At 33.4% G+C, this 258,788-nt stretch overlaps 2 protein-coding genes and 1 long non-coding RNA gene across 7 annotated transcripts; 1 reads left to right on the forward strand and 2 right to left on the reverse strand.

The window, feature by feature from the left end:
* The first annotated feature begins 16,120 nt into the window (after window positions 1-16,120).
* On the forward strand, window positions 16,121-241,743 carry LOC132699286 (neuropeptide CCHamide-1 receptor). 3 transcript variants are annotated; one of them, XM_060665918.1, is made up of 6 exons: window positions 16,121-16,341; window positions 158,005-158,361; window positions 205,183-205,409; window positions 213,080-213,405; window positions 217,949-218,190; window positions 240,688-241,743. In XM_060665918.1, the coding sequence occupies exons 2-6, from the start codon at window positions 158,117-158,119 to the stop codon at window positions 240,902-240,904; spliced, it is 1,257 nt and encodes a 418-aa protein (XP_060521901.1). In that variant the 5' UTR covers window positions 16,121-16,341; window positions 158,005-158,116; the 3' UTR covers window positions 240,905-241,743. The 3 variants fall into 3 exon arrangements, with proteins under 3 accessions (XP_060521901.1, XP_060521904.1, XP_060521903.1); XM_060665921.1 differs by having other exon boundaries at window positions 240,672-240,927; XM_060665920.1 differs by lacking the exon at window positions 16,121-16,341 and adding an exon at window positions 119,696-119,746.
* On the reverse strand, window positions 49,294-51,257 carry LOC132699594 (uncharacterized). Of its 3 annotated transcripts, none has more exons than XR_009618522.1 (4): window positions 51,085-51,257; window positions 50,775-51,029; window positions 49,930-50,105; window positions 49,294-49,881 (listed from the first exon to the last, which is right to left on the reverse strand). It is a non-coding gene; the product is annotated as an uncharacterized LOC132699594 (long non-coding RNA). The 3 variants fall into 3 exon arrangements; XR_009618523.1 differs by having other exon boundaries at window positions 49,294-49,480; window positions 49,683-49,881; window positions 49,930-51,029; XR_009618521.1 differs by having other exon boundaries at window positions 49,930-51,029.
* LOC132699085 (pyruvate kinase-like) lies at window positions 101,379-106,371 on the reverse strand. Its single transcript, XM_060665557.1, has 8 exons — window positions 106,266-106,371; window positions 104,074-104,297; window positions 103,775-104,018; window positions 103,518-103,721; window positions 102,960-103,135; window positions 102,705-102,905; window positions 102,406-102,625; window positions 101,379-102,354 (listed from the first exon to the last, which is right to left on the reverse strand). Exons 1-8 carry the CDS (start codon window positions 106,357-106,359, stop codon window positions 102,206-102,208), a joined length of 1,512 nt encoding a protein of 503 aa, XP_060521540.1. The 5' UTR covers window positions 106,360-106,371; the 3' UTR covers window positions 101,379-102,205.
* Window positions 241,744-258,788: the final 17,045 nt, after the last annotated feature.

Raw genomic sequence — 258,788 nt, forward strand, 5'->3', positions numbered from 1 at the left:
TATATACTGAATTACCTTGTTTACTTCCTTCAAAAATAGACAGATATGCGACCCTCCACACTCGAACAATGACGTAGCTAGCAGATGTTACTCAAGGTTAGAGGCAAAGGGAACTAGGGAGTGACAGTATAGTCGTTTATTTTTAAATACTGGCTCCATTTATACAAGTTTTATTCTGTAAATAACGCAAACCCATAGTTTCTTATTTCTATTTATATTGAACGTCCGATAATGTGTATAGGCTGCGTTCAAGTACATATTATGTAAAATATGAATTTTCTAATAGTTGAAACCGCGATATCTCACGAATAGTTAGTCGTAAGAAAAACAGTCCCTGAACAGTTTTTGTGGACCATTTTGACGTCAAAACTTACCGTTTTAGAGAAAAGGAAAAAAACCTCAATTTTGTACCTTGAATAAATTTTTTTGACTGGGAATTTTAACATTTTATGTATAATGGTGTATTTAATGTCTCTGCCAATTTTTAGCTCTATGCGAATTTTGGCTAAGTGAAATGTTCATTTTGCCGTTCCTGAGATATTTAATATTTTCGTTCATAGTAGTGCTTTCATGATTACATAATACCGGTATCCGAAGAAACAAGAAATCGGTATTGATGTGTGTGGTGTGTTTCCTAACATCGTTCGCAAAATGGAAGTAGTGAATTCTGCTTCAATTTTACGGCGAAGATGTATATTATTCTTACTACTTAGTTCACAAATAAAATGGAAAATTCAAAATTAAATCGATTTTCTTCCCCTCATTGGAGCTTAGAAAACATCCCGTAAAATAAAATGCACAGAATTCATTACTATTACTATTACTAACTACTTCTGTTCCTTTTCTTCCAGTCCAGATTATGATCATAGAACAAAATGTTGAAATTAAAATACAATAAAATTTGCATAGATATGTTGACCGTTATCAACTTGGATACTAGCTGTCTACGAAAATAGGGAAGAGATTTAAAGAAACTGGCGAGACATGAATAAGGACGTGACCTGGAATGACTTAAGTAGCAGGACAAAGGCAAATGGAGTTCAACGTACTACCACGAGTGATAGATAAACCCATATGGATTGCCTTTTTACTCGAGTGTTCAGCAATTAATTTTAACACCAGGCTTACCTGGGCAATAATTATGTCTGCTCTGGGGGCGAGGTACAAGGGCTGAAAGGCTATTTACGGCTGATTGGAAGTATTGTACTTTCATATAGGGCACCATATTACAAAGAGACGACTCGAAACAGAATGTTGATCAAAGTAACATCATCTGCATTTTAAATGATGCCCGTTTCCATGGAAAACGGAGCGTATCGTGATGACCACCATGGCAGTTTGCATACATTTGCAATAATACGTCATGCACTGTTACATCCGTGGACAAGACTAATATCGGTGATATAAGTGGGGCGGTCAGGTTAAATTATTTAGTGAATTTGGTACAAACTCGCCGGCGATATTGACAGAGTATTGACTATAATTCCAAGTTGTCGACAACAAACTATTCAAGCTAAGAGGCTATCGCTCAAGTTTGGTAAAATACTACTTGCTTGTCAGATGCAACTTAGTGCGGGTTGTGTTGTTAAAGGTATTTCAAATGTTGTTAAAGGTATTTCAAATCGAAATATCATCGTCAAATCAATTAGAAACTATGTTTTAATTTTTTTACCTAATAACGGTAATGTCGATAATGTCATCAAAACCTAAGCTTGAAATCATTTCGTATATATTCTTGATTCTTGATCAACCATCCCTCAAAAGTAATTGTTGCTGGGTAAAATCAATAACCAATAATTTATTCATATTTAAGAGACATGACAGTCTACATATAGGGTGTTAGGAAATAACATTAGAAAAATTAAAAAAAAAAAGAGTGATAGAAAGTGATGAAAAAATATGATTTTTTTGTGATGAACATGTTACTGAAAATGCATCGTTTTTAAGATACAGGATATAACGATATAACCTTTTCAAAAATTTTGCTTCGTTTTCAAAAACGGAAAACTAATTGCATGTCGTAAAACTTTTAATCTAATAAGGGCAAATTAGTCTAAGACCACTTTAAAACGAGACATTTCACGGAATCTGGATACTGATTATTAAAGATATTAATAAAAAACTGATTAGCTAATTGAGAACATGTAATAATTTTATTTTTTTTTAACAAGGCTATATTCCGGATAAGGCAAACTTTCACACTCGCCTACCACAAAGAGCACCAAATTCATCAAACAAAATTATATTTTGCATCCAGTAATAGCTCAACTTTTGGAACATATGCTATTAAGAAACACTGATACCTGATCTCACGGGACATATTGTTTTACGCATTTCCTCATATCATTGTATATTTGGGCCCACAGATTATTTTTGGCACCAATTAAAATCAAATCTGATAGCAGAAAATGTGGCTCTAACTTTAAGTCTAATGAGTGTAATAAATTTAATAAAAAATGTAATTAATAATATACATAATAATAGATACTAAAAAATATACTTAATTACGTAATTTTCAATAATTTTTATGTATTTATTTTCATAGTTTGCAACTGATTTCAGTATAGTTTCTGTCCACTGTTACGTGGGTTAATTATAAAGAAATAAACATAATACAATATTTACCCTTAATATTTTGAAAACACAGTAAAAGTCCATCCCTCATGTTCTATCCTACGGTACCCACTGATCAAGTGTTTTATTGCCGTTGGCAAATTATTTAACCGTCAAAACTAACCAATATATACTTTTAGACGAATTATATTCCTTCTCAGCATTTCTAAGCGTATACCCTTACCAAAAAAAAATCGCGTTCAGGTAACTCTAGAGTGCTTAGTGCCCAAGAAACATCGTCATTATGGGAATATAATCAAATATTTAGAAACACACGTCATTTACGGTTTCGTCGGAGATAGTACCAAATGATTATAAGAAGGATGAGCTTTCAAGGGAATGTTTTTATTATTATTAATTATTAACTTAATTGTCGTGTCATTTAGATGTAACTACAACACATTTATCTTGACAATAAAAAACGCTATGCTCTATTTCGCAAAAAACACTTAAGAAACTTAAGACATTTACTTTTTATAAAAGTTCTGGATTCCTCCTGTGTCGGTTTTTGCTGCCAGTTTCAGTCAAGCTGTGAAGAAGCCGACAGGATGATTGGCGAAACGTCAGCAATTTCGACTCAGCAAAAAGGACACAGGACGCAGGAGGAATCCACAAGTTTTGTAAAAAGTATTACATCAGCCTGTGGAAGTTTTTTTGGAAAAATAAACTTAAGACACTTTTCTTACTGCAACAAGGCAATGATTTCGGTCGATCGGTTCTGTGGAAAGATATCAAACCATAGAATAACAATGAAAAGAAGCAAGAAAACAACCTAAAAGCACAAAATAAATGTTATTACTTGATATGTTATACCAAAATAACAAAATTGAAACTTAAAATTGTTGCTTCAATACTTTTAAATTCTATTTCTTACCGAACTAGTGAAAGCACTCCCTGAAAGTCATTTTCACAAATTCGCTTACGTAAATCGGGCCATGGAATTGCCTCTTTGCTTTTTTGGATATGTAGAAAACGAAAGCAGATTAAGAAAATAAAGCAGCATCAATCAATGTAATAAAAAAAATAGGAGCGTTGTAAGTTCTTAAAAGGATTAAGAAAATAAAGCAGCATCAATCAAAGTAATAAAAAAAAATGCTTCAAAGGAGGAATAACAAATTTTGTTGACATATGGGTGGATATATCTTTATCTAGTTATTGGCTTGCTTACTTTAGAGTTTAATTCAACCAGACAGACTATATACAAAGCGCGTGTAAAGTTAGAATGCGCCGTATCGCAAGAGCTTGGTTAAAGATCATGATGATGTAATTTAATTTAATTTAATGATTTAATTTAATAATCTGCATTATTGGTTCAGTGGAAAAATATGAGGTAATATAAGACGACCATTTGAATTGCTACCAAGACTACTAGCCAGCAACATGTTTTACATTTTTGTAACACAATTTAAAATATTTGCCAAAAAATATTCCTGTTGTTGTTCAAAAAGATTTGCCAATACAATCTAACAGGACTCCTCCACTAACACACTGCATATTAACATTTTAAACTGAAGCAACATATTACAAAAGTTTAACAGGATTGGCCAGAAATATTTTGTTCCCTTCGCTTAATTTTTTTACATCCAATTCCACTCGTGCCTTTCACGTTGCCCAGGTTGATAAGATGACAAAGATCGTATTTGGGATACCTGATAATGTGTACAAAGTACTGACTTCCTTGCTCTTATCCTGTCCTGTAGGTGCTCATCATGGCTGCATGGAGGTATGAATAAGGCATTTGGTAGTAATAAAATAATTCCAGTGCCTCTAACTTGTTTATAATAGAAGCTTTCAAGGATCAGCTTTCACTACCATAAAGCAACACGGTCAAACATAGCATTTGACGATTCTTCTTCTAAAGTGCATGTTTCAGTTGTTTAGAATGGGATTCTAAGATGTGAATGCTTTGCGGGACCAGGCGATGCGCATTTTCGTTTATGCAGCAGCCTAAGTATTCAAAATGGTATACTTTCTAATAAAAGTTGCTCTTGTCCCACATCTTCTTCCTACTAACGTTTAAGACCTCTTGTTTTTTCTTTGTCTCTTGCATTGCTTGAGAAGCGCCTGTTGATTTTCAAGATTTTCAACCAATATGGCAATGTCATCGGCATACCTTATATTGCAAGTATTGGACCTAAAAAGAAGGGCTCCAGATATTTAGTCAAAGACATGTGATATCCTTTGACATTATTCCTCGCCACTGAAACCTCACCAGATATTAAATGATGTGCAAATAACGTGCCCCGAACTAAAGTTATTGGTAAGCGTTAAATTTTATATTAACAAAAAGTCCAGTTTAACAGGAATTAAACTGACACAAAAGTATGGCGAAACATTTGACTAGACAAACACGACTCGTAATTAATACTTTTGTCCAATTAACGTCGGCGTTTGAGGAAAAGCAAACAAAACTTTAAGATAATTATATCGCCGGAAAGTTAAATTGATTTAATAGTTAGAGTTAAGGCAAATAACCGATAAATTTGATTAGCTCCGTTTATTTCCGGTATTAAAATGACAAAACTGTTTTCAAGGGTAAAATAAATTTTGAATCGGGATGTATAGTGCATCAAGTATTCCTTCGCAAGAAATTATTATTAATTTCGTAATACTACACGATATTACGAAATTCTTGAAAGTTTCGAACTTTATACAAATATAATTTACCAGAAATCGTAGAACAACTTTCACGGATGCTCGCATATTTCGTCTCAAGCAACTATTCGTTTGAAACAGATAATAAGGAGGAAGCAGTTTCAAACTATTTATGTTGCAATAAGCGAAAAATAATCTAATATATAATTGTCGCCGCACATGTTATTTATTGTCTATAATATTGAAAGACTGTAAAGTAATTATTTAAAATAGCTCAATATTCGCTAAAACATAGATAATTATCTTACATAAAAAATTAAGAAAAGGAATACGATATTTTTTAAAAATAGACTTTCAATGAACTATCGAGTTTGGAGGTCCTGTATATACTATGCTATATCTTGAAAGTTAGTTTTGGGTTTTATAGTCCGACACATGATAAATGGTCATGACTACAATAATGCTATAATAGTATATTATGTAACAAGTGCGGTAAACGGCATTTGACTCACGAGTTTATTTGACACGAGAGGAGCGCGTGTTTAATAAACGAGTGAGTTAAAAAGTTTACCGAACGTGTTGCATACTATACTTTTCCACACTTTTTGCGTACATTTTCGCAAAACACGAATACATTCACTGACATGACTGTCAGAATTGACAAACGTCAAAATTCAAAGCGTGGGAAATATCTCCTAAACCCGCGCGGTAAAATCCCGGAAATGTCCGAAGTGGTTCGGATTCGTGGGAAACGAAACTGATGTGGTAAAGTGACGCTTCCCGCACGCTAGATCGGTGGGTAATTAGGTATTTTACAGACGGGAGTAGAAAAACCTTTTTATCTGCTCAGAATTGTTAGGCGAATAAATCAAACCGGTCCAGGGTAGTAGTAGGGAAATTTAAAAGCATAATATATAAATACAGTCTGTTGTATTGCGTACTGTATAATTGCAGTTACAGTTACTGTAAAATTGGAGTGATGAGATTGTATTCTATGGGACTCTTTTATGACCTCGTCTACGAAATAACTTTTATCATACGAATTGGTTCTTAAAACTTCAACTAGATGTCTTTTGGTATATTGGGTCATTCTGTTTAGACAAAACCTACGGACTCCGACCGATACCTTAATGCGTTCATTATTATCAACTGTCTTGTTTACAGAGTCGCAAACTGATCTCAGACCGACTCACTGAATCCAGAATTCAAATAATTTATGTCTGCTCTTCCCTCTTATGGATATTAAGCGTTCGTGCCATTACAAAATTCATTTCACTACGACCTTTCATGGACAATGAGTCCGAAAGCAACCCCACATTTACTACTGTTAGCCTTCCTTGTAGTAGACACCGGACGAACAATATCAACTAGGCTCAAAAAACATAAAAGTGCCTTATGACTACGACAAATAAACTCATCAATAGTTGCCGAACACAATAACGAAACCGGACATAAAATTATATTTAAGCAATCAATCTTAATCGCTACCTTTACGTTTATTGGAATCAGTCATCCGAGACAAAGTGCATGCCCTTCCTTTAGCTCAATAAACAAGTACATATTACAATGCGAGTCAGTTTCAGTTAAGCTATGAAGAAGCCAACAGGATGATTGGCGAAACTTTAGCAAGTCACCGTACACAAATCCTTTAGATTTTTTTTCATTAAAAGATAACTTTCGTCTTACTTTTTATAAAACTTCTGCATTTCTTCTGCGTCGGTTTTTGTTGAGTCGAACTAGTTAACGTTTTGTCAATCATCCTGTTAGCTTCTTCAGAGCTTGACTGAAACTGCTCGCATTTTACGCTGTACCTGCTTTTATATTGTTTGAGTGGGGCAGAGCTAAATGAGAGGCATAAACACCGTCTGACTCCCATATTAGTGACAGGTAAAGATCTGAGTCGCGGTTAAGCTTGTTTAGGTTGTTTATAGATTCCTATAGATTATCGGATTTTTCGTTGGTAGAAGAATTGATGACATACAAGAATTTTAGTTTTATCGAATAAAATTTTATGCCCGGTTTCATGATTGTGTTCGGCAACAGCTGATGAGTTTATTTGTCTTAGTCGTAAGGCTCTTTCGTGTTCTTTGAGCCTAGTTGATATTTTTCGTCCGGTCTTTCCAACGTGTTCTTTGCCACATATGCATGGAATGTATGTAAACTCCTGGCATCTCAAATGGAATTTTGTCTTTGACGGACCGAAAATGTTGAGAAATTTTTGGACAAGTGGTAAATCTGGGTTAGACGTTATACTTCTTTAGAACTTTTGATATGTAGTCAGTGATGTTGTGAATGAAAGGAAGGACCATAGTGACAAGTGTAGGATTGCTTTCGGCCTCATTACTATTGGAAGGTTGTGGTCAAGTGGATTTCTTGATGGAACGCTTAATATCTTTAATATGAAAATTATTGGAGAGAAGAGCAGAAGTAACGTGTTTTAATTCTAGGTTCAGTTACTCGGGCTGAGATAGTTTTCCGGCTCTGTAGACAAGGGAGTTGATAACCGATGATTTTTGGGCCGGATGGTGATGTGACAATGCATTAGGGTATCGGTCTGTGTGAGTAGGTTTTCTGTAAACACAATGACCCAATGTTAGGTCTGATTTTCTATGGATAAGAATATCTAAGAATGAAAGTTTATTATTATTTTCCAACTCAAGGTGTCGAGAGCTTTCTTCTCAAAGGCTTCCATAAATATATTCGCGATGACTAGTGATAGCTGTTCCCGAGGTTTGTTCAAAAATTTGACCGTTATAAGAAAAATATGTCCCAGACAAGAATTTTTCAATTAAAATGAGAAGATTCAACAATACATAAACAGGTGCAGAGTAGAATGCTAACCAGTTTCAGTTAAGCTCTGAAGAAGCCAACAAAATGTTATTATTTAAAAATAAATTAAGTAAAGTGAAACAAACTATGAATATTATATATTATATTTAAATAATAAATATAACAATACCAATACCAAAAATATTTGAAAATTTCAAACCTCGCATTAAGCAGCAATTGTTAATAATATTTAAGGTTTTCCCAAAGTATACTACAATGAATTCATTTCTCCCATGTTCAAGTAGTATCTGGTATCAGGGTCCGCTGTAGAGAAGGTGACTTGTGTGTAATTTATATTTTTCAATTTTTTTTTGACAAAAATATAACTTCATTATTTTTTCATACTCCATAATATTGATAGAAACAACAGGTCGAGCCTTCCCTCAAGAAAAGGGAGGTAAGAGCTTGTTCGAAACGGAAAAAAATCATGCACCTATTTATTCATCCCTTTAGAGAACTGCTTTATATGAAGGTAGATAGGTATTTTTATGCAGAGGGTTAAGGGCAAGAAAGATGTTTTTTCTGACAAAGTCACGAATTATCTTTATTTGAATTATATATGATATGAATTCGAAATAACATAAAAGTAACCATTTGGTCTAGGTAACTCTATTAAAACTGCGGAAGAAAGAGCTGTAAAAGTAGTCAAATTAGCTTATGTTTTTGATATGGACTTTATTCTAGGAAGAGAAAATATATGACATTTATTTTTTGTTTTAAGTAATAAGTGATTTTCAGGTGTACAGTCATGTTTCAATATATTGCGGTCAATTTCAGTCAAGAGTCTGAACTTCATAGACTTAACTTAATAAACAAATATTCATATTTCCTAAAATTTAATAATTGTATCTGGAAATGATAATAGTAAGGTCGATTATTTTTTCGTTTCAGTTTAATGTAGTCTCAATGTTTCCTAAAAATTATAAATATTTATTATATTTTTTTAAATAAATCTATTATAAATAATTTATTCAGTTTCTTTATCATTAGGAGTATGCTTTAGGGAATCTTTGAAAACCATGTTTTTTAGTGTTTTAAATAAACGAATCTAAAAAATCTGTTTTATTTGTTCTTATACAGAAGGAAATTAGCAAGTCATAAAGTAAAATTGCTAACTCATATAGCTGTCAAAAATACTAGTTATTAGATTATAAAAAGTGAACGGCTAAAATATGGAACAAATTCATTTAAAAATCTGGTACTGGATTTCAAGAAAAATGCTTGCTGGTCTATCCTAAATTTTTCTTGCGAATTTTTTGCAAAAATAAAAATAAATTTAAAAAATGGTATTCCATTTCGTTCCGGCCCACCCTGTATATTTTATGTTTACTGCACATAATGGGCAAGAAAATTGTGAGCCGACCTTTTTCTTGAAATCCAATATCTGATTTTGCAATTATTTTCCCCATATTTCAGTGGTTTTCTGCAGATGACCTTTATTTTTTATTTTAAAAAATAATTAACGCTTCTTCGTATGAAGTCATAATAGCAAAGTCGTTTTTTATTTCGGTTTAATCTAATTTTATATTGTTAGTTTTTTAACTAATTTTAATATAACTAATTAATGCAACTAATACGTTCAGTTTTATTAACATTGTGATTATGCCTTAGAGCGTGTCTGAAAATTATAGTAGTTAAATTAAAATAAATAATAATAAAACCAAACAATATTTTCTTCCATTATCCCTTTTACAGAAGACAACCATGACGTCATAACGTATAATTGCTTAACTCATATAAATGTTGATTAGACATATTACTTAAAAGTTGTTAACAGAATGCTTTTTCATGAGTATGGGCCAAGTTTTCAAGTCTACAAATAAATGTGAAAATTCCCGAAAATTCGTATTTTGGCGGTAAAGTATAATTGAGCAATTTGTTTTTATTGCAGATAACCATCTATGTACGATTTTTATCTATGCTGTTAAATTACTAATGCTCTCCTCGCAATTAGACGATCAGTACTTTTATCAGTATTTTGATACCACCTAATTGCTTTCAGGATCCTAAAAGTGTCGTCAGTAAATTGTTAGTCCAGAAGCAGCGTCAATAAAGTCCGGTCAGAGCAATATGTCGTGTTACGTCATATCGTGACATCTTTATCTACTCGGTGTCAAAATCAAATCTATTAAATTTAAAGGATAGTTAAAAAGTTTCAAAATGCCCTAGCGATTTGGTGAAAAAAGCAAGCGCTGATTTTAAAACTTGTGGATTATTTCACTGGAGAAAAAAGGCGGGGAAACCGCTTTTACTTTTGAACTCGATACACAATGCAAGTATTTACTTTCTCCATACTTGAAACAATCTCATTTTTATGAACGAGCAATTTAAATTTTGGAAAATGATTAGTTAGGTACCAAGCTACTTATGATGTCTTATTGCCACGTTTTGCTGATGCATTAGATATTTCTCAGATCATAACCATAAAGTTAAAGTTGAGAAAAGTCATATCGTAGCACATGGAACACGCCTTTATAAAGTATAGGAGCATAGCATATGTACTCGAATTTATGCTATGTACGCAGCAGGTATGGTAAAATTTGAAACTTTCCCCTTTTCCGAATGAAAAATATAATTTTTTTACTTCCTTCTGCGAAATACCTAATTATAAATGGATCTACCGTGCAGAAAATGTCATTTTACCACGTCACTTTTGTTTCCCATGGATCTGAGCAGCTTCGGACATTTCCGGGATTTTACCGTAATCTTTTATTAAGCACTCCGCTCGCGCCAAATAAACTCGTTACTGAAATGGCGTTTACCATACTTTTTCCTGGTTTTTGGATCGACAAAATTCATTTATTTTAGTAATAAATTTTTCTTTCTTATAGGAGAACAAGTCTCAGTAGAACTCAAAAGAATTTACACGAAATCGATGGTATTGATATTTCACATGGTTCATTAATTGATCGATTAAAAAGGTTGAAATTTTGTCGGAAAAAATGCAGGATTTTTGATAAAATATAAATAAAGGTTGTTTTATATTTCTTTTTTATGCGAAAAGTAGAATGTTTCTAACCTATGAACAGAGATAAAAGTTTTAGTTTTGCACCTGCGGACAATCTCATTTCCTCAGCACTAACGTACTTTACAGTCAACAGCTGATACCCATCTTAGTGAACCTTCATTAATAATAATCAACATTGTATCACTGTGGCCTTGCTGAGCTAATCAAAGTGGGATCAAGCAGTCTCTCGTCGAGTGGCTGCAAAAAAGAATATTCCACTTCCGCCAAGTTTAATAAAATACCGGCTAGGGATGTTAGTGAAGCAACACTTACCAGATAAACTGCATAGATAGTTCCCTAGTATTTTTCTTCAAATATGAAATTATTTCAAGATATGATCTTTAAAGAATGTACAATTTATCATTGGAAAATGGACATGGGGTTTTGCAGCTTCTGCCTTATTATTGCCAATTTAATACGATAGAAATGATGATGACTAGATCTCGTTGCCCTTCTTTGCTCCTTGCGTTATCTGTTTTCGTCGTTTTTGATGTTGTAGCATTGGGAGTTTTTAAAAAATAATTCTATGTAATTCATATTTGTTTTCTCCCATATATTTGACGCGTTTTGATTGATAAGTCACTGAACCAGGTTGTCATAATCTCATTATACCAAATTACTAATATGTATGCGAATGAACAATATTACCGCTTTTTGAAGTACTTTTTTTTTAAATTTTAACTGCGTTAGAGCTAAACGGTGGTTGGTGTCTCGATTATGAATATTATTTCCTCTGCAAAGTTTATCAAACAAATACGACAGGGTCTTATTGGAGGTTAGTAAAAAATCAAAGGCTAGCTGAACTTTATAACTGTCCGCCAGCTTGAGCCAACCCGAATCAGAGAGGCACTGGGAAATATGGTCATACATTCGCAGATTATAACTAAAACGAATAAAAACATTCTGAAGTCGCTGGAGTCTCTCCTTATCTCGATTTAGTATAACCAAACCATAATCCGAAATTTATTCACCCGCCCGAAGAAGGAGAGATAATCTGATCATTTTGCATAATCTTAAAAAAATCGTTTCTTACAATTTCTTCCCTTTTATTTCCAAATAATGACATCTGCATTTTGCTAGTATTCAGTAAGAGGTTATGAGCCGAAGGAACCTCGGAAATTATTTTTAGATCCAAATTTATGTTAGCAGCAGTATTTAAAGCGTCACTAGCAACAAAAGATGCTGCGATAACTGACCATCATCGGCGTATTGATGGGATTTACAAAATTTAAAAAAAGAGAGAGAAGAGAGAAGTGAGCATATCTCTGACAAATAAATTTTTTAAAAAATGAAAGAGCAGTACCTTTAGTTCAGCTAAGTAAGCAAGGTGTCGATAGATTTGCTATAGTCGAGACGAGACCTTAATTTAGAATCAGCTGCTCTCAATAAATCATCAGTAATATGAAGCAAGGCAGAAGTGGTGCGGTGAAGAGGTCAAAAACCGAATTGAGTATCTGAGAGGACTTTGTTACCGCATAGGAACTGACGAAGTTGTTTAACTGTAACGTTTCAACAACCTTTGAGATGGTTGGCAACAAACTGATTTTCTTTGGAACGGATATCACTTCAGATTGTTTCCAAGAGTCCGGAAAAACCTCAGAGATCAGACATTTGTTAACATGGAAAGTGATATCATCGACTAAATACGCAGTAGTCCAAAGAATAAATTTTATATTGTCCGAGCCATGACCGTTAGTTTTAATACTAACTAAAGTTTTAAATTCATCGGGGTAAACTGTAGCAAAACGAAATAAATTAGGATCAAATTGCTTATTAGTACAATTTACAGAGACATACCACTAACCAAAAGAACCAAAATAAGAAGCAACATTAAAACTATTAGGTTGGCCTTTATTATTTTCAAACATTAGTATTACTGTCGACTTGAAGTATCCTCACCCATCTCGGCTCTCATACAGGAGTTCACAAAATTTCGTAATTCTCTATACTCGTTTAAAGCAACATCTGACTTGAGACGTTTGTATCTTAAACGTAACCTATTTTTACATTTTATTAAAAGTTTAAGGTTTTCGGTAAGCTGAGGGGCCGGACGTCTCTTAATTGTAGCTGTTTTTAATGGAACTTGAATATCAAATAAATAATTCATTTTATATATTATTCATATGCAAGAAAGTCAAGTTGTACGTTTATATAATCAAAATAGTATAAAAGTTCGTGGTTGATTTGTCTAAGACTATTGATTTAAGATTTAGTCCCAGATCTGCCGCGTTTCCCTATCCAAGAATTTATACGATCGGATTAATCGTTTTGGAGAAAGTAATATTTTTGTGGAAGTCATAATAAACCAAAAAATTTTTTCAACATTTTTTAAGAAATACTTTGCGACGTTTGATTGCGTCCCACTTCTGAGGTTTGAGTGCCGGTATGGACTCTTACTTGCCCGCCAAATCTGAAATCGATAGGTTCAAATTTGGGACACCTACCACATTTTTTAATATAGAACAAAATATACCGAACATCCTGTAAAATTTTGGTTTTGCCCAGTGTTGGAATTTGCTAGGAGCGAAAATAATGTAATATTTAAAGCTTGCTACGCTTTGCATTTGTTGGTGATTAATGTTTAAAGCTTGCCAAAAATACCGAAAAAGCGTTGGAGGGCGGTCTTTCTGCAGCTTGAGATTACAAGAAGCAATACAGTGATCTGAGATGTCACTCATATGAATTTCAATATTATCTCATATGGATAAATTCGAGGTGACCAGTACATCAAGAAACGGGCTAGTTAGAAAATAAGCGGGAGTTTTAGTTTTTAACAGATCAATATTGAAATGTCCGCCAAACACAAAAAAGTCAAATTGAGGAAGGAATAAGTGCGGTAAAGACGTTTTCCAGAGAGTCAAGACATTCACGTAAGTTAAAAGTTGGAAGTCTATCGGTTTCCCGTCGATCTTAATAGACAACCATATTTGTTCTGAACTATCATTATTTACGTATTCCGATATTACTGTAGTTCTAACCTAAAAATGACTAGGGTAGTAAAAAGCCACGCCTCCATCATGTGTTTGTTGCTAACTCCTAACTATGGTACAACAACAATGTTTAGACCACCATTAGGTACAAGAGTTGAAATCCAAGTCACCGAAAGACCCACAAAATCATGCCCAGAATCCAAAATAAATTGGGAAAAAGATCAAAGTTAGAACAAAGCGATCTTACATTTAAATGAGCAAAAGCGCAAAATCGCTAGGTATGCGTATGCTAAACAACTAAATAACTAAACAAAAATAAGGAATTTGCACGCAAAAAATCCCAAACGAGTTAGGAGACGCCCGAACAGAAAAGTAAATAAACTTGGCTATTGGGTCAAGCAAATTTAGTTCGGCATAAATGAAAGATAGATAGATAGATAGAAGATTTAGATAGATAGATGGTTTATTGACTACTTTACAATATCATTGTTTGTAGCAAGTCATACAAAGGAAAAAAAAATAAATTGAATATTTGTAATTATATGCTAACGTAAAATTGTATATAACGTCATAATATACTAAATCTAGATGTACAATGTATATAACTTCACAATAACAGGGCCACAAATAAAAAAATAAATTTATAGGCATATAGTACAGAACAATCATTAAAATGCAATCAATGCACAACGCCCCGCAATACGTCATTACCGATGTTTTCTTCAAAAAAATTACCAACGCTATAATAGCCCTTACTTAGAAGAAAACTTTTAGTTTTATATTTAAAATGTTTTTCGTTTAAAAGTTTAAAAGATTTTGGCAATGTTCTATAAAGCTTTATATAAGGAGAGTTTTGTTTTGATTTCTGCAACCTGTATCTCGGAAGCACGAGATTATTTGCACTCCGAGTGTCATACCCATGAGAACCAGAACCCCTCGGCAAAACTATCGGACTTGGAGTGTATCTCAAGAACACTTTGAAATATAAATATACATGGAACCGTCATTATTTTATGTTTAATAAACAATGGCTTACAGTGTTTATTGAAATTTGAATTTGTAATTATCCGTAGTTCCTTTTTTTGCATCCTAAATATTTTAATGGCATAAGAGCAGTTACCCCACAGTATGGTGGCATAGTTTATACGCGAGTGAAATAAACCAAAGTAAGTTGACTTCAATACATCAAAACTCACCATTCTGTTGAAGTTGACGCAAAAGAAACTGTATATTTGAAAGATTTTTACTTAGGTCACCAATGTGTTCTGACCAATTCAGAGTGCCATCCAAGGTAACGCTCAGAATCTTGCATCCCCTGCCACATGTCAACCTACTGCTACTAGACACTAATAAATTCTTCGTTTTAGCTTCATTATGTTGTAGATTATTTGCTGAAAACCATGCTTTGGCCTTAGATAAAGTATATGTTTCAATATTACTCAGGGTAGTGATTTTCCTGTTTGAATTAATAAACGTTGTGTCGTCAGCAAACAGCAGAATCTTAGTATCAGGCATCATTTAATGGCAAATATCATTTATGTATATAATAAAAAGGAGGGGTCTCAGAACGGAGCCCTGGAGTACTCCAAACTCAACGCAAGCCAAATCAGACTTATTGTTCTTTACGCTCACAAAATGTCGTCTATCTGTTAAGTAGGACTTAAAAAGTTTCAGTGGAACACCACACACTCCATAAAATTCAAGCTTGCTCAAGATAAAGATCGTGTGAGGATTGCTTTCTTTCATTTTCAATATCACACCCCGTATGTTGATAAATATCACTTTCATAGTTCATCCCGCCTTTAAATTACCAAAAAGATTTGTTTTTCCTTGGCGAACGAGATTCATGTAGCGGAATAAAACAGCGGCTCTATTATTATCTCGCCGCCCGAACAAATTCGAGACAAGTAGCTGCCAATTTGTTCCCGAAGGTGTAAAGTAAATTTAAGTTCAAGTACATCTGTTCGGCGGGCATTTAATCTACGTTGTAATGGTTGAAGATCGTTCCGCTCAGTTAAGTTTCAATCGAACACAGAACCGCGAACGTTTCTCGTAAGTTTGCGCTTATCGGAGAGTAGACGTATAGTACGTCACGAGGCGGTTGCGCTGAAAATTCGTTCCGAAATTCGAGAGTTTCAGACGAAGTTTTAGTGTGCATTTTGCGCGATATCGAAGAGCCGAACGGACGCGCAAGGAACTATAGGAAGCGCGAGCAAACAAACGCGATAACTTTAAAAGTTTACGCGTTGTTCGTTTTGTTCGGGCCGAATAAGTTCGATCGAGTTTTGGTAACCCGCGATGGACATTTTTTGATTTTGCATCTTTTACAAGACGAGTACGCTGATACAAAAATAAAGCGTTGACGCGGTAAGTGAAATTTGTGTATGACTGGGTATTTCTTGTCCCCAAAAACGGAGACTTAAAAATTCCACAACAAGGAAAAAAATATAAAAAAACCTCCTTTTAAAAGTTTACGACATTTTAGAACAACTTTATAACAAAAATTGACATTTGATCGCAACACTTCAGCTGTTTTTGAAATGTAAAGTTTCACTAAAAAATGACAGAGCATTGCAAAATTGGCAATTTCTTCAAGACTTTTTAAGTTATTTTGAAGATTTAATAATTTTTAAAATATTTTGAATTTTTTTATTGTGACCAAAAAGTCACTATAAGACATTATATTATAATAATTTTTATCTCTAAGTCATTAAATCTCTCATTTTTAAATATTCTTTACTAGAAATTGACATTTTTAAACCCTAATACCAACTCAGACGTGTTTAATATAAAATTTGATTAAAAAACAAGGGACTAAACATCGGGAAAATGTCAATTTCATTGAGACAGTTATGGATTTCGTTAAGTGATTTCGAAAAGTTTTTTAACAGTGTTATAGTGCTTTAACGGATAAGTGTTTGGCTTATTGAAAGCACTAAAATAATATCTGTGCAGACCCAGTGTGTAACGGAGACCTCGGCAATTAACATTGCTGTAAATGTAAAAAGACCGTCTTCGGTAAGAAAAGAATAAAACTGGCATAAAAAATATTTGAAAAATTTTAGAAAACAAGTTTCAGAATAGCATTTATGCCCTGCTTGATATCTATCTACATACCTATATGTTATAATATACACAGATTCATACTATTCTAAATGAATTTATGAATGCCGCGATCTCCAAGGCCAAATAACATATAATTTAAGGTGCATAATTTTTGTACAATTACTTCAACTTTTCTAGCTAAAACAGACACATTTAAGTTGTTTTATCATTCAAAGCATATTATTATTATTATTTTTGGTAAATTTTTGATAGAGTTTCGAAATTTGTTTTTTTTTGTGAACATATGTATTGAGCAACAGTCAACATACGACATTATGCTATAAAAGTCTGTAAGTCTTAAAATTTCAAAACAGTTCAATCGTTTTTAATATATCCAAAACTGACAAAACAAACTAATATATTTCTATATATATATATATATATATATATATATATATATATATATATATATATATATATATATATATATATATATATATATATATATATATATATATATATATATATATATATATATATATATATATATATATATATATATATATATATATATATATATATATATATATATATATATATATTGGATATTTTTTTCAATTGTTAGTTATATGTGTTCTCTCTTCTTCTTCGTTAGCCTGAAACAAAATGTGACATATACATTTTTGTCAAAGTATAAATTTTAAAATTGTATTGGTTTTATTGATGGAAAGCAAGTTTTTAACAGTCATGCTGTATATGAGCAATGTTAAAAGGTGTTCTCCAGTGTTGGACTACAAAAAAAAAGAATAAAATGCGCATAAAAGTTTGATTGCAATATTCAGATTCATATTATTTTATATGCAGTTTCGTTTCGCTGCTGCTAGCTTCTCATAAATGAATTATAATGGGTTTAACTATTTGATTGAAAGTATTATATAAATTTGTTTTTACGGTAATAACATGGTTGATCGCATTTTTCAAAATATTCGGGGAAGTCTCATTATATATATATATATATATATATATATATATATATATATATATATATATATATATATATATATATATATATGTTGACACTATATTCTGGATTATCATCCGTTCGCTCGTTGAACTCCGACTGGAATCCTGCAAATCCTGCATCCGACTGGAATCCTGCAGACGTTTCGCCAAAATCTCACTTGGCATCTTCAATGCTCGCGCTCCGAAAACACTTCGAACACTCGGAGCGCGAGCATTGAAGATGCCAAGTGAGATTTTGGCGAAACGTCTGCAGGATTCCAGTCGGATGCAGGATTCCAGTCCAGTATAATTTATAAAGCTCTGAAATCGAACTATGAAACCTTTAATTTCAATTTCTTTTAGGTAAAATTAGAGTTTTGCAATTGTCCGGTCGTTTTTTTTTGTGTTAATTGACAAAAATAATTTTAAAAATACAATGAAATTTACATTTATTTATTTATATTGGGTTTTTCCCCGAGTCGCCAAGTATTGTATTTGCGAATTCCATGAAGAGAATTATTGGTAAGTTGAACATCACAAACGCATAATAATATATTATAAAATGCATTTTATTATTGCATAATGATTGAAAACAAATGCAAGATTTTATTTAAAACATTTTGATCGAATTTGACTGGTCTATTAAGAAGTGGTCAAGTAACCACCATAGCGTATTTCTTTGATAACTTAAAACTTTCACCATAATTATATAGTGTAAAATTTTTAACAACACGACTTCGTGATGGTTTGGAATAGTATTTTAATTGGCTTTGACTTATTGAATATATTAAAACTACCTGTGTCGGTCCCACTGTGCAGAGGAAAGCTTGGCAATAATGTAAATGTAATAGCAATGTTAATAATAAGGCGAGAAGGAACATAAAAGTGTGATAATTAATTTAATTAAATGCAGAAGTTTTACAAGATTTTATTATTTTATTTCATTAATAAGCTAAATCATAACATGTTGGTATTTGGTAATTCCTATTTAGACATTGTTCATTCTTTATCAATCGCTCTGTCGCTATATTTACAATAATTAATTGTAATGGATTTAGCAACATATGTTATATGAATTTTTTACAGTAATAACTTAATTAACCGAGTTTTTCCAAATATCTTTAACATATTTTTTTAATTAAATCTACAACACTAGAATTCTACGGTACCTAATGCTCAATTTTAATTCGTCCACATATCCTCGATATGGATTGAAGACCTACCCTACCTATACTTTTTTATGCTGTCCCCTTCTTCAAAATATTTTTCAAACAATGAATTAGAAAATGTATATCTAACGTTTGAGGTTTTTTTTAAATTTTTATTTAAACTTTAAAGTTTAACCTTAAATTATTGATTAACTTTGTGCCATCTGGAAATAGATTTGTCCTTATTTTGCTTTGTAATAAAAAAAAAAATTGAAAATTAAAACAAATTCAACTAAGTTTAAAAAAATTTAAATGGAACCCCACAATTTTTTGACGGACGATCAAATAAGGGTCATTTTCTCTTAGTTTCACCATTCCCTAACTTATTGTTACATTAAAATCAAAAGTTACAAATTTGTTGAGATTCGTTCAGACAATAAATTATGAGAAACAAATTCTATAATAATTTCCCCAGCAGGTTGTATAATTTATACCTAATCCTTGAAATAATTAGAAAGATATAAGAGTAATAAATTGGAATATTTTTTGAGGATCTCGAGCTTTTTTTCTTCTCACGGGCATTGTTGACTAAACCGGGCTTGTCCGCAAGGAACGAATATTGTCGAGATCACGGTAGAAGCGAAAAAAACGCGATAATCTGTCTCTTTTATTCTGGTTAAATGTTTGGGTCTGTCAAAGTCATCTGCGGTTAACTTTCTCAAACGGGGCGCAAAGTTCTCTTTACAAACAAGGATTATGCGATCTGAAAGCTCTCTCCAATATAATCTTTCAGGATTACCAAAAAGCCTTTCGAAAATTCGTTCCAGACCGGCGGAATAAAAGTTGCTAAAGTTGTCTGTTTACCATTTTATTCTTTATGTGACGTGACATGCATTCTTAATGCTGTTAGATGAATAGCTCTCGGTTAGCTTTCGTTAGTGTAAAGTATATTCTAAAGTCGAAAACCGAGACGCTGTTTATTATTTGCTTATTTGCCACATGTTGGTTTTAGAGCTAAGGTGTGTGGAGAGAGTTCAAAAAGTTCCTATGGCTCTTGACAGTAAGTTCGATATGCCTATTATGCTTCACCCAGCGATGAAAAAGGACAAAAGTTTTGGTTAGTGACCACTGAAAATTTACATACAAATGAGAGGACCCATATGAAAAGTAGAACTGTGTTGTTGTTTCGTAGGTCCTACAGGACTTTTTAAATAATATTTTTCTACTCCCGTCTGTAAAATACCTAATTACCCATCGATCTAGCGTGCGGGAAGTGTCCCTTTTCCACCAGTTTCGTTTATTAAACACTCGCTCCGCTCGTGTCAAATAAACTCGTGAGTTAAATGCCGTTTACCGCACTTGTTGCATAATATACTATTTTGGATCTACTGTATGATATCTACCACGAACATAAATTAAATTTTGCCTCAATATCTTTATTTACGTTTTCCTGCACAATAAAATGATATTTTTGCCACCATAGGTTAGTTGATAATACGATGGTATTTTATGTTTTGCTGACTAACTTTTTACTCAGGATATTATTGCCCCGATGTAAACACCTCGCCAGCAATTTTGTTAATGCACTACGATTTCCCATCCGGGAATGGCTGACGGTGTGCTCGTTTCTCTATCGATAACAGTAAAAACAGCCGCTACTGCCAACATAAGCGCGGGAGAGGGTAACTATTTCTGAAAATTACTTTTGTGTGTGTCACTGAATATTTGAATATTTGATTTTTACACAAAAACCGTCAAACAAGTCTAACGCGCAGAAGTAAATCATTTAGTAATCATAAATAGTGGTAATAGTGTTTTGGCTATAAGTTTAAAGGGACATCATCATCATCCCTAGTAATTTTTATTACCAACATAAAACTATTTGGATCATTTAAAATTAAACTGCTGCATTTATTTTGTTCTCAATTATAAGTTTCCAGTTTTGCAGTGTTTGGCTTAGTAATATCGAAATAAATTGTTAGGTCATCATACACGATTTAAGGAAAATAATAGCTACTATATCTGGGAGTGACACGACTGTTCCCAACTTCTTAGTTGTACCAACGAGAATTTTCGTTGCGTTAAATATCAGCTTGTCGATAGTAAACAACGCAATCAGTAATGTAATTAAGGGCAAAACTTCTGAGAGCTCCAGAGAAAAAGCGTCAAAGGAAAGCGACGGTGGATGGAGTTAATGAAATTGCTTAGTCTGTGTGTTGTATGAGATGCGCGAAGAGAATAAGTTTGAAGTTATTTTTTGTAGTTGTATTGGTCTTAATATTGTTTGCCATATTTCATATTGATCATTAAGAAAGCTTGTTATTATATACAGTGCGAGAATTAATTATGTAAATATTTTTAAATTGCAATACTATTTTTTTGTTAAATATATGAAAAGTTAAATAAATTTATACGTGCCTGCAAAATTTTTATTTCATATGAAAAATGAACAATGCAAGAAGGTCTCTTGGAATGATTATTAAAATATTTTAACGCGGAGCTGAGTACTAGTTGTTTCATTGCAATTGAAATGATGGTTAGGTTGAATTAATTTTTGGAATTAATTTGGTTGTTATTTTTTAATTTTATATGAAAAGTGATTTTTCCAGGTAGCTCTCTCCGACTAAATGCTTTTGCAATTTTTTTTTGGGGGGGTGGGGGGTTGATCTAATTTAGTGTTTTGTGTCGCCATTTTAAGATTTATGTAAGAAAATGGTAAAATGGTTGGTTTTGGTTAGATTTAGTTAGTCTCTTTTTTTTAAATAGACATCCTATCTTTGTAAATTCATTGGATTTGGCACTTTAAAAACCGTAAAGCTTTGCCTAAAGTTGTAGATTTAGTTGCAAAAATGGAATATAGATAATGGATATATAGATAAATATTATACTCATAACAATTACAATTTTTTTCTCAGGTCAGTTCATAAAGACTTAATATAGAATTTAAAGATTCCACAACAAGGGCAGGTAACACTACATAATACATAATTGTTCAAATATTCACATTAAAAATAACAGTCACTTTATTGTTTAAGGCAAACTTAAGCTCTAATTTAAATCACCATTCAAATACATCATTACAACAGATAATATAAAAAATATAAAAATTAGTTTGTAGAGAATGTTCAATAAAATATTACCAAAGAAAGAGTTTTCCGCTAGTTTTTTTTTATTTTTTTTTTAAGTTCTTCGATAAGAGTTTAAAGTTGTCTATTAAACAATTTTATAGCGACTGTGGTATGTTCTGACATCTCCTCAGTATACAATTGGAGAGCATAAGATGATTCCTTTCACGTGTGAGATATTGATGCATGTCAACCCTTCCCTGTTTCACCTTGCATATACAATGCAATAAAACTTATATTGTGCAGGAAATGTAAGGATACAAGTTTACAAAAAGCATCCTTGCGATCATCTTTAAAACCCAAACCAGCAAGAACTCTGATTTTCCTAAATTGAAGACCAACGAAGAAATTATATCAAAAACAATTTGACTTTTGCTGATAAATATCCAGATATACATTTACCATTAGGGTAAAGCAAAAAATAAAATGTTCGAAAAATAGAATATTGACAATAATCAATTTAATTTGCTTTATATGTAAATACTATAGTGAGTGAGTCTAGGAATTGAATCAGACCCCAGTTCTCGACTGTGTCTTTTCAATCGTGTCCCCATATCATCTAATCGTGCACTCCGCTTTCATTGAATGTATTTAAAAAAAATGTTCTACAGAGTAAGTTTCTGGAGCAGCAGATCGTTACTAACTCAGTCGAATGACTTGCTAAGGAGATGAAGGCAGAAAAAAAAACAGAAATTGTAGCTATAATTTTCTGTCGCTTGCTATTTTTTATGAATCTAATATCATACTTAAATTATTAACACGAAAGCAACTCAAATTTATTTAATTTCGAAGCATGGAAATTTTTTTATCAAAAATAATTTTACTTTTGCCAAAAATATACAGACATGGCAGACGAGATACGGAAATTGCTGGTTTTGACCTTATTTTTGGCCTGCGAGATTTCCGGATTTATACCCTTTGGATTTTTTTCACTTAAAGTTCTCGGCGTACGTTACTGCCGTGTAGTGACGTAAACCAAGCGGTAGAGGACCTTGCTGGGTGCAACAGAATTAGAAATGGGCTTGGTATTTTTGACAGAGTTTTAAGAAAAAGATTGGATTTCTGTATCCAATTTTTGAACACTTTTTGTATGATAAATATTAAATTATTTTTAGTCGAATTTTTCTCAAATATTATTGGAATATCGACAAATATTCTTACTATAAATGCAATAAAATAGCAAGCAAGATATGAGAACAATTCAAGAGATGGAAAAGTAATGCAACTGTTTAATTTTCATTTCGTGTTGGTAGATATTTCAATTACTTCCTTGAATACTGCCGCGTCTTTGTTAAACACCCTGTATGCCCTAATTTACAGGATTTGAAATAAAAATAAAGAAAAAAATAACGAAAATGGCGAACATACAAACGTATAATATTTTAAATATTTAGATAAATCAAATAACGTTTTTCAAATTCATTGTGAAAGATGGCTTCACGCACAACTTAGCCAACACCCTATAGCAAATATTCAAATAGGACATGCCAAAATTGCGCCGAAAATTGTGCCTTTGGAATAATTGCGGCCGAAATTTCCAGTCTGGAGTGGTGTTAAATTGCTCGCTCATTGGACACGGGCTTGGAATTACGTTCAAACGATTTTGTTTTCGTATCATTCCAAAACCAATTTCGGCGGACGCGCGAACGATTTAAAAATTTGAATATTATATTAAATTCTTTAAACGCTACCGTTAAAAACACGCCTTTTTTTTGGGATGTTTATTAGTTTTCTTCGGAAACATGTAAGCTTTGAACGTTTACGTTAGATAAGGCTGTTTGAATAAACGGAAAATCTGAACAGCAATTTTTTGGTGCTATGAACCCGTTAAAAAATTAAAATAGTAATATTTTGGTCACAAATAATTCAGGAAGTTGTCGGTAATTGTAAGTTTTATTCTTAATATTATTGTTTCTAAGTTACTTTGTTTTTTATTTAACTGTTTGATCTAATTTTGTTTTTAAATGTGTAAATTTAAAGTTGTTGAAATTAAATTTAACATATGAAAGAAGAGTTACTAAATTAGGTTTAATGATATGTAATTTTATATACGTCTAGTTTTGTGCGTAAGTCTGTTTTATTGCCTTTTTATTAGATTTCAAATAAGTTAAATTTGTAATGTAAATATTATTCTGCTGTTTTAAGTCATTGTCTGGATTCTGACTTGGTTGCTGCAACGAAGACTTGATAAATGACATCTGTCACGTGTATATGTCATAATAACACCTTAATTTATTGATCCATCAATCAACAAACCAAAGAAATGTTTTCATTTTAAAATAAATAATTAATAATAATAAATAAATATAAATAAAAAATCGTATCTCGAAAAAATTATGCTCCAGGAAGATTAAATTAAGCTAGTCACCAAGACGAACATCAACTTCAAAAATCGAGTGCAAAAATTGCATGTCAGGTATTTCAGCAATTTTTCCGGAAAAATATTTGATGTCCATTAAGGAAATTAATTTCGTTTGTTGATATATCTTCGGTAGAATTGTAGAGCATTAATTACACAGAAGTCAACGGACTTTTTTGACATTGAAAATGAAGTTGAGTTAGATCAATAATATTCTGCGTCATGTGTCAGTCATCCTTTTTAGTCTTGTAGAAAACATTAACACTTCTGAATCCTCGACCAAATAAAATGATTTTCTATACGTACAACTCAAACCCTCTATTTTATCTAAGTTAAATTCGTTTTTGTTCGTAAATTACAGTATTCCACTAAAAAATACCAGAAAAATACAATTAACGGAGAAGGCTAAAACTCACATAAACACGCATCAATTATTGTGATTCTATAAAATAATTCATCAACAGTGGCTGCACCGAGCCCTGATGCGGCTGCATGTTCTGTAGATTGGAAAACGTCAATTCCAAAGAATTTCGGCATAAGTGGCATATGATCTAGCCTATTCAACGCTATTAAAAAAATGTAAACATATAACGTCAGTTTGCTAACCTTCGTCAATTGATTCAGCTACGTATTGAGTTGTCACAACAAGATCAGATGTTTCAGAACGGTTCCTATAAAAACGTGTCGCAGGGGTACAACTTTATTTCGAATCATGGGATAGAAAACATTTATCACCTTTCTTAAAAACTGGACACATTGGGTAAAGTTTCATGCTTGAAATTGGTCGAGTAGCAATCTCCCGTTCATCTTATACAAAATTCCAGAACCGCCTGGAATCTATTCTCTAAATATTCTCAAAATATATTGCTTATAAGATGGATCTAAATCTAATATTATGTCCACTCTAAGTGTTTTAAATCTGTAGTATGTATATCACCTGTTTTTCCACGAATCTTAAGACATGTAACTTTTTCTTTAATATCTTAACACGCGATGAAAACTGATACTAATACTTTTTATTTCACATGGATCGATAACGGCACCGTCAAATACACACTAGTCTTGGTTCAGAAATCATAAATAATTTTTAGGCAAGTCGCGCTTAGAATGTGTGGAAGGACCTAATTTTTAAAATAATGCCAAATCTGGATGATGGTTATCTACCGGTATATGTAAGTTTTGCTACACTTCCTATTATACAACATGTTTCACCAAGGAGAACGAGCTCCAATATCTTGTAACAGCTATCAAGTCGTAATGGCCGATACGTTTTTAAATGTATATTGTGTTTTGCTACGAAGTCCACGCGTATTTTGATTGAATGAATTAGTATTGGACCGGTTATACTGAATATCTATTAATCCATACAATACAAATTTCCTCGATATTATTAAATAAAATGAAAGGTAAGGAAGCATATCAACATCAAGTTTAATAGAACGTTACTAGAAGAAAAAGTATAGTATTCAATCACTTGTTTGTTAAACATAAGTGGCGTTTGCCACACATGCAGTAGAATGTACTATCAATAGTGCAAACTTCAATTAATCTAAAACAGATGAAAACACATAGCATTACGGATATAGGGTTAAATTCACTTAGATGTGTGGTCAGCGATTTGGTGATTCCGTTGCTGATCATATTTTTGGTTCGTTCGGAGAACTGCCCACACTTACTCTGTAAGAAGATTTGACTGCTACCTGCTGCCTACCAAGCTTTCACCCTCAAGAACATCCATGGAGGGTCCTTGATACACCCGTACTCTGGTTGGAGCACCCGTATTTCCTTGAAGCCCTGTACTCGCCTTAGAGCACCCGTACCCCCTTTAGGAGGGCTCGCGTTTCGGAGGCTTCTGGTTTAACGTATTCGGGGAGGATCCAAACTTCGAAGTTCCTGTGTTCTCTGGATATTGGAGCACATTTGAATCATTGCTTGACTACTGGCTCACTCCTGCGCGAGGTCAGACACCCCCTGTAGGCTGCACTGTTCGGGAAATAAACGAGGTGACGTCCAGTTCGATGTAAGCGCTACGCGAGATATTGTTAGGCATACTCTTTTTTTGTTTTCCGTTTTTGTTACGCTCGGTAATTTAATCGATACCTTTTTTTTTTGCTATACAGACACAGAAATTCAATAATAATGTAGTTTTTACTCTCGAAAATTTGTGTACAAATACTTTGAAAATTTATGTATAATTATTTGCGGGAAGTTGACGTATCGGTAATACTGTAGTATGTATATCACCTGTTTTTCTACGAATCTTAAGACATGTAACTTTTTCTTTAATATCTTAACACGCGATGAAAACTGATACTAATACTTTTTATTTCACATGGATCGATAACGGCACCGTCAAATACACACTAGTCTTGGTTCAGAAATCATAAATAATTTTTAGGCAAGTCGCGCTTAGAATGTGTGGAAGGACCTAATTTTTAAAATAATGCCAAATCTGGATGATGATTATCTTCAGGTATAAGTAAGTTTTGCTACACTTCCTATTATACAACATGTTTCATCAAGGAGAACGAGCTCCAATATCTTGTAACAGCTATCAAGTCGTAATCGCCGATACGTTTTTAAATGTATATTGTGTTTTGCTACGAAGTCCACGCGTATTTTGATTGAATGAATTAGTATTGGACCGGTTATACTGAATATCTATTAATCCATACAATACAAATTTCCTCGATGTTATTAAATAAAATGAAAAATTAAACATCAAGTTTAATAGAACGTTACTAGAAGAAAAAGTATAGTATTCAATCACTTGTTTGTTAAACATAAGTGGCGTTTGCCACACATGCAGTAGAATGTACTATCAATAGTGCAAACTTCAATTAAATTAAAACAGATGAAAACACATAGCAATGGCGTTAACTTTTTTGAAGCTTGAAAATGTTCAAAGAAGTTGACAAATGGGCATCGAGTGAGCTACTTGTAAGCAAGATAAAGTGAAATAGCGCGGTTCTGTATACCGAAATGATGAAAACTTCGTAATTTATGATTTAAGAAAACAGCAGAGAGAAGTTTTCGCTGTGTAGTAACCAAAAAAGTTTATCATCTATTGCAACTAAATTTACCGGCAATAATAGAAGGACTGAGAAGGGATACTACTTACGTCACTTTTTTTATCTTTTTCGAAGGACAACATGCCGATCTAAAAATATCTGTATATTAAAAACTGCAACCCCGTTTTTGCATTGAAACGAGGGAACTTTCGGCAAACGAAACCAACTGTTCAGGACTTCCGGGTTAATCAAAAGTTTAAAGTTCTTTCGGTAATCTTTGGAAACCTTATAGACGCGACTTCGCAGAGAAGTTCCGTATCGTTTGTGAGTTGTCCGAGTAGGGTAATGAGTACTTTGCTTTTTCCGCGAAACTAGTGTTATAAGAAATCTAAAAGTCGTGGGTTGAGCAGAATGACACCATTTATTTGGCAGTTTGGTAGTAATTCTCCTAGAAGTAAAGATTTCTGCAAATATTGCACCCATATATATTAATAAATTAAAATATATTAAACAAAGATGAATTGAAAACCATTTTACGTAACCGTACAACCATAAAATACTTACTACAACCATGAAATCCTTAAAATCGCGAAGTTAGATAGATGGCAACATAATAATAGGATTTTGGTCTTAGATTTATGATTAACTCGTAGCGTATCTTTTGAATATATCGTCGTTATAAGTGCAGTGAGCTAGATGCTTGCGCATTGGTCAATAGTTTAAAATCGGCTACAAAAAAACAACTGTTACCTGGAAAGAAGCATAGAGTAACAAATTCGGTCACATGTAGAAAAATAGAATAGTATTCCTGTTCGCCAATAAGGCTTCCGGAAACATCATACTTCTTTCAGGACTTTAACAACAATAACGGACGATATAACAGTTTTATTTATTTTCAGCTTCAGTAAAGCTTTTGATACACTTAATCATAAAATATTGCTTTCGATCTTCCGTTTTGTCAACATTTCTGATTAAACTTATGTCCAATTTGCTTGGATCTCGAATGCAAGCTGTCTTTACTATGGTAATATGTTACCCAGACGAGAGCCATCAAGCGGTCACAGCGCTTAATTTTAAGTTGGGTCAATTATCGGTAATATCTAAACGGTATTACCTGCAACTAAAAAAGTCAGGGGGATAGACATAGGGATATGTTCGAGAGCATCACATTTCGCATTTAAAAAAAAGAAAAATATCTATCTAATATAGAAAACTATTGCCAAAAAAATTGAAACTATGCTTGTGAGTCATACGTCCTGTCACAAGTAAATTACTGTGACATAGTGTATGATTCTTAACAGAATTCAGCGAAACTTATCCCCTTAAATACAACTAAGCAAAAGATTCTTCTCTTATCAAATTCCAAAAACAGCTAATAAACTTCCTTCTAAAATACTACAATCAAAAGATATTTTTACCTTTAAGAAGCAATTATGTTTTTATTAAAATAGCACTAATATATTTCAAATTAAACTTTAGCGTAAAGAAAGAACTTTATCAGCATTTGCCTATTTAATTTCAGACTTCTTACACTTAATCTTATGTTTTCCTTTTATTTATTTATCTTCTCCGGGTTGAAGCTAAAATGCGCAAACCGCTATTTTTTTATGTATAAGCAATTTTCATTATTTCTTCTGTTGTATTTTGTCAAGTATTCCCAAATCCCAACTAACTGACTGATTTGCTCGAAAATTTTGACGGGTGGATTATACGTTTTATAAAATAAAACGTTTTATTTTTCGAATTTGGAAATTATTTTTTCAAAACAGACACATTATTATGCAAACTCAAAAGGACCAGAAAACGAGCTTTAATTCTCCTCGCAATATCTCTAATAGGGCAATATTGCAATGTTAGGAATTTCAATTATGTATTGAAAATTTTATATCGACCTTGAACTCTGAACTCTGAACTGGATTTAACGCCTCCATCTCCGAGAGTTAGATCGGACGGTCTACGCACCCCGTCTAAGGTTTCTAAGATTTTCTGTTTCGGTAGAAGAACAGTGTGGTAGCTAGCCAAAAAGTGATTAACCTACCGGCTTTTTCTTCAGCCACCGCTTTGCGGATATAGGGTTAAATTCACTTAGATGTGTGGTCAGCGATTTGGTGATTCCGTTGCTGTTCATATTTTTGGTTCGTTCGGAGAACTGCCCACACTTACTCTGTAAGAAGATTTGACTGCTACCTGCTGCCTACCAAGCTTTCACCCTCAAGAACATCCATCGAGGGTCCTTGGAACACCCGTACTCTGGTTGGAGCACCCGTATCTCCTTGAAGCCCTGTACTCGCCTTAGAGCACCCGTACCCCCTTTAGGAGGGCTCGCGTTTTGGAGGCTTCTGGATTGACGTATTCGGGGAGGATCCAAACTTCGAAGTTTCTATCTTCTGTGGATATTGGAGCACATTTGAATCATTGCTTGACTACCGACTCACTTGATAGATCTGCGCGAGGTCAGACACCCCCTGTAGGCTGCACTGTTCGGGAAATAAACGAGGTGACGTCCAGTTCGATGTAAGCGCTACGCGAGATATTGTTAGGCATACTCTTTTTTTGTTTTCCGTTTTTGTTACGCTCGGTAATTTAATCGATACCTTTTTTTTTGCTATACCGACACGGAAATTCAATAATCATGTAGTTTTTACTCTCGAAAATTTGTGTACAAATGCTTTGAAAATTTATGTATAATTATTTGCGGGAAGTTGACGTACCGGTAATACTGAGTATGATCGTGGTCGAGTTTTTTTTTTATTTTAATAATTACCTATATTGCCCCTGCAAGCCTGTGGTGATCACCTAAGGGAATTTGACTTTTTTTTTTCTTTGTGTATTTTTATTATTTTGGGAATTTCGTATTAAACGGGCTGTCAACTTGTTGCGGGGACGGCAATTGAATTTTGCGGAGTTCAGGTCGTTATGTCGCGGATTTGTAGTTTCTCATTATCGACGCGTAATAAATAACGTAGACCAGTTTTCATCTGTCTCTTTTTTTGTCCCCTTAACCTTCACGACTATCTTTTATCGATTGTACCGATTTAAATTTAATGGTAGGTTTCATTGTTAATGTTCTCTTTTTGTAAAACATCGGGTTCCTCACACCATCTGAGAGACTGGAAGGTCTGCTACTTCCTGGTGCCCTAAGGATAAATAGTGCTATATTTTCTTTATTATTCGTCCCCTCCCATCGCTCCAGAACTCTGAGCACTACGGGTAACTAATTTGCAAGCACCCAGCGACCCAGTTTTGCCAGAAATTCAATATTTTTTTTTCATTTATTTACCCCCTTTTTTTTTCTTTTTTTTTCCTTTTCTGACCAGTATTTCGCGTTGATTTTATATACGATTTAGACCAAGAGGTGCGTGGCAAAAGATTTCTAAGATTTCTCTTTTTCTTTCTCTTTAAAGAGTGAATAGAATGGTAAAGGTAACAAAAGCTAAATAGTTAAAGACTTTACCTCGATGGATGTTGTTGAGGGTGAAAGCTTGGTAGGCAGCAGGTAGCAGTCAAATCCTCTTACAGAGTAAGTGTGGGCAGTTCTCCGAACGAACCAAAAATATGAACAGCAACGGAATCACCAAATCGCTGACCACACATCTAATTGAATTTAACCCTATATCCGCAAAGCGATGGTTGAAGAACAAGCCGGTAGGTTAATCACTTTTTGGCTAGCTACCATACTGTTCTTCTACCGAAACAGGAAAACGATATCATACCATGCATGTCGCTCGGAGTCAGGAGTGAGAAAGATAAATAGATTAGGGTAAACTTGCCCAAATCGTACCAGTTTTGAACAACTTGTTGTAGATTTCTCAAAAATGCATCAAACACTATGAAATTTTGGTTGTTAAAACTTTATTAATAGAAGAAACATTAGACATGTGTTAATACTTAAAGAAACCCTGTTTTACTACTCAAAACAAAATATTTAAAAAATAATGAAATAAGTACGATTTAAGACCATGTCTTAACTCGTACCGCACTATTCCTAAATCGTACTTCTGATGCAATGTTGGCAAGTGTAAGAATATGTGGCTTTTCCTACACCTGCACAGTTGTCGTGCACCCATATGTTGCATTTGATACATTGAATCATTGATTTTTCTTCATCTTTGCGGTATAAAATGCAATACCAAGTATTAGAAATCTTTTCTATTAAAGAGCGTTTCTTTGGTTTTGTTGGTTCATCTAATTTATTTTCCAACATATTTTTATTTGGACTCGCAGTAAGGACTACGGCCTTGCTTGTTTTCTTAGATGTTTGCGGTGGAAGTCGATATATTGGTGACAAATTCTCAATAACCGTGCGGATGGATGCGTCAGTTTGATCGTGTGCATTTGTAGAAACATTCGCTGTGGAAGGACCAGGATCCGAAAGTTGCATATCAGTTTGGGTCATTTCATTTTCATCAAGCACGACATATTCTTCATCTGGTATTCGATGCCTGTTGCAAGGCCACAATCCACAAGTTTCAAAACCTTTCATAGCGATGTGCATACAAACCGATCTAGGATATGCCACTCCAAAAATTCCAGATATGTTTGATTGTTTGATTGTTTCACCAGGGTGATTTTTTATCCAAACTGCACATTCTTTGTTAAAATTAGTTTTTAATGACTTAAAGAATGATCTATCCAAAGGCTGTAATTTGTGTGTTGTGTGCGCCGGCAAAGAAAACATTACGATACCGTATTCTCTAGCAAGGTTTATGGCTTCTAGATTCTTAGTATGTGTGGTATGTCCATCCAATATTAATAGAATTTTATGATTCAATTGTTTTTCCAATTTTAAATGATTTATGAAATGTTGTAACCATTCGACAAAGATTGAAGCGACCATCCACCCACTCTCAAAACAAGTGTACAGCGTTTTAGGGCCACCACGTTTAAGGATGTCCGTCATTCTTTTGCTTTTGAAGATCAAAATTGGAGGAATAAAGTCTCCATCTCCACTAGCATTCATGCAACAAACGCATGTAGTGTTAATTCCACGTTCTCTAGTGACTGCTCCGACTTGATGTTTTCCTTTTAACGCTAATATTTTAGCAGGCTTATGAACGGTATTAAGACCTGTCTCATCCATGTTAAAAATTTCGTTAGGTCCAAATTGGAAATCATCTAGAATCTTTTCGTATTTGTCGAAAAATTCTGATACAATGTTTTTGTTAAATCATTTACATCGTGCCATTGATGTTGGTTCAGGCATTCTTAAGGCAATTTCTGGGTGGTTTTTCATAAATTTGTAATACCATTTCCAACCGGCTAACTCTTGCACCTTATTAAATCGGTGCGGAAGTTTGTATTTTTCTGCCAACTGAAATGCTAGATGTCTTAAATCTGTGATAGTTAACCCAAATCCAAAATGTGATAAACCAATTCGGTCTCCATTTGCTCCGTCAAATCGCTTGGTCTTCCTATTTTTTTCTGAGAATTTAGACCTTTTAAATGACGTCGAAAGGTCGGTTTTGGAATACCATATGTCCTGCATACTTCATTGAATCATAATTTCCCATTATTAAAATCTTGTATTGCTGCATTCATATTTTGCATAGACCATTTATTATATTGTCGTTTTGCCATTGTGTACTAAAAAAAAATATTTTTATTTTTTCCTCTCATAAAATGATAAAATTAAACACTTAACAAATATGTATAAACAGAAATTGATTGGTTAAAACCAAAATGAAAACAATTTTATTTCGTATTCCTAATTTGTACCGGTACGAATTAGGATGTATAATAAAGTACGATTTACGCTCAAAGTCCTCTTCAAAATACACTTAACGCTTTTAGGTTATGAGAAAACGCTGCGCGCTAATTCTACCACCAAATGAATTGTAAAGAAATGCAATTTTTGAAAACCGTATGATTCACAATTTTATGTTAATAGAATTCTTAAAAAACGCTTACAAAAAACGCTAAAATTTTACAAGAAAACTGAAAAAAACTTACTGCAGGAAAAAAAAGGCGCTTAGAATTTAAAATGTAGGCGCGGAACTACCGGATCGTATTCCAGTAAAGTAACAATTCTGAAGTGTTACAATCTGTGATAATGCTTAGTAAATGACTTGTTAGGGATTTTGATAACAGGAGTACATAATTAGATAAAAAGATAAAATATGCATCAGGGAGCATTAGTGTATTACCTATTAGTTCTTAAATATAGCCGAATGCAAAATTGTTAAAGGTTGAACTGACGAATTTGTACCCGCAACACGTTAAAAAGTATTGCTAAAAATATATTCCAATTAAAACTTCCAATAGTTTTAAACATCCTCTCGTACGGATTTTACGGTGCTTCAGCGATAAAATGTTTTGACACTCGGATAAAACCAAGTAAAAAGTTGCACATAATGTTTAAGTTCGTTTAACGTACATCAGGTCATAACTGTTTTAAATCGTTAGTTTTCTGGCTTAAATAAATAAAGATTATGATGGGATTTTTACAGGTTCCTTCTGCTGGTTATACTTAATTAAAGGGCTAAACGAAATTTGTAAAGGAAGTTCATTAAACAAGGATCTTATTTTCAGCAATAAAACTCGAAAGCAATTTTATTTTTGAACTAAGATACTATACGTATCTTAACTTAACGTTCTATTAATTTGCCTTTCAAAATGAAAATATGAAACATTTCTTAAACATTTAAAACATTCAAAATTTGTATATGGCCAGCAAATATGTTAAGCTTTGCTAATAATAACTTTGATTTATTTTTATTCCATGGGTTAAACAAAGCTAAGAAAATTATTGAATTATATATAATTAAATTACTTGCGAATTAACATTATCCTAGCGGCACGGTAGCGTACATAAGAACTGCAGCTTTGCACGACAAAAGCAACTTACACAAAGGTTTAATTTCATCCCTTTTCTCGATACAAGCATCCGCCTCGTACCTGATTTAAAATTTTGTTTTAATACATTTTGTGCCCAAAAATTTGTGCTTTAGATAAAATAACCGATTTGAATTCCACGAGCTTTTAAAATATTTCGTTAGTACAGCTAAAAGCGATAGTTTTGGTTATTTGTGACTATGAGCTTTACTTTTGATTTATAATTTGATGCTCCTCATAATCTTTCTCCAAAGTAAAATGTACAAGGAATTGATATGAGTTTTCCCGTTATTTGAATAGAAATGTAAAATTTCTGTGTCCATGGGAAGATTTGACTTATTTTAGTTCACGAAGAAGTCATTTTGTTTGGCGTTTATTGGTACAAATGTTAATGACATTTGGGATCTCAGTCCAAATTGCACAGAGAATAGAAAAAGTCAGGTGAAAATTCACCAAAATGAACATTAAGGTCCGACTGCTCTCATGCTACATGTTCACGATTCTCCTTTTCACAGCATTGAAAAATGCTTAAATGAAGAAATTCGAAGTTTTCAAGATGAAGATGTTCTCCGCAGAATGGATACAGAATGCGAAGTCCTAAATGGCATAAAGAAACGAATGCGGCGAATTACAGGGTAAGGTGCTGGGAAGAAGGAACCCGACATGGAGGCGAATCTCATGGCTTCACGACCGAGCAGCAATGAACAAGATCAGAATAGCTATTAGCAAAAATTCGAATAGAATGGCTTTTGCATCCTTTGATGTTCTGACGAGAAGTACCAAAACATCTTCAGAGGAGCATTATCTAAAAATTAAATTTTATTATTTCCCAAATTTCATAGATGATTGCAAATGGAAATGACAAAAGTTCCCTTTGGAGTTAATAAGGGTTTATATGTTTTAGAAGTTTCCTAAATTTAAATCTGATAGCATTTTCTTCTATCACGTAAGGTTCATGCTTTAATGTTGCTGTCTGTTACTACTGTTCCACTCACAAAGAAACAGAGGTAGGTCACATATCGTGACTGCCGACCTAATAGAGGTCCCACAATTTTTAAGTCATCACAGATCATAAAACTATAGTCATGGCATTTGATTTTCGCAAACAGCAGTTCCAGTTTTTTGGTAGCGTCCTTCATTTAGCAAGAATCAGCAACAGGTACAGAAGCAAGAACATTTTAGCTTCTTTTGGATGTGTTTTCAGTTGGAATAGCATCCAGTTCTCAGAATTGTAGTCTGCACCAAGTTACCGTATTAGATTACGCATACTGGTGCAATAAACAAGTGAACGACTTCTTTAAAATAGCCTCTAAATTCTCGCGCTTCCTTAAATATGAGATTTTAACTTCTTGTGCTAGTAATTTTTTATTTCGAAGTTTAGATGCTAAATTTTCGGAAAGCTCCTTAGGTAAACCTAAGTCTCTCAATAAGTCATGAAGTTGTGATTGCAAACAACACTATATATCACCAACTTCACTAAGGGTATCTTCGAATTTTTGAGGTTCAGAAGAACTTCTTTAAAATTAGCTGGCTTCTTAAAGTATTGGAACTTCCTATACTTTTATAGTTAGCATTATAGTCTGGTATTATAACCACGAAAATTACACATGCAGAAGTTGCAGTCATCTTGGTGATTTGTTGACTCTCTCCATATCATCGGTATTCCAAAAGTAGGGATCGCTTGGTTCCACTTAAACCTTCTTCAAATAACTCACAAACACGATGTGGCATCCAATGTTTGTCTTTGTCAATAATTATTACTTTAAAATAAGCGTGGTATAGTCTTTAATTTTACTGTTAAAATTCTTGACCACAAAAGAACCGCACACATATCTGGAATATTTATGCACTGTTCCTATTTTTTATTTAATTAATTCAAACATGTTGCTTGGTGAAAACAAAAAAACATAGTTTTTTCATTAGTATCTGCAACAATATGAAAAATACCAAATTACAAAATCTTTGTTCTTATGTTCTTATGTTCTTATGTGTAACATAATACAACGATGTTTGTAAATTTATGAAAATAACCACATTCACAAACGAAATATGAAAAGTATTTTTGAAAGTAAATTACTACTTAGCCATAATAGCTGAGCAAACAAGGGGAGAAAAAAAAAGAGAACCGTTCCTCAAACATTCTATTGGATTTTTTTCACCGAGCATGGAATAATGTCAGTTCTAGTAAAAATAAGAAATATGTAATTAAATAATACTCCACTATCTATTAAATTGTTCGTATTAGTATCTATCCGTCTACAGCTAAGAAACTTTGGTTTCTTGGAATCTGTTAATGAAAACTGGAGCGCTTGTGAGCACTTCTCTGGGTGAACAGTATAACCGCCAAAGAGGAAAACAAAAATAATGAAGAAAATAATAAATTAACCCTTGCGAAGGAGGGTAGTGTGACTCTATAATTCTGTAAACTTACGTTTATAACCACTACTGCACCACAACTTTATTTAGAACACTGGACACGTGTTTCGCCAAACAAGTTGGCATCATCGGCAGATGATATAAAACGTAAGTTTGTTGATCTTCCACCACAGGTTCCAGTCTCCCCGAGTCTATAATTCTGTGCTTTTATTCACTACTTGAGAAGTGTTAAGTTGGGAAGTACGTGTGTGTCGAAAGGAATACTTGCGCACTTCAAAAGAAATTTAATTGTCTTGAGCGTTCAAACCTTACATCAACCAGTGGAGTAATAAGGTTGTAAAAATACAGAGGAGAACAAATAATAGCAATTCGCTTGGTTAATATTAAATTACCCACATATGAAATGTACTTTTGAATACTTCTTACTGCTATTTACCGGTGCCTGCGATCCTTGACAGCCATGTACGACTAATGGTCATCGATGCCAGGAACGGCTGGAATGTAAACTTCACCCTCGGTGACCTTCTTGGAGATATTGCAACAAAAATGCGATTCGGTGGTTGTCCGCTGAAGGCAATATATTGCAAATCCACAAAACGTGACGCTAAACTGAATCAATCTCAAAAGTTGGGTGTGAAATTCGGACGGGTTGTATCCGCATTAGCGTTTTAAATAAAAAGAGCGACTTTCCGGTAGGAAATGGTTTTTGATATCAAAAAAGAAACAGGCAGAGATTATATTTGTCAATGAAAAGGCTCTATTGGTTTTAAGGTTCCCTGGTGACGACAGACGATTGCAGCTGTGATCCGAACCGATTGATTGTTATTGATTAACGCACGATTTGCTGTCAATGGAAATATTTTCGTCTATGAAGAATCAAGTTGCTCTTTTTTAGTTTGCACGCGAGTGCTTTTACTTAGAAAGTTTTAACCTTATTTACGCTTCTTTACATTTTAGGTACAATTTAGGAAAATCTATTTTGAAACAAGTTGGTGTCTCCAAGTTCACAGCTTCTTTATTTTTCCCATTTCAGATCTCGCGTTTCATTTTTTTGCTTCAACTCTGCTGACTTTTACCGCCTTTTTTGTGCAACCTACGAATATGGTTGAAACTCGTGTTTGTTAATACGAACCACAATCGACAGCCCTACTTTTTAAACTTGTATGTCGATTAAGGGGTCACAAAAGCCCCGAGTCCCAGAACAAATGTATTCAATTTAATATACCCAATCGGACCACAGATGCTCCAAAAAGGACTAACTAGAACGAATAGACGCTGGTTTTAATTTGCAATTAGGTAAAGTTGAATACCCTTAGCTTCCAACAAATTAAAAGTTTTATCAAATATGAATGCGTTTAGAGATTTAATTATTTTATCAACTTTTGAATACAATCCGGATTCGATAATTTCCAGAATTTATGTGAATTCGTTGCACCTGATACGTTATATAAGTTAAACATGAAAAAAGAGTTGAAAAAAGAGAAACGCTCTAAAGGTTTGGCCTTGTTAGGACTTCACCACACCTATCAATCAAACAAGTTCTCAATAGACTACGGTTTATCTTAACCAACCCGTTGAAGTCTCAGTAAATTAACGGTTAAAATGTCATAAACGAAAAACTTGAACTTAATCGTACAAAATTTCCTACTGTCCAAAAAGAACCAACAAGAAATATGTTTTTCTTCAAACTAACCATAATAAACGTTGGGGAATTAGATTGAATGGTAAAGGCATAGATGGAATTAAGGAATATTAATGTCATTTATAATAATATTTATTTAAAATAAAGATCCATGGTTAACATATGTCTAGCCTAGTGCTTTGACGCTTTTCATATTTTTCGGTATACCGAGCTTTAACTCATCACAATTATGTTGCACCTTAATATTTTCCTCAAGTAAGTATGAAACTGTAACTTTATTAAATTTGGCATAGTTCTGTTGGTGCTAGTCATTTTAAATATTTAAATATTTAAAAATATACAAAACATTTTGAAAATTGAAATTGAAAATATGTTAAACCTCTATATAATACATTAACTTTTGTCTCAGCCAAGTGCCTGAATATAGTTGTTCAAGGAACCAACCATTATTCTGTGCTAAATGCATGATCATGATCGACTTCTTATTGAAAGTTTCCCTTGAAACAGGTAGCTTAAATCAACCACAACAATGACAAATTTGTGTAAAGGTGCAGAATTGGCATTGAAGAATGTTGTCCGTTGTTGAAGGTTTTTTGTTTTTATAATCAACAATCAAAAGAGAATCGAGGAAGGGTGGCCTACTATTCTGTTCAAACTCTAAAGTGGGTGCACGAGATTAACAAAAACAAGAAATTTATTCAACAATGCATCACCAGCGTTCAAAAGTAACCAAATATCGTCCACATACTCGACTAGAGTGATGCAAGCGGGCAGAGTTAGTTAAGTATTCGCCATGTTTACCGCCGTTAAGAAGGTAGATGTGGTCCTTGGGATAACATTCAATTAAAAGCACGATTTAAGAAGATGCTTTTGCGAAAGTCGACTTTAATCGATTTTGAGAAAATAACAAGGAAACCAAAAAAAAAGGACCAGAGGCCTCAATCACATGCTAGGTTTTTGTACCTAAACTAACCAGCGTAACAGTAATATAACCAATAAAACAGTGTATTTAATATAGTATTTTAGGATACCCGAATACCTCGTGATGGCGATCCCAGACCATCAACCAATCAATTGTATAAGGTTGTTCGGAAAGTCATTTCGTTTTTTCCCGTCAGAGGACTTAATTAGGTTTTTTCGAAATCAACTTCACACTTAAACCGCATAACCATTATATGTCTTGAGAGCTGATATTGCAAGGCTTGTGTGTGAAAAAGTTCTATTAATTCTACGCAGTAGTTTTTGGTTGGTGCCCTTTTAAATATGGAGAGCAATAAGCAGCATTTTCGTCATATTTTACTTTTTTACTTCAGAAAAGGTAAAAATGCTGTCCAAGCGAGAAAAAAATTGACGGATGTGTATGGAGAAGGCGTGTTAACAGTACGCCAGTACCAGAACTGGTTTGCAATTTTGATGTCGAAGATGCACCACGGTCTGGAAGGCCGGTCGAAGCTGACAAAGATGCGATAAAGGCATTAGTTGATGCAAATCGGCGAATAACCACACGAGAGATCGGTGAGAGATTAAATTTGTCGAATTCGACTGTTTATGGCCATTTGAAAGGCATGGGCTTAACCTCGAAGCTCGATGCGTGGGTGCCCCACGTCCTTACGGAGCGAAATTTGTGTCGTCGCGTTGACGTGTGTGATTCGCTCCTCAAACGTCAAGAAAATGATCCATTTTTGAAGCGGATTATTACTGGGGACAAAAAATGGGTTGTATACAACAATGTTAAACGCAAGAGTTCATGGAGCAGAAAAGATGAACCGGCTCAAAGCGTGTCAAAAGCCAACATTCACCAAAAAGAGGTGATGCTCTCCGTTTGGTGGGATGTCAAAGGAATCGTTTTTTTGAGCTTTTGCCGGACAATACAACGATTAATTCAGAAGTCTATTGTCATCAACTGGACAAATTGAATGATTCACTTAAAGAGAAGAGGCCCGAATTAATCAACAGGAAGGGTGTAGTGTTCCACCAGGATAATGCGAGACCTCACACAAGTTTGGTCACTCGCCAAAAACTTTTACAGCTTGAATGGGACGTACTGCAACATCCACCATATTCTCCAGATCTGGCGCCTTCCGACTACTATTTGTTCCTTTCCCTGCAAAATTTTTTGGATGGCAAAACCTTTACCTCAAATGAAGATGTCAAAAACCACCTGAACCAGTTTTTTGCCAGCAAGGACCAAAACTTTTATGAGAGGGGAATTATGTTACTGCCAGAAAGATGGCAAAAGGTGTTGGACCAGAATGGCCAATATATAATTTAATAAAATATTTATTCATTATACGAAAACTGTCTTTTGCTACTTGCTACCTCAACTACTACTGTATGCTAAATGAATAAATCAAGTTTACTAAACGCCGCTTTAGTCACAAATTTGATTTGGCACAAGCAGAGGTGTTGGGTATATTTTAGTAAAACAGCATACATGATTGAACGAAAATTCAAATTGGTGACTATCTGGCTTTAACTAATACACTTTTTTTACACATCTAACGTGCCGAGAATAAAACCACTGCAAATTAATATATTCAACCCGGCAAGCAGAGTGAATTTTTGCCCCGCGTATACAGCATATACCACTTTCCGGGATCGTTATATTTCTTATTCAGTTCGTGCTCTGTAATCCGGTTTTTACTTAGGCCCGAATAAGACGCACTCAGTTCCAGAAATGAATCGGTTTCGATCCAATGTGACGGCACAATATGTTTCTGACAAAATACTTTTAAGGAACTTCGGCTAGGCATTTTCTTTATCCAGCAATTGCATGCTTTTGTAGCAATTTATTCGATATTTTTAGTTCACCTTTTCAATACTCCGATCTAAATTAGAATTAAAATATAACTTGGCTACAAGCATAGTTAAAGATATTTTTTTCATTGGAGAAATCACTATTTTATTACTAACTTTTTTGGCTTCAAAACTAAATTAATTAAAGATTAATTTAATTAAATGTTTTTTAAGAGTAAATAAAAGATGCTTGATTAGTAGCAGTCTACAGGTCTACAAAATTAAATTTTTTGACAGATATTTTTATTTTGGAAACTGATTTTATATAATTTTGATAGGCTGATTTCAAAAATTCCATGCACTTACTTGTATCACGCAAGGTTTTTTGCAAATATTAAAGGAAAAGAAAGTGATATTTCTAAAATAATTTATTTTTTCATTCTGTAAAAAAGTAGAATCGAAAAAAACTTTACTCAGACTTTTTTGAGTGAAATTTTCTTTTTTGCCAGAAAGCAGCGTTGTTCGGACGTCCGGTTTTGTATTTTTAACATCCAGTAGTACTCCGCCATCATCGTTATGCTTCGTCTGTCTTGGTATCGCGTTTCCATTTCCTTAATGTCTTGGTGAAACCTCTCTCCCCGTTCTTCGCTAATTGTTCCAATATGTTCAGGAAAAGAGTTCAAGTTGAAAACAGGCACTTTCAAACTTAAATTATAACCTAGACGATGAAAGTGTTGTAATACGTTTTGAACAATGCTTTCGTAGTTTTCTTTCTTAGAGTTCCCAAGAAATTACTTCTTTAAATGAAACCCATGCGTTTTCATTGTGTTTTGAAAATCCTTGTCTTTGAATAATGTTCCTATCTGCGGCCCAACAGAAATACCTTCTTTTATTTTGGTATCAGATATGATTGGAAATCTCTTTCACAAATATTTGAAATACTGTCCATTTGTGTCTAGGGCTTTAACAAACTGCTTCATCAAGGTTGATATGAAGAGGAGGTAGTAAAACTTTTTTGGGGCCAACTAAGCTATCTCTATCTAAATTTTTGTCAGAAATATTGTTACAATAGAGTAGCGGTCCTTCCTGAATAAAATATTGTCATAACTCTTTTTCGCCTTCCCGGTAAAAGCTTAATCCGATACCAGGTGCCAGTAAATGCTTGTCACGAAGTCTAGACGCTAACAATTCGGATGCATCCTTTGGAAGTTGCAAATTTCTAATTAAATCATTAAATTCGCTTTGATTAAACAATTCGGGTTACTGAAATCTGGTGTGAAATTTGAGTCATCTGGGTCGGAATTAGATTCTTCTGACGATATGACGTTTTCTAGTTCTTTTGGGGAGCTAGGTATCGATTCATCTGGTCCATAAAGAACAGCTCGAATAGCAGAGTCAAGATTGGGATATACATTTTGTTTCTTATATAAGAACTTATATAGAACCATGCTGGTAGTTTTAGTTCCAAATAATAACGGGTATAATCAATAAACTATATTGCCCGGCCGGAGAGAAAAATATATTCAAACATTTTTGATGCTGTAAAGAAAGGCTTGCATCTAGAGGAAAAAGAATATCCATTTAATACTGCAACTCGAGGGAAGGTTGGGTGCCAAACGCTTTGCTCCTTTCAGCAAAAAACATTAAAAACCGCTCATGAGGACATAAGAAGTGAACTTTTTGAACATTGATCATTGGTCATCAGCCAAAAAGAGTTATCGCAAGAGTTCCTTAGTTAGTATGACCTTTATTTTGAAGATACTTATACAAAAAACATCTAAATGAAGTTTTAAGAACCAAATATACCTCTTATAGTACCATCTTATCAATAATATAAATCCAAAAAGGTCCGCCTATGTAAATGATGTAATTAAACCTCCAGGTGAATTAATACGAGAAAGCAGTTGGAGAGAATGTTTTAATCATGTACTTGAAGTGAAAAATAATTGTAAAAAATCGGGGACAACGTCAATTGTATGAGAGTGAATTTTATTTAATATGTATTATTTATATAATTACAATTATACAGCACTCAATACGAATGAATTTATATATTTTGTGTGTCATTTTCCTTACTACTACCCTGGGCCAGTATATTTATTGCCCCAAAAATACCTAGCAGATACAAACGATAGCATTATTACAGTCACCATTTATCGTGTTTCGAACTATTTAACAAATTACAGTTAACGAGATAATAGCTATTTTAAAAAGACTTTTTTTATGCACCTCATCAGCAAAGACACCGATACCTATAATATTGAGAGTTTAGCGCATATTTTTCATGGCAAATATAAAACTTGAATTTATTTTGGTAATATATAAACAGCAAAAGTTGGGTTTGTTTTTCTTTATTATTGCCATTACTTACTAATATTTTCTTGCATTATCTAAATAATGAAGTGTCTGGTAAATAATTATGTCCTTTTTGAATATTGTTTTCCCAAATTAAGAAAGCGTACGTCTTTTACGAGTTCCGTTATTTTTTGGACTGTTGATCATACATTTGACTCTGCGCCTTGCTGCTTCATTAATGAACCCTTATTAATTTTGCCGACACCATATATATCTTCCGGCGAAGCAGGTAAAAGTCAAGTACATCATAACGCGATTAAAAATTGCGGAATAAATTTTAAGGAATATCGTCGAGGCTGCAGGAACGGAGAACAGCTTTTCGTGAAATTAAATTAGTATAGCGAGTAAGTAGGCAAGATAGTGAGAAAGCAGCGGCTGGCATCGCATCCAAGAAATTTTATCTTGCGCTAACGATGAGGTGAAGGAGTAACAGAGAAACTGTCTGAGTAGTAATATTAATCGAAAAGTTTTGGTTTCCATAGCGAGCGACGAAATAACTTAAAAAAAATAGAAAAATCCTTATATCTGATTCCTAATATTCGATATGTACAAACTTCCCTGAAGTAAGTAACCCATGTAAGTGGCACAGCTTACATTCATAGGTTCTACGCTTTAAATAAATCGCCGTCAGTTTTGAGTATGGGCGCACTGTTTTTAACTAGTCTGTAAGAATCGAAACAAGCAAACTTATCAATATCGGTGCCCATAATTCAAGCAAAAGCCCCGAAAGATAGACCCTTTAATACAAATTTCAACTATCCCGTGGGACCAACGTGGGATTAAAGAAAAGCAGAAATGGGTTTTATCTATGAATTATCGATAATTTATAGATATTTTCAAAAAAAATCATTGGATTCGAATTCCTGACCTTACACAATCCACTATACAAACAGAAGTTTATCTCGAACAACCGGCTCAAATTTCGATGTTCAATTATTTATGTTTTATATATCGCAAATTTTTAATTGCGCAAGGCTAAAATTTAAATCTTATATACTTATATATATTTCGTCTATCGGATGGTACCGAAAAGTTGCTTATAGCCTGTACTTATGACCGTCAGGAACGATTTTTTTGAGAGAACCAAGAATTTGAACTTTGAGGTATTTACGTATAGATCCCATTGACCTCTATCTTCAGTAAAAATTTCAACTTTCCCGAGAAAAAAAAATGAAAACGCAATTTTCGAGACAATTAACCACCAAATAAATAATCATGAAATGTTCGACAGAGGTCAAGGGGGTACCAAAAAGGGGAAAAAGGGGCAGCAAATTTTTCTCTCATTTTTCCGTTTCCGAAAGTTGATGCTATGTCGATGATACATTTATTACAGTATTTGGTAGTTGAGTGTGAGGTAGGTGACTTTAAATTTTTTAAAATTTTTTAAAGTTTTTTAATATTTTAAGAAAATTGGAGATAACGTTATGGTCTCTGCAACGTAACAAAAAGGTCAGTGTACAGAGTTGCCAGTTTCAGTTGGTGATCTAACTTTCTGCATTTGCGCTTTATGTCCTCTCCATAAAGGCTTGTTAATTTTTTAAAGAAATTTCCACAAGCTGCTGTAATACTTTTTACAAAAATCTCTCAACATCTTCGGTCCCTCAAAAACAAAAATCCATTTGAGATGCCAGGAGTTTACAGCATTCCATGCATATGCGGCAAAGAATACATTGGAGAAACCGGACGAAATATATCAGCTAGGCTCAAAGAACACGAAAGAGCCTTGCGACTAAGACAAACAAACTCATCAGCTGTTGCTGAATGCAATCACGAGACCAGACATAAAATTTTATTCAATAAAACTAAAATTCTTGCATGTAATCAACTACCAACGAAAAATCCGAGGCAAGCTAACAATCTTAACCGCGACTCAGGTCTTTATCTGTCACCAATATGGGAATCAGACGGTGTTTATGCCCCTCATTTAGCTCCGTCTCTTTCAAACAATATATAAGCCGGTGCAGAGTAAAATGAGACCCAGTTTCAGTGAAGCTCTGAAGAAGCCAACAGGATGATTGGCGAAACGTCATCAAGTTCGATTCAGCAAAAACTGACGCAGGAGAAATCCAAAAGTTTTGTAAAAAGTATAACAGTAGCCTGTGGAAGTTTCTTTTAGAAATTTATTATTATTATTATTATATTATTTAATTAAATCTCATTTTACAAATAATACTTCATATTAACATATGTCCTAACTTTTGAGATACCGGGTGGTAAAATTTTCAAAAATAAAATATATTTTTCAATATGCGTAATCCAACTTTAGACACTTCAATGACATTTAGCACATATGTACTATGTATGAAGAGGCGTTCTTTAGGGTATGACAATTTTTTTATAATACACCAGTGGCGGGCGCATGGAATTTCACCTATATTTTCTTACAAGCTCCACTTATTTCTAGAGAAATTTAATTTCTTAATTATTTTTCAATCCGACATACGGTTGTCGCTTAAAAAAATTAAAACCTCTTCTTTGCATGGTCATAGCAATATCGTTGATATGACAGTATGCAGGGAAATTAGTTTTAATTTGTGTGAAAACCGTGCGACTTATTAAAAAAAATTAAGAAATCAAATCTGCTCATAAATGAATGCAAATGTCATTTTTTAAGGAAATTAGTGGCGTGCCACTGACTGTGAACAAGTAATATTTTAATTGATAATGATAATAATTCTCTGGATGCTGTCATATTAACCGTACATCGGATTGAGAAAAAATGAAGAAATTAAATTCCTCGTGAAATGATTGCAGATTGTAAGAATAATTTTTATTTTAAGAGAAATCAATGGCGTACCTTCAATGTCTGCCAAAATAAACATGTAAAATTCAGTACGCTCGCCACTGGTGTATTTAAAAAAAATATGATACAATAAATAAAGCCTCTTGTTATATAGTACATTTTATGAAAATTTCTAAAGTGGTATTACAGATATTATAAAAATATATAATAATAATAATAATAAATAGCATTTATTAAAATACAACAAAAATAATATACCACAATAGAGATGAACAGGAGGCGAGGTCTAGCAGCGCTACTCCACCTAACCACCAATATAATGTAATAGAATATTCCATATTTAACAAAAAAAATAACAAATATAAATAAATCCCTTAAATCCACCTAAATTCACAATTTGACAATTTTAAACAAATTAAAGGAGGATAAATAAAAAAAAGAAAGAAAGAAAAAAATTACAGAAAAATAATAAGCAAAAATAAATAAATGAAAAGCGGTCCAGCGTCTCCTTAATCTCACCAGCTCTTATAATTTCTTATAATTTTTTTTATATGTGAAAGAGCTCTGAAACGCAGCAATACTATGCTTGCGAAGAGTCGCCCTATTTTGTATATCACCACCCTTGACCAGTCTGTCAAAGAGATACCGCGGCTTTTTTATACTAACGTAGACAGATGCACAAAATACCTTTCACACAGATTTAACCACTGGGAATCCTTGAGTGAAGGCGTTATATGATCAAATTTACGCAAGTCATTGCTGTATCTCAGGCAGGCGTTCTTCAATTTTTGTAAGCTGTATTGTTCTTTTCGTCTTAGGGCCGGCCAGTATACAACGTCCGCATATCCCAATAGAGAGAGTATAAAAGAGTCACACAATTTAAGTCTAATTTCAGTGAATAAGTAGTCTTTATACATGTAAAGTCCTTTCAGTTTCCCGTAGGACTTCTGCAGTAAATAAGACAAGTGAGAATCAAAAAGCAGCTTACTATCAAGAAAGACTCCTAAGTTTTTACATTTTTCGACAAATTCAAGCGGAACATCATTCAAGGAAAGTTTCAGATCATTATAGTGCATAATTTCATCTTTTTTACTGCCAAAAAGAACGATCTGGGTCCTGGAATGATTTATTTTCAGACCATGGGCTTTGGATATCCTAGAAGTGCCTAGAGAAGTCAGAAGTGTAAATAGAGAATAATAAAGGTTCCAAAGTGCTGCCTTGCGGAACTCCCCTTGAAGTTGGCAGAAAGTCAGACACCGCTAATCTTAAATAAGGAGATTTTGATTTAAGGTGTCTACTATGTATAAAATTTATTGAAAGTCAAATAAAAACAACGTAGACTAGACCGGAAAAGAGTTGTTTAAAACTTGTTCCAACTGCATTGTTCCACCCGGAATATTAATATTATAGCCAATAAACGTTATTATTATAATAGCAGTAACCTTTTAAACACAACACATATTTTCCCGTAATGCTGCGCCTAGTCATGACAAAGGGAATAAAAGCCAGTAGAATAAATAAAGAAGAGCCGAATCAACACTAATAGCGCTTCTTTCGAATTCCAGTAATTGCATAAATAAAACCTGGAGCCGCACTTGAACTTCAATGGAAATAACACAAAGCCCAACAAATTGGATAGTATAGACTGGTAAATTATTCTGTTATTCATTGCTTCGAATTTGCAATTGTGGGCATCTATATCGGAATCAAGTGAAAGTAGCCTACAGTGAGAATACGCTTTATATAGAGAATAAAAAAGATAATAAATAATTTCTGCCTACTTCATTCGGTTCGTTTCGAGTTATTTACTGATTGGGAAAAATGTAAAAGTGGTTTTAAAAGGCAATGGATGGGATATTAGTAGCAATTTTTTAGAAATTTGAACTGGTAGTTCCTTTCGTTTTTGCCGACATTTCGCCAAATATGCTCTTGGCTTCTTGAGAATGTTGTCTGAAAGTGAATTCCGATTGTTCTGCTCCGTAAATACCTGTCGGCAAGGGGGGTGTGGAGGGGGAATTAAGTGCCGACAATGGAACACTGGGTCTATTTTATTAAATGTTTCTTGTTTTTGATAAATTAGATAAATGATTTCTCAATTCTTTCTTGGATGTAAGAAAGTAGTCTGGATCTGTTTTTGCGATGTATTCTTTTCAACAGCTGCATGGTATACTGTAATCACTTGCTATGTTGAGAGGAAGTTTATTTTTAACCGGAGATTTTAGGACAAGTAGAGAATCCAGTTTTGATCTTATAACCGAGTTTTAATTACGGAGTTACTTTGTGGTTCGTTTGAGAGAAAAACCGTTGTGTGATGTGTTCATTCCTGATTAAGAGATTCAGGTTGAGATAGTGATATTGTCCCCAGAGCTAAAGAGTTAATCACGGATTAAATTAACTAAAGTTAACCATTAGAGGCAAGATGCCGACACTAACTGTTAAAATTGCTAGGTCTAAATTGATATAGGATAATTCATTCTATTTGGAACAGAAGGCTAATGACACTGTACATGGTAGTCCAAAATTAGAGGCGTAAAATAGAACTAAGAGTTATATACCGTGAACTACAACGTCTTCGTTTTTAAGTGAAACCCTAAAAACGGTGTTTGGAAAATATTGTCAAAATAGTATATTATGCCCAAGTTTGACACGAGAGCAATGCGAGTGTTTAGGAAACTTTAAGAAACCAGTAACTGACAATCTGTTAAAGAAAAATGATTAATGCAACTAGAAAGTCAGTTTTTAGCTCTGTAAAATGACAGTTGTAAAAATTTTGGGACCACCTAGTGTGGTGTAGTGCAGTTTTGTGGCTTCCACAAAATTTTAAAATTTGGATAGTTCAAACAGTTGTTTGAGCTTAGCTGATTTTTTTTTCGTAAATCTTGTTCTGCTTTACTTCGAGAAAGAATTCATCATACCCGTAAAGAAATAGGACAAATCAATAAGACTTTATTCTCTCTACATCTAGAAATTGCTTCCATCTTGTTCCCATCCGGTTTCGATACCCTTTTAAACGTAATTTATGAAAATGTTCGTTTATCTTATTCTACCCAGAGTATCATTCAAAAATTTGAAAAAAATTACGTCCACACTAGTGTAGCCAGCAAACTTAAAACGGAATCCCGACATCGTAAACCTAAAAGCAGATAAAGCAAATGCTACGGTTGTCATGAACGCAAACACACACAAAACACAAATGAATATCAAGAAAATATTCAAGATATTCATACAGACCGATCCTATCGTCAGCTTAAATAAGATCTACGGAACGCAACCTTAAATCTGTTATTAAGACTTCTTCTCTATCAGAATCGGTGAAAAAAATCTCTACGGACTACCTTCATAAACCAAGATTACGCCTTCGACCTATTATCAGCACCATTTGTTCTCCAACATATACTCTAGCAAAATGTCTAGCTTCTAACCCTTTACAGAGAAAACTGGTTGTTTCGTACTTAATTCCTTTCATTGCTTTTAATCCACAGAACTTTCTGCTTAGTTTCAATGTAGAATCTCTCTTTACTAAACTCCCTATTCCTGAAACTCTCAACATTATTTCATATTATTTCATTATTTCATACTAACCCAGAATCTGGAACTAAACCTTCTCGTTTTAACTGATAATTGCTTGTCAAGAATATATTTTTCTTCGGTCAAGTTTTTCAATAAACGTCGGGAGAAGCTATGATTCTCTATTATCACCAGTAATCGCGAATACATTTATGGAATCCTTTGAGAAGAAACCTCTCGACACATTCATTCTAAAACCAAAATTATGGAACGTTGATGATATTTTTCTTCATGGTCAAGAATCCCTCCGAGATTTTCTTAGCCATTTAAACTCTATACACCCTAACATACGTGTAACATCTAACATTTAATTAGAAACTACTAATAGTCCTCCCATTCCTTTTTTTACAGAAAACCTACTCACAGAGACAGATATCTTATTGCATTGTCACATCACCATCTGGCTCAAAAATTATCCGTTATGAACTCTCTCGTTTACAGAGCCGTAAAATTATCTCAACCCTAGTCACTGAACCCAGATAGAGATATTACGCGTTCCATCACAAAATACACTCCACCACAACCTTCCAAAGACAATGAGTCCGAAAGCAACTCGACACTTGTCACAAAGTTTGTCTAAAAATGTCTCAACCTCTTCAATCCATTAATGGCAAAATTCCGTTTGAGATATCAGGAGTTTATGGTACCAGACCGGACGAAAAATATCAACTAGGCTCAAAGAACACGAAGGAGCCTTAAGAACAAGACAAATAAACCCATCAGCAGTTGCCGAACACAATCATAAAACAGGACATCAAATTTAATTCGATAAAACTAAAATTTTTTCATGTAATCAACTTTACCACCAAGCAACAATATATTAGCGACCTAACAATCTTAACCGCAACTCAAGTTTTTACCTTTGACTAATAAGGGAATCAGTAATCCGAGATGATAAACGCCACAGCAAATATTTACCGACAATCTATCTTAAAAATGGGATCGCTGAGTTTGCCGTGGATTTTCAAGTGCCCAACAAGGTCAATTCCTAGTCTTATTGATACCGTTTCGCTTGAATGAGGCTTCATCACTAAATAATATTATTTGGTAAATCCATTGATTTACTATCATTACTAACCAAATTCATGTCTTGATTTAAAGGTAAGATGTATAAACTGAAATTGTGTAAAGTTCTCCATACTCTCATCCGACCTACGTTAGGTCTATTACCTATTCTTCGGACACTAGTAAAAGGTTGAGCATCAATTTTATTGCAGCATTGCCTCCTCTTGGCCAAGTTTCTGCTGAACGGGACATTCTCAAACATCGATGGACATTTCCCTAAAAACAGTTGTACAAGGCACTCTACGAAGTTATTTATCAACTGCCGCTGACCGTATCGATTATACAAGTCATAGACAAAGTGAATGTCGGCGTTTTCTTCATTCTAAAAAGTAAACATTGTACCTTGAAGAGTATTTTAATGTAGCACACGAAAATAAACACGCAAAATTAATTTAATTGACGGTTACTGTCACAATAGATAAGATTCATAGCCACTTGGACATTTTTCTTTTTTAATGGTCTATAAAATTTCAAATGCCTGCAGTTCAATTAGGAGAGTGTTCCTGGTATAGGTTTATTTGATATTTTTAACTTGAAATCACCCCAACAATACACTCCCAAGCTATGGCAGTCACATCCTGTACAAACCGGTACAGAGTAGAATGCGAACCAGTTGCAGTTGAGGTCTGAAGAAGCCAACAGGATGTTGACGAAACGTCAGCAAATTCGATTCATCAACAACTGACGCAGGAGGAATCCAGAAGATTTGTAAATAGTGCAGTAACATGTGGAAGTTTCTTTGAAAAATTAAATAGAAATGCTATTTAACACTTAACAGGCTCGGTAACATGACAGCTGTCAAAATTGGGTCCAATGAGGATAATATTTATTAATTGCTTACACAAATTACTTAAATTTTGGTTAACGCGTTCATGAATATCATAAGTCACTAATGCCAAAACATTTTTAATAATAATGATAATAATAATAATAATAATAATAATAATAATAATAATAATAATAATATTTATTTAAATAAAAAAAATATGCAATTTAACAACTTATTGTAATATAAAAAAACACTTATATACGAGGTATACAAATATATATTATATAATATGATATATAGAAACGAGTTTATATAGTTACAATACATAAATATAATCAATCTGCAAATTTGTCTTATAATTTTTTTCACCAGTATAAAAGTAATTTTTTTGTCCAACAGATAAATGCATCTTTTGTAAAGTTAAATTTTCTCCAAGTTTAAAGCGTGTTTCATACTCGTAAGTTTTTGAATTAACTAGTAAGTTATTTTTTATTAAGAACAAAAGGGATGATTTATAATATAACTTTTTTATGTGAAGTATTTGAGTAAAAATTATATTAGGTGGATATTGCAGATTTAACTTAAATATAATTTTCAAAATTCTTTTTGTATTACGTAAAGGGGCTGAAGAGTTGCACCCCAACCAATTATTCCATAAGTGATTGCACCAGTGAAAAATAAGTAGAGAGAAGTAATTGCTTATCAGATATGTTCATAGGTCTGTTCATAGATATAAGAAAGTGACCAATTGCTTTTGAATGGGATCATCAAAGGGTGGTCATTAATATACAATGCAATAACTTTACCTAAAGTTTCGGAATTTAAATTCAGGTAAAATTCTGGTCCGTAATAGAAAATAATTTTATATCTACCTGTGTTTAATATTCTTTGGTTTGGTATACTACTTAGTTTAAGTTTATTAGTACTAATTCTTATTTCGTGTGTGTTCAATCGTGTGCGAATTATGCACAATATGTGTGACTCTAGTGTATCTCAGGAAATCCTCCCGCCCAAATGTAGAAAACACTATTCTATTGAGACTAAGGAAGTTATAAACAACATCTTTAGACGAAACGGCCACATTGACGAAAATTCCAACATCAACTGTATGGTAATTTGTGAATAGTCCCCTTTCAGCGAGGAAAAAAAGAAGCGATGCTGACATTTTCTCGAGTGTAGATGAAAGTGATCAAGATATAATACGGCGTAAAATTTACCAGTTATACGAGGAACAATAGTATATCCATATTGCAAATAATATAGAACAAATAATAATTAGAACAGGCAATGATAGCGATAGTTATACTGATATATTATGTGAATAATTTTAAGTAATTTGTAATTTTATATTAGATTTAAACATAAATACATGCATAAATAAATATTGTTTAGTATATTTCGTAAAAAGACCACAAATAATTAAATTCTAAGCAAAGTACGGACCTTTTCAGTCATATTTTATTCTTACAGTTTGCCTGGGTCTTTTCTTAATTCGTATAAGTTAGTCACTTCCTTATATCTATGAACAGACTTTAACATGCTCAGCTCTACGTAAAGATCAGCAACTGTCTCTAAACAATAGTTTTATATTAAGCTTATTGTTTGTAGGTAGTAGATCATCATAATTTGAAAAGGTCAAATTTTGTATTTTATCTAAGTTGATTGTTAGTAAATTATGGTCAAGACACTGTGACATAAGTTGCAAGTCCGAACTAATGCGGTTCTCGACTTCGTCCCAATTGTTACCTTCAACGAACAAAACTGTATCATCAGCAAAAGAGATGATTTTACCGGAAACATCACTAGTAAGTAGTTGATTTATGTATATAAGGTAAAATATGGGTCCTAGGACTCTACAGTTCTCGGCTTACTGAAACGGTTATTATTCTTTATCATTTGTTGTCGATTTTTCAGGTAACGTTCACTTAGTAAGTGAGCAGGTCCTCTTATACCAGTTGAATATAGTTTAGTCAAAAGCCGCGAATTTATTACAGTATCGAATGCCTTTGCTAAATCAATGAACACTGCAGCACATGGTCTTGAATTATCTAAGCATCTAGCATGGCAAAGGCATTATTAATTAGTTGATTTGTTATCAGTAAAACCAAGCTGGCAATTAGATATTATATGATTTTTAGTAAAAGGGAAACTACCCGAAATTTTAAAGCTTTTTCCAATTTTTTTGTTAAATTAGATATAAGACTTATTGGCCTGTAATTCTCAAGAATATTTTTTCTACTTTTTTATAAATGGGTTTTATTAAAGCAATTTTGAAATGAGAGGGGCACTCACCAGTTGTAAAGATTAAGTTAATAATTTGGCAGACTGACTTTATGATATTATATAATTTTGTCAAACCGCGGCGATTAATCATTTATTACGAAGTTTGAAAAGTCGAAAACCAAACGTTGATTGAAATTCCAGCAGTTTTTGGGACGACTTGAGGCGCAAAACGGATCGACTTATTCACTTGCGCGCGTATTAGTTAAAAAACGAAAAAAAATCTATAAATAAATCTAACGCGTTCGGAAAATTTATTAACCGTGATGAAAATTTCGCGAGACGAGCACTCGCCCGTTAATGAACCGGTGCCGTAAGTGCTTTATCGGCAATCTCTAATAACACTTCAACCGAGCTTTAACTCTTGGATAGCGCTGTACAAACGAAATGACGCAAATCTTTTTTTTTTCGCTTCTGGTCGACCCTTTGGCGTAAACTTTCGTTTTGGCCCTGCATAGGACGTCTAAATTCCGATCAATTATGTCAGGACCGTGAATAATTACACGGTGAGTGGAAGTTTTAATAGGCTATATAAAAACCTTAAACGCGATCCTGGCGAATAAACCCGAGTTTGACTTGTTTTAATCGGGCCTTACAAAGCAATTTGTCAAGGGGTGGTGGGTTCGGCGACATTTACTGCGCAAGAGCTTTGGTGAACCATTTTAACAAGAATGCCGCCAGATTTAATAGATTTTCAAAGGCATTGTAAGCATCGTGGCGATGCGTGACACCACAGGGAAGTAAGTTAATTAAGTGAGCGTCGAATCTTCGCACTTACATCGTTGGTTTGGCCATTAGGCGTGTATAATTCGATTTACGTTTTCTCTAGCATCAATACACAGAAAGGATGCTTAGATGATCAAATAATATCGTCAACATCTATGGTGTAAATTTAAAGAGTAGACAGATTTGTGCAAGAAAGTTCGTAGGAAGTCAACAATATGTTTTAGAATAGCCAGGCAGGATAGAAGGCATTAAACTCCACAACATCCTCTCCGAAAACCGTAAGACGCTGCCAAGGGATCTATGCATATGAAGCTAGTTTTACACTGACAATAAATTCATGAATTTCTTCATGAAATTGTTGACTAGGAAGGAGCTTCGTTAATTTATTTGAAGTCTCAAAATGTTATTAAACTGGTCAGCCAACATATAGCATTTTGAGGTTATGTTTTACTATTTTTGATTTGGATTAATGTTTTCTTATTTACTTGAAATGTTTAAGCCCCAGTTTGTTATACAAAAAATCAAAAGAATTAGAAAAACTAATGCTAATAGCACTTATCCCGGCTGCTAATATTTTTTTGCTATCTCATATCGAAAGAAGTTGGTGGATCAGGCCTTGGACCTTGGCCTAGACAAAATAAAGGACACCTTAAATTGGTTTAACAGGAGTTTAAAAAGTTCCCTAAATAGTTTTAACAGTTTTTGATTGATTCATGTGAAAGTCCAGTTAGAGAAAATGAACACAAATTTTAGAGATGCTCTACGTGAAGACGATAAAACTTGGGTAACTCTAAGATTACTAAATGTAATGTAGTGTAAATAAGGAATAACTGGAAAGTTGGGTTATGTATATCTGTATAATTTTGTACAAAAGAAACATCACGTTTGATTTTGAAATAAAACTTACTTCAAAAGAACACAATGTTTGGTTTTGCTGCTTTATTTACTATTTCCCTTAACTCGGCACCCACAGTTCTACTGTTATATTGTTCAACTAAATCAGTACTTTAAAACTTACAGCAACCCAATAATACATTCAAGATGGCTTTTCCATAACTGCAATTACTTTTGAAGTTTGTGTTTGGTTCTGCTTTTTTCTTTTTCGAGCTTGGAATTTGTTAGATATGTGCGAAACCTCAGTGGTAGGAGATCCCAAAGATAAACTTGTTTATTTGAAGTCGCAACCCTGGCATTAAAGATGACAGTTTTCAGGTAAATCTCGACTAGCACTAATGCTTTGGGAAGACCTCCATCAGCTATCAGTAGATTGGACTCACTTGCTCTCATTGGATTTAGATTAAGAACTAAAGAGCAGAAGGCGAATTTATTCTTATTTTGGTTACTATGAAGAATAACTTTTTCAGTTTAATCCTGACTGTCTTTCTTAGGAGAAAATTCTCCCCATACAACAAAATCATTTTATTTTTATTTATCATAAAAATTTGTATCATTCGTGATACTACAGGGGCATAATATTGTCCAACCAGAAATACAAAATGAACTACTGTGGGACGGGGGTTTTCTTCTCAAAAGCTTCCATAAATATATTGGCAATGACTAGTGATAATGGAGAATCCATAGCTGTTCCTGATGAAGCTGACCGTTACAAGAAAAATATGTTCCAGACATTTTTCAAATACAATTTCGGAAACTTACAACTGTGAACGATACAATTTTTCTGTTTTCGCAAATACAACACGAAAAAATATCCAAACTAACCAAAATCTATATTCTACCGTTATTCTCCTTCGCCTTTGTCTTCGTCCCTGTCATTCTTTAAAAAATGTGGCTTCATTAATTCGTATAATATCCTCGTTATGGTGCTCAAATTGGATTTTCAACGGGTATCATATTACTCACAAACAAAGGAGAGAAAATATGATTTAAATTTCAGAGTGTTAAAATCCCAGCGAATAACAAAAATTGTGGTGCTTTGTTGCTTGTATTGCTCGCCAAGTGCAACTTTATGCCCAACAAATGATAAATAGGATGCGGGTAAAAATAAAACATTTTTTACATCGACCCCAAAGGGATTGTTAGATCAAAAAGTTAGCTAATCTCGGTTTTACTTTTCTAATCAAACTACCTTCATTTTGAAAAGCTGATTACACCGATTGCGCTCATAAGGGAATACGCTTTTTACTACAGCAAAAGTTTGTTCCTTCTTTTTCCAATCTTACGGCCAACCGTATTTCAGTTGCTAGAAAATAGGGCGTTGACATTTATCGAAAAAAAAGCAACTCTCTCTTTCGTTGAGACGACGAAAACTTTAGGGTTTCCCGCGGGAACGCTGACTTATATTGCGATGTGATTTACGAGAATGGGTCCTAGTAGAAAGTGTCGTGAGAGTCAAGGAGGATCATATTGAAAATTAGATTCATATCGCTATCGCAACCCAAAATTATTGAACATACATGCATACATATATTCAAATTTCCAAAATGGAAGGCCGGGAGTATTTTCGCAGTAACTTCATTTAAACTTATAGCAGCGGTAAATAAGGTCCCTCAATCATCCTTTAAAAATGTCTAGAACTGCGCTTCTAGGAAAATAGCTAAGTAACTTGTTTTTATATGAATAATTCCCTACAAATTTTGCTTTATTATGTACCTGAAGACGAAGACAAAGTCGGTAGCGCTTTATAAGTCGACTCTAACCGCTGTCTCACTTAAAAAAAAAAGACAATCACGAATCGTTGACTTGGCTAAGCGTCGGTCTTGATAATAATAATAATAATAATAATCAACTTTATTTCACATTGTGTCATAAATACATTACCTAAACATAATATACCAAACACAAAGGAAATCCGCGTCAAAAAAGGAAAAAGCACCAGATATTGTTACAAATTTCAATTACATCGTATTTACAATTATTTAAATTTTACAGAAAAAATCTTCTATGGAGTAAGGTTCTAACTCTATCAATAACTTTTTTATTGTATATTTAAAGATTTTTAGAGTTGCAATTGTTTTTACTTCATTTGGTAATTTATTATACAATCTCAGGCACATATAATAAGGACTCCTTTCAGTTAAGGTTAAACGGTGAATAGGGTAATTTACATTTAGGGTTCTGGTATTATATCTATGAAATATCTGTGGTTCGAAGTCCTTTCGATTTTTAAAGAAGAATATCAATGCTTCATAAATATATAAAGCATATACAGTAAAAATACCTTCAGTCTTGAACACCCCTCTACAGCTCTCTCTAAATTGCATTTTTTTGACAGTCCGAAGAGTTCTCTTTTGAACCACGAAAATTTTCTGTAGTTGACCACTACCCCCCCAAAAGATAATTCCATACCTCATGCGCGACTGAAAGTTTGCAAAGTACATAATTTTTAAAGTTTCCTTATTCATATAATTTGCAACAACTCGAATTCCATAACAAATTGAATTTAATTTATTTAGCAGATAATCAATATGTTCAGACCAATCAAGAAATTCGTCAATTTGTAAACCTAAGAATTTAGTGTTATTTACAATAGTAATATTTTCTTTACCTAACCGTATTCTTAATGGTATTTCAACTCTACATAATTTAGTTCTAAACATAATTAACTTCGTTTTCTCTTTGTTTAATATCAATTTATTTCCTAGAAACCAGTCATGTGCCCTTGTAAAAATATCGTTGCCTTTATCACTAACGTCAGTGAGATTATTTCCACCTACAAGCAGGTTGGTATCATCCGCATAGCATATTATGCTCTCTTCTTCTGACTGTGTTACTAAATACAAGTCATTCACACAAATAATAAATAAAATTGGACCAAGAATACTACCTTGTGCTATGCCCAGACTATTTTCTTAATATCCGAAAAATAACTAGTGCCATTTTGGGTTATTTTTACTTGTTGCTTCCTTCCTATTAAGTATGATTCAAACAATTTTAGAACATTACCTCTTACACCATATAAATCCAATTTTTTGAGCAATAAGTCCCTGTCTATACAGTCGTATGCTCTAGAAAGATCTAAGCACGTACCTAAAGCTATTCTTTCGCCCTCCAAGTGTTTTAAAATTGTTTTTATAAACTGAAATATAGCGGTTTCTGTTGATTTATTAGCTACATAACCATGCTGATTATTGTTGAACATTTTATATTTATTAAAAAACTCTAGGAGTCTTTTGCAAATAGCCATCTCAAATATTTTAGAAAACCCGGGCAAAAGGCTAATTGGTCTATAATTGGTAATTATTTCCGGATCTCCCTTTTTATAGATCGGTTTTATTAATGCTGTTTTAAGTTGGTCTGGGAAAACGCCATTTTCAAATGATTCATTAATCAAAAGACACAACACTTTACTTGCATACGGGACAGAAATTTTTATTATACTGGTTGGAATCTCGTCTATTCCACTACTATGTTGATTTTTAATTTGTTCAGCCAAATGACAGATTTCATCTGGTGTTACCGGTGTTAAAAACATGGACTGTGAATTTACGGGTATTTTATTGGAAAATGGCCTTTTTTCTAGGTTTTCCAATAATTCAGGTACAACGTTCAACAGATATTCATTAAAATCATTTGACATTTGATTAGGATCCTCACTCATACCAATGTCAGCCCCTAAACTGTTTCCACCCAAAATCTCATTGCATATTGACCACATGCATTTGGTTTTATTATCAGAAAGCTTTAGCTTAATGCCATATGCCTGAGATCGTTCAGTTTTCAAAAGATTATCATATTTTCGCTTAACAAATCTGTATTCCTGTTTATATCGAGCACTTTGTCTATCCAAAACTAACAAGATATTTAGTTTTCGTTTACATTCTCTAATCTCATCATTATCTTTATATGATTTTACACCACTAGCGTTTCTTATTGTTTTTTTTAGGAAAACATTGATCAAACAGTGTAGAGAAAAGATTCTTAAAAAGGTTCCACTCTTGATTGACATCATCCGTTTCTGACATAATTACATCCTCCCACTTTTGTTCTTGTAGGCAGTTTATAAAGGTTTGCTTATTTTTTTCTGAAAAGATTCTTTTCAAATGAGCCGTATGTTGTCTAAAATTCTCTAAAGGTAATATAATTTTCTGAGCAGTATGATCAGAAATGAAAGCGTCAAATACTAGAGTGTTTCTGTATTCACAATTCACAAAGATGTTGTCAATACAGCTTGCTGTATGTGACGTTACCCTTGTGTTTTCAAAAACCGTAGGCAAAAGGTTAAATGAAGCCATTAGTGAAATTAAGCTTAATTTGTGTTCATTTTCTCTAAGCATGTCTATATTAAAATCCCCCGCTATAACATTTTTTTTATTTTCCTTAAATATATCTAAGAGTACCTTTTCTAAGCAATATAAGAAGACGTCTATAATTCCTGATGGAGGTCTGTAAATTGACGAAACTATTAACCGATCTTTCTTAAATGTGCACTCTACTGCTGCGCACTCAAAAACTTTTTTTATTGATAATTCACTTAGGTTATTTCTCGGTTTACACCTCACAGATTTATGCACATAAATAGCGCTTCCTCCATGTTCTCTATGTTCTCGACAGAAGGCACTTACTAGGTCAAAGTCTTTGATCACTAACGTTTTTAATTCTGCCTGAGTTTTCCAGTGTTCTGTTACACACAACAATTTACATGAAAGGTTATTTTGAAGCATGTTATTTATGCTGTCCACCGCATTCCCTAACGATTGGACGTTTTGATGAATTATGGAGCATTCATCTGCAGAGTGTCTCCCTTTATCAACTAAAGTATTTGTAACACACTCGTTTGACCGACAACCTGTACTCACTATTGGGGTCCCTTTTATAAAAAATCATTATAATTAATATTATTTCTATATGCTTTTAACCTTCTTCTATATGCCGGGCAACTTTTGTCTCTGGCAGAGTGCTTCCAATCATCTAGCTTTAACTTTATGCAGTTTGAACAATTTAAAACATTTTCAGTACAATCCGCCGCTTTGTGTTCCTTTCCACATTTGTGACAACATTCTTTCTCAGAGCAATATTTGTTGTGCCAAATTATAGTGTTCTTGTACGTAAACCATTACCAGATCGAAAAATATTATCCCTTTTTTCAAAAACCATTTTGAGATGGGTGGCGGGGCTTGAAGAATTCAGTTTTCCTTAGTCGGGTTGCGACACTGCTTTTTCGCTATTACTTGGATTTTGTCACATATATTATATCCAAGTTCCTGTACAATTTCGTTGTTCAGTCTTTCTAATTCCTCGAGAAACTCTTCATTTGAAAAGCCCTTTTGAATTCCAGTTACCATAAACATGGGGTCATTGGTATGGGACTGATCCTTGTCAAAACTTTCCACAATTATAACGCCGCTTTTGGTTTGCTTGACACTTTTAAAACCTTTTCCAATATTCGTATTGTTTATTTTCGACACGAATAATCGTTTCGTGCCTCTTGTTCGTTGTTGGCGTTACCCACGATTCACTCTTTTTATTAATAGTGTTCACATCAGTGCTGGTGTATGTATTATTCTGGTTTTTATTTATGGTAGTTGTCGGCAAAGGTATTTTTCTTTAATTCATTATCCATTCCTTCTTTTTGGATAATCATTTTTGACGTCTTACTAACCACGTCATTTAAAACCAACTGATTTTTAAGCTTCACATTCTCGTTTTCTATTCTACCATAGTTAAACACTATTACGGTAAGGAGTTTATGGATGTTATTATGTGCTTCTTTTAAACGTTCCTGATCATCCTTAGAGAACAATCCAACTGTTTTACTTGCCAACTCGTTAATTGTATCTAAGTTGTCAAACATTTTCTGAATGAAATTTTCGGAGAAATCCAGTTTTGTAGATCTGTTTTCATTTTCATTAGGTTCCGCTTGTCTCTTTTTATGATTTTCCTCCACTTCTGGACTTACTTCTGATCTCAATCTCTTATTAGAAAATTGTTCTGTATTCACCTGATCTTGTGTGTGTACTATTTTTGGAGGTGTACGCAACACATTATGTTTTGGCTTAAAAATATCCATGTTTTTAAATTCATTAATAGCACCTGATGATTTAGTTCCACCCTGTATAATTTGTGAAGAAACGTTATCAGTCATATTTTTATTGACTTGATCGTCCTTATCAGAATCAACCATTTTTTGTTCATGTTTATCTACTGTTTTTTCTGTGTTATATTTATTTATGTACGTTCTTATCTCCTCCGTTTTTTTGTCTACGTCTAGATATTCACTTTTTGTTATTTCTTGGGCGGGCAGGGATCCAACAGAAAAATGCCTTGTTTTTGGGTTCCCTTTTAATTTACTTCTTCTGCCATCACTTGCACTGCTCATGGCAATGTTTATGTTTCACTTCACCAAAAAATAAAAATTACTTTACACTATATCACTGGGAAAATTCGAAAATATCGGAGCGATTGAAAATACGTGCACACCGTTAACCGTTTATAAAGACCTAATTCCTAAATTCCAAAACTTTAATTTAAAATCCATTTTATTATTTATTATTTTAGTTTTATGATGATAGCCTTCTGATATTTATACTAAAATATATTTTGGAAATATTTGTCTTAACACTATTGTTTTTGTTTAATTAATCCTTTTGGGGTGGTATTTTACCTGGCATATTAAAAATGAATAACTTAGTGCTCATCTACAAAAACTATAGGCCTATAGCAATTTGCTCTGCTTTCCTGAAAATTTTTGAGCACATGTCGAAGGGGTGTGTCTTATTGGGGTTTTCTTTACTACGGAATAAAGGGTAGAGCCTACGATTGGGCATCCTCTTATTTCAAAACAAAATCACGACCAAGAGACTTACTTTTGAATGCTTTGACGAACATGATTGTATAACTGTAATGTCTGACAAATTATTCAAGACTTTCTGCCAAAATTCTCTTGACTTATATTCCATTAAAGCAAATTATATCCTCTTCTATAACTCTCAACAACCCCCAATCTCCCTCAAAATAAAACTTGCTGAAGAGGGACGTTTAAAGGTGGAATTATAGTCTACCAAAATGTAAAATGGAAACACCAAATACCAAATATTAATAACAAGGGAACTTATTTATATGTATCATGATAAAATACCATATTTCTTGAGGTCCGAGGTTTGCTTCTGGAGGTCGTGCTTTCCAAAGCCAGAGGAGGGATCCTTTTAAGACTTTGGCCGGCATTGTTATTCTGGAACTTAGTATTCACATTTTTAGGAATAAACATATTAAACATATTAAATGGTGAAAAAAGTAATATCCGTAATTGCGGTGCCCCTTTCAATTGTCTAGACAGTGGACAGAATGCATCAATGGGAAAAAAATCTTTCTCTACTGAAATAAAGAATCAAGAAACGCTTTAAGAATGTTAAAATCGAACTAAATCAGTTTCGAAGAAATGTTTTTATAATCTAATTTAATTTCTTTATTATCTCTAAAGTATCGTTTGTGCGAACGAAATGTTGCTTACCTTTATTTATCCCTAATTGTTATTGGTATTCTAAATAAAAGTAATTGTAATTCTTGATACTTTGAATAAATTTCTCAAAAATATTTAAAAAAATTTTTAATATAAAAAAAGATTTTTTTTTGAATGTTTAACTACACTGTATCTTACTGAAAATAAATAAGAACTAAAAGTTCACATTTTCACGAAATTATATATTTTTCACATGACAACACCGTGTCTTTATCAAGTGAAATATTTACAAACTACCTGCCACTATATATACCGAAAAACGACAAAAACCTTAATTAATGTTGTGGGAATTTAAGTTCAATACATTTCAATGTTTCATTTTGTTAATCTCCATGACTCCCAATAAATTGAATTTTCTACTTTTTGTGGCTGTATGTAAAATATCAAAATTGTCGTCAAAAATGTGTTTTTCTGTGTTTAAGTGATTGAGTGATTAAGTTTAAGTTAATTAGAATCTAGACTATTGTTTTTAAACGCTCTTTTATGTTCGTTAATGCGTCTCGTGAAGGATCTACCTGTTTGTCCAATAGAAATTTTATGACAAGATCCGCATTTCAATCTGTAGACACCTGATTTTTGAGATTTTGGACATTTCGTTTTATTGTTTTTTAAAAATTTTCCAATTGTGTTGTTAGTTCTGAAAACTATTTTTAAACCACATTTCGACAAATGTTTTGAAACTTTTTCACTGGGTTCTCCTATGTATGTAACTGTTTTAAATTGTTCGTGTTCTGTACTAGGTTTCAGATAAATAGAGTTTACTGTTGTCTGGATTTGTTTTTTATTTATAATTTTATCTATAATGGACGGATTGTAGCCGCTGTTCAGTGCAATTTGTTTAATGATATTAAGTTCATTGTTGAAATTTTCTGTTGAGAGTGGCGCATCAAGAAGTCTGTGTATAAAAGAGCGAAATGCAGCCATTTCGTGTGTATAAGGGTGATTGGAGCTGTTATGTATGACTGTGTCCGTGTGTGAAGTTTATGATTAATGGAAAAATCTAATTTGTTTTGTGTTTTTGTAATAGTTAAGTCTAAAAAATTAATAGAGTAATCCTGTTCAATCCGGGTAGTGAATTTTATATGATTATGTAATAATTTAATGTAATTTAAAAAAGAATTCAATCTATACCACAATAGAAAACTTTTACTTAAAGGATGTTCTAGTATGGTGGGTTTCCTTAGAGATGTAAATCTTTCCATTAAATTCAAAATAATTTTGGTCTAAAGAAGTATCTTTAAGCAATCTAATAAATCTCGTTTTGCCAATTGGTTAACCTGTTTCCGAGTTAGAGTGAAATCTACTAAATCTATCATATCCGTAGGTGGAATACTGGGAAATAAGTTTTGTACATCAAAAGACAATAGTGTTGCGTGTTGCGGATTTTGATATCTTTAATTTTATTGATTAATTCAAAAGAATTTTTTATTGCAAATTTTGTGCAAAAAGCGTTTAAAAACAATAGTCTAGATTCTAATTATGCTACACACTTAAACACAGAAAAACACATTTTTGACGACAATTTTGATATTTTACATACAGCCACAAAAACTAGAAAATTAAATTTATTGGAAGCCATGGAGATTAACAAAATGAGACATCAAATAACGATCAATTAGATTTAAATACCTATCCTTTATTGAACTTAAATTCTCACAACAACATTGTTTAAGATATTATTGCCGCAGGCAGGAGATAATAGAAAAAACATAGATTAATACGAAACAAATAATCAAATTAAGGTGAAAATTTCATACTAGCAATTTTTAACCAATCAAAATCGATTCTTGATTAAGATTATTAAGTGGAATTTTCCTTAACTTGACAGCTATAATAAAAGTAGCTTTGATTAAAAGAAATTAGTGAAGCTAAGGAAAAATGTTATTTACAGATGAGGCAACATTTAGCACAGCAGGCATGTTTAATAGCATTATTACGCTGCGCAAAACTATAGGAAGCAGCAAGTTGTTCAAAATTGAATTATAGGTCCTACTATTTTTGAGGGAAATTTAAATGGAAATATTATGTCATTTTAATAACAGATTCGCAACTCTATTCTATTCTACTCTACAATTATTCAAAAATTATAAATAAAAACCCTACATCTTTTCAATCTCAATTTCAACAGTAGCTCTGTACATTGTTTAAGAATACTTCCTAGCAGCATAGAACAGCGTTTGTCCTAAAAATGACACAGTTCTGAAATCAGGACAAAATAAAAGTTGCAAACTCCTTGGTACGCTCAGATGCTAGACTATAATAGTTAAGGGAGGAAATAAAACGTAGATAAAAACTTTTGTGTGCGCAGCTTATTATGATGGCGTGCATGCAAAACACGTATCCCGGAATCTAGTTTGAGGATTGCAAATGTCAGTATATGTTAATTTCCGTATTGACCCAATTGCATAGCATTTAGGGCGGGCGTTGTTAGATGGCGATTGACAAAGACGGTTTTTCAGTTTAACCGACTGGCACATCTTTTATGTGCTATAGATTTAGCCTACAGGGTTTCCATTGCATAGCGTTCGTAAACATTTTGACTGTTTAACAAGCCACATATTATGAAAGATGATACGCCGTGCATCTCCTATTCATAAACCACCGATTCTATCAAGTTTCGTTGTTAATTACCGGAAAACGACTTTAATGGGTCCCGCTAACTTGTAACTGGAGAAGCTAATACATGGAAGCGTTAGATTTGTAACTAGTGAACAGCCAGACGAAATTGTGGACGCATTTTCTAGGGCAATGTTTGATACTGAGCCGAAAAATATATAGGAAATACTTACTTTCATATCGACGGACGAGGAAGCCACTAGATTTGTAAAGAATATTGAAAAATGTATTCTTTTTTCAGTTTTCTACCACATGTGCCGTTTTTTTTTCAAACCTCAGTTTTTAATAATTTGTTTTGTTGAAGAAATACGAGCAAAAAATTTTAAATTGCGTTGGAGACATGCAACAATCCTGGTAACCGTAAATTCTGTTGTTAAACCATAACTGTAAATGTAAATGTAACTCTCGATCTTGTTCCTTAATATAACGATTTTACTGCCCTACGCTTTTTTGAGATCAACAAATAAGAGAGACGATTACAGATATTAATGGAAAACAAAGTACCTGCAAACATAACGGAGATAATCCACAACCTAATTAACAATAACGTAACAAAGGTCAAGGTAGGAGATCAATTCTCTGAAAATATCCCAACACCGGGAGGAATCAGACAGGGTGACGATAGTGACTGGGCAACAATAGAGTTGGAATGGTGTGCTACGCCGATGATGCAGCAATCATCGCCGAATCAGAAAACGACCTACAGAGATAACTATTCCAGTTCTTCCTAGAAAGCCACCAACTCAATATGAACATTTCTATCAGCAAGACCAAATGTATCTCAATCGCGAAGCATCCGCTCAGATGTAAGCTGGTGGTGGAGGACAATCTATAAGTTGTATCAGACCCATCATGACGTACGGCACGGAAGTACGCGAAGACACCAACAAGGCGAAACAAATGCTAAGGGTAGCAGAGATGAAAACACTGAGGACAATAGTGGGGAAAACAAAAAGAGACAGAGTAAGAAACACAGATGTCAGAGAGCAGTGCGGGATATAAGATATTGTGATATGGGGAAGACAATGTAAGAAGCAGTGGTACAACTATGTAAGACGGATGGACGAGAACAGACTTCCGAGAATAGTCCTGGAAAACAACCCGCCCGGCCCAAGACCTCCCGGGAGACCACCTAAAAGGTAGAAAGATAGTTGGCAATCCACATCACAGGAAAAGATGCAGAGGCAGCTTCAGAATTAACAGATCGACAGATATCCAAGAAGTAGAAGAAGAAGAAGAAGAACAAATAAGAGATGAATTTCTTAATTAAATGTTGTCTTCTTCTGTACGAGTTGTGTTAGTATGAAAAGATGCTCAAGTATGGATTTTCTTGCTCTAAAGCCGACTTGTTCTTCAGTCTCCATATAAGCTTATTCCCTTTTTATTCTATTTTTTAGTATTTTTCCAGATATTCTACCAAGGGAACTAACCGCTATGCCACGATGATTGTCAAGGTTGCTTTTGCTCCGTTTTTTGTGGATAGTTGACAAGTATGACATTTTTCATTCTGCGGGTACTATCGATGTGTTAAGGCATCTTTCGATCGATGTGTTAATGCATGATACAGTTTTTCACTTCGGCATTTTATAAGTTCCCCCGGGATATTTCCTGGTAATAGTGCTCTGCCATTTTACATGTTTCCTTGACCTCTGTTAATGTTATTCTTATTGGGGATCCTTGTATGACTATATAGGACTATATTGGGTCATCTTTGAATTGTGGCCTATCTTCAGTCAGCATAATTTCAAAATATTGGTTCCGGTCTTGGGGTGATATTGATCAGAGTACACCTCTTCTTCGTTCTGTTCTTATGTTTCTAAAAAGTCTCCAATTTTCTGTACTTTTCCTTCCTCCTAGGTATTGAGTCTTACGCATATCCTTTCCCATTCATTTTTTTTTCGCAAATCTTTCTTCGCACTTTCGCTTATGATTCTTTGAGTCTCAATTTGTCATTTTCATTTTATGTGCTCAAATAGTCTTTTTTTCAATTTTTTTTCTATACGGTTGTTGTTGTTTCCCGCTCTTCTGGTCCAGTCTGATGTTATATAATATTCTTGTACTTTCATTCTCCAAGTTGTTTGTATTAAATCTTTCTTCCTCTTTTGTTGGTTCTTTTCCTCATTCAATACTGTCTAGTTTTTTTTTCGGTTTTGTCGTTGCTGTTATCTTTCCTTTCACTTGTCACTTGCCAGTGCGTCTCTTTGTACTCTTACATCTGGGAATTTTAATTGAGAATTTTGTCGTGTTATTATATAGTCAATAATACTTTTTAGGTTTCTCGTTGTTTATGTCCATGTGTATTTATGAATTTCTCGGTGTTGAAAGTGGCCATTTACTACCTTCAACTGATTTTATTCACATATGTATATTAAACGTCTTCCATTGCCTTTAACAAATTCCTCTTCATATTTCACGATGACCTGGTCGTTTTCCTGTCTTCCTGTTCTTCTGTTTAAGTCTCCTATAACTTCATTGATATTTATCATTACCGCATAGACCCCCATATAGAGGTATTACATCCCAATATTTGCAGATTCACCCCTTATCATCTTTTCATTGGTTAGCATGTAGTGATGTACTTTCGTAACTTTCGGTGTATACAATGGATACTCCCTGATTCGCTCTGCAAACCTTGGGTACTGCGCTATAGAAGTGATCTTAATTCCACCAATTTTCGCAACCTTTTCCTTTTCTCTTTGTTTCCGTTAACACTGCAATTCCACTTTAAGATTTTTCAGTTCATTATGGTCTTCGTTTATATTTCGAGAAAGCCCTTGTCTATTCCATGTACCACAAATCGTTGTCCTTTTTGTTTCGTCTTTTTGTGTTTCCGAATTCCGAAGCTTTTGATTAGGTTTTTTAACAGGTACATTTTTTTTGTTGGGTAGAGACCTGACCTATTGCTGCAACCCTCCTTCTTTATCCGAGCTCGGGACCGACAAGGACAGCCATAAGCTGCTCAATTCACTCACAGCTACCCCAGGCGGATTTACTATTTGCCTTCACCTATAAAAATTAATAATTTTTATAAGAAATATTTAAAATTTGGATTATTTTTCAGAAAATTCCACAGGCTACTGTAATACTATTAACAAATCTTCTGCACTCCTCCTGTGTTCAGTCAGCCTTTAAACTACCCAATACAATGGTTATTGGCAAAAATGGTTTTGTTTTTCATTTTTATCTAAATGAGCCAATTTTTTAAACATCGGACTCAATTGACTTTTTCAATTTATTGCAACATAACTTTTTTTGGTACACCCTAAGTTAAAGACATAATAATTAAACTACCTAGATAGATTAGACTGAATACTTAAATGAGTTTTTCTTTAAATTTATTTTAAACACTCAAAGGAGAAAGAAACTTCCACGTAAAGGTCTCGTCAAAACATATAAAGTTTAGTTGATTTTATCACGATTTAGGGAGATAAATGATTTAAAAAAGTCAATAAAAAATAATTAGACTAAAATATAGAGAAATATTTTGGAAATATTTCCCCATAGGGAAAAAATGTACTGTGCTGTACACCGGTCTAGCCTGTGGAAAGCATCACTTTGCCCCGTGAGTTTCTTGTCCCATTGAACCGAGCCTTTCCGGATATTTCCGGGATATTACCGCATGCTTTGGGTGCCAATTGGAGGTTTTTGGACATTTTACCGGTTATTAAACACTCGCTTCAAATAAACTCGTGACTCAAATTCCATTTATCACACTTCTTCTATTCTATTTTCAACTCCCTTCTGTAAAATACCTAATTATAAACCAATCCTAATTGCGGAAAGCGTCACTTCCGGCATATTACGGCACGGGTTTGGGAGCAATCGGATGTTTTCGGAGATTTTACCGCACGGCTTGAATTTTGACGTTTGTCAATTCTGACGGTCATGGCTGGGAATGTATTCGTGTTGTTTTTGGAAAATGTAGCCAAAAAATAACTGGCGTAGAAAAAGTATAGTGTGCAACACCTTTGCTAAACTTTTTAAGTCACTCGTTTATTAATTTTATTGGTAATAAATTACCTTACTTGACGCATAATATACTAATTTTTTAAAGCAATCTCAATTTGACTTACTAAAATATTAGTTCTTATATTGTGGGAAATATTTAAAGAAATACTGGTAAGACATTTGGTTGAGTTATCACAGCTTCTCAAGCGTCACATTAAAATGAAAACTATTTCTCTCGATGATATAAGGGATAATGCGTTAGCATTCTAAGAAAAAAGTTCATATCATTGTCAAACGCCCTAAGAGATAAAAAATGGTAGTATTCGGCAAAAAATATTTTTTTATATTTGGTTTACGCATTTTGTTAATTAAGTGACATTTCTAGATTGCCAACGCTATTTTTCTATGCATATTGTATACGATGGCAAAATGATATACCAGTGACAACTAACAATCCATGGACCGATGCGGAAATTCAGAATTGATTATGCGAACAAAAAGTGGGGTATCTAAATACAGCATTAGACTCTGATTTTCTAACCGTTGTATAATACCAAAAGTTTATGCATTTTTTGCTCAACTATCTAGATCTGTTGGATATCATCATACCATTGTACTTTCAACTCAATTGAATATATTTGGGGAATTATATTTTGAGAAGAGGTACTGCCGCCCCTGAAATATGGAAAAATTTTGTTACACATGCAGAAAAAATAATTGATGCTTGTTATAACAAGTAATGAAAGGGCAGGAGATTCTTATACTTATTATCATTGATAACCACATCTCTGGTGATTCTAGTGATTACAGTGATTTAGAATAATAGTAAATGTAAATATTCTCCATTCATTCAAATCTTCATAATATCTAATTATTAACATATTGAGGCACTGAAGGATACTGTTATGATTGGTAAATGAAATACTAAAATCGAGTAGTTAATAAATATCTACAAAATCAAGCTTTGATATATTAATTGTATTGTGATTAACAATGTTTACAACATAACATTTTTTCATTAAAGGATAACCGCAACGGTATAGCTTAGAAGAAATTACGGTTTATAGACGTCATTGTCAAATCACTCTTTGTGACCTTAAAATTGGTTGCGAGCCTTCAAAAACATTCTAACTTAACGTTCATCCAATTTTCTGAGTTTCGTTGAGTTAATTCTTTGTTAGTGATTAACTTCAATTAGTTTATATTTCAAAAATGGCAACATGGAAATCTTTCGGAAGTTCTGATCATCTTTTGTGCATAAAATGTAACAATGATTACGAGAAAACACTGAATCTAAAAATGTAATAAAATATAGGGTATGCCATTTAAATATTTTAGTTTGACAAAACAGAAATAATGAATTGTTTTGTAAAAATAATGAAGCAATATTGAACTGAAGTTAATTTAAAATAAATTACTGAAATAAATTACAAACTTTGGCTCTCTGTTGTTTGCAAATTGCAGGCAAACGAGATCAATTTGCTTTTGGGGAATTTTAGGGCGAACTCGAAAACATCTCCAAATTATAATATTTTATTTATTGTATCTACATATAAAATGAATGAAAGCGCTACGAAAGGACACCCATTTAGAAAATCATGTGTTGTATCTTCGTCGACTTGCCTGGATCACCGGGTTATAATGCATGCGCCTGGCGTGAAAGAGAAGCTTCACTTAAATCGGAAACTCGCAAAACTGCATCGTTTTATTCACACACATTGCAGTTGCAAAACACGACGGCTTACAGGCATTTAAACATGCTCGGGTAACTTGCTTTGGGGACTTTTCATACAATTCGAAACCTTTCCAAATTCGTTTCCTTGGCGATTCGAAATCCGACCGATTTCCAGCACTGGAAATCAGGGCGGGTGACTTTGTATACGCTGATCGCGTTTCTATGAAAAATAGATTATACTGCAGCATGTTTGTAAGAAATACCAGTTGAATATCGTCGAGGTGCATGGAAAGCACTGCTGCAGTATTCTTAATTTTGACGCTTTTTAAAATGTCCAAAAGTCACATTAAATGGTTTGGAGTCAAGTCAAAATCATTTTCCTTCTTTTTTTTTTACTTTTATTTAATTTGCCAATAAAAAAGAGTTTGACTGAGTGTATTACAAGTTTATAGATGCTCTAAACTTTTTTATTTTTTTTAACTAGTTCGTCTTGAACCTTTTCAGTGTGCTCCATTTTTTCCCAAATGTGCATGAGGTGAACTTTGCCTGTTTATAAAATTTGATTTAAATAAAAAGTTGTAAATTTACTTGAATAAAAGTTATTATTATAAATGTTATTATTATTGTAGTCGCGTCAACCTGTTATTTTGTGGAATATGCCGAAACTTATTATTAATAACAGCAACTTATAAAATGCAGTTAAGCTAAAAACATTTCATAAACATTATTATGGAGTTGTAATTCTTCTTTTTTCGTTAATTTTAAGTTAAATTTTAATATGGAAAGATTTAAAGAAGATTTGTTTTTCTAGTGTTAGTATCAGTAGATAAGTAAAATACCAAAATCTTGATTCGATGACCTATAAATGCTTTGATGCAACGCGAGCCAATTAAAAAACAAAAATTTGGTTGTGCCGTTTGTTTTGTTGTTTGGTTTTTTCTGTGATGCTAACTTTATTTACTTTTTAATTACTATTTAACTACTTGAAGAGTAGAACAAATATGTTGGCTTGATTCTTTTTAAATTACTAATGCAATAATTGCCAAATTGGCTTATATATACACAAGATAAATAAAAATACAAAGTGTCCTATTTAACATTACAATGTTCAAAACTGGAATACTCTGTAGACAACACAATTCCATTTTGCAACCTGCACCTTTTTTTTAGCATTATCAAATTGGTCAGTAATATTCTAGGAACAAAATGCCAAAATAACTAAATCGGGTTTTCCTAGAATACTTTACCGAACCTGTTTGTTGAAATGGAACCCATACAATCCCATTGATAATGTGGCCACCATATATAGTTACATAATTGTTGTAAAAGAGTCTATTAGTAACTGCAATAACAGATTGAATGCTCCTAAACAAAAAAAAAGATTTTTGTTTCTAACAAATAGTACAGTGTATTAAGTTATTACTTTTATAACCGGTGCTTAGCTCTATGTATCTTACAAATTTTGTATAGAGTTGATACATCAAGGTAAAGTCTTCAAATTTGAAGAGAATCAATTGGATTGCTCCGCTAATCACATTATAATTGATGTGGTTCCCATTCTATATGTTGTTTTGCACCTCCGGAGCAGTTCTTAAAAACGCTCTCTGAATATTGCTTTTATGACAGTCAGTATGGAGAATCCACAGCGTAAAAAGACGCGTAAAGCAGCTTTAAGCAAATCCATTAGCCTATTTGTAATTTCTAAATCTGTTTATAATTACACCATAACGGTAGACAGAAGTTAGTTTACAATCAAAGAAGACACACGAATCTTCAACGCTTTTAATCACCTCAATTCTAGCTTCATTAATGCTGCATTTGTACCGAGCTACACTCACCGGTGGAGAAAAACAACTAATATTATACCATTTTACTATTCACACTTAACCTTTGGGGTATTTACAGAATAATTATAAACAATAATTTCTGCAAATTCAAACAATTAGGAACATTTCTCATTTTTATTTGCCCTAAGCAACAGGCACATACAAAATGAAAAAGCAAATTCCAAAAATTATTTTAGATTTGCGATGAGAGGAAACTGCTTTACTTTTATCCCAAAGAGTTGTTTCAGCTTGTCATTCCTATTATTGTAAATAGTATTAACAAATTTGCAGTGTGTTGTCCGTAACTGAATGCAAGTTTTTTATATAAATACATAGGTGTACAAAAATTAGCAAATCATTTATATGATGATGATGATTATAAACGATTATAAACATTATTAATCCTCAACTATTCTAATTCATTTATTGTCGTTGATAGTCTATCTTGTTTTATTCCCTGCGAATTTATCGAGACAATATCACAATAGTTAATAACAGACAAGACGAGACTCTCGCACAGCTTCTTCCTTATTTTAATGGTAATTAACTTATATACATTTTAATGCAATAGACATAACACAGACATAAGATTTAAATGCATTTTTTATCATGTTTACACCTGTACACTTCAACATTACTTATATGACTCTTGAAGTAACTATCACTTGAAATATTTTTATTATTTATATGACTCTTGAAGTAACTATCACTTGAAATATTTTTGTATCGTCATCAATATCATTGATAAATAAGATTAAAAGAGGAGCCCTACGTTATGTTCCCTGAGGAACTCCGGAAAAATATGTACCAGACAGAAAGCACTGTATCAATAACTCCCAACTTACCGATAAGATAATAAAACTTTAGTCATGGCTTGGAAGTTGTCAATAGAATTTATAAGTTTTTATGAACTCATGGTCATGGAAAATGTTTTACCACTTGAGCCGCAACGAAAATTGCGTTTATCAAACTTGTTCATAATACACTATTGATTGGTTTGTAAAAATGTTTTGAAGCTTAACAACTACAGTCTCCATCGCTCTGCATTGCACGTTAGAATAACGAAGGATTACGAAAATTGAAGTGACGTTTGGTATCAGGAAAATGTTGATCTATCCAACGCGATAATCTTGGGAAGCAATTTACTGAAAGGTTTATATTGAGCTCAAACTACTCGTACTTTGAAAGAGCGCGTTTACATATTCGAACAATAATGGCAATCCTGTTTAGAAAGTCAACATCTTTAGCTTAAGATATCCATTATGCAGCTTTGGCGGATGGTTGAATGCCTGAAATATTCATGAGGAAGTGATGCAGCGAAATTTAGTTTGTCCTTTCGCTGAAGGTCCGCCTTAAAGTATGAAAAATGTTTCGATCAAATGCAAGATTCTCGTCACTCTCCGTTACAATTTGTGGTTATTTTCTTGCTGTATCGACCATAACAAACGAGACTACAATAAAACCTAATTAATCTGCGTTGCAAATTAATTGCGACGCGGAAGAAATGGAAATTAGGAATTATTGAAGTGGAATCGGCAGTAGTTCGGGATTGATATAATTAGTTCGTGGTGGCTAATTAATATAGCTTTGTTGAGGTGGTCATAAATTACTGCTTGTTAGCTGTGATCAGATTAGCGCTAGAGTTGCAGTTTCATTAGCTCGACTGATCGCACAACCAGCTATTAGAATAAGAGCCCTATATTATTTAGTATTCATTTATTTACTGAGGAAAATACAATTATTCCTATAACAAGGATTTCGAAATGTTAATAAGTAGAAAATACTATAATTCATTCTACCTGAAAAACAGATTTTGTGAACATTTTCCCGAAAACCGATGAAAAGGCAAAAAAAACTTTATTGATGAGAAAAGATCTGTGTTTTGTCCATTTTCTTGGCAATTACATATAGTTAAACATAGTGTCGAGAGATTTAGAGTAAAATCAAGGTCAGTCTGAAAGAAAAGTCCTTTGTATTTGTCTCACCTTCTTTTTTTTCTTCAAGCATTGTTATCTTTGAACAGTTGGAATCATCAGCGCTACTTTCACTTTGTCTGCTGCTTTTCTGAGGATGCTCGCGGATGCTTGACCATATTTTTGCTTTTCGAAGAATACTTCCGAAATACTCTAAATTTTGCATTTTGATTGCGACCATGTAATCCTTGTAAGTACATTTAGGAGTCGTACGCGATCCATCCTCGAAATTTTTAGCATTCGTCTAGAAGTTTATTTCGATATCCTCGAGCTTCTTGTATATGTCATCGGTCAGAGTCCATGCTACAATACCATAATAAAGCATGCTAAAGACATAACAACAAACCTCTGATGATTTTTAATTTTATAAATGGAGTTTTGGCTGGTTCAATACGGACACGAACCTCATGCATGTAATCCCAGTTTCTTCTTACTTGACCCCTCAGCACTCGTTTGTATTTCCGGGGTAACAAGAACACAACAACTTGATCCTTGCTGATTAACATCCTTCTGGTTCCTTCTTCCTTCTGTACGATTTCTGGCTACTTGGTGAAGTAGGATTTGCAGACCCTGAAGTTGCTTTCTTAGAGATTTGGTTACTAAACAGGGCTTCAAATGCCGAAACCGTGACTCACCAAACTGTGACTCACCCATAAAAGCTTCCCATTTGGCATATATGCTCTAAAAATAGATTTTAGGAAAAAATTTCAGAAAGCGACTCAATAAGCTGATGCGAAAGTAGTCGCTACAGCATTTGGTGGAACCCTTTTTTAGAATCGTGATAAATGTGGATTTAAGTCAATCGGAGGTTATGATGCCCGTATGGTAGACCACTAATCCCCCAAATCCCGTCTGGCCTGAAGCTTTTTTGTTCCATGACTGTGCAACTGTGGATTTCTTTAGTTATATCAAATCACTCTTGTTTAGGATTGACTGATCTCTCATCATTAAGTAGATATTGAACTATTGCCCTTGTCGTTAAAAAAAAAAGTTATTTCGACTATCCAAGAGAATACTGACTTGTCGAAGTGTGTATATACCAGCAGTTTTTTTATAATACTTAATTTCGCTGCACTGTGCATTAAGTCAATTTTCTTTTGTCATTTTTATTTTGTTTCTTATTTTCCTTTTTAATTGGCGTCTCACATGCGCAACCCAATTTTATTTGATGTCCACAGTGTCCGCTAATTGTAATTGACGACCGCATTGGGAGTCTATCGGTGCCCATTCTAAGTTCCTTTACCAAAATTTTTAGATATATTGACTTTCAAATGAGTCAGGGAGGAGAAGAAGAAGATTTCGGCAATATTACTGAACGTTTGAATCAGTTAAATTGGGCATTTAAAATAATATTAAAATAGCGTAAACAGCAGGCAGGAAAACAGCTGACCAATGGCGCTACTGAAACCCTACAATGCTGCCCTCCAGGAATGAAGATTTGTGGGACATGTAAAAAGTATGACCATAAAAGACGAAGCAGAATATGAACGATTAACTTCAACAGGATTGTTATTTAGCACCTCTCGGCAGGATTTGGTTCAGCCCGCCTATTTTAGGGATATTAACTACTAATTTGTTCAACTGAATGTATGTTTCAAGAGTTTTTACCTTGCATTTAATGCAAGTTTTAGAGACACCGAGTTTAACGAGGTCGTCAGCATAGAGCTGCATTGGTGGCGTTGATTAACAAATGAAAAAAAAGATAAAATCAACAATGTCCCCCACAAATGTTAAGAAAACGAATGGACACAAAGCATCCGCTTGAAGAACCCAGTACGTGATGCTCTGAAAATCGGTCGGAGGCTCTGACAGTAGCTATAGCATTCTCGTATAAGTTCTATATAACATTGAAAAAGTTGGGACCAATACTGTTGGGACCAAAGCTGTTTAGCTTGTGCTACAGTAAGCTGGGACAAACAGAAAATCAAAAAAGGCGACGTGAACCTTCATGCCTTTCAGGTGCAAGTGCAATTGCACGATAGCAATGTGCACAGACTCAGTGCCTAGCTCATTGGTAAGATTAAAGAAAATCTAAGCAGTTTTTTTACTATCGAACTTTTGAACACTTGACATTCTCCGAATAAACTACTGCAATTTTTATGTTAATAATTTGCAGTTACTCTCGATATTTTTCCGGAACAGCGATTTCCCATAAAATAGATTAAAAGAAAATCTTGGGGAAAGGAAATAAAAAAGAAAACAGTGATTGCTAATATTTTAGGACTTGAGTTGAATTGTTTGAGTAATTTAAACCTCGATAAAGATGTAAAGGTACGAACTGGCAATTCGTGTGTCTTGCCGCACATTCGTTGCGTCAAATTTAACGTGTTTTGCATACATGAATATGAATTTCCCTTCTCCAACTGAAGCCCAAATTAACAAATTTTAACAATCCGGTCGACGTGATTAACGCGAGACATGTCCATTTATATATATCCTACTGCGACCTCTGCTGTTTCGCGGTGACGCATATTTTTGGATATCGACGTGAATGCAAAATTTTGAACAAAATCTGCGAAATATAACCCAAACAAAATTGGCGACAAGCTCTTGATTTTATAACCTAGTAAGACCAAAATCTTCTTTGTGCTATTGCAATTGTATTCTATTGTCGCGTTCTATTTATTTATTTATTCATTTCACAATTTATTTTTATTCTTAACATTTGGAATGCTTATATTGCTTGCGTTGTTTTTGAGTTTGAGTTTGTTCAATAATTTATTTTGTTATCAAAACTCTAAAACACAAATGTCATATAAATTCAATATTTTACAGAAAAATTTTTGGGCATACCTTAGTGATATTGTCAATGAATTACTAACTATATAAATAGGTACAAATATGAAATAATTAACATGAATATTTTGACTTTAATGTTTATGTTTATTATTTGTCTCTAAAATTTTATTTAATTCGTGGTTTATTTTTAACGCTATTATTATAAGAAAGTGGATTTGATTTTTAATTTGGATTATATTACTAAAATGTGGTATAACTGGCTTAAATTTCTAACATCTTTTCGACCATTTACAGTATTCATATGATTTATTAAATTTAGATTAAATTAAATTCATTATCTGCTAAATTTTCTTGAAAAGTAAAGTAAAAGTAAAAAGTAAAGCAATTTATGCATTTTTAGTATATTCATGTGCATTTATGTGACCTCATAAAAGTCGAAATTTTAGTGTTTAATGTAGTAAAATTAGATTTTATTAATTTTTAAGATTTGTGGCAATCTATGAAATCATATTTAAAAAGAATATTCTTTATTTATTCCAATAAATTATTTATATATTATATATTGTAATATGTTTCCGATTAATTGTATTATTTTATGATATTTTATTTTTATTACGAAATACATAGGTTCGTTGTATAAAAAGTTTCGTAATGATTTCTTCAAGTAATTCATTTTCAATTAAAATTTGTTTGACTTTTGGTAAAATTTCTTTCCAATATTCTGGCGATGTTAGTTTTATCTGGTAAACCACCAATTCTTATTAAATATACTTTTCTACTCCCTTCTGTAAAATACCTAATTACACACCCATCTAGCGGGAAGCGTCACTTTACCACTTCAGTTGGACAATTAGATGATTTCGGAGGTTTTACAGCACGGCTTGAATTTTGAAGTTTGTCATAACTGCGGCCACGTAATCGTGTTGTTTTGCACAAATGGCACTTTTGGTAAACTTTTTAAGTCACTCGTTTATTAATCCCTCCTGCGTTCCGCTCGTCCCTCATGCGCTTACCACACCTATTGCACAATATGGGTTGATTATAATTATAATTTAGATATCTTCCTGACCATGGATCTTTTTTATATACCCTTCTGTTTATATATTATTATGATTAAGATTTCTTTTTAAATTTAAGTCAAGAAAAAATTTTTTTTTCCTTTTCAATTTCAATAGTGAATTGTAATTTAGAATGAAAATTATTAAAAACGTTAACAATATCTCAAATATATATCTTTTTGGTATAGCTGTAAAACATTTTATCCACAAAAGTTTTGAAAAAATGTATATTTTTTTAAATATTTTTTTCAAATACTCCATCAGAAGTTTTTCACAAATTCATAGAATGAAGGCAAACTAATTCTTAGTGTGTACAAATGCGCTGTAGAGATATAAGAAGCATGTCATGTTCTTTTTTATGACACTAACTGATCAGAAAATAAGAAAATATTAAGACGCAGTGCTGCCCAAAACTATAAAGGCGGGATTGAAGTGGTTGCCAATCATCTTGGGTTTATTTTTTTTAAATACCTTCAAATCGTCCGCCAAACCCGAAATTTGTGCTAAATGCTAAATTTGTTATATTTAAAACATAATTTAGTTGTATCAATGCGATGAAAAAGAAACGATTAAAATGACTGCCCTGTACGACTCGCCCTTGTTGTTTGGTGGGCAACACTATTGCGTCAATGCGAAATTAAGGAACCAAATAAGAGGACGAGTCGACGACATCAATCTTGTCGAATGCCTTGCTGAAATCAGTGGAGACCGCCCCATTGTCTAACACAACTCGACATTATTAGAGAAGCAAAGAAAATTTGTCGCCAATGATCTTTTTTAATGCGTCTCTTCAATAATTTCGTTCTTAACATAATAATCACACCTCACTTGTTGGATGGCCTATTAATTTTTAATGGCCTATTAATTTTTGCCTCCTCTTTGTTATTACCTCATTTGGAATATTTTCCTTCATTTTCCATTTTGTAGGAAATCTCCCTTATGTTATTGATTCATTATTTCATGTAACAACTGTCGGAGCCAGACTTTCGGCAGACTTTTTTACGAAATCAGGAGGTCTCTTGTTTCTAAGTTTCTGGCCACTTCAAAAAAAAAGAAAAATATTTACAAAGACTAATGCGAAATATTATACAACTGTACATAACAAATGTGTGACTATGGAGAAAAACTAGAGGGTGTAGAGATAACTTACAGTACAAAAATCCGCCTAACACAAATTAAGAAAATACTCATGAATAATACCGGCTTGTGGGAATTATTGGACATGTCGGCTTTTATCCTACCTGCTTGAAAAAACTTAATGATTAGATACAATTATTCAGTTCAAGAAAAGTTACAAATATTTACTTCTGAAGGATGATGTATTACTCCCTACTAATATTTGGCAGTCATAACCGATAGAATGATGATCAATCATGAGGGGTATATCCGGACCAACGACAGATAACATCACCGATATACACATTTAAGCAGAATGATCAACCTTTAATTAACTTAATACGAGAGTAGCTAACGGTTGGAAAAAGACCGGGTATAGGTTACTGTGAAGGATCGACCTAGAGCTCTAACTACTCCACATATTGATTTCGCAGACCAAAGAATGATGATTATAAGTCAACGAAGATTCAAAAGTGTGTAAAACATAGAGGGAGAGGAAAGAGAGCTAAATTTTGTCATAATTTATGGAATTAAATGCGAAAGAGCTTTTATAAAGCTCAAGAAAAAGATAAGATGTAACTTATATGGTAATCTATACTTTCCCGAACAGGTAGGTTCTGATTAGAGTCTTATTGTACCGAAGAACATAACATTACCAAATTTTTATTTTAGGTATTATGCTTATCTTGTTTTTAATTTTAAGTAACTAGACAAAAATTCAGTAGCAGCTACCTCTATGTTAAATTCCAACACTTTGCAATTATATTCATGACGTCGGTGGGTAGTTTTGTTGCGGTGGTCTATTTTAAGTAATTGAAGCGTGCATGCATTTGCGTCGTAATTACAAGCAATGCGGGTCCGATATCCGAGTTTTATCCAGGTCTGGTGTTTTGTGCGCTACGTATGCTATTTTCGATCGATTTTTTTTGTATTGTTTGAAATTTTAATTTGCGGGGTTCCCGAAAAAATCCGAACACTCACCGTTCTACAAAAAGCAAATGCAGGAATAATTTGTTCAACTAGGTGAAATTAACTTTTAAAAAATTTGTAATTAATGTATTGGCGATTTAAAGTTTTTTCAGCATTATCCATAGTTGGAAGTGTACTTGATGTACCATGAGAAGTAGGGAGTCGATCGTAGATAGTTGCGACTCGCCTATGTTAATCAGTAATGTTCTTTATTAATTGTTCATTTACTTCAAATTTAAGCTCAAAGTTTAGTGAAATAAGTTCATAAAAATCAATCCTAAATTTAAGCTTGCATGATGAGTAACTGAATCATAAGTTTTAGTTTTTTAATTTCTCCCTCAAAACTTATACCACTAAGCGGTTTTCAGGTTTTTTACTTAAAAATATAAATATAAAATAACTAATAAATTTTAATTACGCTAAAATTATTTAAATTACTTTGTAACAATACTTTTTTTTCAAATTTTTCCTTTTTTCCCCATTTTTGGTATGTTAGTAATTTGACTGGACCTATTAAGTAATTATTTATGACTATTACCTGTATGTATTGTCTCCTACAATGCAAACATAATTTATTTATTTATTTATAAACAAGTCTTTGCTACAGACAGACGCAGCTGTCCAATAAAAGGAAAGAAAGAAATCAAGAGCTAATTACAGTGTTTTATTCAAGGCTCAAATAGTTCAATATCCGGAAACGCGTACTCTACCCTGTTATAAGTACGGGTACATCTGATAATTGAAGAGTTAAAAGAGCAGTTTGAACGATATCTAGGTACAGCGAACGTTTGCCTGTTTCAACGAATGTAGAGATAACAATTAAAGTATATTTTTTACCAAACGAAAGGAGATTCAATCAAATTTTTTCCAACTTCATAAAGAAATAATAAATCAAAATTGGTTCTACGATTTTCCAAAGACTGCATAAAACAGAAATGAAGGTGTTCACTGTAACTAAAAAAATGTCTATGTCTATTAAATCTATAATTTAGAGCATTTAAAAAGTTCTGTTTCAGTTTCCGTTTCCGTTCGATATATTTAAAATGCATTGAATTCCGTAGCATATTCCAACACGGGTCTGACAAGATTGTAAAAAAGTATTATTAAATATTTTTTGTTATTAAAGCCATTAGTCACGCGTAATATAAATCCAAGACTCTTAAGAGCATTTTGAACAGTGTTTTTTAAGTGCATCTCAAAAAAAAAAGCCCAGAATCTAATGTAATACCCAGTTAAGTTCAGTTTCAAATTACCTAGATAGAAATCACTTTTAATTTGCAATTGTGGTAATTTTTTTGTAAACAAAACAGAGTGACATTTCTCAGGGTTAACAAACAATCTGTTCGGAGAAACATTTGACAAATCTCTCTCCAACAATACGTAGTCTGCTGTCGAATGAATCGATTTTGAAATTTTTAGATCATCTGCGTACAAGAAGTACTATGTAAAAGCACCGGCCAATATCATATAGGAAAATAGCAAACGATAAGGGACCCAAATGCTACCCTCGAGGTACCCCCGAAGTTATATTTGTACTGTTTGATTTTATCCCATTTACAACAAGATACTGAGATCACCCGCAAAGTAACTCTTAGGGTAGGGCGAGCAAGACACCGTGCACACCGAAATTCTGTAGCTTCACGGCAAGAGTTGGGTGGTGTATTTTATCAAAAACTTTGGAGAAATCTGTGTAAACGGCGCAAGTCTCGAACCCTTGCTACATATTGTCACTTATTGACTGACCAAACGGGACTAAATTAGTTAAGATTGATATTTTACGAAAAAATCCTTGCTAATTCGGGTCAATAAAGAATAATTGCTCCAAAAAAAGTGACTCAAGCAACCTGCCGAAGTGGCTTAAGTTAGCTACATTACTCTTATCACCGGATTTCAAAATGGGCACGACTTGGGCAATTTTCCAAATATTTACCAGTTAAGTTGGATTGATTTGATTGATTGATTGATAGCAAAAAGAGGGGTTCACAAAGATCGGGGGATGATTTTCAAAATTTCAAAGGGAAACCATCTGGGCCAGGTCCCTTTTGGGGATTAACAGAGCATAAAGATTTCTTTTCCTTCGATATACGATCAACATTAAAATATTTTTGTGATGGAATTGGTTTTATTAGCGTGTCAAATGATTCAGAGACACTACTAAAAAAGCTTGAGAAAAGTTCACAGATACCAATATTGTTCGAAGCATGTGAGGTGTTTAGGATCATTATTTGTGGCAAATTTTTGTGTTTTTCTTTTTTGCCGCCAATAGACGACCAAAAATATTTTGTATCTTGCTTGTTCTGTTACCGCAATTTACGCTTTGCAATCTTTACTAATCCCAATTTATCAAATTACACGCAAACTTAAAACATACAATTTTGCGAAATGACTTTTTTTTTTAAATTTCTACGTTTTCACAAATGATATTTAAGCTCGCTGATCGGCCAAAGAACAAGCAAAATGTGTGCCCTTATTACTGCAATGCCGCCATCCCTTGCTTGTTAGATATATCTAATAAAAAAGACACCATATGAGCCAACTATCTACGATTGGTAAACTGTACAGTCAAAGAAGTCTGGTTTTCAGAGAGAGAAGCCGTTTGTTGAGCTAATACTAGAATTACTGGCGGATGTGTCAGAGCAGGTTAATATGATGCAAAATAAGACCACATTTTAAGTAACTAAATAAATAGCTAAATTAGCAGCAGCCGTACAAATAGTTTGTAACTATTAAGTTGGCAATATTAAAATGATACAATGTCTTTGCACTTGTACGCTATTATAATTGAATTGTCATTATCACTTCACTTTTCTTTTCCACATCAACGCCCAGTAAGCACCACCAAAACATTTTATTCTAGAACGCCTAATCATTGCACATGCCACACCCATCTCATACGGTTAAATTCAATTTGAAATATTCACTTGGACACTAATATGACGTTGTTGATTTATCGATATGGGAGCCAAGTCAGGCGAGTCAACAATCCAAACGCCATTTCCATTTGCTGCCGGTGTTTCCGATTTCACGGCCATGGATAAAATGTCGCACAAACGGCGAACTGATTCAAAATGAGACCGTTCCCTACTGATCTTTCCCGACATTAGCAGCCGTTTGTGTCGTCGGTAATATAACACAACAAAGTGAATAATTTCCTTTCATTTGCAAATTAACCTCCTAAGTATTCTGCAATAAGTGTTCAGAGTCGAATTGTTTTCCAGATAAGATTCTAATATAATGTTAATCGATTAAATTAAGCCAATTACGCCAACATAAGGTCCATAAGCTACTGTTTCCAATTTTTCATTTCGTATCCAACCTACGCACAGTGGAACGACCTTATGGGAACAGAGGAACATGAGGTTTTTTACATCAAACTTTTAATCCGGAAAAGCTAAAAATGAGTTTTATAACAGTTATATTGTACAAAAAGCAACGTCTTAAATAAATAAAAAAATACTTACTTTACATCATTTTTTTTATATGCACATAACTTTACTTAAATGTAATCTAAATCTTTCATCTGCAATTTTTCGGAAAGCAAAAGCATTCAATCTTATTATAAAAAGAGTAAAAAACTAGCAAGAGTGTGCAACAAAAATGAGTCTTTGAGAAATGCTCTTTACTCAATTATTTTTGCAGAATTTTCATAATTTTAGTCATTGAAAAAGCTTTAAGGTATTTCAACATTAAAAACTCGTCACCTCCGACATTTCATAAACAATTAAGATGGCTGACAAATTAGGTTATTAACAAAATATATTTTTTTTATTTATTTATTCTTTTTTTTTTAACCTAATAATAACTTGGAAAGCAATCACGGCCAATTTCTGCAGTTACATCTTGAACAAAATAATATTGTTATTTTGTTAATATGGCGGTGACTAGAATATTTAATGCTTCCTCCTTGCTAATGCACCGCTTCTCTAAGGTTTCACCTTTTATAGCATGTTCTGCATGTTTTTCTGAAAAGTCTACGACAAACTGAGCATCTTTAGATTTTAATTGTTTTCTTGCAGCAAAACGTTCTGCAAAATTTCGGACGTATTTCTCCATTTTTGGCGCTCACGTAGAGAACAATTTTTTTTCTAGGAGTAAGGAGTATTTAGAATTGCACGGAAAAGTTTTTTGAGCTGAAAACAATTACCTTCACGAACATAAAAACATTTGTGGAAATGCACTCACTACATTTTTATTTCCAAATCATTTCAGTTGCACAGAAAATTTAACTAATTTTAAATTCTAAATATCCGTATAAAAAATAAAATTGCGAAAAAACATCCAACCCAATGAAATGAACAAAATTATTAAAAAGAATTTCCACAGAAAAACTTTTTGTTTCTGTTAATCGAGGCTTCAAAATACTGCTATTATAGGATAAATAGTAAATATACACTACTATAATAATAATAATACTAAATATAAAAATGTTTTTTCCATAACTGATCTCAGCTAAACGAAAGTTGAGCCTAATTATACAGTATGTCCTAATTGTCGTGGACCACTATGGCTATCTTGGTAACTATACGAACTGCAAAGGTGGTCAAATTAAAAAAAAAAAAATACCAAATTGAAGAAAGTATACTTTTCGAAATTTCGAAAAACCCATGTAGCTCGGTGCAAAATATTTATTTTCTTAATGTAAACAAGTTTTTTTATATACCCCAAAAACTGTACATTTGATCCAATTGGACCAACATTGTATTTCATTTCTTATAGTTACCGCGATAGCAGTAGTGGCCCATGGCATGGCAATTGGGACACCCTATATAATACAGTGTCCGCATTAAAGTTTTGCACCATATGGGAACTATGTTTATTTCAAAGTAATTTTGTGAACAAAAATTTGGTAAATTTTGCAAAATAAAAAGAAATTGCTTTGAAATTGAAAAAAAATATACCTAGTTAAAAGTGGAAAAAAGATACAAAAAAAATTAAAAAGATTTTTTCTTCCATGTAGTACAAAAAATTTCCGTATATTCTGTGTATATACCTTAAGGATGAGTTTTTAAAAACTCAAAGGGGTGGTCTAGCCATTTCTTATTTTCCTCCACAAACCCCTTCCAATATAATTTTCCCCAAAAATTTTTGTGCCTTTTCAATCCCCAAATGTAAATGTTCAATATTACCAAGTTATTTTACTTTATCCTTTAATATCAAAAATTAGTCCCGATTTGTTTTAATCAAATTGATACTAGCAGATATACATTTTCGTGATCGTAATACTCCAGCGATTATATTGAGATTATTGGTAAAGCTAATCCTGTCGAATATCAAAATTTGTAAATACAAGAATTTAGAGGTTGATATAATTTTCCCTAATTTCAAAAAAGCATGAAGATTATGTGTCTGATATTATACTAAGCCATTATTCTGTGCTACGTGGCAAAAACCTATCTTAAGCTCGCTTTAAAAGTAAAGCTATTGCACATTTTAAAAATGAATTTTCGGTGTTTCTATTTAAACGTTTGTAAATCCACATCTCATGAACTTATTATGTTATCTCAAAGTAAGTAAGTTTGCCTTAGAATAAGAGGTCTCATAAGAAAAAATCTTGTTTGGGTCACTGTGCACCTGGAATTGTTCGATTTTTTTTTGTATTTTGTTAGAATCCATTCTGAACTTCCTAATACTGCACACCATAGTATCTCTCGCAAAAGCTTTTTGTGTAAAAGCAGTGTATAATCATGTATAACTTAATCATTTTTAGTCCCATATGGGCATTGCCGTTTCGTAATGGATATAAAAATTTGAATATTTTAACAAACGACAAGCTTCCTAATAACAGAAATATTTCCAGCAGCAAATTCAAGCAGGGTTAGATGGAACCGGATATTACTAATATGAAGGGGAGAAGGAAAATTAGCATTCACCAAATTCACCACAATTCTGGGTAGGCTTAACACCTATATAACCTAAGAAGCAACTGTTTCTTATGGAGCACAAAGTGACTTCTTTCATGTTCAGTGTTGAAGAAGAACTCTCTAAAACATAGATTATCGGAGGTTCCAACAGACCAAAGTGGTGTGCAATATCATTTAATTTAATTCCCCTATTGCATATATAATCTATATAATCTCTCTCCCTCCCCCCCTCTCTATCTCTCTCTCTCTCTCTCTCTCTCTCTCTCTCTCTCTCTCTCTCTATATATATATATATATATATATATATATATATATATATATATATATATATATATATATATATATATATATATATATATATATATATATATATATAAATAAATACATACTTTTCCTCTCACTCAGAGGCCGGTATTCCTATGGAGTTACCGTAACCGAAGAGAAAACAATTACATATTTTTCATGCAAATAAATACCCAGCGGAAATACGTTAATTAAAAATTAATTAAAAAATGATTGTACTGTTTTGTTCCTGAAATGACCCTGGCTGATAAAATGCCTGTGATTTTGTCTTTGTGTTTCCTGGCGATTGATTCACCGTAATGAAAACATTCCGCCAAAGTGTATGGGGGCGAATTGGGAGTTACACATTCCTTTGCTGGACATCTAAAGAGGGTTAAATGCTACCTAATTGATAAATTTTAAAAAAAATTGCCGTTCATTATATCACACTGTGTGCTTCCCGTACTCTAGTGACCGTTTTTTTAAATATTTTGAAGTTTGTTTTGAATGTGCCCAATTACATAATTTCCTAGAATAAGTGTAGTATGTTGCATTGCGTTTATCAAATTTGTTACATACTATTTGCAAACCAACACTTAGTGTTATTTAGATATCTTTTTTTTTTAATAATTTGCCTTTCGTCCCATTTGAACATTCGAATGTAGATCTACTTAGAATACTAATTAAAACTAGTAAACATTTAATTTTGTAAATAAGTGTCGATTAGCAAAACTTTTTGGGCAAGAACAGTAATAACCTTACCTCAAAATTTAGTTCGCTTGACTGTAAGTCACTAAAGGTTTACTTTAACACAAAAATTGAAATGCAAAATTTGTTGCTATTCTACGTATATTCTCATACTTATTACAATCAATGTCATTATTTCAGAAACAAAAGAATTGTCCTTGCGAGATTGGTATTTAAAATTGATTTATCGCTTACAGGCTGAACAAAAATTTAGGAACCAATTATACTGTTGTGCGGTATCGAAGGACCAGTAAAAATTTTGAGAATTTCACGTTTTTTAATGGATTTATTGCGAAGAACAATAAATGAGTACAATCGTAGCTCTAAGTATCGCTGTTGTTATTGCACTGGCGGGAGCTTAACGACCCGTTATCCTGTTCGTTTTCGTTCGGGAAAGTTCGGTCAACACAGTTGTCGGTCTGGGCGCTTGGCGCGTGATTTCAAATTTGAATTTAGTCACATTTGCACTAACATAAGTCGCCCCCCTTGAAACACTCCAGTGTTTCAAAAGAAATAATGTCACTGTTACGAAATTAGTCTTGATTGGGTAAAACACAGCACTTTATCACTGGTCGTTTCAGAACACCTGAAGTTGTTTGAACAGTAACAGTCCGCGTGATTCCATCTGTACCTGGATGTAGTTGAATGACTCTTCCCAGTCTCCATTTCAAGGGTGGAAGTCCATCCTCCTTTATGATCACTAGGGATCCAGCTTTTAGTAGTTGTGTTTTGTTCTCTCGCCATTTTACTCGCTGCTGAAGTTCTGATATATATTCTTTTGACCATCTCGACCAAAAATGTTGAGAAAGTTTTTGCATGCGTTGAAATCTTGAGAGAGTGTTCTCCTTCAATTTGGTGAAGTCGCAATCTGGTATGGTGTTCATTGTTTCGCCAATTAGAAAGTGGTTAAGGGGTTAAGGGGTTAAAGTCGTTAGGATCTTGGGTCATAGGATAAAGTGGTCTGGAATTTAAACATGCCTCTATTTGATAGAGAACTGTGCAAAATTCTTCAAAATTTAACGACGCGTCGCCAATTACTCGCTTTAAGTGGTATTTCACCGATTTAACACCGGCTTCCCAAATGCCTCCGAAGTGGGGCGCGCGTGGTGGAATGAATTTCCAAAGAATGCCATCATTCGATAGAGAATCAGAAATCTGTTTATTGTTAGCGTTAAAAAATTGTCGAATTTCGCTGTTCGCGCCTACAAAAGTAGTGCCATTGTCAGATAATATTTGCGAACATTTACCACGTCTTGCCATGAATCTCCTAAGGGCTGCTAAAAAACATTCTGAAGTTAGGTCAGAAACAACCTCTAGGTGGATTGCCTTTATAGCAAAGCAAACAAATAGTGCAATGTATGCTTTGGTTGTTTTGAAATTTCTTCCCTTTCTATCTCGAAGTAAAAAAGGTCCAGCAAAATCGACGCCAGAAATAGAAAAAGGACGAAAAGGAGTTGTTCGTGTAGCAGGCAAATTTCCCATGATGTATTGTTCGGGTTTAGCATTGAAACGAAAACATCGTATACATTCATGAACAACCTTTTTAACAAGATTACGACCGGACAATGGCCAAAATGTTTCTCTTATTGAAGCTAAAAGAGCTTGGGGTCCAGCATGCAATAAGGCTAGATGTTCATGACGTGCAACCAGAGTAGAAAAATAATGATTGGACGGTAATACGAAAGGGTGTTTTTTGGAAAAGTCAAATTGTGAAGAGTGAAGTCTTCCGCCAACTCGTATAGTTTGAGTGATTGAATCAAAGAACGGGTTTAAACTTAAAAGTTTACTTTTATTGTCAAGTTTGGAGTTCGAAAACAGTCTTTGGTAATCATCAGGGAAGCTTTCAATCTGTACCAGTCGAATTAAATGGTTTAAAGAATTACATAATTCGGAAGGCGTTAAAGAACCAAAAGTACGTGCATTTTTTTCTTTACGAGTATTGTTTATGAATCTATGTACATAGGCAAATACTCGTTTGAGTTTTAACAAAGACGAAAATCGAGAAATGGGAATGATTTTTTCATAAGTCGTGGAAATTAAAGTTTTTTGCCGCAGCTCTGGCAAAATAGTTGCCTTTTTACAAGGTATTTGTGTGGGCCAATTATTTTCTGATTGAATTAACCATTTTGGGCTATGAAACCAAATTTCTGATTCTGAAAGTTTTGTCGGTTCGATGCCTCTGGAACAGAGGTCAGCGGGATTGTCAAATGTATTTACATATTTCCAAGAATCTGGAACTGTTAAAGCCTGGATTTGTGATATTCTGTTGGCCACAAAGGTTTTTTGTAGAGAAGGAGATGTGGATATCCATGAAATAACAATGGTCGAATCACACCAATAAGTTACCCGTTGGAAAGTGATGTTGGTTGATGAAATTACCCTTGATGCTAGTTCAGCTAGCAACAACGCACCACAAAGTTCCAGTCTTGGAATGGTAGTTTGTTTTAATGGTGCAACGCGGGTTTTGGCAGTGTAAAGTTTGGAAGTTACGTTTCCAAATGTATCTGTACAACGCAAGTAAATACAGGCTCCATAAGCCTTTTCAGATGAGTCCGAAAAGCCATGTAACTGGATAGAAATTGAATTGATGCAAAGTACATGTCTTGGAATTTTTACCTTATTCAGGTGAATCAACTGCGAATGGTATTTTTACCATGTGTAATAAAGATCAGTCGGTACTGATTCATCCCAGGAAATTTTTAGTTTCCAAAGTTGTTGTAGTATGATTTTTGCAGAAATCGTTACTGGTGACAGAAGACCAAGGGGATCAAAAATTTGTGAAATTATAGAAAGAATTTGTCGTTTAGTTACTTGGACATGGTGTCGTGAATTGATAACATATTGAAGATTGTCGTGTTTTGAATCCCACAATCATCCAAGTGTTTTGTTTTGCTCTTCTCCGATGTGAAGAATGTTGGATTCGAACTTTGACTGAATTGATGTGTCATTTGATGACCATTTTCGAAGTGGAAAACCATAATCATTCAAGAGTTTGGAAAGTTTATCCTTTATTTCTTGGACTTCTTCTTTGGTGTCGCCACCAGTTAGAAGATCATCTACATAAAAATCATGAAGGATGATGGAGCAAATTTTTGGTAAATCGTTTTTGTGCCGATGAGCAACCTCGTGTAATGATCTTATGGCGAGAAATGGGGCAGAAGTAGTACCGTAGGTACAGTGTTAAGATTGTAAACAAGACACTCGTCATCGGGGTTAAAACGCCAAATAATTCTTTGTAATTTGCGTTGATTGGGTGCTATGAGCACTTGTCTTAGCAATGTCTGCGCTTAAAACAATGTTGTGTCGTCTGAATCGCAGAAGGATGTTAAATAAATTGTCTTGTATGGTTGGACCTACTAACATTAGATCGTTGAGTGATATACCTGATGAGGACTTGGCAGAACCATCAAATACAACTCGTAACTTGGTCGTTGTTGAACTCTCCTTGAACACACCATGATGAGGAAGAAAGAAACCTGAATTGTCTTGTTGGTTCTCATCAAGTGACATGTGATTGAGTTTTAAATACTCATTGATGAATTCATGATATTGAGTTTTCAAAATGAGGTTTTTATTTAATTTACGTTCTAAATTGAGAAATCGATTGGTTGCTATTGCTCGAGAATCTCCAAGCTTTGAGATGGAGTCCTTGAATAGCAACGTGACTACGAAACGACCGTCATCATTTCGAGTGGTGTTTTGTTTGAAGTGATTTTCACAATAAATTTCTTCATTGGAAAAAAATGTTGTTTTTGGATATTCTTCTAACTCCCAGAATTTCGTTAGTTCAGTTTGTAGAGTTTGATCAGTTGAAAGGTGACAAAAATGTGTTTGAGAAGTGTTGAACATTTTAGCTGTAACTATTGGACCGGAAATTATCCACCCCAACTTAGTTTTCTGTAATATTGGAGCATTTGTACCTAGTTTGATTTGACCAATGCACAAGAGGTCCCAAAATGTGTCAGCACCAGGTTGGTGAAAATCAGGGTCAGCAAGTGTGAGATTATTTGGAATTGTTAATGTTTCCCTGTTGATTGGAAACGCAGGAATATCTCCGGTTATGCTGGGCAGCACCAAGCATGAAAGTGTTCTCCGAAAGTTGTTTGTTTTGGAATTAACTTCAACAGAGACCATGTAATTTACGGGATAATCCAATTGATTGATTCCAAAAATCGAAATTTCAACTTTAGTTTTGGGTAGATTTAAAATGTTACAGCAACGTTGTGAAATGAAATTAGATTGACTGCCGTTGTCAAGCAAAACTCGGCAATCGTGTGGAGTTCCAGATCTGTCAAAAATTGTCACGACTGCAGTGGAAAGTAAAATCTGAGTATTGATTGATGTGTTGACGGTCAGTGTAACAGAAGTGCTGCTGTTAGTAGAAGTAGCACTGTCCCTATCGTTGGCTGTGGTTGTGGCAACAGTGTTTTGTGTGGAATCCTTGTTTGGGAAATGCAAAAGCGTGTGATGAATTTGACCACACTTTCTACAACCTGTAGACTTACAATCCTTTGTAGAGTGTGTTGTATTTAAACAGTTTATGCAAAGGCGTAAACGTTTCGCTGCGTTTAACCTTTCATTTGGACTAAGTTTTGTAAATTCAGAACAATAATAAATTGTGAGGTCTTTTTCACATAAAGCACATTTTCTTGTTGACACAGCTACCAAAGATTTTGAAGATTTGATAAATGATTGTTTGTAAAATTGTTGTTGTTTTAAATCGTTTGATTCTATTGATTCTAGAATCCTGCATCGTTCCTTTAAAAAGCTAGTTAAACAATCTAAAGTTGGTAATTTATTAGTACTGTTTTGAAATTCCCAAGCGCGACGGGTAGAGTTGTCAAACTTGGAGGAAATCAAATAAATTAATAAATCATCCCATTGATCGGTGGGGCGGTTAAGAACATTTAAAGCGCGTAGGTTTTTTTGCATTCCATCTAAAAGTTGTCTCAAGCCCTGGTGAGATTCTTTTGTGATGGTAGGCAAGTTAAAAATTGCTTTAATGTAATTGGTGACTAATAAATGTATATTTTCAAAACGCTCTTCAAGCATTTTCCATGCGACGGAATAATTCGCATCCGAAACTTGCAAAGATTTTATTGTATCAGCAGCGGTACCTTTCAGTGAAAGCCGCAAATAATTAAATTTTTGAACATCCGCAAGGGCACTGCTTTTGTGGATCACTGATAAAAAGGTATCTCGAAAGAATAACCAATTTTCTGCAGCTCCGTCAAATGTTGGCAAATCTAACGTTCGAAGTCTAGTGCTCATTAAGTCATTATTTGCAATTTGTGGCGAATTTTGACTATTAGGAGACTGTGATTGAAAAATAACACTTTCATTGTTAATGGAAATGAAGTTCTTAACCTCTGAAATTATTTTGAAGTAAGTGTTTTCGAAACTTTCTCGTTCAGGAGCGTGTAAATTGTCATAATTGGTGTCACAATTTTCATCGGCAGATTCCATCTGCAGTTGTACGTCATTAAAATCATCTAATATTTTTTCAGCTCTGTTCAAACGTGTTTGTAATTCATCTAAATTTGTTTCAGCTCCTTTTATAGAGTTAAAATGGTTTACAAATCGCGTAAGAGAGCTTTTAATTGCTTTTCGTTTGTTTTTGTTTGCATCAGCCATTTTTTCAAATGCAATGCGGTGTTAAAACGATCTAAAATATCACTAACACGTGTAATTGCGTCAAATCCAAGCAAAGAGAACGAAATGTTGAAAATAAAATGCAAAAAATAAAGGCGATAAATTGCTAGGAAGCGTGAAAATGGAACGCACTTACGTCGCAGGTTGTATTCAAACCTGGTGCAGTGGTTTCTGGCTCAAGCCGTTGAAGATGATGTCCAAATCGCCTAACGTAAAAACGTCGTAATTGCCGGGTCGGCGGTGCGTCGCTGAAACGTGAGCGGCGCCGTGAAGTCGGTAGACGGAACAGGGAGAAAGGCGACTCGGTGTAGCGGCAATCGCTTTTGCAGGAGCGCAGCAATCCACAGGTTTTTCACTTTTTTTTAAACACTTGTTGGTGGTTCAAAATCCGGTTCGGAGGAACCAAATGTTGTGCGGTATCGAAGGACCAGTAAAAATTTTGAGAATTTCACGTTTTTTAATGGATTTATTGCGAAGAACAATAAATGAGTACAATCGTAGCTCTAAGTATCGCTGTTGTTATTGCACTGGCGGGAGCTTAACGACCCGTTATCCTGTTCGTTTTCGTTCGGGAAAGTTCGGTCGGTCGGGCGCTTGGCGCGTGATTTCAAATTTGAATTTAGTCACATTTGCACTAACATATACCATTTACCAAAATGCAACACTTTTCAAATACGACAAGTATATTATTGTAGGGTGTGATGCACGATTCTACATCGGTTAAAAACGCCTTTCTCTATACCTACCTATAAGTTTGATATGTTCTTGGAATTATTTACGTCATCCAGATTGCCTGATTCGCAACCTTTGGATTTTCTGCTGCGTGGCTGTAATGTTATGATTTCTTTTACATTAATTTCGTCTTTATTGTTTCTGGTTTTCGGAGTTCTTTGAATTTTTCATTGATTATTACCATTTCAAATTTCCCTGTTTTGGGTTCCTGTGCTAATTATACTGTTTTTCAAAACCTTCTTGTACTTTCGTGCGGGGCATAAGTGTTCATCAACAGTTAACAATGGCGAAAGGGAACTAAAGTTACATCATTCAGTATTTACCCTCCAAATTAGAGAGACCTATAATAGTTGATCTAGGTCGTTTGTTCCAGAGTCTCTTAACTGCTTTAAGGTAAATAAAACCAAAAACATGTAAAACTTGGTCAAAAGTCAATGACAACTCAAATAATTTTGGGATTTTATTTACTTCTGATAGTTAATAAGAAATAATAAGAAAACCGTTAAAAATAATATACACATATAATTTAATGAACCGGAATGACAGTAACCGGGTACTTGAACTGAGGAGATCCCTTTTTTAGTATTGAAGGTTAGAGGAAACAATGAAAGATGTCAGACGTTTCTGTAAGCTGTCATAAAAAAAATATTAGCGAATTTTTTCTTTTTCTATGGTTCCTGCAGAATGCGCAGTTTAAACTATGAATAATGGAAAACCATTTAATAGATCGCTCCTCGGGCATTTTTCTGTTGGAAGCATGTTGTTCGTTAAAATATAAAAATCCACTTTTTCTTGAAAAAAAACATTGGACAATGACAGCCTGGTTAATTTACTAATATAAAATTTCACCAATTCATTAACAAACATATAGTATTACGATAATTCATTTCAAAATTTCACAACTCAACAAAAAATTGACTGCGATCTCAGTGGTGCGAGTGACAGTGACAACCAGATGCTACCAACCTAACACATTGTTACTAAACGGCAATTTTTGATAATAATAAATTGAGATTAGATTAATGTTATTTTATTACTTTTATTCTTCCTTTGTTAGGACTATATGATAACAGGAAAACCAACAAAATCACTAAAATTGAGAATAATAAAATTAACCAAGTTGTTGTTGCAATACAATATTTTATATACCAACTCTTTAGGGTACATCTATATAGTCATAATTTCTATTGCTAAGAAATGGGGTGACAAATTTTCTGGTTTAATTTTTTTTTAACGGATGACATGAGGAAAATGGAAGAATCTACATGAAGTTGAATACTATATTTAAAAAAAAAATAAATTTAATAAAGATATCCTAAGACATTATTGACATTAAGGAAGTTGCCATGAAATTTTCTCAAAAATCCAGAGACGAAGTAATATACCGAACGTTCCATTTAAAATAAGGAAGGTAGTTGCTTAGATATGCAATTTTTGTATAAAACATTTTTCGTTGAAACAAACTATTATGGAGATATAAACGAATCCCGCAACGTATATCGTGCAGCCAATTCAAACCCGTTTCGCCAAATTTAAGGTGGTATTTACCTCCGAATTAATTATTAGAGATCCTTAACTTTGTTTCCTGTTAGCTACAGACCCCAAAGTCGCAACGAATTAATATTCGAGTGGGTTAGCTTCTCCCTTCTCGCTTTCATTGTTTCCCCATTTTTCACGCTATCCAGTTAATTCGATTAAATAGAGACTTTGTGAAAATTTTGCTTTCAGTGTTTAATTACTTCGTTTTATTTTATTCGGTAGCAACTGAAATTGGAACGCTGTTCCGCTGAATTTAACTCAATAGGTAACCAGGAACGAATTGATATAACCTCAAGCAACTTGAATGAGTTAAAAGTTGGACCTTTTGCCGAACTTAGACAAAAGATAAACGCGGAACCGTTTAACGCAGTCGTTTAAAAACTTTTCAATGGACGACGTGAGGCGTCCTGAAAATCTTTAATAACTCCCGAAAGATTTACAGGCAACTAACCGACAATGCAACGTATGATTAAAATTCCAAGCGATTTCTCATCCGGATTAATGTTTTATCTGGAAGAAATGTGGATATCGAATGCTACCGAGAAATTTAATCTCATGTCCGTTTGGCGGCCCGAACGTCGGTTAGTCCGAATTCGAATCTCGGAAGTAAAACTCCATAACAGCACCGGGAAAACAGAAATTGATTATATGTAGATGAGATGTAAACGGAATTAAACAAATGCAATGCAATTACCTACCAAAAATCGTGAAAATATTCTTTTACGTTTCGAAACATATCTATCGTGTTTTGATTCTCTTGATCTCTTAGGCTTAATGTTGTCGAATTCTTTGGTAGTAGCGATAGATCCGGACTCCTTGCAGACCACCTCTTTGTGAATCTTTGGCGACTATGCTAGAGCTAGCATGTTGCTTTTTCAATATGGCTACTAGAAATATGGAGGTTCTGTTTATGCTGATAACAGCGGAGCTTATGAAGCAAATATGAAAAAAAATTGTGAAGGTTCATTCAACATTCGCATGCCCGACATCTCAACCTTGCGGCATTCAACATCCAACATGGCCTCTGACAGATTGTCAATAAGTTTGGGCGCAGCGTTTTTAAAGCAGTATTTTCTCAAAATATGCCTAGATAATAATAATAGTAATAATAATATTAATTGTAACAATAAAAATGTCTTTGGTAAGCTAAGTCGCAAGACACAGTCACAAGAACAATTATCCAGACTTCCGGAATTCAAAATAGCTGGGAGTTTATTAAGAAGTTTAGGGGCCTGATAAGAAAAGCAATGTTGACAACTTGTAGTGCGATGTACAGGAACTCTAAGAAGCTTAGTTTGCCTTTCATGCATATTTGCGCGGGTTATAAGTTTCTAATACAAATATAGGAGTTCCCGACATTTGAAAATGTTGTGTAACGAACGACAGAAATGATTTTCAAACCTCTCTTGGATTTTGAACCATTTCAAGTCTGCAAAGGCAGGGCTAATATGATTATATTTCCGTAAATTGTATGCAAATCTCAAACAGTTTTTTTTTCACTTTTTGCAATGAGGTTTTTTTTTCTTCTGGATTAGAGCAGGCCAGGAAACCGTGATATTATAATATGGGTACCAGTACATCTTTATGCATATATTACAGTTTATGTTTATGAAAACACTTGTTTCGACTCCCTCCTATAAAATACCTAATTATACACCGATCTAGTGTGCGGAAAGCGTCACTTTATCACGTGAGTTTCTTGTCCCACGAATCCGGACATGTCCGAAATATTACCGCACGGGTTTCGAAGGATCTTACGCGGCTCGAATTTTGTGACGTTTGTCAATTCTGACGATCATGTCAGTGAATGGATTCGTGTTGTTTTGCCAAAATATACCCAAATTCGAAGGGTGGTAGAAAAAGCATAGTATTCAACAGGTTTGGTAAACTTTTTTAAGTCACTCGTGACTCAAATGTTGTTTACAGCACTTGTTACGTAATTTACTACTTCAGAATGTCGGATACCTAGTTTAAAATTTTTAATAGTTTGAGTTTTAGTTTGAAATTTGCGAGATTACCTCCAACTCTGCCCCTCCAAAAAAAAACCAAATTCGTTTTAGAGTCATCCAAAACGAAATACTTAGGTTTGGCATATAACATTTTATGGTTTACTGTATCAAAAGCTTTACTATCGTCTAAAAGAACTCAACAAGTATTTTAATTTTTACCGTAGGCTAGAAAAACCGGTTGCAATCAATCCTTTTATAATAAAAGTTATATGTGAACTGAGATGGGGAACCAAATAGAGTAGCATTTGGAGTTAATACTATCGACGTCCGTGGCGCCACTTTTCATGCCAAGTAAAGTTTTCTCCACCTGCGCGACATAATGAACATTAAAAGGAACAGTATTGTGACAATATGATTGATTGCTATTTACAAAACTTCTGCATTCGGTTGTTGTTTAGTCGAACTTGCTAACGTTTCGCCAATCGTCCTGTTGGCTTCTTCAGAGCTTAACTGATTGGCGAAAGGTTAGACTCAACAACATCCGACGCAGGATGAATCTAGAATTTTCGTAGGTAGTATTACAAGAGCCCGTGGAAGTTTCTGTTCTGTTCTATAACGCGTCAAATTACAATTCATTTGAGGAATGTTAAAAAATGAACTGCAAAACCCCTGCGCATTGCCAAAGTCACGTGCTATGGATCGAGAATTCTCACTGCTGCAATATATTTCAATATATCAGAGTACCTAATTTGTTAGGGTTCCATATTCATCCTTGACAATTTCAGTTTTGTCTTTCTTGATGTCGTTAAATATTTTTGGAAACGAGTTCAGTGTGTGGAATATCAATACCGTAGTAGGGTCACTATATTATCTAATAACTAACAAAAGTCCGTTAATTTACAAAAGTAGTTCAATGGTTAGGTTACCTTTAAGAAGATATGGATAATCAGTCTATGGTTGTGGTGGATGCCTATATTATCAAAATAAATAAGAACTCAAAGTTCAAATTTTCACGAAATTATATATTATGACATGACAATTGTTTACACCGTGTCTTTATCAAATATATTATCTACGAACACCTTTAGCTCTTAAGACCACTGGGCATGCCGCTTCTTGAAAAATGTATTTTCCCTCGTGAATGCTAAGCCCGGTTCATTCAAAGTTCACAATAAATATTCAATTAACGTTCCCAATTATAATTTAGTGGGAAAATTTCAGTCTTTGCCTTTCCTGTTCCTCACTTAAATTTCGAAAGAACTAAGCCTCTATGGCGGTATCCATACCTTTATAGTATTGTTGTATGTGTTGATTTATTAAAAAAAATGTCGCATCGCAAATTAAGCGTTGTGGATTTTTTCTCAAAGAAAATCAAAATATGTGAATGATTGTGAACTTTATTTCATTATTTTAGGTATTCCTTTAAGTTATAACAAAATATCTATATACCAATTTCGATTTCTTAAACGATGTCTTTCCTTTGCTTTCTAGTTCTAATTGCCTCAAATTGTCTAATGATACTCTTCTATCCGCATTATTCGAACGATATCTTTGTTATTCCAATTATATGTTATGAACATTAGAGTAGTACACCTTCATAACAATAAATAATTTTTTGCAGAAAAATATATAAATTAAATTATATTAGTTCTAATATAATTAATATACACACTAGGTCTAATGTGTTTTGACAGATTATTATATTATCATATAATTATAATTACCAAAAAATAATAAATAGAAAATGTTTTTGTAGCTAAAGTTTTTCATGATTAGGATGAAAGTATGTTGCAAAATATAAACACCATACATACATAAAATTACCAATAATGTTCATGTTTTAAATCCTAGAAAGAAATTTTTAGGCTCTCAACATAGATGATGCCAAACTGGAATTAACAACGAAAAAAAAAAACAAATTATAAATTTTTCCGTTAAAAAACATCTCAACACATTTTCCAAAATGAAGAAAGGGCGCAGGGTGCAGCTCGGTGTTCTGCCTTTCGTTATCTAATCTTCGAACTGGCTGAACAGTCTTGCCAAACATATTTTGTATCTATAATAATAATAATAATAATAATAATAATAATAATAATAATAATTTATTGATGCTAACAACCCTACGGTTTTAAACAAGTCAGCAAAAAACATTGCGAAAAATCTGCATATATGTATAATTACAAAGGCACCGCGAAATAACACAGAAAACGCTAAACATTATTAAAATTGGTAAAAAATCATCAAATGAGTAATAGGCCCCCTCCGGCAGAAGTTATTTGACCTTAACAGAGAATTGTCTCTTCGGCAGGTCTCTGACGCTTAGAGGCAATAGATTAAAGAATTGAGGTCCGTAATAGTTCTTATAATTTCTAGTCTTTGCAAATCTTGAGTAATTAATCAACCATCAACCATCAATCATTTCTGTTTCTGATGAAATGGTGGCAAACATTAATATGAAGGGGATATTGATCCTGGTTGCTTTTAATATATTTTAATGCCGAATAGATATAATAACATGGAACGGTTAATATTTGGAGATCTTTAAACTTTGCTCTTACGTCATCCCTATAATTCTACTGTGTCATCGCGTCTCTGGATCGAAAAAACTCTTTCGGTATATGAGGAGTGACCCCAAACTAAAATTGCGTAGCTAAATAATCCCTGAAAGAGTGAGAAATATACCATTCTGACTATACTTTGAGAGACCTCGCCGACCAAACCGCGCAACAAGTACACCACCCTGGAGAGCTTCTCACAAAGACCAATAATATGCTGCTCGAACGTCAATTTCGGATCAAGCAGAGTCCCCAGACAGTTCACATGTAATGAGTTGTTGAAAGTTGACTCGCGTAAAGAAAATATCATTTGTTGTGTTTTTGATTCATTGAGGTTAAGTTTGTTAGCACGAAACCACTCACTAGCCCCGGACTGTGCACCAAGTCGACATGACTTCGACAAGAAAAGGTAGTATCATCAGCGAACAATACACAAACTATGTCAGCAACATGCTCAGGGAGATCGTTTATATAGATCAAGATTAGAAGAGGGCCCATAATGGATCCTTGGGGTACTCCATGTTCCACAACTCTAATTTGTGATGATTTTCCATTCAGAACCACGATCTGCCTCCTGTTGGAAAGATAATTTTGAAGGAATCCAACCGATGAGGGATCCACACCATACCTCAGGAATTTACTTAGAAGAGCAGGATGCCGGACACTGTCAAACGCCTTCGAAAGATCGCATAGGACTGTGTCGGAGTACTTTCTGCCTTCAAAAGGTGCGTAAACCTGATCAAGAACTCTACTAATCGCTTCACAAGTCGATCTACCACGTTTAAACCCAAACTGGGCCGGAGACATATCTATTAAATTAAAAATATTAAAATCAAAAACTTGAAACTTTTGTTGTGTTCGGTGACATAATTTATTGATTTATTACATACGCTTATTTTAATTCAATTTTAATTTAATTTTAAGAACTTTCACTCTCGAAGGATATCTCTAAAATTTTCTGTTTATTATTGAGTTACTTATGTAAAATGATCATGGCGAATTGCACTTTTAAACAGGACGTTCAAATGACAAAAATTTTATTATCATTGCGCACATTGGGCCCGTCTTACAGTAAACATGGTGGCTGCTCACAGTCCACTCTTGGAAGTTTGGGGGCCAAATTTGAGGTGATTGGTTTCCTATTCAATCAACCAACATCCGTACAAGGGGTAAACTTGGCCAATTTTCCTTCAGGATTATACGCTAATAAAATACAACTGATCTAGAAGCTGAAAGTGTACAACCATTGATAAAGCCATTTTATTGGCTGACTGGGGCTTCATTTTTGATTGAAAACTTATTTTTTACGAGGCGCAGGTTTGGATAAATAGTTGTTTTATCCAGAAAAAATTTAGTATATGAAATGACATCAACCCACGCAAGGTTTACTCAGTGACAATTCTCAAAAGTTACCGTTTTTTTATCAACGGTGAGCGCTACTCAATTTCTTATCTCCCAAATTCAATCATCTGGGCCTAGACCACATGTTATTCCAAGAAGGCTATTTCTCGCAGTGGTGAAGTGAATTGGATATGCGAATTGACCCCTCTAAGACTTTTTCTTGTAGGTTCCTAGAAGTCACAGTTTTAGGTAAATGGACGGTGAACATGGGCGATAGCATTCGCATCGGTGCCACCATAAAAAGCCGTATCGGTCATTTGAACTATGTCGCATTTCACACTTAGTGGTTTTTTAATTAAAAAAGAATCACGCACGGCTTGTTTTATTTCATTTTAGGAACTACCTGCATTTATCGGAAACCCCTTTATTTATTTTTATTCAACCGTTTGTGGGTTCTCTAAGATACAACCATTGTATCTACAGAATCACCACTGGTACTCCGCGAGATAGCTACGACTCTATCGCCTTGACAAATTATGCGTTGTGTCTTTGCAACATCAATGCCAAACTTTATTCTAGTGCGTTCCTCTACATCCGAAATTGATCCTGTTTGCAGAAAATATTGATAAAATTTACTTATTTCTGTAGAAGCCTTACCTTGGTAATAAACCGGGATTACCGCTCTATAAATCTGGAATCGCCTGGTTTCCATTTTACTGTCGGTTACTGCGATAATGGGACACCCAGGTCTAAATTTGGTTACTATATTAATCAGATGGGCAGTATCTGTAGACAATATGATGGCACTTGCATGCTCTTCAATGGAAGTTCCTACTGCGGCAGCCGCAACAGCTTCCACTCCACTTAATGATTTAATCTGTGAGCAAAAATTACTGTTTTGCAATTTATTATAAAGAGACAGGAAAAATTGAACAGCGCACAGTTTTGAATCTCACTTCGTTATTAAGATCTAAAAATAATTGCTTCTGACAGAATACCGCTTCCGCTTCCATACATATACTGGTCATCATTGCTACGCATTTAGTTGGATATTCCCCCCTTGCAGTTTCACCTGATAGCATGACACAATCGGCACCGTCCAATACTGCGTTTGCTACGTCTGTGATTTCGGCTCTCGTGGGTCTTGGCTTGTGGGTCTGAAAGAAAAAATGTTGCAGTCGATAAAACCTTCATATTTGACGTGCAATTACCATCGACTCCAACATTTGGGTGGCACAAATTACAGGTTTCCCGACCCTATTGCAACGTGCTATCAGACACTTTTGGGCAAGAAACACTTTCTGAATTGGAATCTCGCTTCCTAGATCTCCCCTCTCCACCATAATTCCATCAGAAGCATCGATAATTTCATCGGCATGGTCTATTCCTGTGATATTTGATCATTTAGATGGCAAATTGGACAAGAATACTTTTGTTAGGCTAAACCTATTGAAAAATCAGTACATCAAAAAATTGCTATTGAAGATATCTGGTCTGAGATGCGAAGCTAGACAAAGAGACATAACCAAGGAGGGGGAGTCTTCGTGACGCCTTAGTTTAAAAGCTAGCTATCCCAACTAATAATCTTTAATCTGCAATCTCAGGCAGAGTTGCCTGATAAGCTAGTGACTTCTGAAAACTATCAATAGCTCTGTTGCGCTTTGCGGTATGGTTTACTTAGCTTAAATGAAGCGGAATACAGAACTTTTCCAGAAGGTGTAAATTGTAAATAACTGGTAATCTGAGTTTCCCGCTGAGTAAAAAATCACCTTGTTGGTTCTCAATTTTGGAAATAATGCGAATATCTTTCCCATTTTCTCCCATAATTCTCCTCATTTCCACTACAGCAGCGGCGTTCGGAGTGAAAGATCCGAAGATCATGTCAACGTTCTCACTGACACCAAACTCCAAGTCAAGTTTGTCCGCTTGAGATAATGGCGGAAGATCCACATTCACTCCGGGTAGATTAACTCCTGATATAAAAGAACATTCAGCAACAAGATACTGGGGATGGATTAAAACTCACCCTTGCGGCTACCCAACAAGCCATCGTTTTCAATTTGACATATCAAACATATGTCTTCAACGTTTACGCATTTCAACGAGATAAGACCGTCGTCTATAAAGATGCGATCGCCAGCTTTAACTACTCCGGTGATATTCTGATAACTTACAAATAATATATTGGCATTTCCTCTTGTTTCGTAATATTTGTCTGCAGTTAATTTAATCTTCTTTCCCTTAACTAAGAGCACCTCGACTGAATCGCCCTGCCAAATTCAAAGTTTGAATAAACTGTGAATAATGTAAAAAAAAAGTTCTTACGCCTTCCAGAAGTCCGGTTCTGATTTCTCGTCCTCTAGTGTCTAAAGCTATTGCGATGGGCCTCTCCACTCCCGTTTTCTTTTGGTAGTTTGTTTCAGCGAGTCGGATGTTTTTTATAGTTTGAATGTGGTATTCGTGGGTTCCGTGAGATAGATTTAAACGGGCCACATTCATACCAGCGTCAATGAGTTCTTCTAACGTTGCTACGTCCCTAGACGCAGGACCTTGAAAAAAACATTGTGTTTTCAGCGCACTATATGTCATGGAACGTGGTGGCCAAAATACAAGGTTTTAAAAAAGTTTTATTTTTGGGTTGGGGTAAATTTTTAAAATGACTCTTATACAGGTTGCTCCGAAAGAGTTGATTCTACCACCAAAATAAGTGTATGTTTTGATAACGTTTTAAAAAAAATTGAATTTTATGAAAATGTAAGCTAATTTTAAATACATAGGAAGTATTTCAGGTATCTAATGGAAATCCTCGGTAAAGTGTAACCATATTTTATACGCCAAGTATAAAAAAAGGCCTTCCATTTTATAGAAAAAAATTATCTTAATCAACAACAACTTTAAGTAGTTAGGAGTTCATTAATTTGAATGGAGCGCCATGTACTTTTTAATTGCCTATCGAATAGTTGATTTTTGGTGTTATCTAAATAAATCTTTATTGCATCTAGTTGCTCATAGTATTTAGAAATCACACACAATATTTTGAGCTCGTTAGTGTGGTCTGATTTTACAGCAGTCTGTTGACATATCGAGGAAGAGAACATTCGCAGTTCATGTAAACAAACATCTACAAAAAGCTTACATCAACTTGAAATAATATATTTTTTAAAATAGATACTTTCCTACAAAATCTTTAAAAATATGCCTGTGTGATTCAAGTCTCTATAATTGTTGCAGAAAAATTGCAGATAGTGAACACATACAAAAAATTCCTGTCTCCGACTAATATATTGAATAAGAAAATCTCAGAGAATTAGCCACAAAATTAAGGAAACCACAAAGGTGTTAATTTAAGATTTCCACCATATATTTTTTTAAGTTTTACAACTGATGTCCACAATTTTATTATTAGATACAAATATACAATTATGGTTTTCAAGCATTCATCCGAGTTATAAGAGCGCTCATTTTCATTTGCAATACCCAATTTAACACATTAGATAAAAATCTCAATTACTATCCTATCCTGTTATATCATATCATAAATCGCCGTAATACTTCTATGATTAGTAAAAAGCAAAAATTTTAGAAAAAAATTTTTTTTCTTTCTCATTACTTTTATCGTTATTGTATTATATTAGCACTATTATAATACATTAGATTTAAAAAAAAAGTTTAAAAAAAGATTAAACTTGAAAAACAAACTATTATCTATTATTATAATTCCAACTAACTAACTTAACTAATTTAATGAAAACAAGGTAAAAAAAATGAAGAGAAACATGACAATAAGTTTTCGAAATATTATATGCTGTGTTTGGAAGCGTGCTGTAAGCAAGTTCTTTTATTTTTCTGTATTTTGAAACCCATGAAGCCCATTTCTTCCGATCGACCTGTTTTCAAAATTGGCATTTAGAAATTGCGGAATTTTGCGATATTCATGAGTCGGAACTCCATGAATCTGAAGAATTGTTCTTGTGTTTCACGGGATTCCTTCTAACAATGTTGGAAATTTACATTACCAAAAATAATACAAAATGAAACAAAGCTGATAGCCTAAATAAATTATTTAATGTTTGCAAATAAAATAAGCAACAAGATACATTAAGACTTCCGGGAGAATCTGTATAATGTCAAAAGAATTTTAAAGTAATTGCAATAGGACTTCATATAACCCAGATGATTTTTTTTAATTCTTTGTTTGGGCGACAATACTGAACAACATAGCAATGGGAATCAGTCCTGAGCAGTATGAGCTTTCGCTTCGAAGTTAGACGTTGAAGTTATCAAGTAAATTTATTTACTGGCATGGGGCGTAGTATTAATAATTAGGCAACTAAAAAGATTTGACACTATCCATCTTTCTTTAACCAAACAGATTATTATTTTAAAGCAGTATCAACGTAAATTACAGACAAACTCGTAATGCGTGACGCTATTAGCAAATATATATTTGTTTTTTCGACTTCAAATGGCAAATATTTAAAATCCGGTTTGAAATATTGAACCCATGAAGTTCTTACCTATAGTGCAAATTATCTTCGTCAATTTGACGGTCCCCAATTTGGAAGACGCGAGTAGAGAGCAAACGCTATCTAATTGCTTGTTTGGTTGCATTTTTATACTGGAGAAAATAATCTCCTGCTGCAATTCATTCGTGGTTCGAACAGTTTATCAGTACACAATGTTTTATTTGTAATTCAGATTAATACTAACTACTTGATAGCAGTAATTATTAGATTACGTTCAATGATACGTAGTGGCCTATTAAATGAAGTTGAATTTTTACTTTTTTAATTTGGTTATTGAATTATGTCGATATTATTTTTTTATTTGTTTTACGGCTCCTGTTGCATCCGGGGAGTTGTAATTATCTCGCTTGTTAGAATTTTTGGTAAATTTGGTGTTTCTTTTATGGATTTTTTAAAAGCATTCTTCTAGGCAAATTGACGAATTTATTACGCAATAATGTATGTTCAGAAATCCAAGGTGATTGATGAAATAGAATGTAGATGTTATATTACTATCTGACTTTCTTCAGAATCTGTCTAAATGCAAAGCACACTTTATTAAAATAAATAACATAATTATAATAATATATTAACGAGAAATATTTTACTCGTGCCTTATAAAAATTGCATTTAAAATTAGAATTCAAAATTTTTTAATCATTGCAACATAGCAAACCATATAATTTGTTTCCGTCAAAGCATAGTACATAGTAAGTGGGCCTCTCAAGAATAATTCTTCCCATACAAAGCAAAGCACCAAAGCATAAAAAATCTGCCACCTTATAGAAAAAGTGTACATTCATTTGAAACGGGCATTTTCGGTCCCTAACCACATAGCAGCTTTTTCTTGAAGTCGTGCTCTGCGTAGTAATGCCTCAAAGTATTTTTTTCAAAGTAATTTTTGTCATAGGCTTGATTTGGCACGAGAGGAGCGAAGGCTTAATAAACGTGTGTTTCGAGTGGTTTTCAAATATGTTGCATATTATACTTTTTCGTCGGTAATTAATCTTTTCCAAACAGCACGTCCGGATGATGATTGAAAAACACTGAAATTAATACTTACAAGCAGTTAGTGGAGCAAAAGCTCCATTTGAATAAGTAACAACTCATTTTGTCGTCGACTTCCTTCTACTTGTAAAAATCTGTGTGTTGTGCTTTTTGATAGCATGGTGATAATTGCTCAGAATTAACATTGGGTCATTCTGTTGACAGAAAACAGAAAACCTACTCACACACATAGCGCTTGTATTTGTTTCACAAGCTGGTTGAAGGTTCTGATACTCATGAGAGAAGAACATCGCATTTTCCTAAGATTGTGTTTTTTATTTAGTGGTATATAGTTTTTATTATTATTATTATTATTATTATTATTATTATTATTATTATTATTATTATTGCACTTAAACAACCAACCGACCAACCAAATTTAAAACAATAAGCACTTGAGGTTTTTTCAACACAGAGCGTTGTGAGTTTACTATGCCAGTTTGAAAATCGCTATGATTTGCCACTAGCGAAGCGAGTGCTTAACAAACAAGTGTCTAAAGAAATTTATTAATGTGTTGGACACTATACTTTTTGAAAGACAATTAGTTTTTCGGAACATGTTTGCAAAACAGCAAGCCCATAGGATATTAACGTGGCTGAAAAATATTTGAATCAAGATTTAAAAGTCGTTAGTGGAACCATCTACTTCCCGTAAATTATAAAAAATTGTTGTTTTTTGAAAACAAGATGAGATTCTGCCATCATGTATCATATTTTATCCAAAAAAGTTTAAAGTTATTAAAGATAAGACTTTGTATTTATTTAAAATAATTTTTTGTTAATCCAACGAAGTTAAATGTTTGCGATTCGACTTTGTTTTCCATTTTAGCCTTCGCTTATGTATTGACTTGGACCGACTTGCTTCGTAGAGCATCGAGAAAGAAAAAAAATGATTGTTTAAGGTTCAATTGTAGTTGGGCAGGTATGACCACATCTTTCAACTTTTATATATTATAACATGAAGTCTGTTTTTTTAGTATTTATTACATTTATTATTCTTGTTATTATTACCGTTGTTATGTTTTTTTTTTAATGTTTTTGGGTTAAAAATGATTTATCTGTTTGTTTTTGGAAACTTTATTTTATTAATAAAAGTATTGGGTGGCTAGATGCAAGGAGCTACAAACTAGCTACAATTATCTTTAAAGAAACCAGTAAACTGTACCACGCAAATGAACACCTTGCAGGTTGCTGCAGCGGTACATGAAGCGACAGCCGGGGCAAGGATTGACGAGTCATTGCAGGACGGTGGAGTTGGGACCCAGAATAGCGCTACCGGTGATTTGCAAAATGTTCGCGGAAAGTCTAATAAACATGATGGCCATGGCTCACGCAACAGAAAACATCGAACAGTGGTCGGCAGCGCGACAGACAATTTAGGCGGAGCCATACAAGTGGCTCCTACTCATTCCTATTATCACGTGCTTCGATTGCATCCATCTACAACAAAGGAAAATTTGATGCGATATCTTAGCCCAAAATTTTCAGAAATAACTGGCGTCCAAGTACCCTAACGAATATGCACCATTAAAATTGGACCCTACCATCTGGAATGACGGAATAAACATAAAGCCGTTTTTTCACAGGATGGGGCGCCAGGACAATTACCAAAGTCCAATTCTCTTAAAAACTCAGACAAAATTCAAAACTGAATATTTTTCATTTAAACATACAAAATATTTCAAATAAAATAGATCTTATTTCTTTATTAGTATGCGTCAGCTATGATATTCTCTGGATAAGCGAACATCATATAACTTGTCCAAGTATTTTAAGTTCTGTAAATATTACTGGATATAATCTTGTATCTCATTTTTTTAGGAGCCACAAGAATAAGGGCGGAGTTTGCATTTTCGCCAAAAAGACCCTTATTTGCCGAAAGTTAGATATATCAAAGTATTGCAAAGAGTTGCACGCAGAGTTTTGTGCTATTGAGATAGTAACAGAGCACATTTTGGTCATTTGTCTGTAAAGGTCTTGTAAGTATGGTAGCTTAGACATCTTTTTCGAAAAGTTTATACACCTTCTCAGTGACATGGATGAAAAGTTTCAAGAATTATCATACTGGGAGACTTTAATATAGAATTCAATTTAAACTCGGATGCACTAGCTGAACTTTCCTGTATCCTGGACAGCTTTGGTTTTAAAATTACTATCTCTGAACATATTAGGATAACGCCGGATCTTAGTGAACATCATTATGCAACAGGGCTTATCAACCCAGGTTTCTCTGATCATTTAGCACAGTGCATCAAAATAGAAACCACAGATTTATTAACAGTCTACAGCAGATAGGTCTATAAGCCCTCTTTTATCCCGTGACTGGTACAACTTTTATAGTTCTGAGGACGTCAATTTTATGTCACATTTTTTGTTACACGACTTAATTGAACTAAACTTCCCTTTAAAAAAATGTCAGTTTAAAAAATCGTCTGTAAACTGGTTTACGCAAGATCTCAAACAACTCAGAAATCCAGTCCAGGCTGCTCAAACTATAAGTTTGGTCTCAAAAACAAATGAGGACATACACGAAACATCCAAAAGCATCACAAAAACTAGATAAAAACAACTAAAAAACAAGCTTATAACAAATACATATTAAATTCCGATAATAGGCCCAAGGACATATGGAGAACAATTGGTTTAAAAACAATTATTTGAAATTGAATATGGACAAAACTCAAAAAATATTCTTTTCGCTAGATAAATATAACAACGGCGAACGGCAGTCGGCTTTACACTTGATAGTAGACTTGACTGGAAAGATCATATTTTATCTCTTAAGCGAAAACTATCTTCCAGTTTATTCGTCCTTACAAAACACATTCCCACATATAATATGGATGCAGAAAAGGGCTATAAGAATTCTTGCTGGTGCTAAGCACAATCAGCACTGTACTCCATATTTTAAAAAATATAAGATAATGACACTGCCCTGTATCTATATTCTCCCCAATCTTTTAGAAATCAACAAACATACTAATATATTTGAAGGTGTGCAAAAAATCTTATAAGAGTTCCAAAGCATAGACTTGTTACATCAGACAAAAATTCTTTAACTTGTACAAAATGCTGCCAGACAGGTACAGACATATGGCTTTTTAGGTGTTCAAAACTAATATTAAAGTGTTGCTTATTGAAAATTGTTTCTTGTCCTTGGCTTACTGAAATGCATCTTGCACTTTCTGTACGATTTTTATACTCCGTGTTAGTGTTGTTGACCTTTACATTTGTGATTGTTCACTACTGTTTTATTTATAAAATACGTTTTTTTTACACCTTTATACTTTTTATATTTTGTTTTTGTATTTTACCTTATATTGACAGGCTGTGATTGTGCTATTATTGTACAATATGTGGTTAATAAAATTCTTCGTCTTCTTCTTCTTCAGAGGGTTAAAATAGAGCTAAACATCAAACAAACGCGGTTTTATTTATTAGAGCAAAACAAAAGTTGAATTCTGAAGATGTCCTTTTTCAAGGACATTAGGAACATAAACGCAACGTCGAACGTTGAAAAAAGAACTAATTACAAAAATAAGTAAATTGACTATTTCTCGTGATGGTAAACCACAAAGTATTCTTAATGTAAGGCCACATCGCATGAAATACACTTTTGTACTTTTTTATAACACTGTCTACCGCGCATGTTGTCGGATCAGGTAGTGTTGGATACTGTCAAAACGCGATTCGATGTTTTATAACAGCGACAGATGTCCCCTATTCGTGGACTTGCTAGTCTCCAAAAGAGAAACAGCTATTTCTCGACGAAACATTAGCAGATTTCCTTTCTGAAGCGTGTGCAAGTGCCAAGCATTTTGGATTGTCATGATGGTTGTTCTCTAATAGTTTATATGTTCGTCGCACCTATCTACTCCGCCCATAAAACTATTGTATGTAATGGGTGTTTTTTTTTCGATGTATAGAACTTTAAGTTGGCATTACTGTTCAAAATGGCGACCGATTTAACAGCTGTCAAGTGATTTATTTTCAGTTTGGTTTGGCAATTCATCGTGAATAGACTCACGCCTGAACAACGCTTGCAAATAGTGCAATTTTATTTCGAAAATAATGGTTCTGTGCGGAATACGTATCGCGCACTACGTCCATTTTATCGTCGATAAAATCGTCCATCAGAGCAGTTAATTCGATTAACCATGGAACGTTTTCGCACCACGTTTACTCTTATTGATAACTCGCATCCCCAGAGACGCCGTACGGTGCGTACAGAAGAAGCTATTGCTGCTTTAGAGCGTAGCATTGAGGAAGACCCGAATGAGTCCATCCGCCATCGAGCACAGGAATTGGATCGGTGTCCATCCACTTTATGGAAGAATTTGCGGAAGGATCTTGGTTTACGTGCTTACAAAATCCAACTCGTGCAAGAATTGAAGTCAAACGATCATCAAGTAAGGCGTAGATTCGTCGAATAGGTCCAAAACCAGATTGCCGTTGTTCCCGATTTTTATAAGCGAATTTTGTTTAGCGATGAAGCGCACTTCAGGTTGAATGGGTACGTCAACAAACAAAACCGCCGCATTTGGAGCGAAGCTAGTCCTCAAGCGTATGTCGAAACACCGTTACATCCAGAAAAACTGACTGTTTGGTGCGATTTATGGGCTGGTGAAATCATTGGTGCGCACTTCTTTAAAAACGATGATGGCCAGAACTTTACAGTCAATGGTGTAAAGCTATGATTACTAACTCTTTCATTCCTGAATTGAATAATCATGATGTCTAGGAGATGTGGTTTCAACAAGACGACGCAATATGTCACACAGCTCGTGCCACAATCGATTTATTGAAAGACACTTTTCGTGACCGCCTAATTTCACGTTTTGGACCTGTAAATTGGCCTCCAAGATTTTGTGATTTACCACCGCTAGATTACTTTCTGTGGGGCTATGTAAAGTCATTGGCTATGCGGATAAGCCACAAACGCTTGACCATTTGGAAGACAACATTCGCAGTGTTATTGCCGATATATGGCCACAAATGTGGAAAAAGTCATCGAAAATTGGACGTCCAGATTGGATTACATCCGCGCCAGCTGTGGGGGTCATATGCCAGAAATCGTATTTAAAATGTAATGCCACAAGTTTATCTTTCAGATAAATAAAATTCATGTCAATCGAATAATCCATCGTTGTTTTATTGCAACTTAAAATTCTATACATCGAAAAAAAACACCCCTTATAAATGCAATGTGACTCGACGAAGGGGTGAACTATTTGTAGCAACGTTTAAGGTGTTATTATCGTTGCACATATGATAATATAGATCTGCCCATACGCAGTAGCCACTACAGTTGCCACTAGATATTCTTTTCATCCAAAGTTTGAATCCATAACGAACGGGCCTAGCTTTGCTACATTGTTTGTATCCGTAACGTCCAAAATAGGGTACCACTGACTCGTCAGTACTGGATTGAACGGATGAACTTTGCAAACTTGTCGTTATTCAAATTATTGTCATTATCACACCAATGTAAGTTTGTCATAATGAATTCAAACCTGTCTCTTGAAATTACGTCAGCTATCAGTAACTGAACCCTTTTTTCAAAACATACGGCTACGTGGAAGTTGCCCATATACACTCAACAATAGAACGCCCAAAAATGCTCTTATTTCTGAAATCGCTATATTAGAAATAATTTTTTTGCAGTCTACATTTTGGTAAATAACAAAAAGTCCTCAAAGCCGGCGTTATCAAAAAATTTGAAAATAACTCTTTTTGAGAAAAGTTTTCTTTCCCATTTATAACCCCTTTTTCCTCAAAGCCACTTTGAAAAAAGCTACAGGAAAATCATCCTCGGCTTCATTTATCTTGACTGTAGAGGACTCTTCTACATGATTCACAATATCGTTTTCAAAACTGCGAACTTCAGCTTCGAATTGCAGCTGGCTACCTGGCAAATTGTTAACATTCACAATATTTTCATTTTCTGATTCTTCGGCCGTCACGTCCTCACATGCATTGCTGGTGGCTGGAGAGCAATCTCAACTTTGGCAGTATTTGAAAGAAATTCATCGTCCAAACAAACGAATATCTAGTGTCTAATAATGGAAAAATATCTTGATGGAACGGCCGTACTCACAGTAGTAATCGCACATGTTGCTATGCAAAGATAGTAAACAAAACACATTCAACGGAAACAAATATCAGTCAGCTTATTGTGTTCTTGTGATAGTTAATATAGCACTATGCTCAAAAACTGGTACGAAGATACAGGTTACCACATAATAGCCATTTATAGGGACAAAGAAGTCATTCTTAAGTCACACACGCCATTTTTTCTCTTTATTACTCTCAATACCTGTAATTAATTTGTAATTCCGGTGACAATATCAAGAATTGATTGCCCTCGAAAATTGTTTATCTAAAATTTCATTTTTCCTCTTAAAATTTGGTTTCATCAAAGCGATAAAGGACAACGATTAGTCCATTAATTTTAATTTCATAATCAATCATCGGAGGTCGTGGGGGAACGCTGGATTGATTGATTGTGTAAAATGATAATTCGTGGGCGTAGTTTGTAGTCATACGCGTCCTTTTCAAAAAAGTTTCCATTAATAAATACGCCAGCGGCGTTTGTTCCGCAGCGTCTTCGTCTAAGAAAGCGACTGCGTTCTGATACGGGACCCCGACGTCAAAATGTTTTTTGCCCGAAGTAGAAAATTGCCATTTTACTTTATCATAGGCAGCGGAGCGATCTAATCTTGAAAATGAGAATACTCCGATAAACAGGCGGGCACGATTCTCATTTAATGCAAGTTCAGCGACAACTTCAAAATATTAATACGCTTTTGAGGGAATGTCTGAGTTGGAGAGAGAACGATCCGGAAATGTCAGGAAAATAAGTAAACTTTTAGAAAGGATTCAGGGAAATCTTAGGTTAGGTACGTAATTTGGCCGTCGAATACTCTTCCTTTGCACCAAGAAGCGAAATGTTATTAAACTAAATTAACAAGTTAATATCAAAGTTGGTAAAAGTTTACGGAATGCTTCTGAAAAACTCGAGTTCCGGAAATGAGAGCTTTCTTATATAAAAAAACACTAGACTACAGTTGCGCACTACAAGTTATGGAATTAGGGGCTCAAAATATTTGTATTGTGATATATGTGAAAAGCAGAAATTCTAAGACCTGTGTTTTTTTTTATGCTAACGTGAATGGTGAATCTACTTTGAGCAACAAAAATATTTATAAGTAGTACAAGCTGTTCCAAGATGACCGAGAAGAGACACGTCAATAACTGTTGAAATCGTTGAAGAAGTGAAACAAATCATATTGAAAAATCGTCGAATTACTATTAGAGAAGTGGCTGAAGTCGTATCTCTATTGCGTGGCCAGTCAATTTTTTCCGACGTTTTGGGCATGAAACATGTAACGGCAAAATTGGTTCCGAAACTGCTTAATTTTGAACAAAAGGACCATCGAATTAGCATCGCTGGTAAACGACGTCAATGATGATTCTGATATGCTCAAAAAGGTCATTACTGGTGACGAATCATAGGTATATGCTTATGATGCAGAAACCAAAGCCCATTCGCTCAATGGAAGAACCAGAGTCGAAAAGAAAGCACGTCAAGTTCCATCAAATGTCAAGCTGTTGCTTACTGTTTTCTTTGATTAGCTTGGCACAGTACATCAACAGTTCTTACCACAATGTCGTACGGTCAATAAAGAATATCACCTTCTAGCTATGCGCAGTTTGCGAGAAGCAATACTTCCGGAATTGTGGGAAAGCAATGCACCTGCATCGCTGCTTGTGTTTAACTTTTTGGCGAAAAACAAAACCAGAATCATGCTTCAGTCATCATATTTACCGGATATGACCCCCTACGACTTCTTCCTGTTCACAAAATTCAAGGAACCCATGAAAGGAAGGTTTGAAACGATTGAGGGAATAAAAAAAATCGCTGGAAGAACTCGAGGCTATACCAGAAAGTACTTACCAGAAGGGCTTTGTTACGTAAACTATTGTAACCATTGTACGGAAGGCGTGATGGCTCCTCACAGTGTGCTGAATTAGCCAAAACCCAAAGTAGTATTTCTCGCTGTGAACAAGAGCTCTTCGCAAACTTCTGTTTAGCAAATTTTGCTGCGAAGCTTTGGCCTACCCCCTACAACATGCAACTGATCCAGGACGACCATGCATCCTCAAAACGATACGTTTGGTGTGGATTTTGGACCGTCGGTGTCATTATATAGACCCAAAAGTTCCCTGGTTCCTGCAAGAATTGAGGGTAATTGATTTCAAACTTCATGCGATTTTACCCCGTTAGACTTTTTCTTCACAATCGACCGATGCCCTAAAGGCGAACATAGCACGGACCATCGCTCAAATTTAGAGTGATATATGCGCAAGGGTAATTGAAAATTGAACCACCGTAACCACAATGAATGGCACATATGCGACTTTCAAATAGAACATCATTTTAATAAAACTTCACATAGAACTAGTATTTTAATTTCAACACCTCTCCGCCCTTATTAAAAACATTTACTTAAGGTTACTTGAGCGAGGAGCCCAATAAAGGATCATCCTAGGCATAAAATTTATCTAGCGTCGAATAGGTGTAGTGAAGTGGTTTTACCTACTTACTAGTGATTGGACAATTTGAAGGAGAAATCTACTTGAATTGCTTGTAGCTGAATTTCTAGGACCAGTGATAGGTGTAAGCCCATATAGATATGGCGGTTTAATGCGATTTCGTGTTAGAGATGTTATCTTAATTAGAATTCTTTAACCTATACGGAGTCCGGTAGGTCACTAGTTAAATTTGTCTTTAGCAAATTCTTATAAAAGCTGTCTTCAATTCAAATAATAAATAAATTTGGGCTGTCCTGGTACTTATTTTCGAGCACGAGTTCGTGCGAAAAGTTACAATAGAAAAATATAAATTAGGTAAAACTAAAAGCTAGTCGTCACGTATTACATATAATACAAAATTCTAAAGTTTTTTTCGTGAGATGCAATTTGTCCCTGGTGCTGCGCGTTCATAGAATTAGCACAATAGCAGCGAAATAGATTGCTCTAAGCCTCATATTTTGGCCGTGGAAATGGAAATGTTAAATTTGCTTTACAACTGGCGATTTATTCGTTAAATGTCTGAATCTGGATCCTGGGTATCATGTTTATCAATATTTAAAAGATACAGTAAACACAAGTATTTCAAAACCTTTAGAACGATGTACTAATTCAAGCGGAAAACGGTTAAACCGATATATCGTTGTAAACTTTTAAAAAGATCTTTGCTCTTTTGCAAATTCTCAAAATAGAACAATAAATAATGCGGATGTTTTGTTTACCCCTGATATATTGAACTGGAAGTATTAAATTTGCTCTTCCACTGCCTGATTGGTTGTGAAAATGTCTTCCAAAAACAGGAAAATTAAGAGTAATTTTATTGTAGTAGTGCTTAGTAGTATTTGCGAAAATATCAGAACATTCGTAGAAGTGGAAAATTTCAGCTTTTCGTTGCAATGGCTTAAATTAAATGGATATTCTGAAAAGTTCCTTTGATAATTGCAGAAATGTTTTCTCTTTCAACAATAAACTAGACCTAGAGTGGATTGAATCCGATGTGAAAAAAAGGGAATCAAATTTTGCAATACAAAAAGATGAGTAACATTACTTATATAAACGGGAGAATGCAAAATAAATATCTAAACGAAACAATTTTTACTTTACATATTATTATTTGATTATCAAAAAATATTTTCTTTAAATATTGGTATATTTTTCGAAGTTTTCAACATAAATTATCAGTCAGAAAATAGTAGTATGTCTCATTCGAGTAGTTTTATTAAAAAAAAACTAAAATAAACTTGTATCTCCCTAAATATGTATGTTTATTTAACCCTTGTCTTTAATTTCTTGAAAAAGATTACTGATTTATTTTTTTATATCTAAATAATACCCAAAAATAAACATTGTCATGTCATAAAAATAATAAAATCCAATTATGAATTTCGTTAGTACATGAAAATTCTTTGATTACATTTTCATATTTATATATTTTACTTATACAATAATTAGATTAGTTATTATTTTAATTCAATTCAATCCAATACAAAATGTCTTTAATTGTGTTGTGCGGATACGATATACAATAAATAAAGGGACTTAGTGGCGGGATCCAGCAGAGCTGCTCATGTAACTTCCTTTAAGGAAACATTATAAGAATTATAATTTAACAATCATATATAATTACAAAAAAAGAAACTCGATTGATTATATATATATACTAAATGAAGGGACTCATTCTCTCCTCATTAAAAATACATCTTTGAACTTATAAACGACCTAGCAAATTAACAGGCTTTAACAGTAGCAGGCACATCGTTATAAACTTTAATAACGTTATAAGTGAACGATTTCTGAGACATGGAGACGTGGCAGTACTGTGTTTGGGAATATGGTACGACGCGCTGGTAGATGTTGGACCCTTAACAACTTATTAAAAAAATAAGGGGGCGCTGCAGAGTTTTCAATTTTATGTACTAGAATGGCAAGGTGTTAGTCATACCTTTCAGAGAGATTCAACCACTTCGACTGTTTTAGATAGTCAGTAAAAATATCCTGAGGTTATAGCAATAATGTACATAATAATTCTGAATTTTTTGCAGACATTCTTTATTTTTTAAAGTAAAGCACGGCGAATAAACAATGCCCAATAAATACGCCTAAGTTCGATAGTATTAGACTATCACGTCGTGAGAATGTTCTTCAACATTCTTAAGCATTTTAATTTAAAAAAAAATGATTTTTTTATTACTGTTGCTTAGTTTTCTTATCTTAAATTAATATCCATCAGAATTCCCAAGTTATATAAAGCTATATTAAAATTATAATTATAGGATACACTCACTCTATTAGGGAAAAAAGAAGAAATAGCCTTACTACTACTAAGAAGCAGACCATGAGCCGAAGACAAACATGATACTGTATTTCAATCTATATCTGTATTGCATCGTCTGCGTTATCTTTATATAATGGAAAATAAATGTTCATTTCATCAGCATACTGATGAGACGTGCAATATTTGAGGTGATACGAAAAGTCTGCCTTACAAACTAAAATCAATAACGGTCCTAACACACTTCCCTGTGGTACTCCTTTCTTAATAGCAACAGAACTAGAAACATTACCGCCCAGCACTACTTTTTAGCATCGGTCATCCAAACGAGTCTTATCTCTAGCAGTAGTAGTAGTAGTATTCAAAGATATGAACAACAGTAACATCAATATAACGAAACAGTTGGTTATTAGAAAACAAAAAAATTCCGGACTGTCACATTCTAACAAATCCAAAATTAAAGAAAGAGTGCGTCAGTGTGCATACCTAGAAACTACCCTCAACTAGCACTCGCAGGAAATCAGGTGCCGTACGGAAAATATTCCACGGAATGAGTACTGTATTTAAAAGTTATCTCACGATAGCAACAAAAGTGAAATTCCTTCGTCACTACGAAATGCTACACCCGTGAAGTGCTTAAAATGTGCTTGTATCGTAGGATATTGTTGTAGGATTTTATTATTATAACGAAAATAAGAAAATTACAATATTTGGGAGATGTCAATTTTTGTGATTGAATTACAGGATAAAAAGTAGAAAATAAAGTCTGGCAGGCTAAGAATTTAAAAATAGTTAAAATAGATTATTATACATTTGAAAGAAAGATAAAGAACTGAAACAGGTGGAAGCATTGCGAAATAACAGAAAACTGTCAGTCCTGTCATTAGCATTAACGTGTTTGGTAGTTTTTCTAAATATATGTCGTTTATTAAACATACGGCTTTAGGTCGCCAAAAAAAACTAAATTGTCTTTCGATTATGTTAATCAGAGCAAACCTACAGTAACCTGTAAAAATTCCCATCGTTCCTTTCATCTTTGACATTGCTTTGACCTTCAAGCTGTCACTGGAGGAATAGGACCAATTCTGTTTTAACCGAGCATGCAGGAGGTTTAACACTTAATAAAGAACTTCGTAATCCATCTGGATTTAACGGCGAAATAAATCGCATTATATCGAGCTTTCTGCGGAGGTGTATCTGTTTATTTGCGATATTATTCACGTAATTTACGCTGAAAACGATTTTAACGTTACCATACTAATAAAAAACGCTAAAACGCCCGTACCCCTAAATAATTAATGCACATCAATTTTTCGGGAACGGATTTGAAAACGATTACTATCGCTCGCCAAACATAAAAGATAACTTTGTTAGTATAAGCATACTAATTTTACTATATTGACTGTATTGTATCTGTTAATTGACATCATAAATATCATTTTCGCATGCAAGAGCTGAACGGTCTGGAAATCGTTTTGTTTTTTATCGGCCCAGACAGTATTCGTGAATAGTTATTACGCACGGGCAAGCGTTAGTAAGTGTTGGTGAATAAATATTCGATATTTGGAGAGGAATACAAGACGTAAGTGTCACTCGCGACATCATCTCCCTTAATTTTTTGTTTGCTTTGTTGTTAGGTGCTCGACGTCCTTATTTTTCCATTTTCCACAGTAAATAAAGGTCTCTCTTGCGGCACATCTTTTGCTATATAGAAGTGTTTTCTACGTGATATAAATGTTTGCGAAATTCAACTCAATTTTAAGAGAAAAAGAAATGAAGGTCTAGATAAATCTAAAAAGGTACTTTTTCAAATTTGATTTCAGTACGCATAACACAACAACACATGCAAGAAAGAAATGGTGTTTCTCACTCGTTCACAAATATCAGATATTGAATTTTATTAATTTATTTTAATCATTAAAATTGGAAAATAGTGTTTTTTTTTCCTTCTAGCATTCAAGTTTAAAAGTTAGTTTTTGCGCTTATATTAATCGACGAGTTTTTCAGCAGCACTATGTCCCATTAAAATCCAATAAAGAATAGTGGTCCGAATTTATTGTTTATTACACTGAAACGGATATTAGTGGAATAATTTAAATTGTAAATATGAAGGTGTTAACATCATTAACGCCCGTTAGATCCTTTTTCGCATTACCTTCCACTTTATTTGTAAAGAAAAATTAGTAATATGCAGTTTGGTTTAAAAAAAATGGCGTTACAAGGTAATTTGTTGTTTCTAGACATTCCATGACAAGGAATTGGTGACATATTCAGGAGTTTCATAATCATTTATGCATACTAATATGAACCGGAATCTATCCATATAGGTTTATGAAGTTCAGGTGGCTGTTTCGGTGAAATTATCCTGCCAAATTAATTACCATCGTGTCTCTATCTCTCCAGTTTAGAGTGAGAATGGCCCTCACAAACTAGGTTTAACCTGTCACTTTCCTGGAGTGACGTGCTTCGCTTAGGAGCTGTGTTCCATGACGTAAAATAGTTTTGTGCGTTGAACATCTTAAAAACTGCAAAATTTTTAAAAGTGATCAGGTTTATTTCTCTTTCTGTAGTCGTGGTCTGATTCCACCTTTGTAACTCAAACATATGGGTTTATGGGGAGGTGAATATCCTCTGCACTTCCCGTCGTAAATTTATGAGGGCTTTGATCTGGTCTCTCTTGTGCATTTCCTCAACTTAAAATTAACCTTTTTGGGTACCAAATAAATTTCTCAATTCTTTTATCAGTTTACTCCATTATACCTTTCTTTTATTTCTTTATAAATGTTATGAGTCATTATATTCTGATTTATTAATCTTATAACATGTTTCATTTTTTATTGCTTCCACTGTCGTTAAATACACAGGAAAAATTTAATCCGTATGGGGGCAATTAAATATTCAATTTGGTGAATTAATATTTTTAATTGGTAAATTTAATTATATTCAAAAAAATTATAACGTTATTATTTAAATTTTTAATGGCATAAATTAGTTAAAAAATAACTAAAATAAACTAAAATATATTTTTTTTGCCTCTCAACATATTGCTTAAACACGAACGTCGATATATTTTGTTAGGGCTCAAAGGAGAATTTCTGTATCAAACAAAAATAAAAATTATCCTACTTTGATTCTTATTTTGATTAATAAAAATTATAAAAAGGTAAGGTTTCTATAAAAAAAAATTGTGAAAATACACCTACTTATATTTCTCAAATTATTTAGGTAATAATGGACAGAACAAATTTAAGGAAACTTGAATTTTTAATGGCATAAATTAGTTAAAAAATAACTAAAATAAACTAAAATATATTTTTTTTGCCTCTCAACATATTGCTTAAACACGAACGTCGATATATTTTGTTAGGGCTCAAAGGAGAATTTCTGTATCAAACAAAAATAAAAATTATCCTACTTTGATTCTTATTTTGATTAATAAAAATTATAAAAAGGTAAGGTTTCTATAAAAAAAAATTGTGAAAATACACCTACTTATATTTCTCAAATTATTTAGGTAATAATGGACAGAACAAATTTAAGGAAACTTGAATAAAATAAAATCGAAACAATGTGATAATTAAAATTTGTAATAGAACAAATTCGGTATTAAATAGGCTAAAATACACTTTACTATATGAATAGGGTATTCAATTGGATGCAAGGATTTATTTTTACCTAAAATTATATTTTACTTAACTCCAAACATTAAACACGAACATCGAAATATTTTTGGTAGGACTCAAAACGGAACTTTTGTATCAAACAATAATAAGGATTTTCCGATTTTGATTCTTATTGTGGTTCATAAAAATTCAGTTTTGTTAAATCAAAATTTAATACTTGTACGATATATTTAAATATAATAAAACCATTTATTTTTCTATAACATTTATTTTGTGAAAATATATCTACTTATACCTCTGAAAATGGAAATGTAGTGTAATAGTGAAGAAAACAAATTTAACAAAATTGAGAAATATAAAATCCAAGCAGTGTGATAACAACTATCATCTTCTAACACATTGGATGTAGTAACACAAAAAATGTTTTTCTTCAGAAATAATAATAAATAATTCCTCTGATTTTTCAAAGGTATTTTTTATTAAATACACTTATTTCATAAATTTTAGCAGAAATCAAGATTTATTTTTTTTGTATGTTGTTGTTGTTGTTGTTGTAGTTTGTTGTTGTAGTTTGTTGTTGTCAAGGATGAACAATTTGTTTTACAAAAGAACAGAAGTATATCTTAATTATTATTCTTTTTTTTCATTAGTCAGAAAATATTAAATTCTGCAAATTTTGAATTAATTTAGGCAGCCTTTATGATTATTAGAATACATTTTCCAAAGAAATATTTCAATTACTTTTGACACCAAACTTGAAAATTTGTTTTTTTGTTGAATCTGGATTTCTTATTCAAATCAAATTTTTCTCTTTATAAAGTGACGGAAACTATTTTATTATTCGCAAACAAAATTTTTCTCTATGTGTATTGACATAATGGACACACATTCCATATGCACTTTCAATATTGCATAATAAAGTCACTACATAATCCCTTTGAACAATTTCAGTTGAGCACTTTCGAATAAGGTACGCGTTTGTACCAGGTTAAATCATTTATAGGCTTGCAGCTTTTATTAATTAAAGATTTATTCAACGTTTTATGGCTACCCGAATTTGTATTTGGCTAGCAATGTTCTTATACAAGGGACAAATTTTCCCGCTCGAGAACAACGACGAGGCGAGTGACTTAATTAAATTTCTTGCCTCTCTAATTCCAACACTAATTGGAGCTTGTACAAAAAAGCTTTCAAATTATGGAAAATAACGACTCTCATTTACGATATTAGTTGTCTTAATGCATTTCAATACAAATGTTTAGATCGGCGAAAAGTTTTTTATGATACCAGATCGAATTACTCATTAGTGACAATGATATTTTCGTCGTTAATGTTTCATGGAATTTGCCGTCAACGTTTGTTTAGTTATTTTGGTTAATCGAAACCTCGCTAATATCGTAACCTATTTAGTTTCTCATTCGAGCTAAATTAAATGTGGTAACAAGTATAATGAATGTCAAGAGCCGACTAAAAAATAGATTGTATTATTTGCCAAGTAAAAAAGCAATTTTTGGCATATTTTGAATTAGCAGATTGATGGTATAACATAACACGAAAAAAGCGTAAGGACAAAGGAAAGGGCGTATTAGATTAAAACACTAAAACATTGTTTTGTTTAGATGCAACCAGCTTTTGACCCGAAAACTTATAATTTATTTATAGGTGAAAAAAAAAGAAAGGAAAAAAGCTTCTTCTCGCTAATTATAGCGGGACACACGCTTACTTACCAAAACCCAGTATATTCAATAAAGAATGTAAGTAACAGTGAATTCTCGAGCGAAATGATAAAACGTATTGAATCAGATCGAAACCAGATTTTTCACGTCGACGTAGCCACCTTCAAAAGAAGGAAAACAGATTCAAGTAAAAAAACCACATCACCATAGGGTTCCATCATGAGGCCGGTATTGCTTAGAAAGAACATCTGTACATTGCCTATTCTGGAATTCTGTTCTGTGCATTTGTATGCAGGCAATACTCAATTATTTTATAATTTATCCGAGAATTATCAACAGGAAATAAATGCAGAGAAATCGTGCCTTGTACGTTGTAGCAATAACAAAGATAAAATTAAGCCTAACTTTAGCCTTTAAATAAGAAATGTAAATTTAGAATGTTCCAACTAGACTCGTAATTTGGGACTAATTTTAGACAATAATTTCAAATTTAATCTTTTTATATGTAAGTGCATCCAAAAATCCTAATTTAATCTTAAAATGCGTTCATGGAAGTATTCTAGTTGAAAAGACAAAAATAAAATTTGCGGATTCACTCGATTTCTGTCACTTCAATTTTGCTGACATCATCTGCGGCCCATGTTTAGACAAACAAGATATAGAAAGAACACAGGAAGTTCAAAAATCGTGCCTATGTTTTATACAATATAATAAAGTAAAGGTGAAATCTGCATTTCGTCTGTCCAAGTTACAAAATAATCGTTAACAAACAAATGTAAACCCTAAAGCAAGTCAAATTAAAATTCAACAATTATTTAATGGGCACATCCGATGCACTGTTTTTTTTTTCTTTTTTACATATGAAATGCTACTCCATTGCTGTTCCCTTTCTTCGGAACTACACATGTCAAGTGTTCCTCACTCAACAAGTAGTATACTTAATGTAAGAATCTAAAATTTTATCTGCATTTTCTTTTTCATTTTCATTTCACAACAATAATCATTTATAATTTTGATGCCCTTTTTACATCATAATTTTTTTATCATATTCATATAATAAATAGATACACGTTTATTGCAAAGACATCATTTATTTATTTATATTTTTTTTGTTTGTTCAAAAGCATTCCTGTTAAGAAATGGTCCTAAAACATCGAATCTTGAATACAGGAGTTAATTTAAAGTATTACACTTTATGTAATAATATGTAATTGGTATACACTGTACCTTAAAAAAAATCACATTGAGCGGAGGCCGTTTAAATACACTATGCCATACTTGATAGAGTTAGTCTAAAAGAGAAATCTGAACGCACAAATATAATCATTATTAGTTAATAATATATAATTATTAACGAATCTAAATACAGAAGTAATATAAATTATTAGTAGTGTATACGGTGAAGTAATGTAAAGGTAGTTGGTGAGCTTTACAATATTTACAAAACAATTTACAAAAACGTAACTCTAAACAAATCCGGGCCATATTATAGTGATAGTAGGTAGGCCTATGCTACAATATTTTCAACAACTTTATCGGAGTTTAGCCGGTTCGTAATTACGTTGCAATTAACGCTGGCGCATATTTTTGCGGTGTAGTCTAACCAGTCCCGGTTTCCTACTTCCGGGTAGGATGCAATTTAAAAGCAATCTTTTTCGCTCGCATCACACCCATTGTCAGTGACAGCGTGTTCTCAAATGACTGCTGATAAGAAATGAGAGTAATATTTTGCGACGCCGGTTCGAGAAGAGATATATAAGGGCGTAAAGAATTTTTTTACAACCGACACCCTCTTGAACTGAGATAGCAAAACTACTTGTCCTTCAGTGAAAGAGATGCAATATTACAATTTTTATAAATTAGCGATATACGAATCGAGTTTCTTAATATGGGTGTCCAAGAGGAAGTTCAACAATAAAAGCAATAAACACAAATAAAGGTAAAAACAATAGCTATTTGTTCAGATCTGGCAACAGCATTTCATAGGGTGGGTCATCAAATCTTCAAGCACTAAAAAAGTTTAGACGTTCTTGATATCCCACACATTAAAAAGTACTTTAAAAGAGAAAGAGTTATTTGCAAACAAAATTAAAAAACTGCAATTATAAAGAAAAATGGCGCGAATTGAAATATCTCAATATCTTAAAAATCAAATCTAATATAATTCCTGATTTCTATTTATTTATCTACACTACCTCTGATTTACCACCCAATCCTGAACTTCTGAATTTTTATAGCACTAACTTGATTGATGGAATTGTTGAGCAGTAAAGTCCAATGCAATTGAAAGTGACAATACCAAAATTACTATAGTGCATCTTTGTTGTCCTGCGATTGTGCCTTATATTGGTCATATTATTAATAAATGTATTTTGTCCTCTTTTTGTCCTGCCATGTGGAAGCAAGCAAAAGTCATACCTTTGCCTAAAATAAAAAACGCTACCTACATTAATAATTTACTTTCAATTAGTGTACTGTCTACTATGTTTAAGGTTATGGAAAAAAATATGGCAAAAAGATGAGACGTTTTCTAAAGAGTTATGACATCTTGCCCTTCAGTCATTATTTAGATCGGGATATTTCTCTGGCGGATGTGGTAGACGATGGATTTAGAGCTTACCGTGAAACCTAATTACTGCATTGGTTTTGCTTGATCTTGGTAAAGCGTTTGATATGATAAATCATGAAATTCTCGTCTCATTACATCGGGTTCAGCGAAATGTCTTGTGAGCTTATCTCTTCGTTTTTACCTGATGGGACACAAGCTATGGTGCTTGACGAATCAACTTCGACTCCATTGCCTGTTATTTTCGATTTTCACATGAAGGTTTATTAAATCACTAAAATATAAAGCAAGCAAATATCTCTATTAATCCTAACTCAGAAGGTCAGACTAGCTGACCATATTTAATTGATATAATCTTCATGCCTTACTATTTTATTGTAAATATCTCAAGTTCCGGATACCACGCTATATGTACTTTAAAATCAAGTTTCGGATGGATATTCATAATTTAAATCGAAAGGAGCATTTTAAAGGATCTTTTTCAAACCAAATTGCATCATTAGTTAATAAGTATATTTCATTAATTGAACCTGTTGTGTCGTTGCTCACGTTGAGAACGCGATTTGAAGGGTACCTCATCCATGAGCAAATAGCTCATTATCAAGCAAGACTTCAGTTTTATTTTTTCTGGACAGTTCCCTCCTCTTCACTTCCCCTATAGTTACCATAAGTAAGATTTTGCGCTTTAACAGTATCTAGCTCGCGTTGCTAGACGTCTGAATTTGTTAGCCCTTTGCTATCTCTTTCTAACATTGATTTATCTATGTATCTATCTCAGCATGTACTTTTATATATATGGTATGAGCAATACATTTGTTTATATTATTATTAATAAAAAGGAATATACAGATGCAGTATACGGGGTATTGCTAATAATATAATCAACTCTTATTAAATAGAAAACCCAAGAAAAATAGCATTTCTGGGGTATTGTAATAGACAGCAGGCCGAGTTGGAAGAGACCATATCAAAAATTCTCACAGAAGTTGACTAAGCATTGTTTTGAGCTAAAAATCGTAAGCGATCACACAGGAGTAACTGCAGCTCTACGGTAGAAAAAGACACATCAGCCGCACAGATTATAATGTATAGACAGTGTTTTAGAATGCGAATCTCTTCATTAATACAGTTATATACCATCTAAATATTATATTATTATTGATAATTGTTAGTTTTGGTTAGCTTTGCCTTATGATAAAATAAAAAGAGTAATGAAGAAATCGAAAAAATTAAAAAATAATGAAACCTTACCGATCCTATTTGACAGAGTAAAGACTAAAAAATAAGTTCAATAAAAATGCTATAATTTCAAAGAAATCCATAAACCTATATCTTTATTTTTAAATCTATATTACTATACGCTCATTCAAAGTCTCACTATTTTTCGATATTTTAACTAAATAGCGGGGCAATTACATTTATTACTTTTTATGGTACTTTATATACTTTATCAAAAGAATACAATAGCGGAGCCAAATCATAGTTTTGTTAATTTATTGGTAAGTAATGTATTTGTTGTGTCTGAGAGATGATCACCGTCGATTATATCACCTTTTATACTACTTCTTTCGTTGAGGTACACTTGATGAACCAATAAAGCCGTTTGAAATATTTATTCCCACTTGAAGATGTTTGTGGTTGGTTTAAACTCCCTTTCAGAGAAATTAAACAGGGCTATGTGATCAAATGTAGCAGTTTGTCGTGATCCAAATGGTATCAGCAAGAGTATCAAGGTTTGATATTGTGGACCTGCCTACCAATTTTTTTTAATATTGCAAGTAAATCAGTGCAAACTATATTTTCAATAATTTTTGCAATGGAATTTAATACACTTATGAGTTTACAATTTTCAACAGAGGGTTTATCTCCTTTGCATTTATAAATTGAAATTACAATGACACATTTTAATTGGTCGCATAGCCTTTGTATTAAAGTGATAATATTTCTTACAACTTCTCTTGGTTAGTTTCCTCAAAATGAAATTTTGGTTTCAAATTTGAACCTGCAAATATTCGTGATGAAGTAATATAAAATAATCAGATAAAATTTCTTCGCATTTTCCTTGTATCTATGCCATGTGGCAAAAGTGATATCTTGTTTAGAATTTCAAATCTTCGATACATTGCTAGTTTAAAGATCATTACTAGGCAAGAGCAACTTATACTCCTAATAAAATTCCCATATTAGTTTTTATATTTCTATAAGTATAAATTGTACATCAATATCAATAAACCATCATTCTAGGTTCCTCGGATTAGACATAAACACAAAGAAGACAAAATATATGGTCATTAGCAAACTTAAAGGTCTTAAATACTCAGTTGACTTTCAACCAAAAGCCAATTGAAAGAGTTGAACGCTACACATATCTACAAAACGTTTAGCAAAAGCCAAAGCAGCTTATGATGGATGGGCCCGCCCTTCCTCGGACCAGGGAGCTGCTTAGACTGACCAGAAGGGAGTGTAGAGCACTAACAGGGGCCTACACAGGACATTGCAGGCTTAGGAGGCATCTTTGCTTGCTAGGCATTGGAGACGACCCGGAGTGTAGGTGGTGCATGGAAGGGGAGGAGACCCCGTATCATCTGCTCACCGAGTGCCCTGATTTGACATGGGCAAGATTGGGAGTCTTCGGAACGGCCCTGATCGATCCGGACTTAGTGCACGGTATTGGGCTAAAGGAGTTGCTGACCTTCTATAGGAGGGGCGGCATTCTGGACGGCCTCTAGAGCGGCCTGGGGGCACAACGGGCCCATCTGGTGGCCTAAGTGCTTGGACGCCCGCGAGGGCGCCCCCCTTTAATACCAATACCAATACCAATACCAAGCCAAAGCAGCATTTATAAAGATGAGCACCGTCTTTAAAAGCCACGACTCGCCGCTGAAAACCAAAGCAAACCAAAAAGTAGTACGAAAGTACTACCGTGCTATACTTTTTCAGTTCTATTACGCGAATGCGAAGTTATTACAAGAATTAAAAAACGTAAATTGAAATACAAATTCCATATTAGAGGAACGAACAACTATACTCGTATAGGCTCCTCCAATTAATTCTACAAGGAAAGCTGTATGACGAGAGAGAATCTTCTGGATTTAAAACATTTGAAAATGGTTTAAAACGACCACGACTTCCGTACAACCGCCAACAAAGTAAGAATAGGCATGCTAGTCTCCAACATTCGGAACGAATAGGCACCTCAAGAAGAAGGAGAAAGGGACAAGTTATTTAATATCCTTGTGTGTTTGTGTATATCAAAAACCAGCACATACAGGACAATCTCTAGAAGTTCAAATTTATGTTAGTTTCACCAATGACAGCAAAGAAACACTAACGAATTGGTAAGGCGGTTCAACTTTCAGGTAGATCACCCCATAATCCTGCTTGCTTAAATAAGGATCTATCACTCAGGATTACAAGAAAACGGACTATATTCTCGAAACTATAAAAACACCGCAACTACACACGCCGCTGCTGTCAATAAAACCCGGTTGTGAAGTTTCATTAAATTGATTGAAATAATCCACTTTCAAGCTGCCACAATTTCTATTTGTTGTTGTCGACATTTGCGGTTAAACCCGGTTATCCAACTTTATCTAATTAGTTTTCTTGAACCTGCCCAAATTAAAAACCTCCATTGTAAGCCAGTTATAAAAATTACTTAATTCCATTAAAATTGCAAACGAAAATATCCTGCAGGGTTTTCGGTCCGTCTCGAATCGGGCGATTTTGATAATTTAATCTTTCAGATCGCTGCAGAGAGGTAATCTTTACTAAATATTGAAGTTTGTTTCGACTCGGTTTCCTCGCTCAACCACTTTAAAAATAGCCACACGAATAAATCTCTTCTGAAAAATTAAAAGCCGAGCTCTGACCGATACGAGCCGCGGATTTCAAGTAGCGGTAAATCCGGCGCAAATCGTTTCGAGATGTTTTTACCAGAGATTATGGTTTTAAAATATTCTCTGCCCTCAAAAACAATTTTGCCTTAGTCCCTGGGAGAGAAGAAAATCGGTTTAACGAAAGAATGAGTCTGGCACAGAATTGCCAACATATGGCAAAGTCGAAAAATTATGCTTTTATTTAGCAAAGCTGATCTGCCCTCAGACGGAAGCGAATTAATGACACTGGGAGCAATACATCTAAAGGGTTTTTGGTATAACGCTATGCTATGTTGAGTCATAGTGTACAAATGCAAGAAGATTATTTTATATTGTTTTGATGTTTTGAATATTTATTCAAGGCCGTGGTGAACATATTTGCCCATTGTTGACAAGCATTACCGAATTACTCAAGAATAGCATGTTTTGGTTATAAGAATTTAACGAACTGTGTTTACACCTGAGACCAAAACTAAAATACGATAGATTCGTTTGTATTTTTGCTGTTAACCTTGCCTGGAGTAACCGAGAAGGGGTTCAAGAATGTTTATTCAAGTAACGATCTAAACTCAAGTATATTTTCACTTCCTTCAATTATGCACTGATCAGGGGCGGGTAAAGAATCACTTTAAGACGTCACCATTAGGATTTTGACCACTGTTGCAAGCCGCCTTGGGTGTTTCCGATTCTCGAGTCACGGGTTAGTGAGCAATTGGATGTTGCCGTAGATTTTAGCCACTGATGATAGTTTGACATTTGTCTGTTCTGTCAGAAAGTGTCCATGGGTGGATCACGGATAAGTATTTTGAAAAAATTACCCAAAAACTAACAAGGCAACAATCACCGTAGATTCAATTATCCATAACACAATTGTTCATTGTAACACAATTGGGGTTATTTGAATATATGTTGCCATCTATACCAAATACTTTTATACAAAATTTTACTGATTTATGTATTTTTAAGTTAAGTTTTGCAAAATAGTTTTTCAGTGATAAAGTGTTCATTTTAACGAAATTGTACAAAATCGAAAGAAACACAGTTTTGTATTATTATTAAGTCTAAGGAAAAATACGTTCAAGGAATATGCTAGCCAGATCCCTAGATTTGATGCTCCATAATTTTCATGTAAGTGATGAGTTTTGCCTGGAGACTGAATGAAATAAATTTTAATTAACGGAAAATGATTTATATCTTGTAGGGAATAATATAGAGATCTAGGAGAATATCCGCAGCATATTTTGAGATTAACACTGACATCACGCTATGTAATGCCTTGGGCGGGCCACATTTAGAGTACGACAATACGGGAAGAAATTAATTGTTTTATAATTGAGAATGTTCAGTAAACATGATTTTAAATAACTACAAGGCACAGTCATTGAATTCATAGAATTTTATTTCTTATTAAAAAAATTGTGAAATACACAGTTAAACTTGCTTCGAGAGTGCAACATATATTTATTTAATGGAAATAATCTTGCCACAAGATCTTTCTCAGGCAAAGGTTAGTTTTACTAGTTTTAAATGTTTTTCTGTGCACTCTAGTGCCTATAACTTTTTTTTGCCATTGATGAATTAGGTAAAACAGTTATAGTATATTGACAGTAAAAGTATATTGAACTTTACCCATATAAGTGTCTTTTTGTATATCCTAGACTATAGAAATAGACTTATTGATAGGATGAGAATTTCAAAGGATTTCTTAGTGCATTATTTTTTAATAATATGTATATATATATATATATATATATATATATATATATATATATATATATATATATATATATATATATATATATATATATATATATATATATATATATATATATATATATATATATAGCAACAAGTTTTATAAACTACAATTTAGTTACGAGTATGTTTTGGCAAGAGCGGAAACGAGTGTTTAATAAGCGAGTATCTGAAGGAGAAAACATCCGATCGCTCCCAACCCGTGACTAAAATACATTGTTTAAAACTCACGCCTGATCAGTACGGGTATTTCAGCGTATTAAGTAGACAAAAATATGTTAAATTGTTTTGAAATATTAACACAGGGCCAGACCAGAGAAAATACTCCACCAAACCCAAACCACCAACAACCATCAACCCAACTACAAGAATATTAACGTCTGGAAAAATGTTTAGTCAAAGGGTAACAAACCCACACTTTTTTTAATACATTTTTGAGCTTTTTTACTAAAATTCATGATTCATAAAAAACGGTGATAAGAGTGCGAAGTACACCAAATTTCAAAAAGGTAACTCAAAACATACATGAAATAAAAAAAAAACGTTGACCCCTGAAGAAAAGTAACTTTATTTTAGTTTCTGGTTTGGTTTGGGTACTATGATGTAGTTTTTGTCAGAAAAATTTTGGAAATTTTTTAATTCATTAGGTGTTGGTCGATGCATATTTTAATGAAGATAATTTCAAATTTGAATTAATTGTTATTAAATTTAGGACTGTGTTCACCAATATAGATTTAAAGACTTGATTTATAACTTACTATCAGTTAGAGTATCATAGTAGCATTTTAAAATTTTACAAAAGAGCCTCAGTTGGCAATATTCCAAAAATGGATAATGTGAAAAGAGCAGCGAGTTACTTTACGCATAGAGAAAAAGATGTTTTAATAATAAATGAAACAAAAAAATACGAATGCAGTTTACTACAAATAGAGAAACGATACTTGGGAAAGAGTGGGAAAGGAATATAATATACAAACAATAGTATTTTTAGTCAATATAAATTGATATCATTAAATAAATTATTGCGTTTCCTTTTTATACATTTTTTTGGTGGGACCTGCTCATCAATGTTTCATTCAGAAATGGAACTGCTCAACAAGATTATTGTAACAACTAAACTTCAAATGTTCAACGTTCAAATGTAAGAAAATGTAAGAAACACGGCAAATTGCAAAATAATAAAAAAAAGTACAAAGAAAACAATTTAACTGGATTAAAACCAGTCAATAGTTTTATTCATTTATTCGAAATTTTTAGCATGATAAATCTGTTAACAGCTCAAAATTCATTGACAGAATTTAAGCAGCTCATGGCGCATCAGGTAAATACCGAAATTAATTTAACAAAGCTTTTGCAAATGATCAGGATGATGACTTGCCGCAACACTTTAAGATATAGACATAAAAATTAGTCTTGACTCGATAAGGCAAATATCAAATATCAAAATATTAAAAAAAAAATCATAATTTATGCCGACATATAGAAATTTCGGTGACGTTGTCAACCTTGAGGTGGGAGTAACGCGATTAGGATTGTCTTCTGAGACATCTCTTGCAATGTGACAAATCAAATTACGTTTTTCACCCGGGCGAATGAAATTATATTTTCCTCGTAATTTCTCTGACCTAGTTTGTACATTTTGTTGAGAAGATTTTATTTGGTATGGCTGCATATTTCCCGATTTTAGTATCACGAATTCATTTTTTTAGGGTTTAGTGGGAGACAGTTTTGGAAGAATGTCTATATTAAAATGATATGCATTGTTCAAAGAGTCCTGTTGTGGACATTTTTTTCTGGCATTGAGACGTCTCTCGCTTTGACTGAGATAACTGTTTATGAAGTGCTGCGTTTCTTTTCCTTGCGCGTTCGCGAATAATACACTTTTGAAATATTAAATTGGTTAGTATTTTCGATTCGGTGCTAAAAATAGCTTCCAACAATCCCTTAGAAATTTCCTAGATTGATAGAATTTAAAAAATAATGGACTAAGAAATCCTTTGAAATTCTCATCCTATCAATAAGTCTATTTCTATAGTCTAGGATATACAACTCCGTTTGATGGTTGTTGATGGTTTGGGTTTGGTGGAGTATTTTCTCTGGTATGGCCCTGTGTTCCTATTTCAAAACAATTTAACATATTTTTCTCTACTTAATACGCTGAAATACCCGTACTGATCAGGTATGACTTTTAAATAGTGTATTTTAGTCACGGGTTGGGAGCGATCGGATGTTTTCTCCTTCAGATACTCGCTTATTAAACACTCGTTTCCGCTCTTGCCAAAACATACTCGTAACTAAATTGTAGTTTATAAAACTTGTTGCTTAATATAATATATAATATATAATGTAACATTATATATATATATATATATATATATATATATATATATATATATATATATATATATATATATATATATATATATATTTTCCAACGCCTTTTGACGTTTGTCAATTCTGATGGTCATGTCAGTATTCCTGTTGTTTTGCGAAAATGTACCCAAAAACAAACGGTCGTAGAAAAAGTATAGTATGCAAGAGGTTCGGTAAACTTTTTACGTCATTCGCTCGTGTCAAATAAACTTGTGAGTCAAGTGCCGTTTACCGCACTTGTGGCATAATATACTACTAAGTAAAGAAGATATTAATATTCATTCATATTAAAATTAACTCTCGTACCTTGTAAATTGAAAATAAAGTGTTGAAATGGAAAGTGACACAATGAATGTTCTACTGTTCAATTCAAATGAGTATATAGTTAAAAGATCGACCTATCTTTTGGTAACAACAACTTGCGATCACATTCAAATACCTCTGTCTAGGTACTGAAAAACTCCTTCCGTTAGCAGGCAAATAAATTATTTTTCGATGATTTAATTATCATAATTTGATCCTATGTCTTAAATCGAGCTCTGGAAGTGTACATGGATTGACTTAATCATTATTTTTGAGACGCTAAAACTTTGAAGCCAAATTCCAAGTTGTTTGTTTTAGAAAAGTTTTTATAGTTAAATGTACCCCATCAGAGGGTTAAAGGGTTAAGTTAAATTTATTGTCGACCACTTTGTATAGTTTCTTAGGTAGAAGTTTGCCCTGCCACTTAATTTGAGGAAAATACCGACTCAATTGAAACTCCCATAAGAAAATGCCATCAGCTTAACCCACGCATTTCCCAACCTCACTTTGAAAGCTCCATACTTTAATTTGTTTTTACGAATTAGAGAAATGTCTGACACAGAAACTGCATGTATATCTGTCGATACTTATATTGCGCTCTGACACTAGTCTCTGAGGATGCAGGCAGACTGTATTAAAAATATTTTTGCATCTTTATTGGCGTTGCGCTAATTCCTGTCAGGTCGTCATACTTACGAATTTCTCGAAATAAGACTTTCCGGTCCACGTAGTTCAAATTTACTAACACTTGGACAATTCATATGCTTCGTGCTATTTGCGATCAATATTCTTAAAGAACCAGAATTTATAATTTAGAATATACGCTGTCCTCTTGACTCATCAAAGCTATAGTCTTTTAATAACTTATAATGACTTTAAGATAGTTTCTGTTATATAGTTCAAGACAGCATTAAAAGGCAAAATCTATAATTTTTTTTTTTGGTTTTTTCACGGCAACCTACGTGTTATATTCGAAAGCTGCAGCTATTTTTTAAACACCATTACATTACACTAATAAACCGGTGTACTTGACAAAATTTTCCTACTGTTAAAACAACATTCCACTTGTAAACCACATTTATCAACAATTTTATTGCAATTTCTATATTATAACCTAAAAAAATTAAATGTGTATCGTCGGTTAAATAAATTTAGAAATTTTTAGAGAATACATAAACATTATATTCTACAGGCCGTGCTATTAAAAATTCATTAATCAATAATAATAATAATAATAATAATAATAATAATAATAATAATAATAATAATATAGTAGATATAGACTGGATTAGGTTCAAATTTTGTCCGGTGGTAAAATCTTTGTATCTAGTTTCTACCTACCTAACCTTATGAAAAACAGGAAAATAAAATCCGGTTATTGTTTTTTAAAATAAGAAAGAGTAGAAGCAGGTTACCACAAAAAAATCAAATTGACCTTAATGAAGTTCAGTTAGTTTATTTTTTGTCTTATCTGCCGCAAATTGAAAGGAAAATCGTTTTAACTAGGGTAAACATTTTATAATGGGGGTCAGCTATGATTTCCAATTTTTTCATCTCCTCGGTAACAGTTTTTTTTTATCTTATAGTTAATAACGTTGAAGGAACTAGTTGTATGTACCCAAATTTGTAACCAAATTAAAGCTAAATAAAATAAGTTTGTAAAACAATTTATCATTATCAATTAATTAATTTATTTATAATTTCATCAATCAAACAGCAGAAGCCACCTGGAGATGGAGGAAGTACATGACCAATAATAATCGTCATAATAGAGGAAGGAACTCTTGGCTTTCATCACTGCTTTTGGTGATTTAATTTTTAAACATGTTCTCGTTTTGCATACCAAAGAGAATTCCCAATTTTATTCATTTATTATCTATTTTGCGTGTTTTAAAATTGTTCATTTTGAAAGCGTTTAATGACAAAAATACGTAATTGTTTCTTCACTTAAAAGTCTCTTAATATTCCCAAAATGTTATAGCATTTCTTTGAAGGAAGTTTACGACTTTCCTCTTGTAAGAAGACGTTGTGTTTTGTCGTCTCTCGAATGCTACAGACAGCAAGAAGTGTGTTAATCGTCACTTTAGTCATAACTTTTGTTTGGCGGAGCGAGTCAGTGGGTGACGTGTAACATGACCATCATAACTGACTAACGTCAAAATATCCTCAGTGTTTTAAATTTATCGAAAACATATAATCGTTGCCCGTGACTAAAGTGCGGCGAAGTGGCTTGCGGCAGTGTTTAACGAGGCTCAAGTCTATCCATAGATAGATGGGTACTTTAAGGTTAGGAGTACAAAATATATTATTAGGAAAATAGCATTTTTATAATTTTAACGTGCAAAAGTATAAGTTATACTATTTTTCTACTCCCGTCTGTAAAATACCTAATTACTCACCGATCTAGCGTGCAGGAAGCGCCACTTTACCACGTCAGTTTCGTTTCCCATGAATCCGAGCCACTCCGGACATTTCCGGGATTTTACCGCACAGATTTGGGAGTAATCGGATGTTTTAGGAGATATTTCCCACGCCTTGAATTTTAACGTTTGTCAGTTCTGACGGCGATGTCAGTGAATGTATTCGCGTTGTTTTGTGAAAATATACCCAAAAACTAACGGTCGTAGAAAAAGTATAGTATGCAACAAGTTCGGTAAACTTTTTAACTCACTCGTCTATTAAAAACAAATCCTTTGGATTTCGCGTTTCCTTACAAAACACTATTGTTATAAAAACACTACATTTGTTATTTTATATTAAATGTTTAAATGAATATTAACAAGACATTTTGTTAACGTATACTGAATCTTCCAAAGAAATTTCCATAGGCTACTGTAATATTATTTACGAGCTAACGCGATGAATAGCGAAACTTCAGCAAGTTTGATTTATGGACAACCAACGCAGGAGGACTCCACAAAATTTGTTAATAGTATTACAGTAGCTTGGGGAAGTTTTTAACCACAAATTCGTGTGTGTCCTTTAGTATGTCTGCTTTTGCTTATTTTTGGTTATAAAAGTGACTTTTTGAAAGTGAAAAAGAGTTTCTGCTGCAATTGGGTGAAATTTGCAAATCACTTGGCGGTTTGAATTCCTAAGTATAATTTTATGTGTATGCAAACAAAAAGAAGTGTTTCATAAGCGGGTGCACTTATTTCCTTCTTCTGTATATATGTGCAGATTTCCAAAGAACACTCGATGTGGTTTGAATTATCTATAAAAGTGTGTCAAATTTAACAATTTGATTGCAGCTAGCAAGAATTGTTTCCTCCCACCTTACGCGGTTACCATAGCAACCATTCATATTTAGGCAACACTTGTCTCTTGACTAAATGCCTGTATTTGCGTCACAACAATAGCAATTACATGAATGAGTTACGTGTTTTAGTTGGACGTCTGTCGGGCGGCCGCCCACTGAACTGACATAAATTAAAGGTACTCGATAGTTTAATTATCGAAAAACACTTAGACTTTCGTTATGTTTGTTCTGCAGTTCAATGTATGCTCCGTTTGCTTGGTTCAATTGTATCATAGTGTATGTATTCGGCAAATGTTTACACGCTTCTCTTGCAAACACACACTAGCCTAATTTATTGTTATACGCCTCCGTTAGATTACCACTTACAATTTTATTGCGAACGAAAAGTGTACCTTAGTTTTATTGAACCATAAAAGAGCTGAAGACACGGCAAAAATGGTTAGTTTCCCAAAATGGACCCGCAATATCCAAAAAATCGAATTCCTATAAAATTGTACCGATATCCGGCGAACAAATCAAATTAAATTTATCACGTGAAAAAGCGCGACATTTACGTTTTGTTTAGAATGCTTATCGAATCAAATTAACCGAACAGAGCAATTAAATCCGCGGGCTTTTGAATATTTTACGAGCGAAATAAATTAAATGAAAAACAATTTTAATCCAAACATTTCCCTAAACAATATATTATTTCACTACTACGTAACGCCTCGGGAAAAATAGAATTTACTTTTCGAAAATGTCTATTGATTATTGTTAAATTAAAAATTAAACATTGTACTCTTTTCAAAAAAGAAAATACATATAGCGGTAGATATGAAATATAAACATAGGAGTGGGGTGGATGAAATATCCACAAGTATTATTAAAACGTCGATTGCAGAAATTAAAAAAGTATTCAGCTATTTAATTAATAGTTCATTTCGAAATGGTATTTTCCCAACTAATAAAAAATTGACAGCTGTAGACCAATAAGTCTGCTTCCAGGATTCTCAAAAATATTTGAACTTGCTACGTGTAAAACTTTAACAAATTTTAAAAGTGAGACCGACTTGTACAAATGAACCAATTCTTACACGTTTGAATCCCAGACCTATTCAAGGCCTATGATCGTCTAGACAGAGAGGTACTGTTATCAAAATTAGACAGATATGGCGTAAGAGGTTCGGCATTAAAATGGATAAAGTCATATCTAAGCCAACGTGCTAACATCGTTAAGGTCTACAAAAATGGACAGGGTGAAAGATCAAAAGTTTAATATAATAACCATGGCGTAACTCAGGGAAGTATCTTAGGCCCCATTAAGTTTGTTATATTCATAAATCAATCAATAGACGGTTAAAGAAAGTTCCAGACAAATAATAATAAGTTATGCAGATGACACGAATATCCCAATTAGCTACAAGTGTCTGTATATGCTCATAAATGAATCCGAATCGTTCCTTAATAAACTTATTATAAGAGTGATCAGCGTAATTAGAAAAATGGAATATAATCAAATGTACTGAAATGTATTTAAACAAATGGAACATTTGGGAGTATCTGATCTATACATTATTGAATGCCTTATGTTCCTCCACAGAAATAAACATTTATTCCAACGATTAAATACAGAAAATTATAATACGAGATCAGAATATTACATCTATCCCTTGAATGGCTTGCAAATCACACAAAAGCCTCCTGAGCATATGTGTGTAAAACTGTTTAATAAACTGCCTACGAATTAATAATAACAATGCGTTTAAAAGGTAAATTAAAAAACTCTTAGTTGAACTTGAGCCGTATAACTTAGACAACTATCTAAACATAACATAATCCTTATGTAACATTAAAAATAAAATGTATTATTACGATTGCAGCTGACCTACTACGGGTCTTTGACTTCATTTCATTTATTGTTACCAGGGAAAACAATTTTGTTGTATTTTACTCTATGGTGTAATTGGAAGTGGAGAGTCAAGACCTTTCTTTATTAGTAACAAAAAATACTGCAAAGATTTCCACATAATGACATGACAAAATGTTACCTATATCACAATAAATTTCTCTTTCGACACCCAATAAACTAAATTTTCCACTTTTGTGTCTATGATATTTATTATTTCAATCCAATTTTGAAACCAGGCATATATAAATATTGCCAGAATCGCCGATTTTATGTCAGATTTTATTTTTACAGCTAAATAGTCACGCTGCTACTTCCTTTGATATATCTTTCAAACTAACCATGTATAAGCAGTTCACGAATTTTAATGAAACCTTTTCTTTTTGTAACATACCTCGCAATAAAAAATGAAAGAAATATTATCCAAACAAGTACCGAAAATTTTATTTCTTAACCAAAAAATGAAATTATTATTGACGAATTCGTCTCCAGATTATAAAAATATTGTTGTTTTAGTACAAATCGTTTGGAAAGAATAGTAGCAAATGACCTATAACAATATTCCGCCATTTTCTTTTTTTTAAACTGTTGTTTTTTTGTTATTATATTTAAAAGTATTAAAACATATTGACTAATTTTACACGTCACTATTAACAGACTAGCAAACAACGTTAGAACCAGATTGATGCAAAATTGAATCAACTTAAATATTCACGCTGAAACCAATTTTTTTTCTACTCTCTGGTCCAGAATTTCCAATGGATTATTTATTTATTTCTTATAATTCATTACAGAAGAAGCAACCAGGGCAATATTAAATGACAAAAAGTTCATATCTCCAAATGATACTATTAAAACTAAATGTCAAAAGTATTTCTAAATGTCACTAAAACTGCAATGGAAAATATCCAGTCTATCCTGCAGTTGAGTACATTGCCATAACCAGATTTGGTGGTAGTTATAATATGGTCCCTAATACATATTGTTTGGACAAAGTGGAAAATTATTTGTTTTAATTTATGAAGCTTTGTTTTCTGAAACGAAAAAAAAAAGTGGATTTTGTTTATCTTCATCCAATATTTTTGAAAATATATTTCAGCAAGACCGCAAATTCACGCAGGTTGTTGACGCATTAAATAAAACTATTGATATAGTTTGAAAATGGAAGTACGCGGAGGCACTTCTTTTAAAATATTTTTAGAATTCAGTTACCTCTAGGAATAGCTAGAATTGTAACTTTCAAGATTTGTAGAAAGAATTTAGTCAGATAAGAGTGAATAAGATAAGAATAAGATGACAACAGAATAAAATAACAACATTATGCTGCGTTTTTTATTGTAATAGGTCAGGTGTAATTCAGGTCAGGTCTAAAACTCAGTGGTGTTGGCCGTCTTCCATAGGTGTAGTATTAAATTAAGTGGTATTTTGGGATGGAACGCTTAATATCTTGAATGTGGAAATTATTAGAGAGAAGAGCAGATCTAAGCTGTTTTAATTTTGCGTTCACTGACCCGTGCTGAAAAAGTTTTACAGCTTCCTAAGTAAGAGAGTTGATAACCGATGATTTTTGGGCCGGATAATGATGTGGCAATTTTCTAATGATAAGAATATCTAAGAATGGGAGATTATTGTTAGTTTCTAATTCAATGGTAATGGTTTAGAGTTTAAATGTCTAAGAAAATCTACTAGGGATTCTTGACCATGAGGACAAATAACGAAAGTATCATCGACGTAGCGTTTCCATAATTTCGCTATATTTTGTTCTATATTAAAAAATGTGGTAAGTATCCTAAATTTGAACCTATGGTCTTCAGATTTGGCAGGCAAGTAGAAGTCCATACCCGCACTCAAACCTTAGAAGTGGGTTGTAATCAAGCATCGCAAAGTATTTCTTAAAAAAAGTTGAAAAAATTTTTTGGTTTATTTTGGCTTCCACAAAAATATTATTTTCTCCAAAGCGATTAACCCGATCGGAAAAATTCTTGCTAGATATTTTGTTGGAGAACCAATAGTGCTGATAATAGGTCGAACGGGTAATACTGGTTTGTGAATCTTAGTCCGTCAGTAGAAACGAGGCATTTTAGAGCCATGAGGGGTGACAGACTTTTTCACGGAGTCTGAGTGAAAAGAAGCCTTATCAACAGATTTAAGGATCGTTTTTACGTCGACAATATCATCCATCTGTAAGAATATCTTGAATCTTTTCCTGATTCGTTCCAAATCGAATTTCATTAACTGCTTGTGATGGAAGTTTTTTTAGGATAGACTCGACATTTGAAATGATTTCCTCTTTCGGAATAATACGTGTGGCAGGGACGAAGTTGGAACCTTTAGCAAGAACTGATTTTTTGTGTCCAAAAGTAAGTGCGATGATACATTTACCACAGCGTTTGTTAGTTGAGAAGATTTTGATTCACCGGATGATATATCAAAATTTTGAATGAGATTCCGGGTTGAGGATAAACGCACAATTTCAGCTTTGTCGTCTTTCATGTTTGAAAGTGTATCGAACTAGGATTTGAAGATGTAGACACAGATTTTGTCTATATCTTTACGGGTACGATGACTTATTTTTTGAAGTAAAGTAAAACTAGATTTTTGAAGAAATTTATAAGCTGATGAGGTTTTGACATGATGGGATATTTTAAGAAAATTAGGGATACTGTTATGGACCGGCTCTAGAACGCAACAAAAAGGCCAGTTTACAGAGTAATCTTACCAGTTTCAGTCGGTGTTCTTCTAACTTTCTGCTTTTGCGCTTGTTTATGTTTATGCCCCTCAATTAGCTCCTCCCCTCTCAAGCAAGATTTCGCCAAACACCCGAAACAGGTTCAGTTAAGTTCTGAAGAAACCAACGGGATGATTGGCGAAACGTCAGCAAGTTCGACTCAACAACAACCGATGCAAGAGGAATGCAGAAGTTTTGTAAATAGTATTACAGTAGCCTGTGGAAGTTTCCTTGATAAAATACTCTTGTCTAAGTGTTACTATAGGTATTATTCTGATAAACTACTACCTGTAAGCAATGCCGGTGTGACATTACTTCCAATAAACTGGTCTTCTGATTTAGGAAAGATTCGAGTTGTACAGGTCTTGAAAACCGAAATACGGGATTTATGGCAAACTATCATTGCAATTTTTCTGTCATTACAAATTTAGAATTTATGTATTTTCTTGTATTAAGACACGAAATATTTCAAAAGTGCCAAAGTTGAACTGACATAGTGACCAACTGACTAACTAGGGTAGGATATAATCAATATAATGAATTTCCAAGGTCGGCATTTCTTATTTTTATCCGGGATTTCACCGTGTAGCGTTACAAAGTTTTCCTTCGACGGTCCGTCTATACGTCAAATCCTTTACCGGGCTATTTATTTTCCATCAGCGAAGTTTTTAAAGCTTGGTATGTTGGCAACTAAAGTACTTAATATATCAGGCGGTCCCCGTGCGATTTTAAATTGATTAGAATTCGATAAGAGTTTCCAAAGTGAGTGATCAAACTTTACAAGCAGCAAACCATCGAGTAAGTTCGATCGTTGAGGGCGCGAGCGTCTACGCATCCTTAGGTAATATTGAACACTGTTACCGAATGTCAGGCTACAAAGACACATTTAATCAAGAATATGGTCGATGTTATCATCTCAATGAGCAAATAATTCTCAATTTAAAATAAAACAAAGAAAATACATGAAGCATTAGAGTGACAAACGTTCCATAAAAAATCTTGCTGCTGCAAGTGATATTGTGGCCGAAAACTAGGGATATTTTGTGTTAATTTAAAACAGGATGATGGGATTTTGACGTTTTTTAGTGGTGCATAAAAAAAGTATACGCAACGTGTTTTTAGCCTTAATTGTTTGAATTAGTTTTTCCAAAATATCCAAATTAAGGACGAATGTAAAAAGAAAACATCAATGTTATCATATCACTTAATTTGTGGTCTGGCAAAGATTACATTTTTTGAGATTGCCGGCAATAGTAGTTCGAGCTGCGAGTGGCGCGAATTTCCGAAATTTGCTTCTAAAGTGCTAATTTGTTTTTATAATATTGTAGCAATCCACAAAGTACCTCCTGATGCTCTGCGAATCTATCGAGAATTAAAAAAAAAACCTCTTAATATTAGTTTCACTTACATCCTGTCGCCCATAATTTTCTTACAACAAAGAACTTTGATATTTGCATTTTTTTAATACATATGAACATAAAAATATAAACAAATACGTGTTAATACGAGGTGTGTTGAAAATCAAGGTGACTTTTTTAATTGGGCGGGCTACGTATAGTAGATCTTCCAAATTTTTTTTTTGTTATGTTGGTACACATGTCCTCCACATATGTTCACAGTTTCAGCCAGTTTGCACGTTTGCCTTTTTTGTGAGACTTGTTTTGTGAGAGCTAAGTCGTATTTTCGTATTAATTTGACGTCTTACTGCCTTTTCCTAGTGCTTGTTCTGTCAGAATTGTATGTGAATTCCCGCAGTAACCTAGTCAACGAGTAAATAATTTGAGTAGTCACGTGCTTCGTAGCCTTATAACGCTACCCCTCGTGATACATTCACACACAACACATTTTGTCTATTTAATGGTGCGTTGCCTGCTCTCTGGCTACGCTTCCATTTTAAACTCTAAACAATAGATGTGGTTGAAAATTTATGTGCTCGCAATTTGAACTGAACTGGCAACAAATAGGAACGCAAATAGATTCTCACATTATATAAGCAGTCTGCGAAATCATGCGTTAAATGTGGAAAGTGATAAGAGCAATATATTTCTGCCGAAAATACTCGTCTTTATGCGCCCAATTTGTCGTTGCAATAAAATGTAAATGAAGTTTATTCCATTTTACGTTTTACTTTAGTATTTACCCGTATTTTCGTAGATATTTTATTGTGTCCTTAATCAATATTCATGGTGTGAAGGTCACAAATGCATCGAAACTTATGTATTCTACATAAATCAATAGTTTTCGCATAGTTACAGAGGCTAGTTTTCTCCATAAGTCTCTCACAACGACCAACCTCCTTATATTATTTATTTATTTTATAATTATTGTATTCTGACAAAATTCACTACTGTTTGCGTCAGGTTTCCATATGTTTACTTAATCCAAGTAGCTTCTTAGATTACTTGAAAATTTTTGAATACGGATCATTTTTACTTTGAGAATTTATTTTACGTTTACACAGTGTCAAAATTTTCCAACAAAGCAACATAATAAAAATACGACACACTGTATCTAATTGCACGGTGTGTTGAATATTTTACTTCTACTATGCCTAATGTATTTTAACATTTTAATCTGTTAATAAGCGGTTATCTAGAGACGGAGAAAAATGAAAAACTCTACTTTTTTCATTGATAATGCTGACTTTCTTGTAGACATTGAAACAGTTTTGTTTCTGGAAAGAAAATGCAAATGGTAAATAGAAAAAAATCACTTTAATTATAATATGAAATCAAATCGAACATTGAATTTATTACTTTATAATTAATCAAAAATATGTAACACTTGGATCATAAAAAATAAGGAATATAAAATAATTGTAAAGGATATCATCACAATAATTGTTTCTATTTGACATAGTTTTGGTCCAATCACTGAAAAAATGGTGTCTAGTATCTTCGCGAAACGGACCAGGGATGCACGCCTACGGATTTAAATTAGCAAAGTTTACATAATTCAATAGTTTATCTCAAATTTGTACAGGACTAGGAGTATTGCACTATTTCTTTTATACAGTCGTCAATAGCTACAAATCTAGTTACTAGGCCGCCAGTTTGCATAAATAAAACCAAGACTATAGACAATTTTATTGTAACTAAAGAAAGAACGTTGGAGTTTGATTGCTTTTCGATGGAAAATGTGACATAACGGGAAAACAAAGGAAATGGGTATAGGGGACAGGATTACAGTGCGATCATATAATAAAAAACAAACTTTTGCAGCTTCGAAAATGCTGTAATTTGTTGATAAATTTTGGAGACTCTGTAATCGATTAATGAAATCTTAATTTTAATTTTGAGAAGATGATTATTCATTTTGCATTTGCCACTAATCAAAAATGATTAACAAGGACTGCTTAGAAAATAATGTTATCTATGTATGTAAGTTATTGGGATTAATTATAGGATATTTCAAATGTACATACAATCCTTTTCTTTCAGAAACTAGGGAATTACAATACTTTCATACAAACAGCTGTTGTATTTAAAATTAGTAGATAAAATATACTCTTATATATGAGGGTGGGTGGAAAGTTACGCGCTGTCATCAAATGCTTCTATTTGTAAGGTTTGACGCCAAAACAAATTTAAGAAGAGATTGATTTAACACTAGGAGACTCCTCTCCATCACATTCATCCATTAAGCAGAAGGTTTCTGAAATTAAAATGACAAGCCTCGCTCAGAACGGCCTGTTGAGGTCACAACTTCCAAAATGATTGAGAAAATCTATCAAATATCGTTGAAAGATAGCCGGTTGAAAGTGTATGAAATAGATGAGACCTGTGGGATGTCAGTTGAACGTCGCTCGACCAAAAACTGATGCGAAAAAACATTTCTACCGACAATTTGGCATTTTCTAGGCATAATCGAAACGAATTTTTGCGTCGATTCATAACTGTTGATAAGACTTGGGTTCATCCTTACACTCCTGAAAATAAGTAACAATGAAAACAGTGGGTTGCAAAATGAGGTTATGACAGCTGTTTTTTGGGATGCGAGAGGAATTGTATACATTGATATGATTGAAAATCGTAACACTATCACTGGTCAAAACCATGCAGAGTTATTACAACATTTGACACGCGAGGTGCAAATTAACCGACCTCATTTGGCGAAGAAAAGTTGCCACGAATTCACGAATTGAAATTTGAATTGATGCCGCAACCTCCTTAATCTTCAGACTCAGCCCTCGGCGACAATTATCTGTTTCCTAACTACAAAAGATGGCTTGGCGGTAAAAGATTTAAGAGCAACGAAGAAGTTATCGAAGCTGTAAATCAGTATTTTGAGGAGCTTGAGGAATCGATGTTTCAAATTGGTATAACCAATTAGAGTTATGAGAAATGTATCAGTGTTGATGGACATTATCTTGAAAAATAAAGCAAACAAAATTTTAAAACATCCTTTTCTTGGTCAGAACCTGTAGTAGAAAGCTACCCTGTATATTAGTATTTTCCATAAAGACAGCATATAAAACTAAACCAAACGTGGCGCCATACATTTGAGGTAAACATTATATTGAAATTCAGGATATCATTGTGGTAAAATAAAATGCCGGCAAATTTCAAAATTGTTTTGCTTAAAAGGGTTTGAATTAATACGTCACTTTGTAAGTAATAATTTACACATAGATTTGAAACTATATCATCAAAACTTGGATAAGCAAAAGGCCATACCGATACAATTTTATAAAGTGCGTCATTCTAATGGTCTTCAGATATGGCGCAAATCGTAAATTTTTATATGCTTGCTTGGATGTGGGAAATTTTAGAACCGAACAATCCGAGGGTTTCAAAATTGTGGACGTACTTGGAATATTTATGGCGTGAATTCCGGGAAAATTCAGGAATTTATAGTATGGCATTCCCAAATTCGGTTACACGCATAAAGTAATACTCGTATGTTTACATGCAATGGTCCTCTAGGAGCTCCCATGAATTTTTCAGGAATAATACGACGCCTGTGGTTTTCCTCGTGTTTGTCAATCTAATAGTGAATTCGGTATATAGAAAAACTAGTATGTGAATATACAACTTAAAATTGTGTACCGGTTCTCCCTTTTCGATGTATCCTTGTGAGTTCCGTTGTTTGTGGTTTCTGAGATATTTGCCACCTTTTTAACAAGAATAAATTAAGAAATAATTTAAAATTAAGTTTTATTGGGTTCTATAGTAGCATGAGACCACTTAATACATATTAGCAAAATTCATAATAATTATTATTAGGATGTCGCAAAACATAAAATTATAAATAATATAACCGTATCCTCATTACCAAAAATCTAAAACATAATATTTTTGGGAGTTAAAGCATTGCAAGTATAAAATTTAAATTGAATTAAATTAAAGTTGCGTTTTATTAGGTTTGGTAAAACTACTTAATATATATTAACAGAATTCATAATAATTTTATTATCAGATCGTCACAAAACAAAACAATGAAAAATATAGGAGTACCCTCATTATCAAATATCCAAAGGATAATACTTTTGGTAGTGATGGCATTGTGAATATAAAACTTAAATTGAACCATCACGGGTATCATGGGTATCAATTAAGCAACAAAAAATCCAGATTCGAATTTAAAATTAAAATTTGAACTCAATTTAATTCAATTTTAATAGCGCGTTTTTATTTTTGTTAAAAGTTGAAATCAAAAATTTTTATAGCCGCCAATTTTTCTACTCCTCCTCAAAAACTACAGGTGCTTTTAAAAATTTGACTATACTGTTTTTTTTTAAGTTTTCTATTTAAAACACTAAACTAATGTGTAAAATTTATCTTTATAGCTTCAATAAAAATAGGTTTCCCATAGGAAAACCTCCAAATTGCGAACTAGCCAATTACCAAAATACATCAACTGATAAAAGTAGTTTCTGGTATAACAGGTTCCTTAAAAAAGAGACATATAGCCTAATTTCATTTTCATCTCTGAAGGTTTATTTGGATATGTTCATGTTCGCAATTACCAATTTTACATTTTTATTAAAATTAAAAAAAAGAAGCTCGTATCTCTGGTAAGTGTATTTGTTTAATTGCAGAATTAGTACAGTCGAAAATATTCCAAAAAATCCTAAATTACCCAAATGAATTTCATGTTATTATAAAGTATATAAAAATAAGCTATAAGCTTACTTCAAAAGAAAAAAAATTCTTGGTTGGTATTAAAAATCAGGTAACCGAGTTATTACTTTCAAATTTTAAACAAATTTAAAATAATATTTCCAAGGTTTCTAAATTAACTTTAATTTTAGTAGATAGAAAATGCAAGTGTTTATTTCCTCTTTGGATATTGGTGGACCGGCATAACAGAATATAATAATATAATATTTGGCGAAAGTCAGCACACCTATATATATAATTTCGAACACAGTGTTTTCGGAGCGCGAGCATTGAAGCTTTTATGATGGCATCTTCAATGCTCGCGCTCCGAAAACACTGTCCATCATAAAAGCTGTTCATGTGGCACCATACATAACGTTGTGGCACCCGAAAGTGGGTGCCGCTTCAACGCTAGGAGGCGCACCGGAGAAAGTTTGAATCGAAAGTAGATAAAATCTGTATTATGTGGCAATTAGATAATATTTCGACTTTTATTCTCCCAAAATTTGGCAACGCCGATTTGAATGTTCCAGTATATTTTTGTGCCATATTTTGCGAGGATGTGTTAGGTTAAGGGCGATGAAGTGTGTAGGCAGAACTTTCAGAATGATTCATAAGGCTAAAAAAATTTTACTTTTGTTCGCAAATAATTTTTTTGATTATTTAGTTTTGGTTGGACAAAAACTAAAAATTTTTTGCAAAATTATATTCTATATATATCATTTGTCTATTTTCTATTATGTGTAGAACTTCTTCATGTGATATCCCATATAACATTCCAGCAGCTACTGTGAATGTGAGACTTAAAAAAAAAGAATTCGAACATTTCTATAACAATTGCATTTTGGAAAAGCTATGAAATGTGTAGAGGTTTTTGTTTTATAAATAATTTTTTTTCTTTATCTAACATCAATCGATGAGTAAACCTGTATGATAGGCTATTATCTTCATTCGGGTTTAAAGGCCGTCGTCGATTGGAATTACTTCCTAACGTTTCGCTAGCACGAGTGGCGAGCTTCTTCAGAGGTCCTTCCATCTCCGATGTTGGACGTAGACTGACGATTTCTCCTGCGCAGGTTGTATTTATGCCGATTGGTGGAAGGCGGGGCTTGTTCCGCTTCGGTTGGTCTCGGGATATCGATTGGTGCTGCTCGGGCGTTCCTAAGGATCGGGTTCTAGATTTGCTTGAGTCTAAGGGTCTCCTCCTTTCGGTTGAAATTGTGTGGGTGTTTTTGTATCTCAATGGCTTCCCTGACTAGTCTGTTGTGATAGCCGTTGACCGATGCTAGTAACTTTCAGCTCTCAAAGTGTATCCTGTGTTTCCCGCTGACCAGTGCGTGTTCAGCCACTGCAGACTTCTCTGTATGTCCTAGCCTGCAGCTTGCTTTATGCTCCTTAAGTCTCGTTCCCATTGACCTCTTGGTAGTTCCGATGTAGACCTTTCCGCATGAATACGGAATGCGGTAGACTCCCGCAGCTGAAAGTGAGCCCCTCTTGTCCTTCGCTGACCTGATGGTCTGCTGGATCTTCTTTGTAGGCTTAAAGATTGTTTTGATGTCGTGTCTTTTCAATACTCTGCCAAGTGTTTAGCAAAGTAATACGTTGGTGATCCGGGTGCGCTAACTATTGGTCTTAACGGGACATCATCTTTGTGTATCTTAGGTAGTCCATAGAGCCTTGGTGGAACAGTCTCCGTCCTCACAATGCGCTTCTTGATTTCTTCTGACAGTGATGATGACTTGATGAGCCGGTTGGTAAGACGTAGTCTAACTTGCGTCGGATCCTTTTTCAGGGGTTTGTAGCTTCCCGGGTCCAAGAGTTCCTCAATCTTCCTTTCGTACTCCTCGGTCTTCAGAAAAACGGTTGCGTTTCCTTTGTCCGCTGGGAATATGATGATACCCTCATCCGTGTTCAGGCTACGCAGTGAAATTGTGTTTCAATTTCAACCGAAAGGAGGAGACTCTTAGACTCAAGCAAATCTAGAACCCGATCCTTAGGAACGCCCGAGCAGCACCGATCGATATCCCGAGACCAACCGAAGCGGAACAAGCCCCGCCTTCCACCAATCGGCATAAATACAACCTGCGCAGGAGAAATCGTCAGTCTACGTCCAACATCGGAGATGGAAGGACCTCTGAAGAAGCTCGCCACTCGTCCTAGCGAAACGCTAGGAAGTAATTCCAATCGACGACGGCCTTTAAACCCGAATGAAGATAATAGCTTATCAACGGGCCGCGAAAGCCTTAACCAATTTATCTGTATGATAGAATTTCGCTATATGTTTACTCATTGCTAAATTATTAAATGATTTACATATGCAGTTTTGATAACGATGTATGTAAATGCGGATTTATCAAATTTGGCATACCGGGCCTCATATTTAAATATGTTAGAATTTATTGGAAATGGTCATTCCAAATAAATATGTATCAGAGTTGAATAAAGGTGCATCAAATTTAAATTACATATCCAATTTAAATTCCCATACAACCCATTTTGAACGTGACGCACAAAACAACTAATCAAATTGGCGTAATGTTGTATCAAACCTAAATTTTGATTTAAGTAGTCAAATAACTCGTTTGGAAAGCGATGCATCAAACATATATGACAATGCGCAAAATTATCAAATTCTGTATACATTGACTGAACCACCATTAAAGGAGAACATTATCCAACCAATCAATTCATTTGATAAAATTTTACGTGTAGACTCTGAAAAGTTTACTCGAAATTTGAGTAAATCAAGTGCTTATGCTGCTTCCAAAAACGTATGGCAAACATTTAACAAGATGTCAGTAACGAACGAAATATTTAGCAAAATGATTTCAGACGACATAACAAACACAGCCATTAATGGCATTTTGATAGCACGCCATGGAGAACATCTCCTCAAAAAAAAATAGCAGGGAGCGCAGTCTACACCAGACCTCTAATAAATTGCGAGAATGTGCAATATTTTTGTTAGAAATTAGAAAGCTGGTGATTATACCGATATGTTTTCAACATTAAAGTAGGCCTGCAAGTATTATGTTACCGAAAACATGGCAACAGTTTTATCAAACTATTTACAAGATCAGAACAAATAGTCCTGAATGATTTGGTTCTGAAAATACATATTTTTTTAGATTCCCAAATTCATCAAGATGGATAGATGGGTGTACTGCTATACGAAAGTAAATAGAACTGAGTGGGCTACAAAAACCTCCACCATTAACCTCTTCCAGACTCAGAAAACACATAGCACCTATTACACAGGTCCCTAATAATAATAATATTATTTTCAAGCTTCCACAAGCCGTTTAACCAATTGCTAAAGTAACGAAAATTGTTCAACAACTAGTGGAGCAAGGACGCACGTATATATATATATATATATATATATATATATATATATATATATATATATATATATATATATATTCTCACGTATTGATTCACGGATGGAAAAATGTGATGACACTATACTCCGGGATATCATCCGTTCGCTCGTTGAACTCCGACTGGAATCCTGCATCCGACTGGAATCCTGCAAATCCTGCATCCGACTGGAATCCTGCAGACGTTTCGCCAAAATCTCACTTGGCATCTTCAATGCTCGCGCGTGTTCGAAGTGTTTTCGGAGCGCGAGCATTGAAGATGCCAAGTGAGATTTTGGCGAAACGTCTGCAGGATTCCAGTCGGATGCAGGATTTGCAGGATTCCAGTCGGATGCAGGATTCCAGTCGGAGTTCAACGAGCGAACGGATGATATCCCGGAGTATAGTGTCATCATATATATATATATATATATATATATATATATATATATATATATATATATATATATATATATATATATATATATATATATATATATATATATATATATATATATATATATATACAGGGTGACTCAGAGTAAATTTCCCTTTTTAACATGTTATAAAAACGGAATAAAAAGTGTTGGCATAATTTTAATAATAAATTTTGAAAGTACAGAAATGCGGATTTTATTTTTTAAACACAATGTTGTCGAAATATCGACCACCCCTTAGATAACACTCCTCCAATGATGCTCTTAAATGTTGAAAGACCCACTGACACATTTCAATAGGAATGTCGGCAATAGCCTCTCAAATGTTGCGTCTTAATTGGTCCGTAGTGGCTGGTGGATCAGTATAGACGATACTCTTCAAATATCCCCACAAAAAAAAATCTAGAGGCGTAAGATCGGGCGATCTTGGAGGAAAAGAGATGTCCCCAAATTTTGAAATAACAGTTCCTGGAAACAATTCACGTACAGCGTCCATTGATACTGCTGCTGTGTGTGCCGTCGCCCCATCTTGTTGAAACCAGGTCAAATTGGGGTTATAGCCAGGAAACTTTTGAAGAGCTGGAGTCAAAAATTGGTGGAGCATTGCAGTATACCTTTGACTTGTTACCGTTACAGAGCGACCATGGGCAACTTCAAAAAAGTAGGGCCCAATTATTCCAGTAGCTGACATGGCACACCAAACTGTTACCTTCTTGCTTACCTTTCATGCTTTTCTTTGGGGTTGTCGGGACTCCAAAAGCGACAGTTTTGTTTGTTAACATACCCCTCCAGATGGAAGTGAGCCTCATCACTGAATAAAATGATGTCGAATCCTCCTTCCTTCCAAAACATATTCATCATTGCCTCACAATAATTTTTTCGTAATTCGTAGTCTGTGGGCTTTAGAAACCGCACCAATTGAATTTTGTAGGGATGGAACCGTAAGTCTTTGCTTAAAATCCGTTGCACACTTGAGCGATGAATATTCAGGGCCTGGCCATGTTTTCGAATTGAGCGCCTCGGATGTTCAGTCGCAGCACATCGCACAATCTCAATATTCTCTGGCGTTCTGATGGACCTCTGTTGACCGAGACGCTTCTGATTTGCCACTGTACCACTTTGTCTGAATCTTTTAACCCACGATTTCAATAAATTGTTTGACGGAGCATCACGTAAACGCCGAATATTGTAACGTACGAATCGTTCGATTTAAAGAACGCTTCGACCATAAACGCTTGTTGCTCTTTTGACCACTGCTCCATGTTGACTAATAATCCGCACGCAGCCGCCACACATTGCCAGCGCTAACCCCCCCACAAATATTAAGTTGGATGTACAAGGCGCGTTTAAATAGTGAAATTTACTATGAGCCACCCTGTAAATATATATATATATATATATATATATATATATATATATATATATAAATATATATATATATATATATATATATATATATATATATATATATATATATATATATATATATATATATATATATATATATATATATATATATATATATATATATATATATATATATATATATATATATATATATATATATATATATATATATATATATATATATATATATATATATATATATATATATATATATATATATATATATATATATATATATATATATATATATAATATACCATAATCAAATAGCAGTGTTCAATTAATTATCTCTAATGTATTAATAATAATATAAATTACTCAATTATTAACGAAGAAAGTCCAAATCCATCATATAATCCTTAAGTCTCTTTTTTAAGGTTTCACATGTAGGCTTCATAAAGCTATTACGTAACTCAGTTTCGCAACCTCATAAGAGAAGGATCTCTTAAATAATGCTGTAGTACCAGCTAAGGTTGCCGCTGTGAAGTTTTATTGCTATGGCTTCGATAACCCTTAGGACACATTAACACCGTTATTGAAAGATGTCGTGCCCTATTCCGACGACAATGTTCCAACAAAGGCAAGCCCTATGATAAAATATTCACCTTACCTCTGCGATAAATTGGAAACCCATTTCGTCAATGATTCATCGCGCTCCGACATTGCTAAATATTTACAACACTACTGCTACTCATTAATGTTAAAATGAAATAATTCCCAATAGGACCTCGTTATCCAATTTTCTCTCCCACGCGCAAGGACCGCCATCATCGCAAGAAACTCATAATTTTTGGATGATCGACCGAGATTATTTTAATTAAACCTCGAACGCGTTTGATTAAGCTTTAAATTGAGGTTTCGGCAAAGTTCCGGATAGAATCGACAGTATACCTACCGTCCGAATCTGTTTACTTTAAAGATGAGACACGCTTAGAGTCCCCTATTCCAAAGCAGTTTCGATGAGTTTCAACGTTAATTAATTAAAAAAAAAGGTAGATGTAACCAAAAAATACCTCAACTGTAAGGCGTGACCTCCTTTTCAATTCAATTTATTTTTATTTTTCAGTCATCTTTTGTATTATATAACTTCCATCTATACAAGGCGCTCAGTTTTTTTATAAACAACTAATCTCTCTGCATATTAATTCAGATTTAATAATCTACAACATAACGGTAGGTTTTGGCATTATTTGTTGATTGGTCGCTTTTCAAAAGTTATCATGAAACTCGCTGATTATTATAACATACTTCGGTCGACATTTCGTGCTTAAAGGATAAGTGTCACAAAATAAAGTAATAAAAATAATTTTCTGATACCACACACCTGACCGCTACAAACCATATTTCTTTTTAAATAAAGTGTTTTGAGGAAACTGAATTACTATATTATATACAAAAAGAGCTACGCAAATTCAGAGATGTATTACGTTAAGGCAAAAATTATAAAAATAACTCCCAAAAACAAAAAAAGTTAAAAAATACTTTTCCACTTGGCTCTTCAATGGTTACAAGTATCGAGAGCTTACAACAGTGTACTGCAAATTATAATAAGTGTTGGAACAACGAAGATATGCAATAACTTATAGAAACACTATGAATTAAAAAGCCTTTTAACTTTAAAATAAATATTACTTACCATGATAAATATATATTGTATTCTATATTTTTCGTATTATAATAGGGGCTTGTATATATTTCTACTGAACCAATGTCTGGAACAAAAAAAAAACACTACAGTAAAACGAATAAAATAGAATGAATAAATTGAACATCTTTTATGTCCCAATGACATCTTATGATGTCAGCCTTTAAATTTGTGATTCAACTAAAAACCTGGACTTGTTTATTATTATTAACTTCTTTAATATATCACAAGTTTGTATATGTTGAGTTTGGGCTTCTTTTAAACAATAGATACTTCTAGATATTATACACGATTATCTATTTAGAGCAATTCAGTATAATACCTGTTTTGTATATCCATCGGAGAAGATTTGTTTCTTGGTATCTGACACCAACAGGATGTTTATCAAATCAACTTCAGGCTGACTTAACACTGATATAATATCTTCCCTTTTAAATTAAAATATTTACAAATTTTATACAATTACAATATTTACAAAACATTTAAAGTATTAAGTATTTTTTACCTCTCTCTAGAGAAAGAGGTGAGTTTATTTCTAAAGACATATCTGGTATGGATGAACTCAAGACACTGTTATACTAAGATTCGACAATATCAGATGAATAATTCCGACATTATTTCAGTCACTATCAGGTTTGTTATCAGTTTTAAAATTTAAAAGTTACTTTTTTCTCTACAATACTATGCAAGAATTAAATGCCACCAATATATTCGATAAACACAGCCCGAAATGCTCAGATATGTTACCCAGACATAATATCCTGTTTTAAAATCACACTGTTACCTTTAGAACTACCTTCCTTCCCCTTAAATGAATTTAAATTTACTAAATCATTTAGGTTTTCTGACAACATTAGAAGAAAGGACTAAATTTTTCTGCCATACATTAACTCTGCTGGTTAAAGACCACATTCACAAAAGTAACAAAAGACAGTCAAAATACTGATTTTGTTCTCTACATATAGGAAACGTTTCAGATTGAGAAAGCAAATACAACGCAGACTATTTCGAGACTTAGTCAAATGGTGACGGTGGTGAATTTCTTGGATCCATTACTGTCAATCACCATGTTAATCTTGTAGATTTCAGGGAATGTTGAGTCTACGTTCATTTAAACAATAGATACTTCTAGATATTACAATTTTAACTTTCACACAATCTTCTTCTTCGTGTGGATTTTACACATTTTCAAATATCGAGAATCGAACATTTGTAGTTCAGCTGTAGCGTAAATCACATCAATACGGAAATGATACTGGCATCAGATTTATAAAATAGTAATAAAAACAGATTAGGGACGCCGGCGTAGTCACAATTATTCATTATTCAGGTCAGCAATACCCTTGATAATCCTTTATGGCTGAGTGTTCCTGCTAATGGTCCGAGTTTAAAAATTCAAATAAATAATTGCATCGGTCTGCAGAAAATAAGGGCTCTGTTTTAAATATACTCGAAAATTTAAGTGTGTTTTACGAGAGTCGTTCGTAAGGCATATCAGAGTGAAATTTCTAATAGTTTTTTACTCTTTGTTAATCACTATATATACTATTAGAAGTGAATATTGAACAAAATATACAAAAAGCATATTTGAACAAAATTATTATTGAGAAAAATTCAACTACCCCTAACATTAAGTCAATAATAAGTTTTTTATTCTGTTATTGTTTCTTTCTATTCTCTTTTCATTGATCCAATAAAAATTTTAAATTATCATTTATTTCAGATCTCCTACCAGAACAATATATCATAGTTTTTGTTATGGGTGTAAAGTGGTGCATATGTGGGTTTTATTATTTTATTTTTCTCTCAGTACCAAACCTAATATTTGTACTTTTGTTGTTTCAATTTATAATGCATATGGTTTTTGTTACTTTCAAAGCATTGTATACTGCTTTTTCAATATTAATATCAATGTTATCTAAAATATTTTTCAAGCTTCAATACTCATACCTTCATACATTCATATCCTCCAAAAACTAAGGTAACATGTCATCGCATTGCTATAAGCCCTCCGTGCTACAGATTTGGTACGTATAATAGGTATTCTAAAACTTATTTCGCTTAATAATAATGGCATGTTTTTTATCATAAAAATGAAGTAATAAACACACTCATATTTTTGTTTTCGCCAGTATTAATTTTTAACAATTATAACAAGTATATTTATAAATATTTCAAAACTCGGACCTCCTTTGCTAAACTTTTTTAACAGAATAGCAGAGGCGTTTTTATTGTGGGAAGTTTCATTAAAAAGAAGGTTTTTTAGATTGCCTTTTTCCTCACATTAAAAATTAATGAAAGTAAGCCTCATTTTTAAATTTCAGATTTCTAAGAGTCTGTTATTTTCCAGTGGTCAATTTTGAACTTTTAATTTAGTATTTAAAAAGAAATATTTGAGAAATTGTATTTGTTATAAAAAATAAACAAGAGAGAAAAATAGCAATGCATTTATTAAACAAGTATATTATTTACAATAGTAGTGTAACCCATAGGGACAATTATATTTTTGTGAATTTTGGAACAATTATATTATGTTATTCAGCAACATATATCATAAAAAGCGAGATTTATAAATAAAAATGTGTTTTTAGTTAAGCACTGTTTTAGAGAAACTTGTTAATTTTAATTAATGAATTGAACCACCTTTTTTGAGTGAGTACATTTTAAATTGTTTTATGCTCTCATTTTTGCTACAGTTTTATTATTATTATTATTTTTATTATTTTAATTTTGGAAGTAAATTGTATAACTTTTAACTCCGCCGTAGAACAAAAAGCTCGAAAACTATTGCCATTTCAGAAATTAAAAATTTTGCTTAATTACATTCCATTATTCTTTCCAGATTCCGGTCGAAAACTACACTTGCGCGAAAATGAGCCATTGTCATCCGGATAATTGCCTCCCGCCGGAAGCAAGGAAAACTTGAGATAGCCGTTCAGCTTCGTTCAACCGACATGAACTTGAGTGTCACCGCCACGTCTTTAAACCAAAATTTTCCCGAAGTGACCGCCGTCGAAAACAATACTTTGTTTAATGATAACGACAGTCTACTACCGTCGTACATTCCTTATAACCAAAGACCAGAAACTTATTTCGTTCCAGTACTGTTCTTTTTAATATTGGTGGTCGGTGTCGTCGGCAATGGAACCCTGGTGGTTATTTTTTTGCGACACAGAACGATGAGGAACGTCCCCAATACGTAAGTCCTATTTGGTGCTAATTTTATATTGTGTTCGATTTGGTTATAACAAAATACTTTAACTTTATTGACAGACTGTATTTTAAACTTCAAACTACATTGATTGACCATTCATGAATGGAAAATTATGCCTGCCATTGCTCTATTAGATTTTCCATTACGTATGTCCATAAGTTTGGAGTAAGAATTCGCAGGCTGAATAAATATTTTCAACAAAAGGTTTATTTTGACATCAATCGGAGACTCGTTTCAAATGTTTGGATTGTGCGCGATATGTATATTTTTTTCAGTTCATACATAAGGTTGTTGTTGTTATCAAATTGCCAGTTGGGTGATCACTCTCTGGTATTTTGCTTTCACTTATTGCATCTCAGAACATTTTAAGAAAATATGTGTGCTGCATATTTAATTTGTGAGCTGAGAGAATTTTTCCCATCTACAGTCGCCGACGTTTTGTTTCTTTAGATGGGATATTTACCGTTAATAATCTTCACAAGTGAGTTATAGTTTTCTTTCTCTTTCGTTCCTGTTTATTTCCCAAATTGTTATTGTTTTTGCTTTCAATACAAATGTCAATTATTTTTGAACTCCCAATATTTGAAAAATAGATCAATTAGTACTGGCCTTTTCCAATTTGGGAAAAGAAGCCTAGGTATAGGTTTATTTTTAGATTGGAGTAAGGCCTTTGATTGCCTAGTCCCTTAGTCCATGAAATTTTGTTGGATAAAATGATGAGATATAGTATTGGAGATAAAGCATTCAACCGGATAATATAATTGTTCAATAGAAAGCAGCTTATCATTGTCCATAATGAATAGTTGCGAAACATAACCTCAAAACACCATCGCCTCCCTTGCCCCCCGCGGGGGCCAACCGCTAGGGGGTGCTCTGCCACCGAAGTGGGGCCTCAATCCTTTTAGGGTGTGCTCCGCCCACGATGCATGTGGGCTTTTCCCCCGCGTCCCTGTTGCTTGTGGGGCCCGTTGTAGGAAGTTCCGACGAACATAACCTCAAAAAACCGTGATGATTCACCTTTCTTTTTTTCGCTACCGAGGATTGAACCCGGAATCCGTCCTTTGTTAAACGCCGACTTTTACGAGGGGGGCGGTTGTGTTTTGAGGTTATGTTTCGTCTGAACCCCCTTTAAGGAACTATAATGGAAACAAACCTATGAAATAGGAAATTTTAGAAAATACTGGCTAGAAATTTCTTAACTTTTTTTAAGGATCTAATTTCTAATTTCTAAGTGATTTTATTTTGAATGAAACAAAGTCCACTTATCGTGATTGTTGATTATATAGAGCATAATGTAACATATGTTTATGTGCAAGGTTTATGTAAAAAATAAGTAATCGGCAGGTATATGAAAACGAAAAGCGTTCAGGATTGTCTATTGTGGTAATGTTGAATCTGTTGTATGATACGCAAATAATATTTTGGGATAGTGCTTCTGATATAAAGGAGAACAATAAGATCATTGCAAAAAAAAGAAGAACAAAGACGTTTTTAGAGAAAGGCTTTCGATAACTTGGAAAAGACCTTATTATAAATGCATTAAGATACAATACCGTCTAAAAAATTTTGTGAAATTAATCAACAGAAACTTATTCACTTGAAGAATAGTTTAGATAAATAATTATATGTAATAATCTTTGTTCTCGATATTATTTCGTTTGTACATTTTTGTTTTTGTAAAAATGAATTGAAGTAAAGAAGATTTTGAAACAGATTCAGATACCGGCCTTTCTTATTTTTAAATTGATTGAAATTATTATGAGTGTCATAACTAAACTGAGTACACGAAATGAGACATCTAAGGAGTTGCTTAAATTTGCTTCTGTTGATTTTTTTAGAGAAAGTTCTACATTATATAGGGTATAAATGTAAAACAGCGAAAAATTTCCATATTTTTAGGAAAACTTCAAAAAAATGGTAATCTTGTATAGTTCTTTGTGATATTGGGCTTGGTTGCTATGGAAATATAGCAATTTTGTGAAATTCCGTGTATATTTTATAATTACCGTCGTAAATATCTGCCCCATTAGATTATTTTCTTTATAAATTATTCTTCATTGGCAGTTTTGACGCTACCTTTTAATATCCTTTAAATTTTAAATAAAATCTAAATATCATAAAATGGTTATATAATAGAATGAAATAAATTTATTCTATATTGTGGTACAAGATACATTTAATAGTAAAATCAAAAAAAGTTATATTTAGGACAATTAAATATAAACTAAATATAAGCAGTGCTCTCTTAATTTTTTTATTAGACAGAATTTTTACATATGGGCTTTCTTTAAGTTTGTTTTTCGAAACTAATACAAATTTTCAGAAAAATTTGGAAAAATGTTATTTCGATTGCTTTCAAATCAACCATTTATTCTCGGTGTAATGGAGATCAAAACTTTCTTTGGCGGTGCCATTTATTACTAAATTTTATGCTTAATAACCGATAATGTCTCGACTTAATTGCTCAAACCGCGGGTTAAATGTCATTAAAACCGCATTAACGGGTTGCGACAAATTTAGCTTTTCTGCGTAGATGAGTGTGAGTGACAAGCGCATTAATGTTACAAATAAATTTACAAGTACAAACGTTTATTCAATTTGTCACATCATTCATATTACCATGGTATCTATAAGGGCCTGGCTGCGTACTGTGCCGGAATGATTTATGATCCGGGATAAATTCCAGTGATTAATGGCATAAAATACGGCTCTCTCAATATGTGAAACGTGGAGTTTTTTTCCAATTCAGCGAATAACTTCCGAGATTTTTAAATTAGTTAAAAGGGTGTACCCTATAAGACCTGCTATCCCCTTATCTCCAAATACCTATATTCGGTTCACGAAAAAATTGAAATATTAAATATATAATATATAATTTTATTTAGCTGTTCACTTCACTTCAGTTCATGGTGTTATGTCTAAACGAAAAATAGCAGTTTTGCAAAATATTAAATGTGTCTATACGTTTCTAGCAAACGAAATTATACTCCAAGCCACAAGAAATTAAGATTTGCTTGAAGATAGTAGACAAAAATTCAGTAGAAATGATAAGATATTGTCTTAATTTTTTGTTTACACACCTGCTTAAAGCGTTGTGGAAACAAGAAATAAAGAAAATTTTCAGTGACATGTTCGACAATCTATTAGTATCTCTAAGGTTTATGGGTTAATGAAACCTATTTGTATCTTTTGCTATATCGAGAATGTCGTCGAGTTTTCAAAAGAAATGTAGGGTAGGATAGCAGGATTTGGGCTGCAGGATGCTGCGACCTGGTGATCTTTTGTGGCACGCACGCAAGTATTTACTCCCCCATCAGATTTAGTCTGTGCTCAGATCCTCAAACCTAAGGATTTCGGCAACCAATTTTGAGGACCTGATTCTTCAAACTGCTGGGCAACACGCGCAACTGACACTCGTCAGTGGTGGTCCCTCATTGGAGGGACCAACCTTATGCATATGATATTTGAGGCTGCAGTGTAGCACTTTTCACTTAGGCCAGTAGTTTCCGTCCCTTGCGCCACCAGATTACATATTAGAACTAGTAAATGGATATTCAATAGTTTACTTTATGACTCGTTTACGATGGAGGAAATTTCATAATTAAAAAAAAATATTACCATGAAGCATTATTTATTTCTGAGAACAAACAAATATGTTTTTATGCTATTTGGTAACTCCAAAGAAAGGCAAAATTTTTAAGCAGATTTTCTCAGTTCCATAAGGATTAGAAAAGAAAATTTGCACTTTTAAATGGTTTTAAGCAATGTAGGTCTCCTTAGGGACAAGAGTCTTAGATTTTTAGAACATGTATTAGTACAGGGGTTGCTAATGGAACACAAAAGCTGTAAAGTCACTGTACTATTACATAAAACTAACCTAACATTACTTTAATGCCTGACTGATATTATTTTGAAGCCTAAACTATAGATTTAGTTGATGGTTCTATAATTTATGCATGTTATTGTTTTATGGTTTCTTGGGCTACACACTTTTTATTTGCAATCTTTTATTGTTGGATGTGGTTGGAAAATTATTTTTAAATTAAATTTTTCAGTAATAAATTTTATTCAAAAATTAGTACATTTAATGGGCACTAATAAAATTTACAGAATATATATAACATCGGATCATTCTAAATCTATTTCCAGAGTCACTTCAAAAGATGCCGCCTGTTTTTTATAGTCTCGCAGTGTTTTTCATGACGGTACAGGGGATGATACACAATTATTGCGTAGTGAAATGTCTAATGGTTCAGATACCCAGATACATCATAAAGTGTTGAATATGTGTCTTTTTTTTAAATTCGTTGTTATAAAACTAAGTGATCCTTTTCTGCCCAATAAAAAATAAGTATTAGTTGCTATTTTTATAATTAAAAGATAGGATTGCAGTATAGATAGTTTGAATTTTGTTTGTTGGCTTCACATTTTTTTTTTAATCTTTATTGGAAATTTCAAGTTAATTCCAACTCTTGCATATTCACTAGGATGGTAAAAATTAATGGTTTCGAAATATTGTTGTAATATTAGCTCAACATTTTTGCTGTTAATACTCGTTAAATTTACAAAAAATATATTTGCGGCTTTAAAAAAATAATTTCTCGATCACCAAAGTAATTTGTCGATCACTACATACAAAAGTGACTATTTACCCAACACAACCAGGTTGAAACCAGTATTTTAAACAAATGATAGCCAATTTTAAGTCGTAACTGTTTACATTTTTATATTACATTGAGTGCCGCCTCATGGTGAAGTTTGGATTCAAACAAGTCAACATTGCTGAAAAAATCATATGAAAATGTCAAAATTGGGGAAGATGTCAAAGTTCGTCCGAATTTATTTTTTAATTCTAATTAAGCATTCTTATCAAAAGATAATAATATTTTAAAAACTTCTGCAAAAACGTTTTAATAGAGGATAGAATTAGGCTGAAAATATGTATTCCTGTCTACATTTGTAGGTATATGTTTTGCAGATAAATTACGAGTGTCAAATATCATTAATTCGCAAATGGATAAATAAATAGATTACCTCCAACTCAAAAGTATTATCTCGGGTACGCTAAAAATCAGAATAACGAGGTTTTTCAATATCATGCAACATTTTAAATATTTGCGGTCCTTATTACTCTCTGGAAGTAAAAAAGGGAGCTCCGTTTTCTCGACGATCCTGATAACACTGTCGAATTGCTTTCATTTCATTAACTCTTTTATGTCGGCACATTCAAGACGATTTCGAGTATTTTCGGGATAACGTCTCCCTTTTTTCTACTTACATTTTAGACGTTTTCAAGACATTTACGTAGGTACCACCTTATAAAAGCCATATCTAACAGAAAGTAACCCAATTGATGCAACTTTGTTTGAATTTTACATTTTTAAAATAGTTGCAACACAGTTTGCGTCACGCGACATGAAGAAAATAAACAAAATGTTGATATAAAAACAATAATCAGAAGATCCACGAAAGGATTTGAACAAAATCTCTTTTTTTTAAGCCTTATTACTTTATTTTGTTTTTTTTTACTTTTACTATTACTTTGCCAGTCGTAGATTTTATTTTAACTTCTCCCATTTCATTTCAACTTTTTAAATTTTAATTTCAAATCATTTATCTTTTCAAACTCTGATTGTACTTTTATTACACTGAAATCTGAGCTGTTGAAATAGTATATTATGCAATCGATGTGGTATTTGAGTCACGAGATTATTTGGCACGAGCGGAGCGAGTGTTTAATAAACGAGTGACTTTCGCATGTTATACTTTTTCTACCACCGTTAGTTTTTGCGTACATTTATGCAAAACAACACAGAGTCAAAATTCAAGCCGTGCGGTAAAATCTCCGAAAACATCCGATTGCTCCCAAACCCTTGTGGTAATATCCCGGAAATGTCCGAAGTGGCTTGGATCCGTGGGAAAAAGGACTGACATGGTAAAAGGACGTTTTCCGCACACTAGTTCGGTGTATAATTAGGTACTTTACAAAAAAGAGTCGAAAAAATTAGTGTTTTAGATTATATTATCTATATTATTTAAAAATATGACACTTCTATCAGCTTAAAGTAGGAAGCAGAGAAAAATGTTAAAAATATTTAACATTTCCACTATGAAAAATTATATAGATATAGCTACGTCGGGTAATCGATAGATGTTTTGTCGGATTGAAAAATTTTTGACGATGCAACGTGGCTATATTTTATTACATTTTTAGTTTTACTGCTTTCTTCTGATTATTTTTTTTAACACTTTCCCATACCTATCTAAATGTAGTTTCCAAATATTAATTATTTTCCGTTTTTTTCCCTAAAGTATGTTATCACAAAAACTTTCACTTAGCTATCATTTTAATTCCCAGAAAGCTAAAATTTTCTGGTTGTAGTTTGCGAGAGCCACGCACATAAGATTTAATTACGTTCATTTATTCCAGAGTATAGAGTTTTACGTTTAACTCTATATAAGTTATATTGCTTTAATTTTTGAACCACAATCTACAACAAGTCATTTTGTATTTGCACAAAATCTATTTAATTTTATTTTTTCAGTAATAATGAATTTCCTGAATATACAATTTATAATTTTGATGCGATTAAAAATTATTTCGGGATATGCGTTCCTTGAATTTCAATTGCAAATTGAATTACGCTGCAAAAAAAAAATTGATTGATTAATTAATATTTGTAACGAGTTTAAATACCCGCCCATAAAATATGAACGGATTTAGGGTGCGTAAAGTGTCGGTTCCGATGGTTACGTCACACGTCACTGAATAAATGTGCTGTTTTGCAAAAATATACCCAAAAACTAATGGTCGTAGAACAACTATAGTGCAGGACTTCTTCAGTCATTCATTTATTAATTTATTTTTCTCTATTTATATTCACTAAAACATCATAAAACCAAGTTTAAACAGTTTGAAATATGTTTTGGAACATGGCGTTCTATGGTTAAAGATTATGTCAATGTAATTTTTAGAAATTAATATATTATTACTGCATATGTGAATTTTTCATCATTTTAAAGGACGTTATATTATGAAATAAATTTACAAATTAACGTTATAATAATAATGAATACAATCGGAAAATACAGTAAATCTAAAAATGTAATAGAATATAAGGCATGTCATCTAAGTAAATAAGTTGCCGTATGTTATTGTTAGAAGCATAGGTAGATAACCTGCCACCGACCATTAATCACCCTGTATATATTACATTTCCATGTAGTTTTTTGCAAAAATTGGAACGCGTTTAAACTTTACGGTTTTTCGTACATTATAATAATCGGCTGGGTATTTTCCTCGAAGCTTGCCGAAACTACTAACGATAAATTTAATCGAGGTTAAACGCTTTCTGCTTTGATATCCTGCCTGTGTTTGTTTCCCTCACACCTGTGTTGGAGCCTTCCGAACTTAAACCAATAAAGCGAGAGGTTTCGCTGATCTATTTCCTCGATTTATTACCCAAGGATTAGGCAATCGACGAACGACTACGGTTTAATTAATTATTTTCAAACGGATCGATGTGTTTATTTTTAATTCGCGCATTCCGTGGTCTCGATTTCACTTGGAAGCAACCTGAGATATCGTAAATTGACCATCGGCTAAATTGAAAAACCGTATTTTACTACCAGATTGTCCAAATGAGGTGAGATATTCACATATTAGACTGTTTTAGGCTCGCTTGAAAGGTGTAACAGTTATTTTTGACGTTACAGGAGGATATAAAGGGTGTTTTTTTTCGATGTATAGAAATTTAAGTTGCAATAAAACAACGATGTCATGAATTTTATTTATCCGAAAGACAATCTTGTGGCATTACATTTTAAATATGATTTCTGGCATATGACCGCTACGGCTAGCGCGGATATAGTCCAATCTGGACGTCCAATTTTCGATTACTTTTTCCAACATTTTTCGCCGTATATCGGCAATAACACGGCGAATGTTGTCTTCCAAATGGTCAAGCGTTTGTGGCTTATCCGCATAGACCAATGACTTTACATAGCCCCACGAAAGTAGTCTAGGGGTGTTACTTCACAAGATCTTGGAGGCCAATTCACAGGTCCAAAACGTGAATTTAGGCGGTCACCAAACGTGTCTTTCAATAAATCGATTGTGGCACGAGCTGTGTGACATGTTGCGCCGTCTTGTTGAAACCACATCTCCTGGACATCATGGTTGTAACGGTGTTTCGACATACACTTGAGGATTAGCTTCCCTCCAAATACGGCAGTTTTGTTTGTTGACATAGCCATTCAACCAGAAGTGCGCTTCATCGCTAAACAAAATTCGCCTATGAAAATCGGGAACAACGGCAATCTCGTTTTGGGCCCATTCGACGAATCTACGCCTTACTGGATGATCGTTTGGCTTCAATTCTTGCACGAGTTGGATTTTGTAAGCACGTAAACCAATAATCTTCCGCAAAATCTTCCATAAAGTGGATGGACACAGATCCAATTCCTGTGCTCGATGGCGGATGGACTCATTTGGGTCTTCCTCAATGCTACCCTCTACAGCAGCAATAGCTTCTTCTATACGAACCGTGCGGCGTCTCTGGGGATGCGAGTTATCAATAAGAGTAAACGTGGTGCGAAAACGTTCCATAGTTAATCGAATTAACTGCTCTGATGGACGATTTTGTCGACGATAAAATGGACGTAGTTTCAAAATAAAATTGTACTATTTGCAAGCGTTGTTCAGGCGTGAGTCTATTCATGATGAATTGCCAAACCAAAATGAGAATAAATCACTTGAGAGCTGTTAAATCGATCGCCATCTTGAACAGTAATGCCAACTTAAAGTTCTATACATCGAAAAAAAACACCCATTATTACTCATTATTACGGGATTTTTTGGTATGCCCATCATAGTTTGTGAAATACACAATTTTTAGTTTAAAGCTACTGCATCCAATTACAATAGCTACTTATTATACACGGATCTTCTCTCTTCTCTATTTCCTCATTTTAAATAATAACATTAGGCAAGTTTTCTGAGAATAATTTATGGTTAGTTTTTTCAAGTTTGCCTCTGCCTTATCATCATTATTTAAAAAGTTTTGAAAGTTCAAAATTTGCCACCCATATACATAATTTTTAAAGCAGCGGGACTTCGTTTTTCAATTGTACATCGATTGAATATGCTTTTCCCTATTCCTATTGTCAACAAACGGCTTAAAGTAAAATTGTTTTTTGTTTCACCAAAAAACATTTTGATCATAGATATTATGTTGACGTACCAAAGGTTTCATAATTTATGAATTTTTGCGATATCATGCAGGGTTTTGGTTATGATTTTCAAATTAAGCAACTTATTTACACAAAATGGTGAATTAATAAAAATAAAATAATCCCTTTAGATTCAGCGGTAAATTATTGATATACAAACACATTCAAAAAAACAGTAAAGTAATTCCGTGGAGATGGAAACCATTCTATAGTAACCCAAGAGAAATATCCTTCTAATCTTTGTTGTACGGTTCGTTCCAATATTTTCTAATAACTACACTGAACTTTTGTAATATTAAACGGATTACTTCCCCAGATTTCTAAAAAAGAGAAAGAAATATGGGAAAAGAATTGAGAAGAAGATTGAAAAGAAAGATTTTGGCTTGCTTTAAAAAAGTATATAAAAAAATAAGAAATGGAAAACGAAGGGTTCTCAGCAGAGGATGAGATGTTGATAATAGACCAGAAGTAGACAGATAGTCTGAGGTTTGGTGAAAAATATAATCTTATCACGTTGATTGGTTCATATATTAGAGACGCAGCATCCTGAATGTGTCACCTGTCTGGCAAAATATTGTCAAAAAGCAATTGAGGTAATAAAATGACATGGGCCAACTAGTCCGCAGTCTGCCAGAGAGTTCTCGTTTTATAAAAAAAATATATAAAAATGTTTTTAACTTTCTATCGAACTTATTACATAAAATTATATTATTATCCTTTTACGTTGGGAAGAAAGGTGGCTTAGCTGTCCAAAACTTATATTAATGAAAAAATCTTAATAATCAAAATCAAAGTTTTTAAAATAAAGTCCTTGCACGAACCGTGACCTTATCAGGTTCTCGTTTTTCCAGATTGTCAGCAATCCATACGAATCAGCGTTTGCTGATTTCATTTTACCTTTTATTCCTTATTTACTTCTTATTAATTTAGTTTAGTTTAGTTTAATTATTCATCCAGGTCATACAGGATTATGTCTATATAATATAATAATATAATATAAATATCTATGAATAACAAATGATTCCAATTAGAATTAACAATTAAAATATTCTTCATTACTATAGAAGCAATTATTAATAAACACTGACTTGATTACCGTCTGAAAAGCTTGTTCATTCACAACTTGAATATTTGTTTGGAAGAGGATTGTAAAATGCTAGATTTAAAGGGTCATTTTTAGTTTTATTTAAATGATAACGAGGTACTCGCAGAAAATAAGAATTTCCTGCAGAAAAGTTGTGAATGTGAGTGTAATATATAGTTTGTATTATTTCTATGGATTTTATTAAGGCTACGATATATAAACATTGAAGGTACTGGCATAATCCGAAGACTAGAAAAATAAGGTCGACATTGAGATTTAATAGAAATCTAATTGCGCTTTTTTGGAGTCTAAAAACCTTAATAAACCCTAATAAACCATAATCAATTAAAGCCGAAAGCAAAGACAATGAGCTTAATCAATTTCAAGCTGTTTCTGGGCGGACACATACATAGTTTAAAGTAACAGGGCACTGAAGAAAAAGTGCAATCAAGGTTTAAATTTTTGATTCCGATAACAACATTCTCGCAGATATTACAGTAAAAATCTTTGCATCTCAGTATTACAGAAAATTGTAAAGTATCTTTTAATAAAAATTTGATGTTAAAATTGGAAAATAAATAAAATCGACTTTTATTTATTACAGGCTCTCGAAAATAAAGCATCGAAATAACATTTAAAATTCTGTAAAAGCTGCTGGTTTACACATTTCTGGCCCGCTTTTAAATTGGCATTATTATCTAAATCGCCGACATGGGATTCGGTGTCTGCCCCCGCAAAGAAACCGGAACGAGCAAACCTTGGTTGGCGGACCTTTGATTTAAAAGAATTACCGTAGTCGAGCTGAAATAAAGCTTCGCGTCCGGGAGATCACCATAAAACCAAAAAATCAGGACCTAGCGTGCTGATAAAACTCTTTGCGTTTAATCAATTCCCGGGAAATTTCATGCGATCTGTAAAATTGATAACCAACAATAAAAATTTGGTACCGTGGAGATTGCATGTAAAATTAAAACCACGTCAAAAAGCGAGATAAACCGTTTGGCCGGTGAAAGTGACCCCAGTTAGAATTAATTTTCATAATATGTATATTATCTTTTAATCAGAGCAGATTTTTGAAATGCGAGGTGTCCTTATGAAAGATTACCAGCAATTTAAAACTGAATCAGTTGTTTTCGCTTCGCTTTCCACAGGCTACTGCAATACTATTTACAAAACTCCCTGATTCCTTCTACGTCGGTTGTTGTTGAGTCGAACTTGCTGACGTTTTGCTAACTTAAAATGCGAGCCAGTTTCAGTAAAGCTCCGAAGACGCCAACAGGTTGATTGGCGAAACGTTAGTTAGTTCGACTTAACGACAACCGTCGCAGGAGGAATCCAGAAGTTTAGTAAAGATTAGTAAATTATCTGGTGTTTTTTTAAATTTGTTTTTTTATTCAAATATTTTGTTTGTTATTATTGTTATTAGTGCAGACCTAACATCCGATCTTTCAAATTCAAATTCAAAAACTAAAACATTACTTCGCACGAAGTAAAATGAAATAAGTGTTTACACTAGTTTAAAGCTAGAGGCTATTTCACAGAAATGAAGAGTAATAAAATGGAAAATAAAAAAAGAATGGATTTTGTTGCCAATTTTGACCTTTGGCTTTACCATCCCAGATATATTTCCCTCAAATGAATAATTTAATGACATAATACATAAAACGTGCTGACGGCAGTACTTTTATGAGAACATTTATTTAGTTAGACGCATCAGAATTTGGTATTAAGCCGTAGTATTCAAGATAATATATAAATGTAAAGGTATAATATTAGTACTTAAATGACGACACTATCGGGGAGTAAAAAACTTTTAATTCAAATTTTTTAAAGGCATATTTTTTTAACTCGTAGGGGTAAATTTCTAACCAAATAAACATAATAATTGTATATGTGTGTCTTTCTCTTGCTAGTGGGTTATTGATTGGTCGAAATATTTGTTAACAGGCAACAATACATTCCTTTTTACAAAACTTCTGGATTCCTCCTGCGTCGATTTTTGCTTAGTTGAATTTGGATGATTGGCGGAACGTTAGCAAGTTCGACTCAGCAAAAATCGACGCAGGAGGAATCCAGAAGTTTAGTAAAAAGTATTATAGCAGCCTGCGGAAGTTTCTTTGAAAAAAAAAGTCCTCTTCAAAACATTAACTTTAAAAATAATATCAAAAATTTTAGCCCTAAAATATTCAATATTTCAACGGCAGTACCCCAAAGTTGACGCTATAGAACCTGGCTTGCTGGCAATTTATTTTCTTCAGTAATTAAATAGTTTTAACCCCAATTGGTTAGGCCACCCGATCCACATGTTTTTTGTGTTATACCGAACGCTGCCGGTGGAGCGCAATATTTGTTGAGATAGAAAGACAGCAGATCGAGTGCAGTAAAAGTCCTTGGGAAAGTTCTCTCCTTTTAATGTAGGCTGGGCCGAAGGACAGTATTGCGCTGATAATTATAAAACGTCTCTTTTATCTTGATGAGACGTGGACTTATATACAATCAAACTAACCAAAAATATGGCAATTCAAAATTGTGTAATGTATAATAAAAAAATAACCGTACTAATACTATGTACATATTGCTTAATTTTTATTCTGTTAAAATAAAATTCCTTCCTTTTATGATTATCCTATCGGAACACCTTTGGCATACCGGGTTCAGTATTGGGGCATGGTTAATAATAGGCATATTACCTATATGGGACGTGGAGAAAAAAATTTGCAGTGAAATTAATGTCAAACAATCAAAGTGGTTTAAGAATGCGTTGGGTCACTCTGTAGACCTCAAATCACACTTTCTGAAATAGGTTTTAACACATTCTTCGAGATACATATTAACGAATATTAATTTTATCGGTTCTCATCAGAACTTTTGTATTTTCTTCTCTTACTTTCTCTCACATCTGCGTGTGAAAACGGAGCACCTTTCGGCAGATGTCACTTTTTTCACTTTGGAATCGTTAAAATCTAATGTTCAATTCCTCAAACTGTTGTCCTGAAGGACCTTTGAACAAGCTTGCTACTCCTACAAGCGAAACGTTATGAGGTAATTCCAACCGACGACGGTCTTTGGACCCGAATCAGGACGACAGTTGCATCAACTGATCGCGAAAGCCTTGATCAATTTGTTTATTTACTCCCTTCTATTTCTTTTGCATTTGTATACGATTCGTAACATAAATACTGTACCCTCAGTTTGTAGGTAACTAAAAATCGGAATTTTTGCAGACAACTTATCGAATAAATATTATTACAAATGAAAAAGGAAGACGCGCATAAAAAAAGAAGCAACATATAAACTACCTGATATTCGAGTTTTTTTTCTTTTCCAGTTTTGCATTTACTTTGCTGTATTCACGCCAATAATTGCCATTTTTTGCGAGTTTTGTTTTGGCCCCGACACAATGAAAACTATTCCCTCCAGGACTCAATTTACTCAATTTTAGTACCTGGTTAACATTTCTTTATTTACTCATTGCCGAAATTAATTCTACGTATTATTTATTTTTAATATCGGGAAAAAACTCGTCGATATTGAACTCGTTTGATCTGGGACCGTGCCTGGCGAATTTTGTTTTTGCTGGAGAGCATATCTCGAATTAAATACCTAATCGATATATCATTTGAACGCATTCTGCCATATTGTCCCGGAACACGAGAGAGCAATTTAAAATCGAGTGTTTACTAACGCTGGTTAGCAGCGATACATATATATTCGTAGATTCGCTTATTTAAAAAACTTGTAGTGCAATGGATTATTCATAGCATCGACCATCAATTTCAAAAATTCTTATATAAAAAACTTTTAGTATCGCTTTGAAGTTGTAAAACAAAATTTTGACAAATGAATAATTTAAAACTATAAAAATGTCTATCCACAAAAATACAGCGTTCAAGGAACAAACACAATACACACATCCATATATTTAAATACTTAGGTTAATAACTTAATTCGGCTTTAATTATTTCCCAAAGTTCTTGCTTATTTTTGTTTATGCTTGCCAACTGCATTTTTAAGGCAAGTTCTCGAGATTGGGAAATTCACAAAAGTAAATCCACACCATTGTCTCGAAGTATGTTTTGGATAATTATTCTGTTAATCCTTCCATATTAAGGAAAAGAGTTATCCTCTGCAATGCTAAGACGATGTCCTGAAGAATATGAACATACTCATATTGGTCCATAACCTACTTCATAAATTAATTTACTGATCCTTTACCCCCTCCATGTTTAATAATTTTGATGGTGTGATGGTGCGTTTTGGTAATATCTCCTGCCATCACAATACAATAAATTTATTTTTGTTTCATCGCTCCCATAGTATTACAATATTTCTTAATCCCCGTTTCACCAGTCCAATTTAAATGACCTCTAATGATTTCTTGTTGTTCTACCATGCAGGTTACTTGCTTGGAGATTTCTCTGAACCGTTCTTAAACATATTTCTAATGTCGGTCTTCATAACAGGTTGTTCCCATGCTCCAAGGTTTTCAGGTATCGCACAGAATTATGACATAAAGTTGTATATTTTTAACCCTGTATAATTTTACATCACTGTATTGCATTCGTTAAGGGCTTCCCGAATATATATAACACTTTACCGTTTGCATATGTCACACTTAACCGTTTATTAAATTTTAGTTTGTCTGTCCAATTATCATTGTTACAAAAAGAACTGAATATTAACCAACTTAACTAATTTTGGATCTTTTCGCAACTCCTTCAAATTCTTATAGAAAAATTGAGGATAGTGTTGGCGTTTCAAATCTACGGTTAAAGAAATTAAAAAAAAAACACACAATCAGTAATAAATTTAAATTAGTTCATAATTCACATCCCAACCACATACAAACAACGAAGAAGAGAATTTTTTCATTCGTATTTACAAAATATCAACAGAGATAGGGATTTAATAAAATATTTAATAATAATAGTAATGTATTTGAATATCATGGCCTACTATAAGAAGTCATATTAAAATATTATAATATAGAATACAGACCAGAATTTAAGAAAAATGGTAAAGTGTTCTATATATTCGAAAAGCCCTTAGCATATGCAATAAAATGATATAAAATTATACACAACTATGTGTCATAATTAAAAAAAAAATCTGGAGAATCTATTTAATCCATTGGATTCCACGTAAAAAAAAGGTCTATGGACATAGAAACAGAATGGGATAAGAAAATTCTGTTGATAAAAATATACCTAAATGTTATTGTTTCCAAGGAAAACTTATCATTCAAAAGCGATTACTCCGTGACTCTATTTTAATAACCAAAGAAATATCACTTTATTTCATATAAACGACCGATTCTTTTTAAAGTATTTATTTAAAATTGTTGTTTTTGTGTTAATCATACTTTATTGGTATAATAAATCCTGAAACTAACCAAAATATTTTCAGAAAATTTAAAGCAAACTCTTATTGAAAGTTTAAGCTGACTCTATTTCTATGACCATTACTGTACGTCACTACTTAATATGGATTGCAAGAAAATTTATAGCACATCTTTTTCTGCCGTCAACAATTTCATAATATGTGTGTGCTATAACTAACTTTAACACTGAAATGTATACTTAATGTTAATGCTTTTAAATATCTGGTAGCAGATGAGGGAATCTGATTCGTTATTCTCTAACGGCCATCACATATTTGGGGGGAAGGGCGAAGCTACTGGTAAATCTTAGTATTAACATTAATCTTCATGTTTAGAAACTTCTTCAGGCACAAAGTCGTGACTAAAGTGGCGTTTATCAAACTTTTGACCCCGGTTCATGGTGGTTACAAAGATATACATGGGATACATATTAATGTTTCGTTTCCGTCCTAATTTGAGATAATATTGTTCCCAAAGTTTTGTAATAATTTTATTTTTTGATTAACTTTTTCGCGCTAGCTGATATTTTCGCAGTGCTGAAATTGCTGTTAATTAAATTTTCAAATGTTGTGTTTAAATATTCCTTTTCTCCTTTAAGGGGTCGTAATATATTGCGCAACGTTCATTTTCCGGATAATTTTACAGAAGGCGAGGTGATTAAGAATAAATAGCCACTATAAACTGAGCTACAGCCTCTTTTACTACTGCCTTTACGTTTTCATCAACTCATTAGTTAACAGTATCACCTGAAATCTTATTGGAGTTTAATTTAAAACACATTTCATTAATGCAAACGCTCAGCGTAGTTACAGAATTCAAAACCAGCACTGAAAGGAAACTCAAACCCCACTTGTTTTACATTCCATCTCACATATTGTTTCGAATATTTTTTGAAACTGTCGGAAAACTGTAACTGTAATCAGAATGTAGCGTAAAACGTCTCTCCGAACTCTCGAGCTTCAGCTGTTTGTGATTTTAACCGAAACTAAGGTAAAGAGAAATGTTTGCGTTGCCAACGCAAACAACGAAGACTTGTAACTTGGGATGTTTACGTGACCATAAAAAAGCTGAGTTACCTTTTTAACCTCCGACGTACATCACAAAAGCTTTGTTTATTCGAAACCGTTCTGCATTCGCTCCTCTTTCTGTCATATGCTTAAATAATTTAACAGACGCCTTTCTTGTTATGTTATTAATATTATTATAATATTTTGTCACTGACTGTATAATGCCCTTGTTTGGGAAAATTTGCAAAGTGGAAGTTATATATAAATAAAAATTTGTTCATTGTTATACTATATTTATAAATACGAAAGAGTTATAAAATGTAAATTTCAAATGGCAAATATCACTAAACAATGTGGACAACTTAAAGATTATATCGTACGGTTCAGAAAAATTGTAATGATGAATTAAAAAAAAAAACGCATATCGGTTTTCAAAACCTACTCGAATTGTATTGTATATATATTACTATTTGAAAAAACCTACTAATTAAAATACTTTGTAATTTTGATTATCATGCTATAGTTGTTGGGACCATAGAAATAATAAGGGGCTTTACATTATTGTCTAGTATTTTGTCAGTTTCGCACTTACTCCATTTTTCACAATCGAATGTCTTTATCACTTTTTGGGGTTTCAACGTTACTCATTTTAAAAGTGGTGTTATGTCATGCTGCAAACTCTTTTAGTAGAATCCACACAAATTCAATGAGATTTAATTCATGGTGATATCGAGCAAATTTCGTGCAAAGAGCTTTATTAAAATTTACAACTTTTTCATCATATCTTTCTGTAATTGCTTCTAATTTAAAGTAAGCCAATAGCTAATATTTGTTTTTCCAAGAAGACGTGGGTATTTTTTCGGATTTACGGAAAACTGTCAGAAGAATTCTCTTTTTTTCCTGTTTAGTTTTTTCGGAATACATCCAACTGTAACATATAATACTAGTATAACACCAAACTGTAGTAGTTGTCTAGATAATATTTTTACCAATTGAGATAGTAATGAACATTCTATAGTAATTCAAGCTCATATTTCAGATCATTTGGCACAACAATTAGCTTTTAATTTAAAGAAGGGGGATGAAAATAAATTTGTACATAAAAGATTTTTTACCGATTGTGATAAAGCATGTTTTCTTGACAGGTTAAAGCATCAAAATTGGGAAAATGTCTACAATGCTGACTTCTTGGACGTAAATATGCAGTGGAATGCGTTTATAAATGATTTTATAAATATCTTCAATGAGTGTTTGCCTCTCAAAAGGGCTCACAGCAACAAAAAAAAAAACAAAACAAAACAAAACCCTTAAATCTAAAAGGGATTAAACAGAAAGTAGATATACTGCTAACCTTGTTAAAAACAAACACCAACTACAAATATTTATACAAAGTAACAAAAAGGAATATGATAAACTTCTAATTGAAGAAAAAAAGCAGTTATACGAAGAGAGAATAGTAAACTCGGATAACAAAATGAAATGTATGTAGCAAAATTACAGCAAAAAGTAACAAAAGCCTTCCAGACTTCCCTGAAGCACCTAAAGACCATAATCCCAGGACTTTTAGACACGCAAAATTATATTCCATTTCAAAATAACATAATAGGTAATAGTCAGTCAGTACATCTAACTCCAACGACTATGACCAAATTCCTGATAGTATATTGGAACTATCGACTCCAGTAATACCACAAATTTTGTATTACTTAATAAATAACTCAATGAAGCAAGCGGTCTTTCCAGAGCAATTAAAATTATCTCTAATTAAACCAGTTTATAAAAAAGGAGACTTGAAAGATCTAGATAACTATCTACCAATTAGTCCTTAACCCAGCTTTTCCAAACTGCTTGTAATGGTGATATGCTTCAGATTAGTAGAATTTATAAATAAATCTCAATTGTCCTCTAGCTCTCAACAGGCCAACCTAAAAAACAGATCAACTAGTTCCGCCATTTTTCATTTCGCAAAAACCATCTTGGTGCAGTTTAAGGAAAAAAAACTTATCAATAGGTTTATTCTTAGACCTCAGTAAGGCATTCGATTGCCAATTCTTTTTATTTTTTATATAAACGATGGGCATAGGTATTTTTTTTATTTGCAATTATGCGGATGATACAAATCTTTTAGCACCTGGAGGAAATCTATCGGCGGGAACAAATAAAACGAAAAATGCATTCGATAGAATAAATTCATGGTTCATATAAAACAAACCAAACCAAAACAAAATCAAATAGCCCAGATTCCAGACTATCTAGAAATTAATAAAATAAATGTATAGTTTACGGAGAATACAAAGTTTTTAGGTGATCATATAAACGAACATTTAGAATGTGAAACGCATAACCCACAGTATGTACAAAATTAAATAGACTAGGTTATGCAATTAGAGTTATCGGAAGGTATACTAGAACGGAAGCCTAAAACCCTGTTTATTGTGTCAATTTTGAATGTACTGTACGATATGGCATAATATTCTGGGGTTGTAGTTCTGAACTAAAAAAAGTGTTTATTATTCAAAGGAGAACTATAAGATCTATGAGAAAAATCCAGTACACTGAGTCTTGCAGAAGATGCTTTAAGCAACTACAGATAATGACCGTCTGTGGAATCTATACTTACGAATGTCTAATAATTATATTTAAAAATATAAACGAATTTAACACAAACATAATACACCTTGTCACAGACTGACAATAACAGAAAAAAAGAACTTATAATATGTGAATCAAAATATTTAACCATCTAAAGAACTCTGTGAAATGTATAAGCACCATCAGAAATTTTAAGAAAAGTATTAAGGCAATGTTAATAAGCCTAGAACCATATACCCTTGACGAATATTTTGGTTAATTATATTAGTTAATCGTTGTCTGTTTTTGGCGTCATTTCATTTGTACTTTTCTTGTAAAACAAATTGAAATAAAGAAATATTATAAAAGACATGATGAAAAATTTAATTTCATTTAATTTTTTAATTTAATTTCCTTACTTTACTCTTCTACAAACGTTAATATAGGAATCCAGAATAAGTAGAATACGCTGGCCAAAGTTTTGGACATTGCAATTCGGACAGCCTGTTATATGATATAGCTATTCATTTTTACGATTCCCATGCAGAGTATAAACCCACCACTATTACATTTTCGATAAAATAGGGACTTCGGGCAATTTTGCAGAAATATACATTCTTCTCCATACCAGCCGATGCTGCATACGGCGAAGACTTCTTTGAATGGGTTTTTCAGATATTTGTTGGTGCGCTTTAGAGGGCTTTTCAGAGTATAGCTTAGGGCGACAGATGAAATAATATTGCTCCGGGATACAACTCCGAGATTCGACCGTCACTGAATTAGTCGCCACGAAATCGAAATTTGCTTCTATCTATGTGCATTCGACGAGATAAATTAAATTCTGGCCGAGACGTTTCTGCTGTAAAACATGTACATGCTATAAAAGTAATTGTATCGACTTTCACTTTCAGTTTGATGCGGTCACTTCCAATTTACCTGTAACAGGTATTGAGAATGCAAATAAAATGAGGAGCTTTCATACAAAGCCAGACATATATTCGTACATTAATTTTGGGAGAAGCATGAAAAACATTTTGCTGATTTCGATAGGAAACGAATCTGTTCGATTTACATTTTATGGAAAAATTGGAGATATCTCGATATAAATGGGGGACCCATAATAGAAACGAAAACAAAGATAATCAAACAAAAACGGGTTTAATTTAAATTCACGCTTTGTATTTTAGAGGCATAATTCTCCTCATTTTTCTTTTTTTGGACTTCAAGGATGATTTTGCATGATTATTAAAAAATATTGATAAGTATCCTCAATATTGAAAGGAGAAAAATAATTTTTTCTACTCCCGTCTGTAAAATCCCTAATTACACACCGAGCTAGCGTACGAAACCGAGCCACTTCGGACATTTCCGGAATTTTTCCGCACGGGTTTGGGAGCAATCGGATGTTTTCGGAGATATTTCCCACGCTTTGAATTTTGACGTTTGTCAATTCTGACGGTCAGGTAAGTGCCTTGCCTCGCTGCACTCCGCTCGTATCAAATTAACTACTCAGTCAAATGCCGTTTACCGCACTTGTATGATATACTATTACCGATTTAGATCTTTTGAACTGAACAATATTTTAACGGGAATTTGACAGACATCTATAATAACCTCGTACATGCGGATAAAAAGTCATTCCCCTTCTTCTTTCTTCTTTCATTTTTCTCTGGTTGCACATTGAAATTCAGCTACATCCTCTCCCAAAAAGAAATTGGTTATAATATCGAAAACTTTTCTTATGGTATAAATCCAAAGTCGAACTCGAAATTATCCCCGTTGAAACGTAGAAAAATCTCGGGTTAACTGAACCACACGTAGTCACAGGAAACATTCATCTAATTCACACGCAATTGCATTAAATACTGCGGAAATTTCAAGGATGCGGCTAATATAAACTAGAAGGGTTGCACGAAAGCTTCGGGACCTCTAACTGCAATAACACTTTGTCGGAATAACATAATCCAGGAATTGTATTTTCGTTATGGCGTGTAAACTTCTAATTTCGCAAGCATTGTTTGTAGCGAACATAATTGTGTTGTGCTTTTTATAGTAATCTTGTTAAAATTTTCGTATTTTTAACGCTAGTAAACGTAGTCGATATCCTAAACAAAACCAAGATCGCGTGTTCTTGATTTTCCCGCAAATTGTTTTAAATTGGTTTGTCGCGTACACTATTTTTGGAATTTCGATTAAGCGGAATGACAATAAATCAAATGGGCACAATTTTTTCAATTTTTTTTCATTAATAAAATGAAATAAATACGTAATTAAGTTAAGTACCTATTCACCTCCAAAATGAAACTAGTGTAAAAGTGATAATGCTATGAATTATAAACACACAGTTATTGTGATGTGTTTCTCAATAGAAAGCCGAAATCCAATATCAATTCTAGTTGTGGTTGGAAACTTGTTGCAAAATAGATTTACTGCCGATAACCACATTTGAACATGCAGCTGTGCAAGGCCATTTCGAGGGCAAAGGTTATTCTATGGGAGCCTTACCATGAACTACTTTCGTGGGATCAAATCTGGCTTCAGCACTTAAAATTCTGAGATTACCTGGCAGACGGTTCCGCGCATGACGTTGTCGCCCTATATATTCTCCCACCTAAGTGCATAGCTTAGCATACCGTTTAGTAGTAGAGCTTCCGTCGCACTATTCGCAAGTAATTTGCTATTGGGGGTCGAATTTGACCCCGCGTAATAAGGTTCCAATTGGCGGTGTCACAGTGACATCGGGCAATGTGTTAAACTTTCTAGACTCTTTAAACGACCCACCTGAGAATGTTTAAGATAATAGTGACAATAGTAACAGTGATACAGACAATGAAAGTGAACACTATGAACATGATACAGCCTCAGAAATCAATCTAAGTGACGCAACAGATATAAGTGGCCTAAAAATCCTTCGGCACCATCAAGAGTTCTTTCGCACAATATTATTGCGCACCTTCCAGGGCTTCTTGGACCTGCCTTGTAATCAAAACCATCTAGTCCTCCAACTGAATCATGGTCTGTATTGAGAATCCCTAATATGTTAGCCAGCATGTTAGAGTATACAAATGAAAAAATTACCTACCTAAGTGCGAATTATGGAGATACATGCACATTTGGCGGTCATGTAAGCAAAGCTGAATTCAAGGCCTTTTTCGGTGTTTTATATCTCTCTGATTTATTCAAATCCAATCACGAGGATGTAGAATCACTATTTTAAACAAGTTGCTTAGGCGGACTAATTTTTCGGGCAACAATGTGAACCGAACGCTTCTTCTTTGTTCTCACTGCCATTAGATTTGATAATCATGTAATAAGAGAGCAAAAAAAGGCCAGTGGTGATAGACTTGCAGCAATATCCTATTTGTTCAACACTTTTATAGCCGACAGAATAGCAAATTACACCTGTTCCGAATATGTCACAATCGATGAGATGTCGGTTGGGTTTAGGGGCAGATGCCCTTTTAGGATGTATATGAAAGCCAAAGCAGTCAAGTACGGCATCAAGATTATGTGTCTATGTGATTCCAAGACACATTATTTGGTAAATGCTTTCGTGTATACGGGCAAAATCAATGAACCATATCCTCTGAAGCTGCTCATACCTACCAGATCAGTACTCACTTTAGTGAATCCAATTGCTACTAGTACCAGGAATGTCACTGGTGATAACTGGTTCACTTCATTAGAGCTGCGTAAAAACTTCAACAATTTCAAACCAATAAAAACTACGAAGTTTGTAAATGTCTATTTGGTTTTACTCTAGACACAATAGTATCATATGTCCCTAAAATAAATCAAAGTGTGATCATGTTGTCTACCATGCACCACGACAAGTCTGTTGATCAGGAAACTAAAAAATCTGAGTTAATAATGTTTTACAATGCCCCTTTTTCTGTTTGAGATTTGAATATATTTTTCCTCTGTTATAGGTGAAGATAGTATTGTGAGAATCCTATTTCCAGAGAATAGACTTTTTGTTCCAATATTTTCTAATATTTTTTTTTGTTCTAATGAACGTTTGTGTACATCCAATTACATTCAAATAATTACCACAGTCAATTAAAAATTCGGGGGTCCTTTGTAGTCGATAGTAGTTATGTGACTCGGATCCGTGGGATACGAAACTCATGTGGTAAAGTAACGCTTTCTGCTAGATTGGTGTTTAATTAGGAATTTTACAGAAGGAAGTAGAAAAAATATGTTTTTTTCCAAAAGAAGTTATTCGGTGTGGCATTTGACAAAATATAATTATATAAAAAATTATATAATTTATATAAATTATGGATAAAAACATAAATTGTGTTATATCTCTTCAATCAAATTAAGATATTTCATTACTCACATAATATTCCTAGGGGTTGAAATATATTGCGTGTTGCTTATATACACCTTAAAAAACAGCTTATCTAGTAAGTCTACATTTTGTTGTCTTATTTGTTTTGATATCTTAAAAAACAAAAAAGTTATAGTGAATCGGAATTTCGATCCGAAACATAAAGCAAATGCACAATTTTTTCGTTTTCAATCAACTTTCGCAACTTCGCTTTCATCGAAAAAAAGAAATTTGACACATTTACAGTTGGCAAGGGATATTCTAAAAATTATCACTTTCGGTATAACATTACGCTTGAAAAAAATCTTGTTCCGAAGGGTGGAAGCGAAGCGTTCCTGATCGGATTTGTGGCCGGAGATGTAAAATTGCCTTTTGTTGCCGAATTTCAATGTATATAGAGTGAGCAAAATGAAACTGTATTATATAGACCTTAGGAAAAAAATAGAAAAATTGAAATTCAAAATAAATAAGAACTAAAAAAAACTTTTAGTTCTTATTTATTTTGATAAATGGATTTTCATCAAGTAAAAGCCACCTCAGTTCGATAGAAAAATTGTTTTTAAATTTCCCTTAATTTTTTTGCTCGCCAGTGTATGCTAATAGCATGTCAATAAGTGGTTTAAATATAGTGTGTGAGTTAATTATCAAAATTAAAATGCATATGACAAAACGATCAAAGGAAAATTGTATGATGCTGTTTTTGGTCCAACCAAAACTATCATTGCAATTTATTTGAACTATACAATATAACCATTAAGTTTTCCACCTTGTTTAAGTATTACTATCATTGCAAATTTACATATTATTACTCCCTCGCATTAAACAATCTAGTGTAAGCACATACTTAACCTTAACATTAGATTAGATTAGATTAACAGTTGCAATCAGCCTGTCCGTCACTGCGATCCAGAGGATCTATTGTGACTCTCTCCATAGCTATAGAGCTTTATCCAGGTTCGTCTCTCTAACCAGACTCCACAACTTCCATAATTTCTCCCTCGTATAGCTCTCTGCCTCTGGTTTGGTATCGCCCAGCAGATGGAAACGCACTCTCACTGGGCCTTCGCAGTGGCACAGTACGTGTGCGGCTGTTTTCTCCTTTTCCTGGCAGAATCTACATTCTGTATTTTCTTACACTTCCCTTATGCCTTATGGCAGTCCAGAACTATCTTGGATGTTATTTTATTAGATTGCAGGGCCTTTATAGCCGCTTGACTATCGGTGTAAATTGCAATTGATTTGTTACGGATCTTCCTGGCTTTTATTTCTCTTGCACAGTGTTCTAGTGCAGTGATCTCTGCTTGGAACACTGTTGCCAGCTTACCCATTGGAATAGAGATTTTCCTTTTCGTCCTGGGTTCATATATTTCGGCTCCTACTCCTTCTTGAGTTTTTGAGCCATCAGCATACCGGGATATTTCTGCCATGACTGGTGGCCCGTTGTCCCAGTCTTCTCTGACTAGGATTTGAGTCCTGTAGTGGTTAACGAAGCAATACTTAGGTGTTGTGCTGTCCGTAGGCAGCCCTAGGGCATTGTCGACCCTTACCTCCAAATAAAGCTTGTTATGTTTCGTGCTATGTCCACCAACCTTAACATACTATTTTCAAACTTTCTGTGATCATTGCATAAATTGGAAACATCACTGACCACACAGAGAGACATAATTTTAAAACCAGATTTAACAAATATCAAAAAATCGTTCTATCAAAGACAAAATTCTATTTGAAACGCCATAAGGTTACAAAACTCCAAAATTCCAAAATATAAACGTGCCTTAAGGCTACGACAAATAAACTCATCAGCAGTTGCCGAACATAATCATGAACTCGGACATCTTATTCTACCAAACTAAAATTCTTGCAAGCAATAAGTCCGATGAAAAATCAGAGAATCCAGAGAAGTCTCTACATTCAAACAATCTTACTGTAGTCTTTATTATTCACGAATATGGGATCAGTCACCTGAGACAATGTTCATATCCCTCATTTAGCTCCGCCTCTCAATCAGTATATAAGCAGGTACAGAGTAGCATCAGTTTAGCTCGGAAGAAGTCAACAGGAAGATTTGTAAATAGTTGTAGGAGTTTCCATGAAAACAATTGAAAATTTTATTAGGAAGCAACTGACCAAAAATAACCATAACTTTATTTTAACCATTCACAGAATATTACTAAATCCCTCATTAACGTTAATATCAAACTTGCTACCACAAGGGACATTCTCGTAATCCACTGATTAAAGGTATATTTATAACCTTGCTTGTAATTGTGCTGCCCTTCTGTAGAGTAATTTCATTCGCTAATTCCTCAATAGTTAATTAACACTTAAGCTAATATGCACGCTGTAGCTAAGCACTTGACAGGATTGCAATTGTGTACCTTAAAATCAGAAAACGCGAAATTATTCAGCTAATTTTTTCTCACTGTGCCCTTTGTTATTAAATTAAATGAAACAGTTCGACGTTAGCTTAAAATTTAATTTGTATAAAACTATATAAAAGAATGTTTTTTTGGGTTTGTTTGTATTAATGAAAAAGTGATTTCCACGCGTTAATTCTGTTTTGGTGTTTCGGTCCCAATTTTGATTTTTTTGAGGAACCAAAGTAGCGAAAATGAAATTTCTATTAAAATAGGAGAGAATTTCTTTATTTTATATAACTATATTTATCTTTATCTGAAGAATATAAATTAGACAAGTAGTCATTTTAGGGAACACACCTGCACGAATTAAATTACTGTTATTATTTCAAATGACCATTCGATGAGGGACAATGAATTTGTGAAACATATTTGCAGTTTAAGGTCAGCAGTGACACTAGCATTGATGCCAGAAGAATATATTAAAATGTTTTATAAGCTCGCATCACTTAAACACATTAACAATCAAATAATAAGTATCTGTTGGATAAGCAACATCGAAAAAATGTTTGAAAATGTTATTCCAGTATTTATCGACTTAGCAAAGACATTTCAACTATTGGATATGAATACTAGATACAATAAGCGAATCAGAAATTATACACTTTGGGATACCGTAAGGCACAGTACTAGGACCGATCATTTTCTATATATACATTAAGGGACTAACATTGTTGACCACTAATAGCTGGGATGGAGCGAGAACCAAAACCATCCAAAGCTGTCAAATAGTTGTGTGAGTATATTAACATCTTAACAAAAAAGGTAAGATAATTTATATAAATATTTCATGGACCAATTTTTTATTAATGCAGTATTTAATTTCAAGAAAAACGCTCGCGCATGGCTATCATAGCTTTTTGTTGAGCATTTTTTTCAGTAAATAGAAAACATACAGGGTACGAAATTTGATGTTGAAATGATCAGGTAAGTAACTTATAGTACCAGTAAAATTCTTAAATTGTTACAGTCAGTATAGAAGGTGAATATGGCGCATCTAAATGAAACCCAGCGAGTTGATATTTTTTTTTCATTATATATGGAACTAAGAAGAATTTTGTAATTTATTTAACGCAAAATATCTAGAGAGACCCATTACAAGTTACACAGCGAGAGAAAATTTATAGAAACAACAAGCCGATGAGAACACAAGATACATTTTATTAGAAGATGATGATAATTCTTATCGGGCATCTTCTGTGCGGTGTTAGTCAACGAACAGTTTTGCGTATATTAAAAGAAGAAAAGAATCATCAGATTTTAGTTTGGTGAAACTACGACGGAAATGTACTACTTTTTCATCGTTAGATCCTACGTAGTTATGAATGGAACAGCAAATAAACAAAATTGTAGGTATTTGAGTACAAATAAATGTTGGGGCAGGGATTTTGAATCACAAAATTATTGAACCTTATTTATTTCTTATCAAAATCCCGATATTTACAATTTCTTCAAAATTACTTAATTCCCACTCACTCTTTCCCAAACTCAAATCAGCCTGATATACCAGATAGACAGCTTTGGTTACAATAGCTGCTTCGCCCGTTTTTGCTCAACAAGTCCATGAATTTTTTATAGAAGGGGATTATTAGAGTGGCCTGCAAGATCTCCACTAGATTTTTCCTCTGACGTTATTTAAAATCAAAAGTGTATAAGGGAAAACCACTAAATTTAGATGATTTGAAATTTAGACTTGTTTTAGAAAGGTGCTTAAAGCTATTAGCATGGTCCCGAAATTGCAGTTTCTATATTTCTATATTATTTTCCATAAATTTACTATCAATTTTACCCATAGTGACAATTACAGACTTGTTGAGTTTTGTCTCCATATCCAATAAAAATTAAATTTCTCTCAAACAACTGGATCACAGGATCAGGAAATTTTCCTTGTTAATAGTAGAAGAAGAAGAAGAAGAAGAAGACGGGACCTACGTACCATAATATGTTGCCTTTCAAAATAAGAACGTTAAATACAATAAATAGTTTTAAGAAAGAGTCGTAAATTTATAATTGAAAATCGAGAAAATTATTGTGCGTCGTTTTTAATCATAGTTTATTTTATTTTGGATTGAATTAGTTGAGTCCAGTTACTTAAGTTATTATATATTTTAGGGTAGTATAAAGCATAAATTTATAATAATAAAGCTCCAGCAGAAAAAAATAATGTAGGAATTTCGTGGAAATCAATATTAAACTTAGGTAAAAATTAAAAATATATAATTGATTTCAAATAATTGTGTTATTTTCAAAATCATCCATGACCCCTTTGTTTCTACGATTATTAATAATAAAATAACAACCAACTTAATAGTATCAATTCCGATGTAATGAAAATAACGTTCGTTGTTAATTTCGCAATCGAAAGCCCAATGTCGTGTTTTTATCATATGCTACCGCTAGTTTTGGTTAGAAATGGGAGTGTTTTCAGTATGCTTCGACAATAAGGGACTCGCTAATGAGTTGAGGGTACCATAGAGTACTTCACTGATTGAAAACTTTCACAATTATGTTTCGAAATTTGCTTATTACTGCAACAGCAAGTAATATCGTAGTCAAGCATGATTCAGCTATGTCAGTTATGCATACGACGTTTTGTTAATTTATATTAAAATTGTTGGTGTTGTTTGTGTTGAATGTATTCCAACTGTTAAACTGTTTTTACCACCGAAGTAAAATAGAACAATAGGAATCAGTTCACATCAAGATCGGCAATCAAAACCTAACCTCTCAAATCGAAATTGAAAATCAAAATACGACAAATTCACTTCTTTTCATCTAGATTTTTTTGAATTTTTGAAATTAAAGGAAAACAATCCAACAGAATAGTATTGTATAGTATTTATTTGGCGCATAGGAGAAAATTTAAAAACAAAATCAGATTATCCGAATTGTCGAATCCTGAGTGGATTACCGACAACATACCACGAACCAATTTAATTTTAAATTAAACTTGAATGCGTTCGCCAAACAAAGAAATTACCAACCCATGCTCTAATATTGCATTCTTTTTCGTCAATGGTGTAACGAGACTAACTCACGTAATTATTACTCAAACCGCTTGTTTCGAAAGTAATATTGGTTTTTAATGAAGTTCAATATTGGTACAGGCCCTCCAGGCGGACGTAGCTTCCCACTGAGACGCGGTGGGAATTGTATTCTCAACTCATGGTTTCTATCTTTACAAGATTGATGAGAATTTGTTAAAGCGCAGTTGAAGCGAACGAAACACCACGAGTCGCAATTAAATCCTACACTTAATGGGCTACACGTGCAACTAATGCCGATTTTATGAAATAGATTATTAGTTAAAGTTCTTTTGTTTTAGTCATGAGATCTCTTTATAGAATTAAGATTAATCCTCGAATCGTTGATGTTATTTTTATTGGCCCTTACGTATCGTCAATAGTTTAGAGCAGAATTACTTGCCAGAATGACAACAATGAAAATTGCAGTAGGAAAACTTGTACTTTTGCCGACCACAAGGTATTGTACGACCAAAATTATAGTGCATTTATTGCTTTGACGTTTTGAGTATTTTACAGTACCTTGATTCCAGTCCTTCGCTTGGACCGAGGTAAAACCCATCCCAACAGATATTTATTCTGCATTATTGAGGGGTATTTTCGAATAAATAGAAAAGCGTCTAAATCTAAATCTAAATTGCAATATGTTCGTATATAATACTTACGGAGGTATTTGAATGTGATCCTTCTAGTAACTACGTTTTTATGTAAAGTCTGTTCATGGTTTTGTTAGGAATGATACTAAACAATATTTATTTATTTATGTATGTATTTATTTGTAAATCCAAAATAAAATTATAAATTATTTTTATTACCTACTTAAATTACTTAAAATTATTCACATAATATATCATAATCATAATATATCACCATCGCTATCATCGCCTGTTCTAAATATTATTTGCAAAATGGATATACGATTGTTGTGCTTTTTCTATATGTTTAACAGAATTTGCCCAACTTTGTGGAGGGATGTTAAAAACTTCGGTTTCTATAAGTTTGAGGACATTGGAGTTAACACGGGGAAAAACATTGTTACGACGAATGGCAGATTTCAGTTGGTGTCAAACATGTTCAATGGGATTAAATATACAGTGGTAAGGTGGAAACCTTAAAACTGTATGCCCTAGATTTTTTGAATAATTATCACAGACATATTCCTTTTGTAGGTTCAAGCTTTGTACAACCTCAATTAATTGCTTTTTGGTATAATCTTCGTGAAAATAAATGTCGTTATTATACATGTTATTTTGGATTGTTGCTTTTGTGTCACACGAGGGGTTTTAGTCAACTGACTACTGTGATAACATGCATTGTCTATTACAATGACGCTATTAGGAGGAATGTTTGGAACTAGTTTGTTTTTAAACCAACTTTCGGTGGTGTGTTCATGGTAATCCAGAGAAGAATCTTTAATATTTTTCGCAGACAGAGAAAGTCCATTTGGAATCCAACCATTTTTAGAGCCAGCATGCAAAATAGTTATTCTTTCACCTCTTTTTGATGGCGCACTTTTTTTACACTTATCAGTTGAGTCAACGCAACCCTTTTCCGGGGTATCATAATGTTGAACCAGGTTTCATCCAAGTAAATAATTGGGCTTTGTTGTTCTCTGTAAATCCTTTTTTTTCTAGATATTCCAGTCGCCATTTCCGAATTCTAAAAGATTCCATTAAAACCGTAAGGTAGTTCTGCCACATTTAACACCTGTTTCATCTTTTTCAAACCTCCTAATTAAGATATCTAACGTAGGCACGCTTTCTTCCTCGTATAACTGGTTAATTTTACGCCGTATTATATCTCGATCACTTTCATCTACAATCGAGAAATTGATGATTACTATTAAACTTACACTAAGTAGTATACCAAACCAAAGAATATTAAACGCAGGTAGGTATAAAATTATTTTCTATTACGGACCACAATTTTACCTGAATTTAAATTCCGAAACTTTAAGTAATAATCTTGTTGCATTCTATGCTAATGACCACCGGATAATCCCATTCAAAAGCAATTTGTCACTTTTTATATCTATGAACAGACCATACCTGATTCTCGAGCTTTAACTCTGCGAGGCTGTTTTCACTGGATGGTTCAAAGGGTAAGGGTAATAACCAGTACTCTATTTGTCTTACAGGTAAGTTTAAAAATAATCATTTTTGTCTTCTGTGCCTGTCGATTAACAACATTCTTCATATAGTATTTTTATGTCTTCCACATAGTTCTTCGATTTGTAAATAACAACTGTCTTTTTTAAGACTATAGATTATATTCGCGGTAGATTAAGGTACGTCACAAGAATACGGATAAATATTTATTAGAATCTTACAATTGAACATTTTTTGAACGTTGCTGTTTGTTAACACCTTAAAATGTGAAGACCCTGGAATGGAACAGATGTTCCCCCGTTGGAAGAAGACATGGAAAACAACGCAGAATTTGTAAACGAAGTGGATATGGTAATAGAAACTCATGACAATTTAGAAGACGAACAACCTCGGCAAACACAAAAACCGATCTATTTGTTTTCGGATGCCAGACAAATGTTTTGATGTTTCCAATTTTATAAGAAAATCAGAAGAGGAAGTAGGAGCAGCAATAAAAACAAATGACATAGAACGTAATGAATTGTTACTTTGTACTAATATTTTTTTGTACATGTTTCAATAATTGCTCGGCGTAAAGAACTGAAAACATAATTATATCTCGCTTGTTAGTGTAAATAAATTCCTAGGACGGTCCTGGAATGGTTACGGGTAAGGGTTTTCTATAAGGGGCTGCGGTTTTTGTGTAATAAACAGTAGGCCAAGTTAATGACAGGGTCGGTTGTAAAAGCGCTATAATTCTGGTCCAACAATAACTTGAAACATCCAATAACATTCGCTTCATTTCGATTTTATAAACAGTCTTAAAACTTGTAGACAAAAATGTTTATGCTCAGATATATTCCTAATTTCATATTAATAATACACCACCAGAAACGCAATAATGGTGTTCATAACAAACATAACTTAATTTAGACTTTAATAATAGCAATGAAAGCTTATGGCAGTGGTCTGGAACTGAACTACTGAAGTGTTGAAACAATATATCATCCCCATCTTTTGAGTAAACTCAAGCATTATGGATTTGATCATAATAATTAAGTATTATTTCTGTGATAATTAAGTATTATTTCTGTGATAATTAAGTATTATTTCTGCGATAGTTTGCGAATAATGCCGGTAGGTATGATTATAATTAGACTCTTATCATCCTGAGATCTAGTGTTTCAAACTAGAACCTATATGCTGAGAAACGGATTAGTAAACCTGTAGTAAAATTATTATTAGAACTTAGTAGTTGCAAAAATAGTTGAAATGTGTTTGAATACGACTATTAGACTAATTTGGCAGTCAAAGTACTGAAAGAAAAGATACTGTAATAAATGAGTATGAAAAGACTGCCAAATGGAAGAAGAAAATTATGTATGTATCAAGTTTTTTAAATAATAAATTATATAATATTTTTATTTATTTTTATAACATTTTAATATTGTTTTTCGGTATATAACAGTTTTTATGATCTATTGTCTATAATTATAAGAATCTATAATCTATAAATAATGCTATATTGGTTACCTGTAGTAATGTCGCTGTCGTATTACTTCCATTCACTAAATGCATGTAGGTCTTAAAACTAATACAAGAAATTTATCTGAACCCTGCCTAATGATACCAGTCATTGCAAATTTACATTTTATTACTTTGTTGCTTTAAGAAAAATAGAAAATTTATCTGGTTCGCTTGGCTTAAATTTGAAAAAATTTGCAAAGTACATGGAATATTATTATCACTTACACATAATTTGTCAGTGTATTCAGTCTATTAATCGAGACCTGGAAATTATTAGGACTCTAAATCAAAATTCTAACCAATTTAAAAAGACAAGCAAATAAATCTACAACTAAAAAATAGTTGTAATTTTAATATTTCTTATCAAAAGGTACAATTTATTATGGCAAAATCCTTGGTGTTCTTCTGTACTATGAGCTGTACTAAAAATCTGTTGCAAAAGTCATATATATTTTTAAGGAACATTTACTCTAATGGGCATATATTACATTTTAAACTAAAAGGAAATAGTGTGGGTCTTTTGTCCTTTTTTGTTTTAATTATGGCGACTTTCTTTATGCTCTACCTTAACATATCAAAACAGTACATAATACAAATGATGCAAAATACATGTATCGAATCTTAAAAATAAATTTAAGTTTAACAATAATCCTTACTTTTTTTAATACCAGGAATAAAGATCTACATTGCTGAATATAGAACGCCTATAGTTTCACCGTAATTCACACCCTGAACAGTTTTTATCCGAAGACCTTTCAAAATTTAAAGTCTAAAAGTCCGCTTATTTGAAAAACAAATCATTTCTCAAGGGCCTTATCGTAGAAATTTTTTCTCCTCCTCTCCTGCAAACTTTCGGAGTGTGAAACTTTATGGTATAAGTTGTTCTTTAATAACTGCCATCTACTCAATTTTTTACTTTGATATATATTTTGACTGGACCGTTCTCTAAGGCCGCTTTCACCCACACCGTAGTAGATACGCCGTAAATGAAAGATGTACATTGCCAACAGACGATATATTTTTAGGTTCTTGTACCTAACAAACAAATATCAAACGAGAAAACCCCAAAGACGATTTCTAATACATCCCTGTTAACTGGCAGCTATTTAGAAGGCAGTTTATGCACCCTTTTTGAAAAAGTAACCAAAGAAAACAATACATTTTTACTTTATACTTTTTAGTGGAAACACTAAATGACTTATCACAGTTACAAATTCATAAATAGTTAACATTTTTAATTTTTCTTAAATGTCTTAGACTACTAAAAGTATCTCAGTAACAAATTAACATAGATGAAAATCAAAGATTAAAATCATTATATATTATAGTATCGATTATAGTCGAAGGAAGAATTGTGAATTGTCTTCAAATAAATTGCTTTCTACGATACTGCACGGTAACTGTTGTTGATTAGATTGATATAAAGTTGCCAGCTGGGCAATAACATTCTCAGTATTCGACACCGACAAATCTTGACTTGTGTGGACACGTTCGTATAAGGCAATATTGAAATTGACAAATCGTCGAGATCAACAACGGTTGCTGCAGAACTGGCAAATTTGACGGGTCGGAGTTCATTTAAAAGAATCAGTTTAATTGTATTGTAACCTAGGGGGGTGCGGCTTTAACGGTGAGTGTGAAAGGGGCCTAAAGCTAACATACCTTAGAATTAATTATTTTCTTACATACTGGGGTTTATAATTCTATAAAGTGTTCATTTTTTTATTTCAATAGAAAGTCGATCTATTAATAATAATATTAATAATATTATTATCAATAGAAATAAAAAACAGTGATAAGTAAAATAATAATAATATTATAATTATTATACAAACTTCTGCAAACAATTTGAGTCAATTCATTTCAAATCTACAAAGTATCGTACGTGCTTTTGAAAAGTGAAATGATAAAGCCATGTCGGGTTTTGTATGCCAAACGCAAAAATGTTGAGCTAAATAACTCCGTTCAATTAATCATTGTGAGCTGACTGCATGGGGCACGGTTCGGATTTAGGACGATGTCAATATACACGAAATAAATAACAGAAAATTGTTGATGTTTCGCATTCCGCGAGTGCCAATCAATTTCCGTTACGTTAATTAAGACGAAACAAATCAGTCGGACTTATCCGCAATATCCTTAAGCTCCTTGAAAATGGTTGAATATTTTTTGCATCGGAAATAAGAACAGCAGATTTTAAGAAAAACGATAAGCTTCCCCAGATAGTGAAAAAAGCGTGATTGATGGTAGATATGGTCATTAATTTCCTGGCTGTTCTTATATCAGATGACTTTAATAGCAAAAAAAGGACGATTGTTAAAATTTAAAATGGAATCTTAATAAAAACCCACTCAAAAATGTGCTTCTCCGAAGTATCATCAGAATAGTCAGTCGGAGAAGAAAAATGACGAAAAACCTAAGGAAAAATAAAACAGATATGCAGATGAAGAAATCTCGAGCATATAAAAAAACCAGCAACAAGATTATAAATCAATGGAAAGGTATGAACATTATTTCATTAATAATATAGCCATATATACATATTGCAAAAATTGGTTCTTAGAGCAAAATTTTTAAACAAAGATTTTTTGTATATTATCTAGCTCCAATTTCCATGGCTCAAAACATAAAAGTGCTGCCAATTTAAATAGCAAATATTTCCATGAGAAGTGGTTTCAAGAGTTTCGTTATCCAAAAATAGATTTTTTTAGAGAACTGTGAAAGAGATTAAGGCTTTAATGGGAAATATGTTGGATACTTAGAAATCAGTGGATCTTTTACAGAAAAATTGTTAATAGCAAAAAATTTAGATATCGAAAAATGTCGAGATAATGAAAAATTTCTTACTTTCTTTACGCAGAGAGACTTTCTCTAAAAATCTCTCTAAAGCTGTTCTATCCTAGACCTTTTCTTAACAGAAAACTAAAGCAAAATCTCTATGAAGTCACATTTTTTTTTTATCGCGACGCTGTACCGTGCGTTCAATTTATCTTGCTAAAAATTTAATTAGCTGTAACTTCTCTGTTTTTAGAGATATCAAGGTAAACAAAGAAATGTAGGGTTTGTAGCCAAGTTTATTTTCCAAGTGACGCATAAAATAAAACACTATCAGTTTTCTGACATATAAGCCCACAACATATTTCTCTAAATGAAAGACCCTGTATGTTATATATGTGTTTAATAGACTATCTTATTCCGATTACAATTACACACTTTATATTTTAGTACACTCGTTTTTCACAAATCGGCAAAAATAGGAAATTTTTATATATTTACAAAGCGTGCCGTGACTGACTGCAACAATAATGATTTACAAATTAAAGTAGAATAAAAACACTCAAAATGACAAAGTAAGAAATTATTTAACTATTCTAAATTCTGCTATACGTGACCACCATTTTCCTGAACACATCTCTCATACACCATTATTCTAGAAGCATGCTGTCAACTCATTCTACATTTCGTACATAACTTGGTTCTGAATTTTTAGAATAGGTACTAATTAATGACGCCCAAATTGGTTAAAATTATTGAAGCCAAAAAAAATCTAGTTAACACCCAAGCGCACATTAAAAATTATAAACTATAAAACAATGAAAAATAAAACACTAAAAAAAACTTCAGAACGAAAGCCAGCATGGTGCCATAGTGCCGAATAACCTAAGCAAACTCTTAAGTTTGTACAGAAAGCGGAAAAGATTGTAAAAAGCGAATTCCGAAGACAATACTTTCAAAACGCTTGATCGGAAAACTCCCCCGCAAAATTTAACATTCCTTTATTCTCAACCCACACGCCAGAAGATTAAAACGGAAGGGAATGGTAAAAAAATCAATTAATACTTTTCGGCTTAATTTGTTCCGGGTCGTGTTATTTGCCTAAAAGTCTGGAGTTCAGCCAAACAAATTTGTTTTCCACTGTGACGTTCTTTATCTGAGTGGTTCGGAGTTTAATCCAGAATATTTTCATAATATTCGAGACGAGATCTCTTACATACAACGATACAATCCTTGGTTAAACATTGTGATTATGAGCAATTTTTTTCTACCTTATACAGGGTGTCCGAAAAATAGATAGATTTTACAGAGGGCTAGTCCTTGTTAAGAAATATGATTTTATTCATTTTTTATTAATATTTAAACAAGTATTCACTGTATTCTTTTCAATTTCAATGTTATTTGATATATTATGAGGCTAATTTAGATCTACTTATGAAATTATGAAGTCCAGTAGCGTCCATAACACAAGATACATTACAACAAATGTTACACCTTCTCAATACACAAAATAACATTGACAAACAGACAACAGAATCGTGTGAACATTTGTTTAAATATTAATTAAAAAATTCGTATACACGGCATTTAAAGTTTTCTTGAAAACTGTTGTATAAAAACATTGTAACAAGGAATCGCTTTCTAAAATATCAATCTATTTTTGTAACACCCTGTATCATTGATTTTTATTAACTCACCTTTGCTGTTTCAATATCCCATGAACAAAATTAAATGTCATCCATGCAAGACCCTAGCTAATCTACCACTAAACCCGTATTACATTTCTATATTCTATATTAAGAAAGATGCATCTATAGCCCATGTCACATAAAAATTTTATATGTCAAATTTTGACAGATCGATATATTTTTTTAATTGAATACCCTGTATTTACATGTGTGTATATTTGGGTTGTTATGGTTATTTTTGACAGATTTTGAAATTTTTAAATCTAGTATTGGATTTAAGCAAGTCAATAACTTATTGTTTCAAAAATCAAATTAGCCATGGTAGCTGTTGGCATGGAATCAAAATCAGGCTTAAGTAAAACAGATCATGTCCTCACAGAGTGATTTCAAGTAAATATATATATATATATATATATATATATATATATATATATATATATATATATATATATATATATATATATATATATATATATATATATATATATATATATATACATATATATATACATATATATATATATATATATATATATATATATATATATATATATATATATATATATATATATATATATATATATATATATATATATACATATATATATACATATATATATATATATATATATATATATATATATATATATATATATATATATATATATATATATATATATATATATATATATATATATATATATATATATATATATATATATATATATATATATATATATATATATATATATATATATATATATATATATATATATGATGACACTATATTCCGGGATATCATCCGTTCGCTTGTTGAACTCCGACTGGAATCCTGCAGACGTTTCGCCAAAATCTCAGTTGGCATCTTCAATGCTCGCGCTCCGAAAACACTTCGAACACTCAACAAGCGAGATTTTGGCGAAACGTCTGCAGGATTCCAGTCGGAGTTCAACAAGCGAACGGATGATATCCCGGAATATAGTGTCATCACATTTTTCCATCCGTGAATCAATACGTGAAAAAAAAATTATATACAGGGTGCTTCAAAAAAATGTATACACACTTTGAACTTCCATAGAAAATTTATTTACCGTTCTACAAAGTTAAATTTCAGGAAAATAGATAGCTGAAAGTCCAATGTAAATGAAACATAAATAACAAATGTTAATACTGTTCAAATTGGTGACCTGCAGCATCAATACAATTCTGAGTACGAGTCACCACTGATTCTGTACATCGTATCAAAACGTCCAATGAGATTTCTCTACACACTGCTTGAATCTCATTCCAAAGAATGTCTAGGTTACATGGTTTACGTTTGTACACCTCATCTTTTACTGTGCCCCACAAGAAGAAATCCAGTGGTGTAAGGTCTGGAGAGCGTGCTGGAAACTCGATTGGCCCCCTGCGTCCTATCCACCGGCCCGACAAATTTTGATCCAGGTAAGCTCGTACGTCCCTGTGATAGTGCGGCGGAGCACCATCTTGTTGAAAATAAAAGTCATCATTACCGTATAATGCACGAATGGCAGGAAATATGCAATCAGCAAGCATTGTTAGGTAATTAATACCAGTTACAGTGCCTTCAAATCGAAAAGGTCCAATGAGTCCCCTTGAAGACAAACCGCACCACACATTTACTCCAGGCAAATTTACAGCTTTTTCAATTGTAATGTGAGGTTTTTCTTCACCCCAGTAAACACAATTGTGCCTATTGACAGTTCGATTAAGTTTGAATTGGGCTTCATCCGACCAAATGGTACTACCCATAAATCCCGGTTCACGTATCACCATCTCCTGAATCCATTCACAAAATTGCAACCTTCGATCTGGATCGTCGTCATTTAGCTGTTGCACCAGCCTTGGAATGTAAACACGATACTTGCCTCTCTTCAGAATGCGTAGCACGCTGCTAGCACTTACATCACTTTCACGTGCCCCTTGCCTTGAAGATTTGTTAGGAGAGCGTTGAAACAGTTCCAAGACTGCCGTTGATGACTCATCACTTGTAGCTTTTCGAGGCCGACCTGAATGACCTTTATGCACATCACACACTGTTCCATGAGCTTCGAATTTGTCTCGTATGTGTGTAATTGTTAATCTTGAATGTGGTTCTGTATCATACTCCCTTTTCCACTGTCTTTGAACTTCATTTACATTCTCAAACTTCCAGTACCACTTAATAACCTGCTTACGTTCTTCAAAACTCAAACGTGCGTTCGCCATGTTGATATTACAAATTCCAACTGATAATATAACATAGCGGGACGATTATGCTGGCACCTGGCGAAGAAATATAACATTAGCCTTGTAGAGCGGGAAAACTACAATAGTTTAAAGTGTGTATACATTTTTTTGAAGCACCCTGTATATACATTACAGATGAAGATATCTTGAGATTTACAGCATTATGTTAGAACAAATTCAAGAATCACTTAATTTTATTCACAACATACTGTTTACAGACGAGTCCTCATCTAATACGGCCTCACTGTTTAATTTAAAAAAACACATATTTCTGGTCAAGCGAAAATCCCCACGATATTTTGCCAATTAAAACGTCTGGTCGCCAATCTATAGGAGTTTGGTGCGGAATTATTTCTTTTGGACTGCTGGAATAGTGTTTTTTCCAAGGAAGTATGACAGGAGATCGATTTAGAGTAGAAGATTATACCGAAGAGTTACCTCTTGCTGTGATTCCAAATATAGTATGGCCACAGGACGGGCATCATTTTACAAAATAAAATTAGGATAGGAAAAAATGTGGAAAAATTCTGGTCTTCTAACAGTCTAGATTTTACTCTCATTGAAACCTTTTTATGAGGATTCCTAATATTGAGAGAATCTAGAAGAACAAAAGAGAATACGAGAAGAAGTGGGCCCTAAGTGGGCAACCAGAAATTCTTAGAAGGTGTATCGCACACCTACAGAAACGTTTTCGTGCATATGATCTTTTGTGAAATAAATTTATAATACTAAAGACGATATTGTAGTAAAACGTTTTTTGATAATACTTAAGTATGTAATATTGTTATTTTTTTGTTATAAATAGTAGCTAAGTAATATGTTGTTAATCATGCAACAAATAAACTCTTTTGCTATATTGAGTTCCACCAGATATTAGATAAAATGCTCGATATTTCAAGATTTGTCGAAAATAACCCCAAAAATTCAAATACATTTGAAATCAGGAGATCGATATTGGAAATATCAATGTCGCTCTCAGAATTGTCGCCAGAATTTACAGTAACAATAAATTCATCCAAGTGGTCTTGGATATTATCAGCGGATCACATTTCCTTTTCGGTTTTTTCTATAACAAATTGAACTTAATTCGTCCAATTTTGTTCAGTAGTATTCCTCATTTATTCGACATGTTCAAAATTGTACGTAATTCCATACCATCTCGATAAGGTTAAGCTCACAGTAATATGGTGGTAATGGTAAATCATCTAACACGTATTTGGCAGCTATTTCTTCAATTTTATATTTGTCATATATAGTCTCTGCTGTCAATTAGGAATCGTCACAGCAAATGTTTTTTCGGGACTCGTCTTGAATTGCGGCTTTTTTCCTTGAAGTCTCTGAATCCATTACATTACATTTACAAGAATGATAGGAAGCAGTATCTATCACAATTTGCGCACTTGAAAGCAATTGCTCTTGTGTGAATTTCTTGAATTCCATGTTAATGGTAAAAAATCCAACATAAAACAAAACGCAAATTTCATATTTTGGGGTATTATAAGGCATTTTGAGTTGCTAATTTCAGTCATTAATATCTCATTAAACACTAATACTATTCAGCATATTTTACAATTTCAAAACATGTTATTCTAATCTTGGTATAGGTAACTTACAATATACAAATATCTTTTGGGCTGAATTGACTCTGTGCCGATTTTAAATGCATTGCCTATGTTAATATGTTAACCAACTTCTTGCCTAATTATTTTTATAGTTTTGTTTAAAAAGAGGCTTATAAAATCGTTATCATCACGATTTCTGCTTCTGATCTAACTGAAATGAACTGCGTCGAGTATTGGAATTCCAGTTCCTCCATATTAAAATAACACAGGCGTAGGAATATCGTAGTTGACACTTTTTAATTCTTTAAAATTTCAGGCCCTGAAATTTAGGGCATCAAGATCAAAATTTTAGTTTTAATTCAAGAAGCGACCGCTAGGTATTTGATTGATTCGTTTACTCATTTAATTTTATCATTCTTGAATTTCCTGCAAGGTTGGACCTATTTCAGCTTTTATGACGGTTGATGTAATTCCATATGAAACTGAAACCTCGGTGAAAAAAGCTAGGCGCCTAAGGCGAAAGTTCGTATCCATTGTACATTTCCTTCTTGAAAGTCACGTCCCGTGGCATTTCGCATTCATGCGAAAATAAAATTTGTATTCTCCCACGTGTGCGTCCTCGTAACATAATATGTAGGAAAAAAGCACTTCGACACCTTGAATCAAACAGAAGTCACATACGGGTAGAGAAAATTGACCTTCATCGTCTCTACAAATCCGCATCGAAAAGCCCAGACAACGTCTTGAATCCGTATTTTCCGTGGATAGCTTCAGGTAGGATGATTTTCGGTCGGTCTGTTGACAGAGACAGAACTTAAGGCTGGGTAAATAGTTTCCACGAAAAAGCACGCTTAAACTAAAAGCATTTTCTATTAACTCCACCTTCGTCTCCTTATTTTTGCGACTTATTTTGTTATCGATCCCGGTCCTAGCGAAGACCTAAATTATTTATCACGTATTTCTGGGGGTCATGTTTGCCATTTGACAACATTCCCGCCGTAATTTAAGTTTGAGTTGCTTCCCAATGTCAATCTCAGTTATGGTCGAATGGAACTATGTTGAGGGGTGTCCAATTGTAATAAGGCAATGCTGCAAATTACATCGCATAATTGATTGATTGTGTGATATCCAGGAATGTTCACAACGGGGAATAGTATATTATGCAACAAGTGCGGTAAACGGCATTTGACTCATGAGTTTATTTGACACTAGCGGAGCTGGTGCTTAATAAACGAGTGAGATAAAGAGTTTACCAAGCGTGTTCCGTACTATACTTTTTCTGCGACCGTCACGAAAAACTCACAATTTAACAAATTAAAAATAATAACAGATTAACGGATTACCAAATTTCGTACCATTCAAACAAAATATTTACTAGTAGCCATTAAACCTATTCGTTTATCGTTCCGATCGGTTCTGCTATTGTTGTCTCGTTTTAACGGTGTACGTTAGACAGAGAGAGATGTTATGTTGTTCATTTATTACAATTTTTCAATTTTTTTTTAACAATTTACAATTGATCATTAAGTAGCTTATTTAAAAAAAAAGACTGTAGTTGGAAGAAAAATCATCTAGGGATAGAGCTTTTAAGAGGATTAAATTTTTAAGACCTTATAAGCAAGGAAAAGCAGGTCCTAACCTTCAATTTTGTTTTGTCGGTACTGATGAGACATGAAAATGGTATGATTGGTCTTGGCAACATATTAATATAAAAACTGGAAAAACCACTAAAGTTCATGCGAACGGTATGAAAAATGTCTGTGGGAAACAAAGTGCAAATGTCACTTTACGTACCCACTAGTGCACTAGATTTTAATTGTAGCTTATAGCGCGTAGAATTTAAATTGTCTGATATATTGCAGAACATTTTTCTGTGTATTAGTTTTAGGGTACATTTTTGCAAATGAACGAATACTGACATGATCGTCAGAACTGACAAAGTGGCTCGGATCCATGGGAAAAGAAACTGACGTGGTAATTAGGTATTTTACAGACGGGAGTAGAAAAATACTTTTATTATTCAATTTGTAACGAAAACCTGTTCTTTACAAATAATGCAGCTTGTTGGAAAAGCTTCAAATCATGTGGTATTAATTTAAAAACCATGAAATAAAATGCGTCAATAGAAGAAGTACCATTATTTATTGCATAGTATTATTACAAAATGTGTTGTGATTAAAATTTATAATCGAAAACACAAACAGATAAGTCGGATTATTTCATAAACAAACCTAAAATATAAATATTTAAATGAAATTTCGAGTTTTTAAAACTGCTCTATATACTTACCGTTCACCCAGAAACAACTTACTAATTTAGTTAAAATCTTTGTATTTATTTGTGAACAACTTTATTTTATAAGGGACACGTTTAAATTTTCGCAACAAGCAGCACTTTTCATAAAAAATTCATTTTTTTCTATGAAAGGAATTACAAATATTTTTTTGTATCTGATATCGATTTTATTGTGATCGCGTGTTGCTGCACTCCTAAATTATATTTTTTCTACTCCCGTCTTTAAAATACCTAATTATACACCGATCTAGCGTGCGGGAAGCGTAACTTGACGACATCAGTTTCGTTTACCACGGATCCGAGCCACTTCGGACATTTCCGCGATTTTACCGCACGGGTTTGGGAGCAATCGTATGTTTTCGGAGATATTTCGCACCCTTTGAATTTTGTTGCCGAAACAGCTGATATAAAACAATAAAAACTATGAAAATCTGAACATTTTTTGTTCTAATTTAATTTGTGTTAAATGGATTCTTATCAAGTAAAAGTCACCTCAATCCAATACTATAATGTACTTAAAATTGCACTCATGAAAAGTTTTTAATTCAATTGCATCCACCATTTTGTCATTATAAAATGTTGTCTTTTAAGTTAATTAATAAAACTTCGATTTTAGGCATATCTGAGGCAACGATATTAAGAATATTAATACGAGGTGTTTTCAAAAAGTAAGGTGACTTTTGTAATTGGGCGGGCTATGCCCATTCGCTCTTCGGTATATGTTTTGTTATGTTGGAATATAACCCTAACATATGTTCACAATTTCTTGTATTTCACGTACGTTCACCATTTTCTTTGATTATCGTGGCGTAGTACATCAAGAGTTCTTATCACAAGGCCGTACGGTCAATAAAGAGTATTACCTTGAAGTTATACGCCGTTCGCGAGAATCAATTAGGAGAAAATGTCCGGAATTGTAGGTAAACAATTCATGGATTTTGCATCACGATAATGCACCTGATCACTCATCGTTGCTAGTGTCTAACTTTTTGGCCAAGAACAAAACCACAATCATGCCTCATCCACCATATTTACCTGATATGCCCCCTTTTCCTGTTCCCGAAACTCAAGAAACTCATAAAAGGGAGGAGGTTTGGAACGATTGAGGAGATAAAAAAAATCGCTGTAAGAAATCAAGGCTACACCAGGAGTGCTTCGAATATTGGAAAAAACGTTGGCACCAGTGCACCTTGAAGGGGACAACTTTAATTTTGGTAAATAAATAAATACTTTTTGATAAAACTTCAAAGTCACCTTACATATTGAACACACCTCGTATATTGAAATTGAACATTGAAAAAATTTCATTTCAAATGCCAAACTCCTTGTTTTAAATGTTTATCCAAAAAATGGCAGAAATTAATTTCCCACGTATTCCCGTGTGATGATGAAAACAGAATCCCATTTTCCGTCAGTTTTTCAAAAATATAAAAAATTTCAAAGTTTAACCAATCCTAACTGCAGAACCAAATATTTTTGAGATTTCAGAATTCAGATACTTAATTTAAAAATATTTAATATTCAACATACTATTTCGTTTAGTGAATGAATTTTTATACTGAGAGCTGTGGTAAATTCCCCCTAATCGTTATTATTATTATACAAAAATAATCAGAAAGCAAGAAAAGAACGAAAGGAAAAAAGTTCGAAACGATCCCATGTCCCAGTCTCCCTAATCGTCTGCCTGCCATCTACTGCGAATATATTTATTTATTTGTCCAACGGTTACATCATTTTACAAAACTCAAGGAGTGAAAAAGTAAAAAAGTCAACTAACCTCAAGATTAAACTTGTTACTAAAAGCTAGTGATCGTAGTTGTACGCCGCTTGATAGTAACTTACCAAAGTTTCAGGCATTTTAGACGCAAGGTTTTTAGTTGAGAGTGGTTTGAGTGAGTCAATGTTAGTATTTCCGTGAAAATGGAAAAAATGATTCTTATAAAATAATTGTTTTCGAAAGGCAATGGACTCTGTGTGGGGACTGTGTATCGCCATTTGCCACAGCTGACTTTAAACGTGCCCGTAAGAGCTTAGGAGATGATGAACGTTCTGAACGTCCAAAAACTGTAACTACCCACGATAATATTACTAAAGTTTAATAATTTCTTGTTTCGTCATCTAAAAAATGGGCTCGGTGGACAAAGATTTTCGTCAAATGAGTGGTGAACAATTGTTTTGCGAAGAAAAATGCTGAGTACTATTTGGACGGGCTAGAAAGATAGGAGCATCGCTGGGGGAAGTGTATAGAGCAGCAAGGCGACTATGTAGAAAAATAAAAAAAGAGAAAAACAAATGTCTTGTATTATGGTTAGGTCTGAAACTGTGCAAGTGACCCTCGTATATACATACAAGTGGACCGTGGAAACCATAGATTGCACCTCTAAGCGGCAAGTAAAGATCTGGTGCCAAAGAATATTTTCAAATTTATTTTTGATAATAGAGAGCTACAGTCAATTTCACCTGTGATTAATTTATAAGCGAAACACATCCGAGAGTCCCAGTTTCTAAAGAGCTATATTAAAACTACTTGGGACAGCATCAGAGCAAAAAACAATTTAACAAAAGTACTACAGCAAAGTAATACTTTTTACAAAACTTCTGGATTTTTCCTGCGTCGGTTTTTGCTGAGTCGACCTTGCTGGCTTCTTCAGAGCTTGACTGAAACTGACAAATTTGAAAAATACTACAGAGTAATTAAATATATTTCAAATAAAAATTTTGAAGCTTTATTTAACTGTAACTACAATTCTATCTGCAATTTATTTAAAAGGATTTAAATGCACATCACTATAGGACCATTAATTTAGTCCTGTGTGACCGGGGTCCTTGTGTTCGTATTGTTGCCAACAATGTATTAATACAGTAATATTAATATTATAATACCATGTATTAATGACAGAGTAATAGGTACAAGTTTAGCTTCAAATATTTAAAAGTTCAGGTACATATAATTTTAAACTACATTTAAACTACAAAAACAGTATTTCAATTCGTATTTAAATACGGACCATATACTTCAAATATATCTTTAAATATATGTATTTAAATACGTAACAACACTGGACGGTATTGTAATTAACATGTCTATTTACTTTATGAATTCTCAATCTAAACCCAGCAACTCGTAAAAAAAATTTCTGCACACTTTCAATGTTCTCAATGTGCACTCTATAAAAAGAAGACAATACTTGGCTTGCATACTTCACCACTAAACGGACAAGCGCACAGCACAGTATTTTAAATAAACTTTAAGATAAATCTGCTCTATATTTAGACATAAAACCTAAGCTTCTGTAAGAACGTGCAGTAAGATTTTAGTATCATATTCTTCCTGGATTGGTCGTTGTTGAATGGAGCTTGTTCGGCACAGGAAACAAGATTTTTTTAAATAGTGTTACAGTAGCCTGTGAAAGTTTCTTTGAAAAATCAATCATTGTCCTTAATCGCCGTGTGTACCTGCAGAATTCGCTGTCCATAAAAAAATTTACTTTCGCAACTTTGAATTTAAATTAAAATCAGTCCGCAGATTTAAATTGTTATTGTTTAATGCATTGTGTTAATCGTCCCTATTTGTTCCAGATACATTCTCTCGTTGGCGCTGGCCGACTTGTTGGTAATAATTACGAGCATGCCCTTTACGTCAGTCATCTACACGGTGGAGTCGTGGCCTTGGGGGGAGCTAATTTGTAAAGTGTCCGAAACCGCAAAGGACGTTTCCGTGGGAGTATCCGTTTTCACGCTCACGGCCCTCTCCGGAGATCGCTTTTTCGCTATCGTGGACCCGTTGAAAAAGTTCCACACGAGCAGTAAGTTAATACACTCTATCATTATTTCCGAAACGTTGCATAACCTTCCTCGTTACATTAGTTTTGTAAACGATCTAATTATGGGCTAAAACACTCGAGTACTCACTGCGCTAACGAGCGTTCGCTAATGAATCGGCAAGCACAACCAAGGGTTTAGTTACGTGACAGCATTGGCATATGGGACCTGATTAGTGGACTCATTCCTCTGGGAGAGTTTTATAGTGTTTTTGCGCGAAAGCAAAAGTGACGTCATCGGAGGGAGATGAGCCTAGCTAGCATTATTTCTCCGTTTCTGTCAACATAGTGGTAGTTGATATTGTTAAATAAATTCTCCTTGTCCCCTATACTTATCCGTCTCTATAGCCTTTCTTTTAAATTTTGTAGCCCTTATATACAGAGTGGCCCGTTTAAGAGGGGTCTATACCTTATCTCGAAACCTGCGGGGGTTACAAACAAAATTTAAATACAAAAGTTTCTTTTTTTAAAATGACCTTTATTTTTTTTATTTTCCTAATTTTCACTTTTTTATATACAGGCTGGTAGAACAAAGTTTTTTTTTATAGAATTGCCTTTTGGATAGTTATTTGAAAGACAAATTCAACGATACATATGAGTATGGGTCTTTGATGCACCGTTTCGAACTTATTAGGGATCACCTTCAGAATTCAGGTTAAGTTTAAATCATCATTGCGCACAACTTATTATTAACTTTTATTGACTTTTTAAACTTTTAATGCTTTTCTCTAGGCAATGGTCAAATTTAAAATATTTTCCTAAAATACGCGGTGTTGCCACGTTTGGCAAAATGATACTTTTCTCAATTTTCTTAAATGAGGCACCCTGTACATTATTGGATTTTCGAATATCAATTTCAAGTATGTAACATAGTACGGGTCATTGACTTACCGTTTTGGATTAATTGGAAATTATTTTTCAATAATGTAAATGGAAAAAAACTTTTAGAAAATGTTCATTTTCTTAATAATATAGACCGCCTGTCTTTAAAAATATATATAAACCTGCCTGTTCCCAGAGGCAAAGACAAAATTATTATGTGATATATGATATTATTAAAGTTGACCCTTTTGACATAATCATCGCAGTAGCTTAGAAAACAATAGTAGTTCTTTGTTGTGGTAATGCTGATTTTTTGACAGGTATTATAATATTTTAAGCGTCTTTTTTCGGACTGCCACCATTTTCCAATTATTTTATTAAATTGCATTTTTGTGGAGTCTATTTTGTATAATGTATACGAAGGAGGAAATTACATTACATCGCCAATAACTACAGTCCGGCTCTTGCTCTCAGACAACATAGAGCCAAATTTTCCTATAGGCGATTGCTAGAAAGAAAAATATTTGCCAAAATATATCAACAGTTTAGAACAAATGGCAGTGTTTTAGTGAAAATAAAAAAAAGAAGCAATCTCGAGATCTAGAATTTTATCAACCATATTTTATCAACAACATTTAATATCCATACGATATTTAAACTTATTATGGAACAAAATTCGGCTACATACATAATAATATTCCCCAAAGAGAGCATCCAAATTAATTTGGCAGCAAGATGGCGCTCCTTACCATCGAAGTGTTAAACGAAAATTTCAGGGAGTGGATTGGACCAAACGGAACCATCTCCTGGCCAGCGAGGACTCCAGATTTGACCCCGATGGACTTTTTGCGTCGGGCACATTGAATGATATGGTTTACATTGATAAAAAGTCAACAGTTTTGGAAGTGCAACAAAGAGTTCGCGCGGAATTACATATCAAATGCCATATAGCATTTAGAAATAGCATATATATATATATATATATATATATATATATATATATATATATATATATATATATATATATATATATATATATATATATATATATATATATATATATATATATATATATATATATATATATATATATATATATATATATATATGATGACACCATATTCCGGGATATCATCCGTTCGCTCGTTGAACTCCGACTGGAATCCTGCATCCGACTGGAATCCTGCAAATCCTGCATCCGACTGGAATCCTGCAGACGTTTCGCCAAAATCTCACTTGGCATCTTCAATGCTCGCGCTCCGAAAACACTTCGAACACTTCGAAGTGTTTTCGGAGCGCGAACACTTCGAAGTGTTTTCGGAGCGCGAGCATTGAAGATGCCAAGTGAGATTTTGGCGAAACGTCTGCAGGATTCCAGTCGGATGCAGGATTTGCAGGATTCCAGTCGGATGCAGGATTCCAGTCGGAGTTCAACGAGCGAACGGATGATATCCCGGAATATAGTGTCATCACATTTTTCCATCCGTGAATCAATACGTGAGAATATATATATATATATATATATATATATATATATATATATATATATATATATATATATATATATATATATATATATATATATATATATATGCATTAATGGTTATTGCTGATTTTTTGTTATCATTTCACGTAGACGTTTAAACGTAGAAATAAGTAATTGGCGAAATTTGGTAACATTGCGCAAAGCTTAATATTCCGTTTTTAATATGACTTCTTTACAATGCTCTAAAACGATTGTGAAGAAGCTGATAAGAAGCTAATTCCTAGTTTCATATCTTAATACCCAGTTTTTAATTTTATATGCCAATTAAGCCAAAACGGTAAGTCAAATACCCGTACTTACAAATGATTCTGTAAGAGGGTGTAATTAATAGTTTGATTCATAGATTTCTGCGAAAATTCTTGAATTAAGCTATAATTTTAATAGTCTAATACAAAGCTTGAAAAATTCGGCAAAGTTTTTTTTCAAACCCTCTCGTGACAAGTGACATTTTCCGACCTAATATTAGGCTAGAAAATCGTAGTGTACATGAAAATGATATCCATACCACAAAGCATAAGTAAATATGTTCATATAAGATGGATATCGAAAAATTCCTACTTGAAGTACCAGATGAACATTTTCTTGTGACAAAATTGCAAATATATTAATTGACGACATAACAGCACAACTAAAGTATGCATTTGGTTAACATTCCATTCAAACACCAAAACAAATAACCCAAGGTCATTCATAATTAATGGAGAAAAAGACCTACATTTACATAGAAAGTACAGAAGTTGTTCGAAATACTAAGTTTATTAACATTACCTAACCCTACCGAATACACAGGGCATTGTTTTCATCGCAAACAACTATTCTGAGACTCAATAACGCACCTATGTTGATAAGAGCGAAAGATAGTTATTGAAATCTAATGAAGGCTTGCTTGACACAGAAAATTAGGAGCTTGCAAATACCGTAACCGTTAATAATCGGTGGTTTCAAATAAAATTTCTTTCGTACTTTAGTAATTTTGATATTTCTTTCGTACTTTAGTAATTTTGATATAATCCCCCCATGAGATTGAATTTGCACTATAAGATGTTAAAACCACTGTTAGATAGAATTGAGAGTTATTCATCAGCATTATCAACTTCCAATAAAACATGATTCTAGTTATACGAACGTAATTTAAAAGAATTAAAATCTGTAGGTTCCATGAAATGTTTTTTATATTAAATTAATTATTTCATAATCAAACCGTAATATCAAAAGTTAATATAGCACAAATATTCCGGGGTAAAGAAGGCCGTGTGCTGGAGGTCCTATTACATAATTTCGAAAGACAGATTCGGGACTGGGCTAATAAGGGTTTTCGAGGGATTTACATACATGCGGTTAATTTAAATTTAATTTGGATTATTTCGAACTTTCCTCCCTTCCAGACAACACGATCCCGTCGGTGTTATTTGTGATATTCTCGTTTAATCAACGCATTTAAATGAAAATTTCTTAATAGTATATTATGCAACAAATTTCATAAACGAAAGTCAGTCACGAGCGCAGCGCAGCCAAGCGGGTGTTTAATAAACGAGCATCATAAGAAGTTTACCATCGTCTGGCATGCGTTGGTAATCGTTGCATGGGAGTAGAAAAATATTATAACTACTATTTTTTTTATTTCAAATTTGAGTGCTGCGTTAGATTCGATATAATATAATAGCACTAAACACCTGACCCAGATATCGAAAATATATTCATGCATTTTAGATTTACAAAATCCCTAGAAATCAGTGTCACCACAAGTGCGGATCATATTGGAACATTTTTTAGTAATGACTTTTGGCGAAATTTTAATTTTGGAAATAGTTTGTGTATCAAACATAATAAATAAATCAATTTACGAAAGTTTTGAAACATTTGCTTTAATTCAAAATTGTTTTTTTGTATAAATCATGTTAAAAAATTTGAAATTATAGAAAACATTTCTTAGGAAAAATTTAGTTTTTAGTTTCCTAAAAATTAGTCCATTTTCGAAAAAATTGGACAGACGCTTTCTTAACTGCTTTTTGGTACAACCTAGTTAAAAGGAGTAGAAATCAAACCGCTTAGGCATCCTAGACTAAATACCTAAATAAATAATACAATAAAATATAGTTCATTTTGTGACAGGGAGGTGACTGAGTTAGGAAATACAACCAAAATTAATTATTCTGCTAATATCGGCAAGTTATTGTTGATTGTTAATTTGCTAACTAGTGTTGTTAAAAATTTCCTATATATATTTTCTATGTTTAAATATTTTTCGGTTTTTAACATCTTAATTTTCCGAAAAATGCAGCTCGTTTGGTAATTTGATTAGTTTTGCATTGTGCAATTCGAACTACTAGAACTAATACGTAAATGTTGTCAATATTAATATATCATATTTACATAACATGAAACTTTAAAGGATGCGCGCGTATACTTTCTATAATTTTTATTAACTTCCAGTAAAGTTGCGTTAATACAAGTTGTTTATAAACAGAATATGTTCCCCATTCTCAAACCAGTACTAAATAGTTAATTACATTTACGGGTGATTCATTAAAAGACTAATAAATTTTCTATATCTAGAATGTTTTTATTACCCTAGTAGCGTTCTTTGCATTACAACCTCAAATTTATGAAGGTTTCTTCTTCATTCTTTTCCAGGATAAGTAATTCAAAAATCAGTGGATTGCAAATGGACTCTAGTTTAGGCATGAACGTAGATGTAGAAATGAAATTTAATAAAAAGTTTGTCTACCTAACTAAATGTGGTCTTGTACAAAATATGTTTGATGTTCTAACGTTTGCTTAATTCTTTTGGTTTTGATAGCAAACATTAGAGCTGCGCTCGTCTCCCACTCTTTGACAACTAACTTGTTTCAATGAGGTGCTTTACGAAATTAATTTGAATACAGACAATTTTTCATTACCAATTAATTTCAGAAGACAGACTGATTGAATAAACTCGATTAAACCATTCTATAAATATCCCATTCAACGGATCCGTTCGATAGACTCAGTCTGGAAATCGTAACTCAACGGACGGAAAACTTTGAGGCGGTCGAACCTAAGCTGCCGCAATGCCTTCTGGGGCACATTTTCATGAATCTGCCCTTAAAGCTTTCCCCGTTTAATTACCAAGCATATCGGCCAAACTTGTAATATCCCATTAATTAAGTAAATCGCCTTATTAATAATATAGGGATCTATATTTCACTGAAAAGCCTATTATAACAATTGGATGGATGTCAAAGTTACTACTAGGATGATCAAAGGGAAAATATTTCCACATGTTGGTAGAGGAAACATTTTCATGGAAACTTCTACGAGTTACTGTGGTACTATATACAAATCTTGACGAAGTGTCGTCAACTATTCTGACTTCTTCAGAGCTTAAATTAAACTAAAACGGAATTGTGTTGTTGCTGGATCAAAGATGTGGAGGGATGTTTGGACGAGTGGCAGTCTCTGAACATCTTCGATTCATCAAAGTCAAAATTGTGTTTAAGATACCAGGAGTTTTCAGCATTCCATATATATAGGGTAATCGAAGAGACCTGACGAGAAATATCAACTAGGATAAAAGAACATAAGAGTGCCTTAATACTACGACAAACCCATCAGAAGCTGCCGAACATAATCATGAAACCGTAGATCAAATCTTATTCGACCAACTAAAATTCGTGCATCCTTGTGCCAAAGAAAAATCCAAGAAGGTTTTTACCTTTCACGAAAATACCTAACAGTATATAAGCAGGTGTAGAATATGATGCAAACCAGTTCCAGTTAAGCTCTGAAGAAGCCAACAGGATGCTTAGTGAAACTTCCGTTCGATTCGTCAACAACCAAGGCAGTGGGAATAAATAGGAAGATAAATAGGGCATAAGAATATACTGTGTGCCATAGAAATTGTAGCGCCCAGGATATGCTTTGCCATATATCGGTATCGATTGTTGGTTGATTGCCTGTATGAAGCACAGTAAATGGTCTCATGTTTGTCTGAGTCTATTTACACATAACCAGACTTAGCCGAGAATTAGGGCTTATCGGCTACAATCATAGGTGTCATGGTGTCATGGTATCAAGAATACGCTCACCAAAATCAGTACAATCAGGGTCGCTTTTATTTATGGAATCACGATACTATTCAATTCAATTAGATCCAATTTTAAAGAAAACTTGACGACAAGCTAATATATTTTTTTAAGCAGTACATTAATCACCTATTGAATATATATAGAATACTATCATAGGTAGAAGGCGGAGTAGTTACCTGGATGCTCAACTTTCTTTTGATAGTCTAAAAATCCCCTTCGGAAAATTTCCCTTGAAAACGCCAGCATTATGTTTTTTATATTTTTCCCAACTCCCTCCCAAGCTATGAATAATATAAAGAGTGGTTTGATAATGTTAAAAAACACAATATCTTATTTCGGATAATTTCGAAATTTTTTTTTAATGAGTCTTTAATTCTATTAATATTAATAATGTCTTTATAATTTTTAAATTTAGGGTGGCACCAGATGGCGAAGAAAAAAAAATCAAATAGGGATAAATCTAACCTCCAACATAAAGAAAGCAATAAAAATAACAATAACATTTTTTTTCCATATCTCACGTTTAAGTTGTGGTATCCAGAGAAGCATTGGACTGTGTTTTCTAGATGATATTAGTTGTATTAGTGACAACTAACTATTTGGTCCAAATTTTCATGCCATTCACCAATATTATTTTTTAACGGCTTACATTTGGTAGTTCAAAACAAGATTTAATCAGCTCCTATTATTAAATATGATTTAATTTTATATTCAGGGCGCACTAGATAGCCATAAATATTTACATAATTTACAAAAAAGTATTTTTGTAAATGATGAATAAAAGCTAATATTATGGAAAATTTGAATCGGTAGCTATAGCGTTGAGGTTAAGGTATAGCTAAAAACTACAAAGTTAAATACAAGGACAATCAGGGAAAAAATTGGTTTAAACTTCGTCAATTTGGCAAATATTTAATCCCTTTAATCACTGAACTCCTAATAATAATAATGACTAATGTAAGGTCCGTTCATATTAAATAAGTCGGCAACATAGCATTAAACGTAACATGTAAAAATATAAAGTAATGCCACGCTTTCACAGAACACCTTGTTTGAAAATATATTTCCTTGGATTTATAATAATAATAACAATAATAATAATAATTGTTATTATTATAATTATAATTATTGTTATGATTATCATTATTATTATTAAGTTTATTGTTTCCGGTGACATAGTGTTAAATTTCTTCAGAACAGATTGGTGTTTATTGTTTCAGGTGGCGGAAAAAAAGCAACCAGGATAACAATTTGCATTGCGATACTAATATGGTTGTTGGCGATACTTTGCTCAATTCCGGCTCTGATAGGGTCCCACATAAAGGAAATAAGGGACGACGAGGGCGTGTTGCAGTTCGAAGTCTGCTATCCCTTCCCGGAGGATTGGTTAAATCACGCTTATCCCCAAGTCATGGTCATGATGAAGTTTCTCATTTTGTACATTATTCCGTTGACCATTATCGCCGTATTTTACCTCACCATGGCTGTGTATTTGATATTAAGCACCAAAAATGTACCCGGTGAGATGCAGGGCATGCAACGACAAGTAAGTGTGTGATTTCTAATTTTTCAAATCATGTGTGGCGCAAAACATTTTAATTCAAGGCACAGCTATTTTTGTGATAGTGTGTCTTCCGGGCATAGTGGAAATTTAACAAGTTTCGCATTATTTTGTGCATGGGATACCACTCCGCAATAAAATTTAAATAAAGCCATTAGCCGTAATAGCATTTTGTAAAATGGGTTTCTGATTTGTGTATTCACGAGACTCCTTCTTAAAGGGCAGATACGAATAAGGATTTTTCATTCAGATATTATTTATATAAAACTAGAAAAAAAAATCATGTTTAAAGATAAACATAGTACAATTTATAACACTATAATTTTTCTACATTAATTACACTTGTAACTTGTTTTGCAAATGCAAAACTGTGTGACCACAGAAGAGTAACGAAAACAATTGTTTATTTTTAATCAATATAGTTCTAAAAGTTGTTCTTAGTCTTGCACCATTAATGTATATTTCTTATTGCATTTGCACAAAGTTTTATGACATTTTGAAGAATTTTTCTTCTTATACTTTGGATCGGTGCCTTTCTAAACGTTAGAATTGAGTATGTTAGTGATTCGAAAACTATGGTAATTTAGTCCATCGTCATTACCACCCCAAAGCAAAAATTTCGAAAATTTAATTCGAGTGCGTGACCGTTAAATCGATTTTTAACATTTATCTGACTGCTATTACATTAACATCATCATTAAACATTAAACAGACCACTTGGTAGATACCCTATATTTTTATCCTACATTTTGGTCTTATGTTAAAGAACTTCGATGTTTGGAAATTATGGGAATAACTGATTTGGATTTTTTCATTTATTCTCAAAATGTGATATTTCCAAATTCCATCTATAATAAGATCAAAATATCTAATAAACAATAGAGACACGTATGCGAGATATATATAAAAGTATTTCTGTGGCAATAATATAACGTTTGTTTTGCTTGTGTTAATTTTTAAATTATAATAGTACAACTATACCAGGTAACGTTCCAGGTTATTCTCTAATGTACTTTCATTTTTGACTCTATAAAAGGTAAAATAACTGGCTTCTAAGTTTTTGCAAGCATTAAGTTTAGGACGTCAACTGAATATAGTAGTGGGCTCAGAACTGAGCCCTGTGGTACCCCGTGGGTGTTCAGCATTAAATCATTTTTACTATCCTGTCTATCAGACAAATTTAATTGCATTAATTTAAAAAAATGAACATCCATATTAACGACATCAAATTCTTTCTGTAAATCTACAAATAAGACTAAGACCAGGGCCTCAGATATAAAATTAGTTAAATCAAATGCAGCCGGCAAAAATCCAGCGCTTTTTGGAAAACCATGTTATCTTCTAAAAATCTAGGCATTCGATTTAATCATAATTTTCGCTATTTTTGGGAACAAATTTATTACGGAGATTGGCCTATAGTTATTCATGTTGTTTTTCACCTGATTTAAACAATGGCTGCAGTTTAGCTACCTTTAACTCGTTAGGATACGATGCCTGAGACAAATTCATTATTGGCTAAATTGTTTAAAGTTTCCAAAATTATAAGATCAACAACATTTACCTAGTCAATACGTGGTACCTATTTTCAGATATATTTGTTTTTCCTGTCACTACAAAATGCTAGTTTAGTTTATTCGCAACTTCCGCCTTATCGACATTTTTTCCTTTATTATATTTTCATCTGTTTAAACGTTCTGTCTATCAAAAAGAATTCTTAGCTTATTTAATTTTGTTATTTTTCTGATGCTTCGGCGTCTCAAATTCTTGTTCCTCTGGATTTTTTACTTAAACTATTGCACCCGTTAATGAATCAATCAACCATCAATCAATAATTTTTTCAATATTCGAATATGTTGATTTTGAATTCTGCTAGTTTCAAATTTAAGTTAATTTAAAGAGCAACTCTCTGTCATTCTCTCAAACTACGCATAGCACAGGCATCTATAAGTGTACGCCGTTGACGGAAGTCTTCTTAATTCGAGAGAGGAAATTATTATTGCGAACGCTGCTTAAAGCAACCGCCGTTCCCGCTGTGTTGTTTAGTAACTTCATTTCCTACGAAAATTTACTCAGTCAAAATAGTGTTTAACAAGAAACCGACAGATTAGAGTTTGTAGACAAATTTAATGACAACTGAATCACTTTTGTGTACGTGACGCCTTTCTACGCATGTACAAAGAGTTTATTAGTGTAATTCTGGTATTAACAATTCAGAAACTTTTCATAGCTGAGACTTGCGGTCAAATGTTTCATACTGAAGTGAACAAAAAACACCGCGAAAATAATTGTATCCGCCATCCTCAATTTTCAAAGTGATTTTTCTCTAGAAACCGTGTTTTGCACTTAAGAACTGTACACCCTTGTAAAATCTTTATTTATGGTTCGATTTTATTTTTTTTTGTTAGATAGGTCTCTAAAAAATGCACTTAAACCTCGTTTTACTTATTGTTTCAACTAAAAGTCATGATCAACTGAGAATATTTAACAAAAGAGAGAGAAGAGAGTACTATTAGGGATTTAAAAAATAATAATTGCCAAAGAATTCTTATTCGGGAGCACTTAGAACCAACTATACCAATTTTTAAAATGTTTTAAGACAGGGTTTTAATGAATCAATGATAAAATTTCATGTATTTATCACATGTCATGCATAAAAGTGCTCTTGGTTCAAATAAAAAAATGTAGTCATAATATTCAACACGCAAATGCTAGTATATGGCGAACAGGCAATGCAGGAAATGACAAATGACTAAAATGAAGGTTTCAACAAACACTTAAATTATAATGAACAAGCTTTGTAATTTGTATTAGTTTGTAAGGCCTTGGAACGATTAAAATGCATTTTATGAAAACGACAAAGCTGCCGATATGATCGCGGTATATTTTGAATTCCTTCCAAATTGGGGCATTAACTTAAACCATTTTTGTGAGAAATTTGCTTAGTACTATCAGCACCGATCGAAGACAATATTGTCTTGGCCTTAAGGATTAATGATGTCTTCCTTTGTCGAGGAAGCCTGAGGTATGGATTATGAATTCCACCCTTACATTACGTGGAATATTGTCTTCCCCTGTTTTCGTAAAGAGCCTTCGCAACTGAGGTCGAAAGAATTTTATTACTGAAAGCTATTTTGAAAATCTTAAAATATATCAAAATATATACAAATACACATTACACATTAAATTATAACTTTAATATTTGTTTTTCTCCATATCTCATAGTCTATTTTCTTATTATGCCCCTTTTCGAGAAATTTTGAATTTTGAAGTTTTGAAGAATTCTTTCTTCAGAAAGGCCAGTTTTCTCAAAATCTGTTGAGTAATTTAAAAGTTATATCAGTTTATTAAAAAAAAAAACATTAAATTCCGCATCACGATTTGTAAATGGTTATGTTCAAAAGTTTTTGAAAAAGTTACATGATTCTAGCTCTTAAAACCACATATTTTTTGGTATATTTGCTGGGTGGATAACAGTGACAAATAACTTTAAAAATTTCTCCCGTGAAAGGGAAAACATATTTTCTGTTTTATTTTGGACACTTCACAACTTTTCTGCAACTTAAGGTTTTAATTTAAGGTAACGGATATTTATAGGTGGTTTATTAGAAAATTGAGCTTTTTTAACAGTTTTTGGTTTGATTTTGGTGGTATAAATCTTCTAATTAATATCAAACTCTTTACGTCTTGCGTCCAAAACGATTCCGTCACTTTATCTATAAAACCTTTGGTGTTGTTAGTTGAGGTTTTATAAAAAGCTTTTCATAACAGTTTTACACTTGGAGTTTTATACCTTGCTCTGTAAAACTATTATAGATCTAAAGACATCTAACAGCTGCTAAGAAACTTGGATTACTATGCCCTTAACCAAAGGCGATGCTGCTTTCCCAAATTCATTCGTTTACACAATTTATTTTAATTCTAAACTTTATCTATATATTTATAGAAAAGTAAGCACATTTCTCTCTACAACAACTGAAAAGTGAGATTACGCTAGCATAATTGATATTTACGCCCTAATAGTTTTCAATTTTTGATAAACCTTTTGGAAACTTATAAAGCAATATAGAAGTAGCCCAACAAGTTTTTAGGGTTTATTGCAGTATTGGTATAAGATAACTTCATATTTTTATATAAAAGTTTCCAAGATATTTAATATCACTTGAGAGTTCATATAAAACTATACATTTTTAGGAAGGTTTAAATACAAAATTAATATTTTTTATGTCAAATGAAAAGTCATAGGAAATTTTCTTGACCTTTGAGCTGAGTTATTCATTATTTCACATTAACGTCGAAGTAAAAATTCTTTGCTTCACTTTATAATAAAACAGGACAGTAAAAGTTATATATGGGACTAAAATTTGGTGACCGATGAGATTCTCCATTTTAGTGGTATAGAGGTTATATAATAGTACCGAAAAAGTTTCGTACCGGATACTATTATAAAACAAAAAATAATAGTTGGGTTTGTTAATACATCTTCGTAACCTCGCTGGGCACCTACTATAATCCTATTTACCTATTTCAGATTAAAGCCCGCAAGAAGGTAGCCATAACAGTATTAGTATTCGTCGCAGTTTTTGCAGTCTGCTTTGCGCCAACACACACGTTCATGTTGTTCTTCTACTTCCACGAGAACGCCCAAGAACTCTACAACCCATTTTGGCACTATTGGAGAATATTGGGCTTTTGTTTGGGATACATACATTCCTGCGCAAATCCGGTCGCCCTCTACTTCGTCAGCGGAGCGTTTAGAAAACATTTCAACAGGTAAATGTTTTGAACTACTTCACAAAAATGTGCATCATTATTTTGGGTTTAAATCGGGGGCTAAAAGTTTGTCAACAAACTTCTATTGTTAATGTAATCCTTAGGGCCTTTTAACAGATTATTTATAAATTTCTCATAAATGTCAAGTGGCGTTCTGGAAATTTTTTGACGGATATTATCTTTTGATGCAGATTAATTCCTTTATTCCTTCTGATGGATTGAACGCTTGCATTTTTGGAAATAAAAAAGCATATTCTTCCAGTAGCGATCTATATTTACTTTTCCCTATTAAATATTTCAGCTTGTTTTTGAGATTTTTGAATTAAAAATGAATTTTTTAAGAGTCAGCTGACAGAAATACTTTAACCGTCTTTCTTTTATCTTTAGGAAAAAGTTGAAAAATGAATTCCCGTTCAGCCTCTTATTTCCTCCACCCTCCGCGTAAAAAAAGCCACTTTTTTCTTTGACACAAGAAACGGAAAAGACAAACATTATTCCATTTGTTACGAAATTATTTCCGACCGAGTTGACACAAGTTCGCAAAGTAAGAAATTTTCATTTTTCAAAAATGCTGAAAACCAATGAATATTTTATCGCAACAAAGCGTATTCCGCCAGATTTCGATTTGAAAGGTTTATTTTGTTTCAATTAAAATTTAATAACGGGACATTTTAAATAAGGAGATTATGAAATTCTTGTAACAGCAATATTTTTAGTAACGGATTTTTTTATATAATAGTTCAGATAGAAATTAATTTTGTGGATTACTGTTGGAGAGCTTTTCAGAATTAGTTAGTTCTCGTGTTCTTAGTCTCAAACGAAAGTTTTTTAAATTTTAAAGCAAATTTTACCTAATAGAGTAGATCGCTTTTTTGAAACATTGTTATTTTTATGCAATGAATAACACTAAATTCCATGAGATGCGGAATATCGCCGTGTTAAAGTTTAAGCTTTTGTTCTCTATTCACTCCAAAAAATATGGAAACGGACTACTCAGTAATGTAAAAATGGGGGTTTCGATTTAAGATTTACAGTTGCCACCACCAGTGGGTCACTCTTTATTGAATACGTAAAGACATTTTTTTGTCTTTTTATCAATTGCGTAATTCATTCCCGAGATATGCCCTTTCCATAGTTTTGGCAACTCGGTATAAATTTTGGGTGATATTTGGGTCCATTTTAAAATCGAAATTGGCAACTATTTGACTCAGAAAGGGGGTTTTACACCGATATCTACTGGTTTATAAAGGTGTTCGTTACTATAATGCTGGAAGACGCCAATTTTGACTAGTATTTGAAACATATTGACAACAAAAGGTAACTGTTTGGATCCAAAAATGATAGTTTGAGCTGGTATCTGCAGTTTTGATGCGGTTTTAGGTTCGATGTATCGGAGGAGCCAATTTTGACTGGAATCTGTCCTAAACGTCTTAACTTTTGAGATACAGGGTGGAAAAGTTTTCAAAAATAAAATATATTTTTTTATTATATGTAATACCACTTTAGATTTTCGCAAACATGTATTATTTATAAGAGGCATTATTTAGTGTATAACTTTTTTTTTAAGTCGACCAGCGGCGTCTGCACGAAATTTCAGATATCTATTTCGGCAGACATTGATGTAGAGAAATTTATTAATTTTTTTCAATTCAATGTACGGTTTTCGCTTAAAAAATTAAAACTTGCATGGTCATAATAATATTGTTAGTATGACAGCATGCAGAGAATTATTATCATTACTATTTTTTACTTAAGTAATTGTCTATATGTTTTATTAAAATACTTCGAATCATCGAAATACGAATACGAAGAACGTAAACTCTGAGATATTTTTTTGAAATCTTTAAGGGGGTGAAGCATGTTTCCTTCAAGGTGGAGGTCACTTTCAACAATTCCTCTGGTTTTTATGTTTTACTTTTTTCCAAAAAGGCTGTTATTAATTTATAAACAGACAATTTTATTAAAAATTATTTATGTTCAGTAGAGAGCATGCTGTCAGCTTGTCAGGTGAAAGGAAGAGTACAAACAGTTTAAATTTTAAGTTGTCAAAGCTAGATACAACACCATTGTGCTAGATCTCGCCACATACTTTTCTATTATTTTGTAATTCTAATATTTGACAAAATTTAAATAAAGGCGTAATTTCTTTATTTTATTTGATATTAATGCTATGTAATTAATGTTAAATTTCAAAAACTTTTACATTTTTTTACGTTTCTTAAGACAAACCTACCAATAAAAAAAAAACTGACCAAAGTTGTTACGTCTTTATCTGCGGTAAATTCATGATTATGCTAATAAATTCTAACCCAAGGGTATAATTTATAGCAAATTGCTTTATCAACACAGTGTTTCATACTATTTGCAAATCTGTTGTATTCCTCACAGTGCCTCGAGTCTTTACCTTTCAAAAATATACGAACGAATCATTCGAAATAATGTTCATGCCCTTTTAACTCCAGCCCCCTCCCCCCTGAAGCAGTATACAGACAGGTTCAGACTATATTGCGAGCTAGTGTCTGCAACACTCTGAAGAAGTTAACAGGATGATTCTTGAAACGTCAGCAAGTTCGATTTATCAGCAACCGGCGAAGAAATCAGCAGGAGGAATCCAGAAGATTTGTATATAGTATCGCAGTAGCCGGTGGAGGTTTCTTTGAACAAAAAACATTGTTTTTGTCTCATACGTTCCACGGAAATGTAATATTTCAGAAAATATTAAAAAAAACTGCTTTCTACTATAAATCACACATTTTTACACAGTTTTACCATGCGATGCACACGGTATTACATTCTGGGGATGTCATCAGAAATTATGCTAAAGACGTCATTGACAGCAGCAATGAGTGGACGTGAAGGCGTGAAGGTTGGCATATATGGGTAGCACCAAAGAACGAAATTATCAGTCGATCTTGGCACATTGTGAAGTGTGAAGGTGTTAAAAACATCTCATTACGCCTCCATATTAGGGAGCCTTCACATGACACACAACATTCACATGAGAATTGTTTCGACAACACCATGTCTTTATCAAATGTGGAGCCTTAATACCCAGATACCAGGACATAGTAGACTGGTAGATAATGAAAAAGCCAACATCCTAGCAAGAAGGGGGGCGGAAACACCACCAATAGGTCCACAGCTGATGTAGGCTATATCACGCCAATCGGTAGGAAATGCAATTAAAGCCTGAATAGCAGAGGCATACTGGCGGCGAATATCAGGTCAAAGATCAAAGCAGATTCAATCTCAAAGTACTCTTAGGGATCTACACCGAACACTGAAACCTCAAACACCATATGTATGGCATCACCAATGATTAGTAGTGCTGGTCGTGCATTGCCCTGCAATGGGAACAATCAGATCCTCAAAAATGGGTGCCAAAATCCCCAGACTTCAACAAAATACCCGACTGGACTCCAGCATCCGACTGGAATCCTACAGACGAAAACACTTCACGAGCATTAAAGATGCCAAGTGAGATCTTGGCGAAACGTCATATATTGTCATATATTTCCATCCATAAATCGATACGTGAAAATATATATATTAACCAATCGCTGTTCGTTAATCTCGATAAAACTCGAGAACGGCTGAACGGATTTATCTTATCTTGGTCATGAAATGTTCGTGGAGGTCTAGGGAAGGTTTCAAACGTGCGAAAAATTATAATAATTTCCAGGAAAACCCTAAAAACAGCCCTTTTCTTTTTCCCCATTTAAACGATGCATTAAACCACAGGTTGCACAGAGAAAAACAGTACGACATTGAAGCATTGGCCGAAACAGCTCGTACAAATGTTCCACAATTAAATCAACAACAAGGAACAAAGAATTGAGTACAACACTTTGATAGAAGCTATGAATAGTGAATCAGGTGGAATTTATTTCCGTGATGCCCCCGAGGAACCGGAATAACGTGCTTAATTTTATTGCTTTTGGCGGGGATCAGATCGCGAAATGATGTAGCCCTAGTCTTGGCTTCATATGGAATAGCTGCGACTCCGCTAGAAGGCAGGCTAACTGCTAACACCAATTTGCAACATCGCAAAAAATCGCGCAATGACCAAGATTCTACAGCTATGCAAATTGATTGTTTGGGATGAATTCGCAATAATGGCCCATAAGAGGCACTGGACAGAACGTTGAAAGATATTTTTGGTGAAGCCATGATTCTGTTGTCAGGTGATTTTCATCAGACTCTGCTAATTATTCCCCGACCAACTGATGAACTAAATGCTTGCCCAAAATCATCGAATTTTTGACAGTATGTAGAGACATCCCATTAACAACTAACATGCGAATATTTTTGCACCAAGATGAAACTGTAAATGTGATTGCGAGGCAGTTAGACATTGGAAATAATAAAGTTGCAGTGGTCACCTCGACCGGAATCCTCACATTATCCACAGATTTCTGTCACATCACAGACTCAAAAGAGGGGCTTATTCAGCTTATTAGCGTATAGCCCAAAAGTTCAACAAACATAATTGGCTGGGTAAACGAGCAATATTGGTGGCGAAAAATATAGATGTCGAGGATCTCGATGCGACCATTCAGAATTTTCTTCCAGGACAATTGGGTTCCTTCAAGTCAGTCGAAACTGTTATGACCCAGGATGAGGTAGTTAACTATCCCACGGACTTTTTAAATTCACTGCAAATGTCTGGATTACCACCTCACAATTTGCAGTTAAAAGTAGGATCAGTTGTCATCATGCTGCGTAACATTAATCAACCTCGACTGTGCAATGGAACAAGAGTGACTGTGAAAAAGCTGATGAATAACGTCTTTGAGGCAACAGCCATAAAAAAAAATACAATGGAGAGAATGTCTTCATGATGATGATGATGATTCCAACGGATTTACCATACTTACAATTTACAGTACATCGGGCCTTTGCGATGACCGTAAATAAATCGCAAGGACAGTCGTTTGAAGTTTACGGAATCAACTTGAAGTTTCCCATGTCCCATGTCCATGTGCGAGACAATTATACGTCGTCTGTTCGCGAGCGGGAAAACCATCTTCTTTGTTTATTTACGCACCACAAAACAAAACAAAAAATATGGTTTATCAGAAAGCCATAAATTGATTATCAGACTGTCAATATCAAATTTATACCTTATAAATAGACAGTATTTAAGAAAAACTCTGTTTTGTAAGTAAGCAAGCAATGTTATGTGTAGAAAATAATAATAAAACTTCATGCTTCATCCAAAAAATGCGGATTCGTTTTATTTGTTTTAAGATTATTTTATACAAAAGTTTAGGTTTTTTATTTATCAATTGAGGCAGTACGAAGTCTGCCGGGTTAGCAATTTAATCTGTTTTCTGCAAAAATATGTGCAAAAACCAATTGTTATAGAAAAAGTATAGTATGCAAAACATTTATGAGCTTTTTCAGGAACTTGTTCATTAAACACAGGCTAAACTCGCGCCAAACCTCGTTACTAAAGTATCGTCTGTTAAACTGCTTGCATAGTTTTGATACTTTTTGATCACACTTCCGTTGATTGTTCGAATTCATCGTTTCTCAAAACTGCGCAGCGCTGTTTGAAATTTTGCAACGCAGCCACGTATCAATCATCTAACTGTCGTCGCATTTGCATTTCCCACGTTGCAAGTGTTTAATATCCTGGCAATTAAAAATATTTGCATGCTTATTAAACCGGCCACCTGTACTCGGAGCACTCCGAAATAAATCCCTCGTCTGTCATTACGCATTCTTCCACTTCATATGTGCCCCTTTCAGCAGTTTTACCGCTTTGTGGGAACTTTCCATCTTACGGAGTAATTTTATGCTCTTTGCTCGTTTTATATCGAGAGCTTATAAGGGTTTAGCTATATATTGGCCGATTACCTTTTGTCTATCCACGTTCTTCATTCTTCTCGGCAACATATAGAAAAGATTGTCCCTTGATTATTTCACATGAACTTGTAGGTTCCTTTCTCTGTGTCAAGATATGTTAACAACATCATACAATTAATAACTGTAATCAGTTATTAAAAGATTGAAAAGGAAATCAAGAATATTAGATGAGCCACTAAAGTCTGTTCATAGATATAAGAAAGTGACTAACTGATACGAATTAAGGAAAGACTCCGGCAAGCTGTAAGAATGAAATATGGCCGAACAGGTCCGTACTTTGCTTAAAATTTAATTATTTGGGGTTTTGTTAGGAAAGATACTAAACAATATTTATTTATTTATGTATGTATTTATGTTTAAATCTAAAATAAAATTACAAATTCTTTTTATTACCTACTTAAATTACTTAAAATTATTTACATAATATATCAGTATCACTATCGCTATCATCGCCTGTTCTAATTATTGTTTGCTATATATTATTTGCAATATGGATATACGATTGTTCTGTTTTTTCTATATGTTTAACAGAATTTGTCCAACTTTGTGTAGGGATGTTAAAAACTTCGGTTTGAGCTGGAGTTAACACGGGGAAAAACATTGTTACGACGAATGGCAGATTTCAGTTGGTATGTTCAATGGGATTAAATATTCAGTGGCAAGGTGGAAGCCTTAGAACTGTATGCCCTAGATCTTTTGCATAATTATCACAGACGTATTCCTTTTGTAGGTTCAAGCTTTGTAGAATCTTAATTAATTGCTTTTTGATATAATCTTCGTGAAAATAAATGTCGTTATTATACATGTAGTTTTGGATTGTTGCTTTTGTGTTGAGGAAGGGCTTTTAGTCAACTGTGTACTGTGTTAACTTGCATTGTCCATTACAATGACATTATTAGGAGGAATGTTTGGAACTAGTTTGTTTTTAAACCAACGATCAAATAAATCAATAATCATGGTAATCCAGAGAAGAATCTTTAATATTTTTCGCAGACAGAGAAAGTCCATTTGAAATCCAAACATCTTTAGAGCCAGCATGCAAAATAGTTATTCTTTTACCTCTTTTTGATGGCGCGTTTGTTTTACACTTATCAGTTGAGTCAACACAACTCTTTTGCAGGGATATCATAAGTATCGAACCAGGTTTCATCCAAGTAAATAATTGCCCTTTGTTGTTCTCTGTAAATCCTAATTTTTTCCAAATATTCCAGTCGCCATTTCCGATTTCTAAAAGATTCCATTAAAACTTGCCTTTTGTCAATTTATTTAAATCTAAAACCCATGAATGAATACACTTCCATAAGGTAGTTCTGCCACATTTAATACCGGTTTCATCTTTTTCAAGCCTCCTAATTAAGATATCTAATGTAGGCACCCTTTGTTTCTCGTAGAACTGGTAAATTTTACGCCGTATTATATCTTGATCACTTTCATCTGCACCCGAGAAAATGACAAGATCGCTTCTTTTTTTCCTCGCTGAAATGGGATTATTCACAATTTTCCATACAGTTAATGTTCCAATTTTCATAAATGTGGCCGTTTCTTCTAAAGATACTTGCTTGCTGGCACCACGTTCAATGAGAGTCAAATAAACATTGTTTATAACTTAGTCTCAATAGAATAGTGTTTTCTACATTTGGGCGGGAGCATCTCCTGAGATACACTAGGCTCGCACATATTTTGCATAATTCGCACACGATGTATTACACACGAAATAAGAATGATTACCAATAAACATAAACTAAGTAGTATACCAAACCAAAGAATATTAAACACAGGTAGGTATAAAATTATTTTCTATTACAGACCACAATTTTACTGGAATTTAAATTGCGAAGCTTTAGGTAATAATCTTGTTGGATTGTATGTTAATTACCACCCTTGGATAATCCCATTCAAAAGCAATTGGTCACTTTCATTTATCTATGAACAGACCATACCCATACCAATGGATCATACCAATCCAATACATCCATGATACTGGTTCATTAAGTAGATTTTTTTTTAATTTTTGATATATCTTGTATGGCAATTTTACAATTTGACTGGAGCGAATCTTCTATCTACGATGATTTTGAAGTTTTAGTACCATAGAAAATATTTTCAGAAAAAGAATTATATATTTGAAATAAATTAAGGGTTTTCCGTGTCAATTCAATCAATTTCGAATTTTTTCAACGTGATGTAATATCGCGCGTTGATGTTATTTTACTGTCAACCTTTCCTGCCTGCAAGAGGGCTGTGAAAATAAACGTGCGTGCCCAAAATTTTTGTCGTCCAATTTTCCCTTGCCGCACCACGAACGTGAGGAAGTCATTTGAATAAGTTATGCCTCTTTAGTGTTAGGGAAAAGTAGACTCCGCAGCAACTGAAACAAATTCTTTAAGTTTATGCCTTTTTTCGGCTTTTATCCGGCTCGTGCGGGCACGTTTGTTTTGATATAATAAGATTTTCTCCACTTCCTTTTGCTTTTTATTCGGAAATGGGAGAATATATTTACGAGTGGCACAGAGCGTATCCCCGCAACTGCGCATGAAGCTTTGAACTCGTGTTAAAAGATTACATACGAGCCCTGTCCCAGTGAAGTCGACTTAATTATCTAAACTACTTATTTGTACATTAAATCTTTTTTTCGACTGCTTTGATACGCCATTACATAGTATCAAGTAATGCTTCTAAGTCATCTGATGTAAAATTGATCCAAATTTCTAGACAATCTGGAACGATTCTTGTAGGATTCGATGGAAACTTTTTCTTCATGGTGTGCCACAAGATTTAAACTGCGTTAGATCTGGAATTCTTCTTCTTAGTCGTTTGCTCGGTTTCGAGCATCGTGAGTTCATAGATTGCTTTCTGTGGTGAGCTTCCATTCCTATCTGTTTTCTGCCATCCTGAATGACTGGCAGAGGTTTTTGCCGGTAAGGTTCTTTATAAGATCCGTGTATCTTGTGGGCGATCTTCCTCTTGATCTTTTGCCGTGTACCGTTCCTTCCAGTGTGAGTCTTTCAAGGCCATTTCTTCTAACCACATGACCGAAGAATTTTGCAATTTTCTCTGCGACAACGATACTCAATCTCTTCCTAAATCCAAGTTGTTGTAGGATGGATTGGTTGGTTCTTCTCTCGGTCCAGGACACTCTTAGCATTCGTCGCCAGCAGAACATTTCAAATGCATCTATCTTCCTTTTATCATTCATTTTCAGCGTCCAGCATTCTGATCCATAGAGAAAGACTGAGAACACTAAACTTTTGACCAATCTTATTTTAGTGTTAAGGGATATTTGATGGCTTTTCCACACTATAGTTAGTTTGGTCATGGATTCTTTCGCTATGGCAGTTCTTCTTTTTATTTCTTCGCTAGATCCGCCCATGTTCGATATTATGGTGCCAAGATATATGAAGGTATCAACTGTCTCAATGTTATTTATCTGTTTTACTTCAGGTCTGTTGTTATTTTGGCGATCAATTATCATTATTTTGGTTTTCTTCTTATTTATTTGTAGACCCACTTCGTTGCTCGTCGCTTCAACTCTCCGTATGAGACTCATCAATTCTTCTTCTGACGCAGCGATTAGTGTCGTATCATCGGCGTAGCGTAGGTTACAGATTTTGATGCCATCAATGGTGATTCCTCCCTGCCATTCATCGAGCGCCTTCCTCATAATCCACTCGCCATAAATATTAAAGAGTAGTGGGCTTAGTATGCAGCCCTGTCTGACCCCTTTACCCACTCTAAATGGGTTGGTTAGTTCTCCATCTACTCTGACATAGGCTGTATTGTTGTCGTATAACTTTTGAATTAACGATATTAGATGGCCAGGTGTGCCCATTTCATTTAGAATCGTCCATAAGTTTTGCCATCGTACACAATCGAAAGCTTTAGAGTAATCTATGAAGCGTAAGTAGGTAGGCACATTGAATTCTCTTGATCTGGAATACTCACCGTATATTTTGGAACTGAAATATTGTTTTCTAACATCCACACTTTTACTGTTTTAACTGTATTGGAACTGGCACCACCTTTTTGTAGTATAACGTTATTTTGATACATATTAACTACTTTTCAGTATTCATAAAATGTAGGTTTCCCACCCCATTTGCTGACGTGGATTTCAAGATCATAAAAGAGCCGGGAAACTTAATCCCTTTTTAAGAGAGTCATTCCAAAACACTTCTTCTTTAGTTTTTACGAAACAACTGCTACTATCACCAATGCATATTTGAAATCTGGCTTAATCACTCCAAATAATGGAGTTCCACTGGCTCGGAGAGTATTGGTATTGGAATCGCAGAAGTCTTAAAAATTCTTATATGTGAAGACTGTCAGCGGTTTGGGAGGTGTTTTGCCATTTTATTTTGTCAGAAACAACTTTACTAAGAGGCATTTTTTATTGTTAACAATAGCACCAATGCATTTAAAATGATTCCAAGGTAATATGTTATCATTTGTGTTACAAAGCCTACAGTTATTTTATCGTAACGAATAAACAGACCATTGCGCATGTATTTTGATACAGTTCGAACACAGCAATCATATTCATCACTGAAACTTATCGAGCGTAATAATGGTACTCATCTCATCTCATTTATAAAACTATAAACTTTGTGGTGGAAAGTATTCCATGATAGGACGGACATCGATAAATGACCCTCGAGTATAGCAGAGTTTAGTTCCATCGCGACGTGACATCATAAATATTCGCCTTAAAGAGGCTTCCCGAATTTTCATTTATTTTTTCTTGTCTTGCCAACTCTTAATACTTGTTTATCACACAAGGGGTTTCTAGCTTACTAGTTAGCAAAAATTTCTTATTTTTTTTTAAAGTACAAAATGATGTGTGTTCTATATTTTTTGTTCCTTTGGTTTATACTACCTATCTTACGAATACTGATGGTTATCCTGTTGCTGTGGAAGGGGGTTGTTCTGCAAGCATACGCAGCCAACTTATGACAAAATAAGGGTAAATGCGAAGAAAGGGTACTGTCTTTGAAACTATATATACATATGTTCTCTTGCAAAACGGTAGTGGTGCCATTCACTAGAAAGAGGAAAGTGAATGAATTGAAACCTTTCTCTCTCTTCAGGGTGAAACGATATCTTTCCCAGCCAAGAGGTCATGTTGGATCTAACGCTGACTTGGGATTCTTTTTTAGAGAGTGTAATACGAAAAGGGGAATTATTACTTTAGATATTCCGTAGTGTATGTAGTAAGGCATAACCCATGGGTCCGAGGTTGATTTCTTATAATGCACCTGATTGTATATGAATCCTCAGTCTAGTACAGCAAGGAACAACAGCACAACGCCCATAGCTACCTTGGAAAATCTCTCGGGGTTGGCCTTGCTTCACATATACCTGGTGGAGAAAGCAAAGTAAGCAACCTCCAGACTATAGCAGGCGGTCCTGGGCAGGCCGTAGAGCGCATCAGCTTGCTAGAATGGTATGAACCATAGCATTTATCCATAAGAAGTAAACCTGTCAAACAGAAAAGAGTGGCTACAGAATAAGTTTGACCTACTGTTGAAATTACAGCGTTGGTACAAGGACTTTTCCAAAACCAGTGAAAGTATTGTTGGTATCCATAGGGAACATCCTCGTACGTACTATAGCATATTCTCAGAGGATGTGCCTGCATGCTGTACAATAATGCTTGTAAACAAATAACAGATGATACGGATAGCCATAATAAGGAGTTGAAATAGCTACGATGTTCTTTCAAAACCTTAAAAAGCTGCCAGGAGGCTTTATCTATGTTAACATTTCACCCTGACATGGATACCTGCACACAATGGCTAGGAAGGCACCGAGAAAGCAAACCATAGGACACCAAAGGGGACAGAAACGTCACCAATAGCATCACAACCTCGTCAATCGGCAATGCAATAGACCCGCAGAGAGCAGTGTAAGCTCTCCCAGACTGGCTACGATTATTAAAAGCAGTCTATTCGTAGCTATTAATAGAATGTTCCACGAAGAAACACAGAATTGGCACGTTTTCAGGCATGAGTAAGGCAAAACCGAAAACCTGCCTGAAGTAAACACTGCAATCTCAAATACCACACTCACGAAATCAACATTTTTGAAGACTATGAATGCAGGAAGTGCATGGAAGATGAAGAATCGTGTGAAGGATTAGATACTTACAACTAGGAGCTGACATTCGAAACTAACACATGATGGGAGAAACATAAAAATACCGCAAGATTTCCACAAACAACAACCTAACCCCAATTCGCTATGCCACTCGTTTTGGTTTTATCTTTGTGGCCCAAAATGTGTGAAGATAGTTCAGAACAAATTGAATTGGGGGATTAAAAAAAGGAGAACTTAAGATCCCTTCGGAAATATCACCGAGTTATGTCGGATAGGAAATTTGAGAAATTAAATTGTCGCAAAACAATTTCTTTTAAATTCTGCCAGCGCTGGCACCCCAAGTTCATTCGTATCTCTCCCCAGTATCAGCAGGGGTTTACGGTTACCGCAGAAAAAAAAGGAGACAACGAAATATATCGCTCTCTCCCTCTCCTCGCGGCTTTCGTGTATTTCCAATTTGCTCATATTTATATTGGTCCGGAAAATCGGTTTCATTCCCAGCATAATATAGGATTGTTTTCACAAAACGAGCTAATGAAACACATCCGATTTGTTCCATCGGCAGATGATCCCCGCAGATAAATATTTCGTTGCATCGGCAAAGCTGATCCAACGTTAATTGCATAAGTGTACATCTATGTATTTCAGTACCTCTCAGCATTGTATTTAATCCAATAATGTAAAATATTGCATTGTAATGCGCTGGGAGTAAGTAATAAAACCGCCAAATACATGAGTGTTCAATTAAATTTGAATTTTGAATACTCCATTTCAGCTTATCAGACCGCATTTTTAATTCTCCATTTAATGTGTCATGTATTTTAAACCAGTGAATTTTAGTTTGTGAGTTTGAAACAAATACATTTTTTCGTGGCTGAAATTGACCGAAAACGTGCGATCGCTCCCAAACCTGTGACTAAGGAACAAAGAAATTTTCAAAGTGGCTTTTGACCAAAAATATCAAAGTTTTACTTTTTTGGTAATGATGATCATGTGAATTTAAAATATGTCTGCCTGTTGGTCTGTTTCAGATGATAATGGAAACAGTTAAACTAGTTTTTTTGTTAATTTTTTAAACTCAATCAATCAATAAATTAAAATTGAACTACCCAGTCATCCCTACGCCACTAGGTCACAAAAACAGATTTAAAAGTCACCGGAAAAAGACATTTTAGAACTAGGCCACCTGGGCTTACACTATCCTATCAAAAAGCTTATTTATTTATTTATATTTCACAGGGCATTCAACAGGCAGACACAGCTGCCCAATTACAGAATGTCACAATATAAGCTTATACGATTTAACAAAATCAGGAAAGTGAGCAATAAATTTATTATCTCTACAATGAAAGCAAAGGTTAGAATTAAATAAATTATAACTACGAGTTAAAAAAAGTTTTTATGTGTTTGTTTTAAACAAATTAAGGCTTAAAGTAATCATATTAGATCTATGTCTATTCCGTTTTGGAAAACGCAATTACTATAAGTCTAAGCACATCTTATTACAGGAGAGTTAGAAAAGTAATTCGCCCTAAATCGCCCAATATAAAACGTCAGTTCCGTTCGCACCTGGTTTGGATTAGCTTTAAAGCTCAAGTAATTTATACAAAAAGAAGAATCCACAAGGTTATTTACAACTTTGTAAAGAAAAGCAGCATCAAAACAGTTTCTTCGACTTTGAAGCTACTTCAAATTGTAAAGTTTTAAGTTTTCTTCGTCCCAGCAAACGTGTCGATCTCGAGTTTATTTGATTCGAGCAGAGCGAGTGTTTAATAAACGAGTTTACCGAAGGTATACTTTTTCTACGGCCGTTAGTTTTTGGGCACATTTTCGCAAACAACTTAAATACATTCACTGAAATGACCGTCAGAATTGACAAACGTCAAAATTCAAAGCGTGGGAAATATTTTCATCGGATTGCTCCCAGAAAACTGACGTGGTAAAGTGACGCTTCCCGTACGCTAGATCGCTGTGTAAATAGGTATTTTCCAGACGGGGTGGAAAAAATATATCACGGTTTTTTATTGTTCTAATGGCTTCATTATCTTTTGTTTACTAATTAAAAAAATTATTAAAAAAAAACCCAACTGCTAAATCTACTGGTACCTACTAGTCGCAAATGGATACAAATTGGCGGCTATACCTTTAATGCACTCAATACTTGAACCATTAGTTTTGATGCCCAAAGAGCACTTACGAAATTGTACAGTTTTACATTTCCATAAAGTGCGAAAATTGGACAATTTTGTACATAACTGGGTCTAGTAGGTACCAGTAGATTGAGCAGGATATTTTTTTTAGTTAAAAATGTTTTATTTCCAACTTCTCATAGCCTCAATATACTTCAGGCTTTTTATAATAGGCTTAAGATTTTCAGTTCTATTGTGAAATTTTTATAGTTTTAAAATATGCTCAGTGATTTTGAAAAAACCTAGGCGTATAGTAAGCCTGGTTTTACAATACGCCTACGATATATATGACTATAAATTTTTAAAAAAAGAACCTGGTCAACATGGTGACCTTTTATATCGCCGCCATTGTTATGCGAATCTAACTATGGATAATAGCTCGAAATTTACGGAGAATAACCCAACCAGTGGCAATAACAGACATTTACAAAAAATTTTTGTCTGCAGATTATGTATATAACATTTGTGTTGCAAGAGATAATACAGAGCTACATTTATAAAAAAAGACTATGTGATAACTAAATTCTTGATCCGAGTTTTCCACTACCACCCAGAAGGTTTTGAAAGAAATTCTTCCCGTTTAGTTTTTTTTTAAACACAGAAAATTTCCCCCAACAAACAACCAATTTAAGGATTTTCGGTACTTTAGTCACGCGTTGGAAGCAATCCGATATTTGAAATAATGATACTATTTAGAAATTTATCAGTTATGATAGTTCTCCTTGTCTTCTAAATTCATTATGTCACTCTATCGTAGCCTAATCAAATTCTTGACTAAAGTGATTCAGAGTTTCATAAACTTAAGATAATGCAAATTGTATAGAGAATTCTCGGACACTGCAGCGTTGCCACATCCACTCAAACCACACACCAACTTCACCAACTTTGAAAAATTCTAAAACTTTTTATGTAACGTACATTATACCTCTCTTGAGGTATTTTGGAGATAAAAATTATTTTAAAGAAAATTGACACATAAAATTCGCATTCAATTAACCAATGTATTATAAAGTTCTTCTACTTCTTTCTGTAAAATATTTGGCACTAGTTATCCATCAATCTGGCGTGCGGAAAGTGTCATTTTCAAGTCTAGTCAGAGCAATTGTGCAGTTACGTCATAGCAAATAGTATATTATGCAACAAGTGCGGCATTTGACACGAGCGGAGCGAGTGTTTAATAAACAAGTGAGTTAAAAAGTTCACTGAAAGCAACACGCATACTATACTTTTTCTACGACCGTTAGTTTTTGGGTACATTTTCGCAAAACACGAATACATTCACTCACATGACTGTCAGAATTGACAAACGTCAAAATTCTCCGAAAACATCCGATTGCTCCCAAACCCCGTGCAGTAAAATACCGGAAATGTGCGAAGTGGCTCGGATTCGTGGGAAACGAAACCGACGTCATAAAGCGATGCTTCCCGCAGGCTAGATCGGTGCGTAATTAGGTATTTTACAGACGGGAGTAGAAAAACATCTTTATCTATTTCATTCCTGGATAAATTGACACAGGAATGTTGTTTGTTAAAATTTTACCAAATACCAAACCATACGGATCATTTTTAATTGAAGTGACTCACTGCTGGAACTAACATAACTGACGTCGTAATATGACACTCTCTGCACACGCGACCGGGTATTGGGTATTTTAGAGAAGGAGGTAGAAAATATCACTAAAAAAACGCTAAAACTAAAAAAAATGCCATTTTAGAAATTTCGATGAAAATTTAAAATAAAACTCGCCACAAACTCAACCCAATTTTACGATATTAGAGTACTTTTGCTGAAATACACGTATTACATAAAATCAAACTTTTCGCAACTGCTTACGCAAATATTTAATTCCCGTTGGTTGATTCGTCGCAGGAAAACGTACAAAGTAAAAGGAAAAATTGACTTAGTTCTCGAACTTTCTCGTTTATTCGTTAATGAATTAATTCCTAATTTCTAAGTCAATTAAGGCGAAACACAAATAAAATATAAACTTGCGACGTAATTAATGAGCCCAATAACGTTTCTTCTCTTCAATGGATATTTATTTTAAAGCAAACTGTCAACAGTAAAACAAAGGCAGGTCAATAGCTCATAGGCTCAAGAACACAATAGTTAAATTTGCTTAATATAGTGCTTTATAATATTGTTTATGTATCTGACCTGATAATCTTGGATTCGCGTTGTCGATTATTTGCTGATGATTTAAACATATTTAAAGTGATCGAGTCGTAAAATTGTGCTCAACTCAGCAATGTATTAATGCTGCTGAAATGACGAGCACTCAAGATTTCGGTCTTCTTTGATTGCCCACTAAATTTTGTGGGCCACTATGGTGTAATTATAAGCAGGGCAATGCGAAATCTGGGTTTCTTAACACGCAACCGTAATCAACTTACTCCGGGTTGCTTCAAACTGCTTTACAATTTTTTAATACGTCCTGCAATTGTCATCTTTAGTTCGCAAGGACAAATCAACTGTAAACAAAATTTTGAATGATCTGTTTCATTGCCCAGCTCTTTTAAATCACATACATATCACACATATATCCTGTGAAATTAACTCTCCCGTTAATAGATTGCTTATGATGTACACACAGCTTTACTCATTTAAAAGCATTATGATAAAAATAAAAGTTCTTTTATAGTTAAGTTGTTTATTGTTATTTGTCTTATTGTTATATTTTGCTTGTAGTTCCGTCTTGTTTAGTTAGCCTACATATCAATTTCAAAATTAAAATTCCATTTTATTTTAAATAAAATATTAATAATTTTATATTAATAATAACAATAATATTAATAATTTTTTGTTTTCAATTTAAAACGGATTTTACAAAAAAATCAAGATGGCCGATTTTGTATACGTTCAGGTTTATTTACACCTGTCAATATTCGGTTTTCGTAAAGGCATTTTAAAAATGTTAACTAAAGAAGAGCGTATTTATTTAATACAGTCAAAAATTTATGAAAAAATTTAAAGAAACTGGGTTTATGATAAATGTAAAGAATTCAAAGAAAAACTTCTCTGACAATGACGAGCATTATTGGCAATAGGGTAGTCGCAGAAAACTCGAGATTATCTTGCACAACCAGTAGATCTCTGTAACTGGGAATTACACATAGTTTTTAAGGAAAACAAAATTAAACCGTGTAAGTCAAAGATGTGGCATACACTCCATTGTTTTTATCGTGAATTCAATTATCAAACTTTTGGTCGTAAAATAGATAAAACAGATGTTTTTTCCCTTTGGGGCTCCCATCTGCGGATAGATTGTATAAATAAAAAAAACTAACATTACAGGGTCCGATAACTCATCCGTTATAAATATGGCTCCAAAGTTGTTCTCTAAAAAATACAGATTGTTGAAATTAAAGCTACAAAATTAAAAATTATTGACAAAACCACTAAAGAAAGTACTTTAGCACAATCACAAACATGAAATTTCCGGTTGTCATACACTGATAAGGTGGAAATTTAAAGACGAATATGTGGCAATCAGCTTGAGACATCGATATTTACCAAGTACGATTTTGTATGCAAAATGGATCGCTTTTTTCTAGAATCAAGTCAAAACAGTCTCAATTTTTTAGGATATTTTTTTTAATGATTACATATAAGAATTACATATATTCACATACTTTCCCAATTTCTGGCCCTGCTACCAAAGTAATCGTTTTGAAAAAACAATGGTAAATTTTTTTTTTAAACTGAGCCTCTTATATATTTTATAATTGATTTTCCATAACTTTTTGTTTTTAATTTCAAACAATTCGTATTTTTTCTTGATGCCACGCTAAATTTAACACTTTTAGACACAATTGTGTTCCGCTTTCATCCAAGCATTTAATCATTTCCGTTGTAATTCTGTTGCTGCCTGACGTTTTTCCATTTTTTAGCTCCTTTATTGCTACTCTTAGCTCCTACGTGGTAATTTTTTCTTCATCTTCACATTCTCAATATCTTATTGCGTTTCTACTTGCACTCACTGAATTTTGGAAGTATTGCTTCTACCAATTCACGATTGCCACTTCTTCAGTAAGTAGGTCACCTTCTCCGTTTTTTATAGCTTTTAATTTCTCTCACTTTCTTTATCATCCTAAAAAACAATTTTTGCTTATGTGTGCTTTTTGCCTTGTTTTTATCCCCAAACTCCTTCCATTTTGTCCTTTTGTTTTCTTTTTCCGCTTTTTGATTTTCACCTGGTTTTTAAATTCTTCCGACCACGCAGGTGTTTTCTTGTTGACTTGCCATGAAGATACGTTTTTTGATTTATATCTCTTATCATACTTTATCTAGACCTAGAACTATGCTCTGTTTCTTAACGCGAGAAGCGTTCTTAAATTAGGGTCACACTGATTTGCGCACAATACAAAGACGGGTTTGCTAAATTAAAATAATGTAGCAGCGGCGAATAATATTACGATTTCTGCAAAGGTGGTTATAGTAAAAATGAATGTTAACAGACTCAAGTGCATTACTAATAGTTTTTGTGGCATAAGGGGTGAATCAACTCCTAAACTAATATAAAATAAAGGCGGGACCTTGCTTTAAATTTGTTATTCAAAAGCTAAATGTAAATTAAAAAAAATAGGGTCCGCATGCATATTTTTTCCTAAATAAATGAATGAAACAAAATACCCACAAATTTTCTGAAATTAAAAAAAAAGTTATGGAAAATCCAAACTTTTATCCAGATAAATTGAACGCACGGTACACTTACATTTCAAATTTGCATAATCGATTTAATACGCAGCGCTGTGTGTCTCTGTCTGCGACAGTTATTTCAGGATCACGGGAAAAGTTAAAAATAAAAATCTAGTTTATATTTGAACACTAATCCACAGTCTTCGGGATTTCAATCTCGCCTCATCACAAACGATTTGTCGACATTCCTAACGGCTGGAAACTTACTTCGAAAGAAACCTACTTTTATTTACAGAAGTCTCAGTCGACTACAATTAATGACGAAAACCAATATCTCGTAACGGACGCGACTCAGTGACCTATTCCAATTCACATATCATAAAAGTGAACTTGAACCATTTTTTGAAGTAGTTTGCTTAATATGACCATTTTTACCACTATATATATAAATATATATATATATATATATATATATATATATATATATATATATATATATATATATATATATATATATATATATATATATATATATATATATATATATATATATATATATATATATATATATATATATATATATATATATATATATATATATATATATATATATATATATATATATATATATATATATATATATATATATATATATATATATATATATATATATATATATATATATATATATATAACGTATTGATTCACGGATGGAAAAATGTGATGACACTATATTCCTATATATATATATATATATATATATATATATATATATATATATATTCTAACGTATTGATTCACGGATGGAAAAATGTGATGACACTATATTCCGGGATATCATCCGTTCGCTCGTTGAACTCCGACTGGAATCCTGCAAATCCTGCATCCGACTGGAATCCTGCAGACGTTTCGCCAAAATCTCACTTGGCATCTTCAATGCTCGCGCTCCGAAAACACTTCGAACACTGCAGGATTCCAGTCGGATGCAGGATTTGCAGGATTCCAGTCGGATGCAGGATTCCAGTCGGAGTTCAACGAGCGAACGGATGATATCCCGGAATATAGTGTCATCACATTTTTCCATCCGTGAATCAATACGTGAGAATATATATATATATATATATATATATATATATATATATATATATATATATATATATATATATATATCAAAGAATTTTGTTCCTTTAGGGCGTAAGGTCAAGAATAATGTCTCGATATAATCAACTATTTATCTAATGCTTTCATTTCTTCTTGTCCAGTGTGATTTGCTTTGCCCCATTCCAGATTTTTCCGTATTTTTTTATTTCGTTCCAAGTCCTTCCAGGTCATTCTCTCTTTCTCTCACACGTTCTTGACCGAAACTGTCAAGTTCATCTCTGCGAGTGTTCGCACCATCCCAGCTGACTCAGTTCTATGTACTGGTTTCATATTTAATTCTACTGTAAAATCGTCATATCTAATTTTATCCCTTTTATCCAATTTATTGTGATTTTTCAGCCAATAGCCATGTTATACATCCATATGTCAATTACTTCTGTACACCACCTTATAGACTTTTACTTTACGTTTTCATATATTGTCACTCCATTGTTGTATTTTTAGTCCTTTTCTCAGCGCATGGAAAACCGTTTTAGCTTTGTCCGATCATGTATTAAGCTTCTTGATTACATTTCTCTTCAAATGTTACTCCTAGGTACCATAACAGGTGGGTACTGTTCAATTAGACAGGTGGGTACTGTTCAATTAGCTCACCATTGAAAGTAATATATGCGTTTCTATTTTTTTCTGCCACCACCACCAGCTCAGTATGTCAGTATATCATTCCAAATATGTCGTCTGCAAATTCATACTCTCAAAGGTTGGCATGTTCCAGATTTCAATAGCTCAATCTTAGTCTTAATCTCTGTTTTGCAATTTTAATTGTTTTGTCCATAAAGATGATGGATAGAATAACAGAAGGCTCAAGCTTCCGCCGTGTGTAACGAGATCATTTGTGATAAATGGTTCTTTAAATGCTTACTAATTATCCAGTTTCCTGCTCTCTTATACAAGCCTTTTGCTACACAACTTAGTGTTGGTTTGTTCTTCCCTTAATCATTTCCATATTTGTACTCTAGGTGCCTCGTCGGAACCTTTTTTCATATCTATAAATGCAAAGTTTGTTGTCTGTTTCTCTCTATTGTGCGCCTAGTAGTACATCCATTTACCAAACAATTCGTATTTTCTCTTGGTGCCACGCTAAATTTAACACGTTTAGACATAATTGTGTTCCGCTTTCATCCATGTATTTAATCATTTCCGTTATAATTCTGTCGCTGCCTGGCGTTTTTCCATTTTTTAGCTCGTTTATTGCTTCTCTTAGCGCCTCCTTGCAAATTTTGTCTTCTTCACATCTTCACATGCTTGGTAACCTTCATTATCTTATTGTGTTCCTACTTGCATTCAATGAATTTTGAAAGTATTACTTCCACCTTCAGTAAGTACGTCACCTTCTCCGTTTTTTATAGCTCTTATTTTTTCTCACTTTCTTTATCATCCTAAAAAACAATTTTCGCTAATGTGTGCTGTTTGCCTCCTTTTTATCCCCAAACTCCTCCCATTTTGTCTTTTTGACCACTATCACTTTATTTCTTCCATTTTTCGGGCCTATACTCTTCATAGCTTTGTTGAGTTTTCTTTTTCCGCTTTTTGATTTTCACCTGGTTCTTAAATTCGTCCGACCACGTAGGTGTTTTCTTATTGACTTGCCAAGAAGATACGTTTTTTCATTTGTATCTCTTACCATACTTTATCTAGACCTAGAACAATGCTCCGTTTCTTAATGCGAGAATCGTTGTTAAATTAGGGTCACACTAATTTGAAATATAAAGGCGAGTTTGGTAAATGAAAAAAATGTGGCAGCGGCGTCCTATATTTAGTTTTTTAGAATAATAAATATAATAATAATAATTATACACGAATATAATTATGTCATTGACATCCAAAGACTCTACAGTGTTTTCCAACACGTTTTTAGCTTATCAGACTTTTGCTTCATGTTCGGACTACAAAGTACCCTTATATTTCATTTTGAAGCGATTTTGTCAAATATTGTCGTCAATAATTTCGTTTTTCTCTATTAAAAGTCACTTTCTGTTTTGAATTTTCTACAATTACTTCTCACCCATGGGTAGAATGATATCGTCCTTTTTCATTTCAGATATTATTTTTTCTAAAACAGGTATTATTTTTCCGATGGCAGTGTTATCATCATCCTTTATTACAATTCCTTTTCCTCTTGTGCTTTTCTTTGATGACCTGATGGGGCCGTGTTTATCATAACTCCAGTTATATTCTAACACATTTCCAATATTATTGTAACTCTGACTCTTCGGCGAAGAGATTTGAACACATTGATTAATAATTTACTGCTTTTGAAGCAACAATGTCAAAAACGCTAGTTATTTTAAACAAAAAACGTTACCAACAACTGCCATTCGCAGGACCCTTGACAATCAATGTCCACTATCACAAGGTTTGCAGTTCACCAATAAACTGAGCATAGTAAAATTCATGTAGGACGCACAATTTTCATTCCTGGCGCTTTAGCTCTCTAATAGAAGCCTGCTTTAGGCTTCAGGTTTTATTTTCAATGAATTAGATTAACTTGGGGTTAGTAATGTGAAAGATTATGCAGCTTTTCTTAGTGTTTTTTTGTTTCAGATACCTCTTGTGCATCAAAGCAAAGCGGTCCAGGTGCAATACATGTCAAGGTCAAAACGCCACCACCATGTCGATGGTATCGACAAAACGTTCTCAGTCGATAAATAGAAAGCCCCAAAACTTGTCGGTTATGCGCCGCGGTAATTCAATACCCATGCAGGAGACGTCCGTTTCCCTTTTAGGCAACGGCAACAATCACATCGGCAGCAAAATATGAAATATTCCGTTTTGAAGGTGAAATTGGGATTTCTTCAATGCAATAAACCAAAAATTCTCCAATCCAGTAAATAAATAGGTAAATTAACTAAAAGAGAATAGTAAATCAATATGTTGTAGCGCCAATTTTGGTTGCTCAGTCGTTTCGTTTTGTGGGAATGTCATGTTCATCAAACCATGTCTCGTCAAAATAAATTGTTAGAAACTTTATCTCGCCATATTTTACCTAACGATTATGCAATTATTAGTTAAGTGCCGATTCTTAAGAACATAAATCCTAAGAAAATTTAATATCAACGTGCCATTTGTCCACAACTTAGTATTTCTAAACAAAGACAGTGGTTGGAATCGTCGTCGTTGGATCAAATTTCATTTGATCATTTAAGACTAACTTTCTTCAGTGAAAAGATGTGAAAAAGCCAAAAATTTATTTTTCTTCAGTTCATCGAGACTGCCCTGTACCTCTAAAGTAAAGAGTTTGAAGACATATTTGATTTTAACATTTTTTTCTAGATATTAACACCCTTAAATATAACTAATAATATCCTATAGAGACAATTTCTAGAATCAGACCTGTATTAAAGGTGTTACCGATTTTATTGCATTAAAGAAATTAACCAGTATTTTGCTGTTGACGATGGCGAATGCATAATTTTTTATGTATTGCGTCGAGACTCAGACATGTGGATTTATTTAAATTCAGACACCGTTTAACAAAAAAACGTCCTGAAATTCCTAATTTTGCACAGAACTTTCCGAACTACCGTCAGTTGTATTGAATTACTTGTACTAAAAATTCTTCTTATTCGCCAAACGCTAACTCAGTTTTCTCGTACGTCGCCAGGTCTATTGCTACTGCGAATACGGGAGACTCGTATTGACGAAAAAATCAAATTTAAAAATGTAAAACGCGTTTCAGACGATATTTTTCGTTCCTTTAAGCTGAAATTGTTTTTAATATGCTAAATGGCACCTAAATGAGCAAGGAACGTATTTTACAATCTGATTTTGAGTTTCGTCAAAATTTTTATTGACTCGAGTGACACAACAAATCAATAACAATGCCTGAAAATAAACAATTCTAATTATAACCTCCATTAAAATGAACCTTTCTTTCAAACTGCCTTGTTAAGAATTTTCGAAAAATATCCGATTGGAATTTTTCTCAATTGGAAGGGAAATATTACACTTAAAATACGTCTATATATTAATTATGAATCTTAAATGTTTTTCCGATGTATCTACATAAAAGTCCAAGGTGTTACTTCAGCGTGCTATGTTGTAGCTTACATTAAAAGTTTATACTTAATATGGGTGTGATGTAAACCTATGCAAAAGCATTTCCAACTTTTGTTGCCTTCTGTTATTTTTTGTACTCTTATGAATATTTATTTAAGTAATAATCCTACTTGTAAATACTTAAAACCCAATGAAATTTGTAAAATTATTTTAATAGCAAATAAACGTATATGCGTGATTTTAGTTTCATTTCATTCATTTCATTGCTTTGTTCCGCCTAATATAAATATTGTCCAGATGTTATCATCAACAGCGACATCGGAAAATTTCCACAAACAAATCTAACTTTATATATGCATAAATGAATATATTACACTATACATTATATGTAACTGAGTTACATAAAAGTTCAAAATAAATAATCCTTTGCCCGGAACTTCATTAAAAACCAATCAATCCTTAACATTACATACGGGCCAATTAGGCAATTAAAATATAAATTCCCCTTTAGAAAATGTTATGCATTAAAAACCAATATGTGTGTATAATATAATGAATGGCTAACAAGTGGATTGAGCTGAATTTACGGACAGGTAGTTGAGCTACATGTGCCTTAGTGTTGAACATTAATATTATAGTTACTTTCCGTCAGTTGTTGGCAAAGTTCGTTCTTGAAAATGGCTCGAGTTTTGCAATTTGTTGCTGAGAAAGAGATTAGTAAACCTCCGCCCCCAAAAATAATTTCAAATGCGTTTGATTGGAGTTGGACAGTCGACGATATAGCAACTTGCGCACGAGCATCAACGCGGCTCTATCAGGTCACTAAAGAAAAGTACAGGAAACTGAGGATGAATACGTTGCTATCAAAAGAGTGATACACTTGTTTTACCTTAAAAAATTATTGTCTGAATTGAAGAAATTAATTTTCGTTACTAAAAAACTGAAAACAGACATCTAATACAGAAAGTCGAAATCACGAATTTGATTGATATGAAAACAGGGATATCGATTATGATAATAATAAAAGCTTAACAGAAAGTCGAAATCACGAATTTGATTGATATGAAAACAGGGATATCGATTATGATAATAATAAAAGCTTAATTGCAAGGAACTTCAAACGGCAAAGTTGAGGAAGAGCCTCCTAATTTGACCTACATATTGCCTTCAGATAGCAACCAAACAAAACAGCCACTAAAGTATAGTATATAAACATATATAATATAGTATAATATAATCTTAATTAATAATTTTTAGTATATTAATAATTAAAGAGAAGCACAAAAAAGGAAGACGCGGAAAGGGCAAAATTACAAGGACGGCGGAGCGAGCATCAACTCATAGAAAATGCTTAATAGTTAGTCTAATATATTTCTTAAAGCTGTCTATTATTAGGTAGGACTTTGTTATATAATTTAGCTGTAACAAATGAAAAGAAACATTAGAAGCAAGCAGAGACATGTTTCGGTATGGTGATTATGAACTAATGACGGATATCCAATTTATGAGTGTCGTAACGGACTTTCATAATCTTCTAAGATAATTAAAACATTTTCTACCAATCATTTTGGTAAACATGTGATACTCATTCATTTCGGCCATTTAATTTTTCCAAGTTTCTCCGTCACTCTAGGATCATACTTTTGAATTCCAACCGAACGCAAAAGTTCAGATTTGATTGAATTGGTTGGCCATCCGAATCTATGAGCCCTAACAACTAATTGTTCGGACGATTTACGAAATAATAAGAAAACATATTCATACTTATTTTAAATTGATTCTTTTTGCCTTTTCGATTGAAAACAAAAAACGAAAAGTGCTATCGTAATGAATTATTTTTTTATTTCACATAAATTACATAACAAAATATCAAAAACATACCGAATTTACTGACAAATAAATATTCGGACGCATTTAAATCTTTTACTTTAGTCTTGCAATATTCGGCGGTGAAAGTGTTCCAAATTTCGGTGATTTTTGCCTTTAATGCTGGAACTGTACGCTGAGGATTGTTACGCAAAGTCTTTTTCAATAACATTCAAGTCGGGGCTACTTGATGGCCTCGCTAAAACTTTCATATTATGGTCCCCAAACCACTTTTTTGTTCTTATGGCAGGACGCACCGTCTTGCTGAAATATAAAATTTTCATTTCCAAAAGTTCGTTCTATTGATGGAATCAAACTTCTTGATAAAATTTGTTGGTATTTTTCTGCATTTACAGTACCATCAATGAACTCGTAGTTGCCAACCCCTTTACCACTCATACACCCCCATATCATAACAGCCTGGGGAAATTTTAGCGTGCGTTTTGGACAATCTTTGTGAAAGGCTTCTGATTTTGTGCGAATCACCCTTTTTCGAAAATCACCTACACACACATCAAATTTTGATTCGTCGCTGAAGATAATGTTACTCCACGTTTCCGTTGTCCAGGATATTTTAGATTTTGCCCAATCCAAACGTTTTTTCTTCTGAATAGACGTTAATAATGGTTTTCCTTTGCCTTTAACAAAAGTAGATCAGAGAATATTAATAGTTTTTATATTGAAACAGGAAAAATTGTAAACTTACCTTATAAAAACTCAAACCAGACTTATGCACCCATTGTCTACAACATTCCCTGAAGACATTTAAGTTTGCCTCGTGATTCCATTGGGCTTGAATTTGTCGTAAGACGCTTCGTCTGCTAGTTTTACAAATCTTGACCAGAATACGACAATCTCTTTCAGTGATTTTACAGGATCGGCTTGAACTTTTACCACGAACGCTAACGCTAGCTGTCTCTTCATACTTTTTTATAATATCTTCGACTGTTGATATTGCAATTCTCAAGTCATTTGAAATTTTTTGCATTGATTTACCTCTGCAGTACTGAGATATGATAAGTTCTCGCACTTTTTTGTTTGTTGCAACACCACGCGCCATTTTCTTATTAACTATTATACAAACTTGAAAGATACAACCCAAACTGACATCTCATTTATCTAAGCACACTACATTTTACCATCAATGCATGGGAAGCATTAATTTCTTGGTCAATAAACATTCGCGTACGAATATTTATTTGTCAGCAAATTTGGTACGTTTCGGTTATTTTGCTATGTAATTCATGCGAAATAAAAAATAATTCATTACGATAGCACTTCCTGTACTATAGTAATGTGCGTAAATTGATTATTCAATCGAGAAAGCAAAACAAAAAATTTAATAGCCTTTTTTATCATTTTTTACATTGTCCGAACATTTAGTTGTTAGGGCCTATACAAGATAAAAGCTATCCATCGCCAAATCTAGGTTTTTTGTCGTTGAGATGAACTTTAAAATGTTTGGAGTACAGATTTCTAAACTAAGCTCTACCACCCAGGATTTCGCTGGACTTTTGCTCAAGGTTCAAGCAGTCACAGTGCCAGATATTACACAGAGTTCTTGAATCAGAATCAGTCTTTGAACGAACTATACTGCAAAGTAATGATGCAAGTGCTGAGACACATTTAGGGAGAAGGATACCAGTCCGATAATAGAACACCTGGGGAACGCCGCAAAATATAGGTTTCGCAGGTGATTCAAGTAAACCATCTGCTGCCTCTCAGGTAAACAATTTCCGATAAATGATAAGAAGTTCTCGTGAAAACGAGGACAACCCAAAATATCAATTAAAAGAGAGTGATTGAGTTTGTCAAAGGCTTTGCTATAGTCTAAAAATACCAAGATAGTTAATTTGCAACGTTCTGCAACATCAAGAATATCGCTGGTCATCTATAACCCTGACTGCACTGCAGACAAAATCTAAGTATTGTTGCTTATTCAGTACAGCTACTGAAAATTGTAAATTTGACACTGTGAATTAAACCCCATAGATTTGGGCTGGGTGCAAGTAAAAGAGATTGTAGAAAGGTATAATCTTGGAAATAAGGGCGGTGGATTGAAAAATATGGAGTAAAGGAGTGCAACATATGATTGAAATAGAAGAAAAATGTGGGCAACTCATAATATTGTATTAAACATTAAACACAGCCTGTGACTATGACTAGTCGCAACATGATGACTACAATTTACAAATGGATTTGAATTGTAGCTAATAGATTTTTTTAATAATAATATTTATTGCAATTTCTCTATTTTCATATTATTCTTACTTATATAAGTTTTTATTTTCTTGATCTCAGAACAATTAATTAACATGTCAATTATCTGCCGATCTCTAGCAATATAATTATTATTATATTTATTATTCTAATAAACTACCTGTAGTAATGCCGCTATACTTAAATCATGGTTTTTTTAGGTAATAACCACCGAAGAAAATTTGAAAAAATATCCACGTCCACTTGGTAAACAAATTATAAAAATCAAAATCTCATCAGATCATATAAAATAAGAAAAAAATAAAATCTTTATTTAGTTATAACCTAGTTCTGCCAATATCAGTAAAAAATGAGTGGGGCTATTCAATTACCGTCCTCTTATACAACCACCCCAATGAAAAAAAAAAAATTAGTACTACTAAAAATAAAATAAGTGTATAAATAATAAAAGAAATATTAATATTTAAAATAGTATTATGAAAAGTTAAGAATCTAGTGCCAGCTTGTGACGGTTCAAAAAATGATCTTTTAATTTCTTTTTAAAGATCGTAATATTTAGAGCTGATCTGATGCCGGATGGTAGGGTATTGAAAATGCTGTAACTAAAGGATCTTTTGTACAAGGCGGTGCTGTGCCACGGCACCTTATACAAATTCCGATGGCGCTTACGAAAATTATGAATTTCAAAGAGTGTAATGATTTTTTTTTGCAAGATATTCACTCACTCACAGATCGAACTCTAAATTCTAAATACAAACTGTATCTCTCGATTAAAATGATCTATCCGGCAAAATGGCAAAAATAGTTCGATAATGGTTCGATGTGACCAAATTCTGAAAGTTTTGGAGACTATTCTTATGTGTTTGCCATAATGCAAGCCAAAAAACTAAGTCACAGTAATCCACTTGAGATAAAATCAAAGAGTCTATTAGTTGTAAGTTTCATACCAGTTTCAAAGATCTCAGAAACATGTGCTGAAAATCTCAGTAACAGTAACATTCAAATGTACTATAGACAAGGGGTCAATATGGAGTTTATCTCTATTAGCACCAAATAAAATGACCTGAGCTTTCATTCCATTAAGTACCAATAGTGTGCTTTCTAACTCTCCATTTATCATATTCATTCTTTCGTGCAGTTATTCAAGAAATTGAATAAGCGATTGGAAAAAGGGTAACATTCCAAAAATATGGCGAATTAAAGTGAGATAGCCAATATATTAAAATTTGTATTCTCTTTCTGCTGAGCGCAAAAACGATAAAATCACCGGCTCCCTTCATATAATAATTTTGTTGTTGAGCGGAAAAAAGATAATATTCCTGGAATGTTATCGGTCTTCGGCGCAATATGATTTACGCGCCTTGTTGACAACCGTTAGCGTCTTGAGCCGATTATTTCTGATTATTTTTGTTTTAATAGTTAATGAAGTTTTGATTATCTGTAATTTGAAGTTTGAGAGTCTAGTGAGTAGAAGGTGAGTGCCTATTTAGTGATGGTTAAAAAGAAATATTAAAGTTGTATTTCTGTATTGTACAAATGTCAGATTCATCGGATTCAGAGGGAGGACGTGAAGGAAAAACGCGAAAGTTGAACAAAAAATGTCACATAAAAGAAAGGGAAAAATTAGCTTGACAACGACTAGCACAGTTTGTTACACATAAAGGTAAACTAGTTAATGCTAAAATAACCGGGCCGGATTGCACGTGCCGTAAAAAATGTATGACAGATTTTACTATTGAAGAAAAACGTTCAGTAATTGAAATTGTTTGTAATGGACGGCCAAAATATGAAAAAGATACATATCTTATGGGACTAATACAAAGATACGAAGACAAAATCCTTCTTCTTTCAAATATTTTGCAATGAAAGGTACGTATAGGGTTGAAGTTTGCCGCAGTGCGTACATGAGTTTGCATGGTCCCGCGAATCAAGTCGTACAACGTTTAACCAAGCTCCGTGGAATACCATTAGACATGAGAGGAAGGCATGAAAATCGTGCAAATAAACTCGATGGCGCAATTGTTGCCAAAATTGATGACCATATCAAATCATTTCCAAAAAAAGAGTCTCATTATTCTTCTAAGTTAATTACCTACTTAGATGCAAATTTGAACATCACTAAGATGTATGAGCTCTTCACTAATGAAAATCCTGATTTGAGAACTCACGTCAAGTATGAATATTATTTGAGACATTTTCCGGAAACAGCAAAGAGGTGCGCAGTTGCAGAGCTTATAATTCATAAAAAACTTCAAGAAATCAAGGAGACCTGTAAAGAGAGGAATGACGTTGGAGCCATAGTGTTTGATTGTATGCAAAATCTTCCCCTTCCATTAATGCCAGGAAATGTTCTATCTGCGAAAACTTTGGTATTATGTTTTTAACGTTCACGGCCTTAACAACAATGTATCGGTCTTCTATACTCATAGAGAGGGAGATGCTCAGCGAGGCCCTAATGGGTGATAAAATCCAAAATATTCCTAAAGAAGTCAGAATCCGTCATGTTTTTAGTGATGTGTGCGCTGGGCAAAACCGCAACCATACTCTAACCAGGTTGTTTACTGCCCTGACCATGAATGGCAGATTTGAAGTTATCCATCAATATTTTCCCATTCGAGGACATAGTTTTTTGCATCGTGATAGAAACTTTTCTGTTATCAAGCGCTCCTTAAGAAAGTTTGAATGAATTTACTCTCCAGAACAATACAACGGTATCATTATGTCTTCCAAGAAGAAAAATCCCAAGTTTCAAGTAATACGGCTAACAAATACCGACATACTTGATTTCAAAGGCTGGTGACCTCAATACTTTAAAAAGACTGCCAAAGATGTTGAGAAAAAACAGTCTTTTACCATAAGCAAATACAGGCATTTAACATATACGCAAGCAATGAGAGGCTATATCAGAGCATGTCAATTCATTGACGGCTTCACCCATGGTCTTTTCAATATGAAGAAACAAGACAATGGGGATCTTCCCATTTCAAAAGCTTACAATGGGAAAGTTCCTATCAACCATAAGAAGCTGGGAGATATTTCCAAAATAGTTCATTACATACCCTACAGGACCTTCTATAATGAAATTCTGGCCAGGCCCACTACAAACAGAGATACCCAGAAGGCTAAGAAGCATATAAATAATATTTCTTGCAATGTTGGTTGCTTAGATAAATCAGAGCTCTTCATTAACGCCCTCATTTGTTTTTTTTAACTAACTTTTTGCAATTTGAGTGGAGAAAAGGTAAAATTTTTGTACATTCAAATGCCAATATCTAATTACCAAATAGGTGTAAATCGTTCAAACTTTGGCATCAAATGTACTTTGTCAATGTGTACAATTGGTCAATGATAACCATCTTTGTGAAATTAACGGTTTCGTAGATAAACTGTTTTTTTCGATTTCCCAGAAACAGGCTTCACTGGAATGTTATCCTTTTTCCAATCACCCATTCAATTTATGAAACCAGAAGTGTATATTGAAAAAAGAAGAGGACCAAAGATGCATCTGCCCCGCGCAACTCCTCAATCTATGAAATCCATGGGAGGGGGCTGTTGGTTTAGCCCAGTTCTTTGGTTTAAAATAACTGGAAAAAAACTAACACAATCTCTTCCAAACGAAAAAACTCTAATTTGGTCAGCAATACGTATCCATATAAGAAAACGCACGCTTTCACATCTCAAAAATTATAAAAATGCATTTCTTTAAATGCATTTTTTACCCGTTTCGTGAAATCGAATGGATATTTAGAGGCTCTCAATTTAAATTTCATTTACTCCGCAACTCGTAAAGAGACGCGTTAATTTGATAGAGCCGCGACCGTCACTTTACGGGTTAGCTCGCCCGAGGTCATATGAGACACGATTTTTCAAACATCAAACGGCCATTTTGCTTTTCGTAAACAGTGTTAAGGTACAAAGGGGACCCGAAGACCCACTTTATATGACGTTGCAGGCGGTAGGTATCTATTATTTTCCCATTTTGTTGGAAAGAATTATTTTTAGTAGCATGGCATTTACCAAATTGTGATAAATATATCTTAGACTTCTAAAAAGAATAAATATTTTACAATAATTCAACCTAATTTGCAGTAACTTACCATGAATTATTCTAGAACTACATATTTCCTTATAAGTAACAATACATTTTTTTTGCTATTTAAACAAAAGGGATTATTACCAATGTAGGAGTATTCAGTCTAAACAAGCTTAAATTTAGAAAATACCAATTACCTCAAAAAGATAATTATTATTCTGTATACAAAGTGACTACCTAAGAGGAAATTAAAACTGTAAAGGTAAAAAGCAGTTTAGGTTTAACAACCACACAAAAAAGAATAAAAAATAAAATTTAATATTTTATTGCTTTTGGAAGAACCTACATAAAATGTGGTAAAACAATATAACAGCCATTTCATTTTTTTTAAAGCACTCCAATTTACTCACGATATACGCCAAACACTTACAACAAATCCCAACATGATGACTTGTTAAAAATAACAATGTAAAAAACCTTATCGTGAATATTTACTTTATTTTTGGAATAAATTGACGTATAACGTAAAAGACATTGTCAAGCATTTTTTTAACAATGAATTCCTGAAGTATATTTTCCTTTGCTTTCCAAATTTTTTCGGGCCACGTTCAATGTTTTACCGAAACAAGGACGCAAAAAAACTTCCACAGGCTACCGTAATACTTTTTATAAAACTTCTGGATTCCTCCTGCATCTGTTTTTGCTGAGTCGAACTTGCTGACGTTTCGCCAATCATCCTGTTGGCTTCTTCAGAGCTTGACTGAAACTGGCTCGTATTTTACTCTGTACCTGCTTATATATTGTTTGAGAGGAGGTGGAGCTAAATGAGGGACATATACACCGTCTCGGATGACTGATTCACATATTGGTGACAGGTAGAGACCTGAGTCGCGGTTAAGATTGTTAGATTGTTTATAGATTTCTATAGACTCTCGGATTTTTCGTTGATAGAAGAAGTGGTTCTTTGAGTCGTTGATATTTTTCGTCCGGTCTCTCCAGTGTATTCTTTGCCGCATATGCATGGAATGCTGTAAACTCCTGGCATCTCAAATGGAATTTTGTCTTTGACGGACCGAAGATATTGAGAGATTTTTGGACAAGTGGTAAATCTGGTTTTGACGTTATACTTCTTTAGCGCTTTTGATATGTGGTCAGTGATGTTTCGAATGTAAGGAGAGACCACAGTGGCAAGTATAGGATTGCTTTCGGCCTCATTGGTATTGGAAGGTTGTGTTGTGTGAAGTGTATTTTGTGATGGAACGCTTAATATCTTTAATGTGGAAAATATTAGAGAGAAGAGCAGAAGTAAAGTGTTTTAATTCTGGGTTCAACGACGAGCTGAAATAGTTTTACGGCTCTGTAAACAAGAGGGTTGATAACCGATGATTTTTGGGCCGGATATTGTGACCTTGCATTAAAATATCGGTCTGTGTGCGTAGGTTTTCTGTAAACACAACGACCCAATGTTAGGTCTATTTTTCTATTGACAAGAATATCTAAGAATGAAAGGTTATTATTAGTTTCCAACTTAATGGTAAAACGTATGTTAGGGTGAATAGAGTTTAAATGTCTAAGAAAATCTACTAGGGTTTCGTGACCATGAGGCCACATAACAAAAGTATCATCGACGTAGCGTTTCCATAATTTTGGTTTTAGATTAAAGGTGTCAAGAGCTTTCTTCTCAAAGGCTTCCATAAATATATTCGCAATGACTGGTGATAGTGGAGAACCCATAGCTGTTCCCGATGTTTGTTCAAAAATTTTATAAGAAAAATATGTTCTCGACAAGCATTTTTCAATTAAGGTGAGAAAATTTGGTTCCAGATTCTCGGACTTTAATATATCTGAAATGATGAATGAGTTTCAGGAATAGAAACTTTGGTAAAGAGGGATTCTACGTCAAAACTAACTATAATATCTTGTGTATCTAATGTAGTGCTTTTGAATTGTTCAATGAAGTGAAGGGAATTATGTATGAAACTGTCAGTTTTTCCTGTAAGGGGTTTTAATAAGGAAGCTGGATATTTTGCTAGAAAATATGTTGGAGTGCCCATGTTGCTGACAATAGGTCGAAGGGGTAATCCTGGTTTGTGTAGAGCCGAAGAATTTTAGAGTCATGAGGGGTAACAGATTTTTTAACTAAGTCTGATAGAGAAGAAGTCTTAATAACAGATTTAAGGTTGCAATCCGTAGATGACGGAGGATCTTTTTAAATTGACGATATGATCCGTCTGTAAGAATACCTTGAATTAGCTGTTTGCGATGGCAGTTTCTTTAGGATAGACTCGACATTTGAAATGATTTCCTCTTTTGGAATAATACGTGGCGCAAGGACGAAGTTGGAACCTTTTGAAAGAACTAATTTTTCAGAATCAGTCATCAGAGACGGTGTTTATGCCCCTGATTTAGCACTCACCCCACCCCCCTCAAACAATATATAAGCAGGTATAGAGTAAAATACGAGCCAGTTTCAGTCAAGCTCTGAAGAAGCCAACAGGATTATTGGCGAAACATCAGCAAGTTCGACTCAGCAAAAACAGACGCAAGAGGAATTCAAAAGTTTTGTAAAAAAGAAAACGTATTTTTTTTCTGCCTCTCTTTTTTGTTAATATAAAAGATAGATCGGTCAATAAGAGAATTTTCCTTTAATCATGATAGATTTTTATTTGCGTCATTTAGCAAGTAAGTGCACGAAGAAACTAAGCAAATCCAAATTAAAAATCGAAGAGAAAATTAAATTCATGCAAAACGTAACGGAAACACTAGGAAATAAAAACGACATGTTTTAATTATTCAGGTTTCTGTTATTTGTAAGCTTCGGAAATGTATTCGAAAAGAAACAACGTGTCAGACGATTTAATTTAATTAAAATAAAATGTATACCGTATCTGCTATAAAACCAATTGCTTTTTATTAATTATACGTAAATTTTAAGCTCTCTGCCGCATCCCTAAATATCCCTTGTTTTTTTTAAAAACTTTACTGACGGACAGCGTTAATTTAAAGCAAATATTTGAGATCCCAAGCTACAGAAAAAATTTTTTAAACTGTTTTTTTTTATAAGCATAAAAACAAATTTAATTCATAAATTAATTTAATTCTCTACGTTCATAGTTAAAATATGATTCTTTTTATCGACTTTTCGATCTGTACCTCTTTACCACATCGTAATCGTGTTCTGAATTCGAGAAGGGTACTGGCAACATTAAAATAAAATAGAACATTTCGGTTATTAGTATGGTGGTATTAGGAACGCTAAATTACTGTTGTCTTATTCAATTAAATTCTTGTAAAAGGAAATCTAAGACTGCTTAATTTTCTTAGAAATATTTTTCTTCCGTATTCACGAATAACCCAAGCCGTTGTAGAACTTCTAAAAATACTAATTTGCAAATGGCAAAGCCCGAGGCACTGAAAAGTACGATAGTGAATTTGAGTCTGCTTCTTTTTTCACTTTAAAAGTTCTGGAAAACAGCTGGTTTAATTATTAATAATTTTAACTTTAATAATTAATTATTCGTTAACGATTGCAATTTTCTCGTTCCAAACAATGTTTTTTAAAAAGCATCAGCTGCGTGTAATGTGCAATAATTACCAGTAAGTATTTGAAATAGAAAAATAGTAAATTTGTTTTAAAAATTTTGTTCATTTTCCGTGTGACATTCATTTAGTATATATATATATATATATATATATATATATATATATATATATATATATATATATATATATATATATATATATATATATATATATATATATATATATATATATATATATATATATATATATATATATATATATATATATATATATATATATATATATATATATATATATATATATATATATATATATATATATATATATATATATATATGATGACACTATATTCCGGGATATCATCCGTTCGCTCGTTGAACTCCGACTGGAATCCTGCATCCGACTGGAATCCTGCAAATCCTGCATCCGACTGGAATCCTGCAGACGTTTCGCCAAAATCTCACTTGGCATCTTCAATGCTCGCGCTCCGAAAACACTTCGAACACTGTATATATATATATATATATATATATATATATATATATATATATATATATATATATATATATATTCTCACGTATTGATTCACGGATGGAAAAATGTGATGACACTATATTCCGGGATATCATCCGTTTGCTCGTTGAACTCCGAAAACACTTCGAACACTCGAAGTGTTTTCGGAGCGCGAGCATTGAAGATGCCAAGTGAGATTTTGGCGAAACGTCTGCGGGATTCCAGTCGGATGCAGGATTTGCAGGATTCCAGTCGGATGCAGGATTCCAGTCGGAGTTCAACGAGCGAACGGATGATATCCCGGAATATAGTGTCATCATATATATATATATATATATATATATATATATATATATATATATATATATATATATATATATATATATATATATATATATATATATATATATATATATATATATATATATATATATATATATATATATATATATATATATATATATATATATTCTCACGTATTGATTCACGGATGGAAAAATGTGATGACACTATACTCCGGGATATCATCCGTTCGCTCGTTGAACTCCGACTGGAATCCTGCATCCGACTGGAATCCTGCAAATCCTGCATCCGACTGGAATCCTGCAGACGTTTCGCCAAAATCTCACTTGGCATCCTCAATGCTCGCGCTCCGCGAGTGTTCGAAGTGTTTTCGGAGCGCGAGCATTGAGGATGCCAAGTGAGATTTTGGCGAAACGTCTGCAGGATTCCAGTCGGATGCAGGATTTGCAGGATTCCAGTCGGATGCAGGATTCCAGTCGGAGTTCAACGAGCGAACGGATGATATCCCGGAGTATAGTGTCATCATATATCATCATATATATATATATATATATACAAGATATAACATATATATTGCGACAGACAATGAATATCGGTATAATTTGAAAAAAACGTGATTTTAAAATTTTAGAATATAAGGAAAGGTATGGAAATATACCATGCTTTCTATTAGCCCATTAGCGGAAAATTTTGACAGGAGTTTGAATAAAATATAATTTTATAATTAATTTAAATAATACATTTCTAAAACTATTAATTTGTCAAACACCAAAATATTGTATTAAAATGAGTAAAACATTTTTGCCTGATTAGCACCTCCACCACTTTATCATGAACTCTAAAAACTTTCGAATAAACTTCAAATTAAGTGTAATGAATCGATCGAGGTTAGTTTTGGTTAGGTTGTCTAAATATAAATGGTTCTATGGAAGCCAAATAAGATGAGAGAAAAAAAATCAAAGAACTAAACTAATTTGACACAATTTTTAACGAAATATTAGCAAGATATTTTGTTAAAACATAACGAGTTACATTTCTTGTTTACGTATGTCTTTGAATATATAAAAAATTCTGTGTGTGCTGTATTCTTAAAGAAACAAGGCGATATCTATCACTGAGAATATTTTCTCAGCCAGTCAAGATTGGTGAGTGGATGGTTTAAGTAGAAGGCATTATTCCTAAAATTGATATTCCTTAAAAGATAGGAGCAGCAAATTCGATCATTAATTAATTTAAAAAAGGAAGTTAGAGCATACATTTCTTCTTTATTTCTAATGTTTTAAAATTAAATATTAATTACAAATTTAATACACATTTACAAATCTTCTGGATTCCTGCCAATCATACTGCTGGCTCGACTGAAACTGAATCCATCTTTACAAATTTCTTCATAGCTGCTTCTAAAGGCATCTTTTTTTATAAAACATTTTTTAATATGACTTTTGCCAAAAAAAAAATTACCATACAAGAAAAATTAAGAGCAAAAAATTAAACACAAAAAGTGTTTGATCCTAAGTATATATATATATATATATATATATATATATATATATATATATATATATATATATATATATATATATATATATATATATATATATATATATATATATATATATATATATTAATTATAGTATTTTTATGTTTACAGTATATACAGCATTAGTCGCATGGTTTTAAATTCTTTTTGTCGTTACATAGCAAACGAAATTTGGAACAGTTTTTGAGATAAACTAAAATACAGGTCTTAATGCTTTAACCTATCTAAGGCGAAAATATATTATACAAATAAACTCAGTTTTCTTTAAGGGTAGCATTTTTATTAGATTTAGGGTTTAATTCTCTATCATTTCATACATATATAGTTTTTATTACAAAAATTAGTAGTTACATTAGTAGTTATGGTCAATTTTCTGCAATAATGTATTTAATTTTAAATCTAACTAAAAATATGTAATATCCTAAAGTATTTTTTAAACTATATTTACTTAAATTCAGTGTAAAATCGATGAGTTATTCAAGTAAATAAAACATATTACTAATTACAAAATATTTTATACATAACCTCCAGCTTTCACAATACAAGTCGTAATAGAATTTCTATCTCTTCTATTATTCAGAATTCTTTTTTTAAGTTTTAAACACTATTTCAACTTCGTTGTTTATGTAACCTCATAGAGTCTAGGGATGTCATATCAGGGCCCTCGCTATCCAGTCGATGGTCCCGTATCGATCAATCCAACATGGAAAACGTCGATTTAAACAATTTCTAACAGGCAGTATGATATGATATGACGCACTATGTTGTTGAAGAACAATCCCCTCCTTAAGATCGTCCGACAAAATAGCAATTAATGGAAGAATATAGATCTCCAACAAATATCTCTTACTATTCAGAACAAAGTCAAAAAACACATTGGCCTATTATTCGATTCGGTATAATGCCACATCACACATAAACACTTCTCCGACATTGTTTCTTAATTTCCTTTACACGATTTTCCTTAGAAATACACCAGTAATTAATATATTTTCTTTTGTAGATACTAGTCGCCTTATCGATAAATAGATTTTTCTTTAAATATCACTTTCAAAATAGTGGTCCTTTATAAGGGAACAAAAAAAAGTGTTGTTTGAAACTTCTGTTGGGATAATGTTGAACTGGCAAACATTTGAATTTAAGTCGTTTTCTTCAAAATAAGGAGAATTTTTGGACGGCTCTTTCGATTATTGACTACTACTCCACATTCAAGGTCACGAATAATTCGTCTTACAGGATACAACTACTATTCCCTTAGGGTTAGTGCTGGACTATTATTATTTCTTATGTATCATAAGTAGAGAAGAGGAGAGAGAGAGAGGAAGAGGAGAAGAGGAGAAATTTGTCATTAAAAAAAAATGTTGGTGACAAATAAGTGTCAAATAAAAGGTGTGTATTTCTGTCCAGACAACAATTTTATTAGTGTTTTTTTTTCCTTGATATCTTGTAAAAATCAGACGCGGTTAGAAATGCTATTGGGGAAATTAAAACTATAATACCTGTTTATGGAGGTTAGAAAACGTTTTGTAATTAGTAATAAGTTTAATTTATTTGCATTATTTATTGATTAATTATTTACCTTAATTATTTAATGTTGATTAATACACGAATTGTTGCAGAAAATTGGTCATAATTACTAAACTATCAATTTTTGTAATAACCAACGTGTATATGAAATGATACAGAATTAAATCCCAAATCCAACAAAAATACTAAATCGCAAAAAACATTTCTTTGATGGTCAATAGGTGAATAATAAAAATTCCCAATTTTAGTTTACAAGTGTAAAAAAATACGTTTTTCTACTCTCTTCTGTAAAATACCTAATTATACACCGATCTAGCCCGCGGAAAGCGTCACTTTATCACGTGAGTTCCTTGTCCCACGGCTCCGAGCCCCTTCGGACATTTCCGGGATATTGGGAGCAATCGGATGTTTTCGGAGGTTTTACCGCACGGTTTGAATTTTGACGTTTGTCACACGTAGAAAAAGTATAGTATGCAACACGTTTGGAAACCTTTTTAAGTCGCTTATTTGTTAAACATTCGCTCCGCTCGTGCCAAATGAAATCGTGACTCAAATGCCGTTTACAGCCCTTGTAGCATAATATATTATTTTCTACTCCCTTCTGTAAAATACACCGCGGATTAACACAGTTGTTTGCATAATATACATTTCCCAACACCTGTTTTTCCGAAAAAGTGAAAATGTGCATTATTCGCAAGAAATACTTTTATTACCCAATTGGAACTATTTGTATCATTTTTGTTTAAATAATGACTTAACTTTGTTGGCACCCCTGTTATTTCTGAGCGACGAATTTTCAGACACATGTTTACTGACAAAACTAACGTTTTATTATAATATTTTGGAAATTAGCGGATTTTTTTTAATACCATCAGTAAAAACAGGTCATTCTGGTAGCACGCATTCTCTAATTCCGTATTTTATTATTAAAAGCGCAAAAGGTGAGAAGCAAGTGCGGATGATATAGAACACACTCGGGATAAGCAAAATTAACATATGAATTTTTAAATTTTTAAAGTTACACTTTCAAATAACAAAATTCATGAATATTCATTCGGAACGAGACGTGAGCTGCCCAAAATATTTCGCCGGGTTGTGTTT

The sequence above is a fragment of the Cylas formicarius genome, unplaced genomic scaffold (assembly GCF_029955315.1).
Source record: "Cylas formicarius isolate icCylForm1 unplaced genomic scaffold, icCylForm1.1 PGA_scaffold_3__17_contigs__length_32017465, whole genome shotgun sequence".
In the NCBI taxonomy this organism is placed as follows: Eukaryota; Metazoa; Arthropoda; class Insecta; order Coleoptera; family Brentidae; genus Cylas; species Cylas formicarius.

Bases quoted from the DNA above. Each gene is read 5' to 3' on its own strand.
- LOC132699085 (XM_060665557.1), bottom strand. From the start codon at position 106,359: ATGCAACCAAACAAGCAATTAGATAGCGTTTGCTCTCTACTCGCGTCT. The intron at 102,626-102,704 runs GTGAGATTCAAA...TTTTGCTCACAG, and splicing joins TTTTAGATCTTAATAACGAA to ATTAAATCATTAAGTGGAGT. The intron at 102,355-102,405 runs GTAAGGCTTCTA...TTCTGCAAACAG, and splicing joins AATCCCGGTTTATTACCAAG to GATCAATTTCGGATGTAGAG.
- LOC132699286 (XM_060665918.1), top strand. From the start codon at position 158,117: ATGAACTTGAGTGTCACCGCCACGTCTTTAAACCAAAATTTTCCCGAA. The intron at 205,410-213,079 runs GTAAGTTAATAC...TTATTGTTTCAG, and splicing joins GAAAAAGTTCCACACGAGCA to GTGGCGGAAAAAAAGCAACC. The intron at 213,406-217,948 runs GTAAGTGTGTGA...TACCTATTTCAG, and splicing joins TGCAGGGCATGCAACGACAA to ATTAAAGCCCGCAAGAAGGT.